The following is a 210,463-nucleotide window of genomic DNA, read 5'->3' as shown; positions in this document are numbered from 1 at the left end:
GTAAGTGTTTAACAGGTGCCCATACATGTACATTTCATTGATCTTCATTATGATATGATTTTTTTTCATATATCATATTGTTGTACTTCTCAGTGCAGTCCATGGAGGATGGTGTTTTTGACTTGAATCAAGGGTGAGTTTCACTGCTATGACTCAGATACATCTTATATACTGCACTGAGAGAAGCTATCCACAGTCACAGTGTGAGGATGCACACTCAGCTGCAGCAAGATGGTGCCTTGGGATCTAGCACAAGGCCTTGGTTTTCCTGAGGATTCTCATAACTATGTGCAGTGTGTTGTCATGACCATGCCTTCATCCTAAGTCCTCACTCACTCTGCACCCCTTTCTGCCAGTCATTCACTCACTCTGCACCAACTCTGCCTGCCCCCTGATGTTTATGAGTCATCTCCACTCCAACTGTTGTCAGACTTGTACTGCTCTCCTACCAGACCATGCAGACCATTCTCTGAGGAGTCATGTGACTACCCTTCAGACTTCTCCCTGGCAGCACACAGTCAGGTACTCTGCAGCACATGCACCACATGGTCCAGTGCCTGGACTGTTCCTTTTTTTGGATTTCCTATGTTACCCATTCATATGTCCTCCATCTAGCCTGCATTCATTGTCTAGGAAGTTTTACTTGAAAATTTATGAGTCTCCATATGTCAGTTCTGATTCCAGTTACTGTGCCTCCATAGTAGTATAAAAGCATGTATTGTACTCTGATGTTCTTCAGTATGAATATCAACTTAGTTCCTACTCCCTCTGTCTCCATCTTCTGCCTGTTGGAGTTACCTCCAACATTCTGTCTGTACTCTCCCTCTGAAATATGAGGGCTGAGATTGTGCAAGGGGGTAGTGCATGAGCTAAACCCAATGCCCTCACTCTGCTCTGCCTTTGTCTCAGCAGACTTCATTCCTGCCAACATTCTGCCAGTCAGAGTCCTGCTCTCCTGTGTTGGACTTGCTTCCAAACCTCTCCCCAGACCTCATCTAGCATCAGAGTTGGTCAGAGTAGGCCCAGACTTGACAGTATATTTGTACTCACACTTGTATGATCTCATTCTCTGTCTTCCAAAAAACTTACACTGTTATGAGAACTTGAGCTCAATCCCAGAGAGAGGTCACTGAGAACCTCACTGCAGCACTAGCTAATCCACATCGACTCCCTTCCATTGTCAAATAATTCCAATCCTTCTCCACTCAACACCACTCTCACACTGAAGGCAAAAGCACTTCACAAGCTGGTTGCTCCAACCTCCACCCAACAACCTTCCATACTCCATCTCCTTGTAACTGAGATGATGGACCTGACCCTGACCCTGATTATCCTGATGGTGATCCTGACAGTGGGGGCAGCAGTGACAGGGTTATCCCCAAAGACCTGGCTGAGCTGCCACAGGATCTCCTTGTAGCTCTTGCTAGAGCTGTCCATGCACTTGTGCAGTCTAGTTCACACACTGGGGACTCTGCTCTGAAAACCAAAGTCCATGAGCCTGACACCTTCAATGGCTCTGACCCTGAGGCACTGTTCATCCTCCTAAGTCAAAGTTGAAGTTTTTGACTTTGACTTTGGCAATGTAGTCACGTGATGATTATATAAGCTGTGCATGCCCACACAAATGTGAAGTCCAAGTTTCAGGCTTCTGCTTCAGTAATGTAGTCATGTGATGATTATATAAGACAACAACACAACTTGTAGTTCAATAGATAACATTGTGATAACAGATCAAACAACTCTGCTATGGATCTTGAAGCACAGCACTCCAGCACCATTGTTGTCACCATCTTGCTGCACTTGTAGTAGCAGTGATGATCCAGGTGCTATGCCTCTATGACCTCCTTTTTCATTCTGACTCAGAACCAATCCCCTACCATACCTCAATCCTGACTGGTGAGGGGTGGATGCTAGAGCTCCTGAATGGTCATCCAGACAGGATATGGACTTGCCTTGGCATCAGCCATGGGGTTTTTGATCACCTGATGCAGGTGCTCACCCATCATGGTTTTGTGCCTTCTTGCAATGGAATTTCTGTGGAGGAACAACTTGGGATATTCCTCTACACCTGTGTTACTGGGTTGTCATCCTAGCATGTTGCTGAGAGGTTCCAACACTCACCAGGGACCATCACTAGGTAGGGAGTTCATTGGACTGTCTGATATTTTTCTCACAATTTTGATATTTCAAAGCAATGTTGGCTTTCTTTTCTGGGGGACAATTCTATGCATCCCAAGTGCAATTCCCCACCAACAACACTCCCATATCAACTATGATTACTAGTGACCCATGCTTCTGATTTTTCCAGGATTGTATTGGTGCAGTTGATGGCACTCATATTTGAGCATTCACTGCTGCTGAGGACCAGCCTTACATGAGGAACTGGAAGGGCTACCTATCTCAAAACTGTCTCTTCATCTGTGATTTTGACTTCTTCTTCACATATGCCCTCACTGGCTTTGAGGGGTCAACTGCAGATGCAGGGTTTGGGACCTGTGATGCACTTCTGGTTCCCTATTGAGGTGTTCATTACCATCTGAAAGAATGGCACCAGGCTGGATTGAGGTAAGTTGCTATTTCATCCTGCTCAGTGTACCTGTAACTTCTATTTTATAGACCTCAAAACCAAGAGGAGTTATTCAACCTTCACCATGCTGGACTTAGAAATGCCATTGAATGGATATTTGGTGTTATAAAATGCAGGTGGAGGATTCTTCAAATTCCCCCTGAATATAGCATTCACACCCAAACTCAAGTACCTGCTGCTCTCTGTGCCCTCCACAATTTCATATGGCACTATGATCCAGAAGAGTTCTTTGACCCTGAACTTGCCATGGACATAGAAGAGGGTGATGGTATTGGAAGCCTTGGTGATGGACCAGCAGATGCTGCAGAGAGGAGAAGGGCTGATAATAGGCATGACAACATTGCAGAGGAGATGTGGATTGACTATCAGCACCAGCTTACAATTAGGGGCCTTCTCTGAGCCTGAACATTCAGATTTCATGGTGTACATATATATGTTCTTACAATTGTTTCACACTCATGTAGAAAAATAACTTCCATTGTCAAAAGGAAGCTAGTCATAGTCATGTACATTTTATTATGTACATATTTGTATAAAGGGGGGGTTACATTTGTATATTGTAAAAAAAAACAAAAACAAACACCTATCTCTGCCCATCCTGGTACTTCATCAGCTAATGCTGCACCCAAATCTGCTTTGCTGGCTCCTGATGCTTGAGGAAAATATTCACTTCATCTGGGGACACACTGAGCAAGTAGTTGCTGATGTCAATCTGATCATCTGTTGAGAGCTGCAGCATGTTGTTGATGTAGTCCATGGCAGCATTGACAAGGGGATTGGTAATGGGTGGTGGGGGCAATGGGGCAGCAATCACATGTGTGAAGTTATCAAGCCTGGAGGTGATGGTGGCAATGAATGAACTGCAATCTTCTTCAGCATGTGCTTTGGCTGATGGGGGCCAAGAGCACTTTGATCCACCTTCAGACATTGCAATGGACTTGGCTTTCCTTTTTCTGCAACTGATGCTGGTGATGGCTGATGACAACAACAACCTGGCTGATGCATGCAACAAAAAACTTGATGGTGCAGAAGGGGGGATGAAGTTTGGATCCACAGACTGTGTGTCCTCACAATGGTGAGTGTTGAGAGCGTGCATCATGTTGAGGAGGGAGAGGGAGGGAGGGGGGGTAGGAATAGTCGAAGTGGTGGGGGGTGCATTAGAGGCAGGAGTATGAAAGGCAGAGGTTGTGATTGTAGAAGGTGCAGTAGTGGCATGTGGCTGGTAGATAAACCAACCTCAGCCATGTGAGGGGAGAAGGAGCTCTACACTGGCAAAGTGGGGGAACCCAGAATTGTGAAATGGCTTCATGTCTTTGTGCACCTAACTAGATGTTAGTGGATGATCCAACAAGAAAAAAACTACATTACCTTTATGTACCGATCCCAAAGATTGGCATTGTCCAGTGAGACCATCACACCATGCTCATCATTGTAAGCAAAGCCAGAGGCCACCAATTTAAGATTGGCAATGGCATAGTAGGATTTTTTAAGCTGGATAATTGTTAGCAAGGCAAAAAAAAAAGAATGATACAACAACTTACCACCTTGAACTTCCACACACACAATTCAGCTGTCTTATTGCCATTATCCAGACCTGGTGGATAATTATGAGCCATGTGGGCTGCTGCAGTGTTCCATGTAGCCTTCTTAAAGTTCCCATCACTGGCCTGTGAAAGATGAGAGGCCAAGAAATCCAGTAATGTGCCTTCCTCCTCTGTTGTCCATACTGCAGCTTTCTTGTGAGCCCTGGGGGGAGGCAGGGGGTTCTGCAGGTCTAGAGGATTGATCGTAAGGCCATGTGAGCACAATGAGTGGGTTGATCCTGCAGATGAGCCAGACATTCAATGATCACAGTAACTGGGTGACAATGGTTGTGTACCTCAGGTGGATGCATGTGATAGTTCACATCACATGACCCTCTTAACCAAAGCTGAAGTTGAAAACTTGGACTTCATATTTGCAGGGTGAATGGCACCTAAGAAACTCCATGAGTTCCTTGTACAATGCAAGCTGAACTTTCAAGACCACCCCTGTGCATTCCATTCTGACAGGGTGAAGGTTACCTTCACTCAGTCTTATCTTAAGGGTATGGCTCTGGCCTGTTTGAGACAGACCTACTAAATCCTGACAATTATGACCACCCACTCTGGATGGACAACTATCATGAGTTCTTACAAGAGCTCACAACTAATTTCGGTCTGCATGATGCCATTGCAGATGCTGTCTAACAACTTGAGAACCTTACTATGAAGGATGGCTCTTGAATTACCAAGTATGTTGTGGAGTTCAATTGTTGGGCTTCACAGGTCAAGGACTATGGTGTCAGTGCACTCCACCACTGCTTCTATAGCAGACTTCCAGACTGCATCAAAGATGAGATCACTTGAGTCAGAAAGCCTTCTACTCTGGCACAACTCCACAAACTTGCCCAGACTACCAATGTGCACTACTGGGAACATAAAGCAGAAATTTCATGCACCACCAAGTCTGCCACTGACAAGTCACAGTCTTCCAACTCCAACAATAAAGCTAAATTGTTGCCCTCCACCTCTGCTCCAAAGTCCAACACCAAGGGCAAGGGCAAACAGAAAGATCTGCCCAAGTCCAACACATCCAAGTCCAATATTGCCCATTTTCTAGGCAAGGATGGCAAAGTCACCTCTCCTGAATGCCAGCACAGGATGAAGAACAACCTCTGCCTCTTCTGTGGTGAGGCTGGCCACTCTGCTAAGGACTGTCCCAAGTCTACTTCTCACACAGCCAAAGCCCATGCAGCTATGGCTGGAACTCTGCCTCCTCTGCCCATGGAGAAGGTGGAGCCAAAAAATTATTCCACTCCTCCAGGGAGCTCACACAGCCTGGAGAAGGAATCAATCCCAACTGTGTGCAACTGGACATCTGACTCAACATGTCTGCTCTCTCTAGTCCCAATTCTTTACTTCCATCTGTAACTCTTCTTGGTCATTCTGTTGATACTGTTTCTGCATTGATCAATTCTGGCTCTTCTCATTGTTTCATAGACCCATCCATAATCAAAAAATATGCTATTCCTGTTTCCTCCATTTCTCTGCCAATTCTGCTCTGCTTGTTTGATGGTAGTACAAATGCTGTCATTTCCCAAGAAGCAGATCTTTCCCTCCACTTTCCTTCTAGCAATGTCAACTCTGTTTTGTTTTATGTTACTCCATTGGATTCTTCATGTTCACTGGTATTAGGGCACAACTGGCTCACCCACTTCAATCTGTCAATTGACTGAGTACTGGGCAGTATATCATTCAAACCATCATTACAGGGAATGCTGACGCCCAGGCACCTTCATCACCTTCCACTGCGACCTCTACTCCAGATCTGACACCCTCCACTCTGTATGCAGCTCTGACTGCACCTCCAACAGACTCACCATGCTCTGCTCCACTCATCTCACTCATCAATGCTGCTGCATATGTCAGAGCCTGTGCTCTCCCTGGCTCTAGACAGTTCCACTTGCAGCTCTCCACTGATGATGTGAAGCTTTGTGTGTCCTCCACTTCTTCTCCACCTCCTGACCTCTCCTCAGTCCCTCCTGAGTATCATGAGTTTGCTGACATCTTTAGTAAAGACAAGGCTACTGAACTTCCACCACACTGCTCATTCAATCTCAAGATTGACCTCAAGGAAGGAGCTTCTCTGCCCATTGGCATGATCTACTCTCTGTCTCCACCAGAGCTTGAAGCTCTCTGCACCTTCATTGACAAGCATCTTGGCTACAGTTTCATCAAGCAGTCCACCTCCACTCATGGTGCCCCTGTCCTCTTCATAAAGAAGAAGGACAGTTCACTCCACCTCTGCATAGACTATCAAGGACTCAATAAAATCATGAAAAAAGACCACTATCTGCTGCTGCTCATCTCTGACCTACTTGACTCTCCAAGCCACACTAAAGTCTACACCAAGATTGACCTCTGCCATGCCTATCATCTAGTTCACATCACAGATGGCGATGAATGGAAAATTGCTTTCTGCACTTGTTATGGTTCTTATGAGTGGTGGGTAATGCCATTCAGTCTGACTAATGTGCCTGCAGCTTTCCAGTGGTTCATTAATAGCATCTTTGCAGACATGCTCAATGTCTGCATCATGGTATACCTCAATGACATCCTAATCTATTTGCAGGACATGGAGTTGCACTGCAAACATGTAAAAGAGGTACTCCACCACCTTCAAAAGCATGGTCTTCATGCCAAGCCAGAGAAGTGCAAGTTTCACTCCAACTCCATCAAGTACCTCAGTTATGTTCTTTCTCCCTCTGGTCTCACCATATCCACTGAGAAGGTTCAGGCAGTCCATGACTGGCCTGAGCTGCAGAAGGTGCAAGACATCCAGTCCTTCCTTGGCTTCACAAAGTTCTACAGACAATTCATTAATAACTACTCCAACATTGTTGTTCCACTCACTTGCCTCACACAAAAGGGTGCTCCTCAGAACTTTTCTGAGGAGTGCTGCTCTGCTTTCCTCCAACTGAAGGATGCCTTCAGCTCCACTCCTGTTCTCACTCACTGGGTCCCTAATGCTTTGCTTACAGTGGAAACCAATGCCTCTGACTATGCCATTGCTGGTATTCTGTTGCTCACCTGCTCTGATGGTGAACTTTGCCCAGTTGCTTTCTATTCCCACACTATGACCACACCAGAACTCAACTATGATACCCATGACAAGGAGCTGTTGGCTATCTTCAAGGCTTTCTGCCATTGGCAGCATTACCTAGAAGGTTCCACCTTGCCTGTCAATGTGGTGACAGACCACAAAAACCTTGAGTATTTTCCCACCTCTAAGGTTCTCACTTGTCAGCAGGCCCACTGGTCAGAGTACCTTTCACAGTTTAACCTTTCCATCCACTTCCAACCTGGCCACCTGGGAGCCAAACCCAACATACTTATGTGACATTGGGACATCTACCCAAAAGGGGGGGATAGGGGCTATGTGCAGGTAAATCCTCACAATCTCCACCCTATGTTTACACAGGAGCAACTTGCATCATCCCTCTGTACCACTACCCTCATGGCACCTGTGCTCCACACCACCATGGTCTTCAATGTTGAGTGCTTGCACTCCAACATCATCTCCACCCTACCATCTGACCCTGTCTCCACCAGCCATCTCCCAACTCTGACTAAGCCTCAGTGGTCCCTGGACTCTGACAGTCTACTCCACCTTGATGGTTGCATCTTTGTCCTGGACATTGATGACCTCTGCCTTTTAGTGCTTCAGTTCAAGCATGACCATCCTCTAGCAGGCCATTTTGGGAAAAACCACACCCTAGAACTCATCTGCAGGGACTATGTGTGGCCTAACCTCCACTCTGAAATGAAGGAATATGTCAGGTCCTGCACCACCTGTGGATGGAGCAAAACTCCTTGGCACCACCCCTATGGTCTACTGAAGCAACTCCCTGTCCCAGAGAGACCTTGGAACTCCATCTCCATGGACTTCATCGAACACCTCCCCAACTCCAATGGCCACTCCACCATCCTCATGGTAGTGGACTGCCTCTCAAAGCAAGCAGTGTTCATCCCCACCCACAACTCCATCACCTCTGCCAAACTCACTAAGCTCTTCCTTACCCATGTCTTCTCCAAGCATGGAGTACTAGCTAATGTCACCTCTGACAGAGGTCCTGAGTTTGTCTCACACTTCTTCCACTCTCTAGGAAAGGCCCCTGATATGTGTCTTCACTTCACTTCAGGTTACCACCCAGAAGGCAATGGCCAGACCAAGTGAATGAACCAGACCCTCAAGCAGTACCTTCATGTCTACTGTAACTACCAACAAGACAATTGGGCTGAGCTGTTACCCCTAGCAGAGTTCACTTTCAACAACACACCAAGTGTGACAACTGGAGTTTCTCCCTTCTTTGCTAACAAGGGATATCATCCAAACCTGTCTGTGGTCCCTGACCAAGACTTCACCTCTCTGAGGGCTCACAACTATGTTGCCAAGCTCTCTGCCCTTCATGACTTCCTCCACTCTGAAATGTCCACCACTCAGCAGCACTACCAGGGTCCAGCAGATGCCAAATGCATACCTCCACCTGCGTTCAAGGCTGGAGAACAGGCCTAAATCAAAGCCAAGTACTTCTGCTTCACTTGTCCTTCAGAAAAACTCTCTGAAAAGTACTTAGGTCCATTCACCATCTTGGCCAGGCCAGGTACACACTCTGTCACCCTTAAGCTCCCTGACTCTATGTGCTTGGTACATCTGGTCTTCCATGTCTCACAACTGGAAGCCACAGTGGCTAACCCTTTCCCAAACCAACAACAACCTCTGCCTCCACCAGTGGATGTCAATGGTGACCTTGAGTATGAAGTGTTGGAGATACTTGACTCTAAGGTGGACTGCTGCTGCCACCACTGTCAACTCTCATACCTGGTCCACTGGGCTGGTTACAAGAACACTGACAAAGAAACCTCTTGGTTGCTTGCAACTGAGCTGGATCACACCTCCAACATAGTTTCCACTTTCCATGAATGTTATCTGCACAAACCTGGCCTGTACCAACCTCTGCCATAATACTCTGCCTACATGACCCTCCTCCATGGGCCAACTCCACCCCTTACCAAACTACCTTAAGTACCTTAGAATTTTCTCCACTTACCCATTTCACTTCTCAGAGTCACAAACAAGGTCACAGGTCTATTTTGTAGTAGTACAAAAATATACAAACTAGGAACAAAAGAAAAAAAAAAAGAAATCTACATTACTCTTCCATTGCTTGTTCTCCACCACCCTCCTGTTCTTCTCCATCCTCCTGCTCTCCTCCAACTTCATCCTCTTCCTCATTATCCCCCTCTGCACCTTAATCCACCTCCTTGTTCTGGTCCTCTGCCACCTCCAACTGCAGCCTCTTCCATCCTCCTCCTGCATGCTCAAACTCAGCCATCTTGGCCTCACACATGTCTTCCCTCCTCCTCATCTCCACCCATTCCACCCACTTGCAGTACAGCCCCCATTCATTGGCTGTCTTCTCTGCAGCCTCCACCATCCACTCCACTGCCCTTGCCATCCTCTCAAAGGCTGTCACAGCCTTCTCATGTGCCTCTGCATACCCCTCCACAGCCTGCAGCTGCCACTGCCACTGCCACTGCCACTCCACCCACCAGGAGACCCCTGCTCCCAAGGGTCACTAATGCAGTGTCTCTGGCTCCTCCTCATCTTCTCCACCTACCTCCTGCTTGTCATCTGCTTCCTCCATCTCTGTTGCTTTCTCCTTACCCTTCCCTCATGACCTCTTCTTCTTCTCCCCTTGGGAACTTCCTGTCCCCACTCTTTTCCATGAGGGCCCTGCCACTGCATCCTCCTTCATCCAACTACACACCTTCTTCTTGTTGTGGCAGGGCATGCAGGCCCTGGTCTTACCTTGCCCCAGCTTGCACTGCCCCACTGTCAGACTCACTACACAGCAAGTGCAGGGGGCTCTTCAGGGACCCTCTGGGCAGTGTTAACATTGTACACCACACTGCTTAACCTGAAATAAAATAAAATCAAAAAAAAATATAGGTCAGCTCTGCCTGACTCACAGTACTCTGCTACTCACCTCTGCACAGCCTTGTCCCACCTGGCCTGGGCCCTCTGCCTCTGCCTCTCTGCCTCTTCCTCTGCCACCTTCTTCTTTTGAGCCTTCTCTTCCTCCATTGCCCTCCTCCTCTGAGCCTCCTCTTCTGCTCTCTTCCTCTGCTCCACCTCCAACCACTCCTCCTCTGCCTTCCACCTCTTGGCCTCCTCATGCTTGGCCTTGCACTCTGCCTCATGCTCTCTCTCTCTCCACTCAGTCTCCTCTCATCAGTGCACCTTCTCCATGGACTTCTCCTGCTCAGTGTTGGTGGAGTCATTGGTGAGGATGACCAGTTCTTCATCCACAACTTGGGAGTAGTCACAGACATGACCAGGGGTTGGCTGGGGGGTTTTGCTCTGGTGCTGGGAAGACATGATGATGGGAGAAAGGATGAAGGTTTAGTACCCTAACACATGTTTTTAAGCAGTTCTTCAGACTCCAATGGAGCTCTGCCACAGCTAAAGCCATTATCCTCAAGGCATCAAAATAATTTCAAATGATCAACTTGTGTTGATCTTGTCTCATACATGTGGCCTTCAGGGGTTCAGGCCCTAAGGGGGGGGCACTGTCATGACTGTGCATTCATCCTAAGTCCTCACTCACTCCACACCCCTTTCCACTGGTCATTCACTCACTCTGCACCAACTCTGCCTGCCCCCTGACGTTTACAAGTCATCTCCACTCCAACTGTTGTCAGACTTGTACTGCTCTCCTACTGGACTGCATGGACCATTCTCTGAGGAGTCATGTGACTACCCTTCAGACTTCTCCCTGGCAGTGTGCAGTCAGGTACTCCACAGTGCACACACTGCATGGTCCAGCACCTGGACTGTTCCTTTTTTTGGATGTCCTATGTTACCCATTTGTATGTCCTCTGTCTACCCTTCATTCATCATCTGGGAAGTTTTACTTGAAAATTTATGAGTCTCCATATGTCAGTTCCAATTCTGGTTACTGTACCTCCATAGTAGTATAAAAGCATGTATTGTACTCTGATGTTCTTCAGTATGAATATCAACTTAGTTCCTACTCCCTCTGTCTCTGTCTTCTGCCTGTTGGAGTTACCTCTGACATTCCATCTGTACTCTCCCTCTGAAATACAAGGGCTGAGATTGTGCAATGGGGTAGTGCATGAGCTAAACCCAACACCCTCACTCCACTCTGCCTTTATCTTGGTGGACCTCATTCCTGCCAACACTCTGCCAGTCAGAGTCCTGCTCTCCTGTGTTGGACTTGCTTCCAAACCTCTCCCCAGACCTCATCTAGTGTCAGAGTTGGTCAGAGTAGGCCTGGACTTGACAGGCCACCCATTCATCATTGAATGAGCCTTTTGGGTATGATGTCTTCCCCATTGGAGATGACCTTCCTTGCACTTTGGATGCACCCTTACACCCAGGTGACTTGGCCATGTTCTCTGGTGTGTAACTGACAGTCATCATTCTTTGCTATATGACTGTGGCTGATATTTTCTACACTGTAGGGGAAGTCTCTCCAAAAGCTTTTCAATCTGATTACTTAAAGTTAACCTTTTTTGAGGAAGAACAAGTCTATATGGATGATCCAGAGGTGCATCCAGTATGTACATATGATGTGTTGGATTGGCATGCTGTCCTGACCAGCCTACATAGAAAAATGACATGTCTGCCAACTCTGTTGAAGAGGTCATATCTCAAGATCATGGTCACTGTGTGGTCATGGGTGTGGGTGCCAATAATGGCCCACTCAATGTAACTTGGATTTACCCTCCTATAGTTGGACAGAGGTGGGGATCCTGGTCCTGACAATTTGCTTCATGCATTGACACCAACTTTAGCCCAATTGTTATGAGCCTGAGATAGGCCAACAGTTTACTGATGACCTGGAGCAGTATCTAACCATATCAAATGCACTTACTTTATGGGAAGGCATTGCAGAGTTGTTCAGGCAGAACTTCTTGGGCATTGATGTTGATGTGATTACCTTCATTTTCCTCTTCCTTGATTTGATTCTGAAGATATCTCCATTAAGGATAACTATTGTATCATCTTTTTCATCCCACATGATGAATATGCACCATTTGACCCCCATACTTGTCTTGACATTTCCTCCAATGATCCACTGTGGCCTAGCAACATGTTCTTATGTACCCATTTTGAGTGATGCTTGCTCTGTCATTTTCCAGGTGGCAATGTTCATAGCAACTTTTGGGATTATGACCTGGACAATTTTTGCAAGCAAATGGGTGTGTTTGATAATGACATTGATCCCAATGACCCTGAATGGCAGACCACATTTGGCAAGGAGGTCTGTGGGATGCTGATCTGCCAAGGGCTGCAGTGAAGGTGAGAGTTCCTGGGTTTATTTGTTTTTGACAAAGCATCATTTCTTGTTTATACATCTGCAAATCGCTTAGAGCCAGTTCGGAAACTGGTGTAGAGCATTGCCAAGCATTACCAACTCATGTTGGCTCGCTTGAGTCTAACAGTGCATGCCAAAATTTAGTTGGAGCCATAATCTGTGCCAGGCTGCCAATAGTGATAATCAATCAGCATGTACTACAGTATGTAACCCTACATGTGCCCTCTCAGCCTAGAACAATGCCATCGTCTGGTAAAGTATATTGCATTGGTCCTCAGCATTGTTCTCTGTGCAGTCACACATCTCCTTGAATTGGATCTTGGGCAAGAACCTCAGCCATACCACACCTCCTGCCTGTCTGGTGAAGACTGGGTACTGGAACTGCTTGTGGGTCACCCAGAATGCATTTGTTGCGAACTTGGGATGCACATGGAGGTTTTCCAGCAGCTTATCATCGCTTTGCAGCAGCTTGGACTCAAGAATTCAGGGTTTGTTTCTCTCAAGGAACAACTTGTGATATTCCTGTATACATGCATCACTGGCCTGCCATTCAGGTATGTAGGGGAGTGCTTTCAATGATCAAATGATACAATTTCATGGTATGTATTTAACACTCCTCTGATGTAACTACTGCATGGAGTTTCCAGTTATTTCCATATGATACTCACCATGCTTGCAACACAACCTTTTTATATGGACTACATTTGATTTCCAGCTGGCAATACTGTTCCTTCAAAGATTCAAAACAACCCAAAATTCTGGCCATACTTCTGCAACACTATCGGTGCCATCAATGGAAGCCATATCCATGCATCTCCCCTCACCTATGTATGTTCAAACTACCAGAACCACAAGGGATATGTTTCCCAAAACTGTCTCTTCACATGCAATTTCAACTTACAGTTTATATACTCTCTTATGGGCTGGGAGGGCAGTGCAGCAGATGCCCATGTCTATGAATATGTGACCACACATGACTTGAGGATTCCCAAAGGAAAGTTTTTGCTTGCAGATGCTGGATTTCCTGCAGACTGAACATTGCTTGTTCCATACCATGGTGTATGCTACCATTTAGCTGAATGGGGCCATTGTCACACACCAAAGGTGTTTGGTGAGGTGGACATGGATACAGCTGATGAATGGAGATGAAGACCATAGCCCTCATGTGAAGAAGGACAGCCAGGAATGTCAGCAGTCATCCCTCACACAAGAACAAGTCATCAGTGCCAGAGAAAAAGAAAGGGAGCAATTTAAGTGCTGGCTAAAATTCTTAAGTGCCCATGTACAGCATTCTGGTTTTCAACATATCTCTGCCATTTCTGCAGATACAGAGACCATTCCACACTCACTTGTAGTGCTCAGCCACACGATCTTACCTTCCAGAATTGGAAAGGATTTGCACACTCCACACATTTCTACAGCACTCCCTCCAAAAGACACTCATTTCACTAAGTTCTTCTGATATGGCCACCTCTACATCAATCATTTCACTTGTCCCCTTTGCTAGGGACCATGGCTACATATATCTACCAGGAGTTCCTACCAGCTTCCATCCTGAAGCATCCTGGTACATCCCACCCTTGTCTGTGCCCTCTCAGCCCATCCAGCTTGGACAGCATGTTCTTTTTGTCAGTATGACCTCTAGGAGGACATTCTTTGGTTGCCTCAGGTCTGTCATTCACTTAGAAAGGTCTTATGTGATCATTTCAGTCTCTCCAGTCCAAGAAGCATATGGATCCTTCCTCCCTGCTCCCTGCAATGTCTTCATACCAGTCTCATCCATCATTCTTCCAAGATTGTGACAGCTACAGTATAATCTACTGTTCTCCACTCTCCCTGATTGCATCCATGACAAGTATGATGCACATCTTGCCTCCTTGTTGCAAGATACAGCAGAAGACACTCCCCCTTCATCCTCTCTTCCAACAGAGCCTCATTCATGACATTTGTATTTGCTTCACTGAGAGGATGGTTTGGGGGGGAAAGTTGTGATCCCCTATGCTCCTGTCACCCCACAGACCCCCAAAGCTTGACCCCTGTTGACATCTGACTCACCCTGTCCACTTTTGGATGTACTATATCAGTATCAGATCAGCACTGCCTCTCTGTCATCCCACCTTGGCCTAGAAGCAATCTCTTTGAGATGTGACATGCACAGCCTCCCCCTAATGTGATTCCAGTGTGCTTTCTCAGTTCCTGACATCACTTGACTCATACTTTGACATTCTGACTGTCTTTGACTCACCTATTGCCAATACTTACCAATCTTTTGACTTTGCTTACTGATTCTTTGCTTTTTGGCTTGCTAATCCTTACCAATGCTTTCCAATGCTTTCCAAGACAATTACCCATCACTTACATTCCTTACTCATCAGTTACCAATCACTTACCAAGTGTTTGCACCTTGTTTTCCAAGGGCAACACCCCTGTACTGTATATAAATCACTGTACTTAGATAGCAAAAAAAAAAAAGACATCAGAGAGCCCCTCTTGCTCACATTTTATCATCACTCAGTAATTCATTCAGCAGCTTCAATAGTTGAGACTTTATTAAGGGTCTAACTATCGTCTACTTCGCTTATCCTTGTCTATCATCAATATACTTCACTCCAAGCCCTCCCTGAGCTCAGTGCAGCTTAGGACATCAAATTAAGTTGTCATCCATCCTTCTGTAGGCTGACAGCAGTCTACCCTATTGCATTCTCTCGCATTCCTGCTTCTTCTTCATCAGGATCACCCCCAACCCTCAGCACTCATCTTTGAGTGTTGTAGCTTGCAAAAACCCTCCCAAAGAACAGGTTCTACCATCTAGGTACCACATAGGCACACCACCACTCACTCTTTTTGTCTTTTGTGTTGGTTTTGGTTGGTTTTCACCACTGAACCACACTTTGACTCACACTGTGCTAGTGTAAGGTAAGTAATCACACTTACAATCCCCTGACCATCCTACTGATGAAAACTGCAGGCCTGTGAACAAGCAAGAATTGTTCAACTTGTGGCATGCATCAGCCTGCAATGTTATCAAACATATTTTTGGTGTCATAAAGTGTCATTTTCATATCCTTTCACTAGTTCCACCATTTGATCTCCAGATGCAAGTGCAGCTGCCAGCAGCGCTTTGCACCCTTCATAATTTCATCCACATCCATGATCCATTTGAAGGTGAACTTCTAGAAGACTTCAGTACTCCATTTGACACAGGTGTGCAAGGTGGTGATGGGTTGGAGGGGCCCAGTGTACTGGAAGGCAATGGAGAACATCTGGAGGCACATGCATTGCACAATCAAATCACCAAGGCAATGTGGATCAATTACCAGGCCATCCTGAGGGAGAGAGAGGCAGTGGGACACATGGAGCTCCTTGAAGATGAGTCTGACATGGATGTGGATGGCGCTGAGGACAAGTAAGTAGTGGGGAATATACCTAGGAACTACTGCCCTTCCATGTACATTTTTTTAATGTGAAGACTTAATTCCAGCAATTACTCTTGATAAGTCATCTGAAACAGCATGAATTACAACAACATATGAAAGAGGTACATGTCAGTATGGAAAGTATATGCAGCTACATTGTAATTCAAAGTGGTCCCCCCTGATCAACACCACCTTCCTGCAGATGACCAGCAATTGATCGTTGATACTCTTGGTTGGCAATGGCTTGACAAAGAGTGGTATTTGTGATGGATGTGTACATCATTGCCTTCTTCTCATCTGCAGTAACAGTGTGCACCATAAATGCACCTACCTCAACCAGTAGCGAGGAGTCCTCAGTGGACAGAAGGGTCAATGCCTTGGAAAGGTGGTCAACAGAACTGGTGGTGGTGGCTCCATGCTGGATGGTGGTGGCAGGGGCAGGGGCAGGTGAGGCAGCACTTGCATTTGCACTGTCATGGTATATCAAACCAAGGAGATTGGTCATGTGGTTGACAGTGCCAGTCAGACCAAACACTGCAGTCCCAGCTGAGAGTTTGGGCAGAATTGGCTGTTGATTCCTAGGAGGACCAAAGGACCAGGTAGATGACTGACCAGACCCATGAGATGGTTTATGTGATGGGGGTGGGGTAGAAGTGTACAAAGTTGGATAGGGCCCAGAAGAAAATGTGCATCTCTCCTTACCAGTCCTACTGATGCTCCCTGAAGACATGCCCAGCCCCTTCATTGGGAAGGGAGGGTATGCTGGGATGCTGGCTGATGGTGTGCCCACCCCCTGAGTCAGGACCACAATGGGCTCTGAGATGCTGGGTGATGCAGATGGAATCAGTGGATTGGGGTGCAAAGGGTTGGGAAAAAATGTGGGAAATTCAGCCATGAAGTCAATATATGAGGGATCAGGAGTTGGGTTCATGCCACCAATGTTACTGTTGGAAGGCCTGTTGAAGTTACCTGGTCATGTTTCTTGATCTTCATCCTCAAGCCAATTTGGGGGCCAGTTGGATGAGGGGGCCTCTGATGGTGCATATGCATTAGCACCTTGTGCCCCTCCTGATGGGGTGATCTGTGCCATCTTCACATAAAATGGCCATCCCACATTTTTACAGGGCAGGATACATCATCCATTCTGATGTATTCATGTTAGATGAACTGATATGCTTGATGATAGGGGACAACATACATTGGTTGCAATGTAGCTATTCCATACATTCTCTTCAGCTGGTGTGACAATATTGGCACCAAAATGTTCATCCCATGAGCCAGACCCAGAGTGTTGAATGAAGCCTTCAATGGAATTATAGATCCCTTTCAACTAATAACAATATCAGTCAAGGCTATCAGTGTGAGGAGGATGCACTTACTCATTGCCATTTATTTTGAATCTGCTGAGCAGTTCTTGTGGGGGGCAAGTTAGGTGGAGCAATCACAGCAACAGCACTAGAAAATACACTGGATTTGAAGTTGCCTGTATCACCTTGTTCCAACTGGTGTTCAATGAGGTAGTTGAGGAGAGCATGAGTCTCTGAATCAGTCCACTTGTGACTACTCATCATTTCTGGCTCCTGATCTGATTCTAAAAGAACAAGGAGTCCAGCAACATGTACAATGCAAAGCATAGCAGAAGTGATACAAGTGATAATGGGTTTGAGGTCATCATATTGATGAGTGATCATCCTTGTATAGTTGGAAGGAAGGTTGAAACTCCGCCTTGTAGTTCATGGAGCATCCCAGGCATGTTAACCGACACATGTGTCGGCAATGGGTTGTACACCGGTTTCCGAACTGGCTCTTAGTGCTCTAAGAGCAACGTTAGAGCACTTAGCATTGGTAACAGTGCGTGCCGAGCTCTCAAACAATTCAAAAACTGTCTGAAGCGCATGCTGTAATTCGACCGTCTTGCAGATGTAGGCTTTCTAGACAGTGTAAAACATGTGACATCAATCCAGACGAGTGAACTGGATTTCCATGTCCATGCCAAAATGCATCGGTAATGTTTGACATCTCTTTTAAATGGTTCTCTGGCTCGGAATCTATGCTGCTCGTTTTCCATTTTGCTTTTTGTCTGGTTATATGTGTTTACCGTACATAAATACTGGTAATCGTCATGAATGATTGTCGAAGGCTGTTTCCAATGCTGGTTCTGCACGACGGTACCGTCTCCTACTGCAAGTATTGCTGTTGTACGCTGTTTGAGCCTTGGGTCGCCGCTGTACCAAGAGGTCTGCATAAGGAGGGTCCATGTCACCATGGCATCTCTACAGCGGCATTTCTGCAGTATGGCACGCATGTATACTCCACTCTGAAACCGGGCACGTACCATCTACCTTCCCATTCGTTTATCGACAATTGGGGGAGTGTTTCTTGCCAAACGTCAAATGAAATGAACGACAACTTCAAGTTGGTAGTGCCCTCCATGGATTGCAGTCCCCATCCGCCAGTTGAATCATGTCACCATGTGCCAAGTCGGTCGAAAACTGGGGACGGACCAATCCCAATATGTAGACGCTGTATGAGCTGGGCTGCAGGTACGGTGTGAGTTCCGGCGGACGTGCAGAGGCACAGATCGGCTCGTACTCGGATTCCTAGTGACCTAACATATCAAACAGCAAAGGTGGCGGTTGTCTGTATTATACTGCACACCTATGAATGATAACAATGCGCACATGAAAGAGACTTTTGAGTTCAAACCTAGGTATCTTCGTTGTGAGGAACAAGAAGAGATTGAGAGTGCTGCGGTATTACAGAGCGGCAGGCTAAGTGGCATAGCCACTGGTGTATAGCTTGCTGAAAGTTCTCGGAGAGGGACAACGCGGGGGACGAAACAAGCCCACCTCAGGCGACGGGGATGCTTCTTACGCCAACGGAAGAGGATGGGAGGCTAAGTTCCCCCCCAAATACCGCCCTCTTCTGCATGCTGGGCCTTTGTCGGGGTTGTGGCAGGATCACCCCAATCAGTTACATCAACAACCTCGCATCCCCATCATCAACAGGGCCCATGAACAACTTTTCATCATCTCCTGGAGATGATACAAGGCTGGCCAGCTGGGAGAGAAGAGGAGCCAGGTTAATCAGATGAATCATATTTGCAACGCAATTCTGCGTGAACTGAAGATCCACAGTGACAATGTCTCGGAGTTCCAGCTTCTCTCCGTCGCGTGGAGGTGTAATGATCACCGCGAGGGTCATGATCGAACCAAAACAATAGAGGCTACACAGACGTGGTCAGATAAATACATAACTGAATGTGCAGACCGCCCACCAAGCACATAAGGAACGGGTTGATATTTCCATTCAATCCTTTCAGTCGGTTTCCTCTGAAGGCCTTCTCTCTTGTATGTTCCCGTTTCCTTGCCCCGAAAAGGGCATACATGGTTGATGATAAAGGCAAACTTGGGGATCGTCTTTTGCTTCGCCATTCCACGGTTGTTACGGATCGTTAGGCCGCTCGGTTGCATGAGCTCAAGGACGTGGCGAATATTCCTGTCCAAGTGGGGAACGAAACCGTACGTTGTACCTCTTTTCGGGCACACGTGTCCCAACCATATCATAAACGGCTTGTGAGAAAGGGGTTCCCCAATTGTGAATAATGTGCTGACATCATCTCTGCTGTGCGAGTCCTGACAGATGGGGGCTAGAGACATGCGCTGTGTAATCGGGGTTTTCTGCGAGGTATTTAGCGGCCTCCGGACCGGCTTACAGGGCTCTTCGCCAGAGGAACATCCGTTCTAGATCGCCTGGCCTTGCAGGCGCTGTCAACCATGACTCTAACACCGATAATTGGGTGTCGCTGCGTAAGGGAGAAACCTTGATGGTGAAAAACTGCGCGTTGATCGTCCCGAGCTCATTCCCCACACTGCCAAGCGACTTATGAGGCCAATCGCAGACAGGATACACAAAGTGAATAAAGGTTAGCAGTGGAAAGCATTGGGAATGCGTATTTACGCGCCCTGTAGGCGTTAACCCCGACTAGAGGTAAATGCACGCCGCAGATGCGCGATCAAGCAGCGTCCAGGACGTCCAAGCTTGGCTTGTGCTGCGATGTCTTCGGTGACTTCCATACCAAGGATCTCGTACGTCCCGCACATCTTCTTCTGAAGTAAAGGGTAGGCGATTTTAAGCATGGTGTTTTAGTACTTGGTGCCCTCAGGGGATGGTCCGTTGCGGCATGGGGTTTCTCGGCTAGCATAAGCACTTTGTCCTACATAAACAACACAAACAAAGCCAAATACTGCTGTGCTCTGCTCGGGTCGCCGTCGCGTCTCTAAGACGCCAAGCGCAGCACTGTTGTGGACTCAGACCGTCCTTCATAACCTTTGACGCCCTACTCTACTATTCTAACTCACGAAATGGGGGATGATTATCCTTCCATGTTCCGTGCGTATCCAGACTATAGTTAGGTTACTCATTTCTAACCAGTTACGGTAGGTTCGGAACCCATGAGCTTGGTGCAGCTCTATATTCCAACGGAAGTAGCGCATGACACGGTCACCGAATTGGGAGAACTCGGTAACGTTCAATTTAAGGATGTTCGTGTAGCTGTTATTGTCTGGGTAATTTTCCTTACATTGCGTTGCAGCTGAACCCCAACGTCAATCCTTTCCAACGTTCGTTTGTTGGTGAAATCCGGAGGTTCGAAGACATGGCGCGGAAGACCCGTTTCTTTACCAGCCAAATTGAGAAAGAAAAGGATCCAATTCCGATTCGTCCCTTGTCTGATTCGGCACCTCTCATCACTGTTGGACCTCGTGCTGCCCGTACCATTGACGAACTCGATGACGTGCTGGGAGAGCATGAAGCTCGACTGGTACAAATGAACGAGAGTTACAAGACACTGAGTGAGCGCACAAAGGAACTTACTGAGGCACGGTACGTTCTACGGGAGACCGCGGTTTTCTTTGACAAGGTAGGTAATACTAGCAGTAGACATAGAGGCTGTACTCATACGCTCAACAGGCAGAAACTCAGCAAACCGAAGTCCGATCATCCTTCGACGACAGTTCTGCTCCCTTGCTTCAATATGATGACCGTGAAACGCAACATTCATCTGCGTCACAATTCGAGTTGGAGTGAGTTGTATCCTCGAAGAAACTCGTCCACGTCTTTGCCAACTGGTTGTAGGTTCGTTGCAGGAACCATAGAAAGATCGCACATCCCGACTTTGGAACGTGTTCTTTGGCGTCTTCTGAGAGGCAATCTCTACATGAACCATACCGACATTGCGGAGCCTTTTGTCGACCCCGTCACTAATGTGGAGACGCGTAAGAACGTGTTCATCATTTTCGCTCACGGTGAAGCTATTCTTGCAAAAATTCGCAAAGTGGCAGAATCCATGGGCGCAACTTTGTATCCCATAGACGCGAACGCTGACAAGCGTGCCGATTCGCTTCGCGAAGTTACAGCTCGTTTGGAGGATCTCCAGACTGTCCTGTACCACACTGGTCTTACTAGACGAAATGAATTGGTTACAATCGGCGAGAATCTTTCTCGATGGCAGGATGTCGTTCGCAAGGAAAAGGCCATCTATGAAACGATGAACCTCTTCAACTACGACGTCAGAAGGAAGACGCTCGTTGCTGAAGGGTGGTGCCCCACTCGGGATCTTATAGTCATACAAACAGCCCTCAGGCGCGCGACGGTAATATATTATTCACACCTGCTTTTGCGGCGAACTTAATCTCCAGATAGGAAGAGTCAGGGACGAATGTTGTGCCCATACTGCATGAGCTTCCTACCCACAAGACTCCGCCGACCTTCGTAAGGACGAACAAGTTCACGGAAGGCTTCCAGGCGATCATGGATAGTTATGGTATTGCGACCTATCAAGAGGTCAACCCTGGTTTATTCGCTATCATTACGTTCCCCTTCCTCTTCGCTGTCATGTTCGGCGACATTGGTCACGGTCTCATTATCTTGTTTGCCTCCCTGTACATGATCGCAAATGAAAGGAAATGGGCGAGAGCCAACCTTGGAGAGGTAAGTACACTATTTTCGCATTTTGGGGTTCACTCAAGGCTAATGCATGGCTAGATCACCGCGATGTTTTTCTCGTAAGCCGTAGTGTATTCGTTAGAAGTCTTCGCTTACGCTTTTGCAGCGGGCGATACATCATCCTCCTCATGGGCCTATTTTCCCTGTATACCGGCCTCATTTATAATGACCTGTTCTCCCGGACCCTTCACATCTGGCGTTCTGGGTGGGACTTCGTGAATGTGAATGGGATCGAGGTTGGAGTCCCCACTGGCCGTATCTACCCGTTTGGCCTAGATCCTGCCTGGCGTTCGGCTGACAACGGCTTGGTATTTGCGAACTCCTACAAAATGAAAATGTCTGTTGTCTTAGGGGTCATACACGTGCGTCTATCCTTTGCCTTCTTCACATCAGTAAGCTAATCATATCATCCAGATGACATTTGCCTTGTGCTTGCAGCTCCCTAATCATATCAGATTCAAACGGCCGTTGGATATTTACACTAACTTCATCCCGCAGATGGTATTCCTTCAGTCGATCTTTGGCTATCTTGTCGTGTGTATTCTTTACAAGTGGTCGATTGACTGGACAACGCGATCGACGGAACCCCCTTCATTGCTCAACATGTTAATCGCCATGCTTTTGTCGCCTGGGAGGATTGATCCCACTACGCAGCTATACGCTGGGCAGGGTTTCGTTCAGGTGGTTTTGGTTCTACTCGCCGTTGTCTGCGTCCCATGGATGCTGTGTGCAAAGCCGTATTTCGAGTGGAAGGAAATGAAAAAGATCCAGGGCCAAGGGTATGTAGGGCTGGATCATCATGATGGGCTTCGCCATAGCACCGATGAGGCTTTGGAAACCGAGGAAGAAGGCAACGGACGGGCCGCAATCGAGCAAATGGAAGAGGAACACGTGAGTGATATTATTTTTGATAGTGACAGTGAAGTCGATCGTCGATATTGTTTGACAGGAACAGCACGATTTTGGCGACATCGTTGTCCACCAGGTTATTCACACTATCGAGTTCTGTCTGGGGTGCATATCTCACACGGCCTCGTACCTTCGGTTGTGGGCCCTGTCATTGGCTCATGCTCAACTATCTGAGGTACTGTGGTCGATGACATTAGAGGGTTTCCTGGGCATGCCTGGCATCATGGGAATCATCGCACTTGCGCTGATAGGCTCGCTGTGGTTTGGGGCCACGGTGTTTATATTGTGTATAATGGAGGTACGTGTTTGGTGGGAACGTGCGTGCGATGTGGAGCTGACTGTCATATTGTTCTGTCCAAATCAGGGGCTCTCGGCATTTTTGCATGCTCTCCGATTACACTGGGTCGAAGCGAACAGCAAGCATTACCAAGGGGAGGGTTATGTACGTATCCCAACAATGATGATCTGAACGTGTGCAGCGCATGCTGATCCGGGGTTCACTACTTTCACAGCCTTTCATGCCGTTGAGTTTTGCAAAGCTGGATGAGAAGGATTGAAATTTCGACTTATCCTCCTAGCAGTGTGTCCTTTGTTGTAGAGGTGATACCAAACAATATCATTTTTATCGCTGTGAATACAACTGCGGGGGGTAACGACAAAGAGTCACCATTCTTCGTACTACACAGCAAGGGGCCTGTGCTGCATTTGGGGGTCTGCGCTTTTGTTTTTTTTTGTGACACAGGATGGCACCGGATCTGATCGCCATATCTGGGTTATATTTAAAGCTCCGCCCATACCACTCCTTATAGATACAAATCTCGTATCCTCCTTTTTTTTTTCCCTCAGACCCCCTCTCAGTTCCTTTTTTTTCCCCTTTGTTCTTCATAGAGGTCAGTCCTTTCTTCTCTTTGTTGTCCCCGTACTGAGCTCTCTTTGCGTAGGCATTTCGGCCATTCCATAGACTTAGTGTTCTTTGAACCTTTTCGCCAGGTCTTCGTTTGCTTAGTCGCTCTTAGAAGAAAATCCAAACTCGAGTTCTATACTGTCTACTGTTAGTTCGTTTCTCCTCTTTTTGTAGTCTTCTCCCTCATCTTCTTTCAGATAAAAATGCCAGCTGTCACTGCTAGTTCTGCTGTCCCTGCAACCCCTGCTGCTCTCAAGGGCTCCGTTGAGGGTGTCGACGTCGCATCTCTCTTTGCCGCTGACAAGGCTAGTCGCCTCGCAGCCTCCAAGACTTTGGCTTCTGCGGTCCAAAATTATGGCCCGGCTGGCCTTACTGCGGTCGGATTCACTGAAGCTGCCGTTAAGGCGCTTGCTGACAAAAAATCTCCCGCTGCGCGCGAGGGCGCTGCCCAGGCCGTAACTGCTCTCGCAGAAGCCGGTGCGACTAAGGCTCTCGAGCCGATTTTCATAGATTCTGGTCTTTACGATGCTCTTATTGAGGCATTCGCCGACAAAATCCCTGCCGCTCGTAATGCAGCTGTTGAGGCTGTTCGTCAGTTTGCCGCCACTATGAACCCATGGGCGACTGCTCTTCTTCTCCCCGCCCTCCTCCACCAGATTAAGACGGCTGGAAAGTGGCAAATCAAAACTGGTGCGCTCGTCGTACTCAACCAGCTCGTTGCCAGTGCCCCTTTGCAGACTGCTCGGCTCATGCCTGACATTATTCCCGTCCTCTCGGAGGCTATTTGGGACACCAAGGCTGACGTGAAGAAGGCTGCCCGCGATTCGCTTACCAAGGCCTGTGTATTAATTTCCAACAAGGATATCGAACGGTTTATTCCGGCACTTATCAACTCCCTAATCAACCCAGTCGAGGAGGTCCCTAATACCATTCAGCTTCTTTCGGCTACTACGTTCGTTTCTGAAGTAGACTCTGCTACGCTTTCCTTGATGGTTCCGCTTTTATCACGTGGTATCAACGAAAAGCTCACTGCTACGAAACGCAAGGTTGCTGTGTAAGTGCATTTGTCGTCATCCGTCAATTGCGTCACTGATGGATATATTTTTAGTATTGTTGACAACATGTCTAAGTTGGTCGACTCCCATATCACGGTCCGACCTTTCTTGCCCAAGCTGCTACCCGGTCTCATCAAGATCGAGTCATCCATTGGTGATCCTGAGGCTCGTGGAGTCGTTGGCAAAGCCATCGCGACCCTCCGTCAAATTGGGCAGGTCCCTGAAGGCAGCGACGGCACTGATCTGCCACCTCTGAAGTTTGCCGAAGCATCTCAGATGACTTCGGGCCTTACCTCCGTCTATAAGAAGGCAGGCGCTGCTCCCCCTTCGTCCGCTGATGTCAACGTCGTGTACGTCTCGCGTCTGGCGGCCAACCTTGTCAATGCGAAGAACTTTGACGTCGCTGAGTGGGAGAGCCTTGCACCTTTCCTTGGTTTTGCTGCCTCCACTCCTGATCCTGCGGCTATTACGCGCGATTGGGTTGTTCGCTCGGCCACTGAAGGTGACGATGACGACGACGTACCGGAAGATGAGGAAGAGGGTGAAGACCTGTGCAATTGCCAGTTCTCCCTTGCTTACGGCGCTAAGATCCTTTTGAACACGGCCACCCTTCGTCTTAAACGCGGTCACCGTTATGGTCTTTGCGGTAAGAACGGTACCGGCAAGTCCACCCTCATGCGTGCCATCCACAATGGCCAGGTCGAGGGCTTCCCGTCCCCAGATGAGGTTCGCACCTTCTACGTTGAGCACGATATCGATGGCAGCGATGCGGATACTTCTGTTCTCCAATTTATCGTCTCCGACAAGCGCATCCAAGCTACCGAGACCGAGGTTGTTGAGACTCTCGCTTCCGTCGGTTTCAGTGACGAGCGCCAGAAACAATCCATTGGAAGCTTGTCTGGTGGTTGGAAGATGAAACTCGCGCTTGCCCGCGCCATGCTCTTCAAGGCTGACATCCTCCTCCTCGATGAGCCTACTAACCACTTGGATGTTATCAACGTTGCCTGGCTGGAGAACTATCTCGTCTCGCTCAAGACCTGTACATCCAGTATGTGTCTGCTCTGCTTACCGATTCTTTTTTCTTATTCCTGTTAGTTATCGTGTCTCACGATTCTGGCTTCCTCAACAACACAATCACCGATGTCCTCCACCTCAACCGATTCAAGATCAAGAGGTACCGTGGTACTTTGGAGAACTTCGTTAAGCAAGTGCCAGAGGCCAAGTCTTACTACACTCTTGAGGCTGCTGAGGATTACAAGTTCAAGCTCCCCGACCCACCTCTTCTTGATGGTGTCAAGACCAAGGAAAAGTCTCTGTTGAAGATGCGCAAAGTTGGATTCCAATACCCTACATCGACTGTCCAACAGCTGTACGATATCACTCTGCAAGTTTCCCTTTCTTCTCGCGTCGCCGTCTTGGGACCCAACGGTTCCGGAAAATCGACACTCGTCAAATTGCTCATTGGTGACACTGAGCCGAACAAGGGCGGTGAGATTTGGAAGCATCCAAACTTGGTCATCGGTTACGTTGCGCAGCATGCATTCCACCACATTGATAACCATCTCGATAAGACTGCCCTAGAGTACATGCTCTGGCGTTACCAGACGGGTGAAGATTTGGAGGAAATGACCAAGGCTAGCCGTCAGATTACCGAAGCCGAGGTGCAGAAGATGAAGGATGGTTCGCTCTACATTCACGAGGGCCAAAAGAGGATCATCGACGAGATCACTTCTCGCAAAAAGCTGAAGCAATCATATGAATACGAGGTATCTTTCAAGGGTCTTTCGTCGACCGAGAACCTTTGGATTCCTCGTGACGAACTCGTTAAGCGTGGTTTCGAGAAGGTAATCTAGCTTAGTTCTCTCAGTTACAGCGAAGGCTGACCAAGATTTGCCGCTATCCAGAAAGTTCTCGAGGTTGATACTCGTGAGGCTCAGCGCCTTGGTCTGTTGCGACCCCTCGTCCGTCGCGAGATCGAGAAGCACTTTGCTGACTTCGGTCTCGAGCCCGAGTTCGTTTCCCACAATTCCATGCGAGGTCTGTCGGGTGGTCAGAAGGTTAAAATCGTCCTTGGCGCTGCTACATGGCGTCGTCCTCACATCATTTGCTTGGACGAGCCTACTAGTAAGTCTGACATTCGGTTGTTTGCCATGGTATGAAGTAACCTCTACTTTTTTAGACTATCTCGACCGTGAATCACTTGCCGCCCTTATTGCGGCATTGAAGGTCTTTGAGGGAGGTGTGCTTATTATCACGCACAACAGGGACTTCTCCGAATCCCTCTGTACCGAGTACGTGTTCCCCTTATGGAAAGGAAGCATCCTTCTCATGTGGCTTTGTTAGGGTGTGGGCTATGCGTGATGGCCACCTCGAGGCGTCCGGCCACAACTGGGTTGAGGGACAGGGCTCAGGTCCTCGTATTGACAAGAAAGACGGAGAAGAGGATGTGCAGTACGACGCAATGGGTAACAAGATCGATGTCAAGAAGACCAAGAAGCTGACGTCTTCGGAATTGCGCAAGAAGAAGAAGGATCGCATGGCTCGCAGGAAACGGGGTGAGGAAGTGTTCAGCGACGAGGATGAATGAGCTCTTGAGCCTCGCTTCTACCCCCCACACTTCCCTGTTGTATTTTTTCATGTTTTCCTACCGGCGTGCAGTGTAATTGGTCGACTTGTTTTCACACATACCTTGTTGTTGTCTAATATTTCTATCTAATTGGAACTTGAATTCACGATTTCTCATGACAACAGCATCACAGCTGGTGAACCAATATTACAGTAATGTCCGGTTGCGCGGCACACGGGAAATGAAATTTGCCGTTTCATTTCGGCGTAAGGCGAACAAATTGCAACCTGCTGCCAAATTGGGCTTATATAGTGGGATTCCTGGGTCAGCTTGGCGTTGGTTTGTTGGCAGTGCGGTGAATTTGCACGTCGACGCAAATACTGCGCTTCCATGAACACCTCTTTCTTTACGACCATATACGAAATGCCCTTCCTTGATGACGAGCACTATCTGTATTCCAGAGATGCTGCCTCAGACCTCACCCCAAACGCAACCCAAAAGGTGACGTTGATCGTAGCAGGATGTTATGTTGTTGCAATTGCCATTCTTTGGTATGTATCTTCCTATTCCTCATTTCCCCGAGTTTGATTGGTCCTGGTTGTTAGGCATGTACCGTATCTTAGTTGGATAAGTACGTATGAGGTTTGCGGTGGGGAAGACGCAGTAACTGATATGTTCGCCACACCTCACAGTTTATCCTTTCAAGTACGTTGCCCCGAGATTCACATTCCTGGTCCTAGCGAAATGACGAATTTTCTAGACTGCTCACTGTCGGTTTCCACGAAGTAAGCAACTCCCTGCATTGCATCTCGAATGTGGCTGGGTTAACGGATGGATACCCGTTAGATGAGTCACGCGATCGCAGGAATGTTAACTTGTGCCACTATCCACTCGATAGAATTAGACCGTTAGTGGCCTTGTTAGCAACCTCATTTCAATATTGCTAATACAGCGTTTGTAGCTGATGAAGGAGGCGAGACTCGAATGTCTGGCGGTATACCGTGGATCAGTCTTCCGGCAGGATACCTCGGCTCCTCGTTCATTGGGGCGTGTCTCATCGCCTGCGGATTCGATACCAACGCTAGTAAAGTCGCCTGTCTCGCACTTGCTGTCTTTTTCTTGTTCACGCTTTGGTGGGCGAGGAAAAATTGGCTGTGAGTGGCCACCTCACCGTGAAGTGGCGTCCCGTGTTTTGATATTCCGTCCATAGATCATGGGTCTTGATTCTTGGCATGTCGGGCTTGATCGTCATGTTTTGGTTTATTGAGGGCGGTGTAGCCCTGCGGTATTTTGTGGGGTTTTACCTCTTTTCGGCTCCGAGCAACACTCATAACCTGTTTCTCAGGTCTTGTTTATAGGCGTGATGTCAGATCTGTATGTGATTTGGGATGTAATTGGTATGTCGGCTTCTATGTTGCTGTCGATATGAAGCACTAAATCGGTACGTTGCAGACGATACCATCGAACGCAAGGTAAACAACTCTGATGCATCCGCGTTTGCACGGATTTGTGGATGCTTCCCGTCTCAAGGTACGTGCTTCCATATGTCTGCGGGCCCACTGCTCATCTTGACCGACTGCTATGCCACAGTTTGGGGTGTTATTTGGTTGATCATAGCGATCATCTTTTTCGCTGCTGGCGTACTAGTCGGCATCGTCGCATTCAAGGTTGGTAAACTGCTTTCGTGGGTTAACATGGCTGCTCACTGTTTCACAGCAGTCAGAAGCTCAGCAACAATCAGACGCATCCCATTTCCTTCCCGTCCCGGGCTCCAGCGGCGCCGTTCTCGGTGCACCCATTCCGACGTTCCTTCTTATAAGCGTAACAACATTTGTTTGGAACATTCTTGCGTGACGCTACCCATCAATGTTTGTATACCAGGAACGAATATCGTCTTTTTCTGAGAAGGGTTGGACTGTTGTCGATGATCATGATTTTTGATGATGCGATGATATCCTGCCAGAGCAGCTAGATGAAATATATCCCTATGTCGTATGTATGTAACACTGCCCCTTTTGTTTCGAAATGTTCAGCAACGAGTTGTTGTCTTTTACTCGTTTTTGGCTGGGGATCTTCAGATAACCACCTCAGTCTGGTTATTAAGGCGACTCAGGCGCTTGCGGAGGCACCTCACTAGCAAGAACTCCGCAATAAAAACCGTTTATCAAACCGTATATATTGCCCCTAACTACTTGGTTCCCCACGTCATTTTCCGAACTGCTGGGACCCACTTCATGCTGTTGGACTGACTTATAGCCACGTATTAACGATGGGACAGTGTCCACTGAATTATGAACAAGATAATAGTGCATAGACTCGTAACTTTTTCGAGTCGCCACAATGGTACACAAGGGATTATAACACCTCACACTAGTCATTCAAAATCGAGCATGCCTATCTGCTCCGGTCATCGTAGTCCCTCTCATTCAGCCTTCGGCGCCTCGGGCTCGGAGAGTCTCGCTTTACGCTTGGAGAGCGATGCCTATAGTTGCCGCGATACCTACTGCCGTCTTTTGAATAGTAGCCCCTATCCCGTTCCTTTTCAGAGCGGTGATCCCGCGAATCATCCCTTCCCCGCCGACCATACCCATCGACGCGTGACCTTTCTCGTTCCCTTTCTCTGTCTCGTTCACGGTCGTCTTCCCGGGGTCGACGCGGGGGTGAATCATGGTGGCAGTGGAGAGGAAGGTTTTGTCTTCCTGTCATGCGATCATCGCGGTACCGACGAGGTGGGGAGGGAGATCGACGAGGTGGAGAGGGAGACCGACGAAGTGAGGGAGACCGACGAGGGGAAGAAGGCGGGGAGCGCGAGTCTTCGCGGTACTTGTCTCGCGCGTAGTTGCGATCACGTTCCCGAGTGTATTCCCCGTCGCGTCTATGTGGCCTGTAGTCGCGCGAGTCGTCTGGGCTCCGAGCCGGGCCCCGACTGCGACCTTTGCTGTAGTCTCTTCGTGGGGTAGGTGAGCGTCGGGAACGTCGTCGGGAATCGATAGATGAGTCAGAAGCATCGGACGTCGTGCCCGAATCCGAGCTTGAATCATCTGAGTCTGAGTCTGAGTCATCCGATGAATCTGAATCTGAAGAGGAGGATTCTTGCTCGAGCAGTGCGCGGCGTTGTTCCATGATTAGACGCGGGGCATTCTGCAACGTCTCAGCGATCCCGAAACTCTGGACACGGCAGTGAAACCTACCTTTAAGTACTCTCTCATGTCCTCCGTCAGTATACCGAGTCCGATACTCGTGAAGTAGTTGATCGAGAAGCGAGTGTTCTTCGGATTGTCCATAGGGAACATGTCTTTGCATGCGACCTTTATTTCTTCGTCCTTGAATCGCTCCGCAAGAGCTTTCAAACCCATGCTCTCCATCACCTCCTGCATCATGATTTTGACAAAAATACGGGAACTCGACGTCGTATCGTCCTCGTTCATTTTAATGCAACCAAGGTTGACCCAGGAGATCGCATCATTGGCGAACATATGTCCAAAGAACCGCGCAATGTTGCGGAGTCGGTTGGTCTCGTATCGGTGAACGGTATGGTAGTAGTTGTCGAATGCTTGTTCGATACATTCCATCCAGACACGATTAAGCCGACTAAATCGTTCCCCAACAAGGCCGTAGAAGGTAGAGTAAGAGCGCTCTTGCGAACAACACTCGATAATCATGTTGATGAGCTCGATCTAACCAGCGGTCATGAGGATGAGTTTGAAGTGATTAAGACAACGATACTCACCTCTTCTCCTTCCTTCAGCTGGATCTTTAAGAGCTTGTGGACCGCTTCCTCGTAGTTGAGAGCGTTCATGATAGTGAGGTATATCATTCGTCGTAGATTGACCAAGTTCGTCCCCGTCTGATCCAATATACCTTCTTGTTCTTCGACTGCTGAAGGGTCAAAATTACGACATAGGGAGTGAAAGAGTCGCATACCTTCCTCTTCTTCTTCCTCGCTGGACTCCTCTGAACCAGATTCATCGTCAGAGCCCTCTCCCAGAATTTCAGCTTTTATTGCTTTGTACTTTTCCTCGTTCTCCGCGTAATTGGGGTCGAACTTAAAAATATCTGCCCGAACGCTTCAAATACTAAAACTGGTAACAGACGACGGAAACTCACTGAGCCCTTCTTGCACTTGCAGCTCCTCTTCAAGGCGTATGTGGTGGGTAATCTGCTCCTCTTCCTCTACGAGGTCCAACCCGTCTGGTATGACTGGGTTGTCCTTGTACTTGTCTTTCCGGACCTGCATAAGCACCTCTATCATATATTGTACGCGATGACTGATAGTCCCCTCGTTGAGAACATCACGGAAACGGTCGAAAACGAGCGCGTTTGCTTTCGGAGAGTTTTCCGCCAGAAACGCACCGACCTCACGCATGAATCCAACCGCAATCTCAATCGAGTCATCCGTTGGGCGCTCAAGGAGGAAGATGAGGGTTTCAAGCGCAATAATCTCATGTGCGACAGCTTGATTGACGAGGTGAGCAATGAAGGTTGTCGAAGAATGACAAACGGTCTGTCCGGCATGACATCAACGATTCGAAACAGGCGAAGAGAATTGCGACTCACTTTGTCGTTACGCTTGAACGCACGTCGAAACTGGCTTATGAGCCGGGTTAAGACGAGCTCTCCCACTTGAGGAAGTTTTGTGTTGATAATGGCCACCAGAGCGGCAAAAACTGGTGTAAAGGGTAAACTGGATGCCTGTGCTTTCATGACGCTGCGCGCGAACAGCCCCCGTCCTCGTATGAGGTTTTCTGAGAATAGTTCTGGAACAACCTGCTTAATGTTGGCAATATTGACTCGGTTAACGATACCGGTGATTGATTTGCGCAGCGCGTCCCAGGACAACCGCTGGTACTCTTGACTTGATTTGTCCGTTGCAGCGGCGGCCTGCATGGCACGGAGTCGAGCGGGAGGGACATAAACGCCACCAGAACGAGAGTTACTGATCAATTTTTGGAACTCGGCCTGCTTGTCTGCTTGCTCCTGTGCAGAATCCTGTTTAGTAGTCTTGTCGAGCTCAACTGCTGCCATTCGAGCAGCCAATTCCCGCTCTCTCTGCGCACGTCGCACGGGATCTACATCTTGAACCTTGGGTAAGTCAAGTTTCATTCGCGGCGGCGGCGGCGAACGTGACCTCCTTCGGGTCGGAGGAGGGCCGCGAGAGCCATCGGAAGATGGTGAACGTGACCTGGGCAGTCGTTAGTTGTGAATACTACACGTTAACAACATGTCAAAGGCACCGTTTCTTTCCTATGGCTCTGCTAGAATCCATAGGAATCAATGTTGCCGCTGTAGCCATCGTCGTGGTCAGTGGCCCCAAAACCGTTTCGAAAACGTCGCCATCGATCTGTTTGCCTCTATTTTGACAGGACACAGCCACACGACTCACATCATATAGACAACGAATCAGGGGTTGGTCACACATCACGAGGTGATAGGTGGTTGTACTAGTCATGGCTGCGACGGTTGGGTTTGGACTATCCCCCAGTGCAATTTCGTCCCTTACATATGCCTACGAGTTAACCGGGTTGCTTGAGTCTGGCGGCGAGGTTGAAGTTATGCTCTGTAGCATCACTGCCATGCAGTCGTATTGCTTTTCATCGTTCGAGGTATGCTTATCCTCCCTCCAGCTTTATGATCTGAGGCTTCTCATCAACAACCAACATACATAGGAATTGCGTGTCGCTGACTATCAGTAGGGTGTTCGTCCACCAAAGAAGGCTGATGTCACCTTCTTTGGGATGCGTCTCGCCCCAGGGCAGCCTACATTTGGTATCTCTACACTGCAGGGTCCAGTTTTGAGGGAGCAACTCTTGTTCAAAACCCCAGAAGCCTCTCTCACCTCTTCTGACTTTAGAGACACAGTTTTTTACCTGTACTTGCGCACGTCGTCTGGATTCGTTGAGTTTCCCCGCCCTGTCTTCGCAAACAGCGGGATGTTGGCGACCATAGTTCCCTACTTTAAGATGTGTGAGTTCTTTCCCCCCATAAATTGACGTGACGCTGGAAGATTCGCAGTGTTAGGCGGAGATTCTGTTGAGGCAAACACCACACGTCTCCATGACACTTCAGGCTCTGCTCATTTGTTAGACGAAAGGTTGTCCGTTGAGGAGTATGGGTATGAATGCGATAGTGACCTAGATGTCACTGAAGAGGAATGGAACGGTGATGATGACCAGCACAACCAAGAGGCCCATGATTCTGAAGGTATCCAAAATGGCGAAGTCGGATTGGAAAGCATCAGATCAAGCTCCGAAGCCTCAGTAGGTCACAGCTAGCTCGCTACATCCATGCTAATGCAAGACATATAGGTGAATGATTCTGACGATCCTGCGTCAGCAACCCCTGGTAAACTTCCTGATTTTCTACGGAAAATTTGCGTCAAAGATGTTGCATTCAAGACGCGAGCCCGATCTCGCGGAGAGTGATACTCACAACTGAGAAGAATCAGGTGGAAAGCGCTTGTTTTCTACACTTACACTGGGCGTATATCATTCGCCCCTCTTCGATCACAACCCCCGACGAGCACACATTTCCACCATGGGTCTCCCGACTACGCACCAATGTGCTCTCCGAAATCCATGTACCGACTTGCTGATAAGGTGGGTACTGATCTGCTGACAGGTTATTCTTGTTTATGATGCGGTCTTCAGTATGATTTGAAAGTGCTTAAGGAACAGGCCCGAACGGACATACAGTCCAAGATAACTGCGCAAAACGTCGTCCCAGAGCTATTCTCTACCTTTGCTTCCAGGTAATCAGGATGGTATCAGTGATTGTAAGTTTATCCATAAATTCAATTTCCCCTTCCAGGTATCCAGACGTACGAAATCTCCTGACCGAAATTTACGTTGCACACTGCGATCATCCCAACGTAACAACTGCCATGTCTGTGTGGATTGAGAAAGTCGTACGAGGGGAGTTGCCGCACGCGGAGGAAGCTTTGAACGCTATACTTCGAGCATTGGCACAGAAACTACACACGGGTTCCATTTCGCCTTTACTAGAAGTGATGCACTGTTGTCAATCGTGCAGACGCTGAGCGGCACGACGCAGAAGAATTGACAGCCTGGATCTACAGGAGATTCTCTTTTGCGGTTTAAAGGTATTTGTCCCTGTGACGTAGCAATATATCCTGATGTAAAATAGACAAGGCACCATAATAGAGATTAACAACTGCAGTCAAAGCTCCTGCCATCTACCTTTGTGGTTCACAGAGCACCGTGGAAAGCTTGATCCCGCCGACACCAACATTCACGTTTTCACCCTGCCACTGCCAATGATTGGCAATTGTTCTTGCCTTTACCATGCGGATCGCGGGCAAACCAAGTCGACTAGTGTTTGGTGGTGGCCACTTGGTCTCGCAAACCTTGCTTTCGGACCTAGACAGCATAAGCCTTGCAGGGGAAATGAGCCGACGAAAGTCGGAAAGGACAGACCGGGTCCGTCCGCATATACGAGCATAACGGGTCTTGGTGTGGATCACTATTAGATTCCTTAAGTGATAGTCCGTGACCTTTTTTAAGAGAACCGCTAGTTGATGCCTAGAAAGAGACATTTTCCCAACAGGAAACTCATATTCTAGATCAGGGGGTAATGTATGTGCTGGAAGTCGCCGTCGCTGGTACTGTTACACCGTATGGACCTACAATGCTATAATATATTGTTGTGTTCACTGTGATAAGCCAGGCTATCAACTGCAATCAGGGCTCCAACATGATCCTCTCCGACATCCACTCTTGGGCCTTAGGGTCGGAGAGCACAGAGGGAAGCTTGATCTGCCCAACGCCAACCTTCGTACTTTCTCCTCGCCACCGCCGATAATCTGCAAATGTTCCGGGCTTCACAATGCGGATTGTGGGCAAACCAAATTCATTGGTGTCGAATGCAATTTGATGTTTGTCACTTGTCGCAACTAGAGCTGCGAATGCCTTCTGTCTTGTGGATTTCGCATTGGGACCTACATCTCATGAGTTGTGCGGTCCAAACCGACCACACAAGACAGTAGTACCTATGTCACCCGTGACTGAGATGAAAAATCCGACTGTCTGGGGGAACTTGCGGTCATCAACGACTGCTGTAAACTCTTGCACTTCCACGGTATCCTCTCCACTAATCGCATGAATCACGCTGACAAGATCGGCTTCTGTGATCATGGCATGCGGCAGCTGGAGCTCTAGACTTCACGATTGTACACGAGGGCATATAATGAGGAGAGGAAAACAAGTGACCAAAGGAATTTTCCTTACTTCTTCCGTCCAGAGTACCTAAATACCGGCAACCCGTCGCGTGGGTCAAACCCGGCGACCTGGATGACGTCGTCCATAAGGTATCTCCATGGCCCATCATGGGTCGTTGACACAGGCTGGTAGAACTTTCCCGGTTGAAGGTCCCACTGACAGGAATTCATCAGTCGAACACCGCGATGAAGACGTGACGCATACCGCTTGAAGTACTTGTCCATGTCCATGTGGCCGCTCTTCTGTCATGTCAAGAAACTCGATGAGGTCGTCGGTTGAAACAACGAAAGTCTCTGTATCCTCGAAGTTGAGGGTTCTACCTATGAGGCATTCCGTGCATATATAGAAAGGGTTTTGGATGATTACGTTTGGTCCAAGGATTGACCTTGCCTGACTGAGGTGAGTCCATTGATATGTTATAAAAGGCGGATATGCTCACCTGCGGTAACGACGCGGCGAATGTACCGCTACAAACGCCTGTAAGGAGCTTCAGATTTGGCCAAACGTGCTGGGCCCATCCAGGGGGCGAGAGAGGAGGTCCTATGTTCTGAAGCTCGTCTGCTCGCTGTGGGTCTGCACCCATGTTAAGCTAGTGTAGTCGTAGTCAGACTTCGTCACTGCACAAGCATCACTTTGACTCACCTGCAGGTAAGGACGGACGTGGTCTATCTGATCGAAATCTGGGACGATCCCATTCCGAATACTTGAGACGAGTACGTCCACTCTTCTTTGACGCGATGCACCATGTCGATGAAATACGGTATAAATGTCACAGAAAACCCCTCCAGGGATGGATTCGCCAAAGCAAAGAGTGCGTGGATCAACAAAAAAGACCGATAGTGGATGATAAACCCTGTGGCCCACGGAGCCGTGTGACCTGGAACTGTGCAAGGGACATCAAGTGTAAGTCATCATAATCAAATATTTTTGAACGATTTGTCCACTTACTGATAGACGCCATGCGAGTGCCATCTGTTTCGATGGACCAATTGTTTTGTGTACGTGTCAACCCAGTCGACTCGTTGCAAACAGGAATCCTCATCACGACTTCCCCAGAATCTGTTACGACCTCTATCGAGTCTCTGTATGCTAAGGTGAACATGAGCGAACTAGCTCGAACGTGGAATGGAGAGGGATTGGGGGAGTAGGGCTGAGATCGAAAGTACTTCGCAAACTGCTTGGGCTTCTTCTGCGTTGTGGCACTTGAGAGGGGAATATAAATAGGAAGCCCTGGTGCAAGCATGTTCTCGACTTCGGACAACTTGCAAGGGCGGGAATTCAACATCATCATATACGGGCGGTAAGACTCGTAGTCTGTGGGAGAGACGAGTTGACGGAAGTCCGAGAGGATCGATTCGTCGTTCTGTACATCCTTATCTTCGATAGCCAGACGGAAGTTTGAGAGTTGGGAGGAACTACGAGCATAACGTGTCTTGATGTTGGCCGCTATGAGGTTCCTCAAACGACGGTCCGTGTCCTCTTTCAGAATCGCTTCAAGCTCGGGAGTCAAGGCAGTAATCAAGTGTACCGTGTTGGTAGACATTGGTAGCTCGAGATCCGGATTGCTCGCGACTGGTTTGATGGTTTTAAGAGACGCTTGACATGAATGTGGTTATATAGATATCAGCACGGGTTGATGGTTCCTTTGATGACTACTAGTGCACTCTCGTCACTGGCGCGAGGAAGATGCACGGCGATCAAGTTGTTCGGTTAAGGTGGAGGGTAATCCACTATCCACTTTGGCTGTTATTGCACAGGTCTGTCAGGATTGATAGGCTGGTCAATGTGATTGTACCTTCCTTGAACTGAAGCCTCATTCGAGCAAATGCAATTCTTCGAGTGCGTGATAAGACTTGCATCGTAGCCACTGCATAAATTGACTGATTCCTTGGTTAGCGCAAGATTTCTCCCATGTATCACTGATCCTACACGAGGTCGCAGAGTACTGACAGTGACTTGAGTGCGGTGATCACGAGGACTTTCAAAGTATCCACAAGGACTGATCCGCTCCCCGGGCCGGTACTTATGTAAGTGAACGGCCCGAAGCGAAGGTCGGTCGCAACGCGAGGGACTCCAGGAGCACTCACACGTCTGCTTGGATCGCCCTTGAAGCCATGCATCTCGATGCGAAACAAGATGCTAAATCAACCGAGAAAGGCGAGTTACCCTTTGTATTATCTCCTACTTACGCGTGGCAGTGGAACGACTGGAGCTGTTCTTACACTATCGGCATCCGTGTGCCTTGCTTTAGCTTAGCCTGGAAGCATCCCCTCCTAGTGTCTTCTACCCTCTTCGCACTCTGTCCGTGAATTACACTTTGGTTTCACTTGGTCTAGCATATGATGACCCGGCGTCCGAGCGCAAGGCACACATCTCTCTCCGTCAACATGACCCGTGGGATATACTGTATCTACCGACTCCCCGTACCCCCTCACGCTGAGGTATGACGTTAAGGAGGGCACTTGGCTTCGTTTAGTCGTGCATTCAGTCGCTGGTAATATCGTCTTTGATATGGCTGGTGACTTTTACTGTCTTCCCGCGTCTTCCTATACCCAGTAAAATCTGCATTGGGGACCACCACGTCAGCGATACCAATTCTCACTGGAGTACCAAACGATTCTGGCTCGAAAATATCTTCGGAAGGTGATAGGCTGCCCTTTAGGGTTTGGATATGGCCTATGGGCAGGCATTTCAGTCCTGTCGTATTTCGCGAAGACACTGCTCAGCTCACAATCGCCTTCATTAATACGGGCGGAGATATCCTCACAGGTAATGGTGTGGCTACTCATACGGGCATTTGGGCCCGTGAGATCACTCCCAACGGAAAGCAATTCGTCTTTTGTAATAGAGGTCAAAGGTGCAAGGAAGATATCCACTGTCATCGACCCATCAGACGACAAACTCAAGCTTAGTTTCGTTTCACCGTTTTTGCTCCTTGTCCAGGAATCAGACTTTGTGGAACAAGTCGGGAAAGGCATCTTCGGGGTTGACGAGGTTGAACCTTGACGGTGGACATGGTGTTGTATTCTGAAGCGGGGATAGGACCGTCGTTGGATGTCTGCTGAGTTAGTAAGAAATGTACGAGCACCCGGTTATAGCACTCATCCTGGAGGGGTACCTGTCCTGTCTTTAGATCCTTACCCTCCACACTGATCCCGTCTCCCACCTGTCGGCCTGCTTGGATGCCATACAGAGGGGCACGACGACATTTGATGTTGTTTGTGTAAGAAACCTTCTGAACGCCACCGAGATCGCCGTATATTATGAATCGGAAATTTCTAGGCTTCGGCGGGAAGCCAAGGTTCATACTACCTCTGCCAATGGGGAAGTTATCACCTTTATCAACGCGACAATATTAACTATGGAAAATGGCGAGCTCTCTGCTGACTTGACCGCAGGAGGAACCTGACTGAACAAAGATATAAACATTTCTGGCGGTGTGCGATGAAATCCTTCGAAGGGCCGCAGCCCAATGGCGAGGTGAGGGAATGTTCACCTTGTTTACAAGGTAACTGCAACTGGAAATTCGACCAGTCATTTTTCGTCGCCCGCGAACTTGCCTCAAATAACCTCCGATTCAACCTCAGTCGGAAAGTCCAGTACAAAGGAGTCCACCTGGACCTTGTAAACAAGGTGATATCCCAGGACACGTGATGAAAAGGATTTCTGTGTGCGGTCTTTATCTTTATAGTAGAAGGGGGATCCATGAGACTCCTATATGGGCGCGGTCAGGGACCTATGACGCTGTTATAAACAAGGTAACTGCCGTCAGAGACAGCACTATCATCTAGTGAAAGAAAGCCATATGCAAATCATTGTCCGAGCTTGGATGATGTTCGGATTGCGAGCCTGTGGCTTGGACAATGAAACGGTCTCTGAATCAGACGCGGAACGCCATCATCACCGCGCCACCTCTACTCGAGAGGGGCGAACGAGTTAGCTTCGGCGGTCAACTTATCACAATCTTTTTTGGTGTACCCTCATATGGTGATTTCTCATGTATTCGGTGTTTGTGGGTAAAGTAACAGAAGGAGAATCTGTACCCAGGCTTGCCACAGGCGATTATTTGCAATCAGAGCTCCGTCACGACCCTCCTCGCCATCCACTCTTGCGCCTTAGGGTCAGTAAGCACAGCCGGAAGCTTGGTCTGCCCAACGCCAACGTTCAAACTTTCTCCTCGCCACCGCCGATAATCTGCAAATGTTCCGGGCTTTATAATCCGGATTGTGGGCAAACCAAATTCATCGGCGTCAAATGCAATTTGGTGTTCGACATTTGTCGCAACGAGGGCTGCGAAGCCCTTCTGCCTCGCAGATTTCGCATTGGGACCTAGATCGCATCAGTTTCGTGGTCCAAGCCGACGACGCAAGACTTGCAGTACCTATGTCGCCCGTGACTGAGACGAAAAATCCGACTGTCTGGGGGAATTTGCGGTCGTCAACGACTGTTGTGAACTCTTGCACTTCCACGATATCCTCTCCGCTAATCGCATGAATCACGCTAACAAGGTCAGCTTCCGTGATTATGGCATGTGGCAGCCGGAGCTCCAGACTTCGTGATTGTACGAGGGCATCATAATGAAAAGAGGAAAACAAGCGACCAAAGGAATTTTCCTTACTTCGTCCGTCTAGAGTACCTAAATACCGGCAACCCGCTACGCGGGTCAAACCCGGTGACTTGGATGACGTCGTCTATAAGGTATCTCCATAGCCCATCATGGGTCGTTGACATAGGCTGGTAGAACTTTCCCGGTTGAAGGTCCCACTGACAGGAATGGCGTTAGTCGAAGACCAGGATGAAGACGGGTCACTTACCGCTTGAAGTACTTGTCCATGTGTCGATTCTTGTGTCATGTCAAGAAACTCGATGAGGTCATCGGTTGCAACAACGAAAGTCTCTGTATCCTCGAGGTTGAGGGATCTACCTATGAGGCATTCTGTGCATATATACAAAGGGTTGTAGATCACCACGTTTGGTCCGAGGATTGACCTCGCCTGACTGAGGTGAGGATCATTGATCTGTTATAAAAGGTGGATATCCTCACCTGGGGTAGTGATGCGGCGAATGTACCGCTACAAATGCTTGTAAGGAGCTTCAGACGTGGCCAAACACGCTGAGCCCACCCAGGGCCAGAAAGAGGAGGTCCAATGTGTCGAAGTTCATCTGCTCGCTGTGGGTCTGCGCGCATGTTAAGCTGGTGCAGTCAGATTTCGTTACTGCGCAGCACCATTGTGATCACTCACCTGCAGGTAAGTCTGGACGTGGTCTATCTGCTCGAAATTTGGGATGGTCCCATTTCGAATGCTTGAGATGAGTGTAGCCCACTCTTCTTCCATGCGATGCACCATGTCCATGAAAATTGTTACAAATGGCACACTAATCCCCTCCAGGGACGGATTCGCCAAAGCAAACAGTGCATGGATCAACAGGAAGGACCGGTGGTGGATGATAAATCCTGTGGCCCATGGAGCTACGTGACCTGGAACTGTGCAAATGACCTCATGCGTAAATGATCACAACCAGAAAAATCTGAACAATTTGTCCACTTACGTATAGACGCCATGCGAGTGTCATCTGTCTCAATGGACCAATTGTTTTGTGCGCGCGTTACCCCAGTCGAATCGCTGCATACAGGAATCCTCTTCGCGACATCACCAGAATCCGTTACGACCTCTACCGGGTCTCTATATGCGAAGGTGTAAATGAGTGAAATAACTCCTACGCGGGATGGCAAGGGGCTGGCCGAATAGGGCCGAGATCGAAAGTACTTGGCAAACTGCTTGCATATCTTGCCAGAAGTAGCACTTGAGAGGGGAATGTAAATTGGAAGACCTGGTGCAAGCATGTTCTCGACTTCGGACAACTTGCAAGGATGGGAATTGAACATCATCATGAATGGGCGGTAAGACTCGTAGTCGGTAGGGGGAACGAGTCGACGGAAGTCCAAGAGGACCGACTCGTCGTTCTGTATATCCTTTTCATTGACGGCGAGAAAGAAGTCTGAGAGTTGGGGGGAACTACGAGCATAACGTGTCTTGATGTTGGCCGCTATCAGGTTCCTCAAACGACGGTTCGTGTCCTCTTTCAGGACCGCTTCAAGCTCGGGGGTCAGGGCAGCAATCGGGTGGACTCTGCTGGTAGGCATTGGTATCTCAAGACCCCGATTGTTCGTGACTGGTCTGACAAGAGACGTTCTGTATCCATGTGGTAATGTATCCCCATAGATCGGCTCCTGTTTGAAGAAAAAGGCTTAGCTCGGTCGTATCAATCGCACGAGAAAAATGCACGGCGATATTGTTCGGTTAAGGTGGACAACGACTGGGCTGTATTTGTCGCGAATTTCTTGGGCGCGTGATAAGAACCTTATAATACCTGTTAAGGGTGGCTGTTCACACTTCTGTTATAAGCCAACCATGTGTCGTTGAAAGATTGCCAAAAATGGGTATTTGTACACAATATTTTACACATTTGCACTATACCTTAGATAAAATATCACATATTTGCTATGTTTAATGGCAAGTGGTAATGGGGGCACGTGACAATGGACCAAATAAATTTGCGGCATTGGTTAATACTAGAACATGGCCGGCGGCGCCGGCAGGCACCTTGTTTCCCACGCCGGAGCGCAATCACGACCGGCGGGTTTTGCTGTGTGGAGTCAATTGACAGGCAGATGTGTGGATGTCGAAAAAAGCATCTCATCTTCGGGCTGGAGTGACCTTGTAAACAAGGTGACTGGTTCCTCGGCTAGTAAAAGCTCTCTTACACACATGCCAGTGTTTTAGAGCTCTAACATGACCCTCTCTGCCATCCACTTTTGGGCCTGAGGGTTGGAGAGTACAGCAGGAAGCTTAATCTGCCCAATGCCAATGTTCAAACCTTCTCCTCACCACCACCAATAATCTGTAAGTGTTCCAGGCTTCACAATCTGGATTGTGGGCAAACCAAATTCATTGGTATTGAATGCAATTTGGTGCTTGTCATTTGTTGCAACCAGGGCTGTGAATGCCTTCTGTCTCATGGATTTCACATTTGGACCTAGATTGCATTAGTTTCATGGTCCAACACTATGAAACAAGACTGTAGCACCTATCTCTCCTGCAACTGAGATGAAAAATCTGATGGTGTGGGGAAACTTGCAGTCATCAACAACTGTTGTGAACTCTCATACCTCCATGACATCCTCTCCACTGATCACATGAATTGTGCTCACAAGATCCATTTCTGTGATCATGGCATGTGGAAGTCAGAGCTCCACACTTCATGACAGTGCATGTGAGCATCATAATGAGAAGAGGAAAATGAGTGACCAAAGTAATTTGCTTACTTCTTCTGTCTGGAGTACCTAAATACTGGTAACCTGTTATGCAGGTTGAAGCCAGTCACTTGGATGACATCATCTATAGGATATCTCCATAGCCCATCATGAGTCATCAACACAGGCTGGTAGAACTTTCCTGGTTGAAGATCCCACTGGCAAGAATGGCATTAGTCGGAGACCAGAATGGATATGAGACACATACCACTTGAAGTACTTGTCCCTGTGTTGGTTCTTGTGTCACATCAAGAAACTCAATCAATTCATCCATTGTAGCAACAAAAGTTTTGGTATCCTTGAAGTTGAGGGTTCTACCTATGAGGCATTCTGTACATATGTAGCAAGGGTTGTGGACGACTATGTTTGGTCCAAGAATTGACCTCACCTAACTGATGTGAGGTCTGCTGATCTGTTATAAAAGGTGGACATGCCCACCTGGGGTGGTGCCATGGCAAATGTACTGCTACAAATGCCTGTAAGGAGCTTCAAATTTGGCCAAACATGCTGGGTCCATCCAGGACAAGAAAGAGGAGGTCCTATGTGCTGAAGTTCATCTGCCCACCACAGGTTGGCATGCGTGTTCAGCTGGTGTAGTCAGATATTGTGACTATGCAGCACCACTCTGATCACTCACCTGCAGATAAGGTTGGACATGGTCTATCTGTTCAAGGTCTGGGATGGTCCCATTTTGAATGCTTGAGATGAGTGTGGCCCATGTCCATGAAAACTGTTACAAATATCATATAAAATCCCTCCAGTGATGTGTTCACCAAAGAAAACAATGCATGGATTAACAGGAAAGACCAATGGTGGATGATGAATCCTGTGGCCCACAGAGCTGTGTGGCCTGGGACTGTGCAGAGGATATCAGGTGTAGGTGATTGAAATCAAAAAACAAATTACATGGATTTTTCACTTACTTATAGATGCCATGCAGGAGCCATCTGTCTTGATGGTCCAATTGTTTTGTGTGCATGCTATCCCAGTTGACCTGTTACAAATAGGAATCCTTGCTACAACTTCTCCAGAATCTGTTACAACCTCTACTGGGTCTCTGTATGCAAACATGAAGACAACTGAAGTAACTCCCACAGGGAATGGCAAGAAGTTGGGGGAGGGGGGGATCATAAAGTACTTTGCAAACTGCTTGCACTGCTTGCCAGAAGTGGTACTTGAGAGAGAAATGTAAAGTGGAAGGCCTGGTGCAAGCATATCCTCGACTTTGGACAATTTGCAAGGGCAGGAATTGAACATAATCATATATGGGCAGTAAGATTTGTAATCTGTAGGGGGGACAAGTTGATGGAAGTCCAAGAGGACAGATTTGTCATTCTGTAGATCCTTATCATTGATGGCCAGAAAGAAGTCTGGGAGTTGGGAGGAGCTACAAGCATAGCAGGTCTTGATGTTGGCAGCTATCAGGTTCCTCAAGCAACAGTTCATGTCCTCTTTCAGGGCTGCTTCTAGCCCAGGAGTCAAGGCAGTAATCAGGTGTACCATGATGGAAGGCATTGGTAGCCCTATGTACAGGTCTATGGTTCCTTTTTTTGACTAGCACACCCTTGTCAATAGCACACATGGACTGCTATCCACTTTGGCTGCCATCACAAGGGTTGATAGACTGGTGGATGTAATTATACCTTCCTTGAACTGAAGGCTCATTGGACCATACGAAATTCTTAGTGCAGGTGATATGGCTTGTATCATGCAACCATAGAAGTTGACTGAGTGATCATGAGGACTTTTGATAATGCCTCCACAAGGCAACATTTGATAGTGGTCAACAGCCTGGCCCAGTAAGTGGATGGCCTGAAGCAGGGACTTTACTCCACATCTGCTTTGTCATCCTTCAACCATGCATATTGATGCAAAACAAGACACTAAACCAACTGAGAAAGGTGAGTTTCCTTTTGATTTATCTTCTACCTACCCATCACAGTAGAATGGGTGGAGCTGTTCTTACACTATTGGCATCTGTCTGCCCTGCTTCCTTGCTCTAGAAGGCTGACATATTCCATCTCCCTCAACATGACCCATGGGATGTTTCTATTGTATCCCTGTACATCAAAGTATGATGTTGAGGAGGGCACTTGGCTTTGTTTGGACATGCATCCAGTCTCCACTGATACTGCCTTTGACATGGCTGGTGGCCTATACTGTCTTCCAGCATGTTTTCTACCTTCATTTACAGGTAATCAACAGTCTTCAAGCCTATCTATAGGTTCAATTTCCCCTTGCAAGTATCCAGGCCTGACAACCTTTTACATTTCACAGTGTGATCATCCTGATGTAATGACTCTGATGTCTGCATGGATCAGGAAAGTTGTGCAAGGGGAATTGCTGGGCACAGGGGAAGCTACACTTTGAATATCAGCACAAAAACCACACACAGGGATGATTTTGCTGTTGAGTATAAGTGATGCACTGTTGTCAACCATGTGGGCATGATGCAGAAAAACTGACAGCTTTCACAAATAGGAGATTCTTTTGTGGTTTGAAGACCAACCTTTTGAACTTGCTATCTTTGTCCCTGTGACATAGCAATGCATCCTGATCTCAAGGAGAGAAAGAATTGCAGTAGAAACTATTTTAGCCAACAAAGCTTCCAAAAGTGCAGAGCATTGTCTCCCATCACAGGATAGCAGTCAGACTGTCTAAGATAAGGCATAAGCCCTGCAAGGGAAAAGAGAGGAAGTGAGATGATGGGAGTCAGAAAAAATAGACCAAGTCTGCCCACACATATTTCTCTTCAGTAGCCAGACAGAAGTTTTTCTGTCTGGGAGTTGGGAGGAATTACATATGAGCATGACTGATCTTGATGTTGGTTGCTATTAGATTCCTTGCATAAACAATGGTACATGTCCCTTTTCAAGAATGCTTCAAGCTTGGGAGTCAATTGGGCAGTGATTGCATGTAGTGGTAGATGATATTGATGGTGTATGGTTACAAATAGTGATTCTTCTGTGAACTGCATGTTGATGCGCAGAAAGAAACATATACTCAATGGGAAACCCATGTTCTGGATCAGAGGATAAGGTATGAGTACAGACATACAATCTTCCATGGTGTAAGTTCATCTGGTCAATCAATCAACATATGGTCATAATTTCCTCTAAAATGTGACTAAAATGTGGTCCTACTATTTGAGCAAATGGGTATCATTAGTATTGGCTGGGTCCTACATTGCATTGGCTCCATCAATTCATGCCCCACATTGACTGTGCATATTACTATAATACATTGCTGTGTTCATTCTGGTAAGCCAGGCGATTAATTGTAATCAGAGCTCCAGCATGACCCTCTCCACCACCCACTCTTGGGCCTTAGGATCAAAAAGCACAGAGGGAAGCTTGATCCGCCCAATGCCAACATTCAAAGTTTCTCCTTGCCACCACCAATAATCTGTAAATGTTCCAGGGTTCACGATGCAGATTGTGGGTAAACCAACTTCATCAGTGTCAAATGCAATTTGGTGTTCATCACATGTTGCAACAACAGCTGCAAAGGCCTTCTGTCTCATAGATTTCACATTGGGGCCTATGTTGCATTAGTTTCATGGTCCAGACAGATGACACAAGACTGTAATACCCATGTTGCCTGTGACTGAGATGAAAAATCTGACTGTGTGGGGGAACTTGTGGTCATCAATGACCATTGTGAACTCTTGCACTTCCATGATATCATCTCCATTAAGCACATCAATCACACTGATGAGATCAGCTTCTGTGATCATGGCATATGGTGTTATGCCCGAGCGTGGTGACTTCTTCAAATGGAATAGTCATGAAGCGCGCGAGGTGGGAGTCTACGGGCCGAACGTATCGTAACCCCTATGGCTGAGTTATTGCAAAGATCCGACAGAGGTCTTGTCTGCTGGCGAGTCCCTAAGGTTGTTCGCATGGAGAGAAGACAAGGATCGAAGCAAAGTAATTAGCTCAGTTGCAAGCTATCGAAAAACTGAGGATACAAGGTATGGTACGTAGGTTTATATACCCCTAAGTAAGAGTACCGTACCAGTCGCGAGCAACGCGTCGCAACACATATCCGCAGTAATCAACGAACTAATCTTTGAAATAAATATGAGTCAAACGGTGTCATAGACGGGGGTAGTCAAGGAAATGAAGGCTATACCGGCTGCGCAATCAATGCGCAGCAAGGAGCCAGACACCGGAGCTATAGTACAACATACAGGCAATATAAACGAGTCAGAGGGAGTCAAATGGAACAAGAAAGGGACATCTTGTCAATCACGAGAGCGGTGAACGTCACGGATCAGTCTTTGATGAGTCTCGACAGGTACCGAGAGTACCTGGACAACCAGAGATCCGAGGTGTCCCTGTAACATGCGTATCCTGAGTATGATGACAAGTACGAGCGACGCAACCAGGCACGTGACGCACGTGACCGCAAGGAGTCGAAAAAGGAAAGGTCCTTGATGAAAGCATATCATCACCCCCCCTCTAAGGTCCTCAGACCCTTGAGGATGAAGTGGGATCGGCATTCGAGGGACGGGAGGATAAGGGTCGGCGAGTAGTGTAAACGCAGGAATGCGTTTGGTTGGCGATGGAGATGACGGCTCCTCGAGGGCTGGAGTATAATGGGAGCCTCGTCCGTTGCGGCATGACCAATGTCCCAGGTAATGACACTGGTAACAGGCATGTTGGTATAAGGGGTGGTCGGGAGGTACTGGGGACTGTCCTCCCAAGTAATACCGAAGTTGATCTGCAGGGACGGGGACGAAGGGAGTCGCAGGGAGAGGGTCGGAGGCGTGGATGGCATTAAAGTAGTTTTTGTGCATGCCAGCCCACGATGCATCCTGCAAAAGAACCTCCCAAGAGGAGTTGTGAGTCCCAGTTCCCAGTCACGCACCGACCTCCTTAAAAAGTTCTCCTGAATCGACAAACCCTAACTCCACAGCGTGCCACTCCTTTTCCTTCTCCTGATCCGAGATATCGGTCTTCATTTTGGGCGGGTCTGTTTCTTTCGGGATGATCCGATCGAGAACTCAAGAAGCAGGCGGCGTGAGGAATTCATTGATCTGTTGTTGCCGTAGATGGTGATAGGCTCCTCCAGTGATAGCTTCGGTAATTTCGGAGGAAGCCTTCTCCAACATCTCGATCATGATGACTTCTGACAGGGGCGCCACATCACTAAGTTTCCGAGTTCTAATTTTGGAAACAAGACCGTTGATTACGTCTGATGCTCGGTAGACCTCAGACAACATCCCAAAATACTTAACCTGTTCTGGTGTGCACCCGTTAATGTTCCCCTTCGTGGAAGACGTCAAGTGCCCGAACAATGTCCAGGTACTCAGCTGCTGGGACTGGTAGTCTTTGCTTGTCTGTCCTGGTAAGGGCGGCGGCTGAGGTGAGGAGATCAAGGGTGACGCGATCGCCTCAGTTCACATAGGTGGTGAAGGCACTGCGAATGTCAGGAGATTTGGGAGCATTGGCGGAGGAGCCTGCGGTTGCTCCACTATGGGGGTCATCATCAACCCACACTTTACCCTTTCCCAGTCGGCTACTGTCCTCTCCTGGGAGGACTCTGACCTTGGGGGCGGGGATGCGACGAATCGTGAAGCCTTGGTGTGGACGCGGTCAGAGAGGGCAGGCGAGAGTGGGCGATGACGAACGAGGTTGGGAGACAGGCGAGGAGTACCCGGAGACGTAAAAGCTGGTGGGGGACGACGGAGGTGAGGTTGGGGCATAGCTAGAGACGGGGGGAACGAAGCAGTCTCTGTCATTGGGGTCGCAAAAGGATTTGGTGGCAAGGGGGAGGTCGGCATAGTCGTTCTCAGTGTTGACAGATCATGGGGAGTCCATTTAAAAGCGGAGGTGTCGAGCTAGCTTGTATTGTTCAAGCACTTCTTGTGTGTGTTCTTTTAAGTGTTCCTTGGGTTCCCACGTATTTGACGAATGAGGGAACCCTTTCCACTTTACCAAGTATTTTCTCTTCCCACGACAACCATCAAGCTTGTGATTGAGGACTGACTCGACCTCCCACTCAATTTCATCATCCACTAGCTCTGGTATCGGGGCTGCGGGCGCAGCTCCATAAGTTTTGTTTTCAACAAACGGGAAGATCCGTGAGCCATGGAACACCGGATGTACCTTCCAGGTTTTTGGAAGGTCCAATCGGAAAGCAACTGGCGACACAACTTGAGTCACTTCGAAAGGTCCGAGACGTCTGGGTGCAATCTTGTCACATTGGTTTTTGATGTGCAAGTGAGCGGTATTCAGGAGAACGCGATCTCTGACTTTCGGCGTGACATAAGTCCCTTTTGAGCGAGACTTCATTAATTCCTGTGCCTTCTTATGAGCCAAGATGGCGACATCTCGGCTTGCGGCCAGCTTTTCCAATCTTTCTTCGACAGAAGGGACCGGAGTTAGTCTGGTTTCTGGATAGGGGGAAGGGTCGTATCCTAGGAGCAGGGAAAACGGGGTCATTTGGTGTACCGAGTGGACCCGGGAGTTGTGTGTGAATTCGGTGGAAGGGAGTTTACTGCTCCATGAGTTCGGGAACTCTGAACAGTAGAGGCAAAGATACCCTTCTACTTCTTGATTTACGCGTTCGCTTTCTCCATTGGTCTGCAGGTGGTACCCGGTAGACAGTTTGGTTTTTACCCCTATCGCTTTGTACAATTCCTTGGTGAACGAGGAGGCGAACTGCGGCCCTCGATCTGAGATTACTGATTCTGGTAATCCAAATCGAGCGTATATGAAGCGGTGGAACAGCTTCGCCAGTCCTTCGGAATTGATTGTTTTGTGACAAGGAACAAACAAGGCGGCTTTTGAGAGCCCCTGATCAACGACTGTAAGGATAGAGTTGTATTTTTCTTCTCCCGATACTGGGAGGTCCATGATGAAATCCATTGAAACCTGCTGAAAGGGGAGAACCGTCTGAGCAGTTTCATGGGGAGTTACCGGGGGTCTAGGCAGGTGAGTGATGACCTTGCTCCCTTGACAGAGTGGGCAACCGGCGATGTATGCCTTGATATCTTTTACCATTCCATCCCACCATACTTCCTTTCTCATCTTAGCGAACATCACCTTCTGTCCAGGATGTCCCGAAGACTCGTGATCGTGATAGGTCTTCATACAGTGCTTCCGATGATCAGGGGGAATATAAAGGCGGGTAGTGCCGAAACGTTTTGTTCCGTCTTCTGCCATGGTAACGTTATCTCTACACTCTGGTCCACTTGTTCTTTTTGAGGCGTCTTCTTTAATCTGAGCGTACAGATCGGCAGACATGGCATAGACACCCCGTGCTTCTTTGGAGATTTCCTCAATTGGGCAAGCATCGGGTACCTTCTTCTCCTTTGACGAATTCCTCTTTGGGTGAGAATAGGGTTTAGTGTCTTGACGAGACCATTCCACACGAGCTGGAAGACGTCCAACACTGAGTAACCTATTGATCCTTTGTTGTTTTATTATTTTTGTGAGCGAAAAAGTTGGAGAAACGAGGCGAATTTGGGAATCCACCCCCGTCGAAAGCCAAAGGTCCGGCGGAAGGACCGTGGCAACAGGGGCTGGTTCGGCGGACTCATTTTTCCATGAAAGGGTATCTGCGGGGACCTGCAGGCGACCGGCCTGCCATGAAAAGCGGATTGGATAAGACTGAACCGTAGCTGCCCATTGAGCCTGACGAGGGGTGAGTTGCTGCGGTTCGCGATAATATTCGAGGTTTTTGTGGTCGGTAAAGACCACTGTTGGTTCGACCAGGGACAGTAAATACGGTCAGAATGCCTTCAGCGCTCGGATGACAGCTAACATTTCCAGGTCATACACCTGGTAGTGCTGCTCCGCACCCACCAACGACTGTGAGAGGTACGAACAGGGGTGCCATTCTCTGTCGGAGCCTTTCTGGGCGAGAACCGCACCAGTCCTGAGTTTAGAAGCGTCGGTAAATAGCGCGAACGGCTTCGAGAAGTCGGGGATAGTGAGGACCGGGGTGGAGCATAACAAAGTTTTCAGCCGTTCGAAGGCTGCGTCACGCTCCGGTGTCCATATGTAAGAAACCCCTTTTTTTGTGAGGTCATGCAGGGGTTGTGCGATGCTTGAAAAGGAAGGGATGAACTTTTGATAGAAGTTACAGAATCCCAAGAAACGGCGAAGCCCAGTTAAATTGTCAGGGGCTTCCCGGGTTCTGATCGCATCGGTCTTTGTCGGCGAAGTCTCCATGTGACCTTTCCCAATCACCATTCCGAGGAACTCTATTTCTTCGGCCTCAAAGACACATTTGCTAATCTTGAGTCGAAGACCTTCTTTTCGACAGATCTCCAAGAACTCCCGAACATGGGTCCGAAGTTCTTCTTTGGTCTTCCCATGGATAGCAACGTCATCCATGTAACCTACCTGTTTTCCTCTTTGACTCTCGAAGGTCCGATCTATATAACGCTGGAACGAAGGGGGTGAATTACATTGTCCAAAGAACATTACTGTTGGTTCAAAGAGACCATGAGGGGTTATGAAAGCTCCTTTCCACTCGTCTCCTTCCTTGACCCAGAGGTTGGTAAACCCCCACCGAATATTGAATTTTGCATAGTATTTTGATTTGACCAGTTCATCGAAAAGAGCCTGCACGTTAGGCAGCGGGTGTGCGTCCTGGATGGTGAAAGAGTTCAGATATCGGTAATCCTGGATTAACCTCTTTTTCCCATCCTTCTTAGCCACAAAGAACACCGGTGCTGCTTGAGGCGACGTTGAGGGTCGAATCTTCTTACACCATAGATTTTCTTCAAGGAATTCATCCAACACCTTTAGCTCGTCCAGAGCCATTGGATACACTGCTGCCTTTTTCAGCTTGAAGTCTTCTCGTAGCCGGATTTCATGGTCCAAACCTGGCCAGTGAGAAGGGAGCGGTATGTCTTCCTCAGAGAAAACCTGAGCGAATTCGCGATATTCAGTTGGAAGTTCCACCTTGTCCTTTGTAGAGGCCAGGGCGGCTTCCAGTTCTGTAGACAAAGTTGTTTTATTAATTTCCCTTACCTCTGGTTCCTTTACGGAACCATCTTTGTTGAATTTCACCGCGTATCCTTCATAGTACGGGACCTGACTATGAATGTAAACGTCAGTTTCTCGGGTAGGTACAAACCCATCATCCCAACACGAGATCTTGTTATTTTCCCAGTCCATTCTTGGCTTGTAGAACCGGAGAAACGGCATCCCAAGAAGGATGTGTTCCTTTCCTACCAATGGACCGACGTAACATTTGATCCGTATTACCCGATTTTTGATGATGACCTGTATTGTTACCTTCCGGGTTATCCATTCGACGTCCTTTCCCGTAAACGAAGTGGTCTTGAAGCGGTTCTTGACGCGATAGGTAGGGATCTTCAATTTTTGAACGATTCGCTCCGAGATGAGCGAAACCTCTGCACCCGAATCGATGCAGACCATTACTCCTGCTCCATAATCCGGTAGCCATACTCTTCCCAAAGGTGAACCAACTCTCATTTTGGATTTGTCATCTATGGTAGTAGTACAGACAGCGGATAACATTGAAATGGGACCCACGTGAGGAGTTGCCACGGTCCCATTTAAAAATTTACACCATGCGCCTTCATCTCATCATCTGTCGCCAGACAATCTCCTACATAAGCGGTTCTCTTTCCATCGTCGGAAAGAACAACCCGAACACCAGGTGGAGGCTTGGGTTTCTGGGATTTGCAGTCATGCTTGAAGTGACCCTTTGCTCCGCATTCGAAGCATGTGACGTCATTATTTGATCAGCGTACATTTCGCCTTCCTTTGTCGACGTCCATCACATCAGGATCTCGGGAACTTCCGTGATAGTGAATGAACTTTCGCTCGTACCGGGACTCCTTCCCTTCAAGGATATGCTTCGTAGCGATTGCGGTTCTGGCTTCTCCCGTGCACTGGATCCACTCGATAACTGTGGTAGGTGCACGTCTGGAGTTAAGAATCCAATCGCGATACTCCATGTTGAGTCCCTTCCCGAAGAAGATCCCTGCTTCTCGTGACTCTTCTTTTAGCTGGGCCTTATTGACAAGTCCGGTAAACTCGGCAATATACGCTTCAAGTTCTCATTTGCCTTGCGTGATGTCAGAGAGACGTAAGATAGCGAGCGCGGTTTGATTGCCAGATTCGAAAGTAGCTTTTAGGCGTTCGACGAACCTCTGGAAGGTGTCTGTGTACCAGATAGTCCCGTCGAGTAGCTTGTTTTCGTTTTGGTAGTTCTCGGCGAACGTTACAGCTGCTCCCTTTGTCATATACGTTAGGGCAAACGAAATCTTGAGCGACTCCGTGTTGTAGACGTGTTTATTAAGGTTGAGGTAACCTTCGACTTGTGTGACCCAGGTCTGAAGCCCATTGTGGCTTCCATCGTACTCTCCAGGACGCCCAACATTAAACTCCCTTCCTCCATTGGGGGGGTGGACATCATACGAGTCATCGCCACCTTCGGCTGGGGCCTTACCCTTACTGGACCCACCAACAGGGCCCTCTGGGGGAATTACCTTTCCGAAGTTCCTGGCATACCAAGCTCGTAGAGCCGAGTCCGTAGGCGTTCCTGTTGGGAAGGGATCACTCGACTGACCTTGACTGGCAATCTTGCGCCAGTCCTCTGCCAAAGAGTGCATCTGTCTTTCCAACCTTTCCTTCAGCTCCTCTTCAGAGTATACCTTCGGCGGCATCTCAGGGGCTGATTCTCCGTGACCGATTGTCATGGACATAACGGGTAATATTCGTGCTTCCTGTTCTTCTTTGAGGACTGATCCAAAAGAAGTCTCAGACTTCTGATCGTCTTCTTCTTCTGAACTAAGCGCAACTTCCGATTCCCTAAAACGGGACAGATAAGACAACCTAGGATTACTTGCTGTGGCGGACAGCCCAAGTCTTCCTGGTATCGGCGGTAAAGGCAGGTTCCTTCCTAGTCCTAATGGGGTATTACGTGGAGGGACAGGAGGTCTCGACTTCATAGGGTTTGACACTTTGACGAATAGTGACAACGAGGGCTGAGGGAGGATTTATTTCTCGAAAGAAACCTGTCAGCGTAGGGGGATGTGCTGCGAGTGATTTTACGTGTAGGGAACCACGAGCGCGGACTCTAGGGAGGCGATCTATTAAAGCCTAGTGGCTGCCTGTAGAGTGGTGGATTTGATTTAGGGTAGAGGGGTGCTTCTCAATTTTGTTATCAACTTGTTGCGGTCGAGTTGAGAGGCACAGTGAAGAAGGTGAGTTAGTCTTTACACGTAGGGAGACCGACGAGCCTTTTGCTGTGTGGAAGGATTGGTTTGTTGAAGTTCAGTAACCAGGGACGAGTAGACTTTCACAAAGAGGTCGACAAGTCCTGAAAGCTGCGTTGAGTTTTTCGATTTTGTTATGCCCGAGCGCGGTGACTTCTTCAAATGGAATAGTCACGAAGCGCGCGAGGTGGGAGTCTACAGGCCGAACGTATCGTAACCCCTATGGCTGAGTTATTGTGAAGATCCGACAGAGGTCTTGTCTGCTGGTGAGTCCCTAAGGTTGTTCGTGCGGAGAGAAGACAAGGATCGAAGCAAAGTAATTAGCTCAGTTGCAAGCTATCGAAAAACTGAGGATACAAGGTATGGTACGTAGGTTTATATACCCCTAAGTAAGAGTACCATACCAGTCGCGAGCAATGCGTCGCGACGCGTATCTGCAGTAATCAACGAACTAATCTTTGAAATAAATATGAGTCAAACAGGTGTCATAGACGGGGGTAGTCAAGGAAACGAAGGCTATACCGGCTGTGCAATCAATGCGCAGCAAGGAGCCAGACACCGGAGCTATAGTACAACATACAGGCAATATAAACGAGTCAGAGGGAGTCAAACGGAACAAGAAAGGGACATCTTGTCAATCACGAGAGCAGTGAATGTCATGGATCATCTTTGATGAGTCTCAACAGGTACTGAGAGTACCTGGACAACCGGAGATCCGAGGCGTCCCTGTAACATGCATATCCCGAGTACGATGACAAGTACGAGTGACGCGACCAGGCATGTGATGCATGTGACTGCAAGGAGTCGAAAAAGGAAAGGTCCTTGACGAAAGCATATCATATGGCAGCCAGAGCCCCAGACTTCACAATTGTACATGGGAGGATCATAATGAGCAGAGGAAAACAAGTGACCAACAGAGTTTTCCTTACTTCTTTTGTCTGGAGTACCTAAACACCAGCAACCCATCACATGGGTCAAAGCCAGTCACTTGGATGCCATTGTCTATAAGGTATCTCCACAGCCCATCATGGGTCATTGCCATGGGCTGGTAGAACTTTCCTGGTTGAAGGTCCCACTGACAGGAATGCATCAGTCAAAGACCAGGATGAATACAGGATGCCCACTGCTTGAAGTACTTGTCCAGGCATCTGTTCTGTTGTCATGTCAAGAAACTTGATGAGGTCATTGGCTGCAACAACAAAAGTCTTGGTATCACCAAAGTTGAGGGTTCTACCTATGAGGCATTCTGAACATATACACCAAGGGTTGTGGATGATTATGCTTGGTCCAAGAATTGACCTCACCTAACTGATGTGAAATCCATTGATCTGTTATAAAAGATGGATATGCTCACCTGGGGTAGTGCTGTAGTGAATGTACCACTACAAATGTTTGTAAGGAGCTTCAGCTTTGGCCAAACATGCTGGGCCCATCCAGGACAAGAAAGGGGTGGTCCTATGTGCTGAAGTTCATCTGCCCACTGTGGGTCTGCATGCATGTTCAGCTGGTGTAGTCAGCTTTTGTCACTATGCAGCACCACTCTGATCATTCACCTGCAGATAAGGTCAGACATGGTCTATCTGTTTGAAGTCTTGGATGGTCCCATTTCAAATGCTTGAGATGAGTGTGACCCACCCTTCTTCAATGAGGTGCACCATGTCCATGAAATTTGCTACAAATACCATAGCAAACTCCTCCAGGGATGTACTCACCAAAGAAAACAATGCATGGATCAACAGGAAAGACTGATGGTGGATGATAAGTCCTGTAGCCCACAGAGCTGTGTGACCTGGAACTGCACAAGGGATATCAGGTGTAGGTGATTGAATTCAAAAAACAAATTACATGGACTTTTCACTTACTTATAGGTGCCATGCAAGCATCATCTGTTTCAATGGTCCAATCATTTTGCATGTGCATTATCCCAGTTGACCCATTGCAAACAGGAATCCTCTTCACAACTTCCCCAGAATCTGTCATGATCTCCACTGGGTCTCTGTATGTGAACAAGTAAATGAGTGAAGTAGCTCCTATGCAGAATGGTGAGGGGTTGGGGGAGTAGGGTTGAGATCACAAATACTTCACAAATTGCTTGGGTTTCTTGCCAGAGGTAGCACTTGAAAGCAGAATGTAAATTGGAAGGCCTGGTGCAAGCATATCCTTGACTTTGGATAATTTGCAAGGGTGGGAATTGAACATGATCATAAACAGGTGGTAAGATTCATAGTCTGTAGGGGAGACAAGTCGACAGAAGTCCAAGAGGACTGATTCATCATTCTGTAGATCCTTATCATTGATGGCCAGAAAGAAGTCTGAGAGTTGAGAGGAACTATGGGCATAATGGGTCTTGATGTTGGCAGCTATCAGGTTCCTCAAGCAACAGTCCATGTCCTCTTTCAAGATCACTGCAAGCTCAGGAGTCAAGGCAGTGATCAGGTGTATCATGGTGGTAGGCATCAGTAATTCGAGATCCAGATTTATCACAACTCGTCTGATGGTTTTGAAAATACATTCAATATGAACGTGGTTATATAGATATCTCCACAGGTCTATGATTCTTTTTTTGAAAAGTGGTTAGTGCACCGGTCTTGTTTGGTTAAGGTGGACGGGATATCCACTTTGGTTGCTATTGCACAGGATAGGCTAGTCGATGTAATCTTACCTTCCTTGAACTGAAGTCTTGTTCCAGTGGATAAAATTCTTGGTGTGAATGATGAAGCTCGTATTGGGGGCAACTGCATGAGTTGAGTGGGCTGTATCAGTCAATACTGATTCCTCGGTGAGCACAAACTTTCTCCCATGCACCATCCTACACGAGGTCGCGAGTCGGAAATGATCATGAAGACCTTCGAAGCGTAAGGCGAAAGCCGGCAATGGTCCACTCCTCGGCCCGGTACTTAAGTGAACGGCCCGAAGCGAAGTTCGGCCGCAACGCGAGGGACTCGGGGAGCACTCACACGTCTGCTTGCTTGTCCTTGCAGCCATGCACGTCGACGCGAAACGAGATGCTAAATCAACTGAGCAGGACGAGTTACCCTTTCCTTTATCTCCCACTTACGCGTCATCGCCGACGCGTCGCAGTAGAACGGGTGGAGCTGTTCTTACACTATCGGCATCCGTCTGTCTTGCTTTCTTGGTCTGGAGAGGAGCATCACTTCCTAGTGTCTACAACCCTCTTCACACGCCGTCTGTGAATTACCCTTCGACTTCACCACTTAGCCCAGATTATGATGACCCGGCGTCCGAGTTCAAGGACGACGTCTTCCCTCTCCGCCAACACGACCCATGGGACATTTCTACCGATTTCTCATACTCCCGTACGTTGAAATATGACGTTGAAGAGGGTACTTGGCTTCGTTTGGACGTGCATCCAGTCTCTGGTGATGTCGTCTTTGACATGGCTGGTGACCTATACTGTCTTCCCCGATCTTCTTATACCCAGGAAAATCTTGTATTGGGGACCACCACGCGAGCGATACCTATTCTCACTGGAGTACCACACGATTCCGACCCCAGATTTTCACCGAAAGGCGATGTGTTGGCCTTCAGGAGCGATGCGGGTTTGGGTGTGGACAATATCTGGGTTATGCCTTGGTCTGCTGGTGGTTGTGAAGAGATGGATGTGCGCTCACCCTCTGCCATAACTACCGAAGCCATTGCACTTAAGGAGTACGAAGATAATATCCTTGCTCAAGGTGTCAAGGAGACGGAAGATCGTAGGTTGAGGCGACTTGAGAGGGAAGGGAGATTGTCTGGTCAGCATTTCTGAGCCAAACAGCATGGTGACGTGCTCATGTTTTACTTCCAGCCCGACGGGTTACAAATGAGACATATAACTGGGTGTCAGATCCCCGTTGGCACCCATCTGGGAAGAAAATCATAGCGACCAAATGGTACTTCTCATCGCGTTCTTTGGGCGCCGGAGAAGGATGGGAATACCTTGTTCCCAGCCTAGATGGCAAAGAACACCCCATTGAAGTCAATGCAGGCAAGCGTCTCGTTTCCAGAGACCTCCCTTTCGGGTGGGAAAAATCCGACTACGTCGAACAACAAATTGGTCATGAACAATTTTCGTGGGCAGCAGATGATGTCGTTATCTACGCGGGCAATGTGAGAGATTCACAAGGCATATTTAAGTACTCCAAAGGTATGCATCTTGACGTTTCTGTCCGCGAACGGCGACCGTTAATGGCAATCCAGACGTGCACAAGGGTATATACTCCATATTCTCGAAGAATCTGACGAGCGGGCTTGCAGAAGTCCTTGTGGATGCTTTTCCCGGTGGTGCAAGCAGGCCTACTTTGTCCCGCGATGGACGTACTCTTGCGTTTGTCCGCCGTGTGGGGGACAAGGAAGCTCTTGCACTAAAGTAGGTTTTCCCAACTTAACCTCCCATCTTGACACTTATGCCCTATTCAGAGACCTCGAAACCGGTACGCTGGATTATATCTGGTTTGGTCTGACATACGACCTCTCGACAATTTATGCCCCAATGGGCACCTACCCGTCCTTTGCATTCAGCCCTTCCGATGACGCCATACTCATCTGGGCAGCAGGTCAAATTTATCATGTACCACTGTCGAAGAACACTGTAGGCGAGCGCATGGCTGGCGCTGAACCGCGCCCTGTCCGGTTCCGTGCAAACATAGAGATTAAGATTGCAGACACCTTAAGAGCCAGAACCGATGTGAGAGATTTGGAAGAGGGAGACCAACGGCTGCATGCTTTCACCCATCTCTCTCTTGATAACAGTGGCAAGAACGCCGTTTTCCAGGCTTCCGGCGTTACTTATCTGCAAGGCATCGGCTCCAACGTTCTTGCTGAGCGCGTTCCGGTGGCCTATCCCAAAGCAGCATATTACTCTCCGTCATTCGTCGGCGGCGATGGAACGCTGGTTATACATGCCCGGTGGTCCGATACATCTCTCTCAGCATTCGAAATTGCGGATTTGAACACTGGGACTATTTACGAGGTTACGAACCTTCCTATCGGGAGGTATTTCAGTCCTGTCGTATCCGGAGGAGATACTGCTCAGCGCAGAATTGCCTTCATAAAGACGGGCGGAGATATCCTCACAGGTGATGTTGTGGCTACTGCCCATACAGGCATTTGGGTCGGTGAGATCACTCTCCCAACGGAAAACAGGCCGTCTTCTGTAATAGAGGTCAAGGGTGTCAGGAAGATCTCCACTACGATCGACCCATCAGATGACAAACTCAAGCTTAGTTTCATTTCATCCTCGAAGCTTCTTGTCCAGGAATCAGACAGGGTTTTCACAGTGGATCTTGCCCAGGGCGCAGATGAATGGGGACGTTATGTGGAAGAAGAACTTGCGAAAGGCCATTCTACGGATGAGTTGGCATTCTCGCACACTTCTCAGGGTGCAGCCTTCGTCAACTTCCTGCATGTTTACTATGCTCCCAATGTCAATGCTTCGATTGCCTTGTGGAGCAAGCCAGGGCAGGCACCTACGGGGTTGACGAGGTTGAGCCTTGATGGTGGACATGATGTTGTATTCAGCGGGGACGGGACCGTCATTGGATGGTTGTTGGGTGAGCGAAAATGCACGCATACCCAGTTATAGCTCTGATACCTGTCCTGTCTTCAGGTCCTTACCTTCATACTGTTCCCGTCTCCCACCTCTCGACCTGCTTGAACGCCGCGCAAGAGGACACCTCGACATTTGGTATAGGTTGCGTGAAAAGTCTTCTGAATGTCACCGAGATCGCCGTATATTACGAGTCGGAAATTTCTAGACTTCGCTGGGAAGCCAAGGTTCATACTACCTCTGCTAATGGGGACGTCGTCACCTTTGTCAATGCGACAATACTGACCATGGAACATGGCGAACTCTCTGCTGACATGATCACGGAAGGAACTGTTGTCCTGCGAGGGGGATACATCGACGCTGTAGGTAAAGATGGTGAAGTCGCCATCCCAGAAGGCGGTGTTGTTATACAAGCCGATGGAGGTAATACCAAGCTTTTCAAAGTAGAACGGACCCACTAATGTGAACATGTGAGGTAGGTTACATCGTGCCTGGTTTCATCGACGCGCACGCACACTGGGACGGTGAGTCGGAAACATATCCAGCGTCCTCTTGGGAGATGGAAACGTTCCTTGCGTATGGTGTAACCACTGTTCACAAGTAAGAGCCATGGTCTCCTACGATATTGCTGTCACATCTTCTGACTCGCTGTCACTTCTTAGTCCGAGTTCGCAAAATTACCTCGGGTTCGTAGAGCGCGGGCGCGTCGAGAGTGGATTGATGATTGGTCCTCGAATCTTCCATACTGGGCAGATCATCTATGGCGCCTCTTCACATGCGTATCATCACGATATCGCCAATACCGAGGAAGCGAAGGAAGCTCTCACCCGAATTAAGGTGGAAGGTGGCCCCGCCAGCTGGTCGTATAAGAATTATAATCTCCCAGCGAGAGCTTCAAGACAGCGTCTACTACTGCAGGCGAGACAGATGAACATGGCCTGTGTGCCTGAAGGGGTGAGTGAATGCGAACTCGGCTTTCCAGGCATTTAAACCCGATTTTAGGGCATGAATTTCGATTGGGACTTGACCTATGTTGTCGATGGTAAGTGCGATGTCATGGCAGAGTGCATAGCCCAACCTAACGAGTACTTCCAAGGCATGACCACCGTCGAACACAATATTCCTGTGTCGATCCTTTACGATGACTTGCTCACACTTTTTGTTTTGAGCGGTACTGGCACCACTCCTACTCACATTGTTAATTATGGCGGAGCTCACGGCGAACAGTATCTCTGGGCAACTGAGGATCTGCCCGGTGACGCCAAGTGAGTCTTATCCATGCTCGGACCAGGGTTACTGACCGAGGAGTGTTATTGCAGACTTAGGCGATTCACAAGGCATGACATTCTAGAAGGTCTGTCGGAGTCTACAGCACGTCCCTTCAATTGTAAGCGTGTTCCATGAGCTCGGTTGTTAGCCATACTCACTGTGTGGATTATGTAGCTCTAGCGTTTTTCAATGTCTCTACAACGGTTGCAACGATGGTTCACCGTGGTATCCACGCTCACATCGGCGCGCACGGTGAACCGCCACTCGGACTCATGTACCATCACGAGATGGCGTTAGCCAAAGTGGGCGGGTTGAGTAACTACGAGGTTTGAACAGTTGTCACGTTGGACACGCCACCCAGATACTGATTTTGTGCCCGTCGCTACACAGGTTCTCCGTGCTGCCACGATCCACGCGGCTCTGACGTTTGGGTTGGATGAATCTATCGGGTCAGTCTCTGTGGGTAAACTCGCTGATTTGGTTGTTTACCCTGGAGGGGTCGATTTATTGGAGAACATCCGAAAGACTAGAAACCTCAAATACGTGATACGTGGGGGCAGGATATGGGAAGCTGAGGACATGACGGAGGTTTGGCCTGTGAAGGGCAGAAAGCAGGTGTTGCCTCGGATCAATGTGGACTGAGGGGTGTGAGAGTATGTAATTACTTATCTCACAGAACTCTCGTGATTGAGAAAAGTTTCAACGAGTCATTCCAATGGCAGGGGATGATCGTTCGTCATTCTTTGACAGACACTTACCGCTAAGTTTGTTGGCAATACGAAATCCCAGAGTTCGCCCACCGGACATTCGAACGCTATATATGTATTCCACCGATGACATTTGGCATTTGTGTTTACGATCAATTTCAGCTTGCACGCGCTCTCAAGTCTGCTTCGCTGCGTTGGCGCGTATCACCGATGCTGTGGTTCCCTTCATGCTATAGGAGTTTGCAGTCATTCAGTATGTACATCCCTAACGCAAATCTGTGCTTACCCAATAAAATCAGGGCCAGCGTCCAGGAAAGCCCTGAAAGACATGAGCACCCCTGTGATCCACGATGCATGAGTTTGTCACTCACATAACTGCCCGATCGGGAGGAACCCCTAGTTTTTCTTCGAAGAAATCCGAGAAGGCCTTCGACCATATAATGGAATTCTCCGCATTGGTATTGAAAAGGCTCATCTAAGTGGGAAGAGTTAACGCTGAGAAGTATCAAAGGCCAGCCTGAAGTGCTGACAACTTGAACCAAGACTGAGGGCTCAAACCCTCCTCTGCATGTCAAGAAAGGATTGTACTGGCAGTCGATAATGAAGGCGTTCTCGTCCTTCCCGATAGTCTGAGCAGCAAACTAGATCGAAGCATTTCAGGGCGCCTTATGAATATTGGTCGTGATTGATATTCATACCCGCCTGAATTCGCAGACGAATGTCCTGAAGGCATCGTCCGATTCCAGCTGAGCCACGAGTTGTGAGAATCGTCCCATGATATTCTTTGTTCTTGAGGGTAATGACTTACTTTCACGTTGGTAGTGAGCCAAATCAAAGGCATGGTGGGTGGTCGAGAGGATCAGGCTTGAGCAAGATCACATATCTAAGCGCCAGTATCCGTGGGAATTTGCTGAAGGGGTACCCAGGGGACTCAAAATGCATCCGGCATGATCCCGACGGCGGGTGGTGCCAGATACATGGAAAACGATCCTTTTCGTGGTTTTACCTTGCACCGTGCAAGCCCCAATTCGCCGGACACGACTGGTACTATCTCCATCGGAAAGTCGTGGGGCACAAATCGAAGACAAAAGTCACAAGTAAGAATCGTTTTTCGTTTTTCACAACCCAATTCGCTATGCGATAAGGCGATAAGGTTTGTTCTCAGTCAAAAGATGGTGCAAGTGCTCACCCTGTTGTCTCGGCAGAACGCACTGCACATTCAACGTCGTAGCAAGACTTGAGACCAGGTCTACGCACAGCCAACAAGCCGTCACGGCTGCTGGGGTCGGTGAGGTCAATGGTAGCTCAAAACAGTTGAAAACTCTACATTAGCACTGGTGTCTTCCCCGTGAGTACCCCATCCGGTCCTTGTGATTGCGCTCACTTACATCTCCCGAGTGGGCAGGGAGCTAGAAACCTTTTACCTGAGCCCAGACAGACAGTGAATGCATCGCCGAGGCACTGATGAGTAGATCTTCAGTACTGCTGGTTGATGTACTGGACCAATTTTCAAGCCTGCCAGCAGCCCGACCCAGATTAGAGCCTGCTGATGGAAAACTTGGACGGGATGAATGAAAAGATTCAAGAACCGGACTTCAAAGCTTCAAGCTTCATTGGTATCGGAATCCCATTTTCAACTGCCACTAGCAGCACCGAGTTCTTTCGTGCGAGGCTGTACCAGCTAACATGAGAGTGATATGTAGGTGCACTGAGGGTCTAGCTGGGAAATGGCAGATCCCAATGCAGGAAAACATCAACTCGACCCTCGCAAGTCGGGAACTTCTGTAAACAGGTTGCAGGCTAGCATATACTCTTACAATCAGCGAACAACAAACAGTTCATCACAAGTAACTTTGTGGTAGGAGGCGCGTGTATTTTGGAAGAGTTGAGGTGACGTTCTATGCTTTCCCCCGGATTGGTTCACTCGCGCTGTCGCTTCCGCGAGTACTCAGTTCTTTATTTCACTAGACACGACGCAATCTCATCCCCGAACTGATTTTTCGCCAGGGGTTGTGCGGGCGGGTCCTCACGTGCCTCATCCTGCTCCTCTCCCTCCCCCTCCTGGAGCCTCCTCGATTCAGCTTCCTGAGGCACCAGCGTGCCTCGTGGATCGATATCCCGTGTTAGTTGCTGATGGTCTTCCCGCAGTCCAAGCAGACAGCATTGTAGTCATTCATTGCGATAAGAATCTGACGAGGGATGTCCCTGTGTGTCTTTGTTGTTTGCTGCTTTTATTTGGATATTTTTGATCGGATTCGCCTAAGTTCTCCATCTCGTGTTACTTGACATTGGTGTTGCCTGTCTTCAGTCGTCGGCCTTGACCGTGCGCCGCTTAGGCCCTCCTCAGGGAGGGAGCTCCTTGCCCGGTCAACCCGTTCGTATTGCTCACCGTGCCGACTCCCGTTACAACCCCTTCCGATTATAAGACGAGTTAGCGACATCAGGGTCATGGGACTCTTGATGAGTTCCACGTCTCGGAGGTCATTGAACCCGCCAAAATCATCAACGACACTAGACTATATGCTCATATAGTCGACGAAATAGCATTCTGTCCAGTTTATTAGTGGCTGAAAGGTGCAGGTTTAGCTTCTGGATGGCATGAATAGCAAGTTTGCGGTCGATCATTTCCATAGACGGAGGCTAAGTCGGGGTGAGGATTCAACCATCCACTACTAGTAGCTCCAACAGCTACAGGTCCAGCATTTCAACAAGGTTCATGTACTAAAAATCTTCCCCCCCCATTACCGGTGAGGTGGAACTGGCAACTAACTGGGGACCACTTCGACGTCTCCTTTACTATTTTCAGATGCGCCAGTACTTGACAAGTACACAAGGACGATTTTGCTGATGCGTCGACGAAAGGTCCGGAATCGATACCTCGAACGAGCTTGGGAGATACGCTGTGGGTATCATCGAGGTATCATGGTGAATATTAACGACCAACCCCTGGTAAAAATCCATATAGTTAAAGAAAGTGGATGACATGACCGTCGGGATATTAGTCTATCTGCGCGGTACGTGGGTCAGCACCATTGGCTGCGCGCAAATTTATGACACCTCCAGCAACCGAACTGAGTGCATGGGCGTAAAAGAACGATGCACGTGCAAGTAATTCCTGCTCAACGATCCCAAGAACGTCCGTGAGAAGCAATGGCCAGCCAAATCGCCTGCGGTCCTCGATGGTGATGAGGTCCGAAGCACGAATCGCTCCGCGTTCCGTGAGATATGCGAGATTTCCGGTATCCCGTTCGTCCGTGGCGATGTAGAATCTACGGGGAACAATTAGGGTGAATTCTATAAGTGTAAAATATGCACCGACTTATCCCCTCGCTCTGGGGGATGGAGCTGCACATATTCGGCGTTGCTCTTTGCGTCTGGTACAGCGTAGGTGTCCAAGGATGCAGGTGACAGGTTACGGAGGACTTCCCGACCGGCGTCAAGGTGATTTTTTATCCGTGAGAGGTGTTCCCCGAAGTCATCATGCATCACCCAGTGATATCTCACGACTGCGAAGGGAGTCAATCCGACATTTCTTCCGAGAGATTTGCGTGCGAAAAGACTCACAGTCACCACGACGCATATGTGCGCCCATCCACATCCTTCCACCAACTATATCTCGCATCCGGTCGGACATAGCTTCTGCGAGCTCTTTTACCGAATCTGTGTGGGTTATCTCATACAACACTAAACGCGCAAACTTGTCCCGCCCAGCCGTGGATGTGAACAGCATGCTTGCCTTCGTACCGTTAGTGTTTGATAAAGTGATTTGGGAGCATCGTGCTTACGGGTTTACGCTCGTAGTGTATCTCCCCTTTGAGGAGAAGAACATCTTCTGTGAAGTTGTAGAAGTCATCCACAAATCCGCGAATCGAGTTGTGAGGCGCGACTTGTTTGATAGGATTAACAACATTCTTAACGTAGTCCATGCCAAGCCTGGTTGAACGATTAATTTTGAGAGTCAGGTGCAAACTCCATGCCACTTACGCGCCATCAAACGTATAGAGGACTTCCCAACCATTGCTGAGGAGTACCTCTGTCAAGCCTTCATCTGTCGAGACGCCTCCGATACCATTGGATTCCAGTATCGCACGTGCCTGGTCCCAGCCCAAAACGAATTGTCTACCGGCAAGCATCAGTTCCAGAACATGGTACGCCTTTGTTCTTGACGGCGTTTTCCATCCACCGTATTGATCCTGAGCTTTATCCCCAAGTCGTGGATTCCACTTCCCCCTTTCTTTCATTTCCTCTGGAATTCTATCCACGCGATTGAGGCGTAATGGATCGTACCATTGGTTCTCGATGACATGCAAGCTCGGTGGTTTACCGTGACTATCGAATACGCTTGGGTTTTGATGGTATTTCGCAGCGTCCCATTGACCCGTGCTCAGCTCAAGATCTTCAGGGAGGTTATGTAACCGGAGGTAGTCGGCAACAGTTATGACAGATTGTGTGCGTCGAAGATGGCTCAAGTTGAACATATCAGAAATGGGCACCTTCCAGGCCATCTGCTTGTCTTCGGGGAGCTCACGCCACTCGTCCGAATTAACGGCGTCCCCCCGGTTGACCATGGTGGCATACGCCGCACAGACATCACTGAAGGGTGATTCAGCATCTACACAATAGAATCAAAACGCAGTAAGCATCACTGACTTGCTGTATTCACATGCTCGGGCATATACAAAGGACGGTATTATTACAGTACGGTTGAGCAATGAGCCATGGTGAAGGGCCGTTTCAATGATATAGCGCATCTAACGGAGTATGGGTATCATCAGCGACGAACAACAGGAAACGCACATTGTTCCATCCTAGAGTCATGCTGTAGTCCCGAGCATAATACCCACGAGTTCTGGAGACTATGGCCTGCAGACTCTCCAAGTCAAGTTCATCGCTGACCAGCAGCGGATCGTTCGAGTGATACACTGGTACGTGTGGCGTTTGTGGAGGTTCGCTGAGAGGCAGTGGACAGAAATCTGATCTCCGCTGTCCCGAAGAGAGAATGAATCCACCCAAGAGACCGACTATGAGAGTGAATGCGAGCAGAGTTGATGATGGCCCATTGCGAGACATTCGCAGAAAGGACAACAAGGATCGCTGAGGACGCGTTGTTTCTGGTGAATTACTGAGTGGCAAGTATCCTCCTACCGACGACCATCCCGCCATGGGTAGTGCTGTCGAGAGTGCAGGACAATGACAGGAAGCAAACCGCACCGCGGAGGCTGTGCTCGGCTGTGACTCAAGTTGCCGCCGGCGCTAATTGCAGATGACTTTCCTAAATGAACCTCAACAAGCGCGTGCACGAAATAGCCTGTTCTCGGGCCACTGACTAGCTCAGATATTTTGTGAGCACTGAAGACTCTTCTATTTATCGAGCAATCAGGAGCTTGCCTGCACTGGACACTACCCATGGCTCGCCTTCCCCCATCACGAGTGCCTCCAAATGTGTGTTACTGTAAAAAGACTGCCGCAATCAATCACCCAGTCAAGCGGGGTCAATATCCGATCATCATGACCTTGTTCGGATAGGTGGATAAGGTTTTATGTGTGTCACATCGTTACAGAGTCACCGCAAGACCTCGAAAGCCAATGAAAAAACCAACGAATGCCAGGTGTCTATCCTACAGGCGATGATCCTCAGCCCCCTTGTCCACCTCCATTGGCAGCGGAGATATGCGTTTGTAATGCAGGGGAGAGTTGCCAACTTGTTCTTCGTGTGGATGTTCTCCGTAGGTGTGGACCATATCGACGATACATGATGCATGTCGCAGGTGTTGATTCTATTGTTGATGACGGCGGGCACCCATCTCCCCTGGCCCCACCAAGACGGTAAGTGTTCCGCAAGGTTAATAGGATCAGTCAGGCTTATGCTTTGGGGGTTTAGTCCACCTCATGAAACCTGCCGCTCGGGGCGATGCAGCTTCCCCAGATCATATCAGCGCAGCACCCATCGTTTAAAAGATAGGACTGGATTGCTCCGTTACGGGGTGGACACGTCTTCCCCACCCCTGATTACTTCTCCATCTACAATCCCCAACGAGCTCGTCGACGAGTCCGCGTAATACAAGTTACACAAACGACATGGGGATTCCAGGCGGATTCGGTGGAGACACTTCATAGCCAAACACAGTCATCTGCTCATTTGTTTACGACAGGCGCTACCCTCATCGGAGGTTTGGTCTCCGCCATGTGAGTATTGCTTTGGTTGGTTTTGTCACGTCTCCCCTCTGATATCCCCGTTTCATGTCGAAGGTTATATGGTATAACGACTCTTCAGGCGCGCTTTATTCAAAATATTCAGGCCCGTGATCTGCTTACTGGATGTATACAGTCTTATGTGTATTATATGCACGATAGTGCGGATTCCTCGACCATAAAGTTCATCGTTGCTGCCATATGGTGGGTTAGGCTACTTGGGGGTAACCGTCAAGTCTTCTCATGTGAAATCAGGATACTTGATACACTGCACGTCGCGTTCAGTATGTGTTTGTTGCGTCCACGTGAATGCATAACTAATAGGTGATCAGTGTGTCATCTCCTGTATTACTACCTGGTGAGGCTGATGTGTCTCTTCCTTGTGACCCTCGTGCTCAGCTGCTGTAGATAACCCACTATGGCAATCTGTTGAGTTTGGATTTTGTTGTCTGGTTCGTATGCCTTTCATTTCAGTGTTACTTCCTGCTGATGAGACTTCGCAGGTCATTCCCAGTACGCATACCCAATTTTCTACAACTTACAAGGCACTGAATTCGAATTGATTGCCCCGCTTAGGCGTCGCTTCTCGTGAATGTGCGTTCCTTTCATCTCAGAGGCCTTTATGATAGGATTTTAACCGTATTCCAGTTTTTTGTGATTACTATAGTTCTGTTGTAAGTAGCCCTCTTTTGTGGGTTGACGCTCACAGGCCAGATGTCGCTAGATTCTTTGCACATAAAATACATTACCGTATGTCACATTCAGCTTCCCTATCGATATTTTGTTGATCGGCATTCAGTCTTTCGCCGTCAAGTGAGGTGGCTGGTGACCGCGCTGATCGTGGGTACATTCACTTGTGATGGCAAGGATATCACTCAGTGACAGGGTCGTGATAGATACTACTGGTAATTGCTCACCTCGGTGAGTTTTTTTATTACGCTCATGAGGGGTTCTTCACAATATTTCAACAGGGTTTGGCATAGGTTTGTACTTTTTGTCTTACCACGAGAGACTTATACTGATCAAAGAGCAGCGAGAGTTGTTTTAACGTACTCCGGCCTGCTCAGCCATCTTCACAGAAATACTGACATCCATGTGTAGGCTCATCAACAACGAGGCCAGCTTCGTCTCGCAGACCAAGGTAGTAGTTTGGTTAACGGAGATATTGGTGCATCGGCTCATGAGCCGTTATTCCTAGTTTTATACAACGCCTGCTCTGTCCTCCATCGTACTAGCTGAGATTTTGATTACGGTGTCACTCTGCGTACTTTTGTATGAAAGTGGCTCTCGCACCGCAATCCCAAGGTGGCTTCAGTCGGCGTCAGTGTTTGGTTCCTACCTAACGAACTCTGCTTAGAACAAAACGCCTGTTGAACACGCTTATCATATATGCTGTCAACCGGTGTTTGCTGACCTTGTAAGTTTGATCCCTCACTATTTTGTAACTGTGACATGACTTTTCGTGGTAGACTAGTCGCCATTGCAGAACTCACCGTGGTACGTGTGACCTATTGCAAGATGACCATAACACGTTCACAATTCCTTCAGGACGCTAATGAACAAACTGCATGGACAATGGGATTAGACTTCATCATTGGAAAACGTCAGTCTTCTGTGCCTTGGACGCCATTCTCAGAACTCCCTATCTTATTGTTGATTAGTATATGCCAACTCGCTTCTAGCTTCACTGAACACCCGGCAACACCTTCGATTCCAGGGTTCAGCCACCGAGTCAGATGTACAAGTCAATGCTGTCCATTTCGCAAACTTTCCGAACCTTCCGGAGGACGGATGCAGTTCAAAGGATGGAAGAAGGCATTTCGACGTGCGCGATGCGGTTGTTATCGATATCGGCACCTTTCAGGTCCGTGATAAGACCACAGCCTTGTGAAGAAATGGAGGGGTGTGGTTCGAGCAGTTCCATCTTATGGATATTTGCCATCATGTGTGAGGTGTCGTCACTGGATATATCACTTAGGTGCACGATGTTCCTCTTGCTTCGTGAAGCTACAAAAGGGTTGTGACACACGATAAGGATAAGTCCAATTGTCACGGAAATCAGCGATCCTGTTTTTCTTGGTGAAAGTGCCTCAGTGACAGCTGTTGGCCTTGCGAGTATGTGGTTCCCTGATTTCCCGCTCATGGGAACAGGGAGGACCTTAGTGTCTCTGTCAATTGTTTTCCTTCGTTACGGGGCAGAAAATGTCTTCTTCACAGTCAAGGATCCGGCTTTCCATACCTACCCACCTCATTGTAGTTGCGGCCGTGTAGCAGGGTAACTTTTGGGCTGTCATTTGGTTTTTGTTCACACAACTTAATGACTTCATGTACCTGCTCCTCGCAGTACTCAGACTATCTGCACATCGGAACAATGGTATATGTTTCATTTGATGCCAGCACTGTTGCTTAGCTTATGAAGTAGCGCAATTATCCATCGTCCGATATGAATCCTACCATCCAAGACTGCCAAGACTGCAAACATGACTAGAACTTTCCACATTCTGGATTGTGACATGGTATCACAGAAAACTGGCCACCAATCAAGCCATGTTTCAACATGGATGCAAATATAAAATATGATTCCTGTGTCCAAGCATTGCAGTACTGATGTGCAAAGGTGTGGGATGCCATATGTTCCCTCAGCCAGCACCATCTGAGGGGTTGAAGCCATAACAAAGCTTTGCACGGGTCCATAGGACCCACTGTTAGCCCTTCCATAGCTCAGAACGAGCAAGTTGTGGAGGTCGTCCAAGGTACAGATATAACATCGGGCAGTGACCTTTGGCAATGCGGCGCATCTAACAAAGCACGGGCTCTAACAAAGTATGGGAATTGTTAGTAACAAAGATGGTACATCGCTCCATCCTCAGAGAGTCATGCTATAGTCCCGTCTCCAAGTCAAGTTCACTCAGGCTGACCAGCAGCGGACCGTGGCGTGTGGGGGGTTCGCTGAGAGGTAACGGACAGAAATCTGATCTCCGCCGTCCCGAAGAGATAATGGAGGAAATATTGTCCTCTTGATGCTCCCGTCTCCCAAACACGGACAAACCACAGCTTGCACATGGGCCCTTCTTCGACAAACCATATGACATCCATATCTTCCACCTCTATGCCACTCGTTCCCCATCACCGCCAGCCATTGGCGGAGATCAATGCCAACCTGGCTTCTCCAAGTCTACCGCTCTCTCCGGCTTTAAATAATTCATGCAACAGAGAGCGGAAAGTTGCACTGCCAAGTTGCGATGCCACCAGTGCTCCGCCCGCGGTTTATTACCGCATAGCGCATACTCTATTAAAGAGTATCCAAAGGCATCATATTTTTCTATGTAATTTATTACTATCATTGGGCCGCTCATACATAATGGGTGGGTATGCAATTCATATGCATCAGGCGCTTACACAGCCCTCATACTCTCACCGTCGGAGGAGGGCTGTGTTGAAGCCTGGCACTAGACAGGATTGAAGTGTGCATTAGAATCCACACTGCAGGTCATGCCTTTATGATGTGAATCGAGAGCCCTTATTCGCAGGTGTACTGGTATTTGACGATAGATACTCCTCGATAACGGCCGGGCGGGAAGCCCTCCATATGTTTGATAAACATTGATAGTGACCTGACTCACAAAACTGATTGTCCAACCAGACTTGGCATGGATTACGTCAGGGGTCTGTCTCAGCTCAAAACAAATCGACTTCCAGCGAGCATCACCGTTAACGTTCACGTGTTGTTTATCCCCAACCGCGTCAGATTCCACTAGTTCCCATGTCCTCCGGGATTTTTCGTGCGGTTGAGGCGTCGTCGCTCCCGATGACATGCAAACTTACCGTGACTACCGAATATCGATTATTTCTGGTGAAATACCAGTGAGTGACAAGTATCCTGCTATTGACCATTGGAGTGGAGGACGAGGCTGTGCTCGGCTGCCACTCCTCGGACCTCATATGCCTCTCACACGGCATCAGCTTCCGTACAGCCCCCGCTGCCAGCCTATCTCAGTTGGCCAATCTTGCTACATACCGAGACGGTAATCTGCAATGCACAGCGGTGTGGCAGTTGATGTTTTCAGTAAAGTACTGGTGCATTAGCATACGTGCCAAGCTGGCATCGGTGGATGTGGGTGTGTACGCTCTTTAGCGCCAGCTTTATAAGGCCATGTCATTTGCACGGATGACGATTACGTTGGCAGGCACGTAGCCATGGTCCCTGTTATGAGGATAATATCAGTCCCACGGCGCAATTGTGCCCGCTTGGTAAGTAATTTTTGTCTCCCTGCCATCGAGGCTTTGAGGTGTGGTGGCGCGTTTGGCTAGGTGCTCGTTCTGCGCGCAATGTTTACACTGCACCAGTCTGCGTGGCGCTTCCTTTTTGCTCTTGCTGTGATTTCGCGGTCTGCGTGGGCGGACTACTACATTGACGACACCAACGCAACGCTCACCTACTCGTCTGGGCCGAACGCCGCATGGGGTCCATTTGCTGCAGGAGCAGAAACCCTTCAACTGCTGTTACCCAATGGCACATACCAAACGATCGATCCATTCGTTTGCTATAATCACACCTAGTAAGTCCCTAAGTGGAAAAGTAGTCATTCGTCCTGCTCACATTTCGATTCTAGTCGATGTGAGTTCATTGTTCTCGGAGGAAGGAGAGGGATTGACCTGGTGGGTAAGATGCTGCTTGCTTCTCAACGGACGCTTGCATTCTCGAAATGCCTTTTACTGGTAAGGACGCGTCCAGGATCGAACCCCTTCAGAAATATTGCTGAATTTTATATATATCAAGGTTCAGGAATCACTGTTTTCGTGTATCAAGCAGGTCCCGTTGGCATCAATGCCAGTATATCAATCGACGGGGGTCACAACGAAACCAATGTGCTCAGTGCACCGCCCGCCCCAAACTACGAGATTGCCAACGTTTCCATGTTTGACGTCCAAGAGCTGGCAACAGGCCCTCATACGCTGTGGATGACTGTTAACGACCTTTTTGGCTCGTATAGTGGTATGATGTTCGACTATGCCTACGTTAACGAGACCGTTGTATCCGCCGCAGAGGCATCTGCTGCTGCGACTACCACAAGTTCAACAAGCTCTCTACCCTCGAGTTCGATAAGTTCCACAGCAACTGCTAATCCTACTGGTTCGGCATCCAATTCACAGTGTGTTTGCCATGCATTCGGGGGAGTAACCAGGCTCATGTTTATCCATAGCAGCATTAACGTTGGGGCCATCGTCGGTGGTGTTCTTGGTGGCGTTGCGATTATAACATTTGGCGTGATCACTACCCTATGTCTGCGACGCAGAAAGCGTTCCGATCAGGTCAACTTCCCCGAAGGAGATGTACAGCCATATAATCCACACACTCTATACGATCCTCCAATCTCCGAAGTACAGACATCATACAACCCGAGTACGGGTCCTTCCTCGACGTATTATGCCGGCCCTCTATCTTCTACCTCCACACCACTCACTCCCAATCGCCGCCACCCATTGGCCGATACCAGCGCCGACTTCACACCACACCCTCTGACGTTCCCAAATCCACCACTCTCTCAGACCGCAAGTAGTTCTTCCCTTGGGCGAGATCGTAAGACACAGTTCGTGTGGTCCAACCCACCATTGAGACAGCCGTCGCCAGACGATGGCCGAGTCGTTGAAAACTCAGCTCAAGAGCTCCCGCCATCACTCACAGATGAACAGGCCGACTTTATCACCGGCTTGTATAATAACAATATTCCTGCCCCGGTCGTCGCTCGTGTATTGCAGCGCATGCTGGTCGATCGACAAGCTGGCATCAGAGAGTGGGAAAGCGAACTTGGGCTGACAAGATCACATAGCATTGCTACGACGGCACCACCAAGTTACGACGCCGCTAATCGAATATAGGGTTTAGGTTTTCTAGTTTCTCTTGTAAATTAGATACCCAGGATATGTTTCAGGTTGCCTTCATCAAACCTGATTCGCAAGACGAGTTAGGAAGGAACGTCTTGTCATATTTACATCTTCCGAAACGCAATCTTTTCCATCGAGTCTCAAGTCTAGCAAGTTGTAACGAAGACCCTCACAGCCTCTGATTGTCGTTCATTTTGTGTTTATTTGAAGCCAACAGCGTACATACTATACAAGCAGAATTCAAAACTGAACCACGCACACAATTTAGAAGACAAGGACAGGGCAAGAAACCAATTCAGAACATAGAAAGGGTGGACAACACTTGTATGTTATTTCCACGTTAGACTTCACGTCCCCTGCTCGCTGCACCAAATGCTTTGCGTGAAAGACGAACTTAGTCCGACTCGGGGCACCACAGTGTATGACGAAGGACATGCCACTTCCGAACCACAGTCAGAGAGTGAGAGAGACGACACAAGAGATGGTGAGGACAATCCCGATGCAAGGAACCATGAATCTGTGTCGGTATCATCCGCCAGTTCAGATGCAGTATGCATGTATGTCTCTCGCTGTGAAGGTGCTGGAATCGAAGCAGTGTGGGCGGCCTCGGAGAATGATGACGAAAAGTCGAGTGTGGGAATTATGAACTCATCTTGCGCACTCGGTTTCGCAAACCCGTAGTTCGCCGTCTCGACTTCAGAAGCTTCATCAAGGTCAAGCTCAGACACTGAGTCCCTGTCAGACGAAGTGCTCAACGGAGATAGCGGGGAGGTGCAAGTCCCCGGAGTTTCCATGCTAAATTGTGTCGGGGTGCTTGGTGTGGAGACGCGAGTCTCTTCCAATGCGCACCATTCTTCTGCTGTCGGCCCGACGACGGCACGCACGCGGTCCGATGTCCAACCAGCGAATGCAACACGCAGAACAGTGCACTGCCTTTCGCATGTATCGCTGGCAACATCCCTTGGTCCATATGCATAAGCATCAACGCTTACACCCGGGTCGTCCCAAACATTTCCGGCGTCGAGCCTCGAGAACAGAGTTGACACACGAAGGGCGTGTAACTCATGGTTGCGGCTAGTAGACACTATCTCTGAAACTGGTAGGAGACGGTGTCTGGAGTTGCCCGCAGCCAGAGGCACACGCGCAGTAGGCGTGGGGGCGAGTGGCACAAGGAGATGAGTCGTGACATCGGGAGCAGGAAGGAGGGGAAAGTAAACGTCAAGCTCAGACGACGCTGCAGAGTCCTTCTTGGCCTGAGAGATTATGGGCTCTGATCTGGGCTTGAGCCTCTCCTGGACCTTTGCAACAGGGGCGGAGTTCTCTTTCGCCCGACGAAGTTTGCGGGCTTCTTGCTTCTTCATTTTACCTTCCCATTCAGCTTCCCAAAGCGCGCGAGTAGCGATAGGGACATTCTCGACCATATTTTGGAAGATGGGGCGAGAAGAATGGAATGCTCTAGCTGTGCCCAGACCAACTTGGGTCACATTGGCGGGAACAGTAGGTGCTCTCGGCAGGCGGAGTGCCGAGAGGGGTCTAGATAACGCATGCTTTACAGGAAGAGAAAATCCTGCTCTTATGCTTTGTGCACTAGAATGATAGTGCGCTGGACGGAGCAGCGACTTGGATGCATGGGCAGGGCGGGAAGCGACTGCGTGGCTATAGCCTGGTGCAGTGAGATGGCCAATGAAGCGAGAGAAAAACGTGCGCGTTTGAGAGAAGAGACGCTGAGCAGGTGTTGGCGGTGGCAGCGGGGCCCCACTTAGGTGGGGTATTGAAGATGGGATATGTATCGGTCTAGCAGCTGCAGGGGACGAGCCGTGCCACTGCCTTGATGGCACACCTATGCCCTGCTTGAGATGGCGGGCGCCGTGCAAGACGGCCGACATCTCGAACGACTTATGATCTCTGTACTGGTGTCGGGTGTTGTATCCAACTTCTGGCCGTCGACAATGGTGGTGGTGGTGGTGGTGGTGGTGGTGGTGATGAACTGCGTACTTGCCTACAGCTGCTCGACTTTTCAATTGCTTTTCACCTGCCGCGTGCATTGCGTGTCTTGTCGGCACGGCATTGTCGGAACCCGGATCTATCCGATATGGAAGCCTATTTCGCGGTTTCATAGAAAGCTCGATCATCGTTCGTTTCGCCTTCTTGCTTGTTGCAAGAGGATCATCAAAGATATATGACAGCGCTGACGTCCAGCATCTTTTTTCCATGTCTTTTTCCGTCAGCAAATCATCCGAAGGAGTTCCTGTCTGTGGCGGCAACATGTAGCAATTCCAATGCTCGGTTGAGCGCTCACCACTTCTGTCAGGACCTGCGCCGGGATAGGGAGAGCGGATATGCGCTGTTTGACCCGAGAATCCCCAAAAAAATTCATCGCAACATAGACGAAACAGATGTGCGTGGCGGCCCACACTACCCCCTGACGCCTTCGATCTTGTATCTTGGAGTGTGATGGTCGTCTGATCCTCTCTTAACACACTGAAAGCTCTAGTATCAATCAGACAACCGTCTTGCTAACCGATGCGATGCCTTTGCATTTGGATTGTATATTTCCGTTGTCCCTCCTGAGGCGCTATCTTCTTCAAACCCAGGATTAGCATGCATGTCTGGCAACGATTTTGCCTCAGTCTTCTCGCACCTCTCCTTTGGACTCCCTTGGTGGTAGCGGAGTTTTATATCGACAATGCGAACTCGTCCGTTGAATATTATTCCTTGCAAGGCTCGGGGTGGACGCCGTATGGTGCTGGCATTGGAACCGTTGAGCTCGGCGTGGGTCACCAGGTCATCGATGTGGATTACAACATGTGTTACAACGAAAACTAGTGAGTTAATGTGCATGTGTAGCATGTTTAAAAACCCATGGATACCTTTCTTTATAGTTGTCGTGAGCATCGCGTCCCTCCCGTCCTATGCCATTTGTGTGCTAATGTCAATTGCTATCAGTTGCAGCTTGTATGGCCGAAGACGAATGCCAGGCCAAGATCCCTTTTGCAGGTGTGTCTTTCCCCACCCACCATGATTGTACACATGGGGATTAATGTATTTCAGGAACCGGTATCACCATATATGTGTTGAACGCAGGCTTTCAGGGAGTGAATGCGAGCCTGAGCGTTGATGGCACGTACTCAGTTAATGGCACCGTTCCGCCTCCCACTCCCCCGTCCTATCAAACTCCGAGAGTGTCGCTGCTGGCTATCCAGTCCTTACCCTACGCTTACCACGTAGCGACTCTTTCGATACTGGACTTGGGATGGCGGCAATACGTCACTTGTACTTTGATTATGCATTGATAGAGGATGCCAACATCCAGACGACTACAAGTCAACCGCCGACGCCGGCCCCTCCAGCATCATCGTCTCTCGCCTCCACACCACCCATCACGATGTTCACTATGGCCGCGCTGCCGACTACGTCCACGACCACGACCATGAGAGGAACAACAGGAACTACCACGGCGGTAGCTTCTCATACCTCAGCGTCTTCATCGAGCGCTTCAAGTTGCAGCAACTGGTACGAGCAGCTCGCCGAAAATGAAAATGAAAGCTGATACACCTTGTCCATAGCCTCCGTGCTATTGAAATAGCCGCGCCGTGTGTCATTAGTGCCCTGTTGGCTGCTGGCATTATTTTCTACCTGAAATCACGCAGGGCCAAGGCCAAGAAAGAGGATAACCGTGTAGCGCCGTTCACCGACATGCCGAGCGCGCCATTACCCTCGATACCCGCTGCTGAGCGGAAGGCACGCATGCGGGCGGCACAGTCTTGGGTATTAGGGGTACATACAGAGGCGCATTTTAGTGACCGTCCTTCAGTAAGGGATGGGTTGCTCTCCGAGGGTTCTTCAGGTGTCGGTAGGGAATCTCCGACTTGTGGTGGTGGGAGTGAAGAGTCCGACGAAATACATATAAATGATCGCGCTCGTTCTGCAGCCTCAGGTGTGGGTCCCTCCGCGCCTCTGTCAGATACTGTTGTTGCCCTGCAGAGCAGCCCCACACAATCTCATAGTGCTTATGGACCCCCGCCTAGCTACAGGTAGCACGGAGTTAAACAACCCAGCCCCTTGACTTCTTTCGGCATACCTCGTCCATTGCAATATATGTATTGCGTTTTTGAACGTGTGTTACAGCATGCAGGTGCTTCATTATCGGACGTAGTGATGCATTTCGAGTGCATACTTGGCCACGCCGCCTGCCGCCACATAGCACCATACCCCGAACCCGCAAAAACCTGGCTGTATGGGCCGAGAAGGAAGTACTGTGCGTCATGAGCCAGTTTCTCCTCCTGGTCTTCGCAAGGTTTTCACTGAATAACCTTTCACGAGGTACGATAGAGCGATCGGAGTCATGCAGGGAGTGTTGTGGCTATTCAAAAAAAAAACTACCAAGATCGTGATATTGTTAATAGAGTGCTGCCATCGCCCATATGCTCCAATCACTTCCTGTGCAAGCACGGCTTTGAAACCTTGAAGCTGTGGTCATTTTATGTCGACCCGGAAGGGTCCATAGGAACTGTCGAATCAGCCTGAGCACACCTACAGGAGGGGAGAAGCCACACCCTTGGCGACAGCAAGGAATCCAAAGAAAACTAAGAATAACACAAAGGACGCAACACACATGACATTTGCCGCAACGACAGATGAGGCTATTAAACGCCACATCACGCAGGCAGTGTCACTATAGGGTGCTGTGGCAATGGTGCTAATCTTAGAACTACCGTTAGTGTGAGTTGCTTTTGTCTATGCTAGGCTGCTGCTTGAAACTACTGGCAGGCCAGTGCTTCGTGCACACTTCGCAGTTTCAGAATGTAAATACAGGATGGTGGGTTGTTGGGGTACGTGCACATCGAGGCTGTTGACGAACTGAACTACTGGTGACTTGGGATTGGGGAGGACACGACACGTTGTGTAAATGTCAGAGAAGCTGGAACGTTCCGTGTAGGGGCACAAAGATCTGTGACAGCACTCGGAAAAGTATGATCGGAGTCCTGTTCCCTCATGGGGTTTCGTCGCATCAGAAAACCGATAAACAGTATCCACGCGTTGGTGGCAGCCTGCGCTGCGATAGGGAGAAGTGGGTATACTGTTTGACCTAGATTCCCCCAGGCATCAGAAGTCTGGTCATACAGACCCGAAGCAGACGGGGCCCGACCCAAGGCTACTATTTCACGGCGCTTTCGATCCAGCGGTATTTTGAAACAGTATGATCATAATCTGATCACGACCTTGATATCGATAGACCAGAATTGACGAAAACTCAAAAGAGCGCTTCTATTTAGTATTGGAGTGTAGCCAAACAAATGCCGTTGGATCATGTGCCTGACGATTACTATTACTACAATGGGTAGGATGAGCACATGCTGTGCTTGAGTGCTGTGGTGCCGCGGGCCAGTTTCAAGCGTCCAACTCCTCGCTGTTGCGAATGTCCACCATCGATTGGTACAATAACATCAACAGAAGCATGATCATGACTGCTTTCAAATACTTTTGCACCATAGGTAGCCCGATATCCATAGTTTCCCAATGCCGAAATATTCATGTCTCTCCATTCCACCAAAGTTTGATCACCGTGCGTTGGCTGGCACCTGATAGTGACCCTCACAATCTCTCTCGAGAGCTCATGCTAGTAGACATCCTCACCCATTGCTCCTTCACTGCATCAGAGATATGGGATTAATTTCTAGACATGTTGGGTACCACCAACTAATGAGGGGGGTTGAATTGCATGCACGCACCACTACCGTCTGTTAAAATATTGGTAGACGGTAGAAGAACACGAATAAGGGATAGTGTGCACCCAGTATTACAAACGAGGGATAGCACACGCCATTATTTGGCTACATTCCAAAACTAAATAAAAACGCTCTTTTTGAGTTTTGATCAATTCTGGTCTATCGATATGAAGGTTGCTGTAGTCACCACACTACTAACGGCTCCGGTATCATTCGACACCCGTCTTGGTAGCAGATGCGATGCCTTTGCGTTTGGCTCATATAGACATATACCCCCCATCTCTGATGCTGTGTCACCTTCAACCCCGAGATTAGCATGTATGTCTGGTCACAGTTTCACCTCGGTTTTCTCGCATCTCTTCTGTGGACTTCCTTGGCAGTGGCGGAGTATTATATTGACAATGCGAACACGTCTGTTCAATACTATTCCTTGCGGAGCTCAGCATGGACGCCGTATGGTGCTGGCATCGGGTCCATGACTTTAACTGGGGATGGCCAACTCATCCCCGTGGATTACAGCGTGTGTTATGACGAAAACTAGTGAGTGAGTGTATATGTGTAGCATGTTTAAAATCATCAATACCTTTCTTTACAGCCGTCGTGCGTATTGCATCCCTCCCGTCCTATGCCACTCGTGTGCTCACGCCAATTGCTATTAGTTGGAGTTTGCATGGCCGAAGACGAATGCCAGGCCCAGATCCCTTTTACAGGATGTGCCTTCCCCCGCCCACCATGATTGTAAACACGGGGATTAATACAGTTCAGGAACTGGTATCACCATATATGTGTTGAACGCAGGCTTTCAGGGAGTGAATGCGAGCCTGAGCGTTGGCACGCTCTTAGTTAATGGCACCCTTCAGCCTCCCTCTCCCCCCTCCTTTCAAACTCCCAGAGTATCGCTGTTGGCTATCCAGTCCTTACCCTACGCGTACTACATAGCGACTCTTTCGATACTGGACTGGGCTGGCGGCGCTACGTCGTTGTACTTTGATTACGCATTGATAGAGGACAGCATCGTCCAGACGACTACAAGTCCTCCGTCGACGCTGACGACGGCCATTTCAGCATCACCACCTCCTGCCAGTCCCATCACGATGCCCACTACCACCCTGCTGCCGACTGCGTCCACGACGGAGGCTTCAGGGTCTTCGTCGAGCATTTCAAGTTGCACCAACTGGTACGAACAACCCGCCGAACACAAAAATGACAACTGATGCACCTTGCACGTAGCCTCCGTGCTATTGAAATAGCCGTCCCGTGTGCCACTAGTACGCTATTGGCTGCCGGCGTTATTCTCTATCTCAAATCACGCGGGGCCAAGACCAAGAAAGAGGCGGATAACCGTGTACCGGAGCTGTTCACCGATGTGCGGAGATCGCCCTTACCATTAACACCTGCTTCTGAGGAGAGGGCGCGCATGCGAGCGGCACAGTCTCGGTCACCAGAGGTACACACAGAGATACGTTCTAGTGACCGCCCTTCAACGAGGGACGGACTGCTTTCCGGGTGTTCTTCAGACATTGGTAGAGAATCTAGGACCTCCGGTGGGAATGAAGATTTCGACGAACTACACACAAATGACCGCGCCCGTTCCGCACCTTTGGCTGCGGGCCTCCCGCCACCTCTCTCAGATAATGTTGCTGCCCTGCAGAGCAGCCCCACGCAGTCTAGCAGTGCTCGTAGTCCTCGGCCTGGCTACAAATGACACGGGGTTACACAACCCAGACCCTAGACTCTTTCGACGCACCTCGCCCACTGTAATATACCAGGACCCAGATTATGTGGTTCAAAGTCAAGTGGAGAAGAAAAATGGCATTCGACATTCACACACGGAAGAGTGTCTTAGGTTCACTGATGATCGTAGTTCTTTCGTTGCTGTACTTCGTACTTTGAATTGGTGTCTCATACACATGTCGTGCAAAGTTTTGGCATGAATTTAGTCATAATCAGTACCAATGTGGCCAGATTATTCCTGAGCCGAATGCTTTTGAGTTGGATCACCCGTCCTTGTGTGTTCTGTGAGGAAGTTTTTACGATCGTTACTGTAACGATGTGTTAACAGTGAAGTTAGCGACAGACGTTTCTCGGACGTATGGGACTGCGATGCGAGAGTTCGAACCGCACTGGCCTGCCTGGTTTCCAACATGTGGTTTTGAAACAGAAATAGATCGACTGTACAAGCCTCATCCCATACCAGGACTTGCTTACGCGTCCTGGAATATGTAGTGCGTTTATAATCTTGCATCCCATTTTTCGACCTCCACCGCGCAGAGATCTTCCCACTGTACATCCCATCCGTTTTCCTCAAGGTAAGGTTGCTCGACCCATTGATTTACGATATCCCTGGATGCCTCGAACGCCAGAGAGTGACTTCTCAGTTTATTGACGAGATCAGTGAGTAAAACCAGGGATCTGTGGTAGGGTGTAGTTATATCACCCATGGATAATACTGTGCAGGAGATGTCAGCGCGCCTCGCCATTGCACACCCAAAGTATAAGGTACGGACCGAATTTCTCAATTGACCACGAAAGCCAAAGTGGTTCTTCTTTGCACCACTTGGGACCCTTAGTCTTCTGCGTTTCGTGGTACAAAGCTTCCAAGTTATCAACTACGGTTCCCATTCGTCGTAGATTCTTCTGCTATTAGTCACAGGGTTACGACTGACAAGAAAACATGCTCTAGGGAACCCTCACAAGTTTTGTTAGGACAGAGTCTAACTGTACAATGCACTTCTCCATTATAGCGAGCTTCGGTCCAACTATCGGGGACCGCGGCAGGCTCCCTGGCGCAAGGAGAGCCAACGCGTTACTAGTAAACGAAGGGATCACTTAGGCGAGACCCACATTTGCATTATCGTATAGATATACACACTCGAGCTCTGTTCTCGTGTCCACTAGCGTACGCACAGCCCTCAGACCGTCGACGAGAACAAGATTGTCCCATGCGTGCGATAAAGACCGTAGCTCTTGCAACAATGTTCTGACTTTTCTGTGGATCGTATTCTCTGAAGCGCGTGATGGAGAGGCTGGAGTGCCGGGCTGACGTGGTTGGGGTATTGGTGAAGACGTCGGTGTGGACGGGCCATGGAAGGAAGCCAGGCGTTTGGACATGACGCAACTTGAGTGAAGGAACTGTGGCGGACGTTCGCCGATCAATCGATCTGCATTGACTCTACCAGGGCCACTTAACATTCAATTTCTGGTCATCATGGACGACACTGTACTGTTCAGGGCAGAGTCGGAGCTCGCAATCACAGAAGTAGGTCCTTTGCAACCCCAGAGTACACAAATCATCTGATGCAACGGGCCTTCAGGCACGCAAACAAAAGGCTAAGAGAACGAAATCGCTTGGTTCACCCATTCAACTAGGGAGTAAAGCAATAGACGTCGTCGTCGAAGGAAAAACTATATGGATAGCGGAAAGCACGCACGTTGCGAGGAAAATTGACTTGGAGGTGAGAACATTGATGCAGTCCCATCTCGAAATCTCATAGTTGATATACGGTAGTCAGGCATAATCTTACAGACCTACAGAGGTCATACGGCACCTGTCACCTGTCTAGCATTTTATCAAGATGATCATGATACGCGTGGCTTGCAGGTCCTTATTACCGGCTCTTGGGATAAGGCAAGTAGAAAGGATCAGGTCTGCCCAGTTAGTATCTGACTTGGTCATCCCGTAGACGATCAAAATATGGGACACTAATGTGAGTATCGTTGTTCTGATCCTCAGTTTTGAGTCGATGATCGTCCGCAGTCAAAATTACTGCTTTGTTCGATTAGTGCCCACGATGACTTCGTAAAATCGCTGCTAGTAGTTTCCTCTCTTAGGCTTTTGGTCTCTAGCAGCTCCGACAAGACCGTCAGATTCTGGTAGGTGCACATCTCGTCTAACGTAAAAGTTGAAAACACTTAGTGTCGAGGGATCTTACGGATGTCGTCGAGCGAAAGACGATCACTCCGGTTGGATCAGTTTCCGCCCACAGCCGGCCGGTGGAGTGCTTAGCTGGTTCCGTCGTATCAGATACGGAAGCTATGCTCTTTACCGGGGATACAATGGGTGTTATCAAGGTTTGGAAGCTTGTGAAGGGGCGTGGACCTCAATCTCGATGCTGTATCACTCTTTTGGACACCTTGAGTCTGCATCGAACGAGAGTCACTCAGATGATATACGGCGCTGGACAACTGTGGACCTGTAGCTATTCCGGCCTACGTTTGACTTGCAAGTACTAACGAAATTGGTACAGCCTCCTCAGATGAAACCGTTCAAATCACGACGTACCCGCCCGACACCTCCGCATCAAAGTCGGTACCTCCGCTAATACATCCGTTACCGGTTCGCGCACTCCTTCCTCTCTCATTAACTCCCCTAGCAGAACCTTACGTAGTCACTGCCTACGGGGATGTCATCCGGCTATACGATGTCTCTACTGTGTTTGAGGCGGAGGTGGCTGGGGAAATCGATGCTCACTGGCACGATGTGACAGCTGTCCGATTGTGGCTACGGACAAGTCACAATGCGACCGGAAGAACAACAATTGAACCTTTCATCGTCAGTGCAAGCCTTGACGGGACAGTTCGCAAGTGGAAACTCAGCGGTGCGCTGTAAATCGACCTGTCTTTCGATGTTTTCTCTCAACTGTTCCTCGCAGAACTTCTCACATCGACGCCCAACAATCCTGCGGAACCCATGCATGCTGTCGTGTTTTCCCCTGTACCCGAACCCAGGGGTGATGGGACGGCTGAAGAGCTAACTGAAGAAGAAGAGCGTGAATTAGCTGAGCTGATGGAAGACTGAAGATTCATGAGTTGTGTGAGCCGTGTGCCAATTCCTTATCATATTGAATCTGTTCCCGTCCTGCATAGAATCGAATATGGATGCATCGATGTCTTACCTGCTGAAATGCAGAGAAATAATATCCAGGTGCCTCGCTTTTGGGTCTAATGATGATTCTCAAGGCATACTTCGGCTTAGGCCGTCTGGTATTTCCTTAGCGCATTGATTGCGATCACCCAGTACGCGCCGCAGACCACGAAGGAGGAGGACGATTCTAGACTCATCGTACCATGTGCCATACCTTTTCAGTTCACAGACCGACCTGATTTCTAAACCCGTCACCGCTTGTTTCGAAAGCCTGACAGAGGTGCGTAGTGTGATTGAATTATCAGTGTCGCAATAGGTGATATACAAGTGTCTAACATGTACAGAGAGGATCCTGGACGTCCCTTCGGACGATATGACACGGTAGTGACTGCCCGGTGAAATGCTGAAATAGCTGAACGATGTGTCGCAAGGGTTGCCTCCAAGCAAGACTGGCGGGTGGATCGAACAGAGGGAATGATTCGCTCAGACGGACAACGGAAGTATCATTGGTATATGAACAGTGGCGAACGACGTGACCACTACGAAAAAGAGGTACGTTCGATTCGGAGGCGGCGTCTCTCCAGCCGTCAGCGGTTGTCGCTAAGGCTACAGGCTCGCGCAAGCGGGTCCACGCGGCCGAATCTCCGACCGGTTGCGTGAAGCAAGTAGGAGAAAAGTTGGGTGGGGAAAGATGGGATCGCTGATACTCGGACTGTTGTAAACTGGAGGGGCGAAGTCAACGGCTGGGGGAGTGACATGCTGTCTCAGATGCTTTTCGCCAAGGCATCTTGCAAGACTTGCTCGACACATGGCTTGGTCCGAAGGTTGATAAGGGATTGCATGCCAACGCAGCTTGTTGGAGAGAAATGATCTCCTCCAGATCTGACATGGTACCCCCACGTTTGAAATATTGCAAGTCCAGGCAATCCGCAAGCTTGGCAAGAGACGCGAAGTGTTCTCCATGCTCAGTGGGAGTGAGTTTCAGTGCAACACGTCGGAGGTTGATGACTTCTGTCAAGTCCTCCAGGGCGCCTTCATTACTAAACCGCTGTTCTAGGCAACTCGCAAGACGGACAAGAGAAGGTACGATATTCTTGATGCCCTGGAGGAGTGAGCTCCAGCGCAGCACGTCGGATGGGTATGGCTTCCATTAAATCTTCCATGTCGCCCTCCTTCCAGAACCGCTTTTCAAGGCAGTCCGCGAAGTTAGTGAGGGTCACAAGGTGTTCTTGGTGGCCCGGGGAAGTAAGTTGAAATGCGGCGCGTTGAAGGGTAATTATCTCGTCCAAATCCCTTCCGTCTTCTTCTCTCATGAATCGTTGATGCAAAAGATTCTGCGAGATCAACAAGAGCTAAGTAGTGGTCTGGGTGTCCCAAGGGAGCGCCTTCCAACAGAGTTCTGCTGAGGGCGATGTTCTTTTCCAGAGCAACATCCGTTGTTCCCCACCAGCGGAAGGGAATTTCTTCGGACACGCATCCTCCCGCAAACGAGCCCCCCAGTTTCATGCCATTTAGAAGTTCCCGCACAACACCCCACGCTGTCTCCGGACTTCCGTCAAAAGGCGTCATAAACATCGATGCGCCTCCGTCATCTGCCTGACGTTTGAGTATTAAAATTGATGTATCAATCCGCCCGGTAGATAATTTTGCCCCAGGAGTTATAGTTGGGACGACGTAAATGGTGCTAGGAGCGAGACCTTCTTGGTACATGGGCATCAAGCAGCCGAGATGCCTTGAGACCTTTAGCCATTCATCATATGGGTTAGATCCGATGTTATGAAGGTACAGGATTCCAGCCGCTTTACACGGCTTCCTGTATCTGGCCAGACACATTACTCAGTAAATGATGCAAGAAGGTTGGCCTTACTTTGAATCCAACCATCCTTTCAAGTCTTCCTCCCCAGCTGACCCTCGGAACGTGCAAAGAGATGGGGTGTCTACAAGGACGATGTCACTTTGTTCTCCTTCGAAACGGCACCTTTCCGCGTGAATTTCGGCGACATCGAGCCTCTGCCCTCTCCCGATCGGAACATGAGACTTCGCAACTTGTAAGAGGATGCTAAGGAGCTGGATCGAAATGCAGAGAGAGCAAAACAAGCGTTGGTACGAAACTACGATAGGCTCGAAACTGATTTTACCCAACTCTTTCCTGCGCCAGAAGGGCCTACGAGACTAGTCGTGTTCCTAGCGTTGTTATATCACTAAACGTGGCTCATCAATATACACTCACAACACAACGATATCCTTCGGCACAATGTTGGTCTTTTTAGAAACGCGAAACCTATCAAGTAGACCCATCTAGGGAATGCGAATGCTTATCGTCAGTCGTGTGAGGAGGGAAGCTAGACGGGTTAGAGCTTAAGCAGTATTACTGCTGCAGGTTCGGCGCTACACGCCGGGTAGTTTGATGGATCAGATCCTGCCCTTTGCAACGTGTATTGACCGTGCATGCATCACCCTCGACTGCGGCGTGAGAGTCTCCGGTCATGATTCAAGCACTGACGTAAGTGTCAAATTTGTTGCAAAAATCTCCCACCGAAATCGCATGGGCCCCGAGACACTTGAAATCACCGGAAACGGCCCACTGGTCAACAGGGTCCGAAACGAACTGTGTTAGGTAGAAAACGTTTGCTCAAGGACGGGACGGACTTGACATCACAATGAAAGGCAAGTGATTTGTACGCGCAAATCTGACGTGGTATGCCTGCTTGCAGATTAGAGTATTGCCAGCCAAGCACAACGGCGTTGGCTCAAGAACAATGTACTAATACGCTGGCTGCTAATCTTCCCGCTAGCACTGACACCGACTTTTCCAGTCCGACACGCGTTGGTAACTTTTGTTTCTAGCATTCAAGCATTTTCCCTTGTTCATCCCAGGACTACGGATGCGGAACGATTAACCACAGAATGTCCATCAGAAATCGTACATACACATGGATAGACAACTCATCATGGCAGCGACGATCATTAGAATAACGACGGTATGATACGTTGACAGCGGCAGCAACAAATGGAGCAATAATCAATAATGATCATCCACACACTTAGGACCACATCTGACGGACTTAACGATGATGGACAGCAGCTAGAACACGACCGGATCAAAGTAGGTGACCCATGATTTCTGTCTCACGTGGCATTCATGTCATTGGGATATCGTCCCTACGGGGCTCCACTCTTTCTGCTTAACTAAATGCACGATTCGTGCTCCTACACAGAGCTTCCCTGGTCCTGGCAGGCTAATTTTTCCGTTCATGGTGGCGAGTCGGAAGCGTCGAATCTACAACTCATCCTTGGCCATGCTCATTTGGCGGCTTTAGCCTTCGAATGCCTATCCTTCTGGTTACTCTTTGGTAGTCCGTCGCTTAACCGCTTTACTGGTGGGCGACAAACCAATCTAGTCTGGTCATACCGACCTTGGAATTGGTGGACAAAAGATTGATTACGCCACGTCTCAACGTTCACGCCCTAGGCGTTTGGTTCCGCGCCTGCTAGAATTTACAGACTTGGCCTTTTTTCGGTCTTTCGTACGTACGTCCTTTTGAAAAAAGCCCTGGAAACCTGTCCTTTATTACTGAATAAACAAAACACCTACAACAGCATAATATATACTGGGAAGACATCCATTTGAAAGTCATGCACGCGGTCTCTCGAAAGCTGACAAATTACAACAAAAGTCCCACTACAAGGAAATATGTACATCATGAGTGTGTCTGTGCATGGTCGTAGCTAGGTGGCGCGGTCGACTCTGCATCGCCGACTTGACTGCCTAGCCATGAGAGTACTCGTCTGTGACCTGATGCTGGCATAGGCATGTACGCGCGCAGCTCTGGATCGTATGGCCCAACGGCTGCACCAGGGTTAGAGCCATACGGACTTGGATTCGGGTTAGCCAACATCCGCTCGAGCACGCGTGCTACCACAGGTGCTGGGACGTTGTTCTGGTATAGACTGGTTACAAAGTCCGCTTGTTCGTCTGTCAGGACGGGCTGCATTCTAGACTGTGAATTGGGTCCTGTTCCGCCAGCTTGATTGGCCTCACGCGAATCCCCCCTGCGATGAAAATTGTGCGTTTTCGGTGGCGCGAGTGCTCAGGGTAGACGGCGAGATAGGTATAGCGGGTAGCTGTCGCAGAGGACTAACTCCGACGGGAGCCGAGCTGATATCAGGAACGCTGCTCTGGGCCGCGCTCCCTCCTTGAGGACTGAAACGTGCAGCAGTTGATGAAGGAAGCGAAGGGGATTGGCTGCCTATGTCCGGTGTGGTACCAGCGTCAGCACCCCCGATACTCGCCCCACTCAGTTCCCCAGCTGCAACAGTGAGGATAGACCCATCACCGGGCACAGTTGGGGTTCTAGCGAAAGGATCTACAAAAGGTCCAGCCAAAAATCTGGATTCAGGACGACGAAGAAGAGGTGTAGTATTGCCGTTGGACGACCGCGATCTTCGACGGCGGAAAAAGAGAACGACGAGTGCGCATAGCGCAAGCAGACCAACCGCACCGGCCGCAGCTCCTCCGGCAATGGCCCCAACATTAATTCTGGAAGATATCAACAAACATTCACCGTTTTTGGGGAATACCATCGGTTGTGCTTACTTTGAGGAACTCGAGGTCGACAAGTTACTACTTCCAGCCAAAGGGCTGGACGTAGCGCCTACGGCCGCCGATGTTGACGTGCTATTGGTTAATGAAGATACGATAGCCGGTGGTGTTGCAGTGGAAGAAGTCTGGTTCGATGCAGTGGTCGTGCTTTGTGACGATTGTGAAGTCACGGAAACGGTAGTTGAGGGGTTGGAGGAACTCTGAGTCGTGGTGGGGGTAGGTGTCTGATTCGCAACAGGGGTAGTCGGCGTGGTTCCAGCAACCACTGCATCGTTAACGTCTATGTAATCCAACATCATACCGCTGAAACCATCGTCCCAATCCAGGACTGTCATAATCGCCGTGTGATTGCCAGAGACTAAATTTTGAACATCAAAAAGGACCACTTGTGGGATATTGTATTGGGGTGCAGGTGGTGCGCCCAATGTTGCAGTCGTCGCAGTCCCAGAATCGATGGATAGCGACGCGGACATGCCTTGTGGGCCGGCCTGGAGCACATATATCGTGATTCCGGAGCCTAGAGTTGGAACAGGGTATAATGAACACCGAAAAAGAGAACATGAACCAGTTAATACCTGTAAATGAAAACTGGACAGCACAGTTATTCGACGTTGAACATGCGGCATCTGGACAAATGATAGCTAGATAAACCCAATCCGTAAACGAGCGTTATTCACCACTTACAAGTACTGTCCAACAAAGGAATCTGGGTTAGTATACGAACGAACTCACATTTTCCACGAACGGATGGTACTCACAACGTCCCATCATAGCACTGCGCAGAGTTTATGGCCATCATTGTTCCATTAGGAAGACGGATCGAGAGCTGTTCCCCCGTATCCGAACCGAATGGACCCCACACGGGTCCAGCTGGGTTTTCAGAGAATTTGAGCACCGAGTAGTTGCTGTCATCGATGGTATATGTCCGAACGGCGATAAAGAACGTGAAAGCGACGAGCCAAACACTCGAAATAAGACCAAGCATAATAAACCAGCAGGAGTCCAAGGGAACTCAATCTATCCCGCTGGTATATTAGGGACGGGAGGGCGAACTAAGGAATGGAAGGGGAAGAAGTGAAAAGTGGCGATGCAAGCAAATCGACAGAAAACCACCGCGTTTTTGTTGTTGTTATGGCCAGGGGAGCTTTACCACAAGCTCAATTACATGGGGATAATAACCTGTGCTGTGCAAGGGCGCCTGTTACAAGTCAGCAAACGGGATCATATCCATCAAACAGGCACACGGACGGACAGACAGGTGCATACACTTTCTGGAGTGAAAGTTACAAGTAAGTTGAGTTGATGTGAGGGGGTATCATGAGCACATAGAGCGTACAACTGTCGCACTCGTACCTTCGATGTGGCAGCCGCATATCTATGAGCTGGGAATATGTTACCCACCAAATCCATTTTAGTGTTGACGTGCCATTGCCATTTGAGCGCATCAACGATGCTCGTTGTTCAAGTCGTCACCTTACGGACTGCTCACGACGTGCTGCTTTGTATATGACATTACTGGCGACGGCAGCTCCGACACCCATTTCAATCAACTTTCGACGGCAGCGTCCCCCGAGTTTCCTCAAGCCAGTGTCCGATCATGAGTTGCTCCACAGAAAATTCCGCGGCGATTGTGCAAGTTTCTCGGTTCCTAGGAAGTCGGAAAGCAAGCACGTGAAAACATATTCAGGGGGATTGGAGTGCCCCTGGCAACCCCCGATCTTGGCCTTATAGGGGACAACACTAATACATACACAAGAAACGCCATACAATATTTCCCTACACAACTAATTGTTGAAGATGACCAGATTTGTTTAACGCATCGTGACCAGCTCTACGTACAGGCCCAAAACATCAGCAGCGATAACGGAAAGCATGCTTGACTCACCTTCAGCAGAAGTTGGGTGGATGGCAACGGTGTCATCGAAGTCCTTTTTGCGTGCTAATGCATATCTCTCATCAACTGATACGTACGAGATGACCCCAATGCAGAAGAACGCACCTCCCATTTTGACTGCGACCGCAAAACCTTGTAAGGCTTCGTCGCTGCCCTGCCCAATCATGTGCACACCAACAATACGCTCCTCTTCACCGACGGCGACCAGTTTGTAAACGGTCGGCTCTTTGTGTTCCTCGTCAATCTGTGAGAAGTACAGCGAACGGAACGAAGATTTGTCTGCTCGGGTCAGTGATCAGGAGGGAGCGACGTAAAACAATAACACACAGATTTTCACGTCATCGCCATACAATTGTCGAGCCTCTGGTTCTGTCAGACCGACAGTACCAATCGGTGGATGCCTGGTAATCGGTCAGATATATGGCCAGCGAGTCAGTGTCACTCACTCACGAGAATATAACCGTGGGGATGTTCCTGTACGATAGCTTGTCGTCTTTGAACTTCTCGGGACCGAATAGTCTGTTTGAAAGGCGTCTTCCTGCTGCAATGGCTACAGGGGTGAGTAACGCCTTCCCCTGCACGTCACCAATAGCGTATATGCCCTTCGTGGTGGTATTCTGGTAATCATCGACGACGATGTCACCTTTTTTGTCCGTTTTAACCCCTATATCCTCCAACCCGAGGTTTTCCGTGTTAGACCGCCGACCAATGGCCCAAAGCAGACAATCAACCTCAATTGCGTCCCCCTTGTCCGTCTGCTACAGTCAATGTCTTGCCCTTTTCACCTTCCACTCTTGTTACGTTAGAATGCTTGTGAACCTTGATTCCAGTGTGTTCCATCCATGGAGTCAGGATATCATTGCAATGTAGGGTCGAAGCTGCGTAGAACATTGTCTTTTCGGATGATAAGATGCGTTTCAGAACCGAGCGCATTCAAAACACCAGCCAGTTCAACGGCGATATACCCAGCACCAACAATTGCGACACGTTTTGGTTGATCCTCGAGCTCAAAAAACCCATCCGAGTCGATACCAAGCGACGCTCCCGGAATCTTGTCGTCAGAAGGAATCACAGGGCATCCGCCGACTGCGACAGTAATGTGATCCTGCGCGCATCACATATTTTTCACCATTGGGCCTTATCACCTCGATTGCGTCCTTGGCAACGAAGCGCGCATACCCCGGGTGATACTCGACGTGTTCTCTGTCGAGGTTTTTTTCGTAGATGTTATTCAATTTCCGAATGTATGCATCCCTCTGGAGTTTGAAGGTTGGCCAGTCGAAGTTGGGCTCGGGGACGCCGCGGAAAGTGATATCCATCGGCGGCATGGCGAAGTCTATCTGCCATGTCAGCGGCGTGCCACATTATCTACATCAGGCGACCCATTATCAGCTCAGGAGGCTGGGAGAGGAAAGGGAGATTAACCTTCTTAGGAACACATCCTATAATGTGTTGGGAAGCATTTGATCCGAGATTTCACGAGAAAGAACCGGGCGACACGTACCAACATTCACGCAGGTACCGCCGAGGTAGGGAGAGACTTCGACGAGTGCGACTTTCTTTCCATAGGACGCTGCCCGACGCTGAATGCCAACTATCAACATTTCAACTTAGAAGCGATAAACGCGCAGTATACCGACGAAGCCACGCCTCCACTACCTCCACCTATACAGATATAGTCGTAACGGTCGACTGTCGGACGATCCAATGGCGCCATTCTTGATGGTGCTGGTGGAAGCGAGAGACCTGGATATCTGATGTCATGATAACAGATAACGACAGTGTGGCGTTAAAAATCAAAATAGACATATGGGGCGCCGCAAACCTGGTGGAGTCTAGCCAAGGGTCCAGCACTAGGTGGTCGTATGAATCTCGCTGCGGAGAGCGCCGAGGACAATCTGAGAGCCAGCTTTGCTAGTCAAAAGCGAGCCACTGCGAGCTCGCTGAGTGAGAGTTTTATACTGTTTTCCTGCGTCTATGCAGTCAGCGTGACCCCCCAAAGGAGCGTTGGATTACTGAGCCAAAAGCATGATGTTCACTCAAAAAAGTAATCCGAGTCACGTGACACAAATGACGCAACGAACCAATCATTAGTCATGTGACAAGTCCAAAGTGCTCTGTTCGTGTGGACGTCGGCGGTGCGTCGGTACTGTCTCACACGTGGAGCGCAGGCATTACTCAACTCTCAGTTCATAGTAGGGCGACTCGAACAAGGACGTACAAGCGATATATAAATCTCACCTTACTGTGACGTAGAAAAATGCAACTATGGTGTAATCTGCACCTTAGCAAGCCTGACTCACTGCTGCCACGAGGACAGAATCACAAATTGTGGGCGCTGTATGTGGGCATATAGACTTAGTATAATATAAGTCTTCGTACCGTTCCATTCTGCAGCATGCTTCGTGGTTTTGTACTTCGCAATGGTTTGGAAAGGGGTAAACTGTATCGTTCTCACGACGCGCGTGTCGCTCGGGTTCATATCGGGGTTAGCGTGTGGCACGCGACCTGGAACGCGCCTTCAAGCTTCAAGTTTCAAGTTTGTCCACTCACCGAGCGGAATGTACCTATCGTCAGACTAGGAGCAATAACACTGATACGTACGACCAGCCTTACTGCCTTCAAGTTACGCCCCGCTGCGGACCGACCCGAATGGTTATAGGGCTGACGAAGTAGACATCCGGAGTGGGGGGAGGTTCTCGTCTTCTCTGTGATGGGTCACCTGCTCGCGGCATCGCGATAAGAAGCTGGGTATCTTCCTGCGATCAGAGGGTGGGCACACCATCATTCATGGAAGACTTCTTCTCGCCGGCACATAGATTGTCCCGTGCGAAATTCAATTCCTCACTTCCGTCACCAGCACAAAGGTGGTGACGATGCTCCCAATTTACCCTTGCCCTCAAAGAGTCATGGAGTGATTCCATGGCCTTTGTGGTCGTCCGCGCAGGAACCACAAGGCGAGCAACAACCCCGTCTTTAACCCGCTAGGGTTCAAGACACTTTCCTACCTTGCAGCATGTCGACAGAGGCGGATGACTCATTGATCAATCTTGATCACCGTTCGAACTGAAAACCTGGCAAAGTTTTGCCTCGAGGTTCCCTGTTTGTCAATGGCGATTATCCCTCTGGTATTCCCAGCGAAATCGACGGTTAGACTTGCCTTGTTGTGGACTTAACCATAATCACTGAAACACAGGAGACACGATTGCATACTCATTGTCCTCTGGCATAAATGCTCTTCATGAACGGTGGAAAGTCCCCTTCCCCTATCTAGTGCAGGGTCGACTATTTACGCTTCCGCAGTGGTCACAAGACTTGATAACACCTGTACACCCCGTGGGTTCCTGAGCCACTGGGGTCATCTTTGAGTGTTATCGATCCTGTCATCTGATAAGATCGATACTGGAATTCGTTGTATCGGCCACCTACAATCTCCAGCTCCCCGTTGTCAGCAAGGAATATCTCGTACACCCCCGATCACCCTTTCGCCTGTGTGGTGTTAAAGGGACGCGATAGCGATGAAGCTTTAGTCTAATGCCTTGTAGCCTTCACCATGGCACGCACTTTCCAAAGTGGCACGAATGGCACAGTGTCGTGGGTCCTCTACACATTAACTGTCAAGTTGCCTGGCAGAACAGTCTAGGTTGATGTGGGGGGAACTTATCACAAATTCCTTTCCTTTCGTTTGATCGCAGCTAACGTATGTTCTAGTCTGTTCCAGCAGGCTTGGGTGGTGACTAGGACAACCGCAAACAAGTAATCCGGCACTTCCCAGCTCCAGCTGATTTTGCGGACCCGTTTGGAAAATAGCCGGAAAAACCTCTTTCGGGTGCAACACAGCATTTTTCGTGAGAACATGAACGCAAATTCGAGTGGTGAAAATAGTTGTTTCGGGGGTTGCAGATTCAGACATGTCATGGATTTTCTCGCGCGGAGAGGGGCTAAGAAAGTATGTCGGTATGTCTTACTTCGTGCTTCCCAGGGTGTCAGAGTGGCATTACGTCCGCTGCACATTTTCTTCTTGTATCCAGTCATCCAGGTGTTGTAGAAGGCGTAACGGACAGCAGCACGGCTGATCGCCATTTCGTCAAGGCCAGATGAGTTTTGTAGAAAATCACACTGAAAAGCTTCCGAGCTGCGGACTGACTCGCTCGCAGTTCGTAAGAGTCCGTTACCGTTGTTTGTATACTGATGGCGGCGTACACACACCTAGGCCAATTGTTGCTGTTCTGAGCATGTTGGCTTGGCATCAGCGTGTACGCTACACGCACTTCCCTTGTGCACATCATTACTAATCGCGCTTTCGGTGGCTTAGCACTCGTAAACTCGTCCGACACTAGAGTCCCAATCAAGGGGATAGGCATGATCACAGGGCTAATACTTCAGAGCTTGTAAGTGACTAGCATATCTTGAGACTTGCACAGCCTGCTTATCCAAGAATTTGCTGACTTACTACATATTGGCAATTCGGAAAGGGCTTGTCTCAATGCCAAGACATTACCATACCTTCTTCGTTATCTTTCTATGCAGAATTCTGATGGTGCATGGTGGTGCTTGCCAGTCCATGGTGGTGCAGTGAGTCCCTTAATGAAGGTCGGGTGACGTGTACCTACTTACTTAAGGGTGGACCAGAAAGAAAGAGAGGCTGCAAAGCTTAATCGTTTAGCGTCAGGACACCCCGCATCACGGGGATCACGCTGGGGTTCATTCCTAGCCTAAGGCCAAGACATCCAATCCTTCATGGAGACCGTTTTCTTGGCTTCGGTCCGGTGCGTGTGTGCCTGTGACCGGAGGACCCTTGGCTGATTGATCATAACAGGCGTTCGAATCCATCTACCCGGGGTCCCCCGGTTTCACATTCCTCTTTGTCTCGAGAGAGATCCAGAAGACCGACAACTCAAACGCCACTCGTAGAAATCGACAAACCTCTCATGGTGGAATGTGGGAAATCGTGAGCCAATTGCGTAATAGTAGGTGTATGCTGGTAAGCGATCGCCAGTGGTTGGGAATGTGGTACAGTGTTGGTACATGCTAATAGGGATCAGGGTGGCGTACGAGGCTGCCAATGACCCATCTGCATGTGATAGGTATGTATGTGTAACGATAATGGACAGTCCTCGTAACAGCGCGATGACAGGCGACAAGCGTTGGATAGGCTTTCAAACCATTTTCTGTTCCTTGTCCGAGATTTTATGTGGTTAGGCTGACCAGTTGACGAAGGCATGTCTGTCACACTCCTTGTTTCGGGCATTCTAACCCCCTATACATTCCTTTCGCCTTTGATCACCGGTGGTCCAGTAGACCTCGATAGTCTCGTGCCTCCCTTCGATAATTGAGGTTCTGTTCGAACGTAGGTTTACGCTTCTGGGGATTATCGCGGGCAGATCAGCTCAGTGGCGACGGACAGGTTATCAGGACCAACCGGGCTATCGATAATAAATATCTCTTGGCACGTCCATCGTTCCCTTATCACATTCAATGTGACGGTAAGCCACACCCTGTGTAATGACAACGGATGGAATTTTCTATCCAGAACAACATTCATACGTACTGCTAATGGGGGTTCATGGAAACTAATACGCCGATATGTAGTGGGAACCGGAAGGGGTTGCGCATTTACTGCGCTGGGACCGCAGCGCCCATTGTACCTTGTCTTTTTTCCCTCCCTCTTTTCTTTCGCTCCGTCAGTCAACCTTCAGCCTTCCACTGGTTGAATGGATGACACGGTTATCTATCCTACAAACCGATTGGGCTTCGTTTCCCACAGACTTGTCATCGCGGCCGTCACCCTTTCTCTGTATACCTATGTTGGATAACAGCCAGTGGCCTTTCTATCTCGATCGAGGTCCTTCACACCCGCAACTCCGGCGAACTGAAGACTCGGACCGTGTTGACCACCGTCTTCTCTAGAAGGTCCTTCTTAGCTTCTCACGCATGTTCTACCTTCCGCGGTCCCCGTGCCTTGGAACACAACTGTATCCCCAAACCCTTCTCCATCGCCCGTCTAATCCCGTACGCAAATGATTGCACACACGAACTAGTCGTCCTCCAAAGCACAAATGCCGCATACTACTTATCTCACACACTTCCGACTCATCACCACCACCATCATCATCATCATTTGATACGGTAGGTATGTATATTGCACTGGACTATTATATATCTATCTAATCTCCACTCACATACATTTGATCTAATCTCCTCCCGCAAAACTCACGCACGCCCATACACCATACTACCATACTCTAAACTTATCGTGTCGAAGTCATGTCACATCATCATCATCATCATCATCATCGATCCTTCTGAAGTAGTGCGCCATGGTGGCACGCGGGCACGAATGGCTTATATCTCTCATGACTGCGTGTATGTGTTTGTGTGTGCACGCACAGATTCCGTCCCCAGATCTTCCTTCTTCGATCTCGAGCGTCTGGATGTCCGTATGGAGAATTCGGAATGGACAGACCCTCTCCTGAGGCGTGAGTCGAGGAGCTGTCGATCGAGTCGCTGGGAACAAGGTTAACGACTTTTGACTGGCACGCACCTGTCAAACAGTACTGGACGTCGGAGTTCTAACGATAACTCAATTGTCATTGCCATTGCTTGGTCATTTGCAGACCAAGGATAAGTGTGATTGCAGGCTGAAGATTTGAAGGGTATCAACAAAGGTGCTGTGGTGTATCTAGCTACCTACTCGTGTAGCTTTTACATGCAAAGACGAATGCCAATAATGTGCACAGTGGGGAGCGTATAAGCGGATGGGGTTGCGAAACCAAGTGAGAAAGAAAAAGAAAACGGACAAAAGGAGGGAGCGGTGATACGCATACATGCCAAGTCACAAGTCAAAGAAAAAGAAAGAGACTGAAATGGGACCAACTACTAGAAGCCACGAGAAATGAAGAACGAGGCGGGATGTGAATAGTCTTTCGAAGAAACCACCGAAAAAGGTGGGGAAACCCTAAGTGAAAGAAAAAAGAAAGAATCGGGGGGAACATCCAGAATTGAACACGACTGACGGGGAGTACGGTATATAATATGCGGCGTGCAGAGGCAGGCAGCGAAAAGAAATACGATACGGAGAATGGCCAGGAGGGCGAATAAGGTAATGGAGAATGAGAGCAGGGGTTGAGGTGACGAAATTGAAGGAAGGGAGCCGATATGCCGCATCTTGCGTCGCTTGTCTGAGAGAGGTACTTGTCAGGCCAATGGCCAACTATGCTGTACAATGTGTCGGAGGGAGAGTTCGTATGGATACAGTTTGGACGTCGGTGTTGACCGAGAGTATTAAAGGGGATAAATTTATGGCGTGAAGTGCAAGCAACGCCAGTTAGACGAGCTGCATAGGCGCACGGCGGACGCAGCGGACTGATATGGTCGGAAGGTATGGCACTTCGACACGGAAGGCGGTGGAGTGAGGTGAGGTGGGGGGACGACGACGAGTGTCCGTTATCCGCGTCGCTCCCGCAAGCGCTTGAGATCTTTTACGGCTCGCCAAGACCTACACCGCTGACATGTTTGCTCACTTTCTCCACCCCGGCCCCACGGGCCATCCTACTGCGCGTATCCTGTTGCTTGATCAGCGGCTGATGCAACGCACAGAACAGCCGACTTACCAACACCTCTTCGTCATCGTCGTCGTCCTCGCCAGGGGAGGATGGGGTCTTGCTCTCGATGGGACTGGGTTCGCCCGACTGAACTTGTTTGTTGGTGAGGGGTCTGAGGATGGTTGCCAAAACGCGATGTTCCTGGTGCTGCTGGTGATCGCCGGTGTCCTTGTGTTCTCCGGTTGTTCGGTCTCCAGCTGGTGATGATGACAGGTCAGTCACGGACGTGCTGGTGCTCGCCACTGGAGAAGAACCAGCCCCGATCGTACCACCTGAGGATGTTGATGTAGATAGGGTAGACGCACACATGCTCTCGCCACTCTTTCTGGGTTCTTTCTCGTCTTCTGCAGCCTCACGTTCCGCACGTTCCTTTGCCTCGCGCTCTGCTTTCAACTTTGCCTCTCTCTCAGCTCTTCTGCGCTTTACCCACCCCATTCCGCTGCCGTCGTCTTCGTCGTCACCGCCAGCGGTCACACTACCCATACTGCATTCTGGTGCTGTCTGGGTCATGTGCCTACGAGCAGACGCAGTGCTTCTTCCACCGCCTGCCCCCCAAGCGGTGGGTTTATGGGATAATGTACCTGTGCAATGACATGAGAACAAGAGCGGGCCAATAAAGGCAGTGATATACGCACCCGAGCCTCCGTTTGCATGGAGGCCCTTCCACACTGAGTTTGCGACGTCTCCGCTTGCGCGTACGGAGCCCATACCGCCATAACCCCACTCCACGAATTCTGGTTCGTCGCGTGCGGATGCGAACGGGTTCGCGTTGGAGTGGACTGTGTGTCGTTACCGTGAGCGTTGTGATAGTTATATAATGATAGTAGAATGATACCAGCGCGTAGGAAGCGATGGTACGTAATAGGAAAGAAAGGGACATACCTGGGTGTCGTTTCGCACCGTATATCCTTCCGTTTAGCATTCTGACGTGTTTTGGATTTCTGTTGGAATTTCCACGCGGCGTCGAAGGAGATGGCGGCTGTTGCTGCTGTGAGAGTGGAGATGGAGCGGCGAGCATTTTGGATACGAAACTGTGGCGACCACCACCTGCGCCGAGTGGCGGGGCGGAATGTCTCCGAGAGTGATTCGTTTTAGAGCGGGAGTGGTTGGAGGAGAGAGACGTGGTGCGGCAGAGGACGGTGGATGACGAGGAGGAGGCCGGGGGAGGAGAGCGACTGCGAGGACGGAGGTCGTCGTCCCGGGAGGCAGGCGCGGGGGTGGATGCTGACGTCAGACGAAACAGGCGGAGGAGTTTGCTGGCCCGCGAGACAGACTGGACGGCGGGCGTTGACTGTGTGGCGCACGGCGACGAGGAGGGAGATGGATCAGCGAAAAGGGAGTCGCGTTCCTCGGATGTCTCTGATTCGGAAGTGGTCTCGTCGTCATCGCAGTCTTCACCGTCGGTGCACGGGTTGTCGTCTCGCCTCGGCTCTGGGAGGGGTGCGAAACGGATGCGAGGGTGGCGGAAGGACACAGACACAGACGAGGACGAGGACGACGATGAGGACGGGGAGGATGCGAACATGTTGTCGAGCAAGGCTGGACGGAGTAGAATCGACGGTGGTGCAGGAGTACTGCCAGTGGAGGAGGAGGCCATATAATAATTGTCGCCCTGCCGAGCGAGCGAGAGAATATAAACAATTATAGGAATTATAAAATACTCGCATTTCCTATTCGGACAGCCCACCTCAGCCCGGGGTCCCACTCGGGGGCTGTGTCCAGATCTCAGATCGGCCCTTATCCAAACATGGAAATCTCTCTCCGAGGACAAACTTGTCGAGAGCACAACCGAGCCCGAACGCACGTGCGACTGGTACCAAACCGCAAACTAGCGGCAGACGTCAGACCTTCAGGCTGTTAGCGACTGTGCACCAATAAGAAAGAAAAACTTCTGGTTGACGAAACGATAAAGAGGCTGTCATAACGTCACATCTAGACAAATGTGCGTCGCCACTGATCAGCTGGCCCATCGCGGGTACACACTCAGCTTTTCAAAACGCCGCATTAATATTTCTAGTCGACGCGACGGCGTTGCACGCACACAGCACGCGCGGCATTTCCTACGCCCATGACTCAGGTTCAGGTTCAACGTCTTGCCATCACATACGGATCCTACGCTGCCATCGTAACCCATCTGTTCGTCTGGAACGGATCATAAAAATATCATGATATTGCCTTCCGGCCCATCGATATATCACGCCCAGCTGTTGTTATTAGGACAACTCACAACCTCGTATATTTCATGACACCCAGCGCGCTACCGATACGTAACTCCCCTATTCTGCTGAAAAACATCGCCTTATGCAGTCCATATATCTGCGGGCCCGATTTGAGTGGACCACAGAGGCTGACCGCACTAGCCGCATCCTAGACACTCGCGATCAACCACTCTGAACTTCAATCAGACACCTACCATCCAAACTCCAATACCTTGTAGGCTCCTTCCTGGGAGTTTCCGAATACGTTTACGATCCACCCTGATCCACGGAACACTACCCTTCGCTCGTTTCCGCGGGAAGAAACGCATCGCCGGGGAGTTCGAACGTGCGGATGTCCAGGGTCAAAACACGGAACGGCGGCCAGCTTGATGACATCTCGATATGACCTGATAAAGCGCAGGAGAGAAATGGCTCCCCTTCGGAAACCTGGCAACGTGTTGCGGCATATTCCTTCATTATTTGATTTGCGACGCTTGCGATAATATTATGGCAAGCTGATAGTTGTTCCACTGCAATACTCCGTCTTGGCAGGTGCGTGCAACTCGCCCTGACAGTTAGCTCGCACAAATGATAATAGGCGGGCTAATATTCATTGCATGATTGACCACGTGACTGGCAGGGGCCCCTGGGAGAACTTCTCCACCATGGATCCAACCTTCTCTTCGAGGATTTAAATGGATCCCCACAAGTGCGAATATCGGAGAAGCATGCGGTTGCACACCATGCAGCCCCTTGGACCCAGGAAACCGCAACGACAACCTCCTCGGCCTGCCAACCAAGATTGGACATCGCGCGACTGCCAACGGTTGACTGACCGGAGTTACGGACGCCGGTATCTCTCGACCTAGAATCCTATATATGTCCCACGAAGGATTCTGGAGATAGGAGTTCCTACATGAGGCCCATCATAATGATGGTGACATCTGCACATAGGAGCGTTGCTTCGCTTGTAGCAGCGACCGCAGCAGGGATCCTTGACGATGACTCCAGGGCGTTCCGTGCACATCCAGGCGAGTAGGCGTACGAGCGGCGTATGTTTGATAATACATGCAAGAATGTTGAATGGATATTCAAAGCATTCCAGGACGGCCGCTCAATAATCTTTATATTCATCACAACAAACTGATGCGCGCATGCTCGGTTGTTTTCTCTCCCATCAAACGCACGAAAAAATATCGCAGTCTGTGCGCCAACATCGCCTAGTTTGGTGTAGCCCGAGCGCCTCCCCTTGTTTCGAGTATACATACATATCCACTATCAATCTACTTCCCCCGCGGACTGCACTGAAGTGGTGTTGCGGAGTACCGCCCTGACGACTATGCATTATAAGATCTTCCCCACGAAAGGACCAGCAAGTGACAGCTGTGGAGCTTCATACTTTGCTACGCAGATTGAACAGTATAACGTTTTCCGATACACACGGAGTTGTCATATCGTCATCTGTGGTCACCACAGTGGCTCTCGGTAGCAATTGCCCGTGATGGGTCGAATAAAAACAGATAAAGTCTTTCATCGCTCGTTCGTATCACGAGTTGTGCGTCGTTGTCGTTGATGATCACTCGGCCTGTATCGCTTATTACACAGGAAATGGAAGGATAGCTTGATATGATAAAATGAGATTCATTGTCTGTTACTGTATCGAGGAAGGAGGTTCTCGAGTCCTGTCGAGTTTGACGTGAAAGGTGGTGTTCGGGGGGTCGATGGGCCGCGCTGTTGTGTGTCTGATCACTGGTGACACGCGGACTGCATCGTCGCCAAATTTCTGTCCGAACCTTCCAAAAACTTGGTCAGCCACATGTGTTTGCTATGCGTTCCGCCGTAGGAGGATAGCACTTACTGCGATACATATATCGCTTTTTACGGGGGTACATCGCCGGCGGACGGACGCGATGATAAGGAAGTACTGTACATAGAAGAACGCTAGTACGTTACAAGTTACATACAACTCGGTTGATCAATAAATGAAGCCGAACCTTGACGCGTCGAGCTAATGTTTGGGACGTAATAACCGTGACGGTGAGCACCGGTAGATTTGGTTCTCGAGAGTTACATCAGAGCTGCTGGGCTCGAGTCTGGGACGTAAATAGTGGTATTGAAATACTAAATAAGCAAGTACAGTGCCAAAATTTGGATCTTGGTGTAAAGATACGCATCCTTGCAACCTCAGCGAGCTCGGGCCATACGGTGGAGGATTGGATTGCAATCCCTGACTTCTCCAATTCAAGACTCGAAATCAAATCCGAAAGGTCTACAACTTGAACTTACGCGCTGCGCTCAACGATCTCTCTCGACCAGACGCCGCCCAGGCCCAATCCCTGCATTGGAAATTCCAAAGTTCATCCCTTCGGAAAATCTCTTGCTTCGAATAATAACGGGCCGCATCGCGATCATCGGTAACGTTTGTTTCTTAGCGACTCCGAGGGGTCGGCCACGTCAGGCCTCAGGGTTCGTAAACCATCGCACCGTGGTGGCACCAGGGTGTACAACGAATGACGTGAACGATGCCACATGTCGAAGAAGCGCGAACAACTGTTTAACAGAGGTCACCAGAGCAATTCTGGTCTTCCCATTACATTGCTAGCCTCCCACATCGATATTTGCGGCTTAAAGTTATAACATTCTGCCAGGCTGATCGTACACAGGGCTAAAGCTTGGCGTGATCTCAGCGACTCGGAGGACCCTTGATGAGGTGTCGGAGCCGGGTGCAGGTTTTGGACAGTTTCTGGGCTGCAACAAGCTATGTGCAACAAGTTGACCGGGCGAAGTGACCCACAGCTTGGCCATTCAGCGGAAGCCTTCTTCCTAGGACACGATCTGCACAGTCCACGGTCATCCCCGAGTCACCGCTGAGCGACACGTTTTTCCGATTCGAAATTGTTGCTTTTGTCGAATCGAACCCAGCAATCGATCTCGGTGCACAGCATTGAAGTGCTGCGGTACATTGTGCTTACACAGCACCGACTCTCCCTGTACTGTTTTTTTCTAGAATCCACATATTCCTGAAGAAAAGCCGCTGCGTGCCGGTATATTGTTCTGCCGAGTCGGTCTCGGATACCCGGACCAACGTGCATATATATGTATTACGTTCATCGATATTACGTTCACTCTGTCTATCTCACCTTGTAGACGTGGTTGTCGGACGTCTTTGATCACATGTGAGAGTCTGCAGACAACATCCTCGATACAAGTGGAGCTGGAAATACAAATTATCTTGGGAAGACGTGATCGCCGTTTTCCCTGTACGAGTGGCAATTGCACGATAAGGTGGAGATGATGTTCGCGTTGGTTCCAGGTAGGTCTCGGTTGCATGTGCCTGTTTCAAACCTCAAAGGAGGCTATGTATGTGTATGTCTTCCAGGTCCAACTTTTCGTTGCCCTTGACCCAGTGATACAGGTAACTGGGTATGCATAAAGGGAAGCAATTAGTTGGCTTCATGTACCTGACAACTGCTACTCGCTCTTTATACATTCCATTGACCAACAGCAGCTATGATTTAACGTCATTGTCACCGGTTGCGGGGGTCGCCTCGCGGAATTTCGACCTGCAGTCGCCACACCATACACATAGGAGTATGCACTAATCGATCACCTCCACCTTGGACAATTGCCGCAGCACGTTCAGTCCATTTTGCACTGCAATCCCTGTTAATGAGTCAGGGTACGTAAGTGCACGACGCTCATGCCGGACAAATCAGCCATAGTCTATAACTATCGGTAGGCTCATCGACAAACAAGCGGTGCTAATGGGACTCGACATTGAGATAAAGGGCGACAGGTTCAGCACATGCCACGAGCAAGGCAAGCATATTGCGATTCCAACACCGGCGACAGGCATCCAACAGCAAATTTCAAATTCGGCAAGTATGTTGAATTGCGAGTGGGTTCTTTTCGTCTTACGAGTGGCGCCCAAACCCTGAGGATACGAACACGCGCACAGTGCGTGCCCACCATCAATGCATCACGCATCATGATTGACTCTTCGGTGGAGTCAGCCAGGGTATCTGTGATACCTGAGTTGGACTTCACGGACGAGTGGATCTGACGATGGGATATCGAGTCTGATCATCTTCCAACAAACCTGGTATGTAACATGAGTGCGGGAAGCCTTCCTGGGACCGATCTATCTGGATTACTTGTGATACCTTGGCGTACTTCTCGCATTTTGTTTGACTGCGGCATCAAGGGCGTGATGATGACCCAGTGGTGTGCCCAGTTGCCCCCTGTATATGGTCGGAGAGAACGTGTTCTTTCAAGTCGAGTCAGGTGTGTGGCCCCCAACAACTCTGATAAGTACCTTCTGCTGTACCTCATGTGACAATCACAATCGATCGTGTTCCGTGACTGATATATCTCGAGCCCCTATCTGATGCGATAGAAGGCCTACGGAGTTTACGATATTAAGCGTTACGGTGGAACTGCGGCGTCTTCCCGAGAAGGACAATTGTACAGGCAATGAGGATGGGCACGAGTTCTCTGCGTGCGCATACCGCACATCATCCACACGTTTAATTTGACCGAGACCACCTTACATTTTGACTATCGAGAAGAAGATTCGACGGTTGCTACAATTACGTAAGTGGCACGGTCCTGATAAGCAAGTCCACAGAAACATGTGATAGTAAAGCAAGGTTGGCAGGTGAAAAGCACCCGCTGAGCATTGGAAACAGCTCCCGCGGAGCCTGTCCTCGGATATGAGGCTGGCGTTGGCGTGGTATTTCCCTTATCTTCGAGGCCGTAAGCGGATTACCAACTTTCGCACGGAGGCCGTGTTACTACTCACTTTTGATCGAGGGTCGGTTGAAATAAAGTTAATGATTACAGTAGATCGATCGTGGGGCGTACCGTAACGAGCCTATGTACATATGGCTAGGTGGGATGCAGGCGAGCAGGTTCTAGAGCATGTCACTGTGTAGTATGTACTGGCGACTCCAGAAAATTTGCACCACCACGAAACCTCGACGCATCGAAGAGGGTCGCGTGAGTACTAATACATCGATGTTCGAAAGGACTGGAAGCTTTGCGAATCTGGATATAGTGCCAGGCAACCGTATCGCCTGGGAGAGGATCGAACGGGGGCCCAGCGTGTCAGGCTCTTTTTTACAAAGGTGGCTTGGTCTGTCTGCACTGCGATCTCGCACATGACCGCGGCCAGCGTAGCGAACAACACTAGCAGGAGTTAAAATTAGACCGTAGGCTGATGTGCATATAAATAGTGCGAGTTGAATGAGCTGAAGCCGTAATCTCGCTTTATGGAAACGACCTTGTCAGAAGGTAGATATGTAAACGTTAGATTCGTCGGTTCGCTTTTCCAGTTATGTTCCTTTGTTTTCCCTTGGAAGATTACCGGTGGCCATCGAAACATCTGGGAATAACGCGCGCAGTGATAGCGTTCGACGTGCAAGCGGGAGTCCTTGTCTGATAATGCGGGAGTGAGGATGGTGAATGAGAAGTTGAGAATGGAAGCTTCCTTGCGCGGTGTGGCTCATAAATCGCCAGAACTTGTTGGAGTTCGGTAGTTGTGTGGGGTACTACCAATTGTGGTCCGAAGCAAGCCAGCTATAGTTGGTTATGAGATTACCGAAATCGAGGGTTCTTACGTAGAATGAGACTTGATTCCTATAAACGAACCCAGCGAAGTAATGCTTACTACTGCTGCTGGAAAACTAATAGCCGACAACTGGCTAAGTTGCTTTATTCGCACAGAGTTTGTTGTTCAACGTTCGGTGCCAAAGAGGGTTAGTAATGGTTGCTGTTGGAGTGGGCAACAAGTGGGCGTGCTGCGCAATGACTAGAAGCCGTGGTGCATGCTCTACATGGCGAGGCCATTTCGTGAAGTGCTAGGGTCAGACGATAATATGGTGGAGGCGAATAGGATGGCCATGGTTCAATGAACTGGGAGGTAAAAATATGGTAGTTTCGGGACATACCTGACCCTACACGTGTGTGCAAGCGTCGTAGCGTGTTGGCACGAAGTAGGTAAGTATGGTTTATATACGCATTCCCATTGCCTTGGGACGCGGCCAGCGGTTGAATCACGGTTTGCCAGTTCACCGATCATGAAAAGCTTTGCGGACTCCACACGTCCCTCTTAAAAAAGAACAAAGCCCGCAGCATTCCAACCAAGCCAAAACGAGGCCTCTCTCATAGATTTTCCCTTGGCCCCGGGGTCCCACTCTCTGGATGACAGAGCCTGGCCCGGATAAAGTTCTCCTCGCTAAATCGCTTCTACCGTGCCACAAAGCTGTTGAACGTTGGACGCCACGATGAGGGTTAACGGTTTCTGGTCATTTGACGTGTCCTTCTCAAGAAGCAGGCCAGGGCTGGGTTGTGCTAGGTGGCAGGCCACCAGCGGTCGTACCACCAACGTCCGAGCTGCCGGGCTGGAAGTGGTACACACCCCGTCTGGGAAGTTAGTCACCAGGGATTACCTTAGTATTTCTGTGGAGCTGACGGCCTTGAGCTGAATGATAAGACAAAGGCACCCCATACCTCATCCGGATCGTGATTGCGACATCTTCTGGAATCCTTCCTACTGCGGAAATATGGTCCCCCGAGAGTGGGGTCTTGATGGTGGGGGATTCCTGGAGTCTACATTTATGAGTTGGTGTCTGGTCTTTTTCGGTTTTGAACGGTGCCCAATTGGCTTATGCTGAAAATGCCTCCATACGCCAGACAAGGCCAGACATAGCCATATATCGGTTTTCCTTATCAGTAATATTTGCGCCGCCCCTTGTTTTGGATGGTAGGAGGCAAACCACCGTATGAAAATGCCATCGACCACGAGAAGCTGCTCCATATCTTGCTCGACGCCTCTGAGGTCCAACATACGAACTGTATGTAGCAGTACTGTCAATGAGGCGTCGGATTGTCCTAGCGAGTGTCCCGTCCCCTCTCAAGTCGCTCGCTTGTCCTTCCAGGACGCGCTAGGATGAAGTGTATTTCCTTAGGTGATCCGAAGGTCTAGGGCCAATCCGATGGATGGAAACAAGCGGGTGGCAGACAGTAAACGGCAGAGTCAACCACGCTAATAGCTTGGCTCGTCTCTTAAGGACGGTGAGTGAGGAATGATGTGGAAACGAACTCACCTGCGCGTTAGCACTGGCAGCTCTTCGTACCTACCGTACAAAAGCTCCCTTCATTTCCCAGCATTTTATTCCACTTCGTGTCAACGAACGCAGTCGAGTCCGCGAACCACAATTCTCATTTATTTATGCATGGAAACGTAACGACAGTGACCTACCTGGACGTCGTCATTCGGAGAGAACGCTGGGCCCGAGGTTGCAAAAGTGGCTGTGACACCGTTTGTGTAACCGAATGCGGTATTCCGAGTTAGCTCCATGGTGCCACCACCCTGACCAGTCCAGACCTCTGGCCTTGCAACTGCATCGTAACGAAGAAAGGAATCCACATGTTTACCCTGGCGCCAAGTTCAAGGTATGCCAGGGCGTGCTGTGCGGCTTAGAATTCTATACTGCAATGCAGCGAGTCTGTTTTCCCGAGATACGTCCGGGCTTGTACGTCCATTCAAGATTCTTATCGCGAATTCGCCAGAATTCTGCCTGTTATTTTCATAGCGTCACCTGCATGACAAGCTTGCGACATTCGATCCCGCCAGGTGTACGAGTTGGCCTGTTTATGGGTGACGGGTTTCAAGCCCTGGACACAACCGCAGGAGCTTGGTACCTGGGACTGACTGGTATCGGCCGTGGGACGTCACTGCAGCACAAGATGATGCATGGGCTCTAGCTGAAAAATCAGTTCATTTGATACAACTCCCGAAGAATTCCATTCAATTGAATGAGATTTCAACTCAATGGAAGTATGGCCCTACCGATCGGCCAATCGGCGGTAACAGACTGTACAACAACCCGGTACTAATGTATACCCCTCGCAGCGAAGGCGGATATGACTTTCACACTCCCCCACTTTAGCCGAGCAATATCATCCAAGTGCATCTTCGTCGTACCGGTTACGAGGTGGAGCTAGGCGGCAAGGGAGCCGTAGTCCTGTGGGGATGTCTATATAAAAGGTTCACCTTGATATCGAACTTTTCTTCAAAATCACCAGACCAGCCACACGTAGTCCAGATTTCCCACCCTCGATGTCTACTAACACAGTGCATCCGACTACTACCTTGACCCCCGAGCTTGAGGCAGTCCTGAAAGAGGACACGGACCGTCGTTTGAGGGACTTGATAGCTATGAACAGCAAGAGCCGTTATGCTCGTAGCTCCTCCAGCCTCTCGGACTTCCGTCTGGCTATTGAAAATACAGACGTGCAGACTGACGAGTCTGTTCTTGCTGACTTCCGTCGCCTTGTCCCGCTTACAGACTACGAGTCTTACCGCCCGTTTTTTGACAAGTTCAATTCCCGCCCTTGCAAGTTGTCCGAAGTTGAGGACATGTTTGCACCTGGTCTTCCAGTTTACATCCCCCTCTCAAGTGCCACAACGAACAGGAAGTCCAAGCAGTTCGTGAAGTACTTTCGCTCTCAGCCCTATGCCCACGGACCCCCGCCCTTGCGTATAAAGACTACTGCATTCCTTTTTACCTTCGCATATAGAGACCCGGTAGAAGTAGTAACGGATTCTGGAGAAGTCACGAAGAGGATTCCTCTATGCAACCAGTCGTCCGGGGTAATGCGCTTACAGAATAATTGGTCCATCGAAACTGATGATACTCGCATGGGGTCTATACGTAAGTGGATGATCATCCAAATTTCATTGATTGTGGTCATTTACACACGACGTTACTTGCACAGTCCCCGGCCACGTAGCTCCATGGGCAACAGGATTTATCATTCACCATCGGTCCTTCCTGCTGATCCACGCACTCTTTGCGTTGGCGAATACATCCCTGGAGGGGTTTGCTGTGACATTTTTACCTTATTTCATCGACATGGTGCATCGCATCAAAGAAGAGTGGGACGTACTCGTCTCAGGTATTCGGAATGGGATCATCCCAGATTTCGATCAGATAGACCACGTCCGGCCTTATTTGCAGGTAAGTAATCAAAATGATGCGCGTGTTGTGACGAAATCTGATGGCATTAGGTCCACTTGCGTACAGACCCACAACGGGCAGATGAACTTCAGAGCATAGGACCTCCTCTCTCTTACTCAGGGTGGGCCCAGCGTGTCTGGCCGAATTTGAAGCTCCTCAAAGGCATCTGTAGCGGTACATTCGCTGCGGCATTACCTCAGGTGAGCATATACCCCTTTCATAACAGGACAATGTACCTCACCTCGGTTAGGCGAGGTCAGTGCTTGGACCAAATGTAATCATCCACAACACTTGGTATATATGTACAGAAGGTCTCATAGGTAGAACCCTCAACTTTGAAGATACAGAGACTTTCGTTATTGCAGCCAATGACCTTATCGAGTTTCTTGACATGACAGAAGGAGAGACAAATAGAAAAATACTTCAAGCGGTGTGTATCTTGCCTTTATGCTCGTCTTCAACTGATGCATTCCGGTTAGTGGGAACTTCAACCTGGAATGTTCTACCAGCCTGTGTCAACGACCTATGATGGACTATGGAGATATCTTATAGACGACGTCATCCAAGTCACCGGCTTCGACCCGCGTAATGGGTTGCCGGTATTCAGGTACTCCAGGCGGAAGAAGTAAGGGAGATTCCTTCGGTCACTTATTTTCCTTTCCTAATTACGATTCTTTCATGCACAATCGTGGAGTCTGGAACTCCGGCTGCCACATGCCATGATCACTGAAGCTGATCTTGTCAGCGTGATTCATGCGATTAGCGGGGAGGATACTGTGCAGGTACACGAGTTCACAACGGTCGTTGACGACCGCAAGTTCCCACAGACAGTGGGATTTTTTATCGGAATCACAGGAGACATAGGTACTACAGTATTGTGTTGACTGTTTGACTCGCAAAACTCATGTGATCCAATAGGTCCCAATGCGAAATTTGCAAGACAGAAAGCCTTCGCAGCCCTCGCTGCGACAAGCGAAGAACACCAGATCGCATTCGATGGGGGCGAGCTTGGTTTGCCCACGATTCGTATTGTTAAGCCCGAGACTTTTGCAGACTATCGGCGGTGGCGAGGTGAAAGTATGAAGTTTGGTGTTGGCCAGATTAAGGTTCCCGTTGTCCTCTCCGACTCCAAGGCACAAGAGTGGATTGCGGAGAGGGTTATGATGGAGCTCTGATCGCACTCAATAGTCTGGCCCACTGCAATGAACACAGTTGCGTATTACAGTGCAGCTAAAAACCGATGTAAGGGTACCGCGAGTTCACGAGGTCCCCGTGCTAAGAATGTCAAGATCCTGCACACTACAGTACAAGACTTTTTTGACAATATATGGCTTGAATAGATGACCAATGGATGTCTCCCAACGTCCCAATTTGTAGATGACCGTCAGCAGTCCGTCGTCACATCTCCGCTTCGGCACCATTCCGTTCATCTACGCCTCACCACACACACCGGCTCTCTCCACCATTCTACGCAGGTTTCCAATACATAGTTTGAGTAGTGTAGTGTATCTTCCTGGGGGGAATCTGCGGCGAATACAGGCGTCCCTCCAGGCTGAGGAGGTATAGTATGTGCATCGCTTGTACCTGAGAGTCAATCGACTCCCTGCAAGCCTCGATTTGGGTCACCGCTGGCATTGGGGGAAAAGGAGTGGTAATAGCAGTGAGGTGGACACCCTCGAGCCACTTGAAGCTTGAAGGTGCGCCAAGATATAACCCCGTTCATATCCTACCGTGCGGTCTGCTTTCCTGTGCCTGTTGTGACGCAAATGTGGGGCGCGCGATTTCCACTATGATGTTTATCGCAAATTCACCATTCTGCTCTTAGCGTGACAAGCACAAGATGTGGCCACCGACGGTCATACTGGTTGGGTTGTCTATCTTAAGTGACAGATTTCAAGACAAATTCGTCACAAGGCCAGCTTGGCGCGTCAAACTGACCAGGGGGACACGCCGTGGGACGTCGCTGCAGCCTAGTATCTATTAAAATGATCTTCTAGTGGAAAGCAACCAGTATGCAACTCAGGGGTAATGGAAGCATTGACGTATGAACTTGTGGCTACCGGGTTAATAGGTGCATATCCGCTTTGTGGCTGCCGCTGAATGATAAACAGCACTCCGTCTTCTCTCTAGAAAACCATAACCTTGGCAGGACACAAAAGGTTTAGCGGCTGCTGCCTTTGAAAGCCGCCGATCTGAAAACTAACTTACCCAAATCCAAAACCGCTTAACAGGGACTTGGCAAGTTCATTGTACCACATTCTTGTGCCGCATTTTCCCCCTCCCCTCCAAAATGCAGTCTGTCGATGACAGGTACTACTCCATCGCGAGAAGATGACGGGGCACTACATACCTCGCAACCCCGATAAGTCCTTAGTGCTTAACCCTCGGTCGACGGTGACTTGACACAAAACCAGGTCTTATCTAGCTGACGAATCGTCCAGCAGATCTTACGGCAAGTCTTTTTGGCAAGTAATGTGGGGTAAGCCTTGTGCTTACTGAACCCTTTGGCCTTGTCAGGGAGTTCTATCCCTCATACTAATAAGTTGCCGGCTTACCAGCTTTGAGTGTCTCTCTTCGCCTCCTGGAGACCGGCAACGGATTTGAAGTTAAGGTACATTGATCTGATATGATTTTATATGTTCACCGATCTTCTAGAACATGATGGTGGAACAGTATCGGGCCCTACCTATAAAGATACCACTCGCAAGTGACGGAAGTGTGTCAGGAGTCCTACAGGATGATTAGTATGAAAAGAAGAAAGGGCTTACGGGTTAGACCTGCCAAGACATCAATGCTGTCGAGCGCATTGTCGCCCTTGCGCTTATCTTTCCGGGTATGCCCTCATTTCTCAACCCCGGCTGGAGAGTCGCCAAAGGAAGGCTCCTGTGCGTCTGTCCAGGTCTGTCCCTTCATTGTCAATGATTATCCCTAGGGGAGAGCCGTCCCGGATCGCCGCAGCCAAGCCCATTTCATACATTCCGAGGTCTCCCTGAGCAGGTATTACGATAATCATCAAATTGAGACATCAAGGATGCTGCATCCACAATTTCTTTGGTGGATAACGTTGAGATGGTGAGCCAGTGACGTGAAGATAAGTATCTCTTGGTGTCCACAACACGGCCGTGGAACACCATTCCTTCTGATGAAGACGGGTGGAGGCAGTGCGCACCATGTTTTGAGTGTCTCTTGCTGTCGAACTCTCAATACAAAGTGGTGATTTATGTAAGGCATGCCGAAGGATTACGGTGAAACACAGCTAGTTTTGATGTGGTCACTTCGCGCTGCTTGAGAGCAGAATCATAATCCCCTCTTCGAGTCTATGCTGGAGTGCGGACGAACGTTGAATGTATAATTCACGACTGCCAGGTCGAGCCTCGCCAAGGGGAGTGAGGATCGAGATATCCAACATTTTTCTGGTCCTGATTAGCATACATCGATTTCAGGCGGATTTAAACCTTGTGAGCGACCACACCGAAGCCTGCGCCGATGTTCACTGGCGTTATCCAGTTTTCGCAGGATATTGATCGCGGCAGCATCCTCGGGAGTTTGCCGGCTCCCTGAGCCAGTTTCTGGCAAGGTAAACATTCTTCTGTCGATAAACCAGGAGTCCTAGTCATGCATCTCACCTCGTTATGATTCTGCCTAGTGTGCCGTCAAGAGGTTCTCTTGCGACCTCCTGAGGATCGACTCGATCCTATGGATGTTGACTATCCAATCCAGGAACGTTTTTCGTCTTCTTTGACAAGTGCCACACTTACTACAAACGCAGGACAATACCAATCATTGAAACTATACAAAAAATACAGAACACATAAATGCCCTAACGAACGATCAGAAACCTCGTACAGACTTATCCCTAGGCAAACCTTACTAATCCAAATCATTCATCTCAACGTCATTTGGAGGGGCGGGGTGTTGTCGAGTTTCCTTAGACGATCTAACAGATTCGTATTTCGCAATAACTTCGAGGCGTTGGGCCGTTCCGATGTTATCGATGAGGGCAGTTATGGACCCGGTAACGGAGTTTCCTACGTCTGGGCTCCGTTGCTTGACTTTGGCCAACAGCTGTTTTGTTGCCCAGTCCATGTATCCAGCCCTGCTTAATTCCCAAGGTCTCTTTCCTGGGTCAGGAAGAGGCAGTTGTGTCAGTGCCGCCGTAGATTCGGGAGTGAGAGGTGGCAGCGATGACGCTGCGGTGAACATGGATTCAAAACGGTCGGCAATCTGGCCTAGTTCAAGCAGTAGTGGATCCTGCAGAAACGACAGATCTGATAACTTCTTTTCACTTTGGCGTGCCTTGGCTGCGGATAGTCTTGCAGAGCGCGTCAGAAGGCGCTTCAGCCGCCGTTGCTGGTGGGACGTGTCATTGACACTGTGGTGGACATCGTCTTTGCAAGTTGCACTCACAGCATCTATCTTCTTACGCAAACTCTGTACTTCTGCCATGAGTTCCGTCTCTAGCTCAGCGGGGTAGTCCAAGTCCAGCCCTTCTTGGTGGGGCACGACAATTGGAAGGTCTGCTGGGATAGCAAAGATATTGCGGAGAGACCACGTCTCGAAGAAATCGAACGCAATGTCTGTATGGTACTCCAGGAGCGTCTGAAACGCGACGAGACCCTGTTCCACTTCCTGAGTGCTGTCCCAGTCGTCACGGACCCTCGCTTCACGGTCCGCTGCCCAACGAAAGAGGAACTCCTCCAGACCGTCTACGGCATTCGTAATAGCTTCATTAGCGAAGTTGATAATGTCGTCGAGTAGTAATTGGGGAGAAAACTCGAGAATTTCGGGGAGTAAGACGGGTGGAACAGTTGGTCCCTGTGCATTCATCGTGGCTTCAATGACAGGCGCGTCGACCGAGACACGACGCGTCCATCCTGTCCACCAAATAGTACTGCTGGCACAGAAACCTCAGACCTGAAAAACCACATAACATACTCAATCAATGGCTGGTGGTGACTGGACGACAGACTCAAACGAGGCGTTAACCCTCTCCTTGGGTAGGTACCCGGGCGCTAAGCTAGATAATGCGGTGACTGACGAGCGCGTTTTCGCTGGTGGCACATAGTTCGGGCTCAGGAAGATAAAAAGGCCTTGCGGAGTGACGAATCATTCGAACATTTTCACCCGACGTTCACGTATCCGGTGAGGAACATCGCAGTTAGTGAGGCAGACTTAGAAACGGATTCCGTATCATCTTCGTAGATATACGGCGAAGAGGAAAAGATATACGGCTATGAAGACCTCGTCATTGACGTCAGTCCACGCACTGTATCCACCGTCGACGCTCGTTTCTGAACGTATTCGCTCAGCTGCGTTTTGCTTCGGGTTCTCTTGCACAATTCCTCTCTGTCAGCTATGCCAAGAAGCTAGATGCGTCATCAACAGTGGACAACGCAGAAGGTATTCTCAGCGAATTTATACCCCCTGGTACGCCTCGTGTCCTGAGCCGGGTTTTCCCCACTCTCAGGCTAACACAGGGTATGACACCAACGAGGCAATGTTCCTTTCACGAGTTAAAGAAGATGCGATTTCATTCAAGCCAATAGGAAGGCTCGTTCATTCGTACAAGCGCTCCCCGAGAACTCGTGCTCTACTGGATGGCACGAGCGAGGAGACCATAGAGTACGAAGTATATCATGTCAGTTGCATCTCTTTCTGCAACGGCAGCGTCGTGACAGTGCATCCCAGGCTACGTTGGACGACCCTGGATTCAGGGAGTATCACAGACGAATGCAGATTTTTATATTGTTATATATTGAGGCGGGTTCGTATATTAACGAAGAGGAAGAAGGGTGGGAGTTCGTCGTACTGTCGGTTTTCTCTCAAACTTGTTCTTGCCGCAGAGGGCTGATTAGGAGGGTTTTGCAGGTACGAGAAACGGAAACGCGCAGATGGTACACCAACCTATCATTTTGTGGGTTATTCGTCACTCTACAACTTCTATTGCTTCCCGGAAAGGGTTCGGCTGCGTCTCAGGTAAGTCCCGCGTGCAGAAATGATATAATCCACCATAGCTGACGACCGGAACAGCCAATTCGTCATCCTTCCTCCTTACCAACGACAAGGTCATGGCTGTACGTGTTCAACCTAATTCCACGGTGCCCTCCTGACGCCAGATTGTAGCCGAGTTATATACAGCAATATATAACTACGTTCTTTCTTGTCCCGCCGTGTCTGAGCTCACGGTGGAGGACCCCGCAGAAGCTTTTGAGGACCTCCGCGATCGAAATGATCTTCGGATGCTCCTCGCTCATGAACAGTTTATACGAGAAGGATTTGGTGATTCTGCCGTGACCGGTTCACATGGTGGCGGTCGAGTTATCAAAGGAAAATCGCGTTCCCGAACTCAAGTTGCCCCACTTGGAAGCAAGGGTAAAGGGAAAATGGGTCCACCCGTGGACAGGGCGTGGGCGGAGAATTGGCGTAAAGACCTTAAGATTGCCAGTGTGGGAACACTTTGACTGAGGCCATCTATTGCGTGCTAACTCATCGTGGCAGCGACAATTCCATAGGCTGGTGGAAATGCTAATCCTACTGCACCTTGACTCTGCAGATGTGCGGGCAGAGAGGGCATTCCGACTGCAAGTAAAAGAGCGACTATACCGGTTCAACTTCGTGGGTGGCGGCTAAGATTCTCGTGCATACACTAACTTCACTTCATTTGAATAGGAGGTTTTGGCGCAACTGGAGAAGGAAGAACGGCTAGAGAAACTCGAGGAAACTTTCCAAAGTGTCCGCGATGATTACCAGAGAATATTAGCAATGGTTCGATGAGAGACTTTGTTGATATGTGCGTTTTGAATTATGATAACGATTGCATCAAGATTTTACGCGCGACTAGTCGCAAAATACAAAACATAAAAATGCGATGACAGCAACAGATACAAGGAGTCCGTAAAATATGTAAACTAAGAAAAATGAAAGATCCCGACCGTATTCCCAAAACCTGCCATTCCAGTGGATCCAACTATCTGGAACCCCGTGACCCGGGTGAACGGTAGCCGTGGATAGTCAACCCTGGCTCCCAGTGTGTTGTGTGACTGCTTTGCAATCAAGGAAAAATGGCGAGGGCCGCCGCACAGACGACTCAGCATGGATGCCTGCAATGAACTGCCTCTAGGTTCGTACGACCAACACTCCCACCGGTCAAGGACACCTTCTGTCAAGCCCCACAATTGAGTGGCAGAAGGGCCACCGGAAAGACCCACTGTTGACTTGCCCTGAGGGCGAGATATTCGCCTTATCCCTACCACTTTTCCATCGACGATATCCCACCCACCTCGCTCACAAGATGCTTCTCCAACTCGGATAAACGTCGCTCGAGACGGCGTGACAGGGAGAAGTAATGTCGAATCTGCAGGACCAACAGGGTGGGGATGCCCATCTTGCTCGTCAATGGATGAGGGTAAAGACAAGATTTCGAGAGGACGGCGGAGGGATTCCTTTTCCGAAGCTCTGCGAGAGAGCACCCCATGCCCGGAAACAGGAAAGCTTGTATCAGATGTTGAGGAATTGCTAACAGTAGAAAGCCTCCTTGCCGAGGTGGGAGACCCGGTCACCGAAACCATACTACTGCTTCGCGAGCGCAGACCCATTCCTGGGGACAGAACGGACCCCTGTCTAGGAACGTTGCTTGGACATGAACAACGCCTCGTTTGGGAAGTCATGTATACTCTATAAGCGACGACGGTATGGCCAACCGAAAGAGCGACGAGGAAACTATCGAGAGGAAGTTCACCGCAAAAGTGACAAGTCTCCGAACGGATGGCAGAAACGCGCAATTTGTCAACATTACCGCGTGGTTCGCCCATGATAAGCAGGCATTCGGCAGAATGTGCATCCCACAGAGATACGACTCCTGCCTCTGATGCTATGCACATGATGATGTGTTCCGTGTCGTTACTCTGAATACAGCAAGCGTCGACCTTCACTACTCTGTCGAAGGGATTCCCAGCACGCAGACAACTAGAAACAGGCGCCGTCTCTTTAACAACGCCGACTTCAATGACTTCTAGGGATCCGTCTTCAAAAGAAAACGCCGTTAAAAAGCGGTCGCTCGAACGTATGCGCAGGAAATGGCTTCGTATGATGGGACTTGAAGAATTTTTCGGTTTAACGAAAGAATGAGCAGGAAGAGAATCAAGTTTCCACGATGCAACGGCCCCTGACTCATACAACGCAATTAGAGCTCCCGACGACGCGGGGGTAGTTGGTCGGGAGTTTGGTGTCAATTTTTGCAGGGGCACTGAACTCTGGGAGACGAAATGAAGCTCCATGACTTCCGAGTGATTGTCGATTAGAACCAATGGTTGATGGAACTTCGTCTCTGTTCCATTGAAGGGGCCCACATAGATTACCCCAGTCGACGTCCCGAAAGCAAGCAAATCTCCTTCACCATCTATGGCAAGAGCAGAGATGGACGGTTGAGCCGATGGAGTAGTAGGTAACCGCATGAGGATGGAATCAGTATCGATGCAAATTGGCTCTTTTTCGTCGGGTCTCCAGATGCTAAGCTCGTTCTGCAGGCCAACAGCAGCGTGAACACGACCGTTTCCACTTGTCACCAGTAACTCTATATCGGTAGCAAAACTGCGAGGCAGGGTCGAAAAGGAAACGTGATCGAATAAGGTGCTTGCGGCGCAAGCTACCGTAGCATCCTCACCAGCACGATTGCGCTGAGCTTCCAATAACTCAGCGTCCTTGAGTAGGTAGAGCAGGAGTCCGTATAGGGGGATGAGAGTGGCCACCATGGGAAGGACTAGAATCTTCAAAAGCCAAACAATGAAGCCCAGCCACGGTGAGGACGGGCCAAGGTGATATCGGGGAACTTGACCGACGTCGACGTCGGGCCTGAATGCAACAATGGTAGGAACTTCTATCCGCAGGTGAACTAGAGGATCTTCTTCTGGATTGAGTACTTTCCATATTTGCCATGCAGGATCCTCGATCTTGTGACGGTCGGGCTGTACCGAGAAACGAGGAAAGGCAGGAGGAAACACGATCCCGATGTCAGGCTGATCACGAATACTTGGTCTCGTCATGAAATAGAGAGTGGCTGTTATTGCCAAAAGCTGGAAGCTTCTAAGATTTCTGCTTTCTGAGCAACTGAAAAACAATGACAACGTACGAGCAATAAGCTAATATTTTTAGTAGCACGACTCTTGAGGAGCTCTTTCGTAAGATAAGTGATTCGTTGCCACCATGGTGTAGAGGTTGGAGGGGCAGAATCACGTTGAGAGCTAGCAACAGCAGGAGTCAAGCTGGGGTTTTGACGTAGCAGTTCATCCAGCTAGACAGAGAATATTGAGTTCAGACCGAAAGCATGCTGCAAGGATCACTTGCCTCCAGTCTCTGAATATCGATCGATAAGACTGCCAGGAAGAAGGTATGTGCAAGAAACCAATGGGCCACTAGCACCACGACCGCGAAAGTACAAAATTGGCGTATTGCACCCGCGGAGAAATATGCAATGACACCGAGAACGGCGTTGTAGGAGACAACTTTCAATGTGTTGGAGGTACCAGCTCGGCTCAATCCCTCTGCGACTCGTTCCTTGACGGACAGTGTTACAGAAGTCTTAGTCACTGCATCCACCTGGAACCCGCGCTATTGTCAAAAGGACTAAGGAGGAACCGCATTGACTTACGAGATTAAACATGTTTTCCGCTCCGACAAAGATAATGACGACAGGCAGCAGACTCCTGCCCAATGTGAGAAATGGTGACATAGTGTGCAAAGGAAAAATTTACCATGGTACCATATTAACCTTGAAGCGCATCAGAGCACATACACTGAGACTCGTGATTGTACTGGCAGCAATTTCAAACAGGGCGGTGAACGTTAGCCCGATCCTCGTATGCACGCCTTTCATACGTTTCATTGACCAGCTGACGTAGACAAAGAATATTCCATAGGCGAGGTAAAGGAATGAGGATATCGAATAAAGACTCTTGCTCCGTGCGAGACTGTGGTCATACTGGCAAACGCATAAGTGCACACCCTGCGCTTTTGAACGTAAAGCCACCCACCTCGAGAGCTATTAGCCTCGGTTCAACAGCTTCAGCGAAAACATCTACGCGTTCGTGGGTAGAGTTAGCCAAGATTTGGAGCCAGGTGCTGTGACCAGCATTGGTTGAGCAGTCGGATTCGGGAAACACAAATGTCAAGACAAGGAAAAGTGCGGCATTGATGTTTCCGGTCCAATCGTAATTGCGTCCTGCAAGGACCATTTCGGGTGTGAGAGGGATTCCTGCAATCGTGACATCATTGTAGTGCTTGAGGGTGTTAGAAATGTTAAAGTCGGCGTGAAGGCGTTCTTCGTCGTGGTCCCAGAATGCCAGGGGACTGAGTACGAAACAGTCTGTCGGGTTAGCTCTAAGACACGGGTTTCCTTGAGCATTGACGCGTTCCAATATGCGGCGCTCGAACTCTAGGGTGGAGGATAGCGTCTGAGAGGTCAGTGCGCCGGCCTCTTCAGCTGTGTTGCTGCGGACGAGGATTCGTTCTACACGAAGAGTACGGTCGAACCCGCAGCGTGCCCGCGCAACTGCGTCCTCGCGGAGTTGGAGGTTATGGTGGCCCTGCCAGAAGTGCTGGAGGTCGCGCTGTGCACGACTACCGGAGGCCACATGTTCCTCCAGAAACGAGTCGAGCACGTTCGATGTTGATACAAGACGGGCATAAGAAGGAGCCGACCAGTAAGTGGCGAGTGCTGGATAGGACAGGGACGTGATAACGACGGCGGAAATGAGAATTAAGCGTATCTGGTGCGTTGCACAATGTCTGCAGTCAACGCGAACGGTTCTATCAGAAGAAATCGAGACGAGAACACGGCGACGCACATTCCAAAAGACCGCAAGAATGTGTCTGCGTGTGTGCGAGCTCGTTGGAGAAGAACGACGACGCCAGGCGAGAAGGGGCTCACGACCATGACAGAAAGAAGCTTCAGAGCATAATCTTAATATACGTACACTTGGGAACTGAGTCGGATGAAGCTGTGAGACTGGAAGTCCTTCAAGTGCACAATTGACGCGGCCTACACGCTTGTCGCACAGCAGTAGTAGAGGCGGAACGGAAACAAATACATCCGTAGCTAAGATAGCGAAAAATACGATAAGTAAATGAAAAGTGCGTCATCTCGGTAGCAATCCAGCAATCCACCAGAAAGCAACGTCCGTCTGGTATCATTTCCGTGCCTTCGTCAACTGCACCAAGCCGTTGAATCGGGCGCGATAGCTATCGGCATATAAAAGAATAATAAGGCCGCTGATGAAGTCCCTGCAAGAGCGTTCAGCGTTTCGATCTCATGTTGAGACCACTCGATCCTTACCAGCTTCGCACTAGCGACCGCACAGGGTAATCAAGGACCTTCGGAATGGCCGTCTGCATTATAGAAGGCCAGCAGTCGCTTACAATGGCTTTTGGATTCGTTAGGGAACGCAGCCCTTCAGGTCCACCTGCACCGTAGGCATGAGATAAGAGGCGAGATCGATATACGAGGAGAAACCTACCGAACCGACCATAACCACTAGCTTTCGTCCCACCGAACGGAAGATCTTGGCTATAAAACAGAAGCTTAGCTGACGGTGTAGAGAACAGCACCCCAACTTACTTGAGCTGCGACACTATCAGCGACGGGTTTTCAAGGAAGCCTAATGTACGGTACTCACATAAAATATCGCAAAATCGTTGATACAGACCATGCCACATTCCAACTCTCGTGCAACTTCCAGGCATAAGTCTTGGTGAGGTCCAAACACGCTGGCACCGAGACCATAGCGGGTTCCGTTTGCAATGTTGATAGCTTCTTCGATGTCGTCGTACCGGATGAGCAAGGCAACGGGCGCGAACACTGTACACAGCTACAGTACACAGACACAACGGAAATGAACCTGACCCACATTCCATTTGGGCTATACGCGATTTGGGATCCACGTCGCCCAGAACCGTACAAGAGAAATACGTATTGCCATGGGATGAAGGATGTTGGTACTGCTTGCCACCGACATCCATATGAGCCCCAGCCTCATGGGCCTCGAAAATAAGCTGCTCCAGCAGGTCGAAGCGATCATTTGTGATCATACAGCCACAATCCACGGTGTTGATGTAACCTTCCCTCGAAGGAGCCAGTACAGATCCGAGGCGCATTTTCTTAGCCCTCTCGGTTAAGATTTCAAAGAGCTCATCATATTGATCGGAATGAATAATCAGACGCTCGAAACCTATGCAATTTTGCCCGGCATTTTGGCTACCAGACGTCAGTCACCAGCGATATGTCTCGGGTAATAACAGTACTAACAAAATTCCACGCATCCAGACACTTGCCCATCTCTGGAGATCGGTATCGGGAAGGATAATGGCAGGATCCTTGCCACCCAACTCAAGGGTGACAGGAGTAAGGTGTTCCGTCGCAGCCACAGCCACCTACAGCATCTAAGAAAAGGTGTTCTTTTCCCCGAATTCGTGCTTACCTTGCGACCAACCTCTTCAGAGCCTATGAAGGTTATATGCTTTATCATGGGAGACCTGGTCAGAATTTCTGCTTGATCTGGCCAGCAGCTGACGGTCTGGCAAAGAGCTCAGAGTTGTGTAATAATGAAGTGAAATTACCCACCTGAACAATATCTGCGTCATGACCGCAAACTTCGAGAGCCTTGTGTATGGCACCAACAAACCAGTCAGTAGACCAAACTACATGCTCAGAACACTTGAGAACGATTGCGTTGCCAGCAAAGATCGCAGCGAGGATCGGTGACCATGCATTATGCAGAGCTGAGTAGATGTCGGAAGAAGTCAATCACATAGCAAGAGATGTGTGCCTTACGATAGTTCCAGGATACAACAGCAGCGACTACGCCCTTGGGCTCATATATGACTTGGGATTTCTTATAGCTCATAAGCAGGTTGGAATATCTCGTCTCGGGTCGTAGAGCACGTTCTCCATGATTGATCAACCATTCCAGTTTTGAACAAGTGGTCAGAATCTCTCCAAGGGCGGCATCAAGAACTATACGACAACGACCAGTGAGGACCGCATTAATCCTGCAGCACACGATTAAAAGTTACTTACGCGTCTTTCCGGTATCACGGCACGCGACCCGTGCGCACACCTCCTGATTTTCAACAAGCCATTTGAGAAGACTACGCATGACACGGCGTCGCTGTGCAAACGTCGTTTGTGCCCAGGAAACCTGCGCATCACGGGCTCTGTTGATCTTTGCATGGATTTCGCGGTCGGTATCTGCGATGACGGTTCTGATGTGCAACGAGTTCGCGGGATCGTAACACGTGATATAATCCCTCTCTCCCATGAAGTGATGAGGCAACAACTCCGGTTCGGTGAGATGTGACCTGAGATTGGCGTTATGAATCCGTAGCGACTCCCATTCCGGGTCGGCTGCCTGGGGAGGGGTGTCAGGAACACGACTAGGAAAAGCGACTGGTCAAAGCTACCTCGGGCGCATTGTGCCTGAATGGCACGGCACTGTTGTGCGCTTTCTGGTACCTGTCGAAGACTAACCAGATGCCAAAGGCCGAGAAAACGGTGAGAAGATAGAGGACTTCGTATACGCTGGCTTTGGGGTCGTTTTCGAGCCATAAATTAAGAGTCTGTAGGGGATGGAATATCACGTAGATGAAAGAGCGCATCACTGCTGCTCTAATACGATGACTGCACCTACGAAAACTTGCAGGAAACACGCCCGCGTCGCGAAATACAAAAGCAACTGTGCAGGTCACGTGAGCCCGTAGTCTGTTGTTACACGGTATAGAAATTATCTGCTCCATTTTAGTTGGCGTGGATCTTGGCTAGTTTTAAAACAAACTTGCCATTCGCCCTCTTACATAAAAAAAGGCTTAAGGATTCAGAAAATATTGAAATCAACGCAACATTGATGTGCAAGAACCGTTCAATGGAGAACTAATGCATATATTATAAACAACGCGTAGCACGTCGTATTGTTCTGTAGTCACGCGAGTGGGTATAGGGCCACGATGAAAAGGGAGAGAGAGAGAAATGCAATGGTCGGTAGGTGGTCATGTCGACAATGCCAAGTCAAACAGTGTAACGGATGAGAAAAACAATGAAAGACTATTAACAGGGCCAAGTGTCACAATGAAGTAGAAAGTAGTGCAAAGCCCTGAACACGAAGCTCGTGTGTGTCAGTTCGAGGTTGAAAAATATTAAAGCGTGAATGTGCCGTCGGAAGGCTTGGGAGTGTCATCGCTCTTTGTGCTATGAGTGCCTGACGAGTCCCTCTCGTGATGCAGATCTGGAATGCTAAATCTTTTGCGATCCGATGACGGGCTTGAACCGTTCTTTTTGTGAGTCACATTTTGCTGTGATTGTGATTCTGTAGAATCCATAGGTTCCTTGTCTTCATTAGCAAGGGGAAAGGAGTCCACCGCAGGAAGATGTCCTTCGCTAACCAACCGGATTGTCGCACCTGCCGGTTCCTCGACTTCTGGTTGGGTTGGCAAATTTGCCTCTAAATCGGGAACATCGGGGGGACCAGTTTCGGACTCCTTCGCCGGACTTATAGAGGGGACAGCTTCCAGCGGGGTCGAGTCTGCAAGAAGGTCGTCGATAACAGCGGGTGCAGTCGATCTCACTTTTGGAGGCCCGGTCACCTCAGTAATTAGAGGATGCAACATCTGTCGAGGATGTGCGCTGTCATCCAGCGACTCTCGGTAACCAAGAGCACGTCCAGCCTCTAGATCGTCAGTAGAAGAGCGTTGTGAATCTGGTGGAGAAGGTAATGGAACGACATCGCTAACTGTCGGGACACTGATGGGTAACGGCGGTGGAGGTTTCGTGATCGAAATGGTGGGAAGCGGTGGCTTGGCCGCCGCTTTGGTTACTTCGGGGAGGGCGGCAGGTTCCTCGTCTGACTTGTCTCCCAGGACTGGTATGGGCACGACAGCACATGACTCAGAAAGGTCGAGGACACGCAGACCATGGTTTTCGGGCACCTAGTTCATAGATAGGTCAGGCAAAAGTCAGGTCAAGGAAAAGTCAGGCTACCTTGCCCTTGGTGGTTGACGACGGATCCTTGGTAAGTAGTCCTGCCTCTCGCCACTTCTTGACGCTTTTATCAGCCCAGGCTTCGATGGGACTCCACCCTCTGTATTCACCAGTCAAACGCCAGCCACCGACACCTGCTTCGCCACCACTGTCACCCTGACCTCCCCCGGTCCCATCATGAAAGTAGTTCTCGTAGCCGATATCATCTTCACTTCCCTCGCTCTCGCTATTTCCGTGACCAAGTTCGAAACCTTCACCGCTCTCCAACTCGTCCATAAAACTTGCCAACCATGTCGCCCATCCTCCAGGACCGTCACCGCGCCAAAGTACCACCTTTGTGTCGAAATCTCTGCCGAAGACAATTACCTGACCGATACTTCCACCTTCGCCAGGGTTGAGATCCACGCCAATGTAGTTTCCGGCTTTGTCGGCAATGAGGGGTATCCAGCCCCTTTGAGAGTACTCCTTGCGCACCCAACCATCGGGTATCGACTTCATGAGGTCACGAAGACGGGTATTCGCACCGGTTGTAGGATCCTCATCCACTTCTCTCCAGAATCGCCACTCCTCAAAGACATCTTCCAGAGGCAAAAGAGTCAGCCCAAAGTAGAAGACCGTCAGAGCACCCTGCAGATGACTCTGCTTCCTGACCATCAACGGCTAGGTAAGATTCCCGGACTGGAGCTGGGAGAGCAAAGCCAAATTGCATCTCGATTTGTGCCAGATCCTGAGGAAGAATACCATAGTTGAGGGTGTCACCTAGCTCTGGGTACTCGCGAGCGAGCCAGAGCTTTAACCGATTCCAAGTATGGCCTAGAGGTGGGTAGGGAGGGGGAGGTGTTAGAGCATCCGTGTAGGGTGCGTGGTGAAGGGGAAGTAAGGAAGCTGGTCGTGACCGTGAACCGGAACTAAGGAACGCGGTGCATTATAAACGGGGGGTCACGAGGAAAGCTAATAGAATAGACTCACGACGTCGGCACATAAGAGTACGAACCGGTGGGTGACTGGGGTGGGTAAGTGTACGAAGGACTGAGAGGGCTTGCCGTGCGAAGACCGTCCGAGTTGTAAGGGTAAGGGTCGGTAAGAGGGTTGAGGTGGGGGGTAGACGTTGGGAGGGAGAAGGCTTCTTGAGTTGTGGACATTGCCTGTCCTCTTCTCGAAGATTGCTTGTTGCCACCGGAGAAGAGGGAGGCAAGCCAGTTCATGGTCGATGACTAGACGACAATTGCGTGACAAACCCTCGTAGTCCTGAACGTACTGGGCGAGTTAAGGCGGAGAAGTCTCGAGTAACGACTCGAATGCTTTGGACACTGGGAGAGGGCAGGCTGAAGGCAATAATATGATTTTCGCGTCGAACGCCACCGTGCAACAAGTGGGTCGAGCGTCGGCCTACAGCAACACCAGCTCAACCAGGCTAGCGATTGCGCACGCTCTCGGCACTGATGCGCAGTTAGTAGAGGCCCTACGCGACTACTACGACAGTTGTATTGAAGAACCCTGAACACTGGAATATTTTCGCAACAAGATGACAACGAAAGCTCCACCCGCAGTCACCGACACCGCCACTGCTCACAAGAATACCACAGCACCGAAACAAAGATTATCCACAGAAACCAAGTACTGATTCGACAGTCACAATATTGGTAATTATGAGACTTTTAACATGCTTATCGATGTTGACAGGTCATCTGTCCTCGTCAAAAGTTATGCCACGCTCAGGAGCTTTGTGGTTCCGTTAGCAAGCCTATACGTTGCTACCACTCTTGCGGCATGACGAATTTAACCCCGGAAATTGCACCGACAAAACAGAAGCCGGATGTGGTAATTGAGCGACAATCACGAGGTTCACTCCCCAAGTTATGTCCATATCATCTTTATCGGGGTGAATCCCTGCTGGTTTATCTCCTAATACACAAGACCAAGATATCCGCCACCTAAACTCCTTTAGCTGAAAGCCACGAGGGTAGTTGCCCGGGAACGCCACCGCCTGTTTGCCCCCCGAAAGGTAAGTAACATCGCTAATAATAATAATAACAAGGCAGTTGCGACTAATTTGGATAGATAGGGCTGTACTAGAAACAAACGAACGTAGTGATCGGTATTTGCGACGTCCCAACCTCAACTTTCATGCGTGGTGGATGAGTAACACCCTGATCACGCTCTGCGAGAATGGGAACTGGGTCATAGACTTCTAAATTGTCTATGCTCTGCGAGCGGCCGAGTTGACCAATTTAGGGGATATCGACAGCCAGCGACAGCCTCGGGCCTGAATGTGGTCCGGTGAGCCAGTTGACTTGGAAGACTGGTTGTTCAGATGACGAAATCGGTATTCATAAAAAATGTCTGGTGGATGGCAACAACAACGGCGGTCTGCCACAGTCGAGTTTTACCTTGGGCGTCCGAGTACTCATGCCCATCATGCCTGAATGAGACTGAGATTGAAAAATTAAGAAAGATGGCCACCAGCAATCTACGCCCACTCAAGCATGGTATATTGTGAATCCCTATGCATGTATATCATAGAGGCAGGCTCCAATGCTTCCGTCGATGAATAATAGTCCATTCTAGTCCACAGCTCGTGTTCTGCGAGTCAAAGGTGAGAGGTAGCCTCGAAATATTATCTGGTACAAACGTACTCACTTCCAGGCTGGGATGCCCCGTAGAGCGGGGCGATCTGCACCATTTCACCGGGTCTCCAAGGAAGAGGGGTTAGTCTTATTGCTTTGAATCCGAGCTGTGGACCCTCGTCCCCCTTACGTGTCCAAGGTGTACTTCGCGAATATGGCGGACAAATGTGTGTCGAGCAACTGCTTTGACACATCCTTCCCACCCACAGTAGATAACCTCCTTGCGAGATTTATTACGTATGCCATGACCGACAAAGTGGCTCGAAACCGTCCCACAGCTGATCTCTTGTAAACACAATGTCCCCTCTACATTTGAATAGAGGCATCGTGTTGGTGGGCAGTTAGCGTACTGAGTTTCCCGTAAATACGGTGTCGAATGGAAACATGACATGAAAGACTGGCCATCGCAAGGAATTAAGTAAATGTTGCTTACATTGACGAGAGCGCCTGCGCCGCAGCTGGCATCGCATATGCGGTTCACCTCCTGTACCGCATTTTGAGGGAAAACGCTGGTGGCGTTATCCACTCCGGCTGGTCCCAGCTCTGCATCCGAGGTGGTATTGTTGGACATGCACGTGATACTGGGATGAATCACTTGACTCGGCTCCAAGGTATATTGGATCGAGCCACCGAACGAATACGACTCGCAGACGAATCCTTCTGCATTGTCAGACTGTGATCAAAACGGCAACGAGGCTAATGGCTGACCTTGTAGTGATGAAACGCCCCCCCCTTCGCCGCACCCCGGACAAGTATGGTCTAATACGTTGGGGACGACATTCTATGCTCACTTTAAGCATACATGACCTGATCCGCTCAAGATAGCTCACGGGTTGAGCCGGTAGCAAGCAGGGATCACTTGATTGAAGCGCGCTGAAAAACGTCGAACAGGCGACGGTTGAGTTAGGGTAGTCAGGATGCATAAATGAATTGTGTGGATAGGGATGCATTTCTGCTTTGCACAAAAAGCCCCCCCTCCCCCTTGCCTTTTTGTAAGACCGATTGTTGCATAGGCGCCATTAATTGGAGGGTACCCTGAAGGTATGGCTGGGGCGGAGAAAGTGAGGATACACGGCTAAGGGTCTAAAAGAACTCGCCGGCGCATGTCAGAGAACTTTATTCAACCCAACATAACAAGGAATTATACTCCCTCTTTTATCCAGATAAGAACTGAGAGTAGAACCCGCAGAAATTTGCGTGACCCGGGCATGCTGGCTAAACACCTGACAGGGTACCATGACATATCATGGCGTAGTTAGACGGTGTTGTGCATGAACGCGCTTCTCTCGTATCGCGACACCAGTGGGCCATCGCCGAAATATCTGATTTTCACGGATCAAGTAGTCGGGAAGGTAGTACTCGAACAGAACGTAGTAGATAGTTGTGCGGTCCGACACGTGCCGGGTGCCCCGACCAAGTCGACCATTACAGAAATGGAGTACCATCCAACCTGGTACGTAAGCAAGAAGCATTACTACTATTCCATAAGTAGTAGGATGCATTTAGGGAATATCGACCGCAGCAACATGATAGTCAAATCGCTGAGCTTGAAATTGAGGATGATACATCAACCAATTAATGGCCGTGCTTGCAATGTTCAGGGGTTCTTAGGGTTCTTAAGGTTCTCTGCTTACGTCTGAATGTGTAACACAGGACTGTCATTAGCGTCGGAAATTACTACTGTTTATGTCGGTTAACAGGAGTGCGGGAACTCATCGATATCAAAGTCGGATCGCTGGTTTGTGCCATGTTAAAAGTTCTCCTCAAGGTTCTCTGCTGACGTCCATTCTTCAACGTAAGAATCCAATAATTTACGTATAAGTGCCAGCTAGAGTCGACGCCTGAAATTATCTTGGTACCTTTGGCTATTGGCCCCGCTGGACGCCAAGGACGCTATCATCGGTGGCGTCACGTGTATGCCTACTCCGCTGACGCCGTTCCCTGCATCATACAGGTTAGTATCCAGACTAGACCGTGCAAATCATCCCAACACCTCGCTTGCACAAGATATGGACTTGACATTACCGACGCGAGTGATCGATAGCGTAATCGCAGTTTGTGCGTGTCATCATTCAGTGGGACATTCATTCTGTATCTGCACACCCCGAAGGGCCTTTGCTTGTGTCATATCCAGCCCCTTACGTGAATTTCTCGAACAGTTTCCGTTCCTCACAATTCCAGATCTCAGATTGGTTGCTAGGTATCATCTGCGGTAATCTGAACCATAAGATGTATATGGATGGTCCGTGAGTCCACAACTGGAACACTCATGGTGTGGCAAACCCAACATGCCTGCGCAGCAAGGCCTGACAGAACCCAATACCAATGAGGCAATTTAGGAGCTTTGGAAAAATATAGAGCACAGGTGCGATATCGACTGGTCATAGAACCAAACTTGGAACGGTCATGCTATCTTATCATTGATGTAACCCTTCACTCGGGAACATGGGAGTAATCACAGAGGCACGTGTGTCCAAAAAGCCAGTGTGAATATTTATGTAATAGGGGAGTTCCACCATCCACTCACTCAAAGCACTCGTAGCTGACGCAAACAAACCTCAACAAAAACACCGGACACGGGTAAGATATGGGTAATAGGGGAGCTCACAGTACGTTTTCGTATCCGTTTTCGGTGGGCCACCTGACAACGACGCGGCGATGTCCCCTGTCGTTTTCCGTGTTGTTTTCGGTGGGCTTTGAAACACAAATACTTACGATACTTGCACATTGCTAATATTATGTAATGGTGCCCAGTGCACGATGTACTACTATGCACTCATATACCTCTGAACAGCTTGTTGTTGAGTATATAAAAATTCAAATGGACTCCCATCCCTTGGATTTTCTTCCTGCAATACCTCTTGCCTCTGTGGTACGAGGCATGGTAGCTCCTGATATGGCAATAGGTACACATTCAAACTCAGCTTAAGGTAGTTATGCTAATGGGCAAGTGTAACAAAGTTACGTTGAAACGTTCGGCCTACATAATTACCCGCACAACGGAAAAGAAAACGACCATCCCTATGACGTTGAATGTTCACTGCTTACACATGCTTGTGCTAATGGTGTTGCCCAGCAGTCCAACTCCAGGGTTCAGTGCAATTCATCACAGAAATGCAACACCTTGGCAACGATGTCCACGAGGTTTGCGTGATAGATCAGCTAGCTAGCTATGACCTATCAAATTTGAAGTCTAGATGTGAACGAGGCGAACGCCATCACAAGCCATCGTAGTCATAGCGCCAATTCATCGCCCTTGCAAAAGCCTAGGGATAACCTGAACTCGCAACCTGTCTTCGCCTTCACCTCCTCAAGAGTCACCCCCTCCTGGAGTTCCGTTAATTCGAGTTCGCCATTCTCCCTATCGACGTTGAAAACTGCCAGGTCTGTGATAATCTGGCTGACAGCTCGAGCTCCAGTGAGTGGAAGACTGCATTGCTTAAGAATTTTTGGGCTGCCATCCTTCGCGCAATGCTCCATCACCGCAATAACTTTGGTTTCGTCAGGGTTGGAGACAAGGTCCATTGCTCCGCCAATCCCTAGGATGCGTGTTTGGAACGCGTGATAATAAGTCCTTTCAAATAGCCTACCTTTGACCAATTTTCCTGGGATCATAAAATTGGCGATATCGCCAGCTTGAGAGACTTGCATTGCCTGCGCAGGATGATTACATTTGTGGAAACACAAGAAATGCGAATAATAGCATTTACTTACTCCAAGAATGGCGACGTCTATATGACCTCCTCGAATCATTGCGAAGGACTCACTTGAATCTAATCACATTCAGTGAGTTGACCGAACAAGCCCCGTTACTTTCTCGTACGAACCAAATATCGATGCTCCTGGCAATAGCGTCACGGTCTCCTTCCCAGCGTTGATGATGTCTCTAGGGTTCACAACGGCTCAGAGGCTGTCAGGGAAACGCAATTTGTAAACATACGGATCCAGTTGTTCCTCAGTTGGATAAGGTCCCATACCCAGGATACCGTTCTCGCTCTGCAACCAAACCTTTACACCAGGTGGCAGATGCTCTGGAACAAGAGTCGGCATGCCAATACCGAGGTTAACGTAGTACCCATCTCTGATTTCCCTGGCAGCCCGTCGTGCGATGCGGTGTCTGTGATCCAATGCAGCCATACTTCCCCCTGGTGTTCCCTTGGAATCGCCTTTCGCCAAGGACACGATTTCAATCCGCTTTGGTTCCGTGGCGCGAACGATTCGGTCTACATATATACCTGGCACATGTATGGCATTTGGCGAGAGCGAACCAACCGGGACGATTTGGTCGGCCTGCGGGCACAGATCTGTACACGGAGGGAAGGGAACTTTAGAAATTGATTCCTCACCTCAACAATAGTCAACTTGGCATTTTTCGCCATCGCGGTACCGAAGTTGTTCTGCGTGTACCTTGTGCAGAATAAAACAGATACCACAGACGTCGGTCGATAATCTTACCGAAAAACACAGTTGCCGACTTCATCGACCTTCCACGCGCGGATGAAAGCGACATCACCAGGGATTGCTGTCTCCATCACATACTTACGCCCATTGAACGCGCGACTTTCTTTCGTGACTCCTGGTATCTTTACTCCATTCGCGAAGCCACCCTCGTTGTAACGTACAGGGATAGCTCCTTCCTCTACTGCGGTTGATGCACCTGTAGGGGTATAAAAGGCAGGTATACCAGCTGCATGAGCCCGCAACCTCTCGACAAGAGTGCCCTGAGGACAGAGTTCAAGTGATATTTGCCCATTGAGATACAATGCTTCGAAAGTTTTATTGCTGCAGTAGCTGTTAGCAACAACGACTGGCGTTTCGTGCAAGACAGAACACCCACCCTCCTGGGTACGACGCAATGATTTTGTCGATTTGCTTGCTACTAAGAAGTTTACCTGTGGACGGTAAGGTTAGGCGACGGAGCGATGCAGACCACGAGTGAGGCACCTAGCCCGGAATCTCCTGCGCCTGCGTTGTTTGACACGGCAGTCAGTCCGTTGATATCTGTTCTCTTCACGAGAGCCCCGAGAAGGGTGTCTTGAGTGGTAACTCCGTTGAGATCGGGGTCACGACTTGAATGATGCAGAGCCCCACACACCTGGTACGCCAGCCAGTCCGAAGCCTGACGAGCGAGGACTCAGTGAGGTGGTGTAGGAGGCTAGACCATGATTCATTGTACTCAACCTCCACACAACAAAGTAACACCTGACTTCACGTCCTTAACTGCTTCATCCGCGGATGGCCATACTTTGGACTTCGGGGCCTGCGCGCTCACACTGTACCATCTCACGGACCCAGCCGATACCCAAAGAGCGTTGGGTCTGAACGCGATAGATACGAGCACCCTCCCCGGTCGTCGTGTGGCCTTGAACATCATGGCGATGAGAGATTTCCGGCGCAACAATTCCGCTGCCCATATGTATTCCCAAGATCCGGATCCCACGACTAACCAAGTGGCTCAGTTTGGGGGCGGGGCATAATTAAAGAAAGCTGGAACTCGACAGGTTGCCAAAAGAGTACCGTATTCTGCATGTGACGTCCTAGCATGCGGTTGAATTACAGAAATCCGGATCATTCAAAAGATAGTCCAAGCAACGAGTCGCGCTAAGTAGGAAAACAGCGATATGGAAGCTACTCAGACATCCGTCGTCAGCGTCTTCGGGCAGGCCCTCTGGGCCGGGCAAAGGCGTTCCTCTGCGTCGCTGAGTTGTGGGTATCATCTACTGGCCCACTACTAAAGCCTAACTCTTGCATGAAATACCGTTCTGTTAGTTCGGAAGGGTCTGAGGTCTCAAGTTTCTTGGGTGCAAGCAAGAAGCTCGGTGTGGTTTCCAGGAATGTCCTTTACTTCCCTGAATATCTGCAGGGCGCCCGAGGAGTACATCATTCGATATTTGATGGGTGAGGCGCTTGGGCAAGAATAAATGAATACTACGGATTACAAGTGGGGTAAGGCCGCAGCGCATTTCAAAGGAGTGGACCGGCATACTAATGTCGCGTTTCGTGGCCGAGTAGGAATGTGACCAGGCATAGAGCGTGAAAGCTGACCATTCAAAGTTAGTCGATGACCACACTGACCGGAGATGAGACAACTCACAGGGCTCAGAGGCAGGTATCAAAGAGCTCAATGTATTAACCTGAGCTTCTGAACTCGAGTGGAGAATGAGCGTTTCGGTCGACAACTCAATTTGCTACGGATATGCAACAGATTTAGTCGCTAATAACCACTCCATGTGCCTAGAAGACTCACCAAAACCACGACCTGATTCCCCTCCCCATGACCCAATCGCTTAACAGCGTCTTCAGCCTCTGGAGTCCATTTGTAACCCACCTTGCCGTCACCAAGGTGATTTTGTCGGGCTCTGCTGCCTTCATACACATTACCTGCTGCTTGTCTCTCAGCGGCCTTGATATCGGCCATTTCCTGCTCCCTGGCACTCAAAGGTTGTGGAGCAGCCTGGTGTCGTTTATGCGCGGCATAACCCTCCGGGGTAACATCTGCCTTCGAGGTTGCGAAGAGACTGTCAGTAAATACGGTGGATCCGAGGGACTTGGACAGGGAGTTACGCGTAGAGGCGTAGAGCATCTTATCGTGAATATCAGAGGTTATGCTGTCTTCGCAAAGGAATCAGTGGTGCAGACGCGTACTTTATCTCTAACTTTGGCACTATCGGGAACATAACTGATCAGAAGCCATTCGGAAGACGGATCGTCCAGGCGTGCGAGGATGTAACATGGGTCATTCTCCGCCAGACGGGAGTCAAGCAATGCAAGGTCCTCCTCTAGAGATCCAGTAACATCTACTGAGGTGACTGGTACAAGTGATTCTGTTCCCACAAGATGAAAATGCGCCCGTGGAGTGTGGATAGATGTTCTCGTACCATTCCGGATGACGACCTTTATGAAGCGGATGTTCTGCGTCTCTACAGCGGCAGAGAAAGCTCGAGTTAATTCTGCAGAAAGACCGATGCCCGAGGTAGCTGCCATGGTTGTGTCAAGATGGGATATCTAAGCTACAGATTCATCTTTGGAGTTGCCAACAAGTGCAAGCACCGCTGCGGGACGCTGAGCTGTGCTATGGGCGCTCGAACTGCTCGAGAGGTCAGTGTTAGTCAAGGGCTTTTAGGAGCTGGGGAAAAGATTCGCTTCTAGTACAGTGGTCTACCTTACACATTACTTCGGGATATGTATGGTTACAGTTGACTACTAGATGCAAACATATGTGGTATCAGATTGTAATATCAAAGCGCTGAAGGAGAGCTGTCCGGATGGAATGTCAATTACTGCATCCCAAGAGAACCCATGAAACTTGTAAGGTCTAAGCCCTCGTACTCTTCTTCGGCAGGAAGGTCGTCAAGACCTTGTAAAATGTTCTTCTGGCTGACAGGGCCAGATGTATCTTTGACCTTCTTCGCCGCAGCTGCAGCATCCTCTTCCTCGGAAGTACGCCTGAACAGATCGAGGACGAGGTCGGTGTCCATCGTTCCTAAGCCAGAATTTTGTTGGGTGACGACGGAATTTGCGATATTCAACTTGAAGCGTTGTAAGCTGTAACAGGAGCATTCAGCAGCTGCAACCTAGAACGATCGTTCACACGTACCCCATGATCTTTTCTTCCAAGGTCCCCTTCGTAATTAGGCGGTACACATTCACAACTTTCTTCTGACCAATGCGATGAGCTCGATCCATGGCCTGCAGATCTTTCATAGGATTCCAATCGTGCTCCACGAAAATGACCGTGTCGGCTCCCGTTAATGTCAAGCCCAAACCACCGACATGTGTTGTCAGCAGAAGGCAGTCGATGCTAGGGTCTGCATTGAAGGTTTGAACGATAGCATGTCGCTTGTTAGGATCGGTGCTGCCATCGAGTCGCATATAGGTCACGGACGGCATATGGTGCTTGAACAGGTCGTTTTCGATTATGTCCAGCATTTGTTTCATTTGGCAAAAGATCAGAGCTCGATGTTGAGAAAATGCACCACTCGTTTCTGTAACGCCTTCCAAAGCATCCGTCTTCCCCGCGTCGGAGGAAACAGGAAGGCCTCCTCCAATGCCACAGTCAATCAGCAATTGGCTAGAAAAAAACATTAGGGTTAGGCGACAGTGAATACAGAATAAGTCATACCGCAAAGCCTGCAGTTTTGGCGCGTGTTGGATATCACTGAGGTTCTCAACTTTGCATCGTGCCTTGGCCAGAGCCGCCGTCACGGCATCCGCATTCGTTCCCGTGACCAGTGAAGGATGGTTGCAAAGCTTTCGGAGGTACTGAAGTGACTGGAAGACATGTTGCTGGGCACCCTCCTTAGCCGTCCCGGTGGATTTGGAACGGATCACGCCCTCTGCTTCAACTTTCGCCTGTGACTTGGAGAAGTCGTCGTAAAGTGTCTTTTGGACCTCGGACAACTCGCAATAGTAGTCTTGAATAATTTTCGGCGGTAGATCATTGAGTACGTCCTCCTTTAGACGACGGAGCAGGAATGGTAAGACTTGTTTGTGGAGTGCCTCGAGTGCCAACGCAGCTGGGGCAATGTGTGAGCACTAAACTAAAGCCACTGCTGGACAGGGGCTCACCAGCTTCGCCAGACTTCGCCTTTCCGTCACGATTTGATAGAATCGGCTTGCTGAATCTCTCGTTGAACGAGGTTTCCGTGCCCAAGAACCCTGGCATCAAAAAATCGAATAGACTCCATAATTCAAGGACATTATTTTGTATTGGAGTGCCCGATAAAATCAAGCGATGCTGCGCCTGTATGGCTTTTACCGCCTTCGTCAATTTTGTTTTAGCATTCCTGATAACGTGTCCTTCATCGAGGACGCAGTATAGCCAATTTATGTCTTCCAGGCTGGAGATGTCATTGCGGACGACTTCGTACGAGGTAATGACGACGTCCGTAGTGGAGATCTTCGATACGATCTTCGCACGATCCTTCGAACTGCCAATATAGAGGATGGGACGAAGATTTTCGGTGTACTTCAATATTTCATAGTACCAGTGGCCAGTCAATGTAGGTGGGCATATGATTAGGGACGGCAGGTGGACGGAATCAGCCGATTTGGTCTCTTCGTGTCTCTTCGCACGTTCCGCGTGTTTGCCGGCCAATATACAAATTGATTGAAGGGTCTTACCGAGACCCATATCTGTGGCGCGTCAGCGCGAAGCGTTCCTGAGGCACATACTCACGAGAAGTTCTTACCATCACAGAGTATACCATGTAATTGATACTTGGCCAGGAACGCCAACCAATTCACGCCATCTTGCTGGTATTTGCGAAGTTCCGCTTTGATGGGTACAGGAACCGTATACGGCTCCACTTTGCTGCCGTCTAGAAGTTGGGTGAGGAACTTCCGTTCTTCTTCACGTCGCTTCAGGAGTTCCTCGGAAAAACCTGGCGGATCTGGCAAACCAGCCTAGCGGATATGCTCAGATAGCCGAAAGGGGTATTTTCACTCGGGAAACTTACCTCTAGTGGTACCATCTTAACCAGCGAAGCAAAGGTGTTGGTCGCGGTTGATCGTATATCATCATCTGGATCACTCATTCTACCAAGCACTGGGACGATGAGGAAGAGAACATATGGAAGAGTCTTCATATCCAGCTTCTGGACAATATCTAGTAGCAGCTTCAGCAGATAACCGCTGGAGACGCCTGTATCTACTCACGGTAGACAGCTTCGGCAATGCCCTGTCGGTTTGACAACATAACCGCATCTCCCATAAGGGGGATGAAATTCTCGACCACGTATCGCATGGCATCGGTGGTCATGACGTCGCAGATTGTCGCGAAACAACGTGCAGCAGATTGGCGGATAATGGCATACCGACTTCGCAGAGCTATTGTCATGGCTGGAAACAACTCCAAAACCCGAGGTCGAAGGTCAGAATGCAAGGTCGGCACAACAGCCCCGAGGACGCTCAGGGAATCGATGACATCTTGACCATATTGCTTTTCCATGAGAGCGTCTGCTTCTTGGGGTGATTCTAAATGCAATCGCATTAGTGTATACAATAGGCGTACCGATCACCTCGTACCTGCACTACATGCGCTCAACAATCCACCAGCCATGGATTGCCACATCTTGGGGATGACATCCAGCAGTCGCGAACCGAACTTTGCAGACAACTTCTGGAAGGCAAGGCCAGCTCCTCTTCGAGACAACTTTGCCCTCGCAGCCTCCCCTTCTGACTTCGAAGCCTCGCCCTTTTCCTTGTCCTTGTCTTGAACATCCTTCACGCTCTTACTAGCAGCAGCTTTCGACCACAATTGCAAAGAGAGGATGCCTTTCAGTGTTGTCTGCGAGTACGCGAAAGTCGGCGTTTGGTCCACATCTTGGCATAGGAATGTGCATAGATTCTTGACGATTTTGTCGGGAGGCTGGGAGATATCGTGTTGCACACAGAAGTCAATAAAGTTGGCGACAGCGACAGCGGAGCGGGTCTGCAGATCCAAATTTTCCTCGTTCTAGGCAAAATCAATAAGGCGACGAAGTAACCACCAAGGATACTATAGGCTTGCCTTGATGCCATTCATGATTCCCTTTACAACCGGGCTGACTTTATCTGGAGCACTTCTAAAGGCTACGAACGCAGCAGCAAGCGCGGCGGAGACGCGAGTATCATGCTGGGCTTTGATTTCCGCATAATGATCAATGTTCTGAGCCACCTTCTGTCTCTTTTCTGCGATGGCTGCCAGTTCACGCTTCTTGGTTCTACCCAGACTGTCTTTGAGCTTCGTGTACATCGGACCCACAGCCTGCTGGGCGGTCTCGATCGTGAAGCAGTCCGCTCTGGTGCCAGTGACGTCGATTTCGTTCCCCAGATGCGGTATAAGGGATATAGGTATTTTGCAATCGCTAGCGAAACAGTGAAGAAGTGAGTAACACTCAGTGTGAATGCGGTGGAGGGTAAATGCCATCTCGTGGTACGCGATGGGTGGCTCTGCCTGTAAAAATGCGAGGGATCTAGAACTGAGCTCCGCCGCAAGCGGATAGCGATCCAAGATGGGGATAGTCGAGTCGGAATCCTCATAAGCCCGAGCCCATTCCTCGGAAACGATTGCAGCCAGAAACTTTTGTAGCATACTTGTTGAATCCATGTAGTGCACAAGAATAGGCTGAAAGAGCTCATCGACTGACTACATACCATGGTAGTGAGCTTTGGGTTGCGGTGGCTCGCAAATAAAAAACTTACTGAGGGAGGCCAATAGGCAATCAGGAGTGCTAGTGCGGTCGCTGCTGCGACGCGGGCCTGAAGGTTGACTTCGGGAGAAATCAGAGCTAGGTCTTGCGCCAAAATATTCCTGTCCACATTATGCCTTTCTGTGGTATCGCCAGGCCCATCATCGCCGAAGGTTGGTCGGTAAAATGTCGAACTGTCAATGGGAACACCGAGTGGTGTCATCATGACTGCATACCAGTCGAGAACTGTTTGCTGCTGCACAATTCGTTTTATTAGGTCCTGATCGCTAGAGATGACCTCCATTGCTGTCCGCCAGGCCGCCAGGGATGCGGCACGTATGTCGGCGCGTTCCTCGACAATTAGATTTTGGAATAGCAGACGCAAGAAGAATGTTGATACCCAATCTCGAGGAAGGGAGGGCACAGTCATGAACGACAAAAGGGTCTGGACAACTGCCAGGCGGACGTTTGGTATTGTGTGCCGGAAGAACGGGAACAACATAGGGGCGAGTTCTATTAAAGGGAGACTAAGCGACAGGTGAGCTGCAGGCAAGGGAGATTCGTTGAATGTTTAACATACGACAGGTCGGGATTGGCAAGGATATCGGTAACCTTGTTGTAAGTGACGAGTTTGCCTGCCACACCTTAGAACACGCACCACGGTCGACCCGATTCAAACTCACCGAGTAGCTCCATAACGGCACCTACACTGGAACTGAGGTCATCCTTCATATCTCGCAAGCAATTCCAGAGGACAGCCAAAACGCGATCTAGTGATTCGGGGAAACGCTCCACCAAGCGGCCCGCGACAGGGAGTAAACACGTTGCGGCAACAGCGCGAACATCGTCGTCTCGGTCCCCGAGACTAGTGTGCCCGTTCAGTTATCCGAGAAAAAGGAGCGGAAGAAAAAGTATTACCCAAGTACCGCTGCATCTACGACGCCTTGCAAGATGGACTTTCCGACGTCAAGCTCGCCTTCGCTCTCGGGGGCACCGAACAAATCGCTCCTAACCGCGACTTCATACTTGATCCCCAAGAGACCCGCGTGGCGCACCTCCCACACATGGTTCCTTTCATCTACCTTTCCTGTCTTGGCCTTGGACGGAAGTGGAAAATCTTGCCTTATCATCTGCAGCAAAATAGAGTGGACATGCACCACGGAGCGTAGAGGCATATGAAGTAGCAGAGAAGCAAGTGTTTGCGAAACAGTTTCGCGGACAGGGGCAACTACCTGAACTCCATTCAGACACAATCTGCTAAGAAGAGATGAGACACATGCCTGATCCGAGACGAAATCGCCGAAGCGGTCCAGAACAAAGACGCAGAGCAGCTTGGCAGCAAGGTGGTTGCACCATTCTTCGTGAGCTCGCGCATTCTCTTCCACGGAAACATGATCTGCATTTTTCTCAGAGGTCAACAACAAGAACAAAAAAATCAAAACAAACCTTTCATCCCCCCAGATGTCCCTTGGGTTTTCAGAAGCTCACGGAGCGCCATGGCAGCGCCGTGCCGAGTCTCCCATGCAGGTGAAAAAATATCTATTTCTAGAACGGAAACGATCCCACCCCACACCCAACAACCCGATGCTACCTCCAGTGCATGGGATTGCTGCGCTGATTTCGGCGACACCGCACCGCCCTTGGAAGGGTCAATGACTAACTGTGTCTGGCGCGGAACCTTTAGTCGCTGGATTAGGAACTATCCAAACGTGACTTTTGCATGTCTGAAGCTTCTGCAGACAGCAACCGTGCCCTAAACACCAGACTTAATCAAACAAAAGTTAAAAGGTAAACCTCCATACTTGCTAGAAGACCCTGCGGGAGCGGTGGTATAACGTGTTCCGACGTTCGTAGGCGGCGGAGCTGTTACAAAAGCAGAATTCCCAGCTTTACGCTTGCGCTTCAACCGGTTGCGCTCTCGAGCGGAAAGACCTTCCAGATCGCTGCCATTCGCTGGTGTTGAAGGTGTTATGGGTGAAGGCACGGCAGGAGAATTTGAATGAGACCTAGCGGGAGGAGAGGGCTCCTTGCTGACAAAATCAGCGTTCATGGGTGACTCTGCTATAGGTGATTCGTTTTTTGAAGGTTCATAGGTCACCAACAGTTTCCGACTCTGCGTCGGCCGCGAGCTCCTTGTCTAGGTCCATGTCGTCTGCAGCACCCACACTATCAAGGAAATCTAAACCAAGCCTGCCCATTGCTTCTCTGCGTGCGCGTTGTACCTCAGCTGGGTTGGACAATAGCTTGAAGGGCTTTGCAAACTCTTTGCCAGATGATGCCAGGAGTAAGGCACCCTTTTGCATTAGTTCTTGTACCGAAAAGGTAGGAAATTCTGGAGGGTCGGCTGGAAGATCTGGTGGAGGTTTTACATCTTCGTCCTGTGGTCGCCATACAGGTACCAAGGAAAATATTTGCGAAAGTGCGTTTGAAGCAGCCGTCCTGGTATCGTGGCTCTTCGAACGCAGATACGGTAGTATCTGCCAAAAATATTAAACGCTTCTGTGACTATTGAGCGCCACAGACATACTCGTGCTACTACGGCCAGGAGTTCCGACCATGCTGAACTGTCACCGACAGTGGTGTGCAGCCGGCTGGATGACTTGATATCGTCTTCTACGGGGAGGTCACTGATTACGCTCTTGGCAGCTAACTGAGCGAGCTGCTTCGCTGCTGTGTTCCTCACGGACAGCGATGAGCCCGTATCGAGGAGAAGAAGAAGTCTATCCAATCTATTTTATGTTGTCACGGGCTGTCATCTTCGCGAAGAGGAGGGCACACGCACCGGGATGTCATGTCTTAAAAAGGAATGCAGTCAACGCCTCCGGCCCGGGCCGGGTGCAAAACGAGTTAGGTTTTGGGAAGAAATGATCGTCCTGGGGCACTTTTCTCACGGGTGGTTCGTTCGCATTCCTCTTTTTATGTTGAGCAGTGCGTGACCTGAAAATGCTGACTGTCACGATTGTGTCACCGTCACCGTCACACCTGCGAGCTTCCCACGCTCCCTGCTCATCAGTGGTATGTGTTCCATCATCATCCATCGTCTCAGACTGACACACTAGTCGAGTCTGTGGCTTTGGTGCATAGTTGCACTATCATTTGCTTTAGCCGCAATGGAGGCCATAGGAAACGGTGCCTTTGCGGATGAATTTCTCGGCCGTCTACCTGCGCAGCTAGGCGATCACGAAGCACGTCCTACTATGGGTAAGCGAGCGTCGCTACTTTGCAATCGTAGCCGTTGAATGATGTGGCTTTCCAACAGAACTATCGGAGAGTGATATAGAACTCAGCCGGATACCGCGTGACATAGTTGATAGATTGAGTGGACAAGCTGACCTCGATCTTACTAGCCTCATAGCCCTTATGAACCGCGTCATCGACCAGGCATATAACCGAATGTCTTCTCCTGGTTGCAAGGCATCCCTTTTTTGGCGCAAGTTGTATACAGATGCATCTGTCGTGGGAGTCCTACTTAGGCTATCCGACTCAGTGCTGCTCGAAGCTGTCGCAAGGACCAGTATCATGATGCTAGACCGTGCAATTATCTTGGCGGGCGCTCCTGGTGATGCCAGCTTTGGACTGATTCTGGACATGATCCGGTGGATTCAATCACACACGCATTGGCAAGACCATGAACTAGAGCGCGGCGAGTTTTCGGCTGGCCGAGAGGTCGTGCCAAAGCTATCAACCTCACTTGGAAATGTACCCTGCATCTCACCCCCCTCTCTTACCGCATTTCAGACGACCTGGTCCAGATCTCCGTTTGTGCTGAAGGGATTTGTCTCCGACTGGCCCGCAGTAAAACATTGGATCTCCATCGATTACCTTTCCTCCATGGCTGGTCCCGGCCGAATTGTTCCCATGGAGGTAGGCGACGACTACAGATCGGATGATTGGATGCAGGAGCTTCTTGACTGGGATGTGTTTCTGTCTACATTGACGCATTCGGGCCGGTCGCAAGACCCTTCGCTAACTTTCTATCTCGCTCAACACAATCTCCTGAGGCAGTTCCCTGCTCTAAGAGAAGATATCGCAATCCCTGATTATGTTTATATGTCTCCTGGACCCTCTGCATCATATCCAAACTACAGACCTCCATCGAACGAGGATCAACTTGTTATCAACGCCTGGTTTGGCCCCAAGGGCACGATTTCACCGGCTCACACCGTGAATTGTTGTTCCCCTCGACACGTAGCCTGATGCTGATAGCTTACCTGACAGGATCCATTTTTCAATTGTTATGGTGAGGCGCTGGAACAAGTACGATACCGTATCTGACGCACCTCGCTCTCACGCTAGCACAAGTGGTTGGTCGGAAGACCGTCTGGCTTGCGCCACCTGAAATTACACCCTTAATGTATTCTTACGGACCGTCGTTGGCAGGCACAGACGAAACACACCACCCCGCCGCTAATAGCACGGAACCACTCATGAGCAATACCTCCCGGGTGGACGTGTTTCCTGTTTCCAAAGAGGTCCAAGAAGCATCCAGGAATAAATACCCTGCATTCTGGAACACGGTACCAGAGGAGGCTCTTAGCGTGACGCTTGAAGCTGGTGATCTGTTATTCTTCCCTCCAGGCTGGTGGCACGCTATGCGGAGTGAAGATGTCAGTTTTTCTGTCTCGATGTGGTTTTAGGTCTGGATCGTGTGTCCAATGTTAAAAATAAAGAGGAACAACAGTTTCTCCCATAAGAGTATCGACTACATTCCTGTGGCTCTCTCGCAATGGCAGTGGTTATTGTAAACAGATGTTTCGAAAGCGTGAATGAAGCACACAGCCATGTGGAACTTTTTCAAGTTAGCGCACACATGACTTGCCAGCGGCTGTTGTAACCGAATCCAACCACATAGTCAACTTGCCGCGTTCGGGTTTGTTGACAACTCAAGCCCACTCGACGTCTTCAACAGTTCAGCCGTCGACATTCACCATCTTCACTGTTCATGACATGACCATCTCCGACGTTGACCGTGTAGCTGGGCGCACGTCTCCATTTCCGAGCGGCAGCAAGAATGTCGTCTTATCGCCTCCGCCCTCAGTTTCCCTAACGGACGAACACGTCTCGGAAGCCATCCAGCAGTCTCCCGACAATGGCGCAACCTTGGATTTCACTCACAAAAGTCTCACGGACGTTGGAGAAGATGGTGTTCAATATCTCGCGTGTGCTGGCGGGAACCAGTCCCTGCCAGAAGACAGTTCGATATCTAGGTGTGTCCGTACTTGGCGCGTCGCCTTCTGGCTAAACCAACAACTATGTCGCCCTGTAGAATTACACTAGGGTATAATCGACTCACAACCCTGCCCACCGCCTTTGGGATTTTGTCGCGTCTCAGATACCTGAATCTGAAGAACAATAACTTCTCGTCGATTCCCGATATCGTATGTGCCATACGTTTCATACAGCCACTGAATCGGGATCTTCTGACTGGACAGCTGTAGTTGACTGTGATGCAATCCTTGGAGATTTTGGACATCAGTCGCAACAAAATCAAACGATTCCCAACACAGCCAGGTTCACTGGTGGATCTGCACGTACGTTCCAACCTGCCTCTGTGGCACAATCATTGAAACAACACCTTTCGGTGCAGGTACTATGTATATCGCGAAACAGGATAACCCGCCTACCGGGATACCTTACAGAATTCACCAAGCTCGACATGCTGAAAGTCGACCATAATCCGATAGAATGGCCTCCAAAGGCAATTATAGAAGCCTGTGGTTCCTTGAGTGATCCTCGAGCCGCGAAGGAGTGGATCCTCTCACTGCAGAAGTGGTTGAGGGAAGATAAAGATTCCCGTCCTCAGCCAAATAACAGAAAACCCAGCGTAGACTCGGTGAAGAGCGAGTGTGCTGTATTGAATCAGTCCATGTGAGTAATCTCCATAATTACGCTGCCACGAATACGGCCAAACCTTCCATAGTGACGACAGTATACAGTCATGGTCACAACTAGGCGAGATAGATGCCGGTTCAGGTTCGACCTCACACGCTCGATCAGTCTCGGTTGATATACAGTTTCCGCTTCTGACCGAGTCATCCAAGAACGTAGCCAATACGCGCTTTGAGAGACCGCCGCCTTTGCAATTGGGTTCGTTGGCTTCATATGAAGGTCCTTTACACCCAAGTTCTCCCGAAAGTTACCTTCCTACGCCTGACGAATCAGTGTCTTCTACTGACGATGATCATACCGCTGTCCTAGAGGGATCCCATCAGAACGGGAAGAGCTTCTCCTCTGGTGGCCACTGTGACCGTCGTCCCGCGATCGTTGGTAAAAAGAGCCTTCCAGACATACGGTCACCGCTTGGCGTGCGTGGAATTGGGGACCAACCATCTGTAACTTTGTCAGAGTCCATTCGAAATACGGCTGGCTCCAAGGTGAAGGATACGGCGAAGGTGGATGCTTCATTCCCCTCCCCTCTTTCTCATAGACAGGACTCGTCGTCGTCATCCGATGCATCTACCAGACTTCCAAAGGTTGGCGGTACCCCACCATCAACAGGATCACCTACTTTTGTGGATCGACCTCGGCCAGTCCCTGATTCTGAGCGTCATGCTTACTTCAAACGCCTCTCTGCGCTCCCTTCCAATGCTATCTCCAGTAATCTCCCAGCTTCTCTGCTGTCCCTGGTCGAATGCGCGAGATCATTGTTCTTCGCCGTATCTCAGGTATACCAGGCGCTTTCCCATTATGTTACGCACACTCTCGACTCGCAATTATCATCTGTGCTCAGAAAGGTGACAGATCCAGCATATACTTACATGATGCAGTTGAATGCAGCCCTGGAACGCTTCGATGCGATGGGGAAGAAGACTATGCCTCCTGCGTCTCTGTGTACCTCATTGGTTGAGAGCTGTAGGGACACTGCTGCAGTCTTTGGCAAGGCGATGGCGATGCTAGCGTTACAACTGAAAATACTTGCCTCCAAAGACGACGATCGTTATATGCGTTCGTTGATTTTGACGTTCTACGGGGCTGTTGCGGAAATTTCACATGCATGGCAAACTATGGTTCCGTACGCCGAAGCTGTTAAGCCGCATTTGATCGACCATAGGAAAGCACCTGCCATCAAGGCTCATTTCGGAGCGGCGACTGGCTTGTCCACCCCCGATGTCCCTCCGGCGTCCGCACCTGCGTTACACATGCCATTTCCTGTCCCACTTGCACGATCGCGACCAGCGCAGTCAAAAGGTTTGGGGAGGACTCGTACGACTCGGCGGCATGCCGGTTCATTCAGTTCCAAGGATGTGGAGATCGGAAAGTCACTGGCGTCTTATGACATGCCACCACCGCCAGTCGCCTTATCGAGTAGCGCGCCACCGATAACTTTGCGAAATGGACAACGGCGGCCTGCGATGCCCTTGTCAGCGTCGACGTCTAGCATCCCACCTCTGCCAACGACGATGTCGAGTACCTTTGCGCCATCGAGTCCTGCCTTGGGTTCGTTGGGTCGAAACGGAGACGCTCACCACTCTCGGCAGGGGTCTCAAGCATCGCTCGTGGCTTCGTCCTCGGCGTTTTTGACTCACGCACCTCCTAGGAGACCTACCCTGGACATTCCTCAGTCGAGGACATTGGTTGATGAGGATGCGTTGGATGCAATGGAGAGAGCTGTGGACGCTGCGCCTGCGGTGTGGGAGATGATGAAAGAATTTGTAACAAGTGGATCAGAGCCTCCCGCCGCCAGCCAAGATTTAGATGATGCCCTTGCACGAGCCAAAATCGTAACGGAACGCTTACGAACAAATCTTCACGCGACACGCTGTGGAGATCCAGCATCCGATAGGAAGGCGCTGCGTGAAGATGCACACGTGTTTGTGAAGGTGACTGCGCCTTGTCAATTTTGTCTTTCTTGGCTCTACTAACGTGCCTCGTGTAGATTGTGGTCAAGCTCTCGGGCATAATTAAGGCCCACGGCTGTTCCCACGCGTTGTTCCCGGATCTTCGTGACAAGATGGTCTTGTTGACCAACTCGACGCAAGAGTTCCTGATGCTCCTTCATGTCTCATCGTTTTCACCGTCCACGACGCCACTTCCTTATTCACCTATGACGAATGCTTTGCAACCCAGCCTTGCTAGTCACCTAGATGACAACAAGCTTGGTGCCAGCCTCTCGCGCAGTCGCAGTGCACAACAACCCAGAATGTTGAAACTATCTACACTGCCCATGCGCGAACTGCCTCGGAGCGCTCTTCCTAATCAGACCTTCACCATCACTCTTCCTCCCCGGCATGCTGTCGGCATCAAAGATGTAACTAAGGATGAAGGCTGAGCCTGTCCTTTTGTGCACTAACGAACTGTTCCGTTTAAATAATATCTCACCGATTACTACCGACATTGACTTTTTTGAACGACTCTCTACATTACCCATCCGCATAAGCGTCATCTAGCATGTTCTCATATCTGTCGCTGAGTTAGTAGCATACGTATTGCATCGGATTAACAGGATGTTGACGATAATGAGTGTATATATCCAAGTTAGAGAAGCACACGACCGATATGATGCCTATGAAGTCCCACCTGAGAGCATTCTATCTATCTCTAACCTTATCTCGGCCAGGTTGGCCTTAAGGGTCTTTGCGTCCTCGAATTTCCTATGTGCCATCGCCTCACCAACAAACGATTCCAGTAGTGCTTCTTGTTCAAGCAGCGGCTGAAGAGCGTAGGCCAATTCCGAGTCCGGGTCTAGAACGGATGGACCCTCAGAGGGTTGAGGGTTTGATACACCACCCTTCTTTGGCTTGGGAATGAACTAATAGATTGCCAAGCAAGGGAGATCATCGAACGACCGTATAAGTGAACTATGGAGGGAAATTGAAGATGACACCGTACCTGAAGTGGGAACATGTTCTTCTGCAAAAAGATGTTGGCGCGTGTCAAGATGGCGAGCTGAACTCGATCTTGTGAACTCCCGGGGGGACACGGGAGGTTGCGGATACGTTTGGATAGTGCGTCATATTCGGCAAAAGCATCCAACAGTCGCTTCCGTGCAGCGGATGCTTCTTTGGTGGGTTGGCTATCGTTGCTGTACAGTCCTAAGCATTCGATCACAAGATAACGATATTTGAATACCTGAGAGTCGATAAGAGTTCCTGAAACTGAGGCAGCCACTCTTCAATTTCCTTCTCCAAACTAACGAAAGCCTGGGTATGACGTGAATAACCCATCAACACAGAACGATGTGAACTTACTTCATACAGTCTGACGAAGATTGGTACGTGGATGACATCTTGACGACATCTCTCTCGCCTTCACATCACGCGCATGAGGTAGTATAGATAACGAGATAGGAATAGGCTCACGCAAGGATCGGCTTGCAATTCCTGCATATTCGAACGCCTTTCAAGAACTTTTCATCTTCTGAAAGAGCGTCCTCTTGCTTTCCTTTGCGATTGGGATCTATACTTCGTCTCTTACGAACACCATAATCGACCCCTTCACCGACTTCTTCTATCTGGCGCGTTCTCGAATCCACGATAAACAAGATAGAGCAGGTCTCTGGTCTCTGGGGTCGCTTAGTCGGCAACGAACATATGATCTGACCACACAAGCGGCAGTGGTGCTTCCGATTTGTTAGCGGATGAAAAGAGGCACTACAGGGGATGAAGTACAGACACTCAAGACATGAGTCAAGGACCTACTGGCAAAACGGGCATTTTGAAACTGCAGAATCCTCCTGCCACGGAGTGATCCTCTGTTCAGCGGCTATGGATAAACGTGAAAATGCGCAAGGTCATAGCAAGGTACTATCCATACCTCGAATATCACCTTTAGCGCCTTGAAATACCTGCGACTTTAACACGCCCTTCCAGATTTCTGCAGTATCCATGTTCTTGATATTGGATATATCAAGGTCAAAGAAAGACGATGCCCTCCGCTGCTCTGCGATCCGTTTAGGACCCACTGGCTCCGCTTCGCCAATTGGAAAGTGCAAGTGTATCAATTTCTCCAGTCGACGCTCCAATTTTGTACGCTCTATTCGCCCAGAGTCGGTCTTAATTTTCCGAGCCAGGATAAATTCATCCGTGCGTGGTCTGTACACGCCTTTAGGCTGGAAACCTGGTCGGTAAGGCGCAAGCAAACGGTTTGTGGCTTTGGGGAGTGTGGAGTTGGACGTCTGGGATGATGAGGCGGCCGATACTACGGGTGGTGTGGATAGAGTCGTTGAACCTGCAGCATTTGGTAATGCCTGCGGCGGTGGCAGCTGAGATGGTGACCTAGGAGGAGACCGGATTGAGGTGGATGTAGGCGGACCTATCGGCTGCGGAGCCACCAGAGACCGATGTGGGTTTGATGCAGATGCAAAGTTCCGAATCGCTATCGGTGGCTCACTCATTACCGAGCTTATAGACGCAACACGACTATGAAGGGCAGGAGACTGAGGGACATTAGGTTGATCAGAGGCACTGGATTGCGCTGAAGATATCCGTGATGGTCGAGATGTTACAAGCGGCGATGAGGGTAAGGGCGACCGTGTTACGGCTGAGCGAGGGGTTATGCGGCGGAAGGTTGAGGTCTTCTTCTGATTGGCGGGTGATGGCTGGGCCGGCGGCAGCGAAGGAAGGGCTGGTGACGGCGAAGCTACTGAGGATGTCAATCCAGTTTCTTTATCCACCGCTGTGGACCTAGTTTGCTGATCGACGTTGTCTGCCGGTGGGGATTCAACGGTTGGAGTGTGGGGCCTAGTTGACGAAGAATCTTGTGAGGATTCTGCAACGGGAGAGTCATTCGAGGAGGGGGAAGAGGGTAATTCTTTTGTCGAGGGTACAATATGTATAACTGCAGTCTTGTTCATGACCACAGGAACAACGGCCGAGTACTCTGTGGAAACTTTCTCCGTTTCGAAGTCTTCGACTGGCTGGGTAAAAGGGGGTACAACCCCTACAGAGCCGTTACTAACTATGCTTGAAGGCCGGGATAGGGATGGCGGAGTCACATTAGGAACTAAGGAGACAGTGCGGGAATGGCGCTTAGACTCCGGAGGACGTCAGAGCAGGAGCAACCTTGGATAATCAAACATACCCTATAGGCTTGGTAAGGGACGTTCGGCTGCGCGGCCATGGAAAGGTTGGGTAGTGGAACACCTGAGCAAGCAAACCGGTTACTGCTTCAGCCTGTAATTAGGGCGGTTGCCCTCACTACTCGTCAATGCTAACAGCTGCAATTAGCAACCCCATAGGCGACGATGAGATTCGAGGGCGCCCAAATGGATGAGACGACAACTCACTAAACGTTCAGAAATCCAAGAGCCAACCGACAGCCTGGGGCTGCGTGGAGGCGATGTGATTGTAGCAGAGATGGAGTCACGTGACTCCCTACTGCTCCGTAGTGATTACGAGCGGCAGCAGCTCCGAATTAAATGCATTAGGATCGATGGTTCTGTATCAACCGGTTCAGCCCATCACAACCTTGCACGATGCTGGTATTCAAGCGGTAACAGCGCTCTCGTTTGATCCAGTTTCTGATAGTGTATGGGCTGGCGTTGACTCCGGGGTTGTCGTCGCACTCCATACGGTGCAGGGATTACGAGGCGTATCTTTCCCGGTTGGCGGTGGGCTTGCTGTCAGGCAGATTACTGTTGGTGATAACTATGTCAGAGCGTTTGGTTTGGCTGGAGAAGGTATCGGTTCATGGGCGAAGGGGGGAATGAACAAGTGGTATTTCAGGTAGGTCGCGATGCCACCCATGCCCCTGAATCTAACGTACCAGATATTGCAGACCAACGTCCGCGTTTACAGCGGCGTCCCCATCGACTTTTACACCAAATTTATTGGCAACAGCTTCCAGCATGCCGGAATTGATGCTGCTCAACACCTCTACAGGCAGCACTGTTCGCCAAGCTCCTGTATCCTCTGTTATTACACACCTTCAATTCTCTCTTTCAAATTTATTGTCCGCGTCGATTGATGGCTACGTACGCATTCATGACCCCCGCACTGGCATTCGAAGAGAGAATGGAGAAGGATCTGTTCAAGCTCACAGCAGTGGCGTTCAAGACTTGCAAGTTACTGGCAACCTTTTCTTCACCGTTGGTCGTAGTATAAGGTTTAAATCTCTCCAGTCTTGTCACTATCACCGAGCAATAACTGAAGTGCAGACGAGGACACGAGTTTCCTGACCCACTCGTCAAGGTATATGATCTACGAAGCATGCGACCGTTGCCTCCCATTCCATTCTCCGAAGGGCCCGCCTTCATCAATCTTGTGCCAAAACATTCCTCCAGCCTGGTTGTGACGTCCGCTCAAGGCCTTGTAAACGTTGTCGATGTTTCTGATGCTACCAATATTAGCGGGTTTTACCAAGTGGGTAACGGTTTTACTTTTCGTCTGAATTACCCGTGACAACCCCAGGAAGCTCGAAACGACTGCCTACATCACATCTGTTGCATTGTCTTCCAGTGGTTCCTTCATAGGTTTTGGCGACGCTGCCGGTGATATTCATCTCCTAACAGCTGCAGACGAGTCCTCCGAGCTGTATTTTAATGGCTTTGAAGGACAACCAATAGAACACGCAGACGTCCCCGAACCTTTGCCCGACATAACCTGGACAGATTCCACGTGGGTCTTATATACGGCGCGGGAGGCTTCTTGTTGACCAAGTTAATCAAATGTAGTCCACTGAACTCTATTGGCATGCCTCACTATAATACGCTGCTATTGTCGTCCTGGACACCTCGCTTCGTCTCACATGGCTTGCACTACCCACCTCTGCCGAAGATTCCCCCTCAGATCCTAAGTACAATGAAGGTCAATGACAATATAGCCTACGCCGCTTTACCGAAGGAATTGCGGGGGCGACGAAATCGCGTTCAGGTCACGAACACAAAGGACCAGGGTCGCTTTAGAAGCGGGAAAAGTCGGAGGGACGATGTAAGTATCACGTTTCATTTGCACTGTCTTTATTCCTTACGGTGTATGGTGCAGGTGGACCTCGAAAATCTCTCGATTGATGATAGTGTCGAAGAGGTACCACGAATGTACCGCAAAGTTGAAATCGAGTACTCCAAATTCGGAGTAGAAGACTTCGACTTCGGGTGAGAATCGTAGCATATAGGTAACACATAGGATTGGGCTAAGCATTGTGCAGGTTCTACAACAAAACGTCTTACAGTGGGTTGGAAACACATATCCTCAACTCGTACACGAATCCAATTCTCCAAGTGATGCACTATACGCACCCCATCAGGAATTTGGCTAAGTCGCACACCACGACAAACTGTCCGCGAGAGCATTGCTTACTTTGTGAGCTTGGGTTTGTCGTCCGCATGCTTGAGGACGCCCACGGGACAAACTGTCAGGCAAGTAATTTCTGCAGGGTGATAGGTGTACTGGCCCAGGGTATGTTGTTGAGTGATTTTTTGCGGGTATAATTAAAGTTGTTTGTTAGCCCGCAACCAGTTAGACCTCATCGACTATGGCAGGGAAGCGCCATATGACCAGATGATCCAGTCCTTCCATAGGTTCTTTGTCGATCATCTCAGCGTGGAGGGAAATTCGTTCCCGCACAACCCTGTCGTATATCAGCGTGACCCTTATTCGTCAGACACCAACTCGCCTGCTGCGGCGCCGATCACACAATTACTCGGTATTGACGCAAAGAACATCGTCACCTGTTTGAACTGCAAGGCAGTTCGGGAGAAGGAGAACATGACGCACATCATCGACATGGTTTACCCCCGGCCAGTTGGTATTCCCGAATATTTTGGTGTTTGGTTAGCCTAACGACGTTGCGCAGATGTCTCCAAACGAGCCACAGATTTTGACCGACTTTGCCAATATCATTCGCAGTTCTATCATCCGAGAGATGAGCCATAAAGCCACATGCCAGACGTGCAAGCAATTCGCGACATTCATTTCCCGACGTTCTATATCCACCGCAGATCTTCCACCTATTCTCGCAATCAATACATCCATTTACAATGAGGAGAGCATGAAATTCTGGTTTGATACTCGACATGGGTCATTTTTGCAGTCGCAAATCGAGCTACAGGGAGAAATTGATGGGGTAGAAGATCCGGAGATTGCCGCATATGAACTCAGGGTTAGTCCGGGCGCTGTCTCTATTATTTAACACGTTGAAGAACTTCCTAGGCAATAGTATGCCAAATTACTACGAAGACGAAGCAGTCACATCTGGTTGCGCTCATCAAAGGTGGAGTACTGTAGGACTCATTTGACTTTCAATTCACTGTGATTAGTTCCACCAGCGCATGTTTATCATGCAGAAACCAGTGTGAACACGAAGGGCCCATGGTATTTGTTCAATGACTTCGTTGTCCTCAATATTTCCGAAGAGGAAGCTCTTAGTTTTCCAAGCACTTGGAAGGAGCGTCTGAATCGTTGTTATGAACTTGCCATACTTATTTCATGACAGAAACCTTCCATTTTGTACCTAGAACGGACGGACGTACGGGACAGGTTGGATTTCAGGGGACTCCCTGACGAACTCGACCCTTCCATACTAAGCCAGGATACGTCAATATCTATGTGGGCGGCTTATCTGTCGATTCATTGTATTTTTCTCATTCGCAGTTTAGTAACCGCGACAAGAGTCTCATCAAACACGAGCCCCTTCGCTTTGAGGAGCTTCCTACACCTGGAACACTGGTTGCGATTGACGCTGAGTTTGTGTCCATGCAACAGGTAGGGAAGTCGACTTGGACACCGATCCTAGCCCCGCTGACACACTATACAGGAGGAGATTGAGTACCGTTCTGACGGGACTAGTCGAGTCCTTAGACCAGCTCGCCTCAGTCTGGCACGCGTATCTGTACTACGTGGAGACGGTCCAAAGGAAGGGGTACCCTTCATTGACGATCATATCCATACGAGTGAGGCTATAGTTGACTACCTGACAGAGTTTTCTGGGATCAAATGCAAGTTTCTGCATCTCCCTGACTAATGGTAGACCTACTAATCCCTTGCTTTAGATGGGGATTTGGACCCCCATTTGTCTCCCTTCACGCTAACACCGCTGAAGCTAGTTTACAAAAAGCTGCGTTTGCTCGTTGATCGGGGGTGCATTTTCGTCGGTCATGGGTTATCGAAGGATTTTCGGATTATCAGTCAGTCAACCACGATCCTATTGATGTGGTCAGCCCCCTTATTTTAAAACATAGACATCTATGTCCCGCCAGAACAGGTCATCGACACTGTCGACCTATATTTCATTAGCAGTCGGCAACGAAGATTGTCGTTGCGCTATTTGGCGTGGTACATACTGGGAGAGAACATTCAGACCGACACGCACGATTCTATCGAAGACGCCAACTCTGCACTTCGGTTATACAAGGCCTACCAAGACATGGAAGAACGGGGTGCGTTCGATGAGAAATTGGAGGAGCTGTATCGCGAAGGTCGTCAATATGTCAGTCCCTGCGCTTTGCGCTTTATGAGTGACTAACTAGAAACTGACCGATTTGTACTAGAACTTCAAACCTCCGGCGTCTGCTGGTGCATCTGCATCGCCATCGAAGCCACAAACATCCGGTCCACCGACGCAAGCACCGTCGCCAGCGCCTCAGTTAAACTTGTCCCCTAGCAAATTCAACCAGCAGCAGCAGTTCACGCACATGAATGCAAACTTCTACAGTCTCCCAGACATGTCGCGGTTTGCCGGCGGACGCGATTGGAATAGGAACCGCTGACTACAAAACGACAAGGCTCATAAACATATAAATATTACGTAGTTTAATACAATGTAGGTTACATGCATAGTTGAGGTGGAACATGCGCGCTAAGGTCTGGTTCAAGATAAGGAAGCTATTGCTCAGGAGGTTCTGCAGAACACAGTCCAGTCCAGTCAATCTCCGAATCGTTTGTTTTGCGCAACCATTCATTGGCTTTCTTGAAGTGACCATTTCCAAGGAATCCACGGTGCGCGGATAATGGAGAGGGATGAGCAGATCTATCCGGAACAATTCACATGTGTTGACAACTCTCGCGGCTCGGAGCAGCAAACCACCTACCTCAATACCAAATGTTTTTCCTAAATTAGAGTGGTTCAGCACAGCAAACGGTGCTCAGATGCAGAGCTCATACCTCATCGATGCCCAACCGTTCACACGTTTTCTGGGCGGGTAGACCCCAAGCAAAGAACACGACCCCTCTGTCATCCTCTCTATCCAAGACCGCTTTTATAACTGCATCGGTAAATGACTCCCATCCTTTCTTCGAATGCGAGTTGGCGGTGTGGGCACGAACGGTGAGACAGGTGTTTAGCCAAAGAACACCTGCTTTAGCGAGTGGAGTTAAGTCTCTGTGTTGTTCTTGTTCAATAGTGCAAGAATTAGTCATGGTGCAATCCTTACCCAATCAGCGGAGGTTTGAATGCTGGAACATCCACAGAAAGCTGCTTATATATGTTCTTGAGAGAACCTGGTAATTTTGTGGGGGGTAACACGGAGAATGACAATCCTAAACATATGCAGGACGTAAACCGTGTAACTTTGCCCAGATCGAGTGTAAAATAATACCCACCATGTGCCTGGCCGGTGTTATGGTAAGGATCCTGCATGGCGTTAGCATGTTAAAGCTTACAGCAGAATGCCATCTCCCACCTGACCCAGGACGACGACTTTGACGGATTCCAGGGGTGTCAATCTTGACCACGAGTATATGTCCTTGACTACGATAATCAAGATGACAGTGGAGCCACGTGGAAATCAGCCCTCACTTGGTGGGTATACCACATGAGATTTGTGTTCGGAGATCAGAAAATCCTTAAGCTAGACGGCGAGATTTGGTGGGATCCATATGTTCAGACAATCGTGATTGCAAGACTCGCACCTTGAGGAAATATGGTTTCGAGAACTCTGCCCGCAGAGCTTTCCTCCACGATTCACCCAAGGTATCCTGCTCAAGACATTCCAGAGCACGAATCAAATCCGACGTGTCACCGTCATCTATGAGCTTTAAAGAAGTCACAGTAGTCGTCGACCTTCACCAGCCAAGAGGTCAATGCAGATTCACAGGACATATGCGATGATACTAGCTATTCTTACTTCACCTCGACTCTGCGTTTTTTCGCGTCACGAGCGACCACCGATGTCGTCGCAATGCGTTTGCGGGTGATGACAGCAGCGGTCTTACCGGTGACTGGCCTAGTCGATTGCATAGTATGTAAAGAACAGTGGACACACTGGCAGTGGCACGACGCGATGCGATAATACTACTACGTAGCCAATCACGACCTTTGTTTAGATTTAGCTCGTATCTTCTTGTTGAGAGTTCGTCTCTCCCTCTCAAACCTCGTCCTCTTTGCTTGCGGAACGTGCTCGCCATCGCTCTCGACATCATCCCGCGTCCTCATTCTTGAGCGGGCGAGTGCGTCGGATTTCTTCCCTCTCTGTCTTAGTTCCTCGTATCCGTCGCCTACGGATCCGGTTTTGGTTCGACTAACAGAGTGCAGGATATCCCCAAATTCATCCTCGAGGCCGCGACCACGACGCCTCCCCCTGCTCGTGCCGGATCCACCCAGCGCCAGGTCTTCCTCGTCGCGCTTTCGCCGACGTGCATCTTTTTTCTTCATCATTAAACGGGTGAAGTTATCCTCTTCAAATTCTGTCATTCGTTGAATTTCGCGTGCCCGGTCCGAGGCTAGAGCTGGTGTGAAACCCAAGCCAGATGTGGACTCCATATGAGGGCGCGAGGGGTCCTGGTGTATAAGAGATGATAACGTTTTTGGGATCGGTTGTCGTTTAGAACGCTTGTCCGAGGAGGTTTCGACGTAAGGCATTGGCACCAATTTGGGAGGACGGTATATACCATCCTCTCGTGATTTTTCGTCGGCGTCTTCTCCTGATTCTCCATCTGATTGTTCGTTGTTCACAAAATTCTGGGGATTCGGCCGAAACGCCAAAGGATCTGGTAGAGTATCACTCAGCTCGAGGCATCACGACCTGCCGCCTCCTAAACGCACCTTCGGTAACGGCTTTCGAAGATTCTTCCGCGAGGCGGACAAGTTTTTCAATTTGATACCTCATCCTGCTCTCCATAACTTTAATCTTTTCCAAGACCACACGCCCTTCGATCATGGAGTCCACCAGATCGCCAATGCCAGATCCGCGCGAACTGCGGTCAGTGGTACTAAAAGGGTTGGACGGTGGTGTCCTGTCTTCCATGGAATCCCCTACGGCTCGACGAGCACACAAAAGAACGAGGGATTGTATATATGACAACATCAGATGATGCTTCCAAGATAGCAAAGATATGCCATTTGCCGTATTCACTGCATCTGAAGAAGCTTGTCTATGATTGGTGTGAGCATACATTACGCGAATATCACCAGGAGGGACGTACTTGTCTCTGAGGGACTGCATAAGCTCCCTGACCGACGCCATACTGGTAGTCATCTCGTCCAAAGCCGAGCAAACATGTTGGATATCAGCCATATCGGAGCTACTCCAGGTACTGATTATGGAGCCGTGAAGTGTCTGTATCTGTATCGCCACAATCACAAAATTTTGCAGTGGATTTGACTTCCCACGCTCAGGCAGGACAGCCTACAAGGGCACGGTATCTGGAGACGTTCGCACTGCAATAAGTAGGATAATAATTGCGATGTTAGCTGTGCTAAGCAATGCAGCGAGGGGTTTAAGAGAACGAGTCAGTTAACGGTTTTCTAGGCCGCCGCTCTCGTAGGAGCGTAATGCAGTGACATCAACAAACTGTCAGAGCCCAGTGCGTTTCATCTTCCAAAGTACAGTTCATTTAGATAGTGGCTGCGATATACTCACCGTATGTATGAGATATCGACGATTTTGTGGTCGCCGTCGTATGTAGTATGGGGAAACAAAAGAAACACGCGTTCGGATGCTACTGACACGTAATTTCGACTTCTTGAAACTCCCACCCAATATGGCGGTGTTCGGGCTCGAGGCGATATGATTCGACGCTCCTCGAGACAAAGTAGTACATACTACAATTGGCTACCACCACGAGGTCCGCACGGGATATAAGGCGCAGCCATCCCGGCTGGCTCGCATTCGTACTTTCCCTGTGTAGGAATTCGTCAATGAACCACCCACACCAGTCTTCAAAACCATCCCGAAACCGTGATCTCGTCGAGTCCTTCAATGCCCTTGCACTGGCCGAGAAGTCAGACAAAGGACCAGGAAAAATACTTACCGATGCACCTCTGTCGAGCAGTCGTGCTCTGAGCGAAAATGTCCCTGCACTTAACCTTTCGGCGACGGCAGACTATGGCGACGACCAGAAACACCGCAGTCGATGGTTCTCGGATGGCAAGTCCAAGAAAAGGTTGATTGGGAGCTTTGAACCGGTTCTACACGCGGTGAACAAGGTGATGGATAGCGTCCGTCGTCCATCTTCGCCATACCCAAATACCCCAGGGCCCATGCCTAGGCCGCGTCCTCAGACAGAACAGCGGTCACGGACGATGCAACATGCACTGCAGATGATAGATTCTCAGAATCAGCCGAAGGCAACGCTACAGCCCCCACAGACACTACCTTTCGCGACTCACTTGCAACCCAAGCATGATGCACCTGCTGTATCTACCGTATATTCACCGCAATTTAAACCTGATATCCCTGCCTCGCATGACCCAAAGAGACTACCTTTTGCAACTCCACCGCGACCTAAGCTTGATGCGCCTGTTGTATCTACCGTGTACTCACTGCAATCCAATCCTGATACCCCTCGCACGCACGGCGCAAAGAGCGCGCCTGCTATACCATCAGCTGCAGATGACTTCTCTCGACCAACATTCGTTGTGACTCCGACCAGACCCCACACAACATCAATTTCATCCTCTGCATCCACGTCTCCCTCTGGCCAGGTTACTGTCCAGTGCGGCGCTACAACCAAGTCTAACAAACAATGCTCACGGACCGTTAAGTTGCCCCCTACACATGCAATTTTGGATCCTATACCCGCTGCGTATTGTCATCAACACCGAAATATGAAAGAGACCGGATTTTATGTCACAAGAACCGGTCATGCAGATAGATATGTTGAATTTAAAGGTAAGATTCGTACCTTCTGTGGTCCGTTCCAAATATCCACGTAGACCATCATTTTTTAGATTATGTGCCTGAGTATCTGAGAGTGGATACCCAGTTGGCACTTAAAGAAGAGATGGCAAGGGCTCCCTCTAAATCTGATCGTCCGGGTTACATATATACCTTTGAAATTCGAGGTATTGTTCATTTTTCCTGGGCCGCGCTAGTGTTGACGACGTATTCGTCGACGCTCAGACCCTTCTGACGCACACCTCATCCAGTTAAAGGTCGGCAGAACTGTCAATCTCAAGAAGCGTCTTGATCAGTGGGATAAGCAATGCGGATCTAGAGAACAGGTCTTGCGCGGGTGGTGGCCTGGCACCGTTGAACCCGATTCCGACAACGGGACAAACGAGAGCCTGCTCAGGGGCCAAATGAAGGCAGGAGATCCTGGCCCCCTTTGTCACCGTCTGGAGCGCCTTGTCCACATAGAACTTGCAGATTTGTCACTCTATGCGCCATACTTAGAATCTGAGTGGCCGAAAACAAACAATTCCAAGCAATCGCCTTCTGCAGCAGGCACCCTTTCTAGTGGACTTTCTGCTGTGAAGAGAGCCAATCGCTGTCTAGATTGTACGATATTTATTTTTCTGTATAATTACCCTTGCACTGACAATATCCGATTAGGTGGGGTTGTTCACCGGGAAATATTTTCTTTCCGTCGACCAAACGAAGGAAAATACGAAGGGAGGGAATGGGATCTTATAGTTAAACCTGTAATCGAGAGGTGGGGCAGGTTCGTGAAGGAATATTATTCGTGAACTCTTCGGACTTGCTTGCACTGCAGGTTTTACGCCTCGCGTACAAGCATACGTTTAACGATCATGTGTTGTATATTATACCCATGGACTTTTTGCACAATCCTGCTGATCTATACCAACGAATGGGACTACATCTCTGCACGGCTTTCATTGGACCTCGGTAAAGACGACTTCTCTAATAAAGCACTGAAGGCGGGTACCCCCAAAAAAGTGGTTGGCAATCATAACTTCTGGTACGAAATACAATGCCATGACGGTTGCTATTGAGCGACCCAAATACGTACTATCGGACTCCTTGCGCTGGACACTAGCATTGGCAACACCTTCGGTAGCCATCTTTTCAAACGGTGAGGTGCTAAACGCTTCATGGCTTTATTCTGTCCATCCGATCTCGAGTATGGTCATAGGTTGTGATCATTAAGAGACTTTGCACCCTGACCCTGTCGACGATCGGTATCCACCTACACCAAGCTATCGACCAATCGTGTGGAACACCCGCGTGACGCCAGCCCCCTAGCATACATCTTTCTTTTGTGCACCAGCAGACAGGGGCAAATATCTGTTTGGAGAGGCGTGGGAAATTACGTTAGCCTGCCACTCATTTCCAAATCAAGCTTCTTAGACGGTCTGGTCCAGCTCTGCTCGATCACGTTTCTCACTTTGCCTCGACTCGACTCGGTGCCTCTTCGTATCACGGGCGACCGCCGATGCCTCGTCGCAATCAGTTTTTGAGTACAAACAGTTGCCGTACCAGTGACTGACCGGTGCTGACGTATTAGCTGGTTGCGTGGTAAAGAACACGACATATCGCGATAGTCTATTACAGCCAATCGTGACCTTCGTTTAAACTTAGCTCGGGCACTGGCTACCCTTTTGTTGAGAGCTAGACTCTCCCTCTGAAGTCTTGTCCTCTTTGCTTGCGGAACCTCCCTGCCACCGCTCTCGGCATCATTCCGCGTCCTCATTCTTAGTTCCTCGTATCTGTTCCTTACAGATCCAGTTCTATTGTTCATTAAATTTCGCGTGCCTGGTCATAACGTTGTTGTCGTTTAGAACGCTTGTCCCTTGGAGGTGATCCCAACGTAAGGCATTGGCATCAATTCAGGAGGGCGATAACCGTTGGTGTCTTTTCCTGGTTCCACATCTCATTGTTCGTCGTTCAGAAAACTCTGGGGACTCGACCCAGATGTCAAAAGGTCTGATGGAAACATCACTCAGCCTAAGACGTCGCACTTTGGGAATGGCATTTGGGGATTCCCTGACGAGACGGGCAAGCTTTTCGATTTGATACCTCATCCTACTTCCCTTGACTCTGATCCTCTCCAAAACCGTACCCCACTCGATCATGAAGTCGATCAGATTGCCAATGTCACATACGCACACATAAAGGAACAAGGGACTTTATACATGGCAACAAAGAGGTAATGCATAAGCCCATCTCTGGAAGAGCTGCTTAAGGAACTGATCGTGCAGAAGAGGCAATCACAAAATTTGCGGCGGGTGTGACTTCCCACGTTCAGGGAGGACAGCCTATCTGCATGCTCATAGCTTCTAGAGACGTTCGCACTGCAGTAAGGAACAATAATGGCATTAGCTGTGTCAAAGGCGGAACGAGAGGTTCAAGGGAGTGAGTCGGGTAACGGTTTTCTAAGCCGCCGCTCTCGCAGGAGCGTAGTACAGTACCGACGTCAACAAGCAATCAGGGATTGGTGCATTTCATATTCCAATACTGCCTGCGATGTGCTCGCCGTACATTATGCATCACGAGTCCACACGGGATATAAGGCGCAGTCACCCCGGCTGGTCTGCATAATTACTTTCTCTAAGCAGGTATTCGTCGATGACCCACCATCAACAGTCTTCAAAACCGACCCGTGGCCGTAATCCAACCGAGTCTTTCGATGTCCTTGCGCTGAAAAGACAGCTAAAGGACCTAAAAAGATGTTCCTCTGCCGAGCAGTCGTGCTCTGAGCGTGAACACCCTCGCACCTATCCTTCCGCCGACGTCACGTCACGGAGCCAACGGGAAACACCGCGACGGACACAAGAAAAAGTTTACTGGGGGACTTGAACCGGCTTTACGCTCATTGAGCAAAATGGCGGATAGCGTCAATCGCCCACCTTCGCCACATGGCGAAGCCGTATCTGCGCCACGCCTAGATACCCCAGGATTCATGCCTGGATCGTGTCCCCGGACAGAACAATGGTCGCAGACGGTGCAGCATGCATTGCGGACGCTAGGGTCTCAGAACCTCCTAGAGACAACACTACAACCCTCGCAGTCTCTACCTTTTTCGACCCCCCTGCGATCCAAGCTTGATGCACCTGCTGTACCTACCATGTATTTGCCACAGTCCGAGTCTGATACCCCTACCTCACGGCGCAAAGAGACTTCTTTCCGCGACTCTCCTGCGACCCAAACCCGACTCCTGCTGTATCCACCGTACATTCGCCACAAACTGATCCTGATATCCCTGTCTTGCATAGCGCGAAGAATCCGTCATCCATATCGGCTGCAGACGATCTCCCTCAGTCAACGCGTACTTTGGCCCCGAACGCACTTCGTGCAACTTCAACTTCGTCCTCAGCATCTGCACCTCCTTCTGGCCAAGTTATTGTCAAAGTTACTGTCGGATGCAGCGCTACAACTCGATCTAACGAAGATACGTGTTGCGTATTGTGGCCATCACAAAAAGAAAGAAACAACAGTCGGTCATGCGGATTCATACGTTGAAGTTAAAGTCAAATGCAACGCTACAACCAGGGCTGATAAAAAATGCCCTTCGTCCGTTAACTTCTCCCCTACACATGCAATGTTGGACCCTATGTCCGCTGCGTATTGTGGAAATCACCGGAAGGTGAAAGAAATTGGATTTCACATTGAGAGAGTCGGTCATGCGGATAGATATGTTAAATTTAAAGGTAAGAATTATGCATTCTGCGGTCCGTCCCACATATCCATATAGAACGTTATCTTTAGATTACGTATTCAGTATTAGAGTGTGCATACTCAATTGGTACTTCAAGAAGAGATGGCAAGGGCCCCCTCTGGAACTGATTGTCCGAGTTACATATATACCTTTGAAATTTGAGGTATTGTTCATTTTTCTGCAGGCCACGTCGATGTTAACGATGTGTTCGTCGACCCTCAGATCCTCTAGCCCCATACATCATCAAATTAAAGGCCGGTAGAAGTGTTAACATCAAGCAGCGTCTTTGCCAATGGGATAAGCAGTATAGGTCCAAAGAACAGGTCTTGCGAGGGTGGCGGCCCCGCACCGCTGAACTCGACACCGACAACGGGACAAACGGGGGCCCCCTCAGGACCCGAATGAAGGCTGGAGATCCTGGCTCCCCTTTTTCAGGCGATTTGCCCATATAGAACTTGCAGACTTGTCATTCTATGCGCCATACCTAGAACCTGAGTGGCCGAAAACGAACGGTTTGAGGTAATCGCCTTCTGCAGCAGGCACCCTTTCTAGTGGGCTTTCGGCTGTGAAGGGAGCCAGACCTTCTTCAGATTGTACGGCATTTTTTTCTCCACAATTCCCTTGCACTGACAATGTTCGATCAGGTGGGGTTGTTCACCGGGAAATACTTTCTTTTCGTCGACCAGATGCAGGAAAATACGAAAGGAGGGAATGGGATCTTATATACAGCCCGTAATTAAGAGGTGAGGCAGGTTTGTGAAGGAATATTATTCTTGAACTTTCCTGACAGGTGCTACACGTGCAAGACTCAAGTCTTATCAAGTGGTGTATACTGTACCTGCGGACTTTTCGTATAGTCCGACTGATTTGTACCCACGAATGGGACTATGTATGTACTACCTGTGCGGCTTTTATTGTGTCTAATAATTTGGACCTGAAGCCAGTAACGGCGATTTCCCTGTGGTTGTCAAGGACCGGACTCTGCCACCCTAACACTCCACAAGTGAGTGTCCAAAAATAAGCATTCATAGTACAATATCTGCAGTGACAATTGCTCTTGAACGACGTCGGTAGTACGTACATACTGCCTTTGGTAACCAATTCTTTTTGGTGAAGATGACGCTTCGTGTTCATTTCGTCCCGCCAATCTCGAGTATCGTCATGGGCTGTGATTGTCAAGAGACTCACGGCACACTGTCACTGAGGTGTGAGGGACTTTTGCCTGTGGACGGAACATTCATGCAAGTAGCACAGATAACTTTGACTGCGTAGTCGTGACACTCGAATTCCCTGCCAAGACCAGTTACCAGACATTTCCAAAACGCCATAGGTATCCCTGGTGGTAAGTTCAACACTAGCTTATTGAGGAGCTGGGAGGCGCTGTGTTGATGCAAGACGAGCAGCAAGATATTTTCAAACGGCGAGTTCTACCAACCTTTGCTGCACATCAGCAACCAGTGGCCTCCCCCGGGCATGGGTGACTTGTAACGTTCGATTTAGAATTCTACCCCTGACTAGTGGCGTGCAGGGTTTGGATGTGCAGGCACCTCGAAGTGACGTCTGTCCACAAAGCAAATGCATCCGGATACACGTTCTGTTGAATTTACCCCGTGATCTTTTTGTTCCTCGATCAAGGTCCCTCATACTCCGTACAAACTCTTCATCCCACCCACCTCATATTATCAAGCACTTGACTCGGGGAATCGTCAATGATGTAAGGGCTTGGCGAGTTGTTTAAATGACTTGATCCGCCACCCCTCTCAACCAGTTACGAGGGACATAGCAGATATGCCTCACCATAAAGTTCGGTGCGTACATCCAAATTTCCCCTGCAGTGATCCTCTCCAGAGCCTGCTATCTTTGTGGAACTGTGTTCACCTTGAACATTCGACATGTCCCCATCCACTTTTACCACAATGCTCTTCTTAGGTCTTGCCTTGACTGTGAACGGGTCTATCGATCACAACGTTACCGTCGGCGGTAGCCAGCTGACTTTTAATCCTTCAAATATCTCTGCTCAGGCTGGTGATACCGTGACGTTCCAGTTCATGCCAGGCAATCATACGGCCACACAATCGACATTCGAGCAGCCTTGCCAACCTTTCAAATCTAGCAGTGGTCAAGGCGGTTTTGACTCAGGATTGTGCGTCCAGTTGCTGCACATGACGTGTTACATCTAACGTTCTCTACCATAGTATGCAATCTACATATACCATCGACATAAGCGACGTAAGTAAATCCTTGGTTAAGTTTACGACACGCAGTGATACCACGATCTCGATAGGTTACTCCCATCTGGGTATACTGCAAACAGGGGCTGCATTGTAGAGAAGGGATGGTGTTTAGCATCAATGCCGATGTTGCAGGGTCCGAGACTTATTCTGCGTTCAAAGCCCGTGCTATGGGTGGGACGGTCAGTAACGGTGGGGCTGGGAGAGCTGTAGTTAGCTGTTTTGGGGTCGTTCTTGGTTTATTTATCCTTGCCGAAGGTTGGATGTTGTGAAGGACCGGTGTTCTCAGGGGTTTTCCAAAACTGGTGACCTGTATATCTCGCACCACAGATGGGCTTTGTACAAACACCAGTACTATAATTTGGTCTCCACTACTGTCTCAACGATATGGAGGGCCTACCTCAAGGATTGAAACCACAGACACCAGCTGAGCCAAATGCCGAACAAGAGGCACAGAGAGCGGCCCAGGAGGCCATGCGGAGAGATATGATTGCGACTATTCTCGATACTACAGCGCGTGAAAGGTGTGAGTAATGTCTGTTCTTCGTCGTTTGGGTGCACGGATCTGGCTGATGTACGAGAAACATGATTTTATCCACCCCTTGTAGTGTCTCGTATCGCGCTGGTGAGCCCGGAACGGTCGCAGCAGATCGAAGCTGTGTTGCTTCGGATGGCACAGACGGGTCAACTTCGCGGAAAAGTGACTGAGTCGCAGCTGATAGACCTCCTAGAACAGGTAAGAGATTCTTTTACGACTCTGGAATGCGGTCGGCTTGATGATGTGGGCTCAACAGATGGAAGATGCGCAGTCCAAAACTAACACGAAGAAAACTACGATCGTGGTGAGTGTCTGCCTGATTTTCGCATTGAAGTGCAAGCATTGAAAGAGACGTTCACTGATCAGTACCAACGGAGGCGGGATTTCGATGATGATGATGATTTTTAATGCATGTTGTCACTACGCAGGCCATGTACCCTATTAGCACCCGCCGAAGCACACTTTTGACGAGTTGCATTGAATATTTGAGTGCTGATGCTGTCTTTGTTACATGCGTGCCACCAGCAAACAGGGGCAAATATCCGTTTTGAGCGACGTGGGAATTTCCGTACCCTTTGAGCCTCATTGTGCAATTCGGCCTTTGAGTTGTTCCAGCTCTGCCCGTCTTCCCCCTCTCGCCGTCGCCGTCCTCGTCGTCGTTCCTCGATAGCAAGTTGTTATATAGCATCCACACAGCACTGCAGAATGTCATCAGCCAAGCTTCACGGTCATCCGTCATTGCCAGCGCCCGCTATGCACGTCGGGTTTTCTGCTCATCAGTCAAAGTCCCACGTTTTGGCTGGTGTCCAGGACGCGTACTGGAGCGACGACGATGCAGTAGGTTACTCAGTGGTTCTCCTCATGTACCCCTTAGGTCACTGTGTTGCACCCGATCGTCACAGGATGACGCTGAATGCCCCCTCTGTCTGGAGGAGATGGACATCTCTGACCTTAATTTTAAACCTTGTGTTTGTGGATACCAGGTACGACTTGTCTGATCAACTTCAATTTTGCCTCCCCCTTATTGTGCCACAGATCTGCCGTTTCTGCTGGCACCACATCAAGCAAAACCTCAATGGGCGTTGTCCCGCTTGCCGTAGGGAGTACTACCGACGATGCCGTACAGTTCAAGCCAATCCCACAAGAAGAGTCAGTTAGCAATCCTTCTTGGCTACTTTTTAGCCTAATCACCTCGTTTGTTTCGTCCCAGTCACAAGCGCCTTACTCAACAGAAGAAACAACGTGAACGCGAACGGAAGGAACTTGATGCCCTCGGTCGTCGTCACTTCGTGAACGTGCGTGTGGTGCAGCGCAACGTGGTCTACGTCGTGGGTATTGGACCCAGGTTCGCCAAGGAAGAGGTATGTGCCATTGTCTCATTTACTCGCGGCCAACTGATCAACAATTCCCTTGTAGCTTATACCTACGTTGCGATCCAACGAGTATTTTGGTCAATATGGCAAAATATCCAAGATTATACTCGTTAAGAGGACTTCATCAGGCGGTTCCCCTGTACTTGGTCTGTACATAACCTATCACCGCCGGGAGGATGCGGCTCGCTGTATCGCTACTGTTGATGGCGCCCCCTCTCCTGGTGGTGGTCGGGAAGTGATGAGGGCCAGCTACGGCACTACGAAATATTGCATGGCTTTTCTCCGGAGTCTTACTTGTTCCGATAGCACTTGTATGAGCCTGCACGAATGGGGCGACGAGAAAGACTGCTTCACCAAGGAAGACTTGACAACATTGTTAGTATCACATAAGTTCGTGTTGTTATGACGTTGACAACCGTCTTCGCGCAGGAAACACACGATCAAGGACACGGAGAATAGAACACGCTCTGCGAAAGATGATGCTGGTAAGCATGCAAGCTACTTTAAACAGTTTGTGTAGGTCAACATTGTAAGCAGGAAGGCTGCCGCGGGGTGCAGCCTGGGGCACGAAGGCGTCGGTGCCAGTCACTAGTTCCCCGACTATGCCATCTTCGTCGGTCACGATTGTGCAAAGGTCGAACCGACGGGGTGGTCAACGGCAAGCCCGCAACCCAAATCCAGACTCGAAGTCGTCAAACCGTTCCCATCACGATCGAAAACCCGGTCCCGCCGCAGGAAACACGAAGACACCTTCGGTTACTTCGTTGTCGCGTCCTCCGACACCTGCAGTGGCTTGCCTCCCTCGAAGACCCGCAACTCCTACAGACGTCAAGATTCTCCGTTCTAAAGAGCATGGTGCACCAGTGTCTCCGGCGCCCTCTACCACAATCGAGTCCGACTTGGGTTCAGGGTCCCAGGATGTACCACCATCCCCTGCCCGACCACGGTCCACCGAATCAGTTCAATCTTCCGTTCCGTCTAACGTCCTTGGTGGCCCAGATGTACCGCCTGGTTTCTCTGCCCCTCCTGGCCTGCCTCCCCCTTCCCGGAAATCTGACCTCCATGCACCAAGTATCCAACCCTCTCAATCTACCTATCAAATCTCTACCGCTGCACAAGCTTTGTTGGATGATGTTAAGTTTCGGCGAGAGAACGCACCTGCCAACACCACTGCGAGCATTTTCCCGGACCTTGATCGCACTCTTCGCATGCTTTCCAGGGAGGATGAATTTGGTGGTTTTAGCTTCAACCTAGATCCCAAGTTGGCGGGCAACAACCCTAACACAGATATCGCTCTCCCGGATCTTGAAGTAGAAACCACTGTACCATATACCGGTGGATTCATAGATACGTTCCCCGCCCTCCGATCCCAGCAGCAATTGCCGTCCTCGAAGTCATTTACTGCACCACCACCAGGCATTTCATACCCTCAGAGTTCCTCCCGGTCAGTGTACGATCCACTTTCAATGCGGGGTACACCCATCGATCACCAATCTACGGGATGTTCTAACTACATGGGAACCTTCAACCCGTTCGGAGAAAGTACAGAGGAGTCAGCTTCACAATCACAAGTGGCAGCCTCAGGGAAGTCGGTACTTCCGGATGAGGAAAGAAAGGTGTCCAGATTTGGATTTGCTAGAGGGCGCCAGGGTTCCACGGCTGCATCATCACCAGTTCATGCTGCCTCCCCCCTAAGTGCTAGTGATAGTCATCAGTCTTTCTTCTCTGCAGAAACCGCCTCACCAGCACAACCTCATTGGAACTCGTCTAGTCATTTCGATCGCAGCTACCCGACTTCGCCGCTAGCGCAGCATGCGCAAGTGGTGCAAGCTCCCCCACAGCAGCAGCCCCGCTTTCAGCCATTCGATACCAGTGTTGGTGTCAGCGAGGCACAACTCCGCGAATTTTTGCAGACTTCTCGAGAGCGAGCTAATGCTATGCAGAACGGCGCAGCTGGTAGGAGGCTTCTGTCTGTTTGATGCATGTGAGGCAGATGTTGACTAGTGATTCATCCTCCTTTCTTTTGTAATTTTCGTGCATGTTGTATCACAACGTTCGATTTTCTTTGTATCTTCTTTTTCATAAGCTTCGGAGCAGCAACAGCAGCAGTACCAATATACGCCGAACCAACCAGTTCCACGATCCTGCTATCATGTCTGCCAGGCTTGCTTCCCCGCGACTCACTAATGGCTGCGTCAGCAAGCTACCAAGGGAGCCTGCCGGGTACAGGGGACTACAAGGCACCACCGAACGTCCCACTGGGACCCCCTCCGGGTTTAGGGTTTCCACCGGGTCTTCCCACCAATCACGCAGCGCCGGTCCTTCACTTGCGAAGCAACGACGACTCGCTTATAGATCCCTCGCGATTCAATGCCCTTCCAAACGGTGAGTATCTTTCTTTCGTCAGGGGGAAGGTGCCCCAGGTCAGAGTACCGAGTGCCGTGCTTTCAGTGCGGAAATATTATCAACGACCATGATTTTTCCTCTCTTGGTTGAAGGGATACTCGCTTCCATTACGTCTTCATCGTCGCCTCCATTCAAAGAAACCCATCTCCTTTCATCCCTCTGGCGACGCCGAAAACTGGAGTTTCCCCGAGTGCTAGTGTGCTTTATTATTCACTTTTGTCCCTCGCCTGGTTGCATCGCTCTGTTTTCTTCCGTTTTCTGTGGGCGCAGCTTAATCGTCTGGTACAACGTTACTGATGACTCTCTTTTGGTCTTCCACCTTCTTTGTGCATGTTCAGTCCCCCAATCTGCGCCTGCACCTACGTCGTCGCCCACCCTTTCCCCCGAGGATTTTCCAGCGTTAGGCGCCAGTACTACTGCTACCGGCAGTATTGCCACACAGGGTGATTCCCAAGCGGCGAGCGAGATCGGGTCTACCGCCGAGGGTAGCAAAGGTCAAGCAAAGACTGATCGCAAGGCTGCCAAGAAAGTTGCTGCTGCACAACGAGCACTCGAGCGGCAAAAATTTGTTCAGGAGAGGGCTGCGGCACGTTCCGCTGAGAAGGCACGCATTGCTCAAGAGAAGGCTGCAGAGAAGGAGAGGCTGGCCATTTTGAAAGAAGAGAGGGAGAAAGGGGAAAGAGAGCGAATTGAAAGGGAGAAAGCGGAGAGGGAGAAAGCAGCTCATGAGAAGGAGGAGAAGGCAAAGGTCCCTCAGGAGACTGCGCAGTCAGTTACTGAAGGGGAGAATCAGCACGAGGCAGAGAAGGCGAAGGCGAGGACCCTGAAGACGAAGAAGAACGTGGCTCCACAGAAATCTAGTCGCACTGCCCAGCCTACCTTGACCGAGATGGAGGAGCAAGCAACTACTTCTCGCAAGGTCGTTGAAACTGTCGACCAACCACCCATCTTGTCGAAGATGCCGAAGAAAAACAAGCCTGTAGCGCGACCTATTAAGATCCCCAAGGCAGATTGACACCAACACGGAAGAGATCCCGTCTACAACAGAGACTTCGGCTCCAGCTATTGGTACGGGCAATCAAACCATTTTTTCTAGCCCGAGCGACTCCAGAGCTCAATCGGTTGACCGAGTGTCACCTATTGAGCGGGCTTCTGTGGCGGACCTTATGGATGAGATCGATGCGAGGAATCTATATATGAATCTTCCCAACCATCCTTTCTTCGACCTTCACAAAATCAACCCCGCTGCTAAGATGCCTTTGGAATATGCACCCCTTGTCCATGCGCTGTCTGCGTTGTCAGTCGGAGGGGGCTCGTTTGCGACCAGCATGCCGTCAGGTTCCATTGACAATGCCGTGTCATCGTTCCAGCAGCTGCTGGAAACCTTGACGCAAACAATTTCTGATCTTCTGCGCCTCCTTCCCCGTACCACTTGGGACGACAGCTCATCGTTTGACGGTGTTCTCAGGGACATGCTCAAAGGTGACGATTTCCTTGACGAGACGGGTGATGACGCAGTTGGAAAAGAGGATGAAGTAGCCGCGCTGACCCAGGCGCTCGAAAGGCGTGCTCGTTGGATGGAAGTGCAGTTGTCCAAGCTCGAAGAGTTGCATCGCGACATCAACAATGCGGCCGTCCGCGCCGTGCTAGCTTTTAACGACAATGGCTGGGGCTGCCAGAAATCGTTACCTCGGGTTGGTAATACACTCCGCCGGTTCGATAGCATTGGGTTCATCGAGGAAAACGGTCAGATGAGGCCCATGACTGTGGAGGAGCTGGAGAAGAAACTGGTTGTGGCGAAAGAGGCGGCGGTCTTTGCAGAAACTGAGTTGAGGGAAGCCATGGAGAAGGTCCAGGCTGTGCGGCCGCTGGAGGTCGATGACTATTGAGCATAGGGGTAGGTTACTAAGGTTAGTCTTAACTGGAGGTCACACGCCAATCCAGTGTCCTTTTGGGGCTGTCCTTGTTTTGTTGAGTTTTCTATACGGGAATCGCCTTGAAACTCGATCTGAGATATATGTGCGATTTGCTCTGAACCTCGCTGATCAGCCTCCATAGAGGGATTTTGGGGAGCTAATGTCTCCAATTTGTAAGTAATGAGTGACATCTGGTGCTCAGGGCCTCAACTGCTAGCGGCCGTTTCCCGCGTGTTAAAGTGTGTCACGTGTGCCTCGCTGTGACGCGAAGAAAGAGCTGGTGGTCGAGCACAAAATGACTTGTCCTTTCTTCTCAACTAATACATCTGAACCCACCCTTGGAAAAACCATGCCCCCCAAGGTGAGCAGCCACCCGTTTTTCGTTATCCTTAAATGCCCCGACAACACTACGTTCCAAGCGTAAGCGTGAAGAGACGGAGGCCGGGGTTGCGACGCGAAGTACACGGAAGTCCACCCGAACAGGTATGGTGCGGCGTGCTAAATTGTCTTCGCTTGTTGATAGGCTTCTACTTCCAAGGCAAGAACCAGGATAATGTCAACACCAGTGCATCGTATGTTCGGCGCTGTTTCTAAGTTATGACGGAGTTTTGATTGTAACATGCACAGTTTCTCATCGGCCGAAACGGAGGTGAGGCGGGCTTCTTCTGGTGTCCTTCCTATCTTGTGTTCACATTATCTGGCAGTCCGCGCCATCAAAGAAAGCCAGAAGCACGACTGCCAAGACGACAGGTGCAAGAAGTCGAAGCTCCAGGGCTGTGTGAGCATTTATATTGTGAGGGAATATATTTGGCCCCTAACTAAAGTATTTCATTATGAAGTAATGATGACGTAAGATGCATGGTGAACGGTACAGTGCTATGGGCCTGTCTCAGCTAATGGGTTGGTTGTTTCCCCACAGCGACTTGTCAGCACCTCGACGAACCCCGACAAAAATGCGTGAGTTCGCCCCCGACTTTCTCCCTTGAGTCACACCTTGCACGGCTTTCACTGTTCTCTCTCAATAACGTCCCGACTTACTTAAGTTCGGGGTACTCGACGGCGTTTTCGCATGCCACTCTCGTCTTTGTTTTGTTGTGTATCTAACAGATCCGTCCACAGTCAAGCACTGGAGGATATCAAACTCTCGACCGTATGTTCTATTGCCACTTCTTTCCTCCTATTCGCGATAATCAGTCCACCTTGTACAGCGAACGGCCCCGGGAAACGAAGAGTACTCGCCACAGCGTTCGCGTGACCTGTTCCAGAAGTTCGCAGATTCTGACACTCCGGGTGTCATCGGTCCAGAGGGTGTAGAGAAATTGTGCACGGAGGCAGGCGTGCCCTTGGATGGTGCTCAGCCACTCATCCTAGCTTGGCAGTTTGGGTGCTCTGAGGTTGGGAAGATTACTTCAGATGAGTGGCGGCGGGGTACAGACGCACTGCGGTGCGTTTATTTTCATTAAGGCGTAAGAACCAAGCTTATCATCTATCAAGCATTTCTTCGTTACCTATCCTGGCAACTGCGCTAAGGGAATTGGATGATCTAGTCATCCAAAGAAATGAACCAATCAAACGGCCACTTTCGCCAGTAGCATCGGTGACAAGGAGGACTAGTGCGAGCACAACGAAAACACACGAGTTATACAACAGATCACGCTACTGGGATCACGCTCAGAATGTTGAGCGGGCATTTGGCGAACTATACCAGTTCTGCTTCACGCTGTCAAAACCACCGTGCGTTTACAGCTTTCCGCACGTCCTCTCCCTAATGCTCGTTACAGGCAAAGCAGAAACATGGACATGGAGGTGAGCGTCTGCAGGAGATACGGCTGTCAGTTTGTCTTTATGGTTTGCATAGACAGCAACTGCGCTCTGGTCGGTTCTACTCTCCACACGATATCCCATCATAGGCGATATTACGACGTTTTTGAACGTGAGCATCCCGTGTAGACTCTGTCCCTTCTTCATAATTTTTACCTGCCTGTCAGGAGAATTCGTCTTACAGAGGGGCGAATAAGGATATCTGGAACATGGTATGTATGGCCTGAATGCATACCGGCGGCTGTCTCCTCACTGTGTTGTAGGTATACGAGTTCTGTCGGACAGTACATCCGAACTTAGACAACTACGAAGATGATGCGGTTCGTCGCATTGTCTTCCGCACATTCTCGGTTCTGACGACACCATAGGCATGGCCAACATTACTAGACGACTTTGTATCTTGGAAGAGAGGGAAGTCTCATGACGGCGCGGGTTCGTAATGGTCGGTTTAATTGGCGTGTGTCACGTACGCACATAATATGTACTATTCCTATTTTCTTCCGCGATCCCACGCTCGAGGTTTGGGCATCACCGCGGGGCCATCAGTGAGGGTCATCATGTTCTTTGGTCTGCGAGTGAGGCTCGGCAGTGCTGAGTATGACTGCAAACTATTTGTGCCTCTTTGCAACTGTGTGGATCGGATTGTTCCTAATAAAGTCGTACAAATAATTTTCGGTCATCTGCCCCTGTGTTGCCATCTCTCGTCCCAACCACTAACCGTCTCGCCGAACTACAACGATGATTTCGCACCTCTCTGAGTACACCGTCCTGAAGAATGAAGTCGCCATCTTAGCTCTTGATGAGGCTACTTGCTTCGGCTGGTGGGGTCCAGGCTGATAACTTCGATTCTCATGTACATCCTGGCAATCGCAGAACCTGTGGCCATTCCTGGTATCGTTTGGCGACGCCAGAGCTAGCTTAGCCACAACAACGTTAGTACACAGTCTGTATAGTAGCCATCCCCGCTTCCTGATCTTGATGGATAACAATCAGGCTGCCATAAATTGCTCCCTCCATTCCATGTCCAACCCTCCCCTGGCGACACTGACTGAGCCTTGGCAAGATCTGTCCCTGAGCGGCCGCATTTCTTACGTGCATCCTGGCAAAACTTTTGATGGTGGTCATTGTGGTGGCTACAGCTGCAGAATATGGTATTCATGTAACGTCCAAGCGATCAGTGACCATGTACTTATATGAGGGTGTTTTTACAGTGCATCAGAGCCATCTCCCCTCTTGGTTACCAAGGACACCAACGAGTGCAAAGAGATGGATGCAGTGCAACTGTCATGTTGTGTGTCCATACAACAGCTTGCGACGTCCCCACCAAGCTTGTGTCTATTCTACCTTTCTCAATCTCGGCGACATTTAGTACACTCGCAGGCAGCCTCGAAGTCGTCAGGATAGATTCCGTCGCCTACGCCACTCTGGGTCAATTTACCATGCACCAACTCAGTTGCCATGACTGGTCTCAAGCTTCTTGGGTTCATGTAAAACTGGATAGGCAGTGTGGGGAGCAGAGTCAGTTCTGCACCTGTGGAGGTCTAAACACGTGTCGCAAATGTGCTGTCTGTCGCATGGTCAATGCAGTCTGTAGGATACCCTGTTCGTGGCATACTGGATAGTTTCCTACCTGTTGTAGGTTCATTGGTTTAATGGTGGTTGTCTTGGTAGTAACTAGCTGTCCCTCGATTAGCTCCATCCTATTCACCAGGTCAGAAGGATTCCCTGAATCCTATCGTCTCCTTTCTGAACCTCAGAGAAAGGAAATTCTCTTCGAATGCTTACGATCATTAGTCCCTCGCATCAGTGGGCTTGGCATAATCCATCGAGTTTTAAGGGCAATGCCATACAAGATTCGCGCTTTGTCCGTACCGCTGAGAAAGTCGTCGTATGATGTTCCATCCCAGTGTAAAACCTTAACTCCGGTAGCATAATGTCGTATGGTTTGCTGTAAGGGACAACGGGGACTAGTTGGTCCCTGCGGATGCCGGCTTTTAGGTTCACGTGCAGCTATGACATTCGAAAACTGGATAAAGCCAAACGCAGCGGCCGAGGACAAAGAATCAACTCGCTAGTTGGCCAGCCCAATACACGTCAACGGTACCTACTACACAGAGATTTGATTGAACAGTCCGTTCAAAAGCTCCACAGCTCCCTAGGGAAGTAGAACCGGAGTGCGAATAATACCACGTTAGATGTCCTCACCGCCCTCAGTCCGCTAGTCTCTGGAACCATCAGAACTGGAAGCCTACGAAGGAAGATGACCGAAGTCGGCGGAAGGATGCCCGGTAGTTACGAACCCGGAGGGAATGTCAGACTCGGCCCACATTTCGTACAACTCTGAAACCAAACTGAGCCGCTGGAGGGTAGTTTCCCGGGACTCAGCTGAAATTTGTGCGAAAATGGTCGTTAAAGCCGGGCTGTCGGCTGGACGAAAGTTTTTCAACTTTCAACCAGCATTGACAATGGCATACCATACCCCAAAAGACGGTGGAGTGGTATCCGCAAAAGACCCGCCTCCACTGTCAGAATCAGAGCACCTGTTGTTTTGGAGAGGCACGGAACGAGAGACAGGGGTAGTTCAACGATGACTAATAAGCACGTATACTACTAGCGCTTAGATAGGCTACCCACTCTGGTCTCGCGCTGACCATCTGGTACTGTGTAACTTCCAGTTGCCCGACCAATATGAATGAAATTTTCAATGCCAATCCAACGATATATACCAAATCCAAGCGCTCCTTGAGGAAGTCGCCTTTTGAAACCGGGCAATCACTTTGGGTAGACGACGTTGAGCAGCAGGATTGGAGCGACGCTTCTAACGTCGAGCCCATCGACCAGGATGAGGTTTTTGGTATATAAATCTGGAATTCAACCACATTATGTTTTTCTTACGCTTCCTTCTCTTTATAGACCTCATCAGGTCTATCGCTGACCCAGAGCACCCAAACTCTCTGGAAGAACTGCGGGTTGTGTCGGCGGAACAGATAGACATTGGAAACAATCTCATAACTGTCGAGTTTACTCCTACTGTCCCCCACTGCGGCATGTCGACTCTCATAGGTATTTGGGACTCCATGCTATACTTTGTCACCTACTGAAGTTGGTCATCGTAGGACTATCCATCAGAGTCAGGCTGATGCGCTGCCTTCCTCCGAGATTCAAGGTAGACATCCGCGTTAAACCGGGGTCGCATCAGAGCGAGTTGGCTGGTAGGTTTGATTATGCAGATGTCCTCTCCATGGCTAAGTCGCTGTAGTCAACAAACAGCTCAATGACAAGGAACGGGTTGCAGCCGCCCTAGAGAACCCAGCATTATTAGAAACACTAGAGAAATGTCTTGCCACCGCCGGTTCGCAAGAATGATTGGGCTGCTTTTGTAACTCGCATATCGCGGATAGCCAACACCGCTGCTTCTTTCGGTGCAGCTCCTCCCGTTGTTCAAGCCCTTTCGAAGACTTCATAGAGGGCCAAAGAGGGCCGTGAGGGTTACTTGATGAACATTAATCCAGACGCCATCGTACGTGGTTAATGAGTATGGTTGTGTTGTTATGTGTGGTGTATATTATGGCAAGTGTGAAACAGTAGTGGGTAGTTGACTATGGCTACAAAAATGCATATGCAAATTGGCTACAGCGTAATGAGTAGCAAGGGGTAAAATCAAATCTCTGGCGCTGGGCCTGATCCCTAAGAATGTTCGAAAGACATAGAATGAACCAACTGCAGCTGGCAAACGAACGAACGAAAAGTTGCGAAAAAAAATTAGTCGTCCAGCAGAAAATCCCAATTAATGCGAGTCTCGCATGTATTCCTCGAGCAGCTGAACAATCGTTTCAAGGTTTCCCTGTGCACCTTTTCCGGCGCATTCGTGTGGACGTCCCACATCCTGAAGGTGACAATGCCTTCTGTTTCCACGAAGACTTCGTCTCCGGTCCACTTGTCGCTGCCTCCCTCGTTCAGCCGGATATTCGCCATGATACGGTTGATAAATCCAGCAGAGAAAGACGCTTTCCCTGAATAACAAATGCGACCTCTGAAATCCGAAGGTAACCATATCGTCACATTCGAAGAAGTTGCCTGGACCTCCAGGTAGAATTTACAGCGAGGCACCGGTCGGCACTGCCATGTTGGTTCATAAACTGTGTTTCATACGACACGATCATCGAGACTTACGATTTTCAGCTTAATAGGTGAGGACTCTCCAGCGACGAACAATCTTAAACGCTGGTTTATTGGTTGATGTCGTGCGCGGTAGTGTGGTATGGCAAGCGACATGTCAATTTCTTTGGGCGTCTCAAGGACAAAATCCCATTCACAGGACTCTTTGTAGTGGACCTTATGTGTCCCCTGAGGCTCATGTCGCTATGGATGACTTTGGGGTAAGTTTGAGAGGAGGCGAATAAAATATGCTGCATCTCACCAGTAGGCCGAATTTCCCGAAAAAAGAGGAAGAGCTCTGTGCGGTGCAACGTTCAAGCTACGCGCAATGTCACCACAAAACTGAGCTTACCTCTGCTGAAATGGAACAGGAACTAGTCATCTCGACCGAGGGGAATGTCCAAAGGAAAGAAAGGGACGATATGTGTGGGGGGAAATGACCAGGCCCGGGTGTGGGTAATTATAAGTGATCCTACTATTATGCCCAGAAAGGCAAGTGTTGTATTCGAGAACAAAAGGCTGGAATGCATGTAACAAAGGAACCCGATGCCGTCAGTTCGCAACGTTGCATTTAACCGGGTGCCATGTGGCCTCTCACGGTAGGATGGTTTGACAAATGCTTCATGGTGCATTTATACCATGGTACGACACTTACGCTACATGGGATGAGTGTGACTCGAATCAACAACAACACAAGGACAAATTTGAAAGGAACGATAATATCTAGGTCCGGCGAGCCAGCGCCGCAACACAGAAAGAGCGTGGGATGCTACGCAGCTTTGAAGATCCCGGCGCTACATGTCGGTTCCAACCGTGTCCAACTACGCTTCTCTTTGTCTTCGCCGGTCATCAACCGCAGTTCGATTTTTCCGTCGGCATGGATGCAGACCTCGTCATCATTATCCGACGCGCATGTATCGAACTTGATCAACCCACACCGCATGCGCTTCGCGGAAAGCACGCGAGCATCGAATTTGCTTCCTGCGACGAACAAGGTCGTGGTCCTTGATAGTCACTACTCCACGAAACATCGGAGGCAACGTCACTCTCACACCCCTCTCGCGTGCAAAAATACAAAGGCGAAACAGGTGTTCCTCTGCGCCAGGAAGACGGTGCTATGGAACGGTGTATACCGTTTTCAGCAATTCCGTTCCATAATAGAGGCATAGTCTGGAATGAAGACTCACAACGCGGGCCCTGACAGAACCGGAACGACTAGAAAGGTAAGCTACGGACTTGGCGAATGGTGGGTTGTCACATGGGAACGGGGGAAGCAGGAGCAGTCTCGCATCAACGCGTTGATGGTGCAGATTTGTCTGAAAGACAAACTGTTCGCCAAATGCGGCATCTTGCTTGCGAGGGAGTAACTGTTCAGTGACATTGACTACGTTGGGGTCCTAATAACTTCCGTTTCAGCGCCGTCGTGGCAAGCTGGCGTTTCCACCTCAAACTCACATCGCTTGGTAGTAGCGCGCCTGACCGGGAGCTTAAATTAGTAAGGAGCTATGACGAGTGATATTAGCAACGGCATCGTTCTCCTGCAGCGCGAAGAGTGACTCACTGAAAAGGTCTGAGAAATCCTGCTCATGATTATAGACGCGTCTGGCTAGCTGATGGGATGAAGGACCTACTCAGCCTCGTTAAATATCTTGCCTGCCACTCAAAGCAATACTGGGCCATGATGCAGACAAAGCGATGACGCTAATGTAGCCACCGTCGAATTGAAAGGCGTTCATTGTGCATGAATAACACTATCGCACGTATGTCCGGTGTGGTATCGGGAAATACACGGACAAAGGAGAAGCAGGTCATCTCTGCACCCAGATACCCGGCCAAAAGAAATGGAAAGTCTATACACGACACAACCTTAGAACCACGTGTTGTGCCACAAATTCCCCGAAGGTGAACAGAGAAATGAACTCAAGAAGATATAGGTCGTCATTGCGGAGTTGTGAACCAAAATCGTGTCGAGTCTCCGGTTACCCGCGGGATCTAACTATGTATTACGACATAGCAGCTTTAGGCGAAGTTGCATTTGTTAGCAAGGTGGCACAATGGATTGTTCTACTCACCAACACATACGATAATGAGGTTCCTCCTATGGATCTGAAGGCTATTGTAATATATGATGCTACTCTCAGTCCTCCTCGGAATCATCTACGATAGTTTGTTTGCAATTGTCCCTGTGGACCTTGCAGAGCATGTGGCAGCGAATTTGTTACAGGAATTGCCCTAGTCCGGCGCGCTTCCTCCACCAATCGCTGGAAGTCAGCGCGATAAGCCGTCTGCCATTTCCCATCAATGCCACGTCAAGTGACGACTCCAGGATTAAATTCACCTCATGTGCGATAACATCCTCGACGATCCCTTTTGGATATCTTCCGATCTTCTTCCCATCTCTTGAGTTGATTGCGCAACTCTGCTAACCCCTTGCGATTCCCCTCTGATTTGTCAAGATTCGCGTTATACATCATCACCCATCTGGAGGACGATCAGCATCTCTACTTGACTATACTTCAAAACATACCTTTGGTGCCTAGCTATCCAAGTGATTCGGTCACCAGTTGTTGGCAACCTCTGAGAAAGTAGCAAATCTTTTAGTACTTTGTCCTTGAGTACGGCATATGACACCTTTGGTAAGCGTTCCATTATGCCATCCGAATCACTTCCAGGTTTCGTCGAGATGTCAAACTCTGGCGAAGCTCAACTAATCAGTAGGCCTCACCTGCTCTCCTTGTTTTTACCCTTCTTCAAGGAACTTTTTACCCAGGATCTTCGACCACTCATTTCTTGCACCGGAATTTGGTACTTGGGTGTTAGACTTCGGTGCAGCTTTGCTGTTACCGCAGTCGGGTCCGTCGATGTGACCATTAATAAGCTGGTACTCAACCAACCTGCCACATATGGGGCAGCTGATCAGAGAATCTGCTGAAGCCATCAAATTCAGTCAAAATTGCTTTCCCATACTGGACGACTTACGTTCCTAACTCCTCTTCCCCAATGTCAGACGACGGCTCAGTGTCCCTCCGCTTTTGAGGGTCTCCTATCATAAGCTGGCGCTGGTGAGGAGTCTACAACCTCGCTTGACGCTTTCGAATTGGAGGGTCCTGCGACATGGATGATCTCAGAGTCTGAACTCTCGGAACGTGCCCGTCGTTTCCGCTTTGCTGTATTATTATTATTCGGCGGGCGCGTGCGTGTTGGTGTTTTCTGGGTGTCAACGTGGCTGTATGATTCAATACGATATTGCTCTTCTTTCGACAACCGGAGCACTATTGGGCTACATTGCCGGATATGGGGGCTGGTACTTGTGAACGAGCAAATAAATTCTTACCGTGACCTCTTCCATGCTTCCACAGCCTCTTCGAGTGCGGGATTCAGTCTAAAATGGGCCTCTGCTGTTGATTTGCGGCAATTTGGACACTGAGTCTCTCTCACAGTGTGCTCTCGTATGCACTGTTGTTATCATAAGCAAGTCTGGGTAATACAGAAATTTAGAAGAGGGCATACGAGCGAGCAGAAGCAGTGGCCACAAGCAAGTATCACCGGTGCATCATAGAATTCGCCGCAAATCGTGCAACGAAGGCTTGCATCAAGCTGGCGGAGTTCGTTGGTCGGAAAATCCGTCGGGTCAGATATGTCAGCGGACAGAAGCGCCTGTAAGTTGTTTGTAGGCATTTTCGTGGGCTTGGCCAGTATAATTTAGTAGATATGGTGTAGATTTGAGTAGAGAGGGGCAGACGCGGTAGTACTAAGCGCGAATGATGGTGTGACAGCGTGACCTGCCTGCGTGACAGGTCGCGTTATAAGCAGTACTTGAGAGCATACAGCATAGTAGTATTAGTAGTACAGAGCATAATACACAATCCAAATGTCCGTAAGATGAAGCTGAAGTCACAAATGTCCCTCAAAGTCATACTGTTCCCGCACATCCACCGGGCTGGTGACGTTCCGAAGTAAGGGATCGAGGGACGCCAATTCGTCCTTGATTCCGTTTCGTGCAACTGCGTCTAGCTCTTTTAGGAGCGTAGATGTGATCTTCTGTTCATTTTGTTGGAAATATCTGCACAGGAAATTTAAATGTAAAGCATACCTTAAACTTGGCATCCACCTTCAGGAGCGTATCTCCGAGGGCTGGAGTCCAACTTGGGGGTGGACTGCCCATAGCGCCTCCGTACCCGTGGCTGGTAATGTGAGCATTCGCTATTCCCCACAGACTCCCATCACCGTCATCCGTAGGTCGTTGTAAAGAGTCTTGACCAGAAAACAAGTAAGATACACCCGGGTGAGGAGCCAGAAGTCCAAGCGGACCCATCATATGCTGCCCTGAGTTGGAAAATGGTGAAGGACCAAGAATGCGAGATATTTTATTGTACACTTCCGAGATAACATCTAAAAGGGATAGCAATGTCTGGTGATAATCGAGAGGAAAGGGCTGTTGGTGTAAGTCTCGGTCAGGACGCTTGACTGACAAGGAGAAGGAAAAGGCACAAACTATATGTGGCGAGACAAGATATGAAGCTTCCGTCCCGTCAGAAAACGGAACATTGTATTCAGCAAAAGCCGCCTGCAGCTTGTCGTTTGGCAACTTTTGGGCGGAATAGTCGCTACGGATGGCGTAAGGGCGGGAAAAAATGAAATGAAATTAAAGAGGCGGAATCACGATTTTTGGTTTGTCAGGTTCCTCCTTAGCCTGATCGTACTCGTTCATGGTGTTCAGCAATCCGCGTAAATAATCTTGTGCTTGAGGGATGTCGAGGAGATTGGACAGTGACATAGCAAGAGTAGCGAAGCGGTGCGTCCTGTCGTAGGGATCCCTTAGCAAGCAAGCATAGTCGTCCGTCATTCCACTGACCGTTTCTTCATCGTTATGTTGTTAAACACCTTGTCGAGTTCGGTGCGAGACATCATAATCGTGTGAAACCAATCACTGCGCCTGAGAAGACATTCGAGTTCTGAGTGCGGAGATAAACAGTCATAGACACACCCTTCGTGGACAGTGCGCATGTATGTCAGTGTAATGATTCTCTTCTGCACCAAGTCACGTAGATACTCGACGGAAGTGCCCTGGGCGATGACGGGCGTGCCATTGCCGACGAGGGCCGCTGTCGATGAAAGTGTGTCTGAGTGCACGGACTGGCCGTCCCACTCCCTGCCGGGTGGAATGTTGGGCGATTGTGTCTGTGCAGCAGCAGCAGCAGCAAAGGCAGCACCAGTAGCAGCAGACATGCTACCCCCGGAGCTCGATGGACCAGCAGGCGTCTTGAAGGACGTCAAGAGATTCTGTGCAGAGCTCTTTCTGCGCATCGCCGGACGGGGTAGCTCAGACATCGGAGGGCTTCTTGAGGGGTGATTGGCAACTGTCTGACTGGCTGAGACCGCTGCCATATGCCCTACGCTGAAATCGGCTACTGCAGCCAATGAGAAAATGCTAACAGGCGATCTGCCCAATTAGGAATATCTAGGGAGGGCACTCTATTAGTACTACCATCGTAACATCCTGCTGCCACCACCTCATCGGTCTCCCAACTAGACCATGGACGTCAACGCTATCGCAAAGAACTTCACCGATTTCTACTATCAGACCTTCGACGCCGACCGAAGCCGACTGGCCCCGCTATACGTGAGCTACACACCCCGATCCCCTCGATCGCTGATCATCGATGAACGCCAGAGACCCGAATCTATGCTGACATGGGAGGGTCAACAAATACTAGGTGTCAGCGCGATAACCGAGAAACTTACCGTGCGTCCACCGCGCCGCATTCGCGACCACGCTTGTGACCCCATCCATCACAGTCATTACCCTTTAGCAAGGTCCAGCATCGAGTCACTACAGTGGACGCACAGCCGTCTGTCCCTGCTACGGCCAACCTGATCGTCAGCGTGACTGGGCTTCTACTGGTGCGCAGTTTACATCCGAATATCTCTTCCGACTTGAACTTAAGAGTGTTTTTTTTTGACAGGTCGACGATAGTGTCAACCCTATGCCATACACCCAGGCATTCCACCTAGTATCGAGCGACAATAGTTATTACGTGTAAGTTATCTAGAACGCATTCTGCCCGCCATGCTGACAACCACTAGGTACAATGACATCTTCCGCCTCAACCTCGGCTGAAAGTTGCCATTGGATGCCGTATATTGGATTAAGGGGGAAAAGTTGTGAGACCAGAACGTACATCCATGTGTTTCTTCCCTACATACCACGTACAGTTGTGTGGCCATTCTTGTTATCTATTCAACAAACGAACCGATTAGATCGACCTCGCAGACCATATCAGAAAAAAGGTGTGAAGATTGCCACGGTCCTATCTACACGCCATGCGAGGCATACAACAGAAAAGAGTGGGTATTGTACGAGGGTACATGCGATCTCGCACAACCATAGTCATCCATAGGAATATCTGACCAGTGCGACTAGACGCCAGCGACGATTCTGTAGAGCGGTAGTGGTCAGCACGTGCAACAAGGAAAGAAAACCGTAACAGAAACACTCACTCTTCCGCCTTGTTGAGTGCGACTACCATTGTGGCCACCTCTTTCCGACGGTTAATGACGAACTCGCTCTCCTTCAGCAAGTCATCCAAGACATCAGGCTTGTAGAGCTCCTGCAACAACTCGCGTTGAAGATTCTCTTTGGAGTGGTTCACGAGCGTGTAGACGATGGCTTTGGGGACCATATCTATCATCTCCCTCTTCACGATATTGAAGTAGGAATTAATAAGAAGCTCTGCGCGTGCCCGGTTAGTTCACAACCTCCGATGTCTGCTAATTTGGCAGGACATACTGATCACTTCGGTTTCCATGGTCTCTCGATCACTCAGTGCGGATTGCGGTCTAATAACTGGAGGTGGCTGCCGAGAATCCAATTAATCACCGTTCCAAGGATGTACATTTCTCAAGATACTCACCGCCTCCATAACAGGCCCAGCCTTCTTTGATTGTCCCTTCTTTGCCGAAGAGAAGAACGACCCAAAGAAACTGGGCTCATCTTTCTTGGGTTCGACATCGAGATCGCGACTATTGTGACTCGCAGCAAGCCTGTTGGATTTCGCATCCGGTTGCGGCGTCGGAGGCTTGTTGACATTCAAGCGATCTTGAACGATTGCCATGGCCTGGAACTGCTCAAAAACGCCATTCGTGCCGCCAGCCAGAAGGACGCACCTTATGACCACCAAGGAAATCTGGGTGCGTCGTGTTTACGTAGCATGTTTGCATACTGTCGACCGTCCTGAACTCAAAGAACGCAACCACAAAATAATAATTCATACGTACGCAACCATATCTGACACCAGCTTCGTCGTAGGGTTCATGGCAGTCTTGAAGAAGTTAACAACCACAGAGTTGAAACGGTCCTTGAGTGCCGGGAAACGCCGGAACATTTGCTGTTCAATTGATGTATTTAGCTGGCTGGTTCAATCCTATGTCACAAACAAATGGACGTACTATCTTCTGGAGCAATTGCCCAAGAATCCGAATAAGCTCGTCGTAGATTAACTGACAACATTTCAATCCGGGCTCCTCCAATCGCTTGATCTGTTGCTTGATGATGACTTCGAAGGCTTGGGTGCCCACAAATAACGATGGTGTCGACCCCTAAAATCTAGTCAGATAGGGTTCACCCTGGCATGACGAACACTCACAGATGAGTTATAAAGGATTGTCCTGATGTCTCCATCTTTGACTTGATCGAATGGGTCGATACTTCTTACACCATGATTGAAGAGTTCATGAAACACGAAACTGATACGAGCACCTCCACTAAGTTCGTTCAGAGAAAGGTCGTTTGTGTTACCATCAATGACAGTGCGGAACTCGTTCGTGAACTCTGTAATGACAGAGAGAACAACATTGCCCGACGAGTCACCCATTGGACCACCCAGCGAAGCCAGTTCGGCATTGAATTTTGCAAGTTGCTGTGATATGCGGGCTTTGATGTCGGGAAGGGTTGCGCGGATGTGTTGCATAAGAATCTGAGGAACGCGTCAAGACAGATGATCAGCGTTATACCCTCACAAACGTACCATATTGAGTTTACGAGCAAGGAAGGGCGTCCCGCAGTATGGGGCCTTCCCTTTATATGATGGATGGTTTTCAAAAAACTGGCGTTCAGCCTCCAGAGCAGCAGAGATCGACTTGGAAGTATCAATATCGCGCTGGCCCCGATTAACGACCGGCACGTAGCCGAGTCGAAGAGGGATGACGCGGCCAGCAAGGATATCGACGACATCAGTTCCTTGATCCCTGGTTGGAAACAGTAAGAGTCGGCGTCTCGTAGTCAATCCGCAGCAACGTACATGAGGTCCACCTTGGTTAGGACGCCAATTGTCCGCGTGCCTTCTGGGTCAACCTCACGTGCTAGCTTCAGACCATCTGAGTTGGCCAGGTCAGTGTTGGCTGCTGTGACCGCAAGGATAATGCACGAGGGTCGGGAGATATATTTCACAAGCATGTCCTTGATCTGTTTCTCGATGTCTTTGGGCTGGTCACCCACAGGGACCTTGGTCAAACCCGGCAAGTCGACGAGGGTGAGGGTTAGAACGTTGGGCGAGAAGATACGTAGGTTAATAGGCTGTGGAGATATGCCAGCATTGCGCCCCGTCTTGGCCTCAGTATCACGGACGATTTCTTCTCGAATTTTGGAGAAATCGTAAAACTTCTGACCTGGGAGATGGAGGAATTCGCCCCACTCGTGCTCATTTGCGAATTTGTCTGGGCCATTCATTTTCACTTTTAGCAAGTGTCAGCACTACTCGATGACGAAGGAAGCTAGACTGGACGAGCCTGGTGTGCCATTCGGCTGCGAAGCGGGAGCAGGTCGATGGATGAGCTGCAGGACCAACGGCCGCCGTGTAACGATGCCCGTTCCACGGGGCAAAAAGTCTCGCCCTACGATGTTCTCGAGAACACTGCTCTTTCCACTACTCTGGCTGCCCAGTACGCAGATCTGCGGGAGGTCTATTTGGGAGCCTGATGAGCCAATAGTACTGAACACGTCCTGGAGCTTATTGATGACGGAGACAATTTCATGGCCAAGGCCAGTTGACATGGTCGATGAGGCGGACATGAGGGAACGAAACAAAAGAATTACAGTACTTGCAAGGCGTGCAGCAAGCCAGCAACTGTGCAGCGGTACGCAGTCCAAGGGTGGCGCGCACAGCCACGCCACCTCAGGTCAGCTCAATACACTGAGTTGATGGCATCGGTGAGCGTGTCGTACTCAGATCACCTCACAAATTTGTTCGCAGTGGACTGACAGATGGAATGCAAAGGTAGGCTTATACAGAAAACCGCCGCCTCCGTCTAATTCCTCTAATCACTAGGAACCCGACGATGAGTACATGCACCAATTGCAGGACTTCACACGCTAGTAGGACTGTGGCCATTTTACATACAGCACATGCATGTATGTTGGTGGTGGCGCCCAATCAACTTGCTCCCAGCGCTCGAACGTTTCTCTTCCGAGACTCACAGCTCGTGTTCACCACCCAGTTGGTGGCGGCCCTCCATGGAGGGCCCAGCCAAAGCTGTCGTTCATTTCGCTTGACATTCGGACCTTGACGAGGAGCACTCCATCGATCCCTGGTAAACAGGTGGGAACCTAGACGGCCTCTGTGTTGGACCGCCAGCGGAGTATGTGCATGCGGCGCCAAGTGCCTTGTTCCAGCATCCTGACACAGAGAGAAAAAATTCATCGTAAGCCTTTGGAATGTTCATCCATCGACCATACACGTCACTGCCGACTGCACCATGATATGAAACTACTATACTAGATCTGCAAGCCGAGGGTGCCAATCTTAACCAACGTACCGTCGGGTTCTACTGCCGAATCTTTTCTGTGTAGAAAGCGGAAATGATTCTTTGCTAATCCAGGGTTGAATAGAGCCCGCCGCAGTTGAGGTTAGGTTCGTACGTTGGTGGAGGCCTCAATACTAACCCCACCACCGTCTATTAGGACCCCTCCAGAGAGCCCTCCAGAGGCCTCTGCGCAAAATGTAGATCTGGCATGGTCTGGCATATTTAAGAGACGTATATATGAGGGCTCGCTCGTGGAATACAAACGTCCCCCATCCGGTCGTTCATCCATGCATGCGAACTTGATCAACCGGTACGTCCCTACTCCTATACACCTTTTCGCCGTTGCTGACAAGCCTAACAAGTAAATCGTACACGCTTGGCAACGCTTTAGGACCGGGACAGGTTCGATCTGTATATTTCCGGAGACCATTTTCCGTGTGCTCAGCATCAGCATAGAATCCCATCACATTGGTACCTACCAATTCACAGTGCGTTGAGACGGGTAACCCAGGTGAGTCATAAGATTGATTTTGATATTCTTTCTGGTTTGGGTCTGACAAGTATACCCATCCTCGTGAAGGAGGCTTGGTCGACTCATCACATGGCATTGTCGAGTACTACCCGAGCCCAGTTGTACGTAATTCCGAATGACGTATCCCCTGCTGCTCATGGGATGGTTCAGAGTACGGCATGTACCCAAGCTCCTAGTACCCATGCTAGTAGTTTCAATTCCGGAGAGGTGAGCGGTGTCGATCATACGCCATCTCGCCATGTCTTGGTTGACCGCGCTTTGTGACGGGCACTTTCACCAGCAGCTTGAACAGCATTCTAACACGTCGTACATGGTTGGCGGCATCTCTAGAGATGTAGCGTGGGGACCATCGCAAAAATGTGTCGCTACTGCTCAAAATTTGGTACAGGAAGTGAACAGCAGGCACAAGGCAAACCCTGATACAAGGTGCCCAAGTCATGTAAGCAACAATTCCTTATTCACGGACTTTCACGATGCACATCTGGTTGATCGCATCTTTGCAGGCAAAGATTTATGCCAAGTGCCCGCGAATGCGCTGCCTCCGTGTTTCTGCAAACGGGACTCCGTGTTTGCGGATGATCACCTGTGCCACTGTCTCAGAGCACTTCGCTAGTCACGGTGTCAAGGGGAAGTCCCGCAGGGAAGATATTCCTTGCAATTGGATGAGGTGTCTCAAACTTCTTAAACGTCACAATTTTGTGCGTCACATCCGCGAGAAGCACCTCGGACACATGAGGGGATCGCCCTTACACAGCTTCCCTAAAGACGTAGGACAAATGAGTCTGCCGATCTTGGATGTGAATAGCATCAACAGACAACACGTCGAATCTGGCGCTCGTGTATTCCCTTTAGAGGGAAATTAAAGCTATGGTTAATCGTGTGCTGGTCAACGCGATCTACAAGCTGCAGGTTCAGTACGATGAAATACTTAGGATTCTGATAGTGCTCCTTGCTCGATGGAAGTTAGATCGTGCCTATAAACCAATGTCTGTAGAGGTTCACAATGCACATTTTAAATCGCGCGCGTTTCCAATTCCAGCACTAGAATGTTTTGTCGTGTTTTGAGCTGTCAGGGGCAGCTTTAGCGTTAACCGTTGGAAAATCGGTCTAGCGGGTGTAGAGTTCGTCTGCCGTGAAATTTTCCTCTCCACCAAGTGACTGAAACACAGCGGACCTCCACGCGAAGGCTACGATACCTTCAGGGTCTGATATCGATCTAACAGGTGCAAATATTTCTCCATCAAAACTCTCCCTGCTGAATGGTCGAAACACAGTAGACTTCCACGCAGAGGGTATGTCATCTCATGGAAAATATTTTACTTGGTTCCGCTCATATCGTTTTCGGTGACAAAAACAGGTACGAAACTCCATCGATAGATTACAAGGATAATCAGGCATTCCTACTGAAATTCTGCTGAAATGAGTGCTTCTCGGCATCTAAGATGCGCCGCCCTCCGTAGGTCGTGCTTCTCGAGGCATTGGAACGTGCCCCGCCTTATATTTCTCTCCGAGGGCTGGCCCTTGGTACGCCACTATCTAGAATGGAGCAGACGGGTGCATAATGATCATACTCGTCCACTAAGCTGTAGCGTCTCTCGCAAATCGCTACCCGCGGAGATTTATCCCAGCAGTCTTTAGCTGCTTGGAGCGCATCCGCAATACATGGGCGGGGATAGTTCAGGTCGATAGCCATCCCTTCATTACGACGGTCCAGTAAATCCGCACGCTGTCTCTGCGTCTATATGAAGTACTCACTATCGGGCGCTGTAGGTAATACCTACCAAAGCAAACGTATATGGCTGTCACCCGGATCATTTCTGTCAAGCATTATCCACGATTTCCAGGACATCGCCCCAATCGAAGCGCGTGAACACACATATAAACTGCCTACTGTTTGCCCGCTTATACCTAGGCCCAAACGGGACGATACGCAACGGACGCACCAACTGCGGTAGCGCTCCAGAAGTTCAGAACATTTCAAGACTATGGATGCGATCAAGGATACGGCTCGAGACGTGACTAGGCCTTCACAGGGAATGCCACGTCGTTATTATCAGAGGATGGTTTCACGCTTTGCAAATCCTCCGTTTTGCTGGTAGGGCCTGTGTTGAATCTTTTGCAGGCTAGGTGAACGGGAAGCGATAAGCCTGCCGTTCGTCGGACTAGTCATTTGGACTTCTCTTTTTTTGCCGGTGTCGACATCCGAACCATTGTCAGGACATAAATGTCGATAGTGCGCGAACGTTAGTTCCCTGCCTTCTATTCCAAAATGTATAGCAGCAATAGAAATATCCACGTCGATTCCTGACCCCACGCCACCGCAGGTTCATCTTATCGTCTTCCTTGGGGATCCGTCCCGCATTATACTCCCTTGACCAGCCGAACTGATCATCCCTGTATGTGACTGTTGCCATTTGTCGAATAGGCGACACATACATGCACGGGGCCTCCAAGATCTTCCTCTGCTAGTTCTTCCCTGCAATACTTTTTATTGCGCAGAGGAACAGGACGGGGCGAAGAGCAAAGACAGAACACTTGCCTTTATTCTTGAATCGAGTGATAAGTTTGAAGTTTAGAGTGAGGGCTCAATAACAGTGTAGAATGATGTAAATTGATGTAGATTGATGGGGAGTACAGCAGAAATCCCCCAAGTTTATATACATGTAGACCTATGCATGGACAGGTAGCATAAAAGGAAGGTACTACTATGTAAGGTAAAGAATAGTGGAGAATGTCATGGAATATGACATAGTAAATGATGTCATACTGATGTCATTGTGGAGCTGTATGACTGAGCATGTCATGTGACATAACATGTGTATCTAAATGTGTCAATCTAGATGTGCCTAGATGATCAGAACTATTATGATATTTCCAACACTTCCCCTCACTCTAAAATGGGAGATTGAGAAGTCCCATCGACAAGTGATTTGTTTCAAATTTTTGCCATGTCAAAGATTTTGTAAGACCATTGGCTTTTTGTCTATCAGTTTGAACATATTCAATACTGAATAAACCATCTTGTACACATTCATGTACAAAGTGCCATTGGACATCAATATGCTTGGAATGTCCATCTGAGACTGGATTCTCAGCTATAAAGCAAGCACCCATATTGTCACAGTATAATATGGTCTTTTCAGTTTTAAGTTTAAGTTCATCAAATAGCATATGGAGCCATTTGATTTGATGTGTGGCATCACAGAGAGCCATATACTTGGCTTCTGTAGAAGAGAGTGCCAAGAAATGAGAGAAGTGCCAAGGAACATGGCATGACTGGTGGTTGAATGATGAGTGTCTTTATTTGATGCCCAATCAGAATCAGAAAACCCAAAAATCTGTGATTCAAGTCCAGAATAGTAAAGCACAAGTTTTGGAGTAGATGCAATATAGTGAACTATATGCAGTGCTTTGTTGTGATGATCCTCAGTGGGATTCACCATGTATTGACTCATTTGAATTACCACATAAGCAATATCTGGACATGTACCAAGGGCCATATAGAGTAAGGACCCAATAATAGATTGGTACTGTGAGCAGAGTTGGGAAGTTGCTTGATAATCAGAAGGAGCTTTTTCTGGTTGATATCCTGAAGGTAATGGAGTGCAAACATTTTGAGCAGTCTCCATGTTAAATCTTTTGATAACTTTTTTGACATAGGGAATTTGATCAAGATATAGTTGCTTCTTTGATCAATCTCAGTGAATTTGAAGTCCAAGATATTCTTTAACTTCTCCTAAGTCACAGGATTCCCATTTCTTCATTAACTCTTCTTTCTTGGCTTTAAGAAGACATTTGTCTGATCCAAGGAATAACCCATCATCAACATAGATGAGGAAAATGACAATGCAAGCTTTTGAGGAATAGATATAGATGCCAGCATCCACTTTTGATTGTATATAGCCCATGCAAAGTAAGGATGCATGTAGGGCTTTATTCCATGCAAGTGCTGCTTGCTTGAGACCATAGAGGGCTCTAAGCAGCCAATATACCTTGTGTTCTTGACCCTTAACTTTGAAACCTTCTGGTTGCTCCATATAAATTTCTTCATCAAGGTTTCCATATAGGAAAGCAGTTTTAACATCCAGGGCTTCCATTTCCCAGTTCTTCTGAGCAGTGAAAGTGAGTAAGATTCACACAGTCTTGAAGTGAACCACTGGAGAGAAGGTATCTTCAAAGTTGGTTCTGAATTCTTGTGTAAAGCCTTTAGCCACAAGATGAGCTTTGTAATGACCATTGCTTTTTATAGTGAAAACCCATTGACACCTAACAGGTTTCTGATCTCTGGGAGGATCCACCAAAGTCCAGACTTGTCTTTCTTCAATAGACTTTAACTTGTCTTTCATCACATCAAACCATTTCTTTTGTAGGTCAGGAGTAAGTTTTAGAACATCTTTATAATGTTCTGGGGATTCTTTAACTTGAGCAGCAAGTGCAAGTTTGAAAGGATGCATTTGGAATTCCTGTTCTTGCATTGGAGATTCTGGTAGAGGAGTAAGAGGAGATGGAGGAGTAGTCCTTTGAGGATGTTTGAACCACACTCTAGGAACCTGAGGAGGTTGTAACTGAGGTGGTAAGACTGGTGAAGGTGGTCTTCTCTCCTCTTGAATGTGTCTCAAATCCTCTTGAGTATCTCTAGCATGCCTTTCAGCATTGTGAATCCACTCCTGAGCAGTATCGTGATTATCATGAATATCCCTTTTGATTTCAACTGGAGGTCTAGCTCCATAAATATTCTCTGGATGAGAGACAGGGATAATTCATCATTTAGGACAAGGTTCCCAATGTTCAGCTTGTTCAGGATGAGCTCTCTGAAGGTTTTGGGAGTCTCCAGGAATAGGTTGTGGTTGATAAGGATGCTGAGGTAATCAAGGGTTGACTGGTGGTACAGCAGCAGGTGCTCTTCTTTGTGGTGGTTGAGCTCTAGGCTGGTCTGAAGCTCTTTCCTGCTGTGGGTTTGGTTGTGGTGGAGTAATAGGATGAGGTGGATGAGGTTGATGAGGCCTTGGTTGGATCTGATCAGGATCCAGAAGTAAATGTAGGCTTTCAGAGTCAGATGATGATGATTGGTCATCTTTGGAATTGGGGTCAAAGGTTTTGGTCTTTGAATCTGAGCAGAAAGAAAAGGAGTCTTCTACAAATTTTGCAGTATGAGAAAGGATAATTTTTTGTCCATGAAGGAACTGATATCCTTTGGTATTAGGTTCATAGCCTAAGAATACCACTTTGATTGCATGAGGTTCCAATTTGTCTTTTCTTTGTTCCTTTGGAACCAAAACAAAGGCTTTACAGCCAAAGGTGTGGAAATATGAAATATCAGGAACTTTTCCTAAAAATAGTTCCATGGGAGTCTTGAAGAGAATCCATTTAAGCAGAGTTCAATTGTATACATGAAGTGCACAGTCAAGTGTGAAGTTCCAAAAGTGTTTAGGAATGCAAGCATGATGATGAATAGCACCAGCTTTCTCAGAAGTGGTGTGATTAAATTGCTTGGCATGACCATTTTGCTGTGGTTGATTGGCAATTGACAACTGATGGGTGATACCACATGTAGAAAGGAGTGTTTTAAAAGTAGAACCCATAAACTCTCCCCCTTGATCCAAATGGAGCACAAGAAGATGGTAGCCAGTCTGTTTCTGGGCAGAGACCATCCAATTGGCAAAAGCAGTATAGGTGTTGGATTTATTGCAAAGGTAGAGATAAGAGCCAAAGGAAGAATAGTCATCCAAAAGAGTAAGGATGTATTTGGAGCAGAAGTAAGATTCCACCAGTAATTCCATAAGGTCAGCATGAACTGATTCAAGAGGTTTAGTAGCATGTTTCCATGAAGGTTTAAATGCCTTGGAAGATATTTTTCCTTGAGTGCACCCTTTACAGGAAGATGTCTCCCCCTGTGTAGTAATTTTGGGAAGACCCAATCTGCAAAGATGATGAAGGATTGCATTTGCAGGATGTCCTAGTCTATTGTGCCAGAGAGTTTCCAGTGACAAGGAATTTACCAGAGGGTGAAGGACTGCAAAAGCATTGGTAGGTGGAAGTGGTACACCCACAAACCAGTGTAATGGTGAAGTCAGAGTGGCTAATTTGGCCTCTAAGACAATCTGGCCATCTGGTGCTCAGATCACCTCATTTGTAAGTGTCACTGTGCTCCTATACCTGTTTTTAAGGAGCACATTTCTTGAACATAGCCTCTTTGAAAAATAAGGGCTATAGACAACATTATGGAGGGTTAAGTGATGCCCTGATTCAAGGTGAATACCCACAGTTCCTTCTCCAAGTAATTTTACTCAACTTAACCCTGCAGTATTTGCTTGGGAAGGAGTGTTAAATTCTTGGAAAGTAAGGAAATCAGTTTTTAATGGAGTCACATGATGTGAGGCTCCAGAATCCAACATCCAAATTGACTCACCCTTTGGTAGGTTCTTAAAAGACATGTGATGGCCTTCCCTGCCAAGTCTCCTTGGGCTTGAGTGAAAAAGTCGAGCCAATCACAAGGGGAGCCATTAAAGGGGATGGCTGTGAGGGCATCTGCGATGGCCTGGAAGTGCTCTTGGCCCTGGCCTGGTATAATCTTCTCCCAGAAATTGTGACACCTCGGTTTGACATTTCCTTCAGAGTCCATACAGTATGTTCATGTAGTCTTGCTATACAGTTGCTTGCTGGCTTTGGTATTTTACTTTGTTTGTGATCCTGGCAAGCCACTGCTCTGCCATGCTGCAGAGTTTGTATTTTGAACTGCTCTGACGATGATGGATAGTGAACCCCTGAAACCCCTCCTACCGATTATTGCAGCACTAGTGACGCTTGTCAGTGAGTCTTGCCTTGAGCTAGTGACTGAAGATATGCCCTCCAATAAGAGTCTGTACGGTATGCTCACATAGTCTCACTACACTCTTTGACAATTCTACAGAGATATATTGGGTGATTAGTAAGAATGGTCAGAAATTGAAAGTTGACTGCCAGCTGTGATGCTCATATTGTGCTCATATCACTGATCAATGCTCAGCATGCAGCCATGGATGATGAAGATGCACATCAATCATGAGAGCTCATATGAGAGAAGGTCCTTGTCATTGTCCAGATTCTTACCAAACTAATGGTCAATCTCCTCTCTGGAGAGATCCCTAAGAATATATGGCCATACCACACATCTGCACTTTCTGGAGAGGCTTGGTTGGTTGAACTGATCCTTGGTCACCCAGACCATATACGTTGTGAGTTAGGTATGAGTGTACACATGTTCAAAGAAATTACTCTCAAACTCCACAACCATGGCTACCAAGCCTCGAAGCACACCTCTCTTGAAGAACAGCTTGCAATTTTTTTGTATATGTGTGTCACTGGCCTACCAATCAGACATGTTGGAGAACGTTTTCAGAGATCCAATGATACAATCTCGAGGTACGTTTTGATTCACTTTTCTGCGCCCATTTCTAACAGCATCTGTACTTAGATACTTCCACAAAATGGTTACAATCTTTGCTTCTGAACCCTTCTATTCGAAGCACATATCACTCCCATTCACTTCTTCAACTACTACTGTCCACCCAAAAATCATGCAGAGTCATAGGTTCTGGCCATACTTCAAGGATGCAATTGGTGCCATCGATGGCAGTCATATTCCCACTTCCCTGCCACTTCATGACTGTGCTGCATACCACAACCAAAAGGGCACCATGTCCCAGAATTGCATGTTCACCTGTGATTTTGGCATGAATTTCACTTATGTATTGACTGGCTGGGAGGGTTCGGCTACGGATGCACGAATTTTCCAGGAAGCGTGCGCATCAAGCCTTGATATTCCCCAAGGAAAGTATCTCCTTGGTGATGCTGGTTTCCCATTGTCAGAAGGAGTCCTTGTACCTTACTGCCGCACATGCTATCACCTGGCAGAGTGGCAACAAGCATCATTAAGGTATGCATTTACTGCATGATTGATATCCATTTACTTCCCATTTTACAGGCCTGCAAACAAAGAAGAGCTTTTCAATTTGCATCACTCATCTGCACGGAATGTTGTCAAATGAATCTTTGGTGTCATCAAGCGTTGTTTCCAAATTCTTCTTCTCCCTCCAGAATATCCTATCGAGATCCAGGTGCTCATTCCTGTCGCCCTATGCATTATCCACAATTTAATTATGTTGCACAAACAGGATCCAGATGCTGATGGAGAAATGCTGGAGGGGGATAGCGGAGGTGATGGGGGTACTGGGGAAGTTGGCGACATCAAGCAAGAAGAAAGCACACTATCAGGGGATGACAAGGGAGACAATGACCCTCAAGAATTATCAGCCAGGGCATTGCGTGATTCTATTGCTGAGGCAATGTGGCATGACTACCAGGAGTATCTGCAGAAGTGAGGGCAAACTTGATCATAGAGATTGTTTTATGTACACTTTTCTCACTTTCTAAATGAATATCTCTGGATCATTCTTTGCATAACAAAACACCAGGTCAGATAAATTGCGAGCAGGGATACAAATATGATGGAGGTACTACAACACAAGGTCATCTGGAATGAGTTTCTGGTTACGAAGACAAGTCTGAATCCAGTTTCTATGAAGGGTTTTATCATCCAACATGAGGTATAAATCGATTGCCCCCCATCCATACAAAATGCTTCCATCAGGGCCATCTTAGCTAACAGGGGAAGGTTGTCATCTCACCATGTGAGCATCTCCATGGCGGCATGCATATGCTCAGTATGCCTTTGCTGTGCAGCAACTGCAGACGATGAACTGATAACAGACCCAAGGTATGAAAGGGAACCCTGTACACCGATGAGTAAAGCAGGTGTGGACGTTTCTTTGCTCTTCTTCAACTTCTTTGAAGAGCATTCTGCATCATCCTTGATAGAGAGTGACTGGAGTGCAGCTTGTGCTGATGGAATTTCAGCAGAGGGTGAAGCAGGGTTGGCATCCACATGTGTATGCTTCCTACTTGATGGCATAGAGCTGGTAGTTGAGGGGGGATATGAGCTAAGTAATGTCGTAGGGGAAGCAAGAGTCAGCATGGGTGGATTAAATTGCATTGAAAATAGCTGGGACTGCACGTTCATTCTGTTAGCAGGAGCTACCTTGTCGATGGACATTTGATCGATCACATCATCTTCAATGATGCTGGTGGAGCTTGCAACCTGAGGAGTAATGAACTGTAAAGTGGTGGAGGACGTGGATGGAGTCATCACCGGATCACTGGAGGTATGGCTAGATGGGTTTACAGAGAGGCCAGGACCACTGGTGCCGGATATGAATGCTGCAGAAGTCGTAGGATGGTAGGCATGCATACCATGGGCTTGGTCATTTGGAAACAGCGACTCCATTGCCGTAAGCAGGGGCCAACCAACATTTTTAAACTGGCGCATAGCATTCCCGGGTCGGCCCTGTTGATGGATGTTATCGATGTCAAGCGATGGACCCAAGATGATGGACACATACTGCTAACCACTCCTTGAAGTCACTTTCCTCACTCTCAGAGATAATATTCACCCCATTTTCATTATCCCAATGCTTTCCAGAACGACCTTGCCATAAGTTGATATCCCTCAGTATGGATTTGAGCTGTACCAATAATGATCGATGAGGCTACACAGGCACTGGGGAGGGAACAGGATACTCACATTACTGAGCTTCCCTCTGCACATATCAGAGGTCTTCATCGTGCCTTTTTGTTTTGGGAATTTCTTGTTTATGTGGGCAGCGGCTGCACTCCAAGTGGCAGACTTGAACAACCTATTGCCCATCTTGCCAGCGATTTTCTCATCAACAAGGAAAGTGACAAGGGCCTCTTTCTCTTCCTCAGTCCAGTTGGCTCGATCCTTATTGGAGGGCATATCTTCAGTCACTAGCTCGAGGCAAGACTCACCGATGAGCATCGCTAGTGCTGTGATAATCAGTAGGAGGGGTTCCAGGGGTTCACTATCCATCATTGTCGGAGCAGTTCAAAATACAAACTCCACAGCATGGCAGAGTGGTGGCTTGCCAGCATCACAAACAAAGTAAAATACCAAAGCCAGCAAGCAACTGTGTAGCAAGACTATGTGAACATACCATATGGACTCTCAGGCATAGAAACTCCTCCTCCAGGTTGTGGTGCTCCTCTGACACAGGTTTCTGAGCCCTTGACTGTCCATGCTTTCTTTCTGTCAGGGACTGCAGGTAAGCTCAATCCTCTAGGTGCTGCTTGACATGCCAGAGAGAAGAGCCCACAGACCACAATGTTGAGGGGGAGTCAGTCGAGAAAGGAATGGAAGGAGGATATTAAGGAGGGGCCATAGTCTTCATGCACAATTTTGACAATGGCCTCTTGAGTTTTTAGCACCTCCTGAAGGATAGATGAATTTGTGTGATCCATATCTTCGAAGGTATGGGCCTCGAAACTTCCATCTGCAACTCTGGTGAGGTCATAGACATGTTTCCTGATTACTTCAGTGCTTCTGAAGATCATAGACAGCATCTGTAGATGCTCATGTTGTTTGCCTGCTCTCCAGCCATGTGATTCCCAGTGCTCAAAGTCATTAAGCAGCCACATGTAACTGAGGAAGAGGCTTGCCTCAGGAGCCATCCTGTCAGTGGTGGTGGCAGGGGCTGTGGGTGCAACCATGGGGGCCAAGAGTGTGGCCAGTGTGATGGAAGGCTTTGGAGTGGATGATCTAGGACAAGGGGCTGGGGATGGTGATCTACAACTGGCTTGGGAGAGAGGTGGGGTGTTGCAGGAATGGAAGGTTGAGTCAGGGTGAGGCTCAGACAGCTCACAGGCCTTGGACTTTCCCTTGCAGGTGTCCTTCTGGGCTTGCTGAGTGGTGGGAGCTGAGCAGATAATGGGGTACAGATATGGGCACATGGTGGAGGCAATGGAGTCATGAAAGGGTTGGTATGCACTGCCAGATGTGGGGTTGGAGGGTATTGCAGGGGATAAGGAGTGTAATGCTCTGGGGGAGCATACTGATGGTTGGGAGAGATGCAGAGGGGTACTGGCATAGTGATCGAAGTAGGGTCAGGATGGATCATAGGGCTTGTTGATGTCAGCATGGAAGTCATTGTCAAAGTAGTCAGAACTGGGGTTCTCAGTGTTTGGGGTGTAGGACATTGCAGTTCAGAGGTTGTGAATGTGTCTGTACTCACCTAAAACCTCTGGGGCATTTATAAGGTTGTCCTTGCTCTCCCAACTATTCTGGGAGTGTGGGTAACTGAGCCACTTGATGAGATAGAGGTATTTTTGTTGAGGGTTTAACCCAGTCTGTCCTGATGGTGACTTGACCTCACAAGCATGTGTGTGCTTAAGTATAGCCTTGACTTCCCATTCATTCTCATCTCCTACCAATTTTGGTGGAGGCAGGGGTTGTGCTGGGCCATACTCCACTGTCTTGATGAAAGGAGTAAGTTTGGACATGTGGAACATGGGGTGTATTTGCCAACTCTTGGGGAGCACAAGCTTGTAAGTGATGGGGCTGATCTGTTCAGAAATTAAAAATGGCCTGTGTCTTCTGGGTGCAAGCTTCTTTGACAAAACTTCCCTTTTCAGGTCAGAGGCATCTAACCAAACCTTATCTCCTATGGAGAACTCTGTATAGTTCCCTTTTGATTGCTTCTTCATCAACTCCTGTGCTTCTTTATGAGCAATTATTGTGGCATCCCAGTTAGTGGCCAGCTGCTCGAGTCAGTCACCCACAAGTGACTCCACCAGGGGTTGTCCAGTTGGATAGGGAGCAGAGTTGAAACTGTACATGAGTGAATATGGCATTTGGTTGTGGGACGAGTGCACACATGAGTTATGTGCCATTTGAGCATCCAGGAGTTTGGTGTGCTAGTTGTGGGGGTCTGTGTCTATGTACATGCAAAGGTAGGTGCTGACTTCTTGATTTACATGTTCGGCCTTGCCATTGGTCTCAGGATGGTACATGGTCAAGGCCTTTAGCTCTACCCTGAGGGATTGGTAGAGATCCTTGGTGAAAGCAGAGATGAACTGTGGGCCTTGGTCCAAAATGATGGCCTCAGGGACACCCCAGTGAGGGTAGATGTAGGTGTGGTAGAGGTCTGCCACTCCTATGCTATCCACTGTTTTAGTAGTTGGTAGGAAGAATGCATCTTTAGTGAGTCCCTGGTCTATGATGGTGAGGATTGAGTTGTATCTTCCTCTGGACATGGGTAGATCCATTATGAGATCCATAGAGATTTGTTTAAAAGGGAAGGGGTTCTTGGCTACATCATGCAGGGTAACCAGCAGGGTCATCAGATGCATGTTGACCTTGTTGGCTTGGCAAGAAGGGCACCCTTTGCAGTAGCCACAGATGGACTGGTACATTCCAGGCCACCACACATACTTGTTCATTTTCTTTGTCATTGCCTTTACTCCAGGGTGTCTGAATGTGGGAAGGTTGTGATACTGCTGAAGTACATCCTGGAAAACAGGTTCAGGGACAAAGATCCTCCTCCCTTTCCTTCTGACCTCATCAGACCCCTCTGTTTTTTCTGGAGTGGAGAGGGACATGGATGCTTTCTTCACCTCCTGATACAGGTCAGCATTCAGCTGGAAGATGCATCCTTTTCACTTCAAGGTCTTTTGAGGGGCCTCAGGTTCCTTGAAGGAGACCTTCTGAACTTGGGTTGAAGTCGAGGGGACTTCAGGGACAGTTCAATTGATCTTGAAGAGCGAAACAACAGGTGGTCTCACCCCCCCTCAAGCCAGATGGCCTTCAGAAGTAGGGTAGGGACAGTGGAAGGCTCAGCATTAAAGTCTGAGTGGTGGGAGAGAGTGTCAGCAGCAGAATTCTTGGTGCCAGCAATGTGGACAAACTGAAGAGGGTACTCCTGGAGGGTAGCTTGCCAGTGGGCCTGACAAGGGGTAAGCTTCTGCAGTTGCATGTAATACATGATATTTTGATGGTCAGTATGCATGCAAGTCAGTTCCAGGGGGATAGCAAATAAGGGCATGCATTACCACTAGCATTTCCAAGTCATAGACTTGGTAGTTTTGCTCAGCTCCAGTGAGTGACTGTGACATGTAGGTGCACAGATGAAGCATTCCTGAGTCATCAGCCTGGGACAGGACAGCCCCAGTGCCAAGCTTTGAGGCATTGGTATGGAGTATGAATGGTTTCTGGAGGAAATGAAGAACAAGTTTGGATGACAGGGCCTTCTTCAGGGCTTCAAAGGTGGAGCTCTGTTCAGGACCCCAGGTCCACTTGGTGTTTCTCTTTGAGAGGTCATGGAGTGGGTGGGCAGTCTGTGAAAAGCTGAAAATGAACTGCCAGTAGAAGTTGCAGAAGCCTAAGAAGGACCAAAGTTCCTTGAGAGTCATCAGCACAGGACACGTTTTGATGGCCTCAATTTTAACTTTTGACAGTTTGTACTGACCCTGATGGATCACAAAACCTAAAAACTCTATTTCTTTGGCTTTGAAGGTGCACCTTTTGAGCTTCAGGCATAGATGTTCTCTTGTGGCAATGTGGAGAAACTGCTGTACAGATGCTTTGAGACCTTCTTGAGTCTTGGAGTGAATGGTGACATCATCCATGAAAATTATGGCCTTCCTTTTGTTCTTGAGTTCCCCAAAGGTATGGTCCATGTACCTTTGGAAAGTGGGTGGTGAGTTACACTGCCCAAAGAACATCATGGTCAGCTCGAAGAGACCTCCAGGGGTGATGAAGGCCCCTTTCCACTCGTCACCTTCCTTTACCCATATATTTGTGAACCCCCATCAAACATCGAACTTGGTGAAGTACTTGGACCCAGCAAGTTCATCAAGGAGTGTTTTTATGTCTGGTAAGGGGTATGAGTCGATGACAGTGTGCAAGTTGAGGTAGCAATAATCCTGGATGAGTCTCCTTTTACTGTCTTTCTTTCTGATGAAAAACACAGGAGCTGCCTGTGAAGACTTGGAGGGGCAGATCTTTCCACACTTGAGGTTTTCTTTGATGAACTCATCCAAGGCCCTGAGTTCATTGAGAGAGAGGGGATAGATGGCTCCATTCTTTGGCTGGAAGCTCAGCTTCAGGTGGATCTCATGGTCCAGGAAACCATGGTGAGGCAGAAGAGGGATTTCTTCTTTGGAGAAGACTACAGAGAACTCCCAATACTCTGGGGGCAACTCCACTTCTGCCTGTATGTGCAAAGCCTCGAGTTTTATCAAGATAGACATCTGGTTGATTTTTACAGTCCAGGCAAGGTTGGTTCCATGCATGCAATTTTTCTTGTCAAGACCATGGTTGAGTTCTCCCCAGCTGATCAGCTTTCATGAAGTCCAGCTGATGATGGGGTTGTGCTCTTTGAGCCATGGCATGCCAAGAAGGAGGGACTCCCAGTTTCCAAGCTTGAGGACATACATGCATATGCACATAGTCTTTCCCCAGATCTTGACTCTGAAGGAAGCAATGTGGGTGACCCAATCTCCTGTCCTCCCTTTATAGCTTCTTGACTCCCAGGGTCTCATGATTTTGTGTGTGGGAATGTTGTACTTTTGGACAATTGCCAGATTGATGATGTTTGTTTTGGTGCCTGAGTCGAGGATAGTTTGGACAGTAGTGTTTTCATGGTTGACAAGGTAAGCAAAACCAGTGATAGAAGTGATTGACATATCTTGTTTGTAATCATACACTTTCTTGGTTCCTATCTTAGCCTCTACTTTGTGCAATACTATAGGCTCTCTTCCTGACACTACACCAGGAGAGCCATTCAAAAATCTGGATGGCCTTTGGGGCCTCCATCTTCTGTGGGTTCATCATTCTCCCCACTGTACTTATCTTTGGGTCCTGAATCTTCTCCTTCTTCTTCTACCTTGTTGAACTCCTTGAGCATTGCCAGGATGTGAGTGTGGAATTTTTGGGCTGAGGAAGACCTACTGTTTGTCACAGACAAGGGACATTTGGATTTCATGTGTCCTGTCTTACCACACCCATAACAGGTAGGAGCTTTGCTCTGTGATCAGACCTTAGACTTCCGGTCAACATCCATGGCATAAGGGTCTCGGTACAGAGTCTTTGGAGATGAAGAGGATTTTAATCCATGCAAAGACTGTTCTTGTTTCCATAAGTAGGAGCAATCTTGGAAGGTTGCCTTTCCAGTGAAGACCTTGAGTGTGGCCATTGCCATGTGCACTGCTGTTGCTCTTTGGATCCAATCCTTGACAGTGTCTGGCTTGGGGCCAGCCATGAGGATCCATCAGTTGATTTCCTCACTAAGGCCTTTTCCAAAAAAGACTGCCACAGTCAAGTCATTGGTAGTGATGCTGGCTTTATTGAGGCAGTTGCAGAAGTTGGTGATGTACTTGTCTAGGGAATGGTCTCCTTGGCAGATAGCAGAAAGGTAGATTAATGCAGTGGATTTTGCATTGCCTACTTGGAAGGTCTCCTTGAGTTTCGTGACAAACTCATCCCAGCCATCAAAGATTCTGAGGTCACCAAGTGCAGTTGTGTTTTCATTGACATAGGCTTCTGTGAAGGCATGGGCTGAACTGCTCCCCATGTAGGAGAGGGCAAACACAATCTTGGCTTGATCCTCATAGTATATGTGATTGTTAGTGGTGAGGTAAAGCTTGATGCTACTCAACCAAGCAGAGAAATCTTGGTGAGCTCTGGTATATGAGAAGGGCTTGTTCAGGCCAATTTCTTTCAGTCCACCTCCCTTGGAGTCATGTTCCTTTCCTTTCTCCTCAGAACCTTGGGAGGGGCCTTTAGGCCTTACCACATCTCAACCAAAAACAGTTTTGTAGAACTCAGCAGCCATCTCAGGGGTTACCCTGGCCTGACCCTTGAAGGGGTCCCAAATGTTGAGTTCAGCAGTTCACTGAGTGAGTTCTTCTGCCATCAGATTTGTTGAAGTTGGTTGGAATATGTCAGTGTTGGAAGATGAGTCAGAGGGGTCCACTGGTCCAGCTGTCCCTCTAAGTTGGGTATCAATATCTGAGCCTAATGGCTCTGGGTTTTGGTAAGAAGTAAAGTTAACTGGTGAGGTCAATTCTGCTGCCCACCCAAGTTGGGGCCTTACTGGTGGGTCTTCAAGACCTATGTGTGGGTTTGGGGTTTGTATGGATGGATGTTGAATAAGGGGTCTCACTTGGAGAACCTCCTTTCCTTTATGAGATGGTATGGGGGGTTTGAACAAAGAGGCTGCTGATGGAGGCCTCTTACTTCCTTCTTCTTGGTGCAAAGACATGTTGACAAAGAGGAAGTTAGTGCCAAAAGTTAGGGGCTAGCTCACTGATATAAACCAGTGGTTCCTGTATTGGTGGCTGGAGGTGCTTGTTTAGCAGGTTATTTTGCCTAGCAAGGATTCCAGAGCACAGGTATCCAAAAGGTATCTGGTTTTTGATGTGGCCAGGTGATTTGAAATCTTCTGTTATGCCAATGACTTGTATCACATCATGAATTGAGTACCAAAGTACAAGCATGTGACTGTGCAAGAAGTGACGTGTAGTTTAACTTTACTAGTGATGGGACACTAGTCTTGGCCAAGCAAAATGCTACTGTCAAGTCCTCATGGGTACAACGAGCAGAGTTAAGTGCAGTTACAAAGTAGATTTTGAATGAGGGACAAGGTACAATACATGTGAGTTTATATACATATGTAGAGTACCTGTGGAACAAACATTCAAAAGCAACTAAACATCAACCTATGTGTCATACAAGGCAAGACCAAGTCACTCCTATGAAGGTGTAAGGGTAACTGGACTGCAGACACAGGGTTAAACACATGAAGAGGGAATAAATGTACACAAGGGGATAAACAAGTGCAAGGGTTTACATGCACATGATGTCATAGGTGTAAATGGGTCACCTGGGGTAGATGGGCTAACCATGTCACATGACTGCATGGATCAGGGCCACCAGTGGATCATGGAAGGAAGGGGAATGGACACAATGTCTGGCTATAGTACAATGCAGGGTAAACAGGGGGATACCATAAAAGGAAACACACAAGGAGAATGCGAGTGCAAAGGCAGCTCATGGGTGACAGAACATCATCACTCAATGTCACACACCAAAGGTGTTTGGTGAGGTGGACATGGATGTAGCTGATGAATGGAGGTGAAGACCATAGCCCTCATGCGAAGAAGGACAGCCAGCAATGTCGGCAGTCATCCCTCACACAAGAACAGGTTGTCAATGCCAAAGAAAAAGGAGGAGGCAAGTTAAGTGCCAATAAAATTCTTAAGCACCTGTGTACAGCATTCCGGTTTTCAACATATCTCCACCAATTCTGCAGACACCAAAACCATTCCCACACTCGCTTGTAGTGCTCAGCCATGCGATCCTACCTTCCAAGATTGGAAAGGATTTGCACACTCCACACATTTCTACAGCACTCCCTCCAAAAGACGCTCATTTCGCTAATTCTTCTGATATGGCTGCCTCCACATCAGTCATTTCGCTTGTCCCCTTTGCTAGGGACCATGGCTACATATATCTACCAGGAGTTCCTACCAGCTTCCGTCCTGAAGCGTCCTGGTACATCCCACCCTCGTCTGCCCCCTCTCAGCCCATCCAGCTTGGACAGCATGTTCTTTTTGTCAGTATGACCTCCAGGAGGATGTTCTTTGGTCGCCTCAGGTCTGTCATTTGCTTGGAAAGGTCTTATGTGGTCGTTTCAGTCTCTCCAGTCCAAGAAGCATATGGATCCTTCCTCCCTGCCCCCTGCAATGTCTTCATACTGGTCTTGTCCGTCATTCTTCCAAAATTGCAACAGCTACAGTATGATCTACTGTTCTCCACTCTCCCTGATCACATCCATGACGAGTATGATGCACATCTTGCCTCCTTGTTGCAAGATACAGCAGAAGATGCTCCCCCTTCATCCTCTCTTCCAACAGAGCCTCATTCATGAAGTTTTTATTTGCTTCACTGAGAGGATGGTTTGGGGGGGAAAGTTGTGATCCCCTATGCTCCTGTCACCCCACAGACCCCCAAAGCTTGACCCCTGTTGACATCTGACTCACCCTGTCCACTTTTGGATGTACTATATTGGCATCAGATCAGCACTGCCTCTCTGTCATCCCACTTTGGCCTAGAAGTGATCTCTTTGAGATGTGACATGCACAGCCTCCCCCTAATGTGATTCCAGTGCACTTTCCCGGTTCCTGACATTGCTTGACTCATACTGTGACATTCTGACTGTCTTTGACTCACCTATTGCCAATACTTACCAATCTTTTGACTTTGCTTACTGATTCTTCACTTTTTGGCTTGCTAATCCTTACCAATGCTTACCAATGCTTTCCAAGATGATTACCCATCGCTTACATTCCTTACTCATCAGTTGCCAATCACTTACCAAGTGTTTGCACCTTGTTTTCCATAGGCAACGCCCCTGTACTGTATATAAGTCACTGTACTTAGGTAGCAAAAAAAGAAGACATCAGAGAGCCCCTCTTGCTCGCAATTTATCATCTCTCAGTAAATCATTCATCAGCTTTGATAGTTGAGACTTTATTAAGGGTCTAGCTATCATCTACTTCACTTGTCATCATCTATCATCCATATACTTCGCTCCAAGCCCTCCCTGAGCTCAGTACAGCTTAGGACATCGAATTAAGTCACCATCCATCCTTCTGTAGGCTGACAGCAGTCTACCCTATCGCTTTCTATCACATTCTTGCTCCCTCTTCATCAGGAGCACCCCCAACCCTCAGCACTCATCTTTGAGTGTTGTAGCTTGCAAAAACCCTCCCAAAGAACAGGTTCTACCATCTAGGCACTGCATAGGCACACCACCACTCGCTTTCATTGTCTTTTGTGTTGGTTTTGGTTGGTTTTCACCACTGAACCACACTTTGACTCACATCGAAAGCATGACAAGTGGTATCATACAAAGTCTATAAAAGGAAAGAATGCGAGCACTGCATAACACTGCAGTTGAATTCACCAGGGAAATATCCTGTGGCAGATTCATTAGGGTCATATTCTACATCAGGAAACTTTTGAAAGAAAGAAAAGCATAAGGGTTTTACAGGTTTGCTATCAGGAACAGATTCATGAAAGTCTTTCAAAGACATAGGATGGTGTTTATTTAATTTTCAGACAGATCTTTGGTTTCCACAATCATGTCCTCAAACATTGGAGGTAGGGAGATTAGAATCTCAGTCTCCCTCCAAATGCTTAACACCATTTCTCTCAACATTCCCAATCTCCACCATGTTCTTGCAAGCCAAAAAGGAATCTGCCACTCCACTTGTGGTCTGCTGGGAACTACTCTCATGTGACCCATCCTCCCTAATAGAGGGAAGGGGAAATGTCCTCTGAAGAGAGTTTGTAATCTCCCATTGAGATTGTTCCCATAGGGGTGGAGAAGTGACTTGGCTCCTTGACAACAAATAGAACATGTGCAGGGAGAATTAGACCTTGGGATGTTGACACGAATTTTCACTGACTCAACTAGATCAGTTTGGTGACCTTGGATTTCATCCAGGTACCAGGAGGCAAGTTGTCCAGTAGAAGCATCTACAGGGACATTGGGAGAATATCCAACATTTTCCATAGCCATGGAAATGTCCTGTTGGGTAAGGTTGGGATCATATGCAGTAGACTCTCCAATAGTATGGGAGCCTAGGAACATTTCCAAGTCTGAGGTGTAAACATTCTCAACTGCAGGGGGTGCAGGAGAATATTCAGGAGAGGGTTCTTGTTCTTGATTAAATTTGATGGTGGTGATATTGAATTCTTCAGCAGCATATTCATTATAATAGTCATGAGGATAAGTTTCCTCAGGAAGCTCTTCAACTGAAGCCATATTAATGGCTTTGGCTCCTTTGACTTTGATAGCAGAGGCTTGGGCCTTGCCCTTGCCTTTGCCTCGATGGCAGTTTTGACCTCCACCTTGGTTCTGTGAAGAACCTTGCTGTTGTTGTTGCTGTTGCAGGTAAGGTGTATAGCCACCACATCCAGGATGAGAATCTCCTTGACCACCTCAACCTCTGCAATTTCCATGGAATGACCCAAAACCTGATGAGCCTCCTCCATGATGACCTTGAGTGTTGAGAACCACAGCATATATTACAAGGCAGTGGTTTATTCATTTGAGCAAGGAGTGAATTTGACTCCTGCTTAAACTGTGTTCCTGAAGATGATGCTTTTTCCTGCTGAGGTAGCAGGGTCTTTCCTGATTTATGTGCCCAGATTTCTTTCATCCTGGGTATGACTGTATTGGGAGATAATTGGTTGGCAGCAATTGAGGATAAAATATCGACAGGAACTTGATCCCAGGACTAGGACATAGCATGGACAAGAATTAAAGCTTTCATTTTATCATTGAGTTCGATGCCTTGACTGTGAATAGCAGTCATAATCATGGTGATCTCAGAGATCTTAACCATGATGTCATCTTTAGGTTTGATCTGAATGCAGATCAACCATTGGAACTCCATGAAAGTTGTCATGGCAGAAGGATCACCATATTTAGCTTTAAGTTCATCCCATTTTTCTTTTGAAGTATCTTTCCCATCACTAGACATTGTGATCATTGGATCACAGTATAGGGTAATGATTCCTTGAGCATGTGTGTCAGAAGTGATCCACAGCTCTTGCTGCACAACATCTGCAGGTTTCAGCTTTTGGCCAGAAATGATATCCATGATGCCAAGCATTTGGAAATACACTTTCATAAGAACTGACCAAGAGGCATAGTTAAGACCATTAAGCTTTGGGATCTGCTTTCCAAGGCCATTGGACATCTAGTAGAGGTCCAAGATTAGATGATCATATAAAAATGATTTTGTAGGGTGAAGAGTCAAATTTGGGGGATTCAATAAATGATCTGCAGTGCATTTGGGTCTGTGAGTGGCAGCTCTAGCAGATTGTGGTTTGCAGTTATAACAAGGTTTTGGTATGTGTGGATGAGGGTTTCACCATTCCTTTATTATAGGTGTGCCTCTCTCAGTAATCTCTGTAAGGGGATGTGAGAGTTGTTGCATTCTAAGAGATCAAAATCCAAGGGTCCAAAATAATGGTACCCAAAGAATGACCATTTGACATCATGCATAGGATGATTGTCAGTGAATCCTAGATATGGATTTGTGCAACTATAAGGCAAAGGAAAAAATTCATAATAGGTGAAATCCAGGACATTGCAATTTAACTAAAATTTCAAAAATATTGTAAGACTCATCCACAATACAACTATCAGTTTCCTTGTGGTAATGGCCTCTGGATGTGTATGGTACATCCATTGTACTGGGGAGAGGATAATTGTGCCCTAATGGTATGAGACTGGCAAGCTCTAGCAAGAGCATTGGTAGGTGTTCTGTGACATTGTGGTTCCATGAAATAGTCAAAAGGACTATTCTGAATGGCATGTTCAATATCTGCAAAAATGTCCTCCATTGAGGGCCAGTAAGTGAACTGTCTGTGACTGGCTCTGTCAACCCATCCAAGGTGGCAATTAGAGATCGCATATCTGATCAAAGTTCCCATATCTCCTTCTTTAAGTTGCCTAGTAAAGGTGAGTAAGTTGCTGTCAAACCTGTCTCCACCTGCTTGTGTTTGATGGAACCATTGGGGAATGACTTGGATGTCTGAGGAGCCATCAAGCCAAACTCCTCAGAAAGAGCACTCAAGATGCTCATTCCAAACCTGAAGAGGTGGGATGAGCCCACAGAAGGATCTGTCATAGTATGGATGGGCATTATAGGTGATGTAGACAAATGTGTCATGGGTGATGGTTGAGGTGGGGATGGTGAAGAGTGAAGGATCTTCATAGGTGACTGAAGGAAGATTGCAACCATTGAAGTTAGCAATTGCATGAGGTGAAGAGGAATGGGTAAGTTTGGGAATGAAATCAGTGAAGTAACCATGATAGGTGACATGGATACCAGGACAGTAGTATGGTGAGTCAAAGCTGGGGAAGGCAGGCATTAACTGCCAGGAAGTTTCAACAACAGAGAGAGGAACCAGATAAGTGGCCAGGTTCAGCCTCTTGAAGAACACCATGGAAGACAGAACAGCCTCCTGCCAAGAAGCACAGTCTCATACATACAACATCTCCATAAACTCTATGACTTCCTTCACTGCATACTTCCTCCATTTAGCATCCTCATACATTCCATCCCAATGTTCCACAATTTGAGTTTCAGTACACTTAGTGATGATGAGAGACATTCTTGTTTCTGAATAAATTAGTTCCTGTAATGAGTAGAACAAGGACAAACAAGATTAAAGAAGTTTGAACTTGGTGAGATCAGGATTGATCACGAGAACATGCTCAATGAGCAACTCATTCATCTCCATAATCTCCTCCTCACAGTTAGGTGTAGGAGCATGACATGGAGGCAGGGGATCAGCTGTGCCTTCAATTGTGTATGGAAGTATGGGATCTAAGTCCAGTTCTTGGTTGATATCAGGAAGATGGAAATGTAAGTAATGAGGTGGTGGAGGTTGAATCATATGTTGTGCAGCATTGTCATATCCATGACTCTCAGGACTCAATCCCTGTCCAGCCTGGACCCCTAGCCCCTATGTCCAGTCAAGTCTGAACCTAGTCTGACCTAAGAAACCCAACTCCAGCCCTAAACAACCTAACTCTGGTGTAGATAACTCAAGTCCAGTGTTTTACCCCTATCTCCAGTCCCCTTTGGCCTCTTGGCCTCATGCTGCTCCACCCTGGTCCTCCCAGGTCCATGTCCAGGTCACTTGGACATAACTCTGGTCTGTTTTCCTATGTTTGTACTATATCTAGTCTAGTCCTCTCATCTGACTCCTGCTTACTGTACAAACCTGTGTCTGACTCTGGTTATGCCAGTCACACAGACCACTAATGCCATGGAAGCTGCCCTGACACCAGTTCCATGTATTCCAGCATATCCCCAATGCCATGAGTCCATCATGCAAGCCATCCCAGCACCATTGTAATGTGTTCCAGCACAACACCAATGCCATGGAAGCAGTCCCAGCACCTATGCCATATGTTCCAGCACATCCCCAATTCCATGAGGCCATCAGTCAAGCTGTCCCAGCACCAATGCCATGAACACCATCCTGGTGCTAATGCCATGGAGGCCCACCCAGAAATTATACCACTGCCATGCCAGACCTGCCTGACCTCCCAGGAGCAGGTTCACAGTGTATGTACAGTACTGGTACCAGTACCATGCCAGAGATGCATGTATTACCACAATGGTGGCTCTGGTAATGACCAGAAGACTAGCCTAACTAGCCAGCACATTTAAACTGTGAATTCAATGCCTTATGGCCTCCAGCAAGCCAGAACAATACCATGAAAGTCACCATCATGCTATACAGCAAAAACAATTGAGTTATGCTGACCAGTCATCATTCAATCATCTAGGTGAACCATGACTCCATTGGCCCTTAGTGCTTGTAACACCATGGCCTTGGTACAGACATCACCATACCAGATTGGTTTTCCAGTATCTGAATCATACAGTAACAACTACCAGTAGTGGTAGCTACTTCTTCCTGGAGATTACATTCTGACAATATAGAATATATTGCTGCATCTAACAAAGTACAAGTACAAAGACAAAAAAACATGAATGGATTGCAAAATGACAAGTACATTGATGTTAGT

The 210,463-nt window shown here is 49.0% G+C and overlaps 55 protein-coding genes across 55 annotated transcripts; 27 read left to right on the top strand and 28 right to left on the bottom strand.

Moving 5' to 3' along the window:
• Nucleotides 1-19,075: 19,075 nt before the first annotated feature.
• F5J12DRAFT_38891 (uncharacterized protein) lies at nucleotides 19,076-19,586 on the bottom strand. The gene is made up of 2 exons (XM_051739171.1): nucleotides 19,206-19,586; nucleotides 19,076-19,154 (listed from the first exon to the last, which is right to left on the bottom strand). Exons 1-2 carry the CDS (start codon nucleotides 19,492-19,494, stop codon nucleotides 19,129-19,131), a joined length of 315 nt encoding a protein of 104 aa, XP_051601028.1. The 5' UTR covers nucleotides 19,495-19,586; the 3' UTR covers nucleotides 19,076-19,128.
• A 522-nt stretch (nucleotides 19,587-20,108) lies between these two features.
• On the top strand, nucleotides 20,109-23,476 carry F5J12DRAFT_38846 (V-type ATPase, V0 complex, 116kDa subunit family). Its single transcript, XM_051739170.1, has 12 exons — nucleotides 20,109-20,320; nucleotides 20,372-20,472; nucleotides 20,523-20,849; nucleotides 20,900-21,012; nucleotides 21,065-21,581; nucleotides 21,632-21,919; nucleotides 21,974-21,993; nucleotides 22,041-22,296; nucleotides 22,349-22,825; nucleotides 22,884-23,141; nucleotides 23,208-23,285; nucleotides 23,356-23,476. The coding sequence occupies exons 1-12, from the start codon at nucleotides 20,293-20,295 to the stop codon at nucleotides 23,398-23,400; spliced, it is 2,508 nt and encodes an 835-aa protein (XP_051601027.1). The 5' UTR covers nucleotides 20,109-20,292; the 3' UTR covers nucleotides 23,401-23,476.
• A 100-nt stretch (nucleotides 23,477-23,576) lies between these two features.
• On the top strand, nucleotides 23,577-27,591 carry F5J12DRAFT_767209 (polyketide synthetase). The gene is made up of 7 exons (XM_051742203.1): nucleotides 23,577-23,894; nucleotides 23,945-24,801; nucleotides 24,856-25,850; nucleotides 25,898-26,646; nucleotides 26,707-26,926; nucleotides 26,982-27,093; nucleotides 27,146-27,591. Exons 2-7 carry the CDS (start codon nucleotides 23,951-23,953, stop codon nucleotides 27,387-27,389), a joined length of 3,171 nt encoding a protein of 1,056 aa, XP_051601026.1. The 5' UTR covers nucleotides 23,577-23,894; nucleotides 23,945-23,950; the 3' UTR covers nucleotides 27,390-27,591.
• A 105-nt stretch (nucleotides 27,592-27,696) lies between these two features.
• Nucleotides 27,697-29,437, top strand: F5J12DRAFT_823559 (peptidase M50B-like-domain-containing protein). The gene is made up of 11 exons (XM_051745400.1): nucleotides 27,697-27,919; nucleotides 27,974-27,999; nucleotides 28,061-28,073; nucleotides 28,129-28,153; nucleotides 28,215-28,275; nucleotides 28,330-28,522; nucleotides 28,579-28,660; nucleotides 28,714-28,765; nucleotides 28,821-28,898; nucleotides 28,959-29,035; nucleotides 29,085-29,437. The coding sequence occupies exons 1-11, from the start codon at nucleotides 27,759-27,761 to the stop codon at nucleotides 29,220-29,222; spliced, it is 906 nt and encodes a 301-aa protein (XP_051601025.1). The 5' UTR covers nucleotides 27,697-27,758; the 3' UTR covers nucleotides 29,223-29,437.
• Nucleotides 29,438-29,525: 88 nt separating this feature from the next.
• Nucleotides 29,526-32,716, bottom strand: F5J12DRAFT_823556 (uncharacterized protein). The gene is made up of 7 exons (XM_051745399.1): nucleotides 32,603-32,716; nucleotides 31,926-32,550; nucleotides 31,476-31,872; nucleotides 31,293-31,424; nucleotides 31,099-31,244; nucleotides 30,560-31,045; nucleotides 29,526-30,509 (listed from the first exon to the last, which is right to left on the bottom strand). Exons 1-7 carry the CDS (start codon nucleotides 32,659-32,661, stop codon nucleotides 29,763-29,765), a joined length of 2,592 nt encoding a protein of 863 aa, XP_051601024.1. The 5' UTR covers nucleotides 32,662-32,716; the 3' UTR covers nucleotides 29,526-29,762.
• Nucleotides 32,717-32,941: 225 nt separating this feature from the next.
• On the top strand, nucleotides 32,942-34,427 carry F5J12DRAFT_781971 (uncharacterized protein; the record flags this gene model as incomplete). The annotated part of the gene is made up of 8 exons (XM_051742647.1): nucleotides 32,942-32,971; nucleotides 33,062-33,332; nucleotides 33,381-33,625; nucleotides 33,674-33,786; nucleotides 33,814-33,964; nucleotides 34,016-34,116; nucleotides 34,176-34,371; nucleotides 34,398-34,427. 8 exons carry the CDS (start codon nucleotides 32,942-32,944, stop codon nucleotides 34,425-34,427), a joined length of 1,137 nt encoding a protein of 378 aa, XP_051601023.1.
• A 638-nt stretch (nucleotides 34,428-35,065) lies between these two features.
• F5J12DRAFT_912378 (GH3 auxin-responsive promoter-domain-containing protein) lies at nucleotides 35,066-37,583 on the bottom strand (the record flags this gene model as incomplete). The annotated part of the gene is made up of 10 exons (XM_051749063.1): nucleotides 37,532-37,583; nucleotides 37,402-37,482; nucleotides 36,551-37,345; nucleotides 36,362-36,485; nucleotides 36,245-36,305; nucleotides 36,042-36,191; nucleotides 35,807-35,992; nucleotides 35,612-35,757; nucleotides 35,374-35,543; nucleotides 35,066-35,322 (listed from the first exon to the last, which is right to left on the bottom strand). The coding sequence occupies exons 3-10, from the start codon at nucleotides 37,143-37,145 to the stop codon at nucleotides 35,066-35,068; spliced, it is 1,689 nt and encodes a 562-aa protein (XP_051601022.1). The 5' UTR covers nucleotides 37,146-37,345; nucleotides 37,402-37,482; nucleotides 37,532-37,583.
• A 1,161-nt stretch (nucleotides 37,584-38,744) lies between these two features.
• On the top strand, nucleotides 38,745-39,011 carry F5J12DRAFT_719086 (uncharacterized protein; the record flags this gene model as incomplete). The annotated part of the gene is made up of 1 exon (XM_051741148.1): nucleotides 38,745-39,011. A coding segment is annotated over one exon (267 nt), but the record flags the coding sequence as incomplete, so codon positions are not given.
• A 568-nt stretch (nucleotides 39,012-39,579) lies between these two features.
• On the bottom strand, nucleotides 39,580-41,937 carry F5J12DRAFT_823537 (GH3 auxin-responsive promoter). Its single transcript, XM_051745398.1, has 7 exons — nucleotides 41,153-41,937; nucleotides 40,846-41,087; nucleotides 40,647-40,796; nucleotides 40,417-40,596; nucleotides 40,221-40,366; nucleotides 39,984-40,153; nucleotides 39,580-39,931 (listed from the first exon to the last, which is right to left on the bottom strand). Exons 1-7 carry the CDS (start codon nucleotides 41,745-41,747, stop codon nucleotides 39,675-39,677), a joined length of 1,740 nt encoding a protein of 579 aa, XP_051601020.1. The 5' UTR covers nucleotides 41,748-41,937; the 3' UTR covers nucleotides 39,580-39,674.
• Nucleotides 41,938-42,488: 551 nt separating this feature from the next.
• On the bottom strand, nucleotides 42,489-44,432 carry F5J12DRAFT_781967 (uncharacterized protein; the record flags this gene model as incomplete). The annotated part of the gene is made up of 8 exons (XM_051742646.1): nucleotides 42,489-42,640; nucleotides 42,816-42,826; nucleotides 42,930-43,075; nucleotides 43,126-43,235; nucleotides 43,356-43,383; nucleotides 43,555-43,647; nucleotides 43,691-43,773; nucleotides 43,841-44,432. 8 exons carry the CDS (start codon nucleotides 44,430-44,432, stop codon nucleotides 42,489-42,491), a joined length of 1,215 nt encoding a protein of 404 aa, XP_051601019.1.
• A 12,264-nt stretch (nucleotides 44,433-56,696) lies between these two features.
• F5J12DRAFT_920605 (uncharacterized protein) lies at nucleotides 56,697-61,585 on the top strand (the record flags this gene model as incomplete). Its single annotated transcript, XM_051749267.1, has 13 exons — nucleotides 56,697-56,981; nucleotides 57,271-57,881; nucleotides 57,935-58,273; nucleotides 58,327-58,495; nucleotides 58,546-59,678; nucleotides 59,735-60,097; nucleotides 60,154-60,274; nucleotides 60,337-60,628; nucleotides 60,677-60,716; nucleotides 60,771-60,939; nucleotides 60,994-61,061; nucleotides 61,118-61,269; nucleotides 61,334-61,585. The coding sequence occupies exons 1-13, from the start codon at nucleotides 56,926-56,928 to the stop codon at nucleotides 61,583-61,585; spliced, it is 3,765 nt and encodes a 1,254-aa protein (XP_051601018.1). The 5' UTR covers nucleotides 56,697-56,925.
• Nucleotides 61,586-61,742: 157 nt separating this feature from the next.
• On the bottom strand, nucleotides 61,743-62,602 carry F5J12DRAFT_823528 (Tautomerase/MIF superfamily). Its single transcript, XM_051745397.1, has 6 exons — nucleotides 62,459-62,602; nucleotides 62,349-62,396; nucleotides 62,181-62,291; nucleotides 62,022-62,125; nucleotides 61,937-61,969; nucleotides 61,743-61,880 (listed from the first exon to the last, which is right to left on the bottom strand). The coding sequence occupies exons 1-6, from the start codon at nucleotides 62,489-62,491 to the stop codon at nucleotides 61,826-61,828; spliced, it is 384 nt and encodes a 127-aa protein (XP_051601017.1). The 5' UTR covers nucleotides 62,492-62,602; the 3' UTR covers nucleotides 61,743-61,825.
• Nucleotides 62,603-64,266: 1,664 nt separating this feature from the next.
• Nucleotides 64,267-66,856, bottom strand: F5J12DRAFT_823519 (uncharacterized protein). Its single transcript, XM_051745396.1, has 8 exons — nucleotides 66,796-66,856; nucleotides 66,448-66,744; nucleotides 66,301-66,401; nucleotides 65,635-66,243; nucleotides 65,436-65,583; nucleotides 65,215-65,386; nucleotides 64,970-65,156; nucleotides 64,267-64,919 (listed from the first exon to the last, which is right to left on the bottom strand). Exons 1-8 carry the CDS (start codon nucleotides 66,811-66,813, stop codon nucleotides 64,649-64,651), a joined length of 1,803 nt encoding a protein of 600 aa, XP_051601016.1. The 5' UTR covers nucleotides 66,814-66,856; the 3' UTR covers nucleotides 64,267-64,648.
• An 858-nt stretch (nucleotides 66,857-67,714) lies between these two features.
• F5J12DRAFT_823501 (uncharacterized protein) lies at nucleotides 67,715-70,209 on the top strand. Its single transcript, XM_051745395.1, has 21 exons — nucleotides 67,715-67,750; nucleotides 67,803-67,836; nucleotides 67,900-67,924; nucleotides 67,979-68,046; nucleotides 68,098-68,126; nucleotides 68,175-68,200; nucleotides 68,251-68,294; nucleotides 68,346-68,355; nucleotides 68,419-68,436; nucleotides 68,491-68,516; nucleotides 68,567-68,592; nucleotides 68,642-68,682; nucleotides 68,739-68,763; nucleotides 68,814-68,825; nucleotides 68,876-68,891; nucleotides 68,944-68,983; nucleotides 69,041-69,147; nucleotides 69,200-69,259; nucleotides 69,312-69,339; nucleotides 69,391-69,445; nucleotides 69,504-70,209. Exons 1-21 carry the CDS (start codon nucleotides 67,729-67,731, stop codon nucleotides 69,731-69,733), a joined length of 942 nt encoding a protein of 313 aa, XP_051601015.1. The 5' UTR covers nucleotides 67,715-67,728; the 3' UTR covers nucleotides 69,734-70,209.
• Nucleotides 70,210-71,557: 1,348 nt separating this feature from the next.
• On the top strand, nucleotides 71,558-73,886 carry F5J12DRAFT_823489 (uncharacterized protein). Its single transcript, XM_051745394.1, has 7 exons — nucleotides 71,558-71,956; nucleotides 72,030-72,093; nucleotides 72,154-72,401; nucleotides 72,446-72,450; nucleotides 72,511-72,561; nucleotides 72,623-72,995; nucleotides 73,047-73,886. Coding segments are annotated over exons 1-7 (1,419 nt in total). The 5' UTR covers nucleotides 71,558-71,954; the 3' UTR covers nucleotides 73,723-73,886.
• Nucleotides 73,887-75,710, bottom strand: F5J12DRAFT_823484 (uncharacterized protein). The gene has a single exon (XM_051745393.1). The coding sequence runs from the start codon at nucleotides 75,612-75,614 to the stop codon at nucleotides 74,076-74,078; it is 1,539 nt and encodes a 512-aa protein (XP_051601013.1). The 5' UTR covers nucleotides 75,615-75,710; the 3' UTR covers nucleotides 73,887-74,075.
• Nucleotides 75,711-76,164: 454 nt separating this feature from the next.
• F5J12DRAFT_38253 (uncharacterized protein) lies at nucleotides 76,165-77,223 on the top strand. Its single transcript, XM_051739141.1, has 4 exons — nucleotides 76,165-76,553; nucleotides 76,611-76,615; nucleotides 76,675-76,725; nucleotides 76,780-77,223. Exons 1-4 carry the CDS (start codon nucleotides 76,330-76,332, stop codon nucleotides 77,019-77,021), a joined length of 522 nt encoding a protein of 173 aa, XP_051601012.1. The 5' UTR covers nucleotides 76,165-76,329; the 3' UTR covers nucleotides 77,022-77,223.
• On the top strand, nucleotides 76,864-77,816 carry F5J12DRAFT_823483 (uncharacterized protein). Its single transcript, XM_051745392.1, has 2 exons — nucleotides 76,864-77,241; nucleotides 77,295-77,816. The coding sequence occupies exons 1-2, from the start codon at nucleotides 77,114-77,116 to the stop codon at nucleotides 77,764-77,766; spliced, it is 600 nt and encodes a 199-aa protein (XP_051601011.1). The 5' UTR covers nucleotides 76,864-77,113; the 3' UTR covers nucleotides 77,767-77,816.
• F5J12DRAFT_823480 (uncharacterized protein) lies at nucleotides 77,688-78,275 on the top strand. Its single transcript, XM_051745391.1, has 3 exons — nucleotides 77,688-77,756; nucleotides 77,810-78,087; nucleotides 78,116-78,275. The coding sequence occupies exons 2-3, from the start codon at nucleotides 77,994-77,996 to the stop codon at nucleotides 78,253-78,255; spliced, it is 234 nt and encodes a 77-aa protein (XP_051601010.1). The 5' UTR covers nucleotides 77,688-77,756; nucleotides 77,810-77,993; the 3' UTR covers nucleotides 78,256-78,275.
• A 1,336-nt stretch (nucleotides 78,276-79,611) lies between these two features.
• On the top strand, nucleotides 79,612-81,329 carry F5J12DRAFT_823475 (uncharacterized protein). The gene is made up of 5 exons (XM_051745390.1): nucleotides 79,612-79,997; nucleotides 80,053-80,057; nucleotides 80,117-80,164; nucleotides 80,220-80,634; nucleotides 80,688-81,329. The coding sequence occupies exons 1-5, from the start codon at nucleotides 79,774-79,776 to the stop codon at nucleotides 81,160-81,162; spliced, it is 1,167 nt and encodes a 388-aa protein (XP_051601009.1). The 5' UTR covers nucleotides 79,612-79,773; the 3' UTR covers nucleotides 81,163-81,329.
• A 359-nt stretch (nucleotides 81,330-81,688) lies between these two features.
• F5J12DRAFT_719107 (uncharacterized protein) lies at nucleotides 81,689-82,568 on the bottom strand (the record flags this gene model as incomplete). The annotated part of the gene is made up of 4 exons (XM_051741149.1): nucleotides 81,689-81,906; nucleotides 81,965-82,097; nucleotides 82,152-82,266; nucleotides 82,330-82,568. The coding sequence occupies 4 exons, from the start codon at nucleotides 82,566-82,568 to the stop codon at nucleotides 81,689-81,691; spliced, it is 705 nt and encodes a 234-aa protein (XP_051601008.1).
• F5J12DRAFT_38055 (WD40-repeat-containing domain protein) lies at nucleotides 82,302-84,559 on the top strand. The gene is made up of 8 exons (XM_051739127.1): nucleotides 82,302-82,716; nucleotides 82,772-82,912; nucleotides 82,966-83,085; nucleotides 83,141-83,164; nucleotides 83,215-83,330; nucleotides 83,381-83,652; nucleotides 83,705-84,055; nucleotides 84,110-84,559. Exons 1-8 carry the CDS (start codon nucleotides 82,666-82,668, stop codon nucleotides 84,253-84,255), a joined length of 1,221 nt encoding a protein of 406 aa, XP_051601007.1. The 5' UTR covers nucleotides 82,302-82,665; the 3' UTR covers nucleotides 84,256-84,559.
• Nucleotides 84,560-85,361: 802 nt separating this feature from the next.
• F5J12DRAFT_891511 (uncharacterized protein) lies at nucleotides 85,362-86,031 on the bottom strand (the record flags this gene model as incomplete). Its single annotated transcript, XM_051747498.1, has 2 exons — nucleotides 85,362-85,629; nucleotides 85,715-86,031. 2 exons carry the CDS (start codon nucleotides 86,029-86,031, stop codon nucleotides 85,362-85,364), a joined length of 585 nt encoding a protein of 194 aa, XP_051601006.1.
• A 1,900-nt stretch (nucleotides 86,032-87,931) lies between these two features.
• On the bottom strand, nucleotides 87,932-90,287 carry F5J12DRAFT_823448 (uncharacterized protein). Its single transcript, XM_051745389.1, has 5 exons — nucleotides 90,173-90,287; nucleotides 89,683-90,122; nucleotides 88,919-89,512; nucleotides 88,424-88,861; nucleotides 87,932-88,374 (listed from the first exon to the last, which is right to left on the bottom strand). Exons 2-5 carry the CDS (start codon nucleotides 89,907-89,909, stop codon nucleotides 88,023-88,025), a joined length of 1,611 nt encoding a protein of 536 aa, XP_051601005.1. The 5' UTR covers nucleotides 89,910-90,122; nucleotides 90,173-90,287; the 3' UTR covers nucleotides 87,932-88,022.
• A 292-nt stretch (nucleotides 90,288-90,579) lies between these two features.
• Nucleotides 90,580-92,866, bottom strand: F5J12DRAFT_823445 (uncharacterized protein). The gene is made up of 11 exons (XM_051745388.1): nucleotides 92,644-92,866; nucleotides 92,455-92,572; nucleotides 92,323-92,401; nucleotides 92,244-92,260; nucleotides 91,937-92,158; nucleotides 91,708-91,869; nucleotides 91,581-91,637; nucleotides 91,269-91,549; nucleotides 91,146-91,219; nucleotides 90,924-91,097; nucleotides 90,580-90,863 (listed from the first exon to the last, which is right to left on the bottom strand). The coding sequence occupies exons 2-11, from the start codon at nucleotides 92,533-92,535 to the stop codon at nucleotides 90,736-90,738; spliced, it is 1,275 nt and encodes a 424-aa protein (XP_051601004.1). The 5' UTR covers nucleotides 92,536-92,572; nucleotides 92,644-92,866; the 3' UTR covers nucleotides 90,580-90,735.
• A 1,505-nt stretch (nucleotides 92,867-94,371) lies between these two features.
• F5J12DRAFT_781954 (uncharacterized protein) lies at nucleotides 94,372-96,020 on the top strand (the record flags this gene model as incomplete). The annotated part of the gene is made up of 9 exons (XM_051742645.1): nucleotides 94,372-94,412; nucleotides 94,530-94,574; nucleotides 94,659-94,775; nucleotides 95,072-95,209; nucleotides 95,349-95,393; nucleotides 95,533-95,587; nucleotides 95,638-95,769; nucleotides 95,838-95,905; nucleotides 95,933-96,020. The coding sequence occupies 9 exons, from the start codon at nucleotides 94,372-94,374 to the stop codon at nucleotides 96,018-96,020; spliced, it is 729 nt and encodes a 242-aa protein (XP_051601003.1).
• A 2,122-nt stretch (nucleotides 96,021-98,142) lies between these two features.
• F5J12DRAFT_37926 (uncharacterized protein) lies at nucleotides 98,143-100,030 on the bottom strand. Its single transcript, XM_051739122.1, has 4 exons — nucleotides 99,305-100,030; nucleotides 99,058-99,201; nucleotides 98,432-99,003; nucleotides 98,143-98,383 (listed from the first exon to the last, which is right to left on the bottom strand). The coding sequence occupies exons 1-4, from the start codon at nucleotides 100,017-100,019 to the stop codon at nucleotides 98,300-98,302; spliced, it is 1,515 nt and encodes a 504-aa protein (XP_051601002.1). The 5' UTR covers nucleotides 100,020-100,030; the 3' UTR covers nucleotides 98,143-98,299.
• Nucleotides 100,031-108,742: 8,712 nt separating this feature from the next.
• On the top strand, nucleotides 108,743-110,818 carry F5J12DRAFT_719266 (GH3 auxin-responsive promoter; the record flags this gene model as incomplete). The annotated part of the gene is made up of 7 exons (XM_051741160.1): nucleotides 108,743-109,337; nucleotides 109,402-109,643; nucleotides 109,694-109,843; nucleotides 109,894-110,073; nucleotides 110,123-110,268; nucleotides 110,338-110,507; nucleotides 110,562-110,818. The coding sequence occupies 7 exons, from the start codon at nucleotides 108,743-108,745 to the stop codon at nucleotides 110,816-110,818; spliced, it is 1,740 nt and encodes a 579-aa protein (XP_051601001.1).
• A 2,433-nt stretch (nucleotides 110,819-113,251) lies between these two features.
• On the bottom strand, nucleotides 113,252-114,487 carry F5J12DRAFT_823362 (Mis12-domain-containing protein). The gene is made up of 3 exons (XM_051745387.1): nucleotides 114,051-114,487; nucleotides 113,510-113,993; nucleotides 113,252-113,463 (listed from the first exon to the last, which is right to left on the bottom strand). The coding sequence occupies exons 1-2, from the start codon at nucleotides 114,468-114,470 to the stop codon at nucleotides 113,514-113,516; spliced, it is 900 nt and encodes a 299-aa protein (XP_051601000.1). The 5' UTR covers nucleotides 114,471-114,487; the 3' UTR covers nucleotides 113,252-113,463; nucleotides 113,510-113,513.
• A 98-nt stretch (nucleotides 114,488-114,585) lies between these two features.
• Nucleotides 114,586-116,484, top strand: F5J12DRAFT_934636 (acyl-CoA N-acyltransferase; the record flags this gene model as incomplete). The annotated part of the gene is made up of 11 exons (XM_051749594.1): nucleotides 114,586-114,640; nucleotides 114,709-114,785; nucleotides 114,846-114,896; nucleotides 114,953-115,070; nucleotides 115,121-115,281; nucleotides 115,332-115,453; nucleotides 115,512-115,619; nucleotides 115,674-115,717; nucleotides 115,767-116,089; nucleotides 116,142-116,258; nucleotides 116,313-116,484. The coding sequence occupies 11 exons, from the start codon at nucleotides 114,586-114,588 to the stop codon at nucleotides 116,415-116,417; spliced, it is 1,281 nt and encodes a 426-aa protein (XP_051600999.1). The 3' UTR covers nucleotides 116,418-116,484.
• Nucleotides 116,328-120,737, bottom strand: F5J12DRAFT_37444 (sterol-sensing domain of SREBP cleavage-activation-domain-containing protein). The gene is made up of 7 exons (XM_051739097.1): nucleotides 120,485-120,737; nucleotides 119,672-120,425; nucleotides 119,393-119,619; nucleotides 119,290-119,344; nucleotides 118,986-119,237; nucleotides 118,771-118,932; nucleotides 116,328-118,714 (listed from the first exon to the last, which is right to left on the bottom strand). Exons 1-7 carry the CDS (start codon nucleotides 120,571-120,573, stop codon nucleotides 116,552-116,554), a joined length of 3,702 nt encoding a protein of 1,233 aa, XP_051600998.1. The 5' UTR covers nucleotides 120,574-120,737; the 3' UTR covers nucleotides 116,328-116,551.
• F5J12DRAFT_823349 (Aldehyde/histidinol dehydrogenase) lies at nucleotides 120,723-123,371 on the bottom strand. Its single transcript, XM_051745386.1, has 12 exons — nucleotides 123,096-123,371; nucleotides 122,713-123,043; nucleotides 122,467-122,649; nucleotides 122,257-122,414; nucleotides 122,114-122,209; nucleotides 121,942-122,066; nucleotides 121,544-121,890; nucleotides 121,313-121,494; nucleotides 121,255-121,259; nucleotides 121,154-121,203; nucleotides 120,973-121,099; nucleotides 120,723-120,920 (listed from the first exon to the last, which is right to left on the bottom strand). Exons 1-12 carry the CDS (start codon nucleotides 123,288-123,290, stop codon nucleotides 120,827-120,829), a joined length of 1,893 nt encoding a protein of 630 aa, XP_051600997.1. The 5' UTR covers nucleotides 123,291-123,371; the 3' UTR covers nucleotides 120,723-120,826.
• Nucleotides 123,372-123,506: 135 nt separating this feature from the next.
• F5J12DRAFT_823347 (uncharacterized protein) lies at nucleotides 123,507-126,223 on the bottom strand. The gene is made up of 4 exons (XM_051745385.1): nucleotides 125,635-126,223; nucleotides 125,281-125,573; nucleotides 124,666-125,243; nucleotides 123,507-124,613 (listed from the first exon to the last, which is right to left on the bottom strand). The coding sequence occupies exons 1-4, from the start codon at nucleotides 125,868-125,870 to the stop codon at nucleotides 123,825-123,827; spliced, it is 1,896 nt and encodes a 631-aa protein (XP_051600996.1). The 5' UTR covers nucleotides 125,871-126,223; the 3' UTR covers nucleotides 123,507-123,824.
• Nucleotides 126,224-130,494: 4,271 nt separating this feature from the next.
• F5J12DRAFT_37270 (uncharacterized protein) lies at nucleotides 130,495-132,873 on the bottom strand. The gene is made up of 11 exons (XM_051739085.1): nucleotides 132,474-132,873; nucleotides 132,388-132,411; nucleotides 132,237-132,326; nucleotides 132,130-132,184; nucleotides 131,748-132,074; nucleotides 131,639-131,699; nucleotides 131,233-131,582; nucleotides 131,120-131,178; nucleotides 131,007-131,065; nucleotides 130,883-130,946; nucleotides 130,495-130,831 (listed from the first exon to the last, which is right to left on the bottom strand). The coding sequence occupies exons 1-11, from the start codon at nucleotides 132,664-132,666 to the stop codon at nucleotides 130,527-130,529; spliced, it is 1,587 nt and encodes a 528-aa protein (XP_051600995.1). The 5' UTR covers nucleotides 132,667-132,873; the 3' UTR covers nucleotides 130,495-130,526.
• Nucleotides 132,874-134,394, bottom strand: F5J12DRAFT_37253 (uncharacterized protein). The gene is made up of 7 exons (XM_051739084.1): nucleotides 134,171-134,394; nucleotides 133,938-134,116; nucleotides 133,621-133,875; nucleotides 133,540-133,551; nucleotides 133,387-133,480; nucleotides 133,279-133,332; nucleotides 132,874-133,220 (listed from the first exon to the last, which is right to left on the bottom strand). Exons 1-7 carry the CDS (start codon nucleotides 134,274-134,276, stop codon nucleotides 133,081-133,083), a joined length of 840 nt encoding a protein of 279 aa, XP_051600994.1. The 5' UTR covers nucleotides 134,277-134,394; the 3' UTR covers nucleotides 132,874-133,080.
• Nucleotides 134,395-134,482: 88 nt separating this feature from the next.
• F5J12DRAFT_891501 (uncharacterized protein) lies at nucleotides 134,483-141,256 on the bottom strand (the record flags this gene model as incomplete). The annotated part of the gene is made up of 19 exons (XM_051747497.1): nucleotides 134,483-134,495; nucleotides 134,574-134,837; nucleotides 134,890-135,363; nucleotides 135,415-135,808; nucleotides 135,861-136,427; nucleotides 136,484-136,697; nucleotides 136,751-136,899; nucleotides 136,950-137,267; nucleotides 137,319-137,748; nucleotides 137,842-138,420; nucleotides 138,477-138,990; nucleotides 139,044-139,098; nucleotides 139,147-139,328; nucleotides 139,382-139,859; nucleotides 139,910-140,162; nucleotides 140,223-140,489; nucleotides 140,566-140,940; nucleotides 140,991-141,192; nucleotides 141,246-141,256. 19 exons carry the CDS (start codon nucleotides 141,254-141,256, stop codon nucleotides 134,483-134,485), a joined length of 5,739 nt encoding a protein of 1,912 aa, XP_051600993.1.
• Nucleotides 141,257-141,573: 317 nt separating this feature from the next.
• F5J12DRAFT_891500 (RAM signaling pathway protein-domain-containing protein) lies at nucleotides 141,574-146,732 on the top strand (the record flags this gene model as incomplete). The annotated part of the gene is made up of 10 exons (XM_051747496.1): nucleotides 141,574-141,664; nucleotides 141,723-142,627; nucleotides 142,682-142,703; nucleotides 142,760-143,070; nucleotides 143,267-143,670; nucleotides 143,730-143,841; nucleotides 143,902-143,994; nucleotides 144,051-144,331; nucleotides 144,384-146,283; nucleotides 146,340-146,732. 10 exons carry the CDS (start codon nucleotides 141,574-141,576, stop codon nucleotides 146,730-146,732), a joined length of 4,512 nt encoding a protein of 1,503 aa, XP_051600992.1.
• Nucleotides 146,469-149,521, bottom strand: F5J12DRAFT_934602 (FYVE zinc finger-domain-containing protein; the record flags this gene model as incomplete). Its single annotated transcript, XM_051749593.1, has 8 exons — nucleotides 146,469-147,212; nucleotides 147,293-147,485; nucleotides 147,533-147,603; nucleotides 147,652-147,709; nucleotides 147,763-148,053; nucleotides 148,102-148,165; nucleotides 148,217-149,429; nucleotides 149,483-149,521. The coding sequence occupies 8 exons, from the start codon at nucleotides 149,519-149,521 to the stop codon at nucleotides 146,967-146,969; spliced, it is 2,175 nt and encodes a 724-aa protein (XP_051600991.1). The 3' UTR covers nucleotides 146,469-146,966.
• Nucleotides 149,522-149,819: 298 nt separating this feature from the next.
• F5J12DRAFT_823265 (ubiquitin carboxyl-terminal hydrolase-domain-containing protein) lies at nucleotides 149,820-154,139 on the top strand. Its single transcript, XM_051745383.1, has 17 exons — nucleotides 149,820-150,126; nucleotides 150,179-150,505; nucleotides 150,558-150,762; nucleotides 150,815-151,017; nucleotides 151,074-151,329; nucleotides 151,384-151,493; nucleotides 151,547-151,797; nucleotides 151,847-152,142; nucleotides 152,195-152,500; nucleotides 152,551-152,611; nucleotides 152,658-152,783; nucleotides 152,832-152,946; nucleotides 152,997-153,102; nucleotides 153,155-153,335; nucleotides 153,390-153,524; nucleotides 153,579-153,826; nucleotides 153,888-154,139. Exons 1-17 carry the CDS (start codon nucleotides 149,834-149,836, stop codon nucleotides 154,104-154,106), a joined length of 3,438 nt encoding a protein of 1,145 aa, XP_051600990.1. The 5' UTR covers nucleotides 149,820-149,833; the 3' UTR covers nucleotides 154,107-154,139.
• Nucleotides 154,140-155,599, bottom strand: F5J12DRAFT_823262 (uracil-DNA glycosylase). Its single transcript, XM_051745382.1, has 9 exons — nucleotides 155,463-155,599; nucleotides 155,248-155,398; nucleotides 155,135-155,186; nucleotides 155,019-155,086; nucleotides 154,939-154,969; nucleotides 154,770-154,875; nucleotides 154,501-154,717; nucleotides 154,428-154,447; nucleotides 154,140-154,366 (listed from the first exon to the last, which is right to left on the bottom strand). The coding sequence occupies exons 1-9, from the start codon at nucleotides 155,573-155,575 to the stop codon at nucleotides 154,222-154,224; spliced, it is 903 nt and encodes a 300-aa protein (XP_051600989.1). The 5' UTR covers nucleotides 155,576-155,599; the 3' UTR covers nucleotides 154,140-154,221.
• F5J12DRAFT_740816 (uncharacterized protein) lies at nucleotides 155,600-157,325 on the bottom strand. The gene is made up of 3 exons (XM_051742021.1): nucleotides 156,760-157,325; nucleotides 156,380-156,708; nucleotides 155,600-156,324 (listed from the first exon to the last, which is right to left on the bottom strand). Exons 1-3 carry the CDS (start codon nucleotides 156,849-156,851, stop codon nucleotides 155,645-155,647), a joined length of 1,101 nt encoding a protein of 366 aa, XP_051600988.1. The 5' UTR covers nucleotides 156,852-157,325; the 3' UTR covers nucleotides 155,600-155,644.
• F5J12DRAFT_823253 (uncharacterized protein) lies at nucleotides 157,326-159,458 on the top strand. Its single transcript, XM_051745381.1, has 4 exons — nucleotides 157,326-158,447; nucleotides 158,507-158,620; nucleotides 158,679-159,056; nucleotides 159,111-159,458. Exons 1-4 carry the CDS (start codon nucleotides 157,475-157,477, stop codon nucleotides 159,242-159,244), a joined length of 1,599 nt encoding a protein of 532 aa, XP_051600987.1. The 5' UTR covers nucleotides 157,326-157,474; the 3' UTR covers nucleotides 159,245-159,458.
• Nucleotides 159,459-161,340: 1,882 nt separating this feature from the next.
• F5J12DRAFT_781937 (uncharacterized protein) lies at nucleotides 161,341-162,405 on the top strand (the record flags this gene model as incomplete). The annotated part of the gene is made up of 2 exons (XM_051742644.1): nucleotides 161,341-162,166; nucleotides 162,359-162,405. 2 exons carry the CDS (start codon nucleotides 161,341-161,343, stop codon nucleotides 162,403-162,405), a joined length of 873 nt encoding a protein of 290 aa, XP_051600986.1.
• Nucleotides 162,406-163,899: 1,494 nt separating this feature from the next.
• On the top strand, nucleotides 163,900-164,742 carry F5J12DRAFT_36789 (uncharacterized protein). Its single transcript, XM_051739073.1, has 3 exons — nucleotides 163,900-164,317; nucleotides 164,370-164,403; nucleotides 164,459-164,742. Exons 1-3 carry the CDS (start codon nucleotides 164,067-164,069, stop codon nucleotides 164,675-164,677), a joined length of 504 nt encoding a protein of 167 aa, XP_051600985.1. The 5' UTR covers nucleotides 163,900-164,066; the 3' UTR covers nucleotides 164,678-164,742.
• A 16-nt stretch (nucleotides 164,743-164,758) lies between these two features.
• F5J12DRAFT_823239 (PDCD5-related protein) lies at nucleotides 164,759-165,446 on the top strand. Its single transcript, XM_051745380.1, has 4 exons — nucleotides 164,759-164,931; nucleotides 165,014-165,141; nucleotides 165,200-165,247; nucleotides 165,310-165,446. Exons 1-4 carry the CDS (start codon nucleotides 164,793-164,795, stop codon nucleotides 165,349-165,351), a joined length of 357 nt encoding a protein of 118 aa, XP_051600984.1. The 5' UTR covers nucleotides 164,759-164,792; the 3' UTR covers nucleotides 165,352-165,446.
• A 202-nt stretch (nucleotides 165,447-165,648) lies between these two features.
• On the top strand, nucleotides 165,649-170,611 carry F5J12DRAFT_905003 (uncharacterized protein; the record flags this gene model as incomplete). The annotated part of the gene is given in 13 exon segments (XM_051748606.1): nucleotides 165,649-165,780; nucleotides 165,846-165,926; nucleotides 165,979-166,024; nucleotides 166,044-166,092; nucleotides 166,154-166,304; nucleotides 166,360-166,691; nucleotides 166,746-166,801; nucleotides 166,854-167,156; nucleotides 167,181-168,289; nucleotides 168,451-168,510; nucleotides 168,557-168,701; nucleotides 169,061-169,470; nucleotides 169,706-170,611. 13 exon segments carry the CDS (start codon nucleotides 165,649-165,651, stop codon nucleotides 170,609-170,611), a joined length of 3,780 nt encoding a protein of 1,259 aa, XP_051600983.1.
• A 1,421-nt stretch (nucleotides 170,612-172,032) lies between these two features.
• On the top strand, nucleotides 172,033-172,899 carry F5J12DRAFT_719011 (DUF298-domain-containing protein; the record flags this gene model as incomplete). Its single annotated transcript, XM_051741145.1, has 7 exons — nucleotides 172,033-172,082; nucleotides 172,133-172,372; nucleotides 172,420-172,444; nucleotides 172,497-172,571; nucleotides 172,627-172,671; nucleotides 172,723-172,779; nucleotides 172,828-172,899. Coding segments are annotated over 7 exons (564 nt in total), but the record flags the coding sequence as incomplete, so codon positions are not given.
• Nucleotides 172,900-175,089: 2,190 nt separating this feature from the next.
• On the top strand, nucleotides 175,090-176,092 carry F5J12DRAFT_823223 (FAM96B protein). The gene is made up of 4 exons (XM_051745379.1): nucleotides 175,090-175,313; nucleotides 175,373-175,522; nucleotides 175,576-175,671; nucleotides 175,719-176,092. Exons 1-4 carry the CDS (start codon nucleotides 175,148-175,150, stop codon nucleotides 175,823-175,825), a joined length of 519 nt encoding a protein of 172 aa, XP_051600981.1. The 5' UTR covers nucleotides 175,090-175,147; the 3' UTR covers nucleotides 175,826-176,092.
• F5J12DRAFT_823220 (uncharacterized protein) lies at nucleotides 176,093-177,268 on the bottom strand. Its single transcript, XM_051745378.1, has 4 exons — nucleotides 176,970-177,268; nucleotides 176,880-176,915; nucleotides 176,633-176,821; nucleotides 176,093-176,578 (listed from the first exon to the last, which is right to left on the bottom strand). The coding sequence occupies exons 1-4, from the start codon at nucleotides 176,997-176,999 to the stop codon at nucleotides 176,222-176,224; spliced, it is 612 nt and encodes a 203-aa protein (XP_051600980.1). The 5' UTR covers nucleotides 177,000-177,268; the 3' UTR covers nucleotides 176,093-176,221.
• A 248-nt stretch (nucleotides 177,269-177,516) lies between these two features.
• Nucleotides 177,517-178,205, bottom strand: F5J12DRAFT_891490 (uncharacterized protein; the record flags this gene model as incomplete). Its single annotated transcript, XM_051747495.1, has 4 exons — nucleotides 177,517-177,732; nucleotides 177,805-178,014; nucleotides 178,073-178,120; nucleotides 178,179-178,205. 4 exons carry the CDS (start codon nucleotides 178,203-178,205, stop codon nucleotides 177,517-177,519), a joined length of 501 nt encoding a protein of 166 aa, XP_051600979.1.
• A 331-nt stretch (nucleotides 178,206-178,536) lies between these two features.
• Nucleotides 178,537-180,387, bottom strand: F5J12DRAFT_823205 (uncharacterized protein). The gene is made up of 11 exons (XM_051745377.1): nucleotides 180,128-180,387; nucleotides 179,952-180,073; nucleotides 179,693-179,897; nucleotides 179,597-179,670; nucleotides 179,362-179,529; nucleotides 179,145-179,282; nucleotides 179,036-179,098; nucleotides 178,956-178,995; nucleotides 178,809-178,902; nucleotides 178,700-178,774; nucleotides 178,537-178,634 (listed from the first exon to the last, which is right to left on the bottom strand). The coding sequence occupies exons 1-10, from the start codon at nucleotides 180,293-180,295 to the stop codon at nucleotides 178,755-178,757; spliced, it is 1,092 nt and encodes a 363-aa protein (XP_051600978.1). The 5' UTR covers nucleotides 180,296-180,387; the 3' UTR covers nucleotides 178,537-178,634; nucleotides 178,700-178,754.
• A 1-nt stretch (nucleotide 180,388) lies between these two features.
• On the bottom strand, nucleotides 180,389-182,065 carry F5J12DRAFT_823200 (uncharacterized protein). Its single transcript, XM_051745376.1, has 7 exons — nucleotides 181,605-182,065; nucleotides 181,473-181,553; nucleotides 181,281-181,419; nucleotides 181,207-181,224; nucleotides 181,113-181,184; nucleotides 180,711-181,052; nucleotides 180,389-180,658 (listed from the first exon to the last, which is right to left on the bottom strand). The coding sequence occupies exons 1-7, from the start codon at nucleotides 182,003-182,005 to the stop codon at nucleotides 180,512-180,514; spliced, it is 1,200 nt and encodes a 399-aa protein (XP_051600977.1). The 5' UTR covers nucleotides 182,006-182,065; the 3' UTR covers nucleotides 180,389-180,511.
• An 88-nt stretch (nucleotides 182,066-182,153) lies between these two features.
• F5J12DRAFT_719222 (nuclear transport factor 2) lies at nucleotides 182,154-182,738 on the top strand (the record flags this gene model as incomplete). The annotated part of the gene is made up of 5 exons (XM_051741159.1): nucleotides 182,154-182,240; nucleotides 182,292-182,363; nucleotides 182,417-182,521; nucleotides 182,584-182,657; nucleotides 182,705-182,738. 5 exons carry the CDS (start codon nucleotides 182,154-182,156, stop codon nucleotides 182,736-182,738), a joined length of 372 nt encoding a protein of 123 aa, XP_051600976.1.
• A 241-nt stretch (nucleotides 182,739-182,979) lies between these two features.
• Nucleotides 182,980-185,772, bottom strand: F5J12DRAFT_36416 (Dynamin central region-domain-containing protein). Its single transcript, XM_051739063.1, has 10 exons — nucleotides 185,405-185,772; nucleotides 184,918-185,350; nucleotides 184,645-184,864; nucleotides 184,264-184,593; nucleotides 184,067-184,216; nucleotides 183,896-184,005; nucleotides 183,785-183,839; nucleotides 183,532-183,735; nucleotides 183,408-183,474; nucleotides 182,980-183,350 (listed from the first exon to the last, which is right to left on the bottom strand). The coding sequence occupies exons 1-10, from the start codon at nucleotides 185,685-185,687 to the stop codon at nucleotides 183,115-183,117; spliced, it is 2,088 nt and encodes a 695-aa protein (XP_051600975.1). The 5' UTR covers nucleotides 185,688-185,772; the 3' UTR covers nucleotides 182,980-183,114.
• A 711-nt stretch (nucleotides 185,773-186,483) lies between these two features.
• F5J12DRAFT_36314 (uncharacterized protein) lies at nucleotides 186,484-187,973 on the top strand. The gene is made up of 8 exons (XM_051739056.1): nucleotides 186,484-186,520; nucleotides 186,576-186,728; nucleotides 186,781-186,820; nucleotides 186,875-186,929; nucleotides 186,999-187,051; nucleotides 187,101-187,157; nucleotides 187,231-187,389; nucleotides 187,454-187,973. The coding sequence occupies exons 2-8, from the start codon at nucleotides 186,706-186,708 to the stop codon at nucleotides 187,811-187,813; spliced, it is 747 nt and encodes a 248-aa protein (XP_051600974.1). The 5' UTR covers nucleotides 186,484-186,520; nucleotides 186,576-186,705; the 3' UTR covers nucleotides 187,814-187,973.
• Nucleotides 187,974-210,463: the final 22,490 nt, after the last annotated feature.

The sequence above is a fragment of the Pisolithus orientalis genome (genome assembly GCF_024613125.1).
Source record: "Pisolithus orientalis strain OTSU chromosome Unknown F5J12scaffold_10, whole genome shotgun sequence".
NCBI lineage: Eukaryota > Fungi > Basidiomycota > Agaricomycetes > Boletales > Pisolithaceae > Pisolithus > Pisolithus orientalis.
This window is presented reverse-complemented; position numbering and strand designations above follow the sequence as displayed.

Bases quoted from the DNA above. Each gene is read 5' to 3' on its own strand.
- F5J12DRAFT_38891 (XM_051739171.1), bottom strand. From the start codon at position 19,494: ATGATATGGTTGGGACACGTGTGCCCGAAAAGAGGTACAACGTACGGT. The intron at 19,155-19,205 runs GTGGGCGGTCTG...ACGTCTGTGTAG, and splicing joins ACCCGTTCCTTATGTGCTTG to CCTCTATTGTTTTGGTTCGA.
- F5J12DRAFT_38846 (XM_051739170.1), top strand. From the start codon at position 20,293: ATGGGGGATGATTATCCTTCCATGTTCC. The intron at 20,473-20,522 runs GTTCGTGTAGCT...ATTGCGTTGCAG, and splicing joins GTAACGTTCAATTTAAGGAT to CTGAACCCCAACGTCAATCC. The intron at 23,142-23,207 runs GTACGTGTTTGG...TGTCCAAATCAG, and splicing joins TTATATTGTGTATAATGGAG to GGGCTCTCGGCATTTTTGCA.
- F5J12DRAFT_767209 (XM_051742203.1), top strand. From the start codon at position 23,951: ATGCCAGCTGTCACTGCTAGTTCTGCTGTCCCTGCAACCCCTGCTGCT. The intron at 24,802-24,855 runs GTAAGTGCATTT...ATATATTTTTAG, and splicing joins ACGAAACGCAAGGTTGCTGT to TATTGTTGACAACATGTCTA. The intron at 27,094-27,145 runs GTACGTGTTCCC...TGGCTTTGTTAG, and splicing joins TCCGAATCCCTCTGTACCGA to GGTGTGGGCTATGCGTGATG.
- F5J12DRAFT_823559 (XM_051745400.1), top strand. From the start codon at position 27,759: ATGAACACCTCTTTCTTTACGACCATATACGAAATGCCCTTCCTTGAT. The intron at 27,920-27,973 runs GTATGTATCTTC...CCTGGTTGTTAG, and splicing joins GTTGCAATTGCCATTCTTTG to GCATGTACCGTATCTTAGTT. The intron at 29,036-29,084 runs GTTGGTAAACTG...ACTGTTTCACAG, and splicing joins TCGGCATCGTCGCATTCAAG to CAGTCAGAAGCTCAGCAACA.
- F5J12DRAFT_823556 (XM_051745399.1), bottom strand. From the start codon at position 32,661: ATGGCTACAGCGGCAACATTGATTCCTATGGATTCTAGCAGAGCCATA. The intron at 31,873-31,925 runs GTGAGTCGCAAT...CATGCCGGACAG, and splicing joins CGTTCAAGCGTAACGACAAA to ACCGTTTGTCATTCTTCGAC. The intron at 31,046-31,098 runs GTGAGTATCGTT...ACCGCTGGTTAG, and splicing joins AGCTGAAGGAAGGAGAAGAG to ATCGAGCTCATCAACATGAT.
- F5J12DRAFT_823537 (XM_051745398.1), bottom strand. From the start codon at position 41,747: ATGCCTACCAGCAGAGTCCACCCGATTGCTGCCCTGACCCCCGAGCTT. The intron at 40,367-40,416 runs GTAAGTGACCCG...CATTCCTGTCAG, and splicing joins ATGGACAAGTACTTCAAGCG to TGGGACCTTCAACCGGGAAA. The intron at 40,154-40,220 runs GTAAGGAAAATT...ACAATCACGAAG, and splicing joins AGGTACTCTAGACGGACGAA to TCTGGAGCTCCGGCTGCCAC.
- F5J12DRAFT_823528 (XM_051745397.1), bottom strand. From the start codon at position 62,491: ATGCCTTTGATTTGGCTCACTACCAACGTGAAA. The intron at 62,397-62,458 runs GTAAGTCATTAC...CTCGTGGCTCAG, and splicing joins GGCTCACTACCAACGTGAAA to CTGGAATCGGACGATGCCTT. The intron at 62,292-62,348 runs GTATGAATATCA...GCTTCGATCTAG, and splicing joins TCGTCTGCGAATTCAGGCGG to TTTGCTGCTCAGACTATCGG.
- F5J12DRAFT_823519 (XM_051745396.1), bottom strand. The intron at 66,402-66,447 runs GTGCGTTTCCTG...ATACTCCGTTAG, and splicing joins TGACTCTAGGATGGAACAAT to ATGCGCTATATCATTGAAAC. The intron at 65,157-65,214 runs GTGAGTCTTTTC...CTCCCTTCGCAG, and splicing joins ACATATGCGTCGTGGTGACT to TCGTGAGATATCACTGGGTG.
- F5J12DRAFT_823501 (XM_051745395.1), top strand. From the start codon at position 67,729: ATGGGGATTCCAGGCGGATTCG. The intron at 68,593-68,641 runs GTATGTCACATT...ATCGGCATTCAG, and splicing joins TGCACATAAAATACATTACC to TCTTTCGCCGTCAAGTGAGG. The intron at 69,148-69,199 runs GTGGCTTCAGTC...AACTCTGCTTAG, and splicing joins TCTCGCACCGCAATCCCAAG to AACAAAACGCCTGTTGAACA.
- F5J12DRAFT_823489 (XM_051745394.1), top strand. The intron at 72,094-72,153 runs GTAAGTAATTTT...GCGTTTGGCTAG, and splicing joins GGCGCAATTGTGCCCGCTTG to GTGCTCGTTCTGCGCGCAAT. The intron at 72,562-72,622 runs GTAAGGACGCGT...ATATATATCAAG, and splicing joins TCTCGAAATGCCTTTTACTG to GTTCAGGAATCACTGTTTTC.
- F5J12DRAFT_823484 (XM_051745393.1), bottom strand. From the start codon at position 75,614: ATGTCGGCCGTCTTGCACGGCGCCCGCCATCTCAAGCAGGGCATAGGT.
- F5J12DRAFT_38253 (XM_051739141.1), top strand. From the start codon at position 76,330: ATGCATGTCTGGCAACGATTTTGCCTCAGTCTTCTCGCACCTCTCCTT. The intron at 76,726-76,779 runs GTGTGTCTTTCC...AATGTATTTCAG, and splicing joins GGCCAAGATCCCTTTTGCAG to GAACCGGTATCACCATATAT.
- F5J12DRAFT_823483 (XM_051745392.1), top strand. From the start codon at position 77,114: ATGTTCACTATGGCCGCGCTGCCGACTACGTCCACGACCACGACCATG. The intron at 77,242-77,294 runs GTACGAGCAGCT...CCTTGTCCATAG, and splicing joins GCTTCAAGTTGCAGCAACTG to CCTCCGTGCTATTGAAATAG.
- F5J12DRAFT_823480 (XM_051745391.1), top strand. From the start codon at position 77,994: ATGAGCCAGTTTCTCCTCCTGGTCTTCGCAAGGTTTTCACTGAATAAC. The intron at 78,088-78,115 runs GTGGCTATTCAA...AAAACTACCAAG, and splicing joins GGAGTCATGCAGGGAGTGTT to ATCGTGATATTGTTAATAGA.
- F5J12DRAFT_823475 (XM_051745390.1), top strand. From the start codon at position 79,774: ATGTATGTCTGGTCACAGTTTCACCTCGGTTTTCTCGCATCTCTTCTG. The intron at 80,165-80,219 runs CAGGATGTGCCT...ATTAATACAGTT, and splicing joins CCAGGCCCAGATCCCTTTTA to CAGGAACTGGTATCACCATA. The intron at 80,635-80,687 runs GTACGAACAACC...CCTTGCACGTAG, and splicing joins ATTTCAAGTTGCACCAACTG to CCTCCGTGCTATTGAAATAG.
- F5J12DRAFT_38055 (XM_051739127.1), top strand. From the start codon at position 82,666: ATGGACGACACTGTACTGTTCAGGGCAGAGTCGGAGCTCGCAATCACA. The intron at 82,717-82,771 runs GTAGGTCCTTTG...ACGGGCCTTCAG, and splicing joins CGGAGCTCGCAATCACAGAA to GCACGCAAACAAAAGGCTAA. The intron at 84,056-84,109 runs GTGCGCTGTAAA...TGTTCCTCGCAG, and splicing joins TCGCAAGTGGAAACTCAGCG to AACTTCTCACATCGACGCCC.
- F5J12DRAFT_823448 (XM_051745389.1), bottom strand. From the start codon at position 89,909: ATGCTTGGTCTTATTTCGAGTGTTTGGCTCGTCGCTTTCACGTTCTTT. The intron at 89,513-89,682 runs GTGAGTACCATC...TGTGCTGTCCAG, and splicing joins CAGTGCTATGATGGGACGTT to TTTTCATTTACAGGTATTAA. The intron at 88,375-88,423 runs GTCTACCCTGAG...TTTTCATCGCAG, and splicing joins CCCGCTATACCTATCTCGCC to GGGGGATTCGCGTGAGGCCA.
- F5J12DRAFT_823445 (XM_051745388.1), bottom strand. From the start codon at position 92,535: ATGGCGCCATTGGATCGTCCGACAGTCGACCGTTACGACTATATCTGT. The intron at 91,870-91,936 runs GTGATGCGCGCA...TCTGACGACAAG, and splicing joins GGCCCAATGGTGAAAAATAT to ATTCCGGGAGCGTCGCTTGG. The intron at 91,098-91,145 runs GTGTGTTATTGT...TGACCCGAGCAG, and splicing joins TGGCGATGACGTGAAAATCT to ACAAATCTTCGTTCCGTTCG.
- F5J12DRAFT_37926 (XM_051739122.1), bottom strand. From the start codon at position 100,019: ATGGCCTCCTCCTCCACTGGCAGTACTCCTGCACCACCGTCGATTCTA. The intron at 99,202-99,304 runs GTATGTCCCTTT...AACGACACACAG, and splicing joins CGGTGCGAAACGACACCCAG to TCCACTCCAACGCGAACCCG. The intron at 98,384-98,431 runs GTAAGTCGGCTG...ATCAAGCAACAG, and splicing joins ACGATGACGAAGAGGTGTTG to GATACGCGCAGTAGGATGGC.
- F5J12DRAFT_823362 (XM_051745387.1), bottom strand. From the start codon at position 114,470: ATGAATGCACAGGGACCAACTGTTCCACCCGTCTTACTCCCCGAAATT. The intron at 113,994-114,050 runs GTGAGTGCAACT...ACGTCCCACCAG, and splicing joins TGCGTAAGAAGATAGATGCT to CAACGGCGGCTGAAGCGCCT.
- F5J12DRAFT_37444 (XM_051739097.1), bottom strand. From the start codon at position 120,573: ATGGTCGTGAGCCCCTTCTCGCCTGGCGTCGTCGTTCTTCTCCAACGA. The intron at 119,345-119,392 runs GTAAATTTTTCC...CACATTGGGCAG, and splicing joins AAGGTTAATATGGTACCATG to GAGTCTGCTGCCTGTCGTCA. The intron at 118,933-118,985 runs GCAAGTGATCCT...TTCTCTGTCTAG, and splicing joins TCGATATTCAGAGACTGGAG to CTGGATGAACTGCTACGTCA.
- F5J12DRAFT_823349 (XM_051745386.1), bottom strand. From the start codon at position 123,290: ATGCGCTCTTTCATCTACGTGATATTCCATCCCCTACAGACTCTTAAT. The intron at 122,650-122,712 runs GTAAGTAACTTT...GTTGTCGTATAG, and splicing joins CCGTGATACCGGAAAGACGC to TTCTTGATGCCGCCCTTGGA. The intron at 121,495-121,543 runs GTGGGTCAGGTT...AGCTGTGTACAG, and splicing joins GCGTATAGCCCAAATGGAAT to TGTTCGCGCCCGTTGCCTTG.
- F5J12DRAFT_823347 (XM_051745385.1), bottom strand. From the start codon at position 125,870: ATGAACTGGCTTGCCTCCCTCTTCTCCGGTGGCAACAAGCAATCTTCG. The intron at 125,574-125,634 runs GTGAGTCTATTC...CGCGTTCCTTAG, and splicing joins TACTCTTATGTGCCGACGTC to TTCCGGTTCACGGTCACGAC. The intron at 125,244-125,280 runs GTCTTCTACTTT...TGCCTCTGGAAG, and splicing joins ATCTGCAGGGTGCTCTGACG to ATGTCTTTGAGGAGTGGCGA.
- F5J12DRAFT_37270 (XM_051739085.1), bottom strand. From the start codon at position 132,666: ATGATGTTCAAGGCCACACGACGACCGGGGAGGGTGCTCGTATCTATC. The intron at 131,700-131,747 runs GTAAGATTATCG...ATTCTGCACAAG, and splicing joins GTCGGCAACTGTGTTTTTCG to GTACACGCAGAACAACTTCG. The intron at 131,583-131,638 runs GTGAGGAATCAA...CTGTGCCCGCAG, and splicing joins CCAAGTTGACTATTGTTGAG to GCCGACCAAATCGTCCCGGT.
- F5J12DRAFT_37253 (XM_051739084.1), bottom strand. From the start codon at position 134,276: ATGGCAGCTACCTCGGGCATCGGTCTTTCTGCAGAATTAACTCGAGCT. The intron at 133,333-133,386 runs GTGAGTTGTCTC...TTGAATGGTCAG, and splicing joins GATACCTGCCTCTGAGCCCT to CTTTCACGCTCTATGCCTGG. The intron at 133,221-133,278 runs GTATGCCGGTCC...TGTAATCCGTAG, and splicing joins GGCCACGAAACGCGACATTA to TATTCATTTATTCTTGCCCA.
- F5J12DRAFT_823265 (XM_051745383.1), top strand. From the start codon at position 149,834: ATGGTTCTGTATCAACCGGTTCAGCCCATCACAACCTTGCACGATGCT. The intron at 151,330-151,383 runs GTAAGTATCACG...TGTATGGTGCAG, and splicing joins GGAAAAGTCGGAGGGACGAT to GTGGACCTCGAAAATCTCTC. The intron at 153,103-153,154 runs GTAGGGAAGTCG...CACACTATACAG, and splicing joins AGTTTGTGTCCATGCAACAG to GAGGAGATTGAGTACCGTTC.
- F5J12DRAFT_823262 (XM_051745382.1), bottom strand. From the start codon at position 155,575: ATGCAATCGACTAGGCCAGTCACCGGTAAGACCGCTGCTGTCATCACC. The intron at 155,187-155,247 runs GTGCGAGTCTTG...CTCGCCGTCTAG, and splicing joins CGAAACCATATTTCCTCAAG to CTTAAGGATTTTCTGATCTC. The intron at 154,367-154,427 runs GTAGGTGGTTTG...TGTTCCGGATAG, and splicing joins GAAAAACATTTGGTATTGAG to ATCTGCTCATCCCTCTCCAT.
- F5J12DRAFT_740816 (XM_051742021.1), bottom strand. From the start codon at position 156,851: ATGGCTGATATCCAACATGTTTGCTCGGCTTTGGACGAGATGACTACC. The intron at 156,709-156,759 runs GTACGTCCCTCC...CACCAATCATAG, and splicing joins ATGCAGTCCCTCAGAGACAA to ACAAGCTTCTTCAGATGCAG. The intron at 156,325-156,379 runs GTGCGTTTAGGA...ATACTCTACCAG, and splicing joins TTCGAAAGCCGTTACCGAAG to ATCCTTTGGCGTTTCGGCCG.
- F5J12DRAFT_823253 (XM_051745381.1), top strand. From the start codon at position 157,475: ATGAACCACCCACACCAGTCTTCAAAACCATCCCGAAACCGTGATCTC. The intron at 158,448-158,506 runs GTAAGATTCGTA...ATCATTTTTTAG, and splicing joins TAGATATGTTGAATTTAAAG to ATTATGTGCCTGAGTATCTG. The intron at 158,621-158,678 runs GTATTGTTCATT...GTCGACGCTCAG, and splicing joins ATATACCTTTGAAATTCGAG to ACCCTTCTGACGCACACCTC.
- F5J12DRAFT_36789 (XM_051739073.1), top strand. From the start codon at position 164,067: ATGTCCCCATCCACTTTTACCACAATGCTCTTCTTAGGTCTTGCCTTG. The intron at 164,318-164,369 runs GTGCGTCCAGTT...TCTCTACCATAG, and splicing joins GGCGGTTTTGACTCAGGATT to TATGCAATCTACATATACCA. The intron at 164,404-164,458 runs GTAAGTAAATCC...CGATCTCGATAG, and splicing joins ATACCATCGACATAAGCGAC to GTTACTCCCATCTGGGTATA.
- F5J12DRAFT_823239 (XM_051745380.1), top strand. From the start codon at position 164,793: ATGGAGGGCCTACCTCAAGGATTGAAACCACAGACACCAGCTGAGCCA. The intron at 164,932-165,013 runs GTGAGTAATGTC...CACCCCTTGTAG, and splicing joins TACTACAGCGCGTGAAAGGT to TGTCTCGTATCGCGCTGGTG. The intron at 165,142-165,199 runs GTAAGAGATTCT...TGGGCTCAACAG, and splicing joins TGATAGACCTCCTAGAACAG to ATGGAAGATGCGCAGTCCAA.
- F5J12DRAFT_823223 (XM_051745379.1), top strand. From the start codon at position 175,148: ATGAATGAAATTTTCAATGCCAATCCAACGATATATACCAAATCCAAG. The intron at 175,523-175,575 runs GTATTTGGGACT...TGGTCATCGTAG, and splicing joins CGGCATGTCGACTCTCATAG to GACTATCCATCAGAGTCAGG. The intron at 175,672-175,718 runs GTAGGTTTGATT...AAGTCGCTGTAG, and splicing joins GCATCAGAGCGAGTTGGCTG to TCAACAAACAGCTCAATGAC.
- F5J12DRAFT_823220 (XM_051745378.1), bottom strand. From the start codon at position 176,999: ATGACTAGTTCCTGTTCCATTTCAGCAGAG. The intron at 176,916-176,969 runs GTAAGCTCAGTT...TGCACCGCACAG, and splicing joins CCTGTTCCATTTCAGCAGAG to AGCTCTTCCTCTTTTTTCGG. The intron at 176,579-176,632 runs GTAAGTCTCGAT...CCAACATGGCAG, and splicing joins CACCTATTAAGCTGAAAATC to TGCCGACCGGTGCCTCGCTG.
- F5J12DRAFT_823205 (XM_051745377.1), bottom strand. From the start codon at position 180,295: ATGCCTACAAACAACTTACAGGCGCTTCTGTCCGCTGACATATCTGAC. The intron at 179,099-179,144 runs GTATGTTTTGAA...ATCGTCCTCCAG, and splicing joins TGGATAGCTAGGCACCAAAG to ATGGGTGATGATGTATAACG. The intron at 178,996-179,035 runs GTTGCGCAATCA...GAAGATCGGAAG, and splicing joins AATCGCAAGGGGTTAGCAGA to ATATCCAAAAGGGATCGTCG.
- F5J12DRAFT_823200 (XM_051745376.1), bottom strand. From the start codon at position 182,005: ATGGCAGCGGTCTCAGCCAGTCAGACAGTTGCCAATCACCCCTCAAGA. The intron at 181,420-181,472 runs GTCAGTGGAATG...TCCCTACGACAG, and splicing joins AACATAACGATGAAGAAACG to GACGCACCGCTTCGCTACTC. The intron at 180,659-180,710 runs GTATGCTTTACA...CAAAATGAACAG, and splicing joins AGGTGGATGCCAAGTTTAAG to AAGATCACATCTACGCTCCT.
- F5J12DRAFT_36416 (XM_051739063.1), bottom strand. From the start codon at position 185,687: ATGTCCGCCTCATCGACCATGTCAACTGGCCTTGGCCATGAAATTGTC. The intron at 184,865-184,917 runs GTACGTTGCTGC...GTTTCCAACCAG, and splicing joins CTAACCAAGGTGGACCTCAT to GGATCAAGGAACTGATGTCG. The intron at 183,351-183,407 runs GTATGTCCTGCC...GGGCACGCGCAG, and splicing joins CATGGAAACCGAAGTGATCA to AGCTTCTTATTAATTCCTAC.
- F5J12DRAFT_36314 (XM_051739056.1), top strand. From the start codon at position 186,706: ATGCATGCGAACTTGATCAACCG. The intron at 186,729-186,780 runs GTACGTCCCTAC...AAGCCTAACAAG, and splicing joins CATGCGAACTTGATCAACCG to TAAATCGTACACGCTTGGCA. The intron at 187,158-187,230 runs GTGAGCGGTGTC...CACTTTCACCAG, and splicing joins GTAGTTTCAATTCCGGAGAG to CAGCTTGAACAGCATTCTAA.